Source organism: Podarcis filfolensis, assembly GCF_964270895.1.
Source record: "Podarcis filfolensis genome assembly, chromosome: 1".
Classification (NCBI taxonomy): Eukaryota; Metazoa; Chordata; class Lepidosauria; order Squamata; family Lacertidae; genus Podarcis; species Podarcis filfolensis.
This window is the reverse complement of record NC_139604.1, coordinates 58592176-58880533: the sequence shown is the minus strand read 5'-3', so window position 1 is coordinate 58880533 and position 288358 is coordinate 58592176. Positions and strand designations below refer to the sequence as shown.

The 288358-nt window shown below is 42.0% G+C and overlaps 8 protein-coding genes and 2 long non-coding RNA genes across 34 annotated transcripts in view; 4 read left to right on the top strand and 6 right to left on the bottom strand.

The window, feature by feature from the left end:
* Positions 1-496, top strand: part of GAL (galanin and GMAP prepropeptide) — a 19635-nt gene extending 19139 nt beyond the window's left edge. For all 3 annotated transcript variants that reach the window (XM_083602693.1, XM_083602692.1, XM_083602694.1), the window contains one exon: positions 225-496. In XM_083602693.1, coding sequence (XP_083458819.1) covers positions 225-286 — 62 coding nt within the window. In that variant the 3' untranslated portion in view covers positions 287-496. The remainder of the gene's footprint in view (positions 1-224) is intronic.
* Positions 497-13777: 13281 nt separating this feature from the next.
* On the top strand, positions 13778-19172 carry LOC310749652 (spexin prohormone 2-like). Of its 3 annotated transcripts, none has more exons than XM_083586971.1 (5): positions 13783-13971; positions 14071-14148; positions 14235-14292; positions 16779-16869; positions 18348-19172. In XM_083586971.1, the coding sequence occupies exons 1-5, from the start codon at positions 13906-13908 to the stop codon at positions 18403-18405; spliced, it is 351 nt and encodes a 116-aa protein (XP_083443097.1). In that variant the 5' UTR covers positions 13783-13905; the 3' UTR covers positions 18406-19172. The 3 variants fall into 3 exon arrangements, with proteins under 3 accessions (XP_083443099.1, XP_083443097.1, XP_083443098.1); XM_083586972.1 differs by having other exon boundaries at positions 13790-13971; positions 16779-16859; XM_083586973.1 differs by lacking the exon at positions 14071-14148 and having other exon boundaries at positions 13778-13971.
* A 5694-nt stretch (positions 19173-24866) lies between these two features.
* Positions 24867-47622, bottom strand: TESMIN (testis expressed metallothionein like protein). Of its 4 annotated transcripts, none has more exons than XM_083601256.1 (13): positions 46882-47617; positions 44678-45228; positions 44040-44154; positions 42654-42712; positions 41849-42010; positions 35856-35976; positions 33370-33446; positions 32105-32178; positions 30281-30352; positions 29357-29459; positions 28386-28523; positions 26998-27173; positions 24867-25944 (listed from the first exon to the last, which is right to left on the bottom strand). In XM_083601256.1, the coding sequence occupies exons 1-13, from the start codon at positions 47018-47020 to the stop codon at positions 25752-25754; spliced, it is 1980 nt and encodes a 659-aa protein (XP_083457382.1). In that variant the 5' UTR covers positions 47021-47617; the 3' UTR covers positions 24867-25751. The 4 variants fall into 4 exon arrangements, with proteins under 4 accessions (XP_083457382.1, XP_083457383.1, XP_083457384.1 ...); XM_083601257.1 differs by having other exon boundaries at positions 46981-47616; XM_083601258.1 differs by lacking the exon at positions 46882-47617 and adding an exon at positions 46079-46101.
* Positions 47623-48854: 1232 nt separating this feature from the next.
* Positions 48855-97446, bottom strand: CPT1A (carnitine palmitoyltransferase 1A). 8 transcript variants are annotated; one of them, XM_083600490.1, is made up of 19 exons: positions 97117-97446; positions 85228-85381; positions 84022-84161; positions 82824-82995; positions 80157-80258; positions 77496-77633; positions 76049-76126; positions 71511-71618; positions 69616-69700; positions 65812-66007; positions 64710-64898; positions 63529-63634; positions 62438-62554; positions 60528-60692; positions 57915-58049; positions 55794-55946; positions 54831-54935; positions 53084-53176; positions 48855-51140 (listed from the first exon to the last, which is right to left on the bottom strand). In XM_083600490.1, the coding sequence occupies exons 2-19, from the start codon at positions 85366-85368 to the stop codon at positions 51054-51056; spliced, it is 2310 nt and encodes a 769-aa protein (XP_083456616.1). In that variant the 5' UTR covers positions 85369-85381; positions 97117-97446; the 3' UTR covers positions 48855-51053. The 8 variants fall into 8 exon arrangements, with proteins under 8 accessions (XP_083456616.1, XP_083456612.1, XP_083456617.1 ...); XM_083600486.1 differs by lacking the exon at positions 69616-69700 and adding an exon at positions 70025-70112 and having other exon boundaries at positions 97117-97420; XM_083600491.1 differs by lacking the exon at positions 97117-97446 and adding an exon at positions 93816-93969.
* Positions 97447-115379: 17933 nt separating this feature from the next.
* Positions 115380-149041, bottom strand: LOC310743021 (SITS-binding protein-like). 6 transcript variants are annotated; one of them, XM_083573067.1, is made up of 13 exons: positions 148918-149041; positions 146346-146504; positions 144456-144526; positions 141942-142386; positions 139148-139319; positions 137236-137443; positions 136140-136290; positions 134337-134534; positions 132571-132839; positions 131396-131532; positions 126268-126389; positions 124493-124672; positions 115380-115730 (listed from the first exon to the last, which is right to left on the bottom strand). In XM_083573067.1, exons 4-13 carry the CDS (start codon positions 142335-142337, stop codon positions 115557-115559), a joined length of 2007 nt encoding a protein of 668 aa, XP_083429193.1. In that variant the 5' UTR covers positions 142338-142386; positions 144456-144526; positions 146346-146504; positions 148918-149041; the 3' UTR covers positions 115380-115556. The 6 variants fall into 6 exon arrangements, with proteins under 6 accessions (XP_083429193.1, XP_083429192.1, XP_083429191.1 ...); XM_083573066.1 differs by lacking the exon at positions 148918-149041 and adding an exon at positions 148423-148792; XM_083573065.1 differs by lacking the exon at positions 148918-149041 and adding an exon at positions 148268-148370.
* A 1095-nt stretch (positions 149042-150136) lies between these two features.
* Positions 150137-154449, bottom strand: LOC310750611. Its single transcript, XR_014542129.1, has 3 exons — positions 154339-154449; positions 151699-151811; positions 150137-150259 (listed from the first exon to the last, which is right to left on the bottom strand). It is a non-coding gene; the product is annotated as an uncharacterized lncRNA (long non-coding RNA).
* Positions 154450-167338: 12889 nt separating this feature from the next.
* Positions 167339-196266, bottom strand: LOC310748552 (ras-related and estrogen-regulated growth inhibitor-like). 2 transcript variants are annotated; one of them, XR_014541343.1, is made up of 5 exons: positions 196081-196266; positions 179777-179833; positions 176989-177062; positions 172979-174368; positions 167339-170612 (listed from the first exon to the last, which is right to left on the bottom strand). XR_014541343.1 is itself a non-coding variant. In XM_083584403.1 (4 exons), exons 1-4 carry the CDS (start codon positions 196175-196177, stop codon positions 173883-173885), a joined length of 714 nt encoding a protein of 237 aa, XP_083440529.1. In that variant the 5' UTR covers positions 196178-196266; the 3' UTR covers positions 172975-173882. The 2 variants fall into 2 exon arrangements, 1 of the variants encoding a protein (XP_083440529.1); XM_083584403.1 differs by lacking the exon at positions 167339-170612 and having other exon boundaries at positions 172975-174368.
* Positions 196267-196560: 294 nt separating this feature from the next.
* Positions 196561-205244, top strand: LOC310750292. The gene is made up of 5 exons (XR_014542044.1): positions 196561-196681; positions 197750-197854; positions 201302-201350; positions 201746-203441; positions 205149-205244. It is a non-coding gene; the product is annotated as an uncharacterized lncRNA (long non-coding RNA).
* Positions 205245-206979: 1735 nt separating this feature from the next.
* On the bottom strand, positions 206980-226423 carry MRPL21 (mitochondrial ribosomal protein L21). Of its 5 annotated transcripts, none has more exons than XM_083579980.1 (7): positions 226311-226423; positions 221633-221693; positions 212077-212162; positions 210700-210863; positions 208261-208313; positions 207612-207715; positions 206980-207143 (listed from the first exon to the last, which is right to left on the bottom strand). In XM_083579980.1, the coding sequence occupies exons 1-7, from the start codon at positions 226369-226371 to the stop codon at positions 207079-207081; spliced, it is 594 nt and encodes a 197-aa protein (XP_083436106.1). In that variant the 5' UTR covers positions 226372-226423; the 3' UTR covers positions 206980-207078. The 5 variants fall into 5 exon arrangements, with proteins under 5 accessions (XP_083436106.1, XP_083436105.1, XP_083436107.1 ...); XM_083579979.1 differs by having other exon boundaries at positions 226251-226384; XM_083579981.1 differs by lacking the exon at positions 226311-226423 and adding an exon at positions 223621-223885.
* Positions 226424-226528: 105 nt separating this feature from the next.
* On the top strand, positions 226529-287450 carry IGHMBP2 (immunoglobulin mu DNA binding protein 2). The gene is made up of 15 exons (XM_083571904.1): positions 226529-226663; positions 231159-231328; positions 235453-235645; positions 236160-236257; positions 240474-240637; positions 241401-241601; positions 248169-248316; positions 250195-250369; positions 265313-265495; positions 272158-272276; positions 274972-275066; positions 275204-275327; positions 279312-280202; positions 281718-281902; positions 286653-287450. Exons 1-15 carry the CDS (start codon positions 226578-226580, stop codon positions 286848-286850), a joined length of 3030 nt encoding a protein of 1009 aa, XP_083428030.1. The 5' UTR covers positions 226529-226577; the 3' UTR covers positions 286851-287450.
* The last annotated feature ends 908 nt before the right edge of the window (positions 287451-288358 follow it).

Here is a 288358-nt window from a genome sequence, read left to right as displayed (position 1 = left end):
TCAAAATTACATCCATACATAATTACAAACAGTTGAATAAAACCATAAGAAAGGAATGACGTATTGTTTTTATTTCTTTTCGGAGGCGTTAAGTGAGTTCAAGTGCCTTGCCTTGTATCATAATTGCTTTGGAAGTGAACTGTAGTTTTATAGATTTGTCTCCAAGCACTTATTGTTTCCTGTCTTTCACAAGCATACACTTTTAATTTTTATTTATTTTTCAGAAGCTGGGGTTCTTGATGACATACCTGCAACACTTTCTTCAGAAGAAGCAAATCAGTCTTGAAAGAAAATGTATTTATACTCTGCGTTATAAATTCCCAACATCTAATCAGAACTTTGAACAAAATATGGCATTGTATTCACCTTGTACGTTCCTCCTCATTGTCAACTTCTTTTTGTCTTTTCTTTCTTTGGTGATGTTACATTGTAAAAAAAAAAAATCACTGATAAAAAATTACTTTCGATAAATGACATAATAAAAAAATAGCAGCTGCTGTTTGTTTCACTTGTGCTAGAATACTTTGACGCTTCTGCATAAGGTTATAATCAAGGGGGCTTCAGTCCTGGTTAGAGATCTGTTTCCTTTCAAAGGCTGATGGTGGCGATAGGGGAACTCACTCAGTGTGACCCAAAAAAATCTCTTTTATTGTAAAGGGGGGGTGTACACAGCAAAAGCAGCAAAAACAATGATTTCAAACAATGCAGGTCCTCTCTAGATCTCTTCCCAAGACCCTCATACAGTAGTCCAGTGGATGGAAATTGTTCCCACTCAAAGCCATCATTCATAACAACAGATAGATGCCTACGAGCTGCTCTGTTGTAACTCCTGTGCATCCTTTGCAAAGGTACAAGAAGAAGCTGCACCAAGGGTTAAGTTATATGTTGTGCTCAAGGCTTTTTTTCAGCTGCAACTCACTGGAACTCAGTTTCAGCATGATTCAAGTGGGTGCCATTGCCATTCTAAGAGAACAAGGGTTCATGGTGAGTTCCATCACCTTTTTTTCTATAAAAATAGCACTGATTGTGCTTAATGTGTTGTGTGCAGCAACATCTATTTTTGTGCTTAGTTTAATTACAGCAGGTTTCTTCCTCCTTCCGTTAGCTAAGGCTGATAATTGGCAACGTGGCTTAATATAACACTGCACGGGGGCAGCAGGTGTGTTAGTCTGTTGTAGCAACAAGAGCAGCAGCAAGGGAAAAAAACACCTTCATGAGTTTTCATTTAGTAGCTCACCGCTCATTGGGTGCGTGAACTGTTATTTTCCATTGCTGTATGTATCTACCACGCACCTATACCAGCACACCGCCCCCACACTCACATGTCATTTGTAAATAGTGAGTCCCCCAAACCATGAAATACAAGGAGTAGAAAGTCTGTCACATATCAGTGCAGAGCCCAAAGTCATATGAACAGAGGGACCTCTCCATAATAGAAAGCAATGGGGAAGGGACACATTTAAAACCTTGCAGGAGTGGGAGAATTCCAATGGTGGGGGTGGGGAGTTGTGGAAAACTGAAACAGCTGGTGGGGAAAGGATCAAGTACTTCCACTTCACTCATCTCAATTAGACACACTGAAGTGGCTTTTGCAATCTGAAAAGGGCTGTTGGGGATAATGCAGTGGTGGGGAGGGCCGCAAGTTCCCCCTCCCTGAGCTACAGTTATGTGCATTAACACAGAGCTAGAGCCTAAAGATAGCAATCTGAGTCTTGTTCACTGTATATTGTGTGAGCTTTCCCTGAATCTGAGGCAAAGAAGCACTTTAGAATCCTAGGCTGTTATCCTATGGACAGAATCCCAATAAATAAACAGGACTTATTCCGGTCATAAGTAAACACGTGCTAGTTTGTGCTGTTAGGCAAGCATACAGAAGTTTCGGTGTACAACCATTCACTCTATTCTTGGACCCTGCTGTTGGCTTTGCAAACGTTGAATGAACACTGGTTTTCTCACTTGTCATAAAATTCACACATGAGTTAAGCTCCTTCACATATGCAAGTTGCTAGAATTTTCCCCGAAGATAGAACAAATTCAACAAGTTATTTGGCAATTATTGAGTGGCCGTTGGATCCATGTGGAGCGCAGCCACAGTGGGAAGCTCAAATCCAAACTTAAATGCATTTGTAAATATGACTATGAATGTAGACCGAGAGGTGCCCACATGGTGTGCTTCAGAAGTTTTTAGACTACACCTCCCACCATCCCATCCTGGCTGGGGCTGATGGGAACCAGAGTCTAACAACACCTGGAGGGGACTGCATTGTCTACCCCAGTGGCAGATGATGTGCTTCACTGAACTGGAGGACAATATAGCTCTGCGGTTAGAAGAGTTAGGGGCTGGCATGAGATACGACCAATTTCATCTGTAGGAGTCTGCATCAAAGAGACAGGTGGGATTTCCTTAAGAATGGATAGGTTTGATCTTCTTGCAGTCCACGGGACTCTCAAGAGTCTCCTCCAGTACCATAATTCAAAAGCATCAATTCTGCAGCGATCAGCCTTCTTTATGATCCAGCTCTCACTTCCATACATCACTACTGGGAAAACCATAGCTTTAACTATATGGACATTTGTCAGCAAGGTGATGTCTGTGCTTTTTAAGATGCTGTCTAGGTTTGTCATTGCTTTTCTCCCAAGAAGCAGGAGTCTTTTAATTTTGTGATTGCTGTCAGCATCTGCAGTGATCCTTAGCAATAGTAAGGGCCTAAAATGTGACAAGACACCTTAAGAACCTTTCTGACAAACATCTTAGTGATATTATGGCTTATCATTTCAGGAGGGAACAGGGAACTTCCTTTCCCTTCCTTTCCCTAGTTAACAAGTCAATGGATTCCCTAAGGATCCAAGTCAATGGAACACTTGAGCTAGAAAAAGATAAGCGATTAAGGTATTTTAGGATGCTCCATACGGGATCCTGCGGAAAAGGCAAGTTTGCAACTGAATGATTGAAATCCTCCACTGAAAGACAACCTGTATCTGTGAGTTCCCTTTCCAAGCCCCTTCTTTGTAAGCAGGGGAGGATGGTCCATTTGGGTGAATGGTCCATTTCTGCCTGCCTTCTTACTTGCAACCAGCCCAGGGAGTGGCCTGGGCTGCCAGCTTCCTCCTCCTTTGCAGGACTCAGATGAGAGAAGAAGATGGGGGCAAAGCTAGAATTAGTCAGCCCCGTCTGTCTCTGGCTCCACCCGTTATTGGCTTTGGCTCCATCTACCACTGCCCCCCCACCCCCGCCTTCCTTCTTACCAGTCCCAAAAGGCATCAGCCACCACCGTTGATGAGGTGGATGAAAGTCATTGAACATCTTCCCTTTAGGAAGGATGCCAGAGAGAGAGAGAGACCTGGATATTTAACATGGGACAGGAGGCTGTGCCGGTAAAGGCACAAATCAGTAAATTCAACCAGGGAACCACAGCATAAAAGGAAGAGGCATATCCCATAAAATGGGCTTAGGAAAACTTGTGCAGTGACATAGAAACCACCCCCAGCCAGGTCTATTTCCACTGGACTTAGAGGAAGCAATTGCAGGGGTGAGAAGCAGACAAAATAAATTTTGAACTCCCGTGAGTTTAGTTTAGCTTAACTGCATGACACTTTCCCATGGATGCTTTCTCACTTAGTGACAGCAGAGGGTAGTCTTGTACTAGAAATGTTTTCAAAGTTGCACTCATACAGTAGTTACAATGCTGGGGCAGAAGGGATGGAACTACAGTAAAGGGATAACCAGGCTCCCGGAGGAACAGGCATAACCATGCCAGGATTGTGCGCATCCAGATGACTGCTCTGACCATGCAAATATGGTTGGGAGCAGAATGGTAAACAGCGACTGGATAAAAGCAAGTGGAAAGTGGCCTGCTGGATTCAGAAGGCCTTTAGTCTGATCCATCAGTGTTCTACTGTTCTTACTTTTATTTATTTTTATTTGATTTTATAGGTTTTATACCCCATCCCTCATGACTGGTGATCGGGGTGGGTCAGAGCAATTTAAAATACAATGATCAGTCAGCACAGAAAACAAAATACAATTTAAAAATCACAATCACTAACCCCTCTTAAATATTGCAGTCAGTATGGCCATATGACTACAATCTTGGTCAGCAGTGGCACCGCCAGAAAAGCCTCCCCACAGCCAACCTTAAGGTCTGGCTGAGACTGTACAGCATTTAATAGTTTATCCATTACTATAGAGTTTGTCACATTACTCTGTTGAATGAGTTATTATTTACTACTATTATTTATGGTTTGTGCGCAATACAGTGCAAATGGAGGGTTCCACTTGTGCCAAGGGACATTCCCTTCTTCACCTCTCCTGCAGGCACCCAAAATCTGCTCAACGGGGTCCCTCAACCCTCTGGAGATTTTGAGGTTGCATGGTGGGCTGCAGCAGAGAGGAAGGAAGAGGAAAGTTCTGCTGCGCAAGAAGAATTCTTCTGCATGAGTGTGACGGCAGCACTGGATCCAACTCTGCAAATTTGTATTCTGTCTTACGCAGAATTGACACAGTACAAACTAAGGTAAAAGTTCAAGCTGAAAACCAGACGAAATCCGACCTAAGAACAAAGCAAGCAGCAAAACCAACAGCAGTTATTATGGGTGACATGTTGGTTTTGAATGGAGAATTCAAGGTTTTAAAGATGTAACTACATTTATAATGTTGGGAGCTGCCCAGAGTGGCTGGGGCAACGCAGTCAGTTGGATGGCATACAAATAATAAAATGGTGATGATGATTTTATATTATATTTTAAATGGATAATATATATGCATTTCTACAGTGAACTTCATGGCTGAGTGGGAATTTGAAACCTAGTCTCCCGTGTCCTGGTCCACTACTCTAGCAGTGCCATCACACTGGCTCTGAGGAAGAGTAGTTAGATTCATAACACACAGCTGAGTCTTAACAAACATACTCCTATGTACCTCTGAGAAGGTACCTCTGTGTACCTTCTCCTCTTTGTTTTTTCATTCACTGGCCAAGCCACATGTCACCTTCAAGATGAGGGTAACATCTTCAGAAGGGCACATGATCTGATCACACCAAAGCAGCTTTGAAAGTAATGCTCCAAGAAGCAGTGGTAGTTATCCTGATGCCAATTTGAATGTACATCAATCCAATGAGAAACAATACTCCGCAGTTCCTGTGTATCCACCTCTGATGAAAAGTCATTAAACATATGACTGATAACATTGTCCCACAGGCCTATTAAAGGAAAGGGCACATCGCAACTGTCAGCTTCAGAAGAAGGGAAGGGGATTTGGAGCATCTGGTGAACTTGGCTTTTAATTTTTTAAAAGAAAGTAATAATATGGTACACACGTAATTCAGTTTTCAATTTTAATAGATGGATAGGAAGGGGGGGACTTGCATCTTCCTTTTGTTGTCTGTTTGTTAGAGATAACAAAGCACTTATGCACAAATGTACTCCCAGACATATCAGAAAATGTATTACAAGATACTAGGAGCTAGGATTAATGCATTACAAAATAAATTACAGCATATTGACAGGGAGAGTAATTCTTCTTTATCCCATTTCCTAAGAGCAAGGAGAAATGGAATTAAAATGGAACAAACTGGAAGTAGAAGAATATACTACACGGAGGAGTTGCAATCAGTTACTTCGAAATCCAGTGCTTAAGAAAAATTGAATGGCAAGCCTCAAGTCTCAGGTTGTATTGCCTGCATTTTTTAATGGGAATGGACAAATAAGTTGGGTGGGTATATACATGCCTAAAAATATGAGTGCTTGTTCTCTGGAAGTGCATTCACTTTATGGAGATCAACACACAGCTCCTATTCCTCTCCAAGGCAGAGCTCAAGGAAGCCTGCTTCTGCAGTCAGGAAATAGAACTGGCTGTGCCTGGTGCTGATTGGCTGAGGTAGGAAGCTGCCTTCTACTGAGTCAGACCCCTGGTCTGCCTTGCTCAGTACCACTGATTGGCTGTGGTTCTTCAGGGTCTCAGTCAGCAGCCATTGCTAGCTCTAACTGGAGATGTTGGGGATTTAACCAAGGACCATTTGCATGCAGAGCCCTGCCACTGTGCACTAGCCCTTTTCCTTCTTTTCTATACCCCGTACAAAACATTTTTGTGACTGGAGACAAATTGATTAAAATAAGAATACAGCAACACAAGTGGTACAGCAATAAAACTGCTAGCACATTTGCAAAGCTAAGCAGGATCCAGTACGGTTTTGAACTGAATGGGGGAACTGCATGTTGAGATTCAGGAAGGTTGAATTAGAAGACACTTGCGGTCCCAACTCTATGATTTTATGATTCTAAGGTACTAAATGAACTTGTAATTGCATAAAGGTTTACACAGCCCTTCAAGCAATTTTTTTTAAAAGGCAGGTAGCCCACCTGAAGCACGCAAGAAAGGCCAGCACCAATGACTATGAAGCAGAGGTAAGGATGTCTGTTGAAAGCAGGGGGAAGCTAAGCTCATCCTGTTGGGGGGGAAAGCAAAGAGGCTGCACTGAATCCTGCCTGTAGGTGCAGCTCATTTAAGAAAGGGGGAGATATATGATGCAAAGGCAAACTTGCCCAACTCTCAGTATCTGAAACATTGTGCAAACTGAAACACAGCCCCTCCTTTGAAATTTGCACGTCTCCAAATTTTGCAATGCCGTTCTCTAGCTTGGCAAGGTGCACAAATGCACATACTAAGGAAAAGTGAGTATAAAAATGCATATATTAGGTCTGCCTATTCAGTAGTGATGTTATGCCACATCAAAAAAAGTAAAGTCTGTTGAAGGAAATAACTTGCATTTATCTAGATTTACCACAGTGTTTCCACTTATCATCACAGGATAATTTGACAGTCACTGAGGACTAAAATACCACACTTTAGAAATGAGACTGCGCTGAAAATGCTGGAGACATTTGCAAATAGTCTTTTAAAAGAGTCAGGCTGTCCTGCGGGAAGCAAACTACTCTGGGTCAGCTAGATCTGTGTGAGCTAGCCCTACTTCAGATGTAAATACAAAGGGCATATTTTAGATGTTGTAGTTTATAAAGTACTTTACAAATGGATATACAGGGGGAAATGGCAAGATATATTTTCATCTTAAAAGAGTCACAAAGGTGCAATGTCATATTTGGTGCTCCACTGTGGCTTGGTTGCACTGTGGCTTGGTCCTTTAAACTATTACTGGGAGTTGGAGACTCCCTTAAATAGTGTTCAATGCAACAAGGAGCTATAGCTGGGGAGGGGGCGGGGGACAACCATGGGTGCTTCCAGACCCTGATTTGCTTGTGGGGAGATTCAGCAACATTGGCTATTAAATAAACACTCGTTCTGATTTGTTTGTAGGGAAGTTAAAAGATGCCTCAAGCAAGGATTTCTCCACTTTCCAGCGCATTTGCATTGTTGAAACACACATTCTTGTTGAAATGAGCAGGGCCAAAGCTTGTACAACAAACCGCCTTATCTTCTTCTTGTATACAGTCTTGGAAGTCGAACAGAATCCATTCCAGAAATCCGTTCGACTTCCGAAACATTCGAAAACCAAAGTGTGGATTCTGACTAGCTGCAGGAAGCTTCCCAAAACCGTTTGAAAACTGGAACACTCACTTTCGGGTTTCGATTGTTCGGGAGCCGATTTGTTTGGGAGCCATGGCACCTGAGATCCAAGGTACAACTGTACCTTGAAGCAACCAATAGAACCAAATGAAGCAAACAATAGAAAGGTGGCTTTATAAAGGGATTGGGTAAATTCATGGTGGATCAGGCTACCCAGGGCTATCTCCACTGCAGAGACAGACCACCAATGGCTAGGGAACAGGAGGAATGGGGCAGAGGGCTGTTGCCACCATGTTGTCGCTTCTGATTGGCCACTGTAGAAACAGAATGCAGGCCTGGATAGGCCTTTGGTCTGATGCAGCAAGGCTCCTCTCACATTCCTAAAGACATTGTAAGGCTATGCACACATAACTGCCTTAAAATGGAGGAAGGCATACCCTCCGGTCACACCCTGTATGTTGGAAGGTCTTCGAAGGTCATTGACTGACTGAATGGCCGGGGGTTCACTGTTCAAATCTCATTCTAATCATTGAAAACTATGCGATCTCAAAAGGGTGGAATGTTTCTTTGAAACAGCAACAAATTTCCCCAAAAGATTAATATTTGAAAATGAGCCTTGACAAATTGTTTCATCTTCTTACAGCAGTGACAGCACAATCTCTCAATAAAATTCTGGTCTCCCCACAAACAGTTGAGTGTGAAAAGGAGCTGAAAATGAAATGAATACAATATAAGTGCAATAAATGTGCAGTTTTTGAAGCTAAATTGGAGCTGTCTTCTGTGATCAGAAACAGAATTACTAACTTCTGAGTGTTTGGGGGAAGAAGGAATTCATCACTTTAACCCAAGAGAATGTGATAAGTAGGTGAGTGTGTTGTACAGTCCCTGGAGAAGATATATTTGAGGAGTACACATGAACATAGGCAACTGGTTTTACCTCCTATGTGAGTTGGGTGTATTATTTTTCTGCAGACGAGAAGGTAAAAATGAATGGAACAAACATGGATTGTTTTTATCTTTTGCTGCAAGCCGCCCAGTGTGGTTGGGGAAAACCCAGCCAGATGGGCAGGGTATAAATAACAAATTATTATTATTATTATTATTATTATTATTATTATTATTATTATTAACAAAGAATGCCTTCTTATCAACCAATCGGCAGTGGTGTAGCAGAGAAGGGACAATCAAGGACAAAGTACCACCGTGTATTTCACAACAGGATTGATGATATCATCTTCTATATCATCTGTCCATTTTACATTAGGCTAGTCCAGGAATTCCTCTGCAATTTGTATTTCGTCCTTCACACCTCAAATCATCAAAATCCTATCATTTATTAATTTCTAGGGTTTAAGGGGGGTTCTCCCCAAATCTATAACAATATAGATGGATATATATATACTACAACAACAACAGCAACGGATTGGAATCTACCTCATTAGTCTGCTTATTCATTAATTCACATTTTCTCCACTTTTCCAATAAACTCAGCAGAGCTCCCCTCCCAGCCTTGTCCATTAAGCTCAGTATGTAAGTGAAAATTGTAAGCAAGAAAGAGTTAAAGCGCCTTGCTGGATGAGAGAGGTTTTATCCAGCTAATTCACACTCAATTTATGCAAGTCATCTCACAGCTGTTTCTGTCTTGGCGTAATGGATATACCAGTTTACAACACAGAGACATCTGTTTCCCAGCGCACTTGCATCATTTCCCCTCTTTTAATTTAATAGCTGAACATTTAAAAAGCCATTCAAAAATCTTCTTTTTTATTACCAGTAGTACTAGAGAGAGAGATCTGTTAAATGGTAACCAAGGGCAAGGTGCTGAAATATCCTGTTGGTTTCTAATGGGTTTATGCACTGATGAATTAATCAATGATTACTTGTACATTACCAGATCTCATATAGATTATTGTTGTTGTTACATTTATTAGTCGCTTTTTTTGCCACAGGCAGTTCACAGTGACTTACCAGTAAATAGGAAACACACACATATATATTCAAACCAGGAAATACAGATGCCTATTTAAGATACAGTGGTACCTCTGGTTACATACTTAATTTGTTCTGGAGGTCTGTTCTTAATCTGAAATTGTTTTTAACCTGAGGTACCACTTTAGCTAATGGGGGCCTCCCGCTGCCACCACCCCACTGGATCGCAATTTCTATTCTCATCCTGAGGTAAAGTTCTTAACCTGAGGTACTACTTCCGGGTTAGCAGAGTCTGCAACCTGAAGTGTTTGTAACCTGAAGCGTTTGTAACCCGAGGTACCACTGCATAGAAGAAAGTGTAAAATAACTTATAACTAAACAAAGCTATAGATAGAAAGGCCACCATCATTTCACAAACCAGTGCTATTTTTCTAGATAAAGAGGTGCCAGAACTCACCATGAACGCCTTCCTTATTCTCTTATAATGGCAATGGCTCCCACCTGAGAGGTGCCAGAACTGAGTTCTAGTGAGTCCTGGCTGAAAAAAAGCACTGATTACAACTAAAATAACTTCAAAGAATAAATAGGCATGCTAAGTCTTAACTCTCAGAGAGCCAGTGTGGTGTAGTGGTTAAGAGCGGTAGTCTCGTAATCTGGGGAACTGGGTTCACGTCTCTGCTCCTCCACATGCAGCTACTGGGTGACCTTGGGCCAGTCCCACTTCTCTGAAGTCTCTAAGCCCCACTCACCTCACAGAGTGTTTGTTGTGGGGGAGGAAGGGAAAGGAGATTGTTAGCCGCTTTGAGACTCCTTAGGGTAGTGATAAAGCGGGATATCAAATCCAAACTCTTCTTCTTCTTCTCAGTCCCACTGTTCACGATTTGTTCTCACAAAATTGATTCACTGATTGATCAGCCTAAGGGTAAGATCCTAACTCCCCCTGATGTTGATAGTGGTGTGGTCTTAGATAAGTGGTCTGCGTTTCACAAGCGTACAGTAAGGTTGGTAGTGAAGAATGTCTTAGATGACATGGAGTCATACAGAAGAGTTCCCTACTAGGCTTTGCCACAATGGAAGTCCTGAGCTTCGCCCTGGAGGATAGGACGTTACCACTGGTAGCTCTCCCGCTGGCACTAGCACTAGCTAGCAGAAAGTCGCCAGATGGGATGCTTGGGGTACCAGGGGCTTTGCATCCTAGCTAGAGCCCTGCAGCATCTTCCAGGGACCCAATTCTTGGACCTCTCAGCTGTGCAACAACAACAAACTACAATAAAACTGACCGCTTTCTGCCCTAGTCACTCTGTGCTGCCTAGCTCCTCAATAGAATTGCTCTGCCCAGATTTAAATCTTGCTTCCTAAATAAAAAGTAGACTCAAACAGAAAAGTTTTAGGTGAACAAATCTTAAGTCAAATATTCCAAGTCAGAATACACGTCAACTGTCCAATGCCTAAAAGGTAAGGTGACAACCTGTTGAACAGACATCTCTTTATAAGCATACATGAGGGATGACTGGTTGTAAAATTCTGCCCATTTTTCACTCAATGATTTAATGCATTATAACTGATTTGTGCAGTGATTAGCATCTTAATTACTGAGCTCTGGATAATAACTCTCTCAAAATGAAATTGAACATGCAGAATAAAACAAGCCATTTGGTTAAGAACAAAGCCAACAAGCTAGGACTACAATTTATGTAATTATTGGAAGAAGAAAAAAAGATGAACAGCATCAACACCAAGATGTCAGCATAACATCAGCATTATTTCAACGGAACAGATGGACGCAGATTCACAAATTAATGCCTTGAACAGTGGTTGTTTTGATATGAGCTTATTAGGCAACAACAAATACCACTGACAGATTTTTAAAAGTAGGAAAAGAATGCAGAGGAAACCAATTTTGAATGTATTCATCATATGTATTCTTCCACCTCAGGGAAGTATTTTTTTAATACATTAAAAACATTAAAAACACAATAACATTACAGAATGGGAGTTGGCATAAGCCTATGGGCAACATTGGCTTATGCCAACTCCCATTCTGTAATGTTATTATATAATGTATTTTAAAAAATGTAAAAAATGGGCAACATTGGGATGGGGGTGGCGCTGTGGGTTAAACCACAGAGCCTAGGACCTTCCGATCAGAAGGTCAGCAGTTCGAACCCCCGTGACGGGGTGAGCTCCCGTTGCTCGGTCCCTGCTCCTGCCAACCTAGCAGTTCAAAAGCACATCAAAGTGCAAGTAGATAAATAGGTACCGCTCTGGTGGGAAGGTAAACGCCGTTTCCATGCGCTGCTCTGGTTCGCCAGAAGCAGCTTAGTCATGCTGGCCACATGACCCGGAAGCTGTCTGTGGACAAACGCCGGCTCCCTCGGCCAATAAAGCAAGATGAGTGCCGCAACCCCAGAGTCGGTCATGACTGGACCTAATGGTCAGGGGTCCCTTTACCTTTACCTTTATGGGCAACATTGATAAAGTATGCTTTATTGATACAGCACAATAATGTAATAACAAAAGTCCTAAACGCTGCAACCTTTATTTCCTAGGAAGAGTCACTCCATCTCCTTGATCATTTTAGTTGCCCTTTTCTGAACCTTTTCCAAGTCTACAATATCCTTTTTGAGATGAGGCAACCAGAACTGTACACAGTACTCCAAATGTGGCCGCACTATAGATTTGTATAATACCATTATGATATTAGCAGGTTTATTTTCAATTCAAGAACCCTAAACAAATAACCAATACAATTGGAAAGGTAGACAGAACAAGGTTTTACAATCACAGCATAGGAGATCCTTATCAGAATGTATGTTGGCTTTACCTGTGTGTGTCTGCATTTTTCATGATCCTGATGACAAGGGGGATATTTGATAAAATAAAACTGAACTAGAAGCGGAGAAAAGCCATTATAATAAGACAGTAACTGACTATTTAAATCTAGGCACATATCTGAGAAACCATGTACAGCAACTGCACAGATTGCATTACAAGATTTGCAACATCAATGCTACTTATTGTGGTGCATGGTGAGCATTTTTACAAAGTAAGGCTACTGAGTAATTCAGAGTCATCCATGGTTATCTGTAATACTGTAATTCAGACAATGCTCTAATGGCGGGTGACCTCAAGGGGTTTCTTTGTGAATGCGATGTATTTTCTTCTTCACTGCTGCTTCAGAATTGCCCCTCCTCCTACACACCTGAATGTGGACTCTCATAGACGTCCTCTCCCAAGGAGGGCTTAGACTTTCCAAGCTTACTTTCCAAGTAAGTGTTCACAGTGTTCACAGTGCTGGACCACTCAGAGGACCACTCTGCATGTTCAGATTGGTACCAAGGCTCTGAACAGGCAGAGTGGTTCTGCACAAAGGAAACAAGGTGTTGCCATCACTGCACAGAAGGGGCAATGCAGATGAGAAGGCTCTCTTGCCCGTCATCATCCACCTAACTTCTGCAGATGGAGACAGCTGGAGAAGGGCTTCCATTGACAAAGGAAGTATGCTGCAAGAAGCTAGTCCTTCAGCTACCTTGGTCCAAAAGCATGTAGGGTTTCAAGGGCAAGCAACTTGAATTGTGCTTGGAAACAGGCCAGCAGCCAGTGGAATTGCCCCGCCTCAAGGTCTGGTTGTGAGCCACCATAGCTATAACTCTCTTAGTTGCTGCATTAGGGAGATACACTGATATTTAAGTCGTGAAAGGCACCAAGGCATTTGGAAATCTGGAGTTTCAACCAAAGAAGGCTTAGACTACCAACAGAATATAAACAATAACATTTCACTACCAAACAATATTTATATGCATGCCAGTGTTAGTTTAATAATATTGATGAACGTGTTTAGATTATGTTTCACCAGCTGTTCAGTGTCATGGATCATCCTGGGCTCCTAAGAGCTGAGGGCCTAGGAGTCAAGACTTATAAAAGTGCCTCAGGATAGCTCTTATTTATAAGAGAAACATATAATACAGCAAAATGTTCATAAACTGATGATTTAATGATAATCTTCAACTGCTGAATGGAGAGCCTAAGAAGAGTCCACTAAGAGGAAGCCCATTAACAAAAAAAAGTAGCTTTCCTCCAACCATATATTAATTATTGCAGAAAAATGAATGAAGGCCTGAGAAAATGTGTGAAGTACCAAGTAGAAATGCTTGACATTTAGTCACCTTTTGTCTTGCATTTTGTTCCCTGTGTGTACAGATTGTTTCTGGATCTCACGGGAACAACTATCATTAGCTACCCTTTTGTCAAGGAGCCTCTGACGCTAATTTGCTGCTTTGCTTCTGGGAGAAGGTAAATTACTATATATCTAATTTCCACATATCAAACTTGGCGTAAACCCTTCCCTGGAAAACAAAGGCTTTTTTTTAGGGGCGGGAGAAAAACAACCCCAAGCAAAACATCTATGATCAGCTGAACTTGCGTATTTTATCATCATCAGCTATTTAAAAGTAAGAATGCCAAACCAAACCTTTGATCACATTTCGGTGATAGAAGCGAGTGACAAAAGACCTGCCAGCATGGTAAGCAACTTACTAGGTCTCTTTTATGCTTTTAAATATTTGTTACAGTGGGTTTTATTCTGAATAATCAAAGAAAAATATATACTGTTTTTCTTGCAGAAAGTTAAAACAGCATTAGTTTGTGCTTTTGTCATCATGATGGTCTTTTTCGTAGTTGAATCATCCCACACCCCAAAGGTAAAGGTTTTAGCTAAAATATCCTCCAAACTCTGCAGCAGTACATGACAAGTTTCCAGTGAATTGTGGCTACTTTCTCTTTTCAGGGTAATCCAATAGCAAGAAACTGGGGTCCACAATCAATGCTGTATCTCAAGGGAAGATGTAAGTTTGGTGTCTCATTTTCAAAAAAATGAAAATAAAAATGCTTGGTTCAGTTAAAAAACTATTTAATGGCTGTTTTTAATACTACATTGAATTTCAAAATGTTTGTTACAGGGTGAAATCTCAAATAAAAAAAAGTTTAGTTGGGCATTAATTTGAAATACTTAGGAGGAAAACTGCCTACCACAACCACCACAAAGTTAATGATTTATTCCAGTTAAAAGGCTCTAAGTAGCTTCCTGATTGATTTTTTAAAAAAGCAACAATAAACTGGTTCCCAGTGGGGCTATGTAAAATTAGCACTTGCTTAAATGTAATGAATTAATATGGAGACATACAAGCAACCTGAAAACTAATTTTGTAAAATTGTTTAGCTATAAGTTACGGTATGTAACAAGGACGTTGCAAACAATCTGAAAACTAAACTTGCTAATAGAAGGATGTCATAGAGGAGGTATAAGCTTTTCGAGATGAAGATGTTACACTGAAGTAGGAACTACATTTCCACAATCTCCTTAATATGTATTTACAGGATCTGTGCATAACATGATACTTTATACTTTGAGGACTTTCTGTGGAGTACTATGGAAGCAATGTGGCTCAGGGAGAAAGATGTGGCTAAATGTAATGTGATCATTTTACTCCGGCCATTTTTCTCAGAGCTATCCTTTCTTAAGAATTCTCTGAGTATCATGATTTGCTTGTGTGTTGCTTTTCTTCAGCTGTTTCACAGAGGCACTCCGCTATATATTACCCATAGTAAAACCGTAGTAAAACTTAAAATGGGTCTTCACCCTCCCCTATTTTTGAGGGTCCAGTGTATTCCAGCTCATTCTCCCTTTAACTTGCATGGGAAGGGGGAGAAAGTAATGGTGCCCCACCAAAAGATTAATGGGGAGAATCTCTCCCCGCCACCCACCCACAGCAATACCCCAATTGTCCTTCCCATCAGCTGTTTTTGCCTTTTTGTTTAGTAAGGACCTGATTTGGGTTTGGTTAAAGGGCTTTCAAATTGAGGACAAATGTGGAGGTTAAAAATAAATATGCAGAATCAAAGTAACTACCACTGGAAAAAGTAATAATAGCAGGCGCTGGTTCACTTCGATATCCACAGGGCAAGAACACAATGAGGAAGAATATTTGGCAGATCACTTGTGGGTCCGGGGCGTGGTCCCAACACCACCCCCCAATGCGTGTGAGCGGGCTTGTAAAAATAATCTGAGAAATCTCAGGATAAAGGGGTGGAAGAGGCAGTATTAGAACAGGCTGTGGCATGAGAAGACACCTGAAGGCAGCCCTGTATGTATCGGGAAGTTTTTTATGTTGACATTTTACTGTTTTTATATGTGCTGTAAGCTGCCTAAAGTGGCTGGGGAAACCCTGCCAGATGAGCAGGGTATTAATATTAATAATAGTAATAGTAATAATAATAATAATAATAATAATAATAATAATAATGTGTCATGTCAATCACAAGTTAGCAAAGAGGATCAATACCAGAAAAATTAAACAGGAGAAGGCTGTTACCTTCTTTGTCCTGCTTGCAAGTGACCAGAGGTATCAAGTTTCACTACAGGTAGGAAAAGAATGGTCAGCTGCATAGATTTTGATTGGATCCAGCTCAGCATCCAGTATCTCCTATAATGATACAGAGCAGCACCTCTTTGGCTGAAGTGGAAGAGAGAAACTCAGCACAAACTGGTCCAGGATCATGGGAATAGCCAGAGGGTAGCAGCCCCCCCCCCCATATAAATAAAAATACTTAACTGATTACATCACAGATAACTCAGTTCTGCCGACCTAACATAAAGCCTGCCCCCCCCCCAATTAAATCCTGGCTATGCCCATGTCCAGGATCAAGGAAACCTGGAGCTGTCTGAAATCCTATGGCTTTCTTTTGCCCCTTTTTATTTTGTTCAGAGCAGCTGGATGATCACCATAAAAGCTAAGCCAAAAAAACTACAGTCAGAATTGTGTGTGTACCTGAAGCCTTCAAAATTAGTTCCATCTTAAATGAATTCTGTACAAAAGTTATTGAGGAAATCTCCAGTGAATATACTAATATTGCAGACTGTTGTAAACTCTTCAGATCCCCACAAGCAATGCAGGCTGAGCAGTTATATAGATCAATGCTTGTATGGATATCTGAGGCTCCTTAAGTCTTTTATGGTGGATGAATTGGCAAGAATTCCAGCTGTTTTCATCTCACTTTCCCTCATTCAACTTTAATTGCTCTGTTTGTATTTGTAGAAGGGCTTTTACATTCAAGGTTATTAAAACATTTGAGCAGGCTAGAAAATACTTTCCAATCTCTTTTTGGTCATTTCCATCATCCACTCAAGCCCAAGTATTGAGATTTGTAAGCTATATTATCTGTGTGAAAACCTATTTATCAGATGGCTGGTCAGATGTGCATTCAACCTCAAAGATCATAAGCAGCCATATATAGAACTCAAGGTAATTTGGCTTGCTTTTTTCTTTTACAGATGGTAGAAGATATGCTTCGTCTGATAGTGAAGAACAGTATTACAAGCTTGACTTGGATGATTTGAATGCAGTTATGAAAAGTATTTATTTGTAATTACATTCATCAATGGCCTTTGTGCATCTTTTTACGAATCCTCTTTGCAAAGCCAAACTTGTTGTTGTTCGTTTTTTAAAGAAATGGTACATAATTTATGTAGGAGGTGTAACCGTTCAACTACTTCAGTATAAAATAAACTAGAGAACTCTAAATCTGGAGTTAACTTTAGGAACACGAGGAGCAGAGAAAGCTGCCTTAGACTGAGTTGGTCTATGGCATGCAGCTCAGCACTGCCTATACGGAGTGGCAGTTCCTCTCCAGGGTTTCAGAATGGGCTCCAGACATACCTGGATATGCCAGGGATTTAAACTGGTACCTTCTGCATGTGCTCCATCTTCTCAGCTTTATGTTATATAAAGAGGCAAGAACACTTTTCCAAGCCCTTTCCCATGAAATGAATGGGTAACACGTTTCAGAGGACAGTATCTATATAGCCTGTTACTGACCTTCATAGTAATCTGCATGATTGCATGTTAAAGCTGTCATGTGAAATGTACACCCATACTTCAGAGTTCAACAACCTGCTAAGCATTTCTTACGCAGCTTCAATCGTTTTAGTACATGAAAGCACTTTTTCTTTAAAATCAGCTGCATTACTCACATGCATTGGATTAAGGCTATTTTAAAAATTGTGTCCTTAAAAGAAAAAAAGTGCTCAGTACTTTGCAAAATCAAAACCATTAGTCATTTTCACTTGCTGTGACTTTTGAATGGATTTTGAATGAAGTCTGCCTGTAAGAATTATACGATTATAGATTTGGAAAGGATCTCATGGGTCATCAAGTCTAGCACTCAGGCAGTTGTAGGGATTTGGCTACTTTTGTTCAAAGGCACCCTCTCTACTGATAAGCAGTCCAGGAGAACAGCTGTCTGCAAAGGCATTCATTCCTTCTTTATGTCTCAAGGACTGAACCCATCCTGAGCCAGGCCTTCCAGTGTTCTGGGGAAATAAACGAAGAGTGCAGACTTAGTTCTCTAGCATACAGTCTCTGTAAACACCTTTGTAAGGAGGTTGGGAGAGTGAATCAGGAGGAGCATGGGTTAATCTAAACGGAAAACCTATCTAAAGAAGAGGGTCTTTACCAAACTATGAAAGGCTGTGAGGGTTGGAAGTTTCAAAATCTGGATGCCAAATCGAGACTGTCACATTTATAAAAATTTACCCCTCTTCCCATTCTCTTTCTCTCCCCTCCTCTCTCCCTCTTTTCCCATTTTACCCCATGGAGGCTGGCATTTGACTCTCAATTTGCAAAGGTAGTCTTTATGTAAAATAAATTAATTAAAGTAGCTTGTATCAATAAACTCTTAATGTCACAAGAGCAATCCCCTCTCCTGCCATGTGAATGCTCAGATTGGGATTTTGAGGCATATGCAGGGAAATGCCAGGGAGCCAGGGCAATTTTGAAGTGAGAATGGTGAGAATTCACAATGAGAAATATAACATTTTGAATATGTCTCCCTTTTTTTATAGGTTACCAACATTCAGCACCACAGAAATTCCTGAACATCAGAAGAAAATGAACATCTGAAAAAATGGACATTGACCACTTGGACTAATGTTCTATTTTACTTGCCCTTTGAATTCCAAACACTGTAAACAATTTTTAAAGTGTTCCATTAATATAGTTATGAATAATCTTTACACTGTGTGAAAAACTCTATTAGATGTGATTATTTTGCCATTCTTTTAATGAGTGTTGTTTCAACCTATTCAGCTTACATTTGAAACTTTTGCATGTAATAAGAATTCCTGGTAGTAACAGATCACACAAAAGCAATACAAAATAAAAAGTTCCCACAAGTGTTTGTTGCCAGTTGCCTTATTTCTTCTCTTTACAGCCTACAGCCCAGCATCCCAAGGCCCACAAAACGTGCAGTGTAGAAAAAGTGGATACATATAACACTACAACCCAGTCTTCCAATGATGCTGAAAATGGATGCTTCAGGACCTATAAATGGAACCATTTATTTGTACAGCACATAGTTAACTATGGAATTTGCTACCAAAAGATGTAGTGATTAAGGATGGGGGGGGGGAATTCAATTCACTTTGCATTTGAAGGCCAACATACCTACTGCTCTGCGGAAAAGATACATGTCATTTTGACCATGTGACACCTTCCTCCAAATGTTAATGGGTCTCTCCTACTTCCCCCTTTCAGTAATTTAAACTCCCAGTGCATTCTTTAGTCAGAAGTTAAATGTATACAGGTTTGCAATTTAGAGGTTTAATTGATCACGTTCCATTTCCCTTATTTTTATGCCTTATTTTTATGAATTTATTAGTTTCATTTTCCTCACAAGCATTTCTTAAACTTTACCTAGAAATCAGAGTAGAATATCATATTTTTAGCTCACAGAGGCTATTTTATATTCCTTGCAATCTCTTTTTTTTAAAGACCATGATTTTAAACTACTCATATAACAATTATTTCTGAAAGATCATTGAAAGCTTTCAAATTACTTGAAACTCACACCCCATCTTCATTTTCTCCTTTACTATTCAGTGAATTTGCATTCTTGGATGACAACCACTTGCTACTGCTTTTATTTTCACACTTCTAATATGCTTCCACATAAACTGCAAAGGGAAACGAATGTGTAATTAAGAGCTCATTGATGTGGATGAGACTGAAATCCTAATGTTGTAAAATATGCTTTGGCTAAAGTAGTCTACGCATTTTGCCAGGTCTCTAGATTTTTACATTAAAAAATGGTGTGATTTTCTAATCACTATAGTGCCATTCCTTAGCAAAGGTGTTTAATCCAACATTACTATTATCAGCATTTTTATAAAGCTGCCTTTATAAATAATAATAATACAAATAATCCAAAGTACATCTATTTGGGTTGTTTTGACTTCACCAGGAGTGAGCTGAACATTTGTTTATTATGGAGGACTAGGTGCCATTAATTTTCATTATGAAAATAATGATACATTATAATAATGATACATTGTTTGATAGATTAAGTAAACCCAAGTACACATCCACTAATAGCAACATTAGTTGCTCTAAATGTTAGCTGTAGAAGGTATTTTGACTCGGACAATATACAGTCAACATTCAACTCTTGACATATATATGCAATATTTATGTGACTCACATCACTGTAGTACTGAATGACCCAGAGCCATTAATAAATGTCACATTCTGTGGAGGAGGAAAGGTATTTTTCCATTTTATAGATGTGAATATGACACATACACTGTGACTAATAGATGATGTGTTTATTAAGGCAAAAACTGTATGTGTTCTGAAGCATAGCAATATTTTTCATTGTATGGCTTTTTAGTTTTTAGAATAAGGAAGAAAGTCAAATTCTATTGTTCATTCTCTTCCAACATGTGAACCCGACCAGATAGGATGTCTGAGCTCAATCGTTCCAAGCTCAGATCACGTGCTCAGAAACTTGTTACTATATTTTGTAACCCAAGATTTCTACCTGTGTTTTCTGGCTGCTGTATGGGAAAGCACATGAGTTTGTATGTAAGCCAATTTTAATTTGCCAAATTGTGTGGTGCATTCTATGCCAAGGGAGTAGAAAGGGGAGGCACTGTAAGCTACTTAAAATGAGACATTTAAAAGATCTAACAGCCCATATTCCCACACTTTACTTTGCTGCATGTTTCATGTTTTAAAACCTCTGTTGTGGCTCTCTCTTACCAGAGAGTATTCTGCCCCATGTTTGGATCTAGGGATTCAGTGAATTCTTCTTTACTCAACCAAAACCAACCATAACCAACAACATGTGGTTCAACGTAAGCAAGTAAATGATGTACATTGGGTCAAAAAAGGCCTAAATTGATAGAAAACACTCCTCACCACTGCGATCACTTGAGCTTCCAGTGGCAATAATGGATCACTTTGTTCCTTTAGTCAGAGTGCAACCCCATTAAGAACAGGCAGTCTGCATAATTCCTGGACCTGGGAGCCACCCACCTACAATACCTCCAAATTAGGATTCAGCTTTAGCTAATTGGTTCTCATTCACGAGGGAAGAGATTCAATTCAGTTCATATTTAAAGGTGAACCTACCTAACTCACAGTTTCCAAAACAATATAAGAACCTAAGCAGTCGCACTTCAAAATTCAGGCTTCTCTGAATTTTGCAATGCTATTCTCAAGCCAAGAAATGTTTACAAAAATGCATGTACTAAGGTAAAGTGTGCATAAAAGTTATTTTTGCTTATTAGTGAAAATAACATGCAAAAATTGCTTTGCAAAAATGTATAAAGAAAATTACATTTAAAATGTATATAAATTAGCAGTGAAATGTTGATGAAGTTTCATGAGGACTTAAAAAGAACACCAGAAAAAAATGTGAAAAAATGTGAAAAACTGAACTTCACACTGGAAAAATGAGAGGCTGAGAAAAACCAAAATTGACATATTCACCTATCCCTATCATCTAGCACACCACTACATTCAGGCACTGGACCTGCACAACTACACCTGACTCATTTGTAACAGAGAAATAGTGCTGGGTGACATTAGTGACCACAGTGACACTGTACTCCAAATCCCTTGCTCTCAACAGCTTCTTATAGAATCTATATTACAGGTGTTAAAACTTAGCAGTGAAAGCCATTTCCAGCCCTTTCGTTTCGAATTCTGGAGTTCTGGTCTACTGCAGCCCCTTCCATCTTGGCTTTTCTTTCGATTTCAGCTCCTCCTTTCTCCAAAAGTGCTCAAAGTGTAACTTAAGTTTATTTGCCCATTTGATTTATATATAATATTTCAACCCCAACTTGCAATATCATAGCCAATCAGAAGGGCAGCAGAACTCTACTTCAATTTCTCTTTATTATAATATGTTAAGTTTCTCTCTCCCTCTTTTTTAGATCTTCTGGTTTCATTTCCTCCTTAAGTATCAAATCCCTGGGCTGAATTTTTGACCCTCTATCAGAACAGCCTCCCATCCCACAAAGCAACCATGTTTGAACTAAAAAAACCAAAATGTAAACCTATGGTAGGCAATCAGTTGTTAATAATGAGCAGTTCCAATCTCAATGGCCTGCAGATCAGGAGATTAGCCCCTTAAGCCAAGTGGTGGGTAAACTCCACCCCATGGGTGAGACCTGACATGACATCCCCTTTTGGCACACAAGGACGTTTTGGGGAAGCCTTATCCACCCATCCTACAACTAATGCAATGTGTGACATCAGGGGCAGTGTTGGTTAAGGTGTGTCTTCAAAGGAACAGTCAGGAGCTTAACCTTGGCTCCAAATTGTTCCTTTCCTGGAGCAAGTCACACTCCACACACCTTGCTCAAGAAGGCAGAAATGGTTACTAGTCAATGGAAACTGCTTCTCCCTCCCAGCACCGGTCTTCAAAGCTGCCCCATATGGCTCCTTTCCACCTCTAACATAGTCCAAGGAGCTACAATTCACAGAACTACAATTCACACCACATTTCATAAACTACCGTTATCAGGATCCTTTGGGGAACATGATGTATTTTAAACATATGGTGTATAGAAAGCCTATGAATGCCAGTCTGATTTTGGAATATCCATCTCCCACTAATCATCTTCCCCACTCAGTGTCCTGGCATTTGGGGTCTCAGAAAATCTGGGTAGTGCTGCAGAAGCTCCTGCTGATACTGTCTTCTGACAGCCAGTGGTATCTCCTGACAGTTCTACCCACTTCAACAGTGTAATTGTCATTTCATTCATGTTAACAGGGAACCAGACAACTTCTGGACTTCCTGCAAAAGTCTTTGACCCACACAGGATCCCCTGGACAGTCTACATATTCTAGTAATTTATATACTGCAGAATACCATTATCAAAAATATTAGTAATAAAAGTACATGGGAAGTATTTTGTAATTTTTAAAAAAGTTAATAGACTTTTTTTTTGCCCCATTCAGTGAGAGATAAGAGTTTTTTGTTTAAAATCCATTTGTTCTGTGGAATACATATATCACCCAATGCAAGGGCTTCCTAGCTCTCCGAAACTTTCCCTTAACAATATAATTTTACCACAGTGATCTTTAGCTTTAAATACATTGAAAACATAGCACGCCTTCTGACTAGTTTTCTTATTAGAGTGTAATATAGACAGATGTGTTTGTAGCTGCTGTAATTACGTTAATTTCATAGGAACATAAGACTGCTGTGTAATCAGCTATTACTAATGTAATTACTCTGACAAAAATGGTTCACAAAGAGACAGTGTGTTAGAGTTGCTCCTAAATGAGTACTGATTGTAGTAATTGAATAGTGAGTCACATTTGTCTCTGAAGTGGATAATATAATGTAGATTTTTGCTATCCCGTAATTAAGATTCATGAAAAGCATTATTTTGATATGTGCTCTCAGGGTAGTGTTTGGTTTTTCAGGACTAATCCACATGTCTTTTATCACCCTAAAAGAATAGTGTTTTGTTTGCATTACAGTGGGGTCTCTTAAAATCAAGGTCTCATATACTAGCATTGTACAATCAATCATCTTTATGAAATTTAAGCAACCAAATATGTCCATTTTACAGACAGCAAAACTGCAGTAAAAAAAGAGTAAGGCCAACAGAGTCACAAGGACCAACATCTTTCAAACAGCGTTATAAGTGTCACTCTCAGATGCCTCGTTCCGTGCCCAATAAGCATGGGGTGCCTTTGCCTGGCAGCGCTGTGACCCATAGATTGCAGCAAAATATTGGGCAAGGTTTTGCCCAGTATCTTCTCTGTGTGATGGGCTCATGGGAAAAAGCTGTCAGTATCTGTCTGGTTGGAATCTGCACCCTGCACCCTGGTCCCCCAGCAACCTTGCTTGCTTGGGTTGCACCACAGCAAAGTTCAACACTGGCTGACTCCCATGGAACAGGTTTGGAACATTTCCCCATCATTCACCAGGCACCAGCAGGCCAATACTGGACAAGATAATGACATCAGGAAATCAGGTAAGTTGAACCACATACTTATGAAGCGGAAGTTGGTAACTAAGAGAAACAAAGGGAGGATAATGACTTACGAGAAAAATCGTTTTGTTTCTTATCTTACATAAAATTCAACATCACCTCCATTGACTCATGAGACACTGAGGCAGGATTTAGTAGGTTGAATACATGTTTGTACTTTGTACTGGGCAGGGTTAATCGCTGGACAGGGTTAATTGTGGCTGTTTTTACACTGTATCATGCAAAATGTAAATGATGCTGACAACACAGAGCACATGGATGGTGATGAAATATGTTATAATAGAGTAACAAGTATGAGTGACAGCTATATGCTATTTACTTGAATAGTTTACAAGGCTAGAGTAGTTTAGGTATTCAAGCATGACAAATTGTTCACAAACTACATATATTTTTATTCCATGCTGAACTTCAGTACTGCAATCCTCAGCAGTACCTGAGTAAGTGCTGTTTGCAATCAGTTGGAGAACTGATTACACTGATTAACTTCAAACTCACAGTTAACTTATATACTTACTTGCCTCTGTGATAGTTTCTGGGATGTGAAGGTGTTCATTCATTTAGCACAATCTTAAAAGGTATTATTAATATAAATAGTAAGAAGCACAGAAGCCTAAGGAAATGATTAGAAAGTGAGAAATCTTATCTCATCCACACTTGTAAAATAAGACATTACTGTCCTCATCTATCTTGGTTTCCTTAAACCTTAACAGGCTATAAAATAAATTTTGTGATGCCATGCACTATTCAATCCAAGCAGGTATTGGGAGAAATTTTCAAAAGGCTCATATAAAATGAAAAGCAATGAATAAGCAATTAAAATAGAGTTCAGCTAAGGATTCCAAAACTATTGTGAACAAATTGCTGTGCTCTGTAGCAATATCATATGGTTAAAGCTGCAGTATTACACACCCTTACTTGCCTGAACAGACAGGCATAGGATTGCACTGCACGTAAACTAACTGAAATGAACTACTACCAGTGGTGTATAGTACAGTAGGATTGTCCTTTATGCGGCTGTACCAGTATTAAGTAGTTTCTGAATTGTTCCTTGAAAACAAAAATGTTAAAAACTTTTTAAAGGGTATATATTAACTAAACGCCAACTTTAATGCAAGTTTTGCTACGCAGAGGTGCAAATCATTCAGATTGTGACTCAAATGTCATGAATTCAATGTTTTACTTTCATATCTACTGCATGTTCCTCTTTTAGCACAAGAAAAATACTTAATAAAGGGTTGCATTAGCTAAAATTTCTATCAGTTTTCATCATTACAAAACTAGTAAAGTACAGTAAATTGAAAACAATATTTTAAAACAATTCAACACTAAGATAAATAGAAACCAAATTACATCTGAGGCACTCCCATTTTTACAGCACCATTAATCAGGCTAATTTTCATTTAAATCTGTGAAATGATTAAACTTGGAGGGAAGTTTTGAGTGAGTGTCCTTGACTCAAACAAAAATATTTTAACTAGGAATTATTTTCACGTATTGAGTTTGCATCTAATCAAATTTAATTCAGAGTAATTTAGAAATTATATAATGTGTGTTCCACAAGCCAGTTATCTGGAAAACATCTAAATCTGTGTTTGTTAATCTATTTGAGCCTATAGTAGCAGAAAGATGAGAAATTTTAATTTATAAACCAAAATAATTTAGTTTACATGCTTTTAATTATACTGTTAATCTGGAATATTAACCTGCACCATGTTGACCTCCCTACTGCCACCCTACTCCCCCTCTTGGTTACTTACAATGACCTTTGGCTTGGAAAGCCAGGTAAGCAATGCAGCTCCATCCTGGCCACTACTGTGTAAACTAGCATTATATGGAAATAAAAAATAGCAATGATATGAGAATAAGAATGGTAAGTTATTTTTTATCAATATTATCATCATCAAAGGCTATTTCAAGCATTACTGCAGTTCATTGTGCATTTGTATCCAAAGCAGATTATTCAACTTTCAGCCCTTTGGATTTAAATTCAGAGTGCAGGATCTGTGATAAGCATCTTCCAAATTCTTCTAAGATCATTTGTTCTGCTAGGCAAATAGAGTAAGCTTCTTTTTCTGCCTCTTCAGCTTGAGCAAGAAGACAGGCACATGTTGCCTCAACCACTTCCCATGATATACATGTACTAGACTGCCTATTGGAACAAAAAAACCAATATATACTTTTAAAATAAGTAAATTAATGAAAAAGATAAGTTACCAATTTACTCATGGCTGAACTTTTCAGGGTCTTCAAACAGGATTTTCTGTGCCAGGTACACTTTTTTGCATTTGGCCTTAATATAGAAAAGGGCACAAATTTGCATATGCTTTGTCCCATATGCATTCTTATTTTTTCTTTTGCAAGTGTGTGGAGAGACTGAAATAAATAAAGGGCTACCTACAACTAATAATGTCTCAATGTCAGCAGGTGAAGTTTTCCCCAAAATTTTATTTCCTCATTACAAAAGGCTTAATCTGTTCAATTATTGTCTATTTAACAGTGCTTCATTTTCCCCATACAACTTCGTCATTCCAGCCACTTTTCTCTGGTTGGAATTCTGGAAGGAAAAGCAACCAGAGGGTTGAGGTGCAGGGCAGAAGCAAAAGGCAGGCGAAAGATTAAGCACTCATCCTCACCTCCCAATTCTTCACTGCGAATCATGCCCTACTCAGGCTACTTTTCAACTCTTTGGAAACAACCTAGATTCACAAAGCTACTGGCCTCTCCCATCCCAATAGCAGGATAAAGCAGCCGCCTCCGGCAGAATCCCCTGAGGTGGTGCCACGACGTGTGCCCCACCGACCCCACCACCTGCACCAAAATCTCACAAGAGCTCATGAAGCTTGCGGGGATTCGAACCACCGACCTTCTGATCGGCAAGTCCTAGGCTCTGTGGTTTAACCCACAGCGGCACCCGCTTCAAAAACAAACGCACCAAACATATATTGGTACCAAAGAGTCAGTGCTACAACCTTCACCTCAGCAGTAACCTGTGTAGCTGAAACAAGTTACTAAGCTCTGACAGAATAATCATACGTAAGATAGAGCATCTAGAAAGGAGAAAGCAAAGGTTGAGAGGGACAGACAACTAGGCTGTTACATATATGTTTAAAATCAGTGCTATGGCATATAAAAAAGTTTGCTATTTTAAGATACATATCTTAGATAAAAGGTGGACATCACATAGGTAATCCTTAATATTTACCTGTCTTTTTTGCTTTTTGATAATATTTCAAAATTAGAAAATGATACAGAGTCATTTCCTTCATAACTTTTAATTTCCATATAGTTTGGTATATTCATTAGTGTTTTTCGATCTGGGCTTTCTTCATAATTTTTGCAACCAACACACTTGCAGATAGATGAACACATGATTTTAGCCTAGAAGATGCAAAATGTTCTAATTCATAAATCACTCAATACTATTAAATAATATAAGATCTGGCTCTGCTACAATACAAGGACTCAGCCATACAGCAGCAAATAAAACGTTTTAAGTGCAATATGCAGTGTGACACTAGATGGCAATGGTGAGTCTTATGGAAAATTCAATGTGGTGTTTTTTAAAATGATTTAAAAAAAAATTTCAGAACGGTTTTTATGTGTGTATATTCCACCTATGTATGATTCCTTGGAAGCATGCTTCCAAGATCATTGGTAATTGCTACAAAGAATATTATAGTGTGATAAACTATTTTTCACAACTCCTAGTTGTATGTGGAGTTCTCTTTGAAGAATACTAAGAAATGCCATTTAGTTTAGAATATGGACCCAGATTGACTGACACTGGCTAGCATTTTTTTTAAAAAAAAGCTTAATTATTTCCATAGGCACAATTCAAGTATCAAACTTGTTTCCAGAAACAATTTGAAGCACTGGGTTTGACCTATAAAAGTCTTGTATGGGACTCATCCATGAATCTGCTCTTAATATCTGTCTTGGATTTGCTGCTCCTACCTTTAATACTCATGTGTATCACATTTACCTTCAGGTGCCATAAGAAAGGACCTTTTCCTGGGTTCTCCTAAAGTTGATTCCATTGACAAATTGAATGTGCATCTTGTATTCTTTGTAAACAGCTGAGTTGTATTTACAGTTAAGAGGGATACAGATTTTGTTAAATAACTAAAAAATAAATAAGATATACTGATACTCATCACTTCAACCATCAAAGAAGCATCTTTGGTTTCTTGTACAACCCTCGCATACTGCTTTGTAAAATATATCATACCTGCATGGCGGAATAGGAAATGCTTTCTTCATTTTGCCAGCATATTTCCATTTACCTTTCTTCTAGTGCAGATGCAAAAGACAAGGCTGTTGTACCTTTAATAATTGTGTAGATGTAGAAGAAAAGTTTCACCTGCTGTAGAGATACAAAAGCCCTGTCTTTTTTTGCAGGTGGCCACCCAATATTCTAGCTGCTTTTAAACTTTGAACCTGCTGCTAGAGCCTGCAGTTTTCCATGAGGCGCACACTCTATGGGAGTTTCCCCTCAGATAAAGTTTCTAAGTGCCTACAATATTACTGAATGAATCCCACCACTGTTACACATTTTTATAAAGCAGAATTAGAAAATTTCATTGAACAAACCTCAAAGCATTCACAGTAATTTTTTAGGCACCCTGACCGCTTACAATTACATCCTTTATTATGTCTGGGCTTGATATCTCCTAGTTTCCCTTTTCCAATCTTTGGCAGGAAAGCTTCTGGATTTCTGTCAAGACAAGCCTAAAACAAATATTTTTTTATTTATATTGAAGACATTCAAATTGAAAAAAACAACATTTTTTTACCTTTTTATAGCTTACTTTATTCCTAAACTATGCTTTTCTGAAGGCATATTAATTATTTTTACAGGTGGTAGCAATCAAGGAAGTTCTTGTTTATATGGTCCACCTGTTAACATGAGACAAGATGTACTCACAGCACTGTATGTTGTCATCTGTGGAGGCTATTCTGCTAGAGCTACTAGGGTACAGTCCTTCCAATAAAAATGTCAAGCAAATCTCAAAACCACACACTCTTTCCCATCATGTACACATTAGATACTTAAATGAACTCAGAGACTTGTGGGGACATTTCTATCAATCGTCTAGTCTTTGGCCCATCAGCTCTGTGCATTGCTCAGCCAACCCTAATCTAAAAGTCTGGCTATGGTAAAGAGATCCCTTCCATGTATCTCTAGGACATGGGTAGGCAAACTAAGGCCCAGGGGCCGGATCTGGCCCAATCGCCTTCTAAATCCAGCCTGCAGATGGTCTGGGAATCAGTGTGTTTTTACATGAATAGAATGTATACTTTTATTTAAAATGCATCTCTGGGTTATTGTGGGGCTTTGGAATTCATTCATTATTTTTTTCAAAATATAGTCCGGCCCCCCACAAGGTCTGAGGAACAGTGGACCGGCCCCCTGCTGAAAAAGTTTGCTGACCCCTGCTCTAGGAGGACTGCCAGCTTTTTAGCCCTTGCTGAGGAGACTTCTCCTTCGTCTCTTGTTAGGAAACAGGACAGTAATTAACACAGGAGATATAATAAAAAGTAGATAATATTACTTGCATTACCTTAATTGCCTTAATCCTCTCTAGTTCATGTTGTGGATTGTTATAACAATTATTGCAGTTGCAGTTACTGCAGAAATCACCATTGGCAAAGCAATCACAGTATCTGTGTTTAACAAAGGCAGCAGATGAAATACATTTTATAGTTTATCATTTTCAAGGATGGTTCATGTAGTCATGTGGTTATCTGTGCATTCTATGATTTTGTTTTTCTCTGTCCCCAATTTTTTGGCGTTCTAAAGATTGCAACCAATCCAGCAACCAACATTTCATTCAAGTGCTTTCATTGGGAGATTGCTGATCCCATTCTCTATAGTTTCCCTTCTAGATATTTTCTGTCTCCTTTTTATTCTAAAGCAGCATTATTTATGTCTTATTTAATGCAAGTTATTAAGTAATCTTCCAATTCCGTATGTAAACATTTACATGAACCTTTACTCAAGATACCTGCTAAAGAGTGGCAGAGGAAAACAAATGAATATCAGATAAAAAAGGCTGATACATTTTCAACATGCATTTGGTATATAAAAGGAATTTTAAATTTTTTTTACTATCACAACGTTAGAAGAAAGCAAGGAACATAATGGCTCAGAACCTCTATTTTCTATATTATCTTTATATAGTACTATGAACTACTAGAGATACACTTATTTTGTCATGGTATCTATTTTTTTTGTGCTGCCTTATTTTTCAACATGCTTCCAGAAGTGTATCTTCCAGGCATTACTTTGTATGCATCAGGCTAAGCACTGTGCATAAAAAGAAGAGAAAAATGCAGCTTCAGATGTGGTAAATTAATATCCTGTTCTATATCAAAGTCCTGTTTACTGCCATGGCTTCAGTTTAATACATATGGCAGGAATAAATTAATTACATTTGGAGTTTTTTTACACTAAGAATAGATACTTCAATATTTTGTTTACTTACAATTTGAGACACTGTGATTTAGTGCAGTTGCATGGCTTTTTTGACTTTGTATCCCAGGAGCTGCAAGGTAACCTAGGCATTGCAATTTTTTTTTAAAAAAGAAGCACATTATTAGATATATAATTAAAAATTATATATTGAATGTCTTGGGAAGATTATTAGAGATTACACCCATTTACTGGTGAAAAAGCGTGAAAAAATGGGACTCCTAACTATGACTCCATTCACAGAACCTTGTTTTGCTACCTCAAGTCCTCCACATCATTTGCTGTAAGGGTAATGAACAAATCATCATTCAATCTTCTGTTATACAGAGGGAAACATAATGCATCGGGTCCTAAAATAAACTGAACTTATCCTTCCTCCCCCACTGCAGCTCCCAATGGCTCTGGTGGGCTGGAGCCCCTCCTAACAAAGTAGGATGGGATGGGAGGCTTCTGAAGGAGCAGGAAATCAACCTAGGTAGGACCTGGATATAAGTCAACAGAAGGACCATTTCCCATCACCACCTCCTCAGGATTATGCTGAATATGTTGTGCCAAGGGTTCAATGGCCAAAACAAACAAAAGAGGAGAATGTTGATAGCCTTGCTTCATCCCCAACTGTGGACTAATTTGATTAAAATCAAGATCATTTGATTTATCAAATGATTTATCACCTTATCAAACAAATCACTATATACTTGTTATATTTTATTTATAAATTTAGGGTCAAATCTCATCTTTTCGATAACACCAATTAAGTACACCTACTCCACACAATCAACAGATTTGAATATTTTAAATACTAACACCATTAGTGGAGTGTGAGTAGTTTTACAAAAATAATATTTAACAGTTACCAATTACCGTATTTTTCGCTCTATTGGACGCACCGGACCATAGGATGCACCGGACCATAGGAGGGGGAGAACAGCAAAAAAAAAAAATTTTTTTTTCTTGTTCTCCCCCTCTAAAACAAGGTGCGTTCTGTGCGATCACGGTGTGCTCACCCGAAGTCTCCGGAGCCCAGCGGAAGTTCCCGCTGGGCTCTGGAGGCTTTGGGTTCCTTTCGACCTACTCTTTGGGGCTGGCGGGGGGGGGGGAGCGCTGCTTTCCCCCACCGCCAGCCCCAAAGACCAGGTTGGGGAACAGCGGGAAGGTGGGCTCCGCCTCCCCACTGTCCCCCGAGCTTGTGGGACTGGCGGTGGGGAGAAGCGCTGCTTTCCCACACCGCCAGCCTCCAAACCAAGTCGGGGAACAGCGGGAAGGCGGCGCTCTGCCTCCCCGCTGTCCCCCGAGCGTGTGGGGCTGGCGGTGGGGAAAGCAGCGCTTCTCCCCACCACCAGCCTCCAAACCAGGTCGGGTTTGGAGGCTGCTATCCGCAAGCCTTGGGAGCCCGGCGGGAACTCCCGCCAAGCTCCCAAGGCTTGTGGATATCTGCCCAAAGCCCAGAGCGCGCTGCGCAGCACTCCCCGGGTTTTGGGCTGTAGGCTGCTATCCACAAGCCTTTGGAGCGCGGCAGGCACTCCCGCTGCGCTCCAAAGGCTTTCGGATAGCTTCCTGAAGCCTGGGGAGCGAGAGGGGTCGGTGCGCACCGACTCCTCTCGCTCTCCAGGCTTCAGCGAAAGCCTGCATTCGCTCCATAGGATGCACACGCATTTCCCCTTCATTTTTGGAGGGGAAAAAGTGCGTCCTATAGAGTGAAAAATACGGTAGATCTGAAATCTGGAGGTAACAGACAAAGCTAGCCTGACTAGGGTATAGAACTTTTCAGTATTGTAGGGATTTGTATAAATACCATGTCTTATTATTAAAGATATTAACAAATATATTACTGTCTTACCCAACTAAGGTCAGTTTTGTTGGCTCTTGAAGATTTTTATCTGAATGGCATGTATATATGGATCCATTATCAAGCTGCTCAAAATACAAACCAGATATTCCATTTGCATTTAGTTGTCAACTTTTTATATGCATTTAAAAAACAAAAAGATTATAAAAATAGATTAAATAATCAAGATAAAATATTTATAAATCACCTTCATAAATGTTAGAACAAGTCATGGAAAAGTGAAATATACGTTAGGAAAAATGGTATTTTAGGACTGATATTTGCCTTTAACTTATACTCTTAATATTGACACTATTTTCATGTTGCTGACTGGGACCAGCTCCAAATTTTGGAGCACTAGTACAAGAAAAAAAGGCTACCTTGTTGCTCCTAATAATTATCACAGGAGACACAGATCTCCATGCTTGATTTTGCAATCTGCTTGTTTCCAGATCAGGTATCTTTCTCTCTCCCATATAGTCTTCTCTTTTTGTTGTGGGTCTGTGGCACATTGTTACACACACCCTGCAGGCTTTGGATTATTAACAGACTTTTATTCTTTAGATCTAAGGTTTGTGTATGCCTAATGAATGTATTAAATGCTTGTGTATAACCGTGCTGTCTGAAGCAGCATCTATATTAGGGTTGCCATATTTCAAAAAGTGAAAATCTGGACACAAAAGTTGTTTTTTTCTGCCATTCAGCCACAGTATTCCAGGTGTCTCTGGGAAATTCTGGATGTATGGCAACCCTAACTCCATCTCTTCATTTTTGTAAAATAGACCAATCTTTCTCTACTTCCGGGTATGATTAGTTATTTATTAGGTATAAGGGTTAAAGCTATACACCCATTTTTAATGGACATATGCACTCCTTCCATGCATAAGGTTCCAATCCCTTGAGCTGTACATTGAGGCCATGTGTGTGGTGGTAAGGCATGTGGGTTCAGATGCATGCCTCATAACAACCTCCAACCCTCCAGAGGAGATTTGGGGAGTACAGAGGGAAGAGAGGAGCAGAATTCCTGCTGCGCTATCAGGAATCCTTGCAATAGCTTCCACTAGCACAACAGGTTTGTTGAATATGGCCCATTCTAGAAAGGCCTGCCTGTAGCAACAAAGCAGAAACATGAGACAAGACATCAAAGCAGGCAATGGTTGGGTACTAAAACATATGCACAATCTGCATATCCCTTGGTAGACAGAGAAAGACGCATGATATGCAGTTTGAGAATGTCAAATTAAAAACTCTTATCTGAGGGCAAAAGTAACACTTACCTCTTGTGCACAGACATTCAGTTTACCTCCAACTGGTAAAAACTGTCCCAGTACAGATGTTACAGAATTACTTGCATCTAATAAGAAAATATTTCATTTAGGTTAGTGCAATGTATAGATTTAAACAAATACATATTTGGATAAGTGACCTACATTTCAGAGGAACTAAGAGATGTAAACAGTTACTTCTTTAGCATAAATAAAACTTAGAAATAATTAAGTTTTTTCCATGCTAAAGAAGTTTGACATTTTCCATATATTTATCTTTCCAAACCAAACTGCATTTATTTCACACAAATATAAAAAGAAAGGATCCTACAGAGGGCAAAAAAACACACAAGAAGCTCCAGAAGCCCAGGATGGTGGTATTTTAGTTGTAAGGCCATGTTTTGCATGCAAAATATACACGTTCAACTCCTGATATTTCCAAATACAAATTGGAGAGACTGCCTGAAAGGCAGGATTGCTGCTGCAATATATTGAGATATATGAACCAGTGGCTTGATGGCATAAAGCAGCTTATGTTCACTAAGTAGGAACAGCAGCAGTTTGGAGGCCAAGCTTCTGGGTTTGCTTCTAAAGCATCTCCAGCTAGCTGTCCCAACACATATCTTTGCACATTTCACTTTCACATGCACTTCCATGTTCATGATTATCAGGCTTTGTTTTATATATTTATATAATTTTGTGCAAATCTAATCCCCTTCCCCCAGCTCAAAAAATATGTGACCTATGCTAAGAATTGGGTCCCGCAAAGAGTGAGTTTATTTTGAAATAGTGGTTTGGAGAATAATGAAAAGGCTGGGCTTAACTGCTTCTTCTGAAAAGCTAAAGGTGTCCACATGTATGGGTGCAACAGTAATTGTCAAAATTTAAAAGGTAAAAATAAAAAAAACCCTTCCAATAATGAAAAATGGGTGCAACAATAACTGGAAATGTTTCTGTTTGGCAATGCAAGTCTAGTCTTAGAAAAGCTTTTGCTTCTTTGTACTTTAAACAGATAGAAAAGGGTTGTAAGTCTTATGATGTGGACTGCACTTCCTCCTTGTGTGTTAATAACAAATTGTATGGAAAAAAAATTCTGGTCTGGATGCACAGTGAACAACTGTTCGATGGGTCTTACTTCTGAGTAGACATGCATAAGATTGCACTGTTGGTCTCAGGCCCAATTTTTAAAAATGTACTGCATTACTGCAATTGCAGGTGGTTTGAGGAGAAATTGTCTGAGTGCAATTTAAATATGTACAATTATTAATTTTTTTACAATCAAGATTTTGAGAAGAAACCTAAGAAAGACTCCTTCTTCTCATATTTTACCTTTGTCATCATTCAGAGACAGTGATTGCTATATAACAATATTCTGAAAAGAATGCTTATTGAAATATTATCATGACTATATTGATCTATTAAAATTATCAGATTCCTTTATAGTTGATTGAACAGTGACATCATGTGGATGGTTTGGGTAAATGCAGACAGAACTCCCCCTTTACTAGGAGCCTTTCTACACTTAAGATTCCATGGTAGCCCAAGTCCTTATTTTGTTCCTAAACTGTTGAGCTCAGTCTAGACATCTCCCCTAACTGCATGTTTCTGTTATGGGAATACTGCATTTTCCCAATGTTGAGAGCATTATATTTTATAACTTAGAAAACGTGATGCTTTCCCCAGAAAATTGCCCTATGGATTATGAATTTTACAGAGTTTTACAGATGTCATCTGGATATTGTCTATGATGAAGCTTGCTGAAAGTATACAGACAGGATCTATATTGGCAATGAATAAAACAATGAGACAAGGCACCTGAGCATTCCATGGTCGGGTGGCAAGATTATTCAGCATATTCTGCACATCCCTTGGTGAAGTTAGTGAAGGGAATGTTCACAATGGCTGGATCTTTTCAATGATTCAGGTTCCCCCATATCCATACCTTTAGGTGATTATTTACATTTTATGTCCTTAGTGTTTGTCCTTAGCTGTGCCATCAGAATACTATAATGCAGTCTCATCAGTATTATACTTGTTTCCTCAAAGTGTTCATTTCAAGCACCTTTGGATTTCTTTGTTTTTGTTCTGATCAAAGATGCTCAAGACAGTTTTCAACAGTATATAGGAATTAACAAGTGTTTAACAAAAACATAATATATGTTGAAGTACATATATTTTACAAAAGTAGAGGAATCCAGCAAAACTACCCGGATGTGAAGACAGGATAAATATTATTGTTTCCTGATTAAAGGTGCATGAATCTGTCAATTTCAATTCCCTCAGGAACTGAGTTTGATTCTCAACATTTCCACATCAGTTTGTAATTTATTTTTTGAATTCTCATGAAAATGTCAGCATTTTAGTGTAAATACACATTTTTAGATGAAATATTCCTCAAATCCACATTTTTGCTAATCAGATTTCCCTAACACAAGGCATTTTGTTCTGTTATTTTCACTAATTATATATGTTGTTCATATTTTCCAAAATTTCAATACCTGTCTGAGGATACTTAGGCTGGTCTTGATACTGGGGGACCAAATGAACTGCTTTTAATTCTCTTGTGTCTGCATTGTTTATACAAAGTATATGAGTACCACCCTTCAACTGGCAGATGATCTGAATTGCATAATCAACAAAAAAATCATCAGATTAAAACCCATATTACACTCCTTAAAATGAGCATCAAAACTTAATCAATATACAACATAATAAAAGTATGAAATTAAAAATATTAAGATTTTTCTTAAAAATCAGCAGTGAAGGATCCATATATACTTCTTGCAGCAGGGCATTCCACAAATACATTTATATCATAATCGTCAGGGCTGGGCTAGGCTAGGCTGGAGACCCTCAGGCTGGAGGCCAAATGCGGCCCCTATACTTCACTTTATAGCCCTTGGGAACCTCTGGCCATGGCTCTTCCCCAGACCACACACCTCACAGGTCTTGCTTCATTCCATCCTCCAGGTTTCTGTCCCCACCCCCACCTTGAATATGTCATTGAACTGTAACTGTTATGTACTGAGTTGAATAGGATCCAAACTGCAGCAGTCTGATTGGTCCTAGAACAATAGGATCCAAAATGCAGCAATCTGATTGGTCCTAGAACAATGCAGCAGTATGATTGGTTGGCAGGAACCACCCAATCATGCTCCAGATATAAGTGAATCCACAACCTGATTGGCTTACAGTAGAATTCCAGAATTAGCCAATCATGTGCAGCCCATTGTGTAAATAATGTATATAAAGCAGATACTTTGAGGGGACATTCATTCATTCCTCCTCACCACTGTGAGCTGAATAAAGAGCATGAAATCACTTTGCGACTCTGAGTATATTTCACTGGTGACGAGGATGGGATCCCGCTGAGCTGACTGCCACACACAGCACCGCCACCTGCCGCAACGCTGCCCCGCACCGTGTATCCAGGCTTCAGCTCTGGGACACAAGGAACTCAGAATGGCAACCGACAGCAGCTTCTCGCCGTTCAACCCAGCATCTGGAGACTGGGAAGCGTACGCCTCCCGTTTCACCTTCCTCCTAGAAGCCAAAGGGGTCACCGACGAAAAAGACGCCAAGAAGAGGGTGATATTCTTCAGCGTCTGCGGAGAGGAGACGTTTGAAATCGCCCGGGGTCTCCTTGCGCCTGAAGACGTCTCTACTGTTCCATACAAAACAATAATAACAGCTGAAGGGGCACTTTTCGCCGCAGCCCTCAGTGGTGGCTCGTCGAAATGCCTTCTACGCAAAGCGGCAAGCCCCTGGGGAAACCATAACTGGGTTTGCGACCTCTCTCCGCCAAGCCGCCCGGTTCTGCAACTTCTCAGAGCTGGAGAACATGCTTCGTGACCTCCTTGTCGGTGGCCTGAAGGATGAAAAGCTGCAACGACGCCTCTACGCTAAGAAGGACCTAATGTTCCAGGTCGCTCTGGAGGAGGTCCTGGCAACGGAAGCTGCCGAGAGGTCGATGCAAGAGGCACGGCCGAGCCTGCCATCCCAACCGAGGGTCCACCACGAAGACCTCACCGACGACTCAGGATCTGACAGGGAGGAGGTGCACCGAGTACAGCAGCGCACTCAAGCAGCCCACATACCACAGCTGCCTTGACGAGAAGGAGAGAACTGCGCAAGCTGCGGGGAAAGTCACGAGAGGAGGACCTGCTGTTTCCGCAACGCAGAGTGCAGGCAGTGCAGAAAATCGGGACACATCGCCCGGGTGTGTTGAGCTCGGCCCACCCGATGCCAGGCATCAGATGACCAATCCAAGAGCCCCAGGTCCCGGGGCCCAACGCACCAAGGCAACTCGACAGAGCTCACGGACTTCCAGGTATACCAGTTGCCCCACCCCAACGTAGAGAAAATTTATGTAGAGGTACAGATAGAGGGGGCCCCATGCCGCATGGAGCTTGACACGGGTTCAACTCTATCCATAATCTCGGCAAGGACCTTAAGGAAACTGTGTCCTACTGGGGGTCCCAAACTCAGGCCGGCCCCATTCACCCTCCGGGACTTCCAGAAATGTAAGGTCCCCACAATGGGGGTGGGAACCTTCAGGGTGCAATACCGAGGGCGGACGCGGCAACTGGACTTGCTTGTCGTCAAGGGCCCCTACATTAGCTTACTGGGATTGGCATGGTTTGGACCACTGGGGCTAGCCGTCATCGGGGTGAACCACACTAGCTTACAAGTGGACGTGGACGCCATATGCAAGGAATTTTCAGGGGTTTTCGATGTGAAATTGGGACAGTATACGGGCCCCCCCCCATTGCTCTACAGCAGTACGACCGGTCAGGCTCAAGGCCCGCCGGGTCCCATTCGCCCTGAAACCCCATATAGACGAGGAATTGGACCGGCTCGTGGAGCAAGGAGTGCTGGAGCCGGTGCCTAATGCCCCCTGGGAAACCCCAATCATCACACCCGTCAAACCTAATGGTTCGGTCCGCATCTGCGCAGACTACAAATGTACCATAAACAAGGCCCTCACGGCCCATGCATACCCAGCGCCAGTGGTCAGCCATGTCCTTGCCACCCTGGCTGGGTCGAAAATTTTTGGCAAGCTGGACTTGGCCCAAGCATATCAACAGCTGCCAGTAGATGAGGCCACAGCAGAGGCACAGACGATTGTGACGCACAGAGGAGCATTCAGGGTAAAGCGGCTGCAATTCGGTGTCAGTGTGGCACCAGGCATATTCCAGAATCTAATGGACTCGCTCCTTAAAGGGATTCCTGGCGTCACCCCCTTCTTCGATGATGTGTTGATTGCCGGGCCCACACCAGAGGGGTTTGAGGACCGCCTCCGCACCGTTCTGCACCGTTTCCAGACGGCGGGTCTCAAGGTGAAGCGGGAAAAATGTCTACTAGGAGTGCCTCACGTGGACTTTCTGGGATTTATGGTGGACGCAGAAGGGGTCCACCCGACTGGGGACAAGGTATGGGCCATTTGTGATGCCCCAGTGCCCAAGAGCAAGACTGAACTTCAGGCCTTCTTGGGACTATTGAACTTTTACCATTCCTTCCTTCCCCACAAGGCGGCGGTAGCGGAGCCCCTACACAGACTCCTGGACAAGCGGGCCCCTTGGGTGTGGGGCCAGCGCCAGGAGGCCGCATTCCAGGCAGTCAAGGACTTGCTTGTCTCAAACTCGGTCTTGGCACACTTCGACGAGAGGCTGCCGGTGGTGCTAGCATACGACGCCTCGCCCTATGGCATTGGCGCTGTCCTGGGACACCAACTCCCGGATGGAAGAGAGGTACCGGTGGCATACTTTTCCCAGACACTCAACACAACCCGCAAACATGAACTGTCGGCCCACAAGGGGTGCCTGTTATGGGGAAGCAGGGTCGTTGTTCCCCAGCCCCTCTGCAAAAGGGTCCTCACAGCCCTACACGAGACACACCCAGGGGTAGTAAGAATGAAGGCCCTTGCCAGGAGTTATGAGCGGTGGCCGGGGATCGACGGAGAGATAGAGGCCTGGGTCAAACACTGCCAGGCCTGCCAAGAATCCCGCCCAGATCCCCCAAGGGCCCCAGTCCAGTCCTGGGAGTCCGCCCGAGCACCATGGTCACGCTGGCCCCATTCAGGGGAAAACATTCTTCATAGTGGTGGACTCCTACACCAAATGGCTGGAAGTCGCACTGGTACTGTCCACTTCTACATCCGCAGCCATCCGGGTACTACGCATGCTGTTTGCAACCCACGGGCTCCCTGACACTCTCGTCTCAGGACTGCATTTACGTCAGGAGAATTCCAAACCTTCACAGCGCAGAATGCCATCCGCCACATCCGTTCGGCGCCATTCCACCCTGCCACCAATGGCCAAGCAGAACGCATGGTGCGGACCACCAAGGACACCCTTCGCCGCATGATGCAAGGGGATTGGGAGTACCACCTTGCCACATTCCTCCTAGCACAGCACAGCACCCCCAGCTCAATGACTGGCCGGAGCCCCGCTGAACTACTAATGGGTCGGCGCCTTGCAATCAGATTGGACCGCCTTCACCCCGATAGAGCTTAGGATGAGGTAGTGGTGGGGGAAGGCAGGAACCCCCGGACCTTCGAGGCCGAGGACCCAGTGTATGCAAAGAATTTTGGGGCAGGCCCTGGATGGGTACCCGCCACAGTCACCAGGGTCACTGGCCCTGTGTCGTACAAGGTGCTAACGGATGGGGGGCAATGCTGGCGCCGCCACTGCAACCAGATACGGCGATGATTCCCGGGAGAAAACCAGGAGGAGGACAGGTCAGAGGAGTCCCAAGGAAACAGTGGGGCAGTGAGGCCCATAGAGCAGGAGGGGCCAGCAGGAGAGGCAGAATCAGTAAATACAGAGAGGACCCGTGAGGCCGAAAGGACACCAGAACCAGAACCACGACTGAGCGAGCCGGTTGCGCCAGACCAAACAGCCCCATCACAGCCAGCATCTTTGGAACACGAGCCAGAACCTGAACCTCAGACCAGGGAACACCCCAGGCTACAACGCACACGTAGGCCGCCGGCATACCTCAAGGACTATGAATGCGACCTCCCGGGCAGGACTGGAACTTAGAGGGGAGGGGTGTTATGTACTGAGTTGAATAGGATGCAAACTGCAGCAGTCTGATTGGTCCTAGAACAATAGGATCCAAAATGCAGCAGTCTGATTGGTCCTAGAACAATAGGATTCAGAATGCAGCAACAATGCCTCTTGCTTGTCTGGATGGAGATAGCTCTGTCATTTGTGTGGCAAGCCTCTAGTTTGTACAAAGATAAGATTAACATCCATTGCCCCACCCACCACTGGCATGTGGCCCTTGGATGGTTGCTCACTAGGGAATGTGACACTTGGGCTGAACAAAGTTATCCACTCCTGCTTTGGGGGAGTGCACCCCCCACCCAGAACCAGCTGCACACCACCCAGCTGAGCAGATTTCTCAGCCAACAGGACTTCCACCATATAATAGGAGCCAACCCGAGGGGCTGAGGGGGCTTCGTCCCCCATAAAATATTTGGGTGGGCCTCCCAAAGTTGAGGGGTATTGCCATTCAAATGGTGTGCATGCATCATGTCATGTGATTGATTATGCGGGGTGGGGGCCTACCTGCCCAATATTTTATTCAAGTTGGCACCCCTGCACTTCATCAGGTTCTTTGCCTTCATAATCCCAAAAATAACTTTCACATTTATAACTGCCACTACCTCCCTGGGATTAAGTTAAGGAAAAGAGAGGTAGAGCTGTGTGTCATCAGCATACTAATGTAATTAGCATACTGATTACACTGATGCCTAAACCATCAGATGGCTTATCCCAGTGGTTTTATACAAATGCTAAAAATCACACAGACAAGACAGAAGTTGAAGCCAGCAACCAAGGGGTAGAATAGAAGTCCCCCCCCCCAGCAGTGCATTCTGAATCCATTATCTCAGAATGGAGCAGAGACACAACATACTGTGCCTCTAAGTCCCACCCTAGTGATTTGCTTTAGAAGGATACAAAGGCCAATGGTACTGAAGCATTCCCTGGCATAAGTCATCCACTAGCGTGGCAAGTGTTCTCCATTCCAAACCTTGCCTGGAAGCCAGATTTGAAAGGTCCTAAATAACCAGTGCCTAAGACACTTGAACCATTACTGAACTTAGAGGATCTTGCTTCTGAATAAGCTTGCTTAGGACTGTGCATTAAATAATTAAAAATGTAACATAGCAGAAACAGTTGATGAGAAAAAAAACTTGGAACAAAGCCAAGGAAATATATTGGGTGGGAAGGGTAGATTAGGTAAAGTAGATGACAGTCCATAATGCTGCTCTGAAGAAGCATCTAATCATACACATATAGTCAAGACTATAAACAGAACTATAAAATGCTCATTGTTTTCTTACTGCCTACATGGCACCACTAAGAGGAAGCTACTCTACTAAGAGCCCTGCAGTTTCATTCTAATAAAAACATAGACAACAAAAAACTATTGGCAAAGTTTTCCTGTGCAAGTTATTATATTGTAAAAACACAGCAGTTACCACTTGAGGACTGGCATAATTTCTTTGTGAACAGGTAGGTTCCTCCATTGCATTTTGTGAAGCTGCTAGGTTATGGCTGATTTCTTCACCATTTGAATTTTGAAAAACTGCTTCATCTGAATTATTAGCTGTAATGCTAACAACTGCTTCTCTGACCTCAGCCTGAAATATAATCAATTTCATGTTTTAAAGGATATGCTCACAATATGTTGCACTGTTAAAAAACTGGTGTTGAAAAAAATAATTGAAGTTGCTTAAATTGATAGGAAACATTATGATCAAATTGATACATAGAATAGCCAATTAAAATTGTCATTATTACCACTATCTTTAAAAGCCCAACTTACATCTAAAGAACTAAGAAAGGATGGAAAAAATAACCTGCAATAAATAATTACATTCCACATTGCTTTGAATCATTTAAATAATAGTATGAATAAATTACAGAAGTTGTATCAAGTAATCAATTTTATTGCATGTTAAGAATTCAATACAGATATTAATTCTGTGTCTGTGTCTGTGTCCTAAATACACCCATGGTACTTTTTCTCTGGCATCCTGTTTCCCATAATAACTGGATGTTCAGGAGGCAGCTGTACCCAGGAGTGTCTTTGCCCAACTTTCATTCATACAATGGCTTCATCCATTTCTAGAGAAGTCGGGTCTGGCTAGGCTGACCCATTCAAAGCAGAGGTTGCGGGGGAGGGGGGACAAACAAAAAAATTGGGGGACATCTGCCTATGCAACTCACTGTGGATCCAACTCACATTATCCTAACAAGTAGTAAAACATAGTATATACTTACAATCTCATCACAAACAGCAGCAGTATCCTGAGATAAAACAGTGATACCGTTGCATGATTCTACAATACAAAATGTTGAAGAGAAAATTATGCGGACAATGTCAGATATTCAATCTAATCAGAATATTATTGTTTATATCCCACAACTGTTACAATATAACTCATAAAACCAACAACATTTGAAGTTGAGTGTAAGCAATTGAGTCTAGAAAAAGAAGAGCAAGTGGAAACGGCAACATTCCTAGGTACAATTCAAACCCATTTCCCCTTACAGTGGTACCTCAGAAGTCGAACGGAATGTGTTCCAGAAGTCTGTTCAACTTCCAAAACGTTTGGAAACCAAGGTGCGGCTTCCGATTGGCTGCAAGAAGCTCCCGCAGCCAATCGGAAGCTACAGAAGCCACATCAGACATTCGTATTCCAAAAAACATTTGCAAACTGGAACACTCACTTCCAGGTCTGCGGCAATCGGGAGCCAAAACGTTTGACTAGCAAGGTGTTTGGGATCCAAGGTATGACTGTATTTCAAATCCATTCAAAGGAGTTTCACTGGGGTAATTTCTTTATAGTAAATTTTTATATGACAAAACAATCTAAATTATTTTAAAATACATTTGAAATGTAAGTTTCAAATGAATATAAATTCAAACGAAAATATGAAGTATTTGAAAATGAAACAAAAAAAACACCCTAAGGAAAAAATGAAGGCACCCCATTACACTTTGTAATGTACTGAAAAAATATGGCTTAAAGTGAATGGCTGTTAACTTTTCAGTAAATTATGGTCAGGATGCCAATAGGATTTTCATGAGGGCACACACACATAATATTTGAATATGGTTTGTATCCTGTGGAAATTGCAGGTGGAGTGGTGGGGCCAAAGATAAATCAGGGACTCCATGCAAATAAGGGGACATACAGAATGCCAACAGGTGCAAGTTTCCCCAGAATTGTATTTCCATAGTAGAATAGGTTTAACATGGCTATCTATCCATCACATAGCTGTTAAAAGAACAAAGAACATTTCCATGTCTGAAACAGCACTACATTCACTGCAAGTGCCTTCCATTCCTGGAAGCTTTAGAAAACAAGTTGCAACTGAAACAACTTGGATGCCAAGTGTGAAGTTTTGAACTGTAATCAGTAAACAGCAAACATAGGGCAAAAAGTTACACAGTTTCCTTTAATGTAATAACTGGTAAACAAAAGACCTCCATTTCTGATTCCTTTAAATTAGTAAAAGAACTAAAGGTAAAAATGATTTATCTTTAATAATAATAAGCAATCCAGAAAACATATTAAGTGGAAACCCACCTGCACGAATAATTTGCAATATTATCTGGGACAAAAAAAAGCCCAAAACAAAAGATATTTCAAAAACACTCACCACCAGAACACTCTGGTATGGCTTGTGACATTGCAGAACTATTAATAATTCCTTTGATTTGGTCACAAGAAACACAGTTCTTTGCATCTGCAGTTGAAGTTATTGTTTTTAATACCTAGGAAAGCAAACATACTGTTTGAACTTAATATACAAAACTATTTGTGCTGTAATAATAATAAATATTTTAAAATGTTAAATTATATACACTGTAATAGTACTATAACAAATCTTATCTATATCCCATGATCGATCCTGTCATGCCTCAATCTTCCATCAGGAGGCTGAGAGGGATACATGCCCAATGCCTATGCAAAGTATGTGGCCAATTTTAAATCCCAAAATATTGTCTTGTCCAATTTGTTCTCCTTCTTAGGATGGACCTTGCTCCTTGGAGTGGGATCACTGTTAGTGGGACAGCAGTATTGTTCCCATTCTCAGGACATGAAGAGCTAGAAATGTACCTAATTAGGACTAAAATGCATTCATGAGATATTCCCCATGTATCATAATGCAATATTTCTAAGCTGTCCTACATTTTCATTAAATGATGCTGAATTTTTATCTAAAGCAACTAAAATGTAATGATTAATTCAAAGCACATATATTATGATTCAGGTATTTTAAAAAAGCAGTCTTACTGGTATCATTTCTACATTTGTATTGACTGCTCCATCAGCAGTACTGGTGCCAAGAGATAGCATGGAACCTCTATGTTCTGTCATTATGGAAGATGGAAAATTGATATTCTGTGAGCACAGTTGCAATTGTGGTAAATATGCACATGTTGTCACTTCTGAAAGAGTTGCTTCTGGTAATTTCTGATATTTTCCAAGGACTTCATCACAAAACTCTTGTGTACATGGCTGCATTTTAACTTCAAACATTGCATGTTCATTTTCTCTATTCAGAGTATGTTTCCCACGATTCAGTGCAGCTTCAGCCATAGAACTTAAATAGGTGTCTTGACTGGAATAGAATTCTTCTTCAACTGGTTTATTAATTAAATCATTCTTTGGACTATGAATTTCGGAATTAAAGGTCTTCACAAGTCCATTATCTATTCTTGAAATTTTACTAAAAGTTATATGACTTTCCATAGGTACAGTTAAACTTTCAGATTGGTAGTATTTGATCTCTGTAGAGACATCTATTTGTCCTGGGCCAATTTTCATCTTGGTAGCTGTTTCAGCTTCAAAATAAACAAACAAAAATAAGCAACAAATCATATCCAACATAAGACTCCAATCCTATGCGTATGCTCACTGATCACTTACATATTGGATGGTGTATACACAAGATCGCACTCTTGTACTCTGCAAATCCACACTACAAACTCACCCTTGGTTTTACAGATAGTAACTAACATGGATTAGAATTCCCAATTGAAATGTAAACCTTCAATGGCATAATGGAGAATCATCCACTTGTGTTTTCACTTTTAACCACCTTCTAGGGGGGTACTGGTTAAATTCAAATGCCAATTTGCTTTAACTGATCTTAATTATATTTTCTTCAGTAGTACTGCTGTGCATGTCTGATCTTCAAACATATAAACACTATCAACAGCAATCAATATAGAGTTGCAACTTTTTCTATGCATTTGAAGTGCTTAAATGGTTTTTTTATTAGACCACTTTTACTTGAACATGAATTATCTATTTGCCTTAGCTATACCTGAAACTTTTCCATTGTTTGTGACAGAAACTTCTATGTATTATGAGAAAGTACATATTCTTACACTAGTATGACCTTGTCTTTTAAACATCACCATATGTAGTTTGGGAAATGATTTCCCATTACTATTACTATACTCATAATAAATGTACCTTTTAATATTTCCACATTCAGTATTCAAACATATAAAGTTTTGAGATACAGTTCCAAATCAGAAACAGACCCTATTGCGCAAGCCAAATAGGTATTGTTGGCAGACTAGATGCAAGATGCTAATATACATTATAAAGAGATAACAAAAAGTACAGCTGAGGGGCATAAATGTGTTTTTTTTGTTTTTTGTTATTGTAAACTATTATGCGGACCTTCTAAAAATTTCAGATCAAGCTTTTACAACTGTGCCACTTCGAAATAGTATGTTTGCATCTGGATAACCCTGTCCTATGATCTCCCATTTGCCTACCTGAATCAAAGGAGTTTTTTTAAAGTATGTGTGGTGGTGGTTACCTCACACATTACAGATTAAGGGTGTATTTACTTGTATCTGAAGCAATCACACACCTCTACTTCGCCTCAAGTGACAGTGCAATATAGATCTGTGTTGCTGCTTTGGATGCACCTCTATATTGTGTATGGTGCCTATCGGGGTGGCTAACCTGGAGCCTTCCAGGTCTTGTTGGATTAGAATTCACCTCATCCCGGCTCTTAAACTTTGCTGTCTGGGGCTGATGAGAGTTGTTACCTAACAACAAATGGAGGACCACAGGTTCCCCTTTACTGATGCGCGCGCACACGCACACACACACACACACTTTATTGGCCCAGCATGAAGATATTTGAATCTTCATGGTGTCTCCTTTTCAACAGGAGTGGGTGAAAAGCCTGCCTGCCCAGAGTGGCTGGGGCAACCCAGTCAGATGGGTGGCAAATTATTATTATTATTATTATTATTATTATTATTATTAGCTGTGACACATCTGAGAACACTGGCCAAGGGTGGCTTCCATGTAGAGATGGTGGAATAAGGGGTGCTTCACACTTTGCGGGTCTGACACCCCCGTGTGTGGTACACAACTATTTCACAAAGACGTTGTTCATCCTTGGCATGTCTGCTTATTGTAAACACCAGGGTCCCAGGCTTGGGACGAACTTGATGGCAGCAACATACAAAGTGAAGAAGCAGCCCTCACGCAGCCATCTCGAGCGGGCGGCGGACATTCTTTTAAACCGTGGTGGCTGAAGCGGGCCAGCCACCCCGCCACCTCACCTTCCCCCTCCGCAGATTCCCGCCTTTTCCCCTCCATCATCAGCACTGCATTATGAGCAGCGCTCGCCGAAGGGGTGCCAAGGAGCCGTTGGCCAGGGAGTTTTAAGCGCAGAAGCGCCCGCGAGTGTCAGCGCGCGGGAAAAGCCGCTTCCTGCTAAGCAGCCCCGCCGAGGGGGGCGGATCTCCCTCCGGGCGGTTTTCCCTCAGCGCTTTCCCGCGCGCCTGCAAAAGCCACGCGGCCCGCTCGCATCTCTGAGCGGAGTGGATTCACGCTGGGCGCTGAAGGGAAAAGAACTCAGCCTTCCCGCCTCTTCTTTCCCAATCTCGCCCCTTTCGATATTAGGGCAAGAATCACACAGCCGCCTTTAATCAGCAAAACGAGGCAACTTATGTGCAATTGTTAAAACGCCGCTTCCCTTTCCCAGCCGGCGCCTGCTTATCTTGAGGCAGCGGCTGAGAATCTAGGGGCTTTGGTGGTTTTCTCTCTCTTTTAATAAGGGGACATTCGCTTAAAAACGCCCGAGGATCAGTGAAAATATAAGGCACAGAATGGCATGAGGGAAGTTCCAGAATAAGGAACATTCCCCGCCGAAGATACGCAGATAGTATCAGTGCCAGATTTACGTATATGCTAAACAAGCTAGAGCTTAGGGCCCCACTCTTGGGGGCCCCCAAAAAAATTAAAGGGAAAAAAAGGTGTACATTTCCAAAATATAAGATAAAAAACAAATAAAACAAAACATACAGCAACAGTGTTTCGTTTTGTGTTGTGTAGGCTCCTAAGATGTAATGGGCCCTGCGTGCTATATAAAGGGCCCCATTACCTTCAGTAGTTTAGGGCCTCATCAAACCTAAATCCAGCCCTGAGTATAAGGCGTTTCATTTTTAACATATGTAATGTTAACGAGCAAAGGTGGCACAGGGTAAAAAAGAGCTAAGCAAAGTTTACAACTAGATCCGTCTTTTTTTTTTTTTTTAAGAGTGGATTTTCTGTTAGATAAGAGGGAATTTATACACAACTAGACACCACGTCATATTCTCTGACTTCTTCCCTCACCCCCGCTTCTTGTGGCACAGCAGCAGCATGCACAGGGTAGCATCAAGTACCGTAATTAGGGCAGGAAAAAACCTTGTCAGAACAGTGCAGTTTAATCATCCTCCCATAGGAGCCAGCTCCTTGGGGTGGAGATTGCTTTCCCAGCCCCACAGTAAAATATTTGAGGGGGGCAAAGTTGATGGGCACTTCCATTGTGTGTGTGTGCAGTGTCATGTGATTTTGTGGGACAGGGCCCACATATACACAATTAGAATATGCACAATTAAAAATGAGCATTCTTTTCAAATTGACAAGCATCATGCTGCAAGAAATCACTTCCATAGAAAATGAGTCGTTCCAAATATTCCAACTTTTGTGATTAAATAGCATACACCTAAATCCATGCATTGGGAAAAGAACCAAGGGGGTGAAGTGCTTTTCACTGTGCTTTTTAAAGTCTGGAATGTACCACTTCTGAATGCAATTAGTATGGAATAGAAAGCCTGAGAGAACAAATATTAAATAAAAATGTGCATGCTAACCAATGCCAGTTTTCACATTCCAATTAGAAATGGAAATAGGTTCCGTGTCTTAAAGCTTCTGGTTATACATAAATATAAAGATAATTAATTACTCATTACTATCCATGCATATTGTTGCGTTTTTCATTATCAAAAGCCCTTTTAAAAATCAGTATAAGATCAATACATCTAAGTAGACTCTTCTTTGTAACATATATAATCCTTGACAATTCTTTTGAAATGAATGTTCTTTGGAATTTATAAGACTATGACAGAAATGAATGTGTTCCCACATCTATGAAATAAAATCACATACATCAGAATATTAATTTCTTTATTAAGGATAACCTATGCTTACTGTGCGTTTAAAGATTTACAACCAATGGAACATTATTTACATGCAGTTGACATTCTGAGAGGATACAAACCAAGTCTTTTTAGAAATTGTTTGGTGTCAAATGAAAAATGCACGACAGCTTAACCCTCCAAACACTTGCAATAAAAAAAAGGTTGTCCTCCGCCAATTACATTCCCTTAAAGAATGCAAAAATTGCATTGATAATGCATTAACTATGATTACATTGGAAATATCTAAAACCTGAGTCAAACCTAAGTAAGCTCTTAATAAAAAAGATTATTTACCTTAAAATTAATATATTAGTCAGTGGACAATATAAAGCATATGAACAAAGCTCCAAAACACTGACTCTTAACTTGCTGCTGTACATTGATTAGACACCATGCTGCATTTTAGGATTCATTACCACCCACCCCAAATTTTGTTTATTTACTGTAGTTAATCAAACGTAACGTTCCACCCATTCCTGTGGGGGGCTCTGTACTCTAATATCTATTTACAGAGCATTGCCATCTGACCTTCATTTTATACCCAAGCCGACATGTTGAACAACCAAGAATATTATTAATATTCTTCATCTCAGGACAGAAGAGACCTCCTCACACCCTCAATTTGTTTTAAATGTTAAAAGTTTTGGAACATTAGGATTGAATATTAAAATCTCTGAACATGTTGCATGATCATTTTTATAGCCTAATTCATATAAGCAGATGTAATTGCTGCACTAAACTCTTAGTTTTATTTAAAGATTGCCAAGAGGACTTTGCTGTTATATTTTTGTAATGTTAATATTTTTAGGCTTTTTAGTGTACTTTGTGCCAGCCATGAGCCCCCATACTATTGTCCTTGTAATTCTCATTACAAATTCTCTGGTAATGTTATTCATGATTTGCCATGCCTTCTATTTTTAAGACATTGAGTTTGGGACCACATATTTTAACCATGACCTAAGTATATTGAAGGTTTCTCCATTATAATTTTTCATGATTGCACATAAGGCAGGAGTTGCTTAAGGCAAATGACAATGTGCCACCTAGGCTGAGACTAGCTTGCACTGTGAATTGTCCCACAAATTTTGCATCTGATGGCTAACTTTCCTGAAATATAGGGAAATGTTATGAAATGTGGCAGCTTTCACTGCCACATATTGATCTCCCATTTGAAACAAAAAAGTTCTATTGACACTTTTTTAAAAAAACTAGCATAGAAATTACTCCTGTCTCAAAGGAAAGGGCTTTCATTAGGTTAAAACCAAAGGAAATTTCATGTTGGACCATTCAAATGCAACACCATACAGAAATGTGCTGACTTTTACCCAAATATACCTAGATAAGTTATTGTGAATTAGCAACTCTATTTCCAAGTTCAGCAGCTCTACTTTCCATATCTAGCAGACAATTTACAAGTTAATACAAAAAACCCCACAGTGTAATAATGTCCTGCATTTAGAACCTCTGTTTTTGATGTACTGGAATACATGTAAAGCAGGCCCATTCACAACGTAAGTGAGAACGCAGAAAAATACTAGGGCATGTATATTTTTAAGTGTGTTCAATTGTCGCAGTTGCGGGTAGAGCAAATATTTCATCAGTGACCTATGGCAATATAAGCTTAGTTCCAAGCAACAAAACATTTTTTTCACTTAGCGCATTACATTAGGTTTGCCAGAATATTATTTTATGTTCAGCTTAATGAAATGCCTTTATATAAAATGAATGCCCGAAGTTGTCACTTACTGATTAAAAAACCCCCCAGCAGATACATTAATTGATGGTTTGCTACAGGTACTTTTCAAGCCAGGTTTTTTGTTGACATGAGATTGGAATGCACTATTTTCATCCCTTCATTTGTAGAATACAGGTAGAGAGATTTTAAAGTAAGAAATGATCAAATGTACACCAAATTAGAACAGGTCTAGACATCTTAACTTGTGGCCAGTTTGCAGCTCTTCTAATAACACAGAGAATACCAAAAGTCATATCTTGGGGAGAAGAAAACTCTTCTGATCAACTGTAGTAATGAATGTTGGAACTTCTCCCAATAATACTTATTTATATAACTTTGAATGGATTGCTGCATAGCTGCCTTGTTTTCAGCCACTGATCAGAAGAGTTCTCACTGCCAACTCAGGATGTTTAGTTGACTTGCTGTTAGGGAATCACTTGGTTGAATTTTTGCCAAGACTGAACAAGTTACGGATGTCACACAATGCTTGTTTGATGTTCTTTCCGAAACGATGGGAATTCTAAACAATAAACAGAGTAAGAAATCCATATTTAGTTACATGGAACTCTCATTATTATATAGTTCATAGTGTGTACATACATAGATACAAACCAGAGAGAGTAATATGATAATTCATATTTATATTCCGGTTAGAATCTACCGTGCGCTGCTCTGATTATGGATGGTTTCTATCAGTAGAATGGGGAGGGAGGCAATTTTTAGTGATTCCTGCCCTCTCCCCCCAGCCATAGCTGTCAACTTTTCCCTTTTCTTGCGAGGAATCCTATTCGGAATAAGGGAATTTCCCTTTAAAAAAGGGAAAAGTTGGCAGCTATGCCACCAGCGGCCTTCTGTTTATTCCAAAAATCTGCTCCAGATGCCCCCCCAACCCTCCAGAACAGACTTGGAGGGAGTTGGGGAATTGCCAAAAATTGCCTCCCTCCCTGTTCTGCTGATGGATACTTTCAGCAAAGTGCCATCCACTGAATCCCACCATCTATGAGTTTTAAAAAACAATTTCATAGATAAATATGTAATTTCCTACTGGTGAAAAAAAATGCCAGAAACTGGTTTCACCTTAACAGTAATATTGGACTATGGAGATAAAATGCAATACATAATAGGAATCATTCTTTTCTTATAAATGAGAACCTGCCGATAACAAAACAAAGTCTACAGGTAAATATATCGAGTAATTCACACCTTACAAACACAGGAGGGATTTATATGTGCAGGTTTTCAAGTGAATGATTTACTTCTCTTGATACATATTTGGGGAGGAGAAGGAGGGGGAGATATTAACTGTTTGCTATTACTTCTTTGCTGTATTTGTTTTACAATATCAGTCTGCTCAGAGCTTGATCCACAAGGAGGTGTACCAGTTAACACACACCATTTTCATTCAGTATCTCTAAAACACCACAGTAGCTTAGAAGAATTTTTGTTGCTCCTTAGACAGAAGTCTCATTGTTAAGTGGTCAAGAACAAAGAAGATTAAAATGTTTCTTGTATCTGATTCTTTTCTTTGTTTGCAACATACTGTGGCTAGGTTGCATAGTTTGATTTGTGGAAGGATGGGACTGCATTTGAGCAGAAAGTTAAAGGACCTCTAGTCCCCACAAACTCCATAAAGTCAAGAAGGCCTAATGAAAATTAATGTGCCTTGACCAACAGCAGTGAATCCAAATTTCCTGTGATACTGTATACAAGGCAACATAAAGAACACAGCATATTTTAAAAAACAGCATCAGGTTTAAAGAGATAACATCAATTCAACTGTCAGAGAAAAGGCTTCTCTAAATGTAACTAAACATATGAAGCATTATAATCTATGCAGAAGTTCTAGTAAATGTAACTGATTACAGTTAGTAGCAGCATCCATTCTGCACCAGGATACCTGGGACAAGCCAACAACATGGTTGAGCAAGAAACTGCAAATAAGGAGACAGGTCAAGGACATTTTGGATAATGTGAGGATATATGAACAAAGGAAAAAGATTTGTAATAGCACTGATTGGATGAATCTGGACAATAGTTTGGAGAGATGGAACAACTCTCATGGTATGTGAGCCTGTGACATACTCCAGGATCTTCTAACCTGAGACATTCTGTCTCCTAAGACAGACCAGTTCTGAAGCTTCAGAGGAAATATAACAAAATAATATAACATCACAAAGCACAGCAAATTGTACAATACTGCTTGAACTATGAATGATGACTGCTCGGTACAAGCAAAATATTTGCATATTTATCAGAAACAGAAAACCATGGTATCCATAACAGATATAGTCTAGAAAACATGTAGCTTATATTTTGAAAAATCTGTTGGGTTAATTTTTTTAACTTTTAGACTCAATCTTCTGCTAGACAAATATTGAAAAATATCCCAAACACAACTTTCTCTAACAGAACACTAAGCCTATTAACCAAGTGAACAGAACGCTCTGGACTTCAGACACTTACTGTTTCAGGGCAAGAAAATTTGCTGGATACATGGAAATTGATAAGATTATCACCCACGATTATATATGAGACACCATAACCATCATCAGCAACCTGTGGAAGAAGCATTTGGAGTGTGTTATTATACATTCATGTAAAAGCCTCTAATGATTTATCTTTTAAAATCCTCTTAAGAAATGGGCCATAGTAGAATAGACTTTGTTCAGATGTAATGATCAACTATGATTTATTGTTACAGGAATGAGCCTAGATGAGCCTTAGACTTGCATGCTCTCCCCTCCTCCCTTGTGGCACAGCCACAAACAGATCTGAAGCTTTCCCTTCTGTGTCTAATTAACCACAGTTTAGCATGTTATGTGAACCATAAATAGTGGTTAATATGAACCACGGTTTATTAAAATAAGCCAATTTCATTAAGGTTTGAACTTAGCTTGATTTGGTAATCCATAGGAAAGAATAGTTGCAGTTTGTCTGGTTTCAGAAGAGATGCTAAACACTTCTGATCTTTTCCTTGACTGTGCCAGAAAAGAGGGGAGGGGGGAGTCCCCCAACCCAAGACTCACCTGAGTACTTTCCCATAATGATAAGATGGTTCTAGAACACCCTGGGCACATATTCTGTATTAGCACCAAAGGTATTCTGAAGACGCTATGCCCATTAAAAAAAAAGTGGCAAATGTCAAGCTTCTATGTTTTAATGAATTATATATGCAAGGGTTCATGGCCCAAACTCAGAAGAATTATCAACTAAGTTCCTAAACAAACTCAAATCGGTATAAACCTTGCTTTCTCACCCCAGGTATATTTCCTATGACCACAATACTTAATGTATCTAGGGAGAAAGGCCTTGACCCACAGGGCAGTATGAAGGGAAGAGTTTGTTTGCTAAGTGTTTTCTGGGGCTCTGTTTATATAATCAGACATTTAGCATTTGCTTATGTGTTTTATTTATTTATTTACTTGCCCTATATTGCCCATCATCTGAAGATCATAGGGCAGTTTACAATATAAAAACACAATACCACAGTAACAAACAAACACAATCACATTCCTGCCCAGTTTAAAAGGCCATAGATTGTTTAATTAGCCAAAGGTCTAGGAGAAGAGGAATGTCTTTGTCTGGTGCCTAAAGATATGCAACAAAGGCACCAGGTGAGCCTCCCTGGAGAGAGCATTCCACAAGCACGGAGCCACCACAGAAAAGCCCTGAATGTATGTTTTACATACATTCTCAGAAACTTCAGTTAATACTAATATTGGGCTGTGGGGGCATTCAGTTTAATGGAATGACAATTTACCTAAGACCACACAGTAAGTTCATAATGTTCAATTTTATAATGAATGATTTTAGAGTGTTGTGTTGTGTTGTACTGTTTTATTGTTGTTAGCCACCCTGAGCCCGGCTTCAGCTGGGGAGGGCGGGATATAAATAAAATTTATTATTATTATTATTATTATTATTATTATTATTATTATTATTATTAATTGAAACTGCGGACTCCGCGGCTAACAGTTCATTTGCTTTGCCATTACACTAGCTCTTTTCCTCATAGAGATGAGAGATCAAGGTTTACAATGTCATGGTCCTATGACTTGCTGTGTCAGCTCATGGAATGCTTGCCCTGCCAGTTTGAGGATAATATGTTACACTGAAAGTGTTTTTGCTATACCAGGCAGGTATAACTGGCAGAAGTGTACTTAGGGCATTGGTGCTTGCCTCTCTTAAAGACAGATACCATTCAACTTACAGGCCCAAATCCTCCACCGCTGGATTCCATTTCAGGGTTCTTATTCAGATCAATATGCTGTTGGGGTGTCTGACTGGTTGAAAGTCTCCAGGGTTCTGCCAAAACCTGAGAAAATAAGCAGAACAGCACAGTTAGCAAGGGGTGTAGTTCTACCAAACAACCCATTCCTTCTTCTACAAATATTTTCTTCTTTTGAAGCACTGGGTCTGCAGTTTCCTAGTGGAAGCATGTCAGCAAGCAACTGTACTGTCACAATATTCTAATGTGCACCAGAATGAATGGAGATCATTAATTTTATTACTGTATATGCCACTTTCATGCCAAAATGTCTTCTGATTACACATCAGTGTGACTGGTAGATTACAGAACATGTCAATGTTCTTTGACAAAGAAGTGTGCTTTAGATTTTCACATGACGAGCAACAAAGAATGCTGCTCATTAAAACTACGCTGTGCTCCAGCAAGACTGTAACTCTGCCACTGAGCAGGAGTATTCGTGAAAATGGTGCTTTGTGGAAGATATTGAATACACCAAGGTTGATGCACATGTGTGTATGAATCATTGCACCATCAGATATTCCTGTTCCTAACTAGCAATACTAAGATTTACTTAGGGTACAACAGCTCACAGAGCTCTCTCAATATTGGATATATTTGTAATCCTTGTTTGGAAAAAAAATTGTTTAGGAAGCTGCTTTATATTGAGTTAAACCATTTGTCCATATGGCCGACTGCTGTCTATACTTTTAAATGTTTATGAAAAATATATTTATTGATCACATAATTATGAAACGTAAATCAGTTGTTTTAAATTAGGCTTAAATTACCTTCCTTTAAGACCCACAAAACTAGTTTCCTTCCATGCTTCAAAATGCCCAGAAACATGGCATCTCTTTGTACGTCAACCAATAAATACAGTTCCCACTTCTTATGTGATCAGTAGCACATTATATCACTACTCACCTCCTTAAGGAAAGGAGATTCAACAGCGAGGTATTTGGACACCACATAAAGGCAGAAAAGGTGGCGATCAATGCCGGAACCAGTCATGGCAAGACGATACAAGTGCTGATGATTATCAGCAGCAGCCTTGAACAGAGCACGCTTCTTTTCAATCTGAGGATTAAGGGAGGGAAAATTCAAAATGTTCATTTTAAAATAGCATTAGAGTAACCTGAAAGCCTAGAAAAAGGCAGAACATTATGGGCACATGCAGAGCTCTCTTTTAGCTTTCTCCGCCTTCAGTATCCGACTGCTACCGTATCCTATCACACTGCAAATGCTTTTTTAAATTCCAGGGATGTTTTAGTAACCCTGTTGAAATTCCTAATAAAGGGTAGTAGTAGGGACCAGGAACTAGGGAATCATGGAAGGGTACTGTTGTACATATACAGATATTTATGTACTTCTCTGGATTGCAGAGTCAACTAGCAAAATTCAAATGAATGGTATGTTCATTTAATACATTAATGGATCCCTTCATAAATTAATGGATCCTTTAATATTTCAGAGTAAAAGTCTGAAAAAATGTCCACATCAGTCAGTATGGCTGTGATATTTCAAGACAGTCTCTCAGACTTCGGATTGGTTTGGAGAATATGGACAGTTCTTATGTAAAATTAGGGTACTTGTGTATTTTGGACACAAACCAATGCAAAATAGTTCAGCTATTATAGGGTTGCCATATTTTAAAAGTGAAAATCCGGACACAAAGTTGTTGAGCTTCTTTTCAGTGAATTCCGCCTGGACACTGTTTGTATGGCAACCCTAAGCTATCAGAACTTTATCCTGGTGACTACAGATTCGTCATTATACAGTAAAACATTGATACATCCTTCTATAAATGCAACTACTATTCAAGATTACTAAAAACTTTAGGGCTTCACATAGGGCCTCTATGAAGTCAGTCACATTCCATAACCTGGGAATGATTGGCAGAATTTTAGTGCACATGCCAATTTTTAAAACATTCTATTACAGAAAATGTTTGAAATCAATTCACAGCTTATATTTTGCTCTCCCGTGGCATGATGAACACTACTTTTTTTCTCCACCTACTATTTGGAATAAGACACCAATAAAAAGAAAGCATTGATTTAATGTTGCTTGACACCCATTATTAACACATGACTGTTTAACTGCTTTAGAAATGAAAATGATTTCCATAACCAATTTTACTATTGAAAACAAAAACATCTTGAAGGAGTCAATGCTTGGGATCATGAGTCTGATTTAACAAAATAGCTGTACTAGTGGGAGGCAAGTTCCCCTTCCCTCATGCCCCACATCATCTCTGGGAAGGTTGGGAGAACTCTCCAGAACAGCTTATGGGGAGAGGGGAAGCAGAAATACTTGCACTGACAGAGCAACTGTATTGGCATGACGTTGAATTCCAATTGAGTCCTAATATAGAAACGTGTTTTTTCCAATTTTCTCAGCTAGAGCATTTCATCACTGACCACCAGATGGTGCAAATCAGAAATGTTTGTTTTCCCATCCTTGATTTCGCACTGTTATAGTAGCTTACAAATGTCTATTTCAAGATGCTTTATTTCAGAAAGGAAAAAACACACACAGCATAAGATAGCATGCTTATACAGTGGTACCTCAGGTTAAGTACTTAATTCGCTCCAGAGGTCCATTCTTAACCTGAAACTGTTCTTAACCTGAAGCACCACTTTAGCTAATGGGGCCTCCTGCTGCCGCCGCGCCGCCGGAGCACGATTTCTGTTCTCATCCTGAAGCAAAGTTCTTAACCTGAGGTACTATTTCTGGGATAGCAGAGTCTGTAAGCTGAAGCGTATGTAACCTGAGGTACCACTGTAAGACTTAATATGCTCTATCTCAAAGGGGTGAGAAATATTTCAGATAAAGGCAAAAGTTGGATTTTGCTGCAGCAGAATTTCTTATTATTTTCTTGTATTCCTTACAGTTTCTCCTAACAATGGCTCCATATGGCCTGATGGCGCCACTGTTACTGCTATGCTGGATAAGAAAGCAGCAATGTTTGTTTCCCAAGAAGCTGCATGCAACTGTACATAAAAATAAATGCAATGCTATAATTGATTGCTACATTAAACTCACACTTTCAGTTGGATCATCCATAGCTCGCACAAATTTGCATGACTGGACAGTACATGAACGAACTGTTTCTGTTCTGCCTTCTCTGAATAGGCGGGTCATTGATGCTTCATATGTTAAGCAGAATTTCCCCATGTCCTAAAAATAATTCAGAGAGAGATTTAGATGCAAGCAGCAAGTTCAAGCCCTGAGAAACACTGGGTACATGCGACATATGCTGAATTAACATAACAAATCAACAACCTAAAAATTATGCACCAAATTAATGACAAGGACTCATTTATAGTGTTGCTCTTTGTTCTGAGCATCTGATAGAAATACTATTTCTGAAGGAAATATTATTTCCCTCAATGAGTTCTGTGTTCTCAATGATCTCTGTTAGAAGACTGGCAAGCAACACATTAGCTGAATGAGTACCTGCAGAAAAGTATGTGTGCATTGTGTATGTGTCTCTCTCTCATGCATGCACACCAGCTTCATGGATTGTGCAGAAAAATATATGGGGCATGTATGTGTATGAGCACATATCCCACATATTGGTGAGATGCCATTATGCACCCAATAAGCAATACCTTGCATCACTCATGCCAGTGTGATATTCTACATGGCTGCATGGAACCAGTTTCCATAAACAGAGAAAGAACATGCATGTGTATGTAGGAAGACTTTCAGCACCATATTATGTTTCCTATTGAGACAAAGTATATCCAGTAGGGCTTAGTTTACAAAGGAGTATACTGTCAGCCCTCTAAACTAGAGTTCCCTAGCTTCTTAGATTTTCTTCATTAGGAAAAGCCATTACTACTCTGATGTTTGTCTACTGAGAAGTAAGTCCTATTGAGTTCAACCGGGCTTGCTTCAAGGTAAATCTGCACTGGATTGTCCCTGCAGTTGTGTTTTTCTGCATTCTTTCCAGATCTGCCATGTGCTTTTTGAGAACTGAATTCCATGTTAAGGATCTTCAAGGAGTAACTCTCTCAAAAACATTTTGAAAACCAAGGTATGCAATGCTGATTAGATCACTCATGTAAACATGCTTCTTCAAACCTATGATTCATTGAGAGCTATATGAGTAAGACTTGGCTTTTTTGAGAAAGCATAAGCATGGATTTGACAAAGACATAGGTTATTAATAATTTTGCAAGGAATGTGAGTTACAAAATTATTCTAGGGATCCATAAGTCTCTTTACTGTAGGCAACTGATATTTCCATTCTAGCTTTCCCACACAGAATTAGCCATCCTTTGTTAACTACCTTTTAATGGAGCAGTCTGGTGATGTTAATGTCAAAGCATTGCATCCCAGTATTTTCTGTGATGTCATGTTTCTGAGACTTTATTTGTGACTTTTAAAATATGGTACAATGCAACAGCAGTCCCAGCCTGTCCAGTGTAGGCAGGTGAAGCACCATGAATGTGTTTCAGAAAAAGAAGAAGAAGAAGAGTTTGGATTTGATATCCCGCCTTTCACTCCCCTTCAGGAGTCTCAAAGCGGCTAACAATATCCTTTCCCTTCCTCCCCCACAACAAACACTCTGTGAGGTGAGTGGGGCTGAGAGACTTCAAAGAAGTGTGACTGGTCCAAGGTCACCCAGCAGCTGCATGTGGAGGAGCGGAGATGCGAACCCGGTTCCCCAGATTACGTGACTACCGCTCTTAACCACTACACCACACTGGCTCTGATTGCCGTTTGCAGATTCAGCCCATTTTATTTCTTGCTTTTTGATATTGCTCACAGATAAGCTGAGAACTGCTCCTTAAGTTTCTGTTCCTGGGGAAGGAGACAGTCGCAGCACTTTAATTACCGTATTTTTCGCCCTATAGGATGCACTTTTTCCCCTCCAAAAATGAAGGGGAAATGTGTGTGCGTCCTATGGGGCGAATGCAGGCTTTCGCTGAAGCCTGGAGAGTGAGAGGGGAGAGCCCCAGCGCCAGCCCCACAAGTCAGGGGACAGAGGGAGGTGGAACGCCGCCATCCCGCTGTCTCCCGAAGTGGTTTGGAGGCTGACGGCGGGGAGACCCTGCCGCCAGCCCCGCAAGCTCCGGGGACAGTGGGGAGGCGCAGCGCGTCTCCCCGCTGTCCCCGGACCTGATCTGAAGGCGGGCAGCGGGGAGAAGAGCGCTTCTCCCCGCTGCCTGCCCCGCAAGCTCCAGGGACAGCTGGGAGGCGCAGCGCGTCTCCCCGCTGTCCCCGGACCTGGTCTGAAGGCGGGCGGCAGGGAGAAGAGCGCTTCTCCCCGCTGCCTGCCCCGCAAGCTCCAGGGACAGCTGGGAGGCACAGCGCGTCTCCCCGCTGTCCCCGGACCTGGTCTGAAGGCGGGCTGCGGGGAGAAGAGCGCTTCTCCCCGCTGCCGGCACCACAAGCGCCTGGGGGGGAAATAAAAATTTTTTCCTTTATTTCCCCCCCAAAAAACTTGATGCGTCCTATGGGCCGGTGCGTCCTATGGGGCGAAAAATACGGTACTAATTTCCTTGCATTATTATTTTCTCATTTATAATGCATTCTTTCATTAAAGAGAAATGAAAGGAAACCATTATTTAAAGTGCACACAAACACACAGATAGATATTTCTTTTATAAAGTATCTTATACAGAACACCATGCTGAGGATACTTACCCGGTAATGAGCAAGCTGCAGGGCAAGTTGCACAAATGCATCAGGGCTAGTCTTTGTTTTCTTCATCAATCCTTTCCCAAATGTGTCAAAAGGAAAAGAATGGAAATCCACATCCTCTGCTAGAGGCCTTGCCACGGCCAGGGACCTCTCAATCACTTCTTGGCACTAAACAGTAGCAAGTGTTACATCACAAAAATAGTTCCGCGCATTTTATATTTTCATTTTTATTATTAATTACCCACCCTTCACCCTGAGGTCCCAGGGCAGGTTAAAACACAGGATTAAAAACAGTTTAAGAAGATGAAAATTAAATATTTTTGTTTAGCAATTTAAGTTTGCTAGTTTCAAAAGTAACAGTTTCTTGCAGTTCACACAAATGGAAATTTGCCGTGAATCTAGTAAAAATTCTAGCATGGAAAGATTTATTAATTCTCTATTGTTCTGAATATAAAACCAGCAACACTTAAAAGAAATGTTTCTAGTCACCTGCCCCTCACTCCTAACCCCATTCTATTTACCAGTGCTGGACAGTTCCATTAGTTTGTTGTACAAAAAGATAACCCAAAATAAAAAAGCAAATACATTAAAAATATATTTTTATATGAATTCTGAAAAATGTTATGAGCGTACAAACAAATTGTACTACTTAAAAAGTACAATTTTGAAAAATGTTACTGAGTTATGCCAACAAATGTTGTCAAACACAGTTTAAATGAAGTGATGAAGTTACAGAAATAAGAGTAGAGCCTTTCTAATAAGCCAATGAAGGTCAGCATTTGGAATTGGGAAATATTAGCACTAGCCAAGCTAGTTCAGTATATCCAGAACTGCTTATGCAATTTAGACACATTCACATACATATTAAGGAATGTGTGAAGTGAAACCCTATGAGGCATAGGAATTCAGGCCTATGGCAAGTGCATGTAAAGACCTGCTGGATGAGGCCCGTGGCCCATCTAATCCAGCATCCTGTTCCCAGAGTAGACAACCAGGTCCCTGTGAGAAGCATGAAAGCAGAAGTGTATTTTGGAATGATCTAAATTTAATATTCCAGTAATGAGGACAATGGGCAGGAAGCAGAATGGCATGAGACCTTTGCCCAGGCAACTGTGGGAAGATCTGTGCCTCTTTAATGATGTAGAAGATTTTGCACAAGAAAACTTGGGCATGTAAAAAAAAGCATTCAAAGTGCTGGTTATGACCTATAAATCCCTGATACAGCTTGGGTCCAGGCTTTCTGAAGGACAGCATCTCTATGTGCCTGCCCAGATTCTGGGATTATCAAGGGAGGCCTTTCTCTTGGTCCCACCACCCTCACAGGCACATTTGGCAAGGGCCTTCTTGGTGGCTGCTCCTGAATTGTGCAACTCCATTCCACAGGAGCCTAGGCTGCCCCCCCCCTTTCCTGTTTTTGATTAGACAGGTCATTGGCCACTAACTGGTAAATGTTGCAGCATGGTCTTCTAATGGTGGGTGTTGTATATTTTCTTCTTTTGCTTTTAACTGGTTTTTAAATGGTTTTCTTTTGATTCAGTGCTTTTTGAATATGGTCACTTGTTTCAATAGTTTTTTATATATATATTTAGAACAGATTGGTGTGTTTTTTAGCTGAATCGTGTGTTTTTTTAATTCATGTTGTAAGTTGCCTACACTGGGAGAAAGGCAGGATATTAATTAATTAATTCAATAATTTCTGTGATCTGCATTTGAAAACAGATTAAAAAATAACAACAATTATAATGTGCAACACTATTGGGTTTTCTTCCTAGCAGATCTCATGAAAATACATTTCTTGGTTAATTTAAGTCCTAGCTAGACAATAGCTATCTTTACTGAAAAATGGACAGGTGAGCACTTCAATCAGCAGGATGAAAGTTGCAATATTGATCCAGAAGTGGCTTTGCACTTACTTCTTCAGGGATTTCCCACTGCAGTCTGGTAGGCATAGGAATGCCTAAAATAGCTTCTCCTTTGCAATGGCCATCTTCGGTGTAGCCCAGCTCAAGACAGTCGGAGGACATCACATTCTGGGAATGAGTTCGGGGTTGGAAGAGGGAAGCAAGGAAAGCACATCATTACATACAACATAAATACACTGGTGTTTATTCATAAATACATGAAACGTGCTTAAATCACTATAGTAAACCTCTGAGATTACAAAAACAGATCTAGAGGGGAAAAGAGGATCAGCACCCTTGTTATTGCTACTATTTTACAAAACTTATTGTACCTTGAGTTGTTTAAAATTGCCAACCTTGCCCTTTCAGCATTTGATACTTTTCTGCATTTAAGTGCACTTAAATCTCTTCTGATTGTTACTCGGATAATTTTGGGGGTGAATATGTGTGCACGGTAAAGGTGACCACCCCAGAAACTGTGGAATGGAAGCAAACACTGTTCGAGAGAACTCCTGATTCACCATTCAAGCAGGCCCAATGGTTTGGTTTAAGGGCAGAAATGTATCAGTCTGTGCTGGAACATGGGAACAGGCTTAGAAATGCTTTAGTCAAGTTGAAGCCATGCACCAGGCTGAAGAAGATACAAGGTTTATTAGTAGCTCTGAGTGACCTCCATGAGACTCCCGACACACTGATAAGGCTTAGGATCACGTCAATGCCTAAAACAATGGAAAAGTGTTTCTATGTTTACCCTGTGGCCTATCATTTGCCAATACAGAAAGAAATTTTAGTTGTGAGCTTGGGGGGCGGGCGGAGATAAAGGAATCTGAGCAACAAAATGTTTCACAGACATTAGGGAACAGAGATAAGTGGTCTTTTCTTCTTTTGACTTCATCTAAGCTTCGTCTTAGTTCTACAGAAGAAGGCTTTTCTAATGTATTTTTGCGCTGTAACTTTTCTCTTCTCTGGAACACAGAGAGAAGAAAAGCGCTTTTAGATTCCATGCCCACTGCTTGCAATAACGTTACACTGACCTAAGCTTTTTAAGTACTGTACCAAGTTTAATTTTGGTTTGCCTCCACTTTGAATAGTCACACACTCACCTCCCAAAGATGGCCAACAATAGGAGCATCTGCCCAAGAATGTTCCGTATTCAGGCCCATTTTAGCATTCTTAAACACTACAAGAGTGAATGACTTGTCAAACCACCTATAAGAGACAGAAAGTTCCCGCAACATTGTGTTACTGAAAGCTATACCTTTGCAAATAAAGACTTGCTATTTACCTAAAAAGAAAAGTTAGATTTACCATACATTTTTAGCAGCAACTTCAAAGTGAAATGAGTAACGAACACAAGGTTGATCAGTATGAAATAAGAACTTGTGAAACTTAACATACATGATATGAAAGCCATGTAGGCTCTGGGCAGCTGAAATGAGCAGCTGCATCACATATTACAAAAAATAAAAAGCATGTAAGATTAGTTAACATAGCAAAATAGTTTGTTTAATCCATGTTTTACAACAGGCAAATCTACAACACGGCCATTCCCTCTTCCCAGGAAGTGTATTCTGAGGTGGAAGGGGCTAGGGAATTCTTAGTACCCTCACCAAGAAGGGACAATCCCTGGCAATCTCTGAGATAAACTATGTAGTTATATGTAGGAAACACATATTTGTAAATAAATATCCAGGGGCACTTCACAAAAGGTTAGAAATGCGACATTCATCAAATGCTTAAAATAATAATAATCCAGAGCTAAGAAAAATATCACAAACACATCTCATCTATAAAGAAGAGAGAAAAGAATTATTGATTTAAATATTTTAATGTTCCTTAGGTGAAATATGTAACAAACTATATTAAAGCAAGTTATGCAATTCATACACACGGCACTGAACAAAAAAACTGTTTTGTTTGTGCCACTTTGATTCACAGTGTAAGAGATAATATAGTAAGCCCACAACTTACGTGAGGGTTATGTTCCGGCGATTGCACCTAAAGCCAAAACCATGTACATTCAAAGCACACTGGGTTCAATGGCGAGTGGGATTGCTAATGTCATTTCCTCCGGAACCCCACCCACTTTCCACCCCCATTCATTCATTCATTTAGTCCGGTACGTAAAGCTGAATGTGCACAAGTTAAATGTGTGTAAGCTGTGGGCTTACTGTATCAAAGTTCCAGGATAAAATATAAAGCTACCACTATGTATGAACAAGGCAAGCAGGACACATATATAAAAAAGTGAAAGATCATGTCTGCTTCCCACACCCCAAAATACCTGTCATAGCATTTGCCATGTAGAAGTGCCTTTGCATAGGTATCCATTGATGTCACTGGATCCTCTTCCCTGTAACCCTGAGCAGTGTCATCCAAAGTCACAAAAAAAGCTGCCTTTTCAACAGCATCCAAAGACTGCTTGTTCTTTCCGCGGGCAAAATATGTCTGGCGAGCCTTAGCCCAAGGTACTCTGCCAGAAAAATATAAACAGAGACATTATGCCAAGTCAGTGAATGCAACTAACCTTACAACCACCCTCTTTTAAATCAGATTTAAAATAGTGCAGAGGAAAAAGAAGAACCAATACACTCTGAAGGTAAAAAATGCCATTTCCACAGATAGTGAAGTCTAAAATGGAAGGTGCACACAAGCTCTCTCAAGTTTATATAGATACACTATTCAATGGCTTAAGATATGATAGTGTCTCTGGGCAGGTTCAGATGACCTTTATCCCTAGAACTTCTGTGTGCAGCAAGTTCAAGCACATGTCTCAGGCTTCTGAGTCTCCAGCCCTGCTCCTCTAAAGATGCACAGAATGCTATCTGAACACAAAGATCCCATGCTCAATGTGGAATCTCCCTATCCATGCATTACAAGTCCGAGATCCACAGATGGCAAGTACCGGGTCCTCAAAAGGTTACAAAATTGTCCAGACCACTAAACACACTGTATACTTGCCCTCCCAAGAAATATCACTGGGTGTAACCAGCAAATTCTACAGTGCAACTATTAATAAATTGTTTGTAACCCTCCTCAGCTTGAGAAGCCCAGATACACTGTGCTAAGATGTCAGTCAGTTCATCTTACAATAGTATAAATACAAAAGCACTTGAAGACTATATGGAACAGACTATACAGAATAATAACAGGGATAGTCAGCAAACATTTAGGCAGCTATAGATGAACATGAGTTTGACCAAGCTGCGGGAGGCAGTGGAAGACAGGAGTGCCTGGCGTGCTCTGGTCCATAGGGTTACGAAGAGTCCGACACGACTAAATGACTAAACAACAACAACAAGCAGAAAAACTCTTAAAGCTGAAAGTAGCCCCAAATTGTTTTCCAGTTTTGAGAAATGATTGGCAATTGTTTTGGGGTGTCATACCTGTCTCCTGCCGTAAGAGCAGCTAACTTCTCTTCCCCTGGCTGGGGCTCTGATTTGTCATCTAGAATCCACTGCATCTGCTGTTCAATCTCCCGGGGTTTCAGCAGTCTGCCATCATAGTACAGCCATACTTTGTAATAGCATCCCTTATGGTACACAACAATGTGCTTGCTGTCTTTTATATGCTGGATAGTGTCTAGAATTGCAACCCAAAGTTTGGAAATGAGCAAAGATTTCCGTAATGTTTAAACTTAACATCTATGGAGTGCTCAGCTCCAAACTGCATACATTATTTCATTATTTCACATCCGGAGTTAGGATGTCATCCAACGATGTAGCCTCATTCACAGAAGGACTTCTGTTTTGCAATGGCACTTCGCCTCCCAATGCTCCCCATGTGCTCACCCCAAAATCTGCTCCAGAGGACTGGGGAACAGGACAGATTTGGGGGAAAGGGAGAGGGAGAAGCTCCACTGCAAAAGCATAAGCCCTTGTGCAAATGGGATGACTTCATTGGATGCAACCTGTAGACTTACAGCTGTACACTATTTGTTCATGAATGATGATATTCATGAAGAAGATGTCCAATATTAAAACAAGTACTGTGCTGTGCCAAGTTGTCATTCTAAACTCTGCAATCTCCTATATGCACAGGCAGCTTTCTTTTCCATACCTCATAGCATTCAAATAACTATTCTGGAACCTTGGCAGCTGAATGGAGTTAGGTGCAGCACTGCATTCCAGTCAAGCACCAATCAACACACTTGGAAAGCTAAGCTGAGTAGACTGTACTATGGACATTCTGACAATGAAAATATATATATTTTGAAACACACGTATCTATACTTTTACTCAAAGCTGTATCTGTATTCCTGCTTGCTATTCCCCAATAATAGTAGTAACGATTCCAACAATCACTGGTTAAGGAGAGTCCTCTCGTGTGACTTTGCCACTCTTTTTTCTTTCTTTTTACATGGAAAGTAAACGGAAGTGACCACATGGGGAAATTGTTCCTCATATCAAAGCCAGTAACTAGTTTTCTCTCTGAAGTTTTCAAGTGTTTTCTAACAAACCTTGATACGGAGCTTGATAGTATGTCCAACTATGACTGAAGGTAAAACTACATATCCTAAGATAATTTAACATTCTATGGGCTATATTCAACTAACTCACTGTTCTAGCGTCAGTGGCATTTCCCTCCCACAGGGGGATGAAACCTATCTCCTTAGTGGTACACTGAATACAAGCCTATGTTCTTTTTACAGTCAAGGAAAGTAAATGCAATAAAATTCAAGCTATGGAAAAAAAAGAGATGCAGATATCAAACCTTCAACCAGGATGCAGTATAGTAACCGGAGAATTAACTATCACACAGAAGAAGCTTACTTTGTAGAAGTAATACATTCAAAATAAAGCCAGAAATTTGCACTTCATTGTCAAATTTTGATCACTATTTGTCATTACCAAAAGAACAGCATGCTGAGCAAAGCTTTAAGATAAATGAGTAATGAAATTAGATATATTACCAAGAACATTAGTAGTGATTTTAGGTAACTGAGAGCATATTCGAAAAAAGTTTGCTTATTTTCTGTGATTCTATTATTTAAAAACGGGGCAAAATGTTGGGCTTATTACCAGTTGAATTAATAACTGCATTATGAAGTGTTTCATGGCGCTTTTGCAAGGTCCAGTTCAAGGAAGTATATGAACCATCTGAGTCTGTTTCTATGCACAAGCTGCGTTTTTCTCAACTAAATTATTTCACATTAGAAGACATTACATTTGTCATAAGGCAGATCCAGTTTCTTATTAACATTAGAAAATTAAAATTAATACACCTTTACCTACTGTATTTTTCGCTCCATAAGATGCACTTTTCCCCTCCTAAAAAGTAAGGGGAAACGTGTGTGTGTCTTATGGAGCGAATGCAGGGGGGAGGCAGGCAGGAAAAGCCCCCTTTAAGGAGTGCGCGGCTCTTGCGGGCTTTTCCCCAGGAGGGAGAAGGGACTGACGCGGCCAGTCAGTCCCTTCTCCCTCCTCGTAGAAAAGCCTGCAGGAGCAGCGCACTCCTCAAAGGGTGCGCAGCTCCTGTGGGCTTTTGCGGGAGGTGGGGGTATTGCCATAGCCACCCGCAGCCCCTCTGGCCGGAAGAGGCTGCGCGCGGCTATGGCTTCTTTAGCCGCATGCAGCCTCTCCTGGCTGGAGAGGTTGCCCACGGTCTTGGCTTGTCCTATAGCTGCGCGCAGCCTCTCCCCGCTGGAGAGGTTGTGCGTGGCTAAAGAGGAAGCCAAGACAGCGAGCGGGATCCATCTGGATGGATCCCGCTCGCTGTCTTGGCTTCTTTGCTCTTTGGGGCTGGGGGGGGGGGAACCCGGGCTTCCCCTGGCAGCCCCAGAAGCTCTGGGATTTCCCCCTCTAAAAACTAGGTGTGCCCTATGGTGCGGTGCGCCTTATGGAGCGAAAAATATGGTACTTTTCTTACTCTGGTTTGACAGGCTACCTCCCACCTTTGCCCTATTTGAGATAAACTGTGCAGATGAAGAGATCTGAAATAATATTTCCAGAAAATAAAGGGGAGCCCTGCTATGCATGTCTATAAAAGGGGTGGGAAAGAGGAGATGCTCACATTATTTTCTTCCCATTGTAATGAGGCTCAGCTAAAAGATCTCACCACATGCAAAGCAAAGAAGAAAGAAGGATCAACAGATACAAAAGCAGAGTAATTCTAATGGTGAAATATTCTCAGAACCATTAGAATTACTCTGCTGTTGATTCTCTGCTGTTGATCTGTTGATCCTTCTTTCTTCTTTGCTTTGTGATCCTTATTCCCTTATTGTGACCCAGCATGTGCAGCACTGGGGGGAAATGGAACCAATCTCTCAGCATCAAGAACTATTTTGTTCTTGACGAACACAATTTTATCAGTAGAAAACAAGTTCATTAGAGAAATATTTTAAGAATGCATTCCCCGTTTGGGGTGACTTCACATAATGACCCTTCACCCCATTCCTGCAAGCCAATTTTAACACACCATGTGAAAGGTATTCATCGGCTTCATGAAAATCTGCTCTCTTAAATCTATGGGGAGAGGTGTTAGTCCACCTTTCACAAAAATGGAGCATAGAGTTCCAAGGCTTTCTCTGTGGTAGTACCTACACTCTGGGGTGTATTTTGATCAGAAGCTCACCTAGCCACTTCTCTCATTGTTTGGTGGCTGGTTAAAACCTGACTCTTTAAGAGGGCTTTTTAGTCACAGCTGAAGGTTTCTTGAATTGATATTATGCTAATATATTTAGGACCAGATTTTTAAAAGTGCATTTGTGAAGTATTTTTAAGAAGTATTTTTATATCATCATTTTTATCATGATTTATGAAGTACAGTATACCACTTTGAATTTAGTTTTGGCAACACAGAAGAGACATAGAAATGTGATCTACAAACCAAAAAATACATTTAAATGATTCAACACCTGTTCAGGAACACACACACACACAAACAGTTCTAGGAAGTGACAGCAAATGGGAACAGATTCCTGTACCAACTCTCATCATTCATTATAATACTCCTCAATGTACTTAGTAGTGCGTTTGCACAACACTGAAATGGTTCATAACTTTTAAGAACTGGATCTTATTAGCATATTATAATGCAAATTATGATGATTTCTCTGATGGAAAAATCACACAGCCTCACAAGATATGCAAATGTTGTAGGCTTAAGTTATCTGCTACATACATAGAAGATTAGGATGCAAAAGTGGGGAGGCAAAAACACTGACAGGATTGACAGGACTAACACTGTACCTGTCTCTGTGCCTGGTAAACGGCAAGTGTTGAACAAACGTTCATACTGAGAAGAGCACATTGGGATGGCATTGTAAATCATAAGCTGAAAGGAAAAAAGGAAAGTCAAAGAACCCATACCGGGTAGCAAATCATTTCCCGGGAGCACCTTTATTTTTATTTTTTTAAAGAGAAAGAACAGGGACAGCACATAATCATACAAGGTGAACCGGTGAGCAAGGTATTTGAAATGTGGATCAGGATTTTATCAACAGCTGCCACATATTTCAAGTGTACAAGTCACTCCATTCTCCTTGGGCTGCACACACTGCAAATATGAATGTTTGTTATTAGAATGGTATACTCAAGAAGAAATTCTGGAAGTATTTCAATTCTTTGATGTTCCTTTTCTTCAGCTGATTCAGCTTACCTGTTTCCTCTCCAGGAATACGGGATGTATTAAACATCCTCTCCCATTGTGCTGAGCAGAGTGGAACAGTGGATCCCATCAGAAGAATCTATGCCGCAAACGAGTGTTATGATTGCGTTTCACAAATGGAGTTAAGCACGTGAAGAAAAAAACACGTGTGAATCAGAAAGAATGCCAGAAAATTTGCGGATCCTTGGGGCCACTTCACGTCTCATTTCCACAAGAGCAAATTGTGGCTCACCAACCTTCATCAATTAATATGCATATTCCACGGCATGTAAAGGTAAAGCGACCCCTGACCGTAAGGTCCAGTCACGGACGACTCTGGGGTTGCAGCACTCATCTCGCTGTACTGGCTGAGAGAGCCGGCATACAGCTTCCGGGTCATGTGGCGAGCATGACTAAGCCACTTCTGGCGAACCAGAGCAGCGCACGGAAACGCCGTTTACCTTCCCACCGGAGTGGTACCTATTTATCTACTTGCACTTTGACGTGCTTTCGAACTGCTAGGTTGGCAGTACACGGCATGTACACACATGCAATTTCCCTGCAGGAGGCTTTATGCTTCTGCATTTTCAGTATGCCAGCTTCCAAAATCCCTTTTATTATTATTTTCTCCCTAGACCTCTCTCTCGTCTGCCAATGGTAGAGTCTGCAGAAGTTCTTCCAATTGCTCTTAAGCTGCCATATACATTCCAAAATTTATCCCTTTTCTGCACCCTTCAACATTATGCTGCTTTGTGTTCATACCAATCAAAATGAGAGCTGCCACTAAGATTTTTGTAATCCTTTAAATGTCATCATTTCCAAAATCTGCGATCATTTTCAAATCTCTTTTAATAGACTTTATCTGTATCCGTAATACAGTAAAGATTCACTTTCCTGGCCCCAGGTGCCACTAAAAGGTGCCACTAAAATGCCTCCTACAAAGAAATATAGAAATCACGTACTAAAACTGAACAGGAAGAGTAGCTTTCCTTATATAGACTGTTCATGGAAACTTGAAAGGTAGTCCACTTTTCAAGTGGCCCTGCTCCATGCACAGGACAGAATTCTCCATATCTGCTGTGAGAACAGGGGGAGAGTGCCCTATGGCTTGTAATGAATAGGAGTATTGAATGAACATATTACAACCCCTCCCAAAGTTCTGGAGCCAAGATGGGAATTCTATTGGTATCAGCTAGGCAGCATTAGAAGCCATGTTGAGTCCAAAGAAAAAGAGTGGGACCGTAGCCAAGGGATCCCCACTGGCTTGCCCTTTAAACCAATTTTCATTTGCATCAATTTGTTCCCCAGCAATTCAACCACCTCATGGTTTCACTTGCTTGCTATGGGATGCACATTTAACTGTGGTGGACAAATCATGTCTTACATTTGATAGTAGGAGGCTTCATTCCTCCTCTGAGTTACTTTTAAGCAAGTAATGAGGCTTTTCTTATTTCCATCAGACCCAAAAGTGTGACTATTTTTTTTTAAATGTACATACTGGCTGGATTTGTTGTCTGTCCAGTTTTCTTCTGTATAGCAGTATGGAATGGATAGCATTGCCAGCTCTAGCTGCCTGTATACTGGTAGGAGTAAAATAGAGGAAATCCTAAAGGATAAAGAGAATGGACAGGGATGAATGTTAGCAGAGCCGTATGTGCTCAAGAACACAAATGCTATCACAAATGCACACAACCCTACTGCTCACTGTTGAAAGCTTCGCATGTATTTATTTTCATTTATATATAGTTCACACAACACAACAGCACCAGCTGCACACAAGCTTCTACTTTGTTAGGCCTTTGCTAGTAGTCACTGTCTTATTCACATGTAATAAAGAATATATTACTTGACTTCTGTTGCACCAAAGTGCATGTAGAGTTGCAAGTCAGTATGACATTCACTGAAAGTCATCTTCAGAAAATATCTTCTACCTTATTAATCAAGACACCGACTTGGTCTACACATCACGCTAAGGCAAACCATGGCTTAGTGTGAATGTATGAGCATATGTGCTCCCAGAGATGAGACGGGAGTTGCTTCACTCCACCCTGGTAATTTTGCTGCTGAGATTCATGGAGTTAAGCTATAGCTGTCCAAAAATGGGCTCATGGCTTTGCTCTCTCCAGACTAAACAAAAGCTGTAACCATGGTTTGTCCAGGAAAGCCATACTGCAAGCCTAACACCTTAAGCTAAACCTAGGCTTAGTTCAATGTTGTACAGCAGCAAAATGACTAGGCAGGAAGGAAGAGGTTGAGATCCCCACGCCTGGGGCTCACTCTTGCCACAGTTTGGCTTAGTGTGACATGTGAACAGGGCACTATCTAGTATTCTATTTCCAGTCCTCAGGGAGAGTTCCTGAATTTATGTAGTCAAAACATACATGGACAAGAAGGAGCTATCAGCAGATGACATATAATTAAAAACACAACTTAACAGGATAACCCTCCCTTTCAAAACAAACAAACACCCAAGCCAAATGCGGATGGACATGGAATACTGACTGACCCTTGTGGAATGTCTTGCAAAACGCTTTGGTTAGCAAAACTGAAAATGAAAAAATCCTATATACAACAGTTCCTCGAGAAAAATGGGCTGAAAAAGATTTCGTTAGAAAGTAAGACAATTTTGAACCAGGAGATATCAGCACAAGAAATAGAAGATGCCATTCAAGGTATGACGCTGGGCAAATCCCCCGGACCGGATGGACTGACTTCCAAATACTACAAAGTTTTGAAGGAAGGCTTGATACAACCTCTGAAGGAAGTCTGCAATGAGATTATGGAGGGGAAAAGGGCACCCGATACGTGGAGGGAGGCTTACATTACACTTATACCAAAGACAGAGACTGAAAAGACCCAACTTAAAAACTACCGACCCATCTCGTTATTGAATGTGGATTACAAAATCTTTGCTGACATTTTAGCAAAGAGACTGAAAAGAGTTTTGATGGAGGAGATTCATGGGGACCAAGCGGGTTTTCTCCCAAAAAGGCATTTGTCGAACAATGTAAGGAATATAATTGACATTTTGGAAAAGCTGGAAGTGAATATAAACACTAAGGCTGTTCTGATATTTGTGGATGCCGAGAAAGCCTTTGACAACGTTTCTTGGAGTTTTATGTTGAAGAACCTCCGGGGGATGGGGGTAGGCCAAGGGTTTGAGAATGGTATAGGTGCAATATACTCTGAATAGAAAGCAAAACTAATTGTAAATAATGTGGTTACAGAAGAGTTCAAGATTGAAAAAGGGACACGTCAGGGGTGCCCTATCTCCCCACTACTTTTTATATCGGTCCTGGAGGTTTTGCTTAATATGATCAGGAGGGACCAGCTGGTTAAAGGGATTCAGGTCGGAGCTAAACAATACAAATTGAGAGCATTCGCAGATGACTTAGTACTTACATTGCAAGAGCCAGAAGCTAGTACGAAAAGAGTTTTGGAAATAATCCAAGAGTTTGGTCAATTGGCAGGATTTAAATTGAATAAGTTAAAGACAAAGGTATTGGAGAAAAATTTAACACAGATTGAAAAAGAAAGGTTTCAGAATGAGACAGGGTTGACCGTGGTTAAAAAAGTGAAATATTTGGGTATAAATATGACAGCTAAGAATGTGAACCTATTTAAAGACAATTATGAAAAAACTTGGACAGAAGTGAAAAAAGATTTGGAGATTTGGTCAAACTTAAAGCTTTCCTTGTTAGGTCGAATCGCAGTTATAAAAATGAATGTATTGCCAAGAATGTTGTTTTTGTTCCAAGCATTACAAATAATGGAAAAAATGGACTGTTTCAAGAAGTGGCAAAAAGATATATCTAAATTTGTCTGGCAGGGCAAGAAGCCCAGAATTAAATTTAAGATATTAACGGATTCAAAGGAAAGAGGGGGGTTTGCCCTGCCAGACTTTAAACTTTACTATGAAGCGGCAGCTTTCTGCTGGCTGAAAGAATGGCTGCTTCTTGAAAACACAGACATTTTGGATTTGGAAGGTTTTAATAACATTTTTGGGTGGCATGCATATTTGTGGTATGACAAGGTTAAAGCACATAAAAGTTTCAAAAACCATATTGTCAGAAAAGCACTATTAAATGTTTGGATCAGATATAAAGATTTGCTGGAAAATAAAACTCCAAGGTGGCTGTCGCCAATGGAAGCTAAGGCAGTTAAAAAGTTGAACATGGAGTCGAAGTGGCCAAGATACTGGGAAATCTTGGAAAAGGAAGGGGACAAATTGAGATTGCAGAGTTTTGAGAAATTAAAAGGGAAGGTGAGAGATTGGCTGCACTATCATCAAATAAATGAAGCGTTTAAATTGGACAGTAAAATTGGCTTCCAGGTGGAAAAATCAAAATTGGAGACAGAATTGTTAGAACCCAGTACTAAGAATTTGTCAAAAATGTACAACTTGCTGCTGAAATGGAATACACAAGATGAAACGGTTAAATCAGCTATGATTAAATGGGCTCAGGACATTGGTCATAATATTTTGTTTGCTGATTGGGAAAAGTTGTGGACCACCGGGATGAAATTTACGGCATGTAATGCTCTAAGAGAAAACATTATGAAAATGATATATAGGTGGTACATAACCCCAGTCAAGCTTGCAAAGATTTACCATTTGCCTGATAATAAATGTTGGAAATGTAAAGAAAAGGAAGGTACATTCTTTCACCTTTGGTGGACGTGCCCGAAGATTAAGGCATTCTGGGAAATGATCTATAATGAACTTAAAAAGGTATTTAAATATACTTTCCCTAAGAAACCAGAGGCCTTTCTCTTGGGTATTGTCGGACAGGGGGTGTTAAAGACGGACATAACTTTCTTTTTGTACGCTACAACAGCAGCTAGAATACTTATTGCGAAGTACTGGAAGACACAAGAACTACCCACACTGGAAGAATGGCAGATGAAGGTGATAGACTACATGGGCCTGGCAGAAATGACGAGCAGAATCCGAAACCAGGGAAGAGAAGCAGCGCAAGAAGAATGGAAAAAGTTCAAGGACTATTTAAAGAAATATTACAAAATTAACGAAAGTTAGAATGATGTTGGATTGGAAAGTAAATGGTTACTATTAGTAAGGGTTAAGACAAGGAGAATAAGGAAGACTAGATTAAATTTAAATTAAAATAAGGGAAGATTTGCTGAGCAATTGATAAGAATTTGGAATACAGAAAAGGGAGGCATGAGGAAGTCGGGGAAGAAAGGTATAAGAAATTAAGATTCGAAATGGTACATGTTTTTTTTGTTTTGTTTTTGTTTTTGTCTGTTTATGTATTTGTTATATGTTTTGTTGTTGTTATAAAAACCTTTAATAAAAAATCATTTTAAAAAAAAATGAAAATGAAAAAATCCTAAGAGACAGAATCCCAAAAGAGCTCACTGTCAGCTGATTGTGCTTTGTAGTCACAGAACAAAGCATCTGGTGGGCTGGGGTTGGGGAAATGGAAAATTGGTATCAAGGAGTGGAATGGAATATTCTGAAAAGGGGCATGGCTGGCACCTTAAACTGGAGGACTCTAAATTGCACCATTTCATATCGTTTTCTCTAACAGCAAACTTGCTTACCTTACGTCTCATAGACAAGGAAGCGATTTCTGACCCTTGCAGGGGGACTCCCCAGACATGCAGAAAAAAATGATTTTAAAATACCCTCCCAAAAACAGCCTCTTAGTCATACCAGAATCTAATGCTACAATGCAACAGAAGTTCTATCTTAGTGCACATGCTGGGAAGATTATGCATAATGAAGCAACCCCAAAAGTGAGTTGCTTCAGTTCAGGCAACTGGCATGTGACTTGGTGTACAATTTAAGATGTTATGCCAGCTAAATTACATGCCCACAGAGCAGAGAACCTACGGCCTTCCAGTTGTTGTTGGGAATACAGCTCCCATCAGCCCCACCATGGCAATAATCAGGGATGGTGGGAGTTGTAGTCCAGCAACAACTGGAGGGCATCAGGTTTCCCATCTCAGCCCTAAAGGAAGTGGCTCTGCCGGAGAAATGACGACGCCTTCAAAATTGTACCATTTACTCACCATTGCAAAATAATTACTGTTCACCATAATTGGTCCACGGCCTCGGAGGTAAATGTATTCTTCCCACCAATCACTAACCTATAAGAAAAGTGAAAGAGATCAAAATAATTAATCAGTGACATTCACCAAGTAAAACAAAGTGCCCCAGTTACTGGGACATCAATACACTAAACACCTGGATACACTTTGATTCTGAAAATGAAAACTGAATACAATCTCAGTATTATTTTCTACTTTTGCTAGAGAACGAAACAAAAAATTATCAAGAGCATCTAAAGGGCAATTTCTCTGATATTCAATAACCAAATGGAGTTCTTCTTTAGAAAGATCTCATTAGTAATGTTGGTACAAATTATTGAAGGTCGATTTCAAAACATTCCACTGGAAAAATGGTTATGTCCATGTGGAGATGGCAGTATTGAGTCAGTGGCTCATGTGCTTCTGGCTTGCACTCTTTATAAAGATTTGAGGAGTGAGGTTATTACCCCTCTATTATTGTCCATGCCAGGTCACTCAACCATTGCTACTGTTTCCTTTCTTTTAGCAGATCAAGATGATCAAGTGACAGCAAAAACTGCAATGTTTTTAGCGGGGGCAATTAGAATAAGATATATTATTTTATTATTGATGTAAACCTCCAAAATGTATTTTGTCTAGTTAAGTTTTTAACCTCCATCTTCAGTACATTTTATTTTATTGCTATGGCTAGTGGCTGATGCAAATAAAGATTCTTCTGATTCTGATTCTCACCAGAATTAACTGAGTTGTTCAACTAGCCTACTCCCAATATGAAGTAGCTTCTAGGTACCGGATGCTTGGTGCAACTGGCTAAGGCAGAGTTAAGGATCTGATTAACCAGAGAAGCATCTGTGAATCAGTAGCATTGTGCAATGCCAAACTGGTTTGCCACATCAGCCCTGAGCCGTGGAAACAACATTTGAGACAGGTGCAAGAACAAACAGGCAGTTTTGCCTAGAGTCAAACGGAGAACATAAGAGTTTCATTTGCATGTGGCTTACAAGTTTATTTTCACCATGCAGGAAAAGGCGGCTAACATAAGGGTTCAACAACTTAAGATAATTAAGCTTCATTATGAGATCAAACTAGTAATTTATTATGACCCAATATACCTGTAGGCTGTCAATACAGTTATCAGCCTTCCTAGCAGCAGGAATACAGATGATGCTTGCACAAAAAAGCACCAGCCACAGTGCTATGCCATTCGTTGAAAATGGTGGGATTACTATAAATATATTCCATAAAAACCTTTTAGAAGTCTTGACTATCTCCAGTCTCTGCAGTCAACACAAGAAACAGAATTTCTAGAACTGAAATGCTATCTTTTATTCTAAGTAGAGAACCTTGGAAAATTTTAAAATTCAGGAATGAAGATTTGAGAAGCTTTTAACTGCATGACTTCATGAAAGCATTCAATTCATTTACTTACATAGTTTGTAGCCCACCAGGATTTCAGTTTCAAGTACCATTGTAGCTTTGGTCCTAGATTATGTGCAAAATCTTTGCCAAGGCCTTCCATCCTTTTAAATTCCTCATCGTTCATAAGTGGTCGAACTGATTCCAAATACTGGAATTGGTAAGAAGAACTGGTGTCAATGCAGAAGGGTGTACCAAAACCAAGTCAATAATTTACAATAGAGCAGCAGCAACTGCCAGTGGGATACAGTGGGATGATCAAGAGAAACCCTAGTTACAGGATTTGTTGATGCTGTTGCAAGTCATCACTGGGAACCTGAGAAACAAGCTAACAAGAGCAACATCAAGAAGATGGAAACAAGTCTCTGTAAGAAAATAAGCGAGCAAGAGAGACTTGAAGAATGTCAAATTATCTATTGCTTATATTTCCATTCAAACTATGATTAAAAAAGTGTTTGCATCTACCGTCACCTTGTAGAAAATACCTGGAAATATTTTGTAGGTTGTTTTGTTTTGACTAGAAGATCTTCCAAATGGAGTTGCTAACCCGTGGCATTGTTTGCATGCATTGTTTGGAACTCCAGCTCACATCAGCCCCAGAAAGTGTGGCAGGTGATAAAGGATGATGGGAGTTTGAGTCCCACAACATTTGGAGTGCCACAGGTAAGCCATCCCTGAAGCAGATCATGTTGTTGTTTAGAAGAACTGACTCTTTATTGGAAGGTGTCATTCTCTCTATTCTGATGTTCAGGTGAGAGTGCCAATGTTTGTGCAGCAAAAACAGCACCGCACAAACGCACATAAGAGGAAAGAGTTAGCAGGCGCTGTGGAGACATGAAGCTTGCAAAAGTACAAAAAAAAACCTATGGTGAAAGGAGGAAAACCTTCACCTCCGACGAAGGTTAACACAACTGCACATGGGTCATAAATTGCACCTGACTCATCATACAAAGAAGTGTGGAAACAAGGTTCGTGTGGCAGGCCCCAACAGCCATTGTGCAGGCATGAGGCTGTGTGTGCTGGTAAAAGGAAAAGTGGGGGTGGGGGAGGTGAATGAACGGCCAAGGACACAAGATGGAAGAGTTTAGAGCAGAGAAAGCTTAGTGGGGGAAGGGGAAGGAGGCATGACAAAAGTAGGAAAAAAAGAACAGGGTATGTGGGGAGATAAAGAAACAAATGAGACAATAGGGGAAGGAATGAAGTGAAGACAGAGCAGGAACAGACTGGAGAGGAGGAAATAGCAGCACAGCTGACAGAGGAGAGGAGAGGAAAAAGGAGAAGTGAGAAAAAGCTGGAAGAGTGGAAGAGGAATTACATATAAGGGAAAGGAAGTGAGAGAAACTAACCCATTAACTGAGCTCTAGCTTGTAAGCTATCAAGTCACATTTTAAAGCTTATGAAAAATTAGCAGGTCTCTAGCTATTAAACATGTTTTCAGTTTTTTAGTTCTTCCACACATACAAATTTCATTTTACTATAGAAGCACAGCACCACAACTTGCACAGTTACTCTTTAGTTATCAGCACTTCCATTTGCCTCCAAAATTTAGCGTGAACCATTCTCCCACCAGCAATGAAAGAGATCAGTTCTCTGGCCCAGTTTCAATGTATATTCCTGCATTGCAAAACTCTTTTTTGCAAGTCTGGAGTGTGTGTTGAGCTCATCATCTCTATCCGCATGCTGATCCTGGTGGGCTTAAACTATCATTCGTTGTTACATCTGAAACTGTTCCAGCCGTGTTAAAACAATTGTTTAAGATCTTGGGTTGTAAACTGAAATTAAATCAGTTTCTCATTTCTATTGTAAAGGGGAACTATAGTTAAGCTAGCCAGGAATGGTGTCTTGACGAAAGAAGATAATGGAAGGGCAAGGAGGTAGAGTTTTGACCCAATACACATTCTCCATGTACTAAACTGCACTTTAGGAATCCATGAATATACCTCTGAACAATTCCCACAAATGGTTAAAACAAACAAAAACCTCTCTCTTCATGATATTGCCAGAAATTTGAATATGTTTGTATTACTTATCATTTTCAGAATGACAACATTTAAACAAGATCTTATAGTAATTCCTTACACTGTCCATATATAAAAGATAACTTGTGACCAAATTCCCAGAGATATTATCGGAGATGTTTCAGTATGTTTTCTCCAGCTGGGCCCATTTCACCATGTAATAAATTTTGTGTGCTGAAATTTGCACTCATATTCTAGCAAAATGTTATAGACTTTTGAAAGAATATAATATGCTATATGCTGGGGGGGTTATTTTGTTTGGGGAAAAAATGCACTTTTAAAATTGTTATCGTGGTCTCCTTTCATCATCATGTACTGGTGATTTTCATAATGTAATTCTTAGGACAAAGTCCATTGAAGAAAACAATCACAAGACTCCAAGCCATTTAAAGATTACACAATGCAGACAGAAGATAAAAGACATGGAAATGTAAAGACTGACTATCTTGCCCTTAGGGGTATAAATATAAGATAAAGTAAAGGTGTGCCCTTGAGTATTCTTGAGTTTGTTGTGAATGGATACAGACATACCTTAACCTAGAACCGAACTAATTAGAAATCATGTTACACCTTTACTGATGCATGTTTCTGGACAAGGAAAACAAGGGCAACATTCCATCTGGATTAAAGTTTGGGGGTGGGTTCAAAATACACACCCTATTTACGGTATCTTTAATAGCAGGAACAGGAAGACGTGGCAAAGATGTCTGGAAACTGTACAGCATTGGTTTACGACCCGAGAAAAGCTTCACTAGTGTCTGAAAATGAAACAGAAAAAAGCAACAGTTGAAATAAGCATTTATATTTTGTTTCCTAAACGTACACTCTAAACCTTTGGACTTCCTTTGTACAAGGTAACCATAAAACACATGATCTCTTGCTAGCCTACTGCTTTCAAAGCTTGAAGTTCTTTTTCACATGGCTTTTGGTTTATCTTCTTAATTCAGATCCCCTACTGTACCAAGCTAACCCTAGCAACATTTCACTGCATTCTTTCCTCCCAACTCATCTTTACCCTTGTAATCTCCTTCCGGTCAGGGACCTGACTAACTCATGTAAGGTTTTGTGTACATTGACAGCACAGTACTGAACTATTAATCAACTCTTGCTTTATCACAGCCTTCCCCACCTGGTGGCCTCCAGATGTTCTGGACTTCAACTCCCACCGACCTCATGGGAATTATAGTCCAAGACATCTGGAGGCCACCAAATTGAGGAAGGCTGCTTTACTGGAATATTTTCGGTAGCACGACTGTCAAGGACGGAGGAAAGAGCATAGGTATTCCACATGAACAGCCAGAACACTCAAGTGTTTCATGGTGCAGGACAGGACAACTACATCCCTGGGAGCTAAAGCTTTTGAAGGGGGGTGAGGCATGTACACCAGATGTAGACCATGTAGACAACACTGAAGCATGTTGGCCTTTCCACTGCCTTCAACTGGCCTGCCTAAATTTTCCTGAACTGCAGCCTGAGGCTGTGCCTTTGTGTGTGTCCAAGTGTGTTTATAAGTGTGCACTCAGGATACATTTGAGGATGGCTTGGGGTTCTGGAAACTAGTTGAAGCTGGTATGTGTATAATGCTTGGTATTTGTCGTTCAAGAGTTGTATTTATGTTCGTTTTAGATTATTTCAGTGTTTTATTAGACTAAGACCATTTTGTTCATCTGGGTTTTTGTTTTTTGTTTATTTTGGTATTCTATATTGCCTGTTTCAATTATCTGCTCTGCTGCTTCGCTTCACCTCCACTGTTCATTAGGACAAAAGAGGCACTGCTCCACCAATCTCTCTTTGCTCTCAGCTAGCCTCCACCCAGCTACATTCTTACTTAAAACTAATGGGGGGGGGGGGTAAAGGCTATCAACTTCCTCCTTAGATTCAGCATTGTCTTTGTACTGCTCAGCAGGGAGGAGGACAGGGACAAAACTATTATTAGCTGGCCCCACCTGCCATTGCCTTTGCCTGCTATTGGTCTCCCTGCCTTCCACCTTAGCAGTCCCAGTGGGCACCAACCACTGCTGGATTAAACTTTCATTTTCTAAACTTTTGCAGAACACAGAAGTTCATACAATGAGCACAGATTAATAATGACACAATCAGTCATTGTTCCCAAGGTTCTTTAATTAGGGAAATAAAGAAAAATGTGAAAACAAGTTACAGTAAGGAAAGAAGCTTGGGGAAAAAGCTAGACTGGTCAATGGTGTTGTAGTGAATAGAATGCTGCAACCTAGTGAGTAAGCCAGTTAGGTTAAAATATCTCAAATATCTGAGAATTTTAGTCCTTGGAGAAGAGAAGCAATATTAGTTATATTTCTTAACACACTTGCCATTTTAGTTATAATAAACAGCTTCCTGCCACTGTCCAGGAGTAAAAATCAAGACAGCAAAACAGATTAGTCATAACTATTCACACTGCTCAAGCTTAGCATTATAAGAAAAACTGGTCTTTTAAGTACTGAATTTGTAGAGCATGCCAAAAATTCCAGCCAATGAAAACACCAAGCCAGGCTGACACAATACTCTAAAGCCTTACCCTTCAGATAGAACCTGTATTCAAATGAGAAAGCTCTTGGGATCCTATCTGAAGAAAACTATCAGACATTTAATTTGCAACCAGTTTCTATTTCCCACAGAAGCATTCAACATACAATCTATCATTTCCCCTGAACTCCTTTTTACAGTCAAGTAATATATAAAAGGGAGAGGATGTAATGACCACAAGACCACGTTCTTGGTAAGACCTGTTTACCAACAGGATACATTAGACTATTTATGCTGCAAGGCTACACAAGGGGGGGGGGAGTATTTCCTCCCAGCTACTTCCCCAATACCACCCGACACATTCTCCTCATGCTTTCTTCAAAATAAGGGAAGAATGGTAAGCCACCATCCGCCTCCCTGTAACACTGAGGAAGCTGCAAGTTCCTGACAGAAGTGGAATTTGGCTTGAGGTCCTTTTACCAAGGCTTGTGTTCCATACTGAGAGAAACTAGTCACACTGTGGTCCTTTGGGAAGGCTAATTGTGTTGAACATCTAGCTATTCAAATATTGCAGTCAAGAGCAGCCAAGCTTCACCCAAGTGGAGGGCTATTCTGCCAGTTCACAAAATGTAACCAAAGGGAAATTTTTGAAGAATAAGCAGCAGCACCTCAGCGGCATTCCTTGGTTTCCATTAAATATTAAGGGGCAGAAATAAGAAGGAACTGGGAAGAAAAATATTGAAGCTGCGCCCCTGAAAACTAAGTTACTAATGGCAGATATAATCAAATAAGTGTCACATCAATTACATATTCCAAAATATAGAGAGATAAAAATCTCTTACCATCCATATCTTGGTTCCTGTGGAAAGTTTGCCATGTTCAGCAAACATCCACCCATGGTAGGAAAGCAGCATCTTTAGCGTGTAGCGCATGGAGAAAATGAGGGCCACCCAGAGCCCCGTCCCAAAAAGAATCCCACTGACAATACCTTGTGTTTGGTTGGACATATAGCCTCTGTTAAAAAATAAAGAGAGAGAGAGCATCTGTTACTCCAAGAATTCTGGACAAATGTAAAAGAGTGAAGCATATCAAAGTAAGCCACTGTTAATAAGAAGAGATCATTCTGAACATTAGGACTGTGCTGAAATAGACCCCCAAATTCACCAAGGTGGCTTGTTTGATTATTTCCAGGCTAGGCCCCCAAAATGGCACAAATGATTAGGAGGAGGAATATACTTATTATGGCAGCCCCCCTTTTCTTTTACTGTTTAAAAAACAACATTTATAGCAGTGGTGGCTGTAACAGAGCCCCAGCCATCATGGTCCCCCTCATTCCCTTAGAATGTGACACTAGTGTATTTGCAGGGTGGACATGGAAGTCAATTACCCTTGGCTAGTGCTGGTGGCAGCCTTTTAAAAATTATAAGAGGTGGGGGAAGAGGAAGCTGCCAATACTAACATGGTAAATGCCTTGTTACCATGTTTCAACCCCACCTTCCACCTGCACCCACTCTTTCAGAAGAGGTACACATTTCAGGGCAGGTACACTGTTTCATGGCTGGAGAGCTGCACTGCAAAATTCCGAGAAGCGTTAATTTTAAAGGATGGCTGTGTTTCAGTTCTTGCGTTTTTTTTCTAAGAAAGCGCAAATTAAATGTGAACTGGATCAAATTTCTTCCTCATTCCTCATTCCTCGTGCCAAGAAATGAAATTTCTCAGAGCTCTTTGTGAGTTCTTGCTGCACACGCACACATAGAGAGAGCTATATTGTGGTCCATAGACCCAGAATAGCTTGGTGCACCGTGTACTTGTCTCTGCATATGGATATAGAGACACTTAACTCTTCTCACTCCCCAACACTGTTGATAGAGCAGCAACTGCAAGGTAATCATATGAAGGGGGAGGGAAGGGAACAAGATAGGATTCTACTCTATCATTATTATCTCACTGTACCCTTGAGCCAAACTGAGAAGTGACGTACCACCCATCATTAAGACTAACCAGAAAAATCTATTCAATGCAAAGAGAGAGTTTACTTACGTCGTATCAAGGGTCTGGTTGATTTTAGCTATTAGTCCCAATGAAGGATCTATTTTGGCATACATTGTTGACATAACTCCTACTACTACAATAAGCCAGCTGGATGGACTAGCAGGATAGACTCCTGTGATGATGCCATTCTGGAAAGGCAAGAACATAAAAAGAGCCCTACTGAGTCACAAGAATATTATACTTTAATTTTCTGGATTCTGATGCACCCATTTAACACTTCCCAGACATATTTAGTGAACATAGCCATGCGAATGCAGACTAACTCAAGGAAGACTAACTCAGTGTTCTTTATGGAACACTGTTAGGTATAATTAGCAAGAATGACGTGTAGATGAACTTCTTTTTAAAATGTATTGGAGACTGGTAAATATGGCAATAGTGTAAAGATGGCAATATCTGGGAAGCTAAAAATCAGCACAGGGCCCTCCAAACTGCACCCACCAAACCAGGAAGGGGTAGGGCGATACATGCCCACAACTATGATAGGCCCTTATGATGGATGTTCTCCTCACCTGGACTATCTCCTAGCATAGAAAGGCAGGCCCTAACAAAGGGGAAGAGCTCCTGGATTGCCAGATAACTTTATCTGGCAATCAGATGGCATACAGGAAAGCCCTTTCATTTCCTTCTCTTGCTCATATAGCACTAGTGAGAAATACCAGATGAGTCAAATGAGCTTTATATCTAAGCGGGGATTTGAACCCAGGTCTGCCTGGTCCAAGATCAACACCCAATACAATGCATCACTTTCTTAAGGGTCTACTTTTCCATGGCAGTAGGCAGTTCAGATGAAGTGAAAGTAAAGAAAGTGAGGGGAACATTTCATGGGTTTTCACTAAAACTATTTCAACATTTCAGAGTAAGATTCACACTATCTGGTTCCCACATTTCTGAAACATGTGGTTGCTAGTTAACCCAGGAGGAGGAAGACTTGGCAAGCAGCAAAGTGTTGCTTAACCACACCTCTACTCTGGTTCTGCTCTGACCAGACTTCATTTTGGTCTTTAAATCTAAAGAAAAATAGCCAGGAGGGATTACAGCCAGGAGGGGGGAAATGGACAGGGGTGGTGTATATACACACATCAACCAAAACTAGTGCTAAAATGCAAAATTGGGTATTCAGAAAAACCCTTGTTTGCTGCATAATATATGCCTCAGTCCCAAGTATAGTTTCAGATCTGCAATATGAGTTACCTTGAATCTGATGAATTTCTTCTTCCATGAGTAGAGACCAGATAGATAGATCTGCCTGAGAGCTTCATGGCTCATACGCAGATCAATTCCATCTGGGGTTACAGTAAACTGAAAAGCAACTGCCTGGTGGGCTTCCGCCATTTTTAGAATTTACCTGGCAAACAGAAAAACAAACAAATGTTTATTAGTAGCTACTTAATTTGCATGAGAGAATTAGAAGCCAAGAATATGATATCTACTGCAAATTTGTAAAGGCGACTAATCATCATCTTTGTTTACTGAAGGTATCAAATACTGCTTGAGTGCTACTCCAGTCCACATCATTAGGCAGCATTCAGTCATTTATACCTCCACCAATAAGCCAAACTATGGGTGAGCCTTTTGGTCATGCACACAGCCCTTGTACATGTAAGCAAAAATGTTGGCTAGTCTACCATTAACTAAAGTTTCCAGTTTTGTTGGAACTGGGAAACTTTGATTTAACAGATTTGGAGCAGACCAAGATAGTAAGCCATAGTTAATGGTACATTTTCCACCTTTCACAGCTCGGTTATGTGTGTGGCCAAAAGGCTCAGTCATATCTTAGCCTAGATATGCCTCATCATGCATGAGTGCCCACAATAACTTCAACAAGGCAACTGACAAGAAGTCTGTGCTCTGGAGTAATCACATTCTCTCATTAAGAACAAGTGCTATAGTAAAGCCAGACATTGCTTGCCAGAACCAAGATATTATTGATGGTCATAAACCCACAGGAAAGATTTCAAGTAAAGCTTTTAAGCAACTGTTTTTCATATACAGACTTAACACCCTATTACTCCAGTGTAACAAATACTTAGAACATCCACTTCCATTAACAAGCAGAGTTCTTTTAGAGCAAATTTGGCAATTTGGTTCACTGCCCAACAACAGCCCAGCTCCTCTCTCCCCATTTCCCAATCCATCCAAACCATAACTGGATTAAGTTTTGCCACAATAAAATGAATACTCTTTTTAAAAAAAGAGATAAATGAACATTTAATTGAATACAATGCTTTAAAATATATTTTGATGAGGCCGACAGCCCTTTGGGCAGGATTGATGGCTGAATCAGCATTGGAATTGCTATGTACCGGTAAATCTTGCATAGTGGAAAGAAACTGGGTTCCTCACATAGGAGAATAAAGCATAAACGTTTCGATGATATATTGTAAGCTGCTGAAAAGATAGCTGCTTGTCAAAATCCATAAGCACATTCATAGCTGAGGAAGGGCCACCTGATTTATATCTCATTCTCTTCTTTGGTACACTATGACCTAAAGCAGGGGTAAGGAAACCTGTAGGCCTCTAGATGATTTTGGACTTCCAGCTCCCCATCAGACCCACTCAGTATGGCCAATGGTGAGGCACGTTGGGAGTTATAGTCCAACAACATGTGTTAAAGGCTTCCCACAACTCACCTACAGCTTTATTTAAAACAAATGTGCGTAGATAAAGCTGATCTTCATGTAGCAATACAACATTAGCCACAGACCAAGTCACAGGTTGGGGATGGGACTGGTATATAGCCAGGAAAGAGTGACAGAGGATTAAGGGAAGATTGGCTTTAAAAGGAAGACACAAGAATGAAATGACGGTGCAGAAGACAAATTTATCATATTTGCTGTCAGTGTTAACCCTGGAAGCGCATGTATATGCCACTGGGCAAATGAAACAAATGAAAAATAGTTGGGGACCAAACACTTCCTCTTATAATGAATACAGGACTTCAACATTCTTTGCGGTAGTCAAGCATGATACAAGTTTAAATGGAAGCTTCCATTTCTACATCAGGCTCTTAACAAGATCTGTGACAACATTATTGTTCACTGGCAGAATGAAAGCTGCTTCCTTCCCCGGTGGAGGAGGGCCCAGAGCTTTGTAGCAGAGCTTGTGGCTTTGCATGCAAAACTAGGATCTCCAGTTAAAATTATCCAGTAGCAGTTGATTGCAAAACGTCTGTCCAAAATCTTCAAGAGCTGCTTCGTGAGTAGGCAAAATTGCTCTAGATGGACAAATATTCTGATCTGCTATGAAGCAGCTTCCTGTGGCTGGTTTGATTCTCATTTCTAACTTCTTAAGCAATGAATTCTAGGCAAGATATATGAATAGTTGCATGAAAATTAGAGTTAATTGTATTTCATGTAAAGAGAAAACTAGGGTCTCAGACACTGATGTTGAAAACTAGCTCCCCCCCGCCCGCCCCTCTAAATTTTAAAACTGAATGCTTTTTCCTTTCCACCACATGAATTCCCAAAGAAAATGCTCACTCAATACAGTGGTTCCTTGGGTTAAGAACTTAATTCATTCCGGAGGTCCGTTCTTAACCTGAAACTGTTCTTAACCTGAAGCACCACTTTAGCTAACGGGGCCTCCTGCTGCTGCGCCGCCACTGCACAATTTCTGTTCTCATCCTGAAGCAAAGTTCTTAACCCGAGGTAATATTTCTGGGATAGCGGAGTCTGTAACCTGAAGCGTATGTAACCTGAAGCGTATGTAACCCGAGGTACCACTGTATTATTTCTCTGCACCAGTTATTATCAACTTAAGGTCCACAGACCCCCAGGGATTCTATGTAACCCACCCAGAGGTTCCACTGCACAATTCACATAATGAAAACTACTACAGAGATATCAAAATTCTCACAAGTAGGGAGTCCATAGCTTGGCTTTTGGAAAACAGGGCATCCACAGTATTTCGCAAATTGGGAACCACTGCTCTGCACTCATGGACAAATATGAGAGGTCAAAATGCTACTCTGATGAAGCCTAAAACAAATGAAATTTAAAGGATATGGCAGTGGGCTTATCCGCACTGTGCTCTGTAGCTTTCCTAGAGAAAACCCACACTTTACCGCTGAATTGATTGCAAATGGCAATCTGTGCAAAACCCAAATTGTTGTTTGTTGTGCTTCAGCTTTAAAGAGTGGGTTTTTGCTGGGGAAGCTCCAGGGTGGAAAAAAGAACCCGCTCAGACACATACAGTAGCTTTAAAGTACAGACCTGTGCCTGGAAAGAACAGTACAGGGCAAAGGTAAGTATGGATAAGCCTTCAGCCCTAGCAGTGTCACTAACACTTCACTTACATGAGTTTGTAGTTTCCCTCCCTTAAATAATAAAATATTATTTAGTATTATAAGCAGACAGCTGAGTATTAAAGAAACCTGAACTATCATTTCTCTTTTAAGATTATTCTCCCGCTTTCTAAATGAGATTTTTTAAATAGTCTGCTGTACAGCACTTTTCCCCGCCTCCACATTTCTAAAGCAGTCACATGTTTGCTCAGAAAAGTGGGTGAAAGGGCACGGCACTACAGAGCATGTGCGTTTATGTAGGGGGGAAAATGCAGATCACTACTGCAGGGAAAGCAAAAGCTTTACAAAATTACGCAAACGAAAAAATGAGGAAGCTTTTATTTGGGTTGCCGGCGTGTCATTTGGCAAAGTACCCTTGGCCAGGCTTTGCTAAAGGAAGAGTAACGATTTACACACACAAACACTACACCACACACACACACACACACACACACACACACAAGGCTTGAGACAATCTCTCCACTTAGCATAGTTCTCCCAAGTTCTCAATGCCAACAGCATCTGTGCTACATCTGAATGATTTCCTCTGTAGTCATACCAATATGCTTTAGGGGAAACCAGCACAATGTGTTCTCAGAAAGAATGGATGTAACTATTCCACTGTCTCAACTGATCAAAGGAGCAATTCAATATGTGTGTTGCAGTATCAAGTAAAAATGATTTATTAAAGAGAAGTAGTTTCTGCTAATAGCAGTATTAGTTATTTTTTACTGACCTGCAACAAAACACAACATACAAAAACAGCACACAGTCAGGAATACGAAACAGAACAGATTTCATATCTGTAAGAAGCAAAATGTCCAATCACTGTTAATATATGTAAATACGTATATTGATTACAATTCTGCTACCAACAATGATGGTTAACTTTTAACCCAACATGCCCCTGATCCATACTGAACATCTAGCCCTTCTGAAGACTTTAATACATGAGACATTAGAAAGCTATGTATTTTATAGCAGCTTCATTAACTTATAACCCCGGAATTTTAGTTTCCCTCCAAACTGATGCCAAAGTTTTGTGCTTAATGAAGCTTTTATATAGCGTCAGATCTAGAAAACTAGAACTACAGTCATTCCTCATGTTATGTCCGCTTCATGTTACGTTCTTTCAGGTTACGTCCCATGGTGACCCGGAAGTACCGGCAAGGGTTACTTCCAGGTTTCGCCGCATGCGCAGACGCGCAAAATGATGTCATGCGCAGAAGCGGCGAATCGCAACCCGCGCGTGTGCAGACACACCGCTGCGGGTTGCGCTCTTTTCATGTTGTGAATGGGCCTCCGGAACAGATCCTGTTCGCAAACAGATGTACCACTGTATTCCATTAGACAACAGGGTGAAGTCCATTACTGTGCCATTTCACTCCACTGCCAAGGAACTCCTTTCTCCCTGTGGATTTAGGTATCCGGTCACTGACCTTGGGCTAGGAAAATCAGAAGATTCCCTGCAGTTTTGGATCCGTTATTACATTCTGCTGACCTAAGTGCCTGCAGTGTTTGCAAAATTTAGGGCAACAAGGACTCAAACAATAGGAAAAGACCAATAATGCATTCAAATAATGCAGAAGTGGAGAGCCACATTTCCTCAAGGACAGGCTTCCTCAAACTCGGCCCTCCAGATGTTTTGAGACTACAATTCCCATCATCCCTGACCACTGGTCTTGCTACCTAGGGATCATGGGAGTTGTAGGCCAAAAACATCTGGACGACAGAGTTTGAGGAAGCCTGCTCAAGGGCAACTTTCAAGAGGTTGCACACCTGTGGTGGGTGTGGTCAAAGCAACAGTTGAGTCACACAAAAATTGGGTGTTTCTGCACAAATACACCACCTCTCTTCAGCAAAACAAAAAAGAGGCATTGTCACAGTTCAAAGACACAACCAAACCAGGCAAAAACACTTGAGGAGGTTGCTGAGAAGGGCAAGTGAGGAGTATGGTCTAGGGAGATTGCCAAGAGATGCACAGAGAGGCCTGGAGGGCTGTATTTAACCCCTAGGCCTGACATTCAGTACCCCTAAAATAATACAAGCACCATTTAGAAAAAAGCTGAGTAGATGGTAGAAAATGTTTTAGTATTTTCATGGGGAAATAGCATGTTTCGTTTAGTGGCAACGCAACGGCTATGTTTATATTGGTTTTGTATGTTTTGACACTGTTTTAAAACAATGTTAAATAACTGCCAGTCTAGAAATAGTTTAAACGTATAAGTTGAACATAGTATCAAAATTCTAATATCCTAGGGTGAGAAGTTCTGGTTAATTTTGCCAGAAGTTTTCCCACCTTCATGTCATTTGTTAAGGCTGTGGTCCTCAACCAAGTGTGGCATAAAGTGAGCTAGCTAAAAGGAAAATAAAAATAATCGGATAATATCAAAGATGGATGTAGCCTGATCACAAGTATGAAGAACGTGATCACATTTACTAAGGCACATTCTAAGAATTAGAAGCCTTCAACTAGAAAGAAATAAAATGGGAGAAGGAGCAATGTTGTTGGCATCCACCTGTCTCGAGAGACAATGGAGTGCGCCTCTGAGAATGAAGTCAAACCACTGTGTTAGCAGCACCCAAGTGACCTCTCTGGGGCACAAGCCTGGTCAGTATGGAGGTTCTCAGCTGCCCAGACAACAAGACCCCTGCCCTCAGCCTCATTGATGTGGTCCAAAGAGCAACACATTTGGCACCAGCCTGGCTGCAGGATTTTCCAGAAGGTGTACACAGTACCATCCCACTGTCTTAGGGACTCCACTCTGAATTAGTGTTTTCTTCTCCAAATGGGCTATCTTTCCAGGTGGACAAGCCCCATCTGCCCCTTCCTTTCCTCTACAGAATGTGAAGACCGCCTTCTTCCACTGGCCCCACTATTGGTCTCATCTGCTCAATCCACTGGACCCTGTCTTCAAATGCAAGGGAAGTCTCTAACTCAGCCTTTCTCAACCTGTTGGTCCCCAGATGTTGCTGAACTACAACTCCCATCACCCCTAGCTAGCAAGGCCAGAGCTCAGGGATGATTGGAGTTGTAGTCCAACAACCCCTCGGTACCCACAGGTTGAGAACCGCTGCTCTAACTCATCAAGGGTTTAAGCCCATCAACTACCCTCACCTGACTTAGCCGGCTAGTTGAACCCATTCCTGGTGTGTGGCCACTGTCACATGATAACAGCCTATAGAAGCCACAGTTGAGAGCTGAGTGGGTTGGGATGAAAGATGGACAAAGTACCCAAGAAAAAGCACAATGCTTCCCCCAAAAGAGGTAATACCATGACTACAAAGAAAACACAGTAGAGAAGAATGCGAACCTGAAAAGGCTTGCACAAGCTAGAGAAGGAAAATGAGTAGATAGTTACTGGAAACTAATCTATTGCTTGGAACTCTAGAAATATTGTGTATGCTTTTCTGGAATGAAGCACATTAGATGTCAATGTCAGAGAACTAAACTCAGATTCTCAACGTAGCTACACAGCATCTGCAAGTCACATCATGAGCCAACGGACAAACAGAAACCCTACGTGGCAAGGAAAACAAAGTAGTACAAAACAGCAGGTCAGCCAAGGACAACAACACTGACAGCTGTGCAAGTTCACTTGCGCTTTCCCATCAATAGTCTAAAGGTAAGCAACTCTTTGAAGGCACCCTGTTTTTATCATAACCTGCAATAAACATTAAAAGGTTAATAGATCAATAGGCTTTACTCAAACCTAGAACAACCGGTTGTTTCTTTTGATGAAAGTACAAGTATATTTTAATGCAAAGCCATATGAGTATGCAGAGATGCTGTTCTCCTTTCCGAAATCTGCAACATAACCTGTATGGGGGCAACATAATCAATGTGGCATGCCCCAAGATCCTTTGCACCAAACTGGTACAGAATGCTGTCTGCAACTCGCAAGTGATATGCTGGTATTAGTAATACCCATCTCAGAGAAGGTGGCTTAGACTAAGGGGTTCAGGACATGACTAGAGAAAGCAGAGAGGCTCCCCACTTTATGTCAGCTGGCCTCTCCCATCACAGGCATGCTGGTAACAGCAAGGTTCTTAACGCTCCTTGAGGTTACAAATTTCTTGCCTTGATTAGAACTGGTATTTCTCCATGGGGCAAATCATAAAATCGAGATAAGAAGTGTACTCCTGATACTGAGCATTGTCAAATTACTGTAAGAGTAGTGGTCATAAAGAATTATCTATTATCTATGTGTTCCTTAGAAAGAACAGACACTAGTTAATAATTACCGCTTCAGTGTGGTTGCTGCCCCCCCATATGTTGCATATGTTAACAGTGAAACCACACGGAAGGTGTCTATTGTTGCCTCCAATGTCAGAACCACTTGGAGTACAGTTTCCCCATTACATACATTACCATGACAGCATGGGAAGCAGCCATGTAAATGCAACACCCATTTTATTAAGGTATGAACTGGCCATAGGTCAGAATGCACACACAAGATCCAGTAATGAAAATGCTATCACATTAGATTACTCATAAAAGCAGTTAATAATTTTCAGAATAAGACAATGGGACCACCGCTTCCTTGTTGTAATAGAAACGGGGCTTATCGTCTGCAGGACATGCTGAAAAGTAAGTTGTGTTTGTTTTTAACTTCACTACAGACAGTAGTAATTTCAATTGCATTTCAAAGCAGTTTTTCTCAGGCTTGTCCTTCACTTATAAATATCCCACTTGAGAATAAAGGAAGAGAACTTTGGCTTTACAACTTTGAGTGTATGCACATAATTCTTAAGAGACCACTGCAAATATTTCTCAAGTTTCAGATATGCAAAGAAAGAGATAGCAAAAAGAATGACAGAGTTGAAGAAGCACGCACCAAACCACTTTGATTATTTAACTTTTTATGAGTTCCTTTCAGATTTACAGAATTCTCCAATAAACAGAAAAAAATCAATAGTTATTCTCTGTATTTAAATAGCCTCATTTTGTAAAAGATTGAACTGTGTTTCCCAAGTACTCAACATAATTACTATGTTACACCAAAAGGAACAAAAAGGGCGAGAAACCATGGGTATCAGGCCAAGGATGGCAGGCACACCGATTAATTTACTGGATGAACAAAACTAACAAGCACAAAACACATTCAAGTCTAACAAATGTATTATGACATAATTGGTTAATCTCTAAGGGAGGACAAACACTTGCTTGTATCGGCTACAACAGAGGAATATGGCAACCCATGTGGAAGTCTAACAGGAGACAGAAAGATGTCTAGAACTAAACTTTACTGTCAAATATCAGAATACCCAATTTTATAAAAAGGTTATATAAAAGGAAAATAACTGACTTCCACGAAATATGTCCCCAGATCCTTGCAGCTAGCAGTGCAGACGACTTATCTACAACAACAGGGCACGCTGCTACTTTTGCTTTTGTACAACTGAGTATTTTCCAGAAGCAATACTGCAAGCAGGAAGACAGCGTCTACTACAGTATTTCCGTTTCTAGCAACGCAAGAAAACATACTTGACCTACAACGAGTTCCCAAAATAGTGCCTTCTTGTGCTTTTTCTTCAGTCTGGCCTCTCATCCCCACCCCCCGTTTTATTAGGCCCTGGTGATTTAATTTTATGGAGTCATGCAATATGTCATCTGAAAGGCACTTCTGCAAAGCAGCGTACTTCTTGAAACCCCGCCCTTCCTCCACAGCAAAGAAAGATCACATGACGGACTCAGAAAAGTAGGCAAAAGGTTACGCTGATGCACACAACACACCACCAAACTACAAAAGCTCCGCTTGCCTTTCACACTCTAGCCTTGATTCTGTTTCAACATCCCGATTCTTAGAAATGGGAAGCACCATCAATGTCCCAAGAAAACGATAAAGCACTTTGAATGGCTCACACATACAAAAGGAAATTCACAGTACGACTAAAATTCAGTGCTTTCCTAAACACAAGCTAACCCGGCAGCAAATTCAACCCTCAGATTTATAAAGTATAACATGGATATACAATATGGGGTGCAGGGAATGAGAGAACAGGATACACTTCCCTCTCTTGTGCTGCTCATTTCTTGATTATCCCTCTCCTGCAACCGAATACTATTCTAGGTCCCAGGGCTTTCAAAAGGACATACATCCACATAACTTTGCATAGGATTAAAAATTCGTATAGCACAATCCTATGCATGTTCACTCAAAGACCTACAAAGTTCAATGAGACTCCCATTGTGGATGGAAGAGAAAAGCATGAAAACCTTTTCTGGGAGGTTTCTTGTAACATCTAGGCTTATTTTTACTATTCTTTCTCTCTCAGCATCATGCACTTCGGGCGTCCACCACTCAACTTTGGGAACAGCATAAAGTGCTGCCTAACCTTCTTAAAACACGATGCATTAACAAGATGCCCCCGCTTTTCAAATGCTTCACTGTTATGGCCCCCAGCCTCCCTATGCCAAGTGTGCATTGTCTGGTGAAATACTTTATGTATAGCTGAGCACGTGGAAGGCTAAAACCACACCCACCCACCCACCTCTGATCAGTGCCAGCCTGAGATATTTTGCTACTGTAGGCAAACATCCTTACAGCACCCCAACGCCCGCCCCCCCACCTCCGGATCCCCACTCCATCCCCACCACTGCAACTGTACTCTCACCTGTGACTTTGCCCACACTGCCTCCACAATGCAGTGGCAAGGGCACAACAGGCAATGGTGCTGTGCCAGTGGTGTGCAAAGCTGTAGTGGGACTGGCAGCGGCGCATCAGTGAGGGCAGGGAGGGGGTTGGATCTGCCACCTGAGGCAAATGGTTTCACTTCGCCTCATGCATGGGCTGCCCCTGCTGCCTCCTTCAAATCTCCCCTGCCAGCACTGTTGACATTTCAAGGTATTCCACAGTTTTCAAGTTTGGTTTTTGCACAGAAATGGGAACATCCAATGTGTAAGCTTCCACCTGCCCTATATTAGAATGAAGCGTTCCAGGACTTTCAAAACCTCACACTAAGATGGTCATTGGCTCCTCTGTTGCAGAGGTGATGTGGCTAGGTCACAGAAATCTCAAGCATTAGGAAGCAGTGAGCACTTGGCTTAATACACATTTGATGGCACTGCACATGTGTTAACACCACAATAACTACTTTTTATTTTGTCCATACTAAGACTATTCCTAATCTGCAGCTATTTGAGGAATCAATTACATGCTTGCAGCTAATATTGAAGACACTTTCCATTTAAAGGTGTGAGAAACAGGATCCTGCTTGTACTACCTCACCCAGCTATTCCAGTTATACTAGAATTCTACTACTTTGCTCACAGCAATTTATCCCAAATGTATAGGGTCATGGTCAGGGGGTTGGCGCTGTAAATGATTTAAAAAGAAAATGTTCAGAAATTCCTCACAAGAGCCCACTAAGAAGCCATCATAATCTTCTCTAAGCAGTAGCCAAGATATAAGCTCAGCCATTATTATGAGAAATTCATATTAAAACAAAAGCTTCCTTAAAACCAAAGTTTGCATAATGCCCTGTGTTTCCTCAGTATTAAATGAAGGTCTACAAGTTCCTGCAAGGCTCAGATTCTTGGCAATATGCACAGCTGCAGGCTCCAGAATTACAGCATTAGTGGTTTATAGGGATAGGTTTACCTGTACACAATGTCCAAAGATTATGTATTATTTACCCAATTCCAAAATACACCCCCACTGCTGTCAACTCATCGCTGAAAGCAATGTTCTCAAGAGGTGCACCCAGTTCATTTTTTCCACTATTTGTATTGTATAGAGCTGCCCTTCCTCTGCAAAATGCACACTAGGGAAACAGAGTGTTTAACTGTACTAGGGAAACATTCTTTATTATGAAAACTACAGCTGCAATTCTACACTTAGTTATCTGGGAGTAAGGCTCTTGAACCCAATGGGCTTACTTTTGAGACTGAACTATAAACTACCCAGTGATTTTAAGGTGTGTGTGGTTTTTTAAAAAAAATAAACAATTTGATTGCACAATGCCTGACTTCTAATGAAGTCCCCCCCCCAAAAAAACCCCACAATGTTTGTACATCACTGTATGTCATTGATAATATCAAAGGGAGATTGAGACAACATTTGTTTATTATATGTTGTCAGCCACTCCTTAGAGAAGACCATATTGTGAGCAACCTGGACTTTAAGAGATTACAACGGAGCACTGTTTGCTCAGTAGTTCTTACTTAGTGGGAAAAGGTTTCACTCCAATGCAAAATACCAGCTAACTTCAAGTAAAAGCTGGAAGGAAAAATAGTATTTTAATAGCACAAGCAGAAGTCCTGCTGTGTTCAGCTGGGCTTGCCTCCAAGTTAAGGGTACACCACGCAAAACTTCAGTCTAAATTTTCGTTTCCTAATCTTTGACAGGGCTCGATGAGCTCAAGGGGAGCAAAGAGTTCTGCTCCGTTAGGCAGCAGAAGACCCTCCTCCTGTCCCAGCTTGCTGCATTAACGGAAGGAAGATTATAAACCGCGATTCTCCAGTGGCCCCTCTTGCACACCCAGGAGCCAAGTTGCTCCCCACCCTGGGATGTCCTTCCTCCGCTAAGCGCCAGGGAGCCGCGGAAGAGGAAGGCGCTCACGTGGGAAGGGACTCTCTCGCGCACGCCGTCTCTCTCTCCTAGACAGTCCCTCAGACGGCGAGCGGAGCACCCCCAGGCACGGGAACCCCCAGGCACTCCCCGCCCCAGTATCGCCGCCCCCTCCGGGCCTCGCGTGCTCCTCTAGGTGTGCGCGGGGCCACCCTCCCTAAATGAGAACCGAAAGACACCAACCGCGGGGGTGGGGCGGGGGGGGGGCAGAAAGACACAACTTACGGGCTATCCGGCGAGGAGGGAAAGGGGCGCCTCCTCGCAGGCGGCTGTGAGGAGACGGAGAGAGAGCGCGCAAGAGTGCGCGAGGGAAGCCCGCGCGCAGTGCAGCACCCTGGAGCGCCGCCGCTGCCACCGCCGCTGCTGCTACCGGCTGGGTCCGGATTGGCCGAGCTGTCAGGAGAAGGGCGGGGCCGGGGCCGAGAAACGGGAATTGCCGCTCCGGGGTGTCTGGGCGGGGAAGGAGGAGGCAGCAGCAGCAGCAGCGGGCGCAAAGTGCGAAGCCGAAGGAGGAGGCGCGGCAGGGGCGCGTTCGGGCAGGGCGAAGGCAGCAGCGGGGCGGAGCTCGGAGGAGCTGAGGTGGAGAGAGGGAGGAGGGAGGCGGCCTCTGCCCTCGCGCGCGCCTCCCAAAGAAAGAAAGCGGGGCTCTTCTGGGCTTGGAAGGCGAGAGGAGGGCTCCCTCTTTCTCATACCGGAGCGCGCCTGCAGTACTGGTAGTCCGAGGGAAGAGAGGACGGGCTTTCCAAGACCCTTTTCTCTCCCCGCGGAGGAAGCGGCACAGTCCCGCAGTCCCTACTCAAAGCCCCGGGAATGGAAGCGTGGCGCGTGGCGCTCCTGGGCCTGGCGGGGCGGGAGGCGAGGAGGCTTCGGTATAGAAAGGCAGCGAGCTGCCGGCCTTGACACGGGAGAAAGCCTCTGGGCCTCCGCCCAAGCTGGGCACTCCAGAAAATGATGCCTTTCGCGGTGCTGAGGAGAAGTGCTTTCCCCAAATGCTGCTCAGACATGCCACGCTTAATTGTGTCATGCTAGTAAGGCAGGATAACATACATGCACAAAGCAATCTTAACCCCCCAGTGTAGAAAGTACTATTGCGATTTTTGTAGCTTGCAGCAGAAGAGCAGTGATTAAAGCTTTATAGCCAGATGGATGGAATGGATGGAATGAGAACCCACCTGGATGCTCTCCGTATATGAAAACTTCTTTGTACTTTAAATAATAAGAGCCCTGAAATGCGATCCTTAAATTACATTTAGGGACCTCCGTTTAGGGATCGCCAGTGACCGTCAAATACAATGAGGGCATGACACAGTCTGGATTAGAGGTTGGGTGAACCATTGTCCTCAGAAGGAAGACAAATGCTTCTGATTCCTCTGTTGAAAAGTGTAGTAGAAACTATTGTCATGGAATGCGGATTTGTAACTTCAAAGTACAGTGTTTGCCTGTCATTTGTGGGTTGAGTAAAATAGTGAAATGGGGTAGCAGACTGAAGCAAACCCCACATTAATACCATAGCTATGGGCCCATTCACAGCCCCTGCAAAAGGTAGATCTGTGTTGTGTGATAAGAGATCTGCAATGCTCTTCTAGATCTTTGGGAGTGCATATCCTATCAGCCCCAGTCAGCATTGGACTGACTTGACTAGGATGGATGGGAGTTGTAATCCAAAATATTGGGGCATTTGAACCATCGTCTCCCAGATTCTGGACCAACACTCTAGATTGTAGGGGTGGTTTGGAGGAGATAGTTGGGACGTCTTCCCATGTGAGGGGTTGGGGCTCTTTGGTCCTGCTCTAAGAGCTGTCTTTTGCTCTGAGGTGGCTGAGAATATTTTGAGGAATTTTAGTTTTCTGAAGAACACCACATTCCACAACCAGAATCACACAGGTGGGGGGGGGCATGGCGTGAGAAAGCTGACTGAAGTGGACCCCATATTAACACCATGGCTGAGGGCCAACTCATAGGCTTCTCTGTCCTTGAACTAGTTTAATTGCCTACAATACAAGAATCAATTCAATGTACCATGGATAGACATTTCACCTTGGGTGACTTAACAATTTACATGTTTCTAGAGAATGAAATCAAGTTTATTAGCTCTTACGAGCAAGTAAGTTTTTATTTTGCCTAGCTAGTATAAACATCACAATAATTTCTTATATATTAAACCCATTTTCCTATTTGCAACAGGCAGTTACAGTTCAGAATTAGGATGTCGCCATAGCAACGTACCTTGTAATGAATGACCTGTTTGGAAAGTAGATTGGCATTAACTGAACTGTCACGCTTGCTCAAGAATGTAGGTCAAAGGTACTGGAATTGTTCTAGTACTTGCTCAGCTACTTAGGTTAATAGGTTTTTCTATAAATCTGTCAATATGCAAATACTGCATGCCGCCCTTTCATGAAATTACAGGAAACTGCTAGAGAACAACATTACAGCTTCTCCAATGGATGAAAGAGTTAAAAGTTTGAATTGCAAAATGTGAGTTAGCTGCAGGACAGCAAAATGTGGCCACTGGCAAATATAGTAAGAGTGACTTATCACACTTATATCTAATGCATACCACTCAGAGGCCATTGAGCCTTGTCTGACATTGTCCTTAGGCCGTACTCTGAGCCTGAGAGGTTGAAAGTCTTGTATTTGTATAGGCCACTGGCCATAACATTTTGACAATGCCTCTTTATGCCTTAGTAGAATGTGGCCTGGCTGATGTTTGGGATGCTCTTGGTTTTGCTGCAGAATGGGGCAATGCACCCAGGATGGCAGATGTGGGGAGTCTATGGCTCTCCAGAGCTTGTTGACTATAACTCTTTCCCGACCACAAGCATTGGCTACGCTGGCTGGGGCTAATGGGAGAAGGAGTCCATCAACATCTGGAATAGCATAGGTTCCCCATCCCTGCACACTTTGGGACAAAAAAGCCACATGGAAAATCCAGCTACATTGTGTGATCACATCTGCTAGAAGCTTTTCTTGTGTTATATGTGTACACTGTCAGTAGGTTAATATGATTTATGTTCTAAGCATGCCAAAATAATAATTACAAACTAAACAAAGAAATAAAACACACACAACCTCATCCCCAATGCTCTGTTACGTTTGAGGTCTTAACCTACAAATGCCTGCCTTGTAATGTCAACCCACCATTATACAGGAACAAAGGATGATGCCTTATATAGTACTGGCCCACCCAGCTCAGTATGGTCTATACTGACTGGCAGCAGCACTCCAGGGTTCCAGATGGGGGACACTCCCAGGCCTACTTGGAGATACCATTGGGGACTGAGCCTGGGACCTTCTGCATGCAAAAGATGTGCTATATCGCTCAGCTACAGCCCTTCCACTAAATATTCTAGTTCTCGAGGCTCTGAATAAAGAGCTGATTTAAATAGGAACGCAGGAACATGCCTCCTACTGAGCCTGGCTGCTGATCTATCTAGCTCAGTATTATTGTCTACACTGATTGGCAGCTGCTCTTCAGGGTTTCAGGCAGGGCGTGTTCCTGGCTGTACATGGGAGAGCCGGAGCTCTTTGATCAACCTGCAGTGCAGTGACTACACGCACCCTATATTTCCTATTAATCTGTTGCCAAGTTTGATGCTTATCTAGGATAATCTGGTTGTGAACCAGAGCCCTGTGGGTTACCATGTCTCATTGCTCCCCTGCCTATTTACCCTTCTGTTATTGGTCTTTGCTGAGCTTTGGAAACATGGCGATTATTTGCTCCTACGACCTGGAACATGGTGACTGAGTACCCACACAACCTGAAGACAGCCCCTGGGAAGCACAAGATTGAGGCAGACCACATGAAGATATAATCAGCTGTTGATCTGCTATTACTGCTAAGTGCTGTGTCTTTTTGAGAGCTTTCTTCATGCATCAGCACCCCAGCCAAAGTGATGAGTTGGTTGCACTTGAAGAGTTACACACCAATGCACACACCACAGCAGTATCTGCATCATCATCACGAAAAAGCAACTGCATAGTCATGCATGCTACTTGGGAGCCTGTCAGGCAGCCTAGCCTGCATGCTTGTCAAAAATACTGAGGGGGCGTGGAGACAGAAAAACAACTGATTCCTGACTTTGCCCTCACTGCCCTTCCCAAAGGAAAGTGCCTGCTTTCACTCAAGCAGATTAAAGAACAAGTTGCCTTAAAAAATGTTTTTATGGAAAGATTTTCATGGATAATAAAGGCGCATATAACGTCTCTGTTTTCACTTCATAGAGTCCTGCCTACAGATCAGTTACACTTGGTGTGAGACATTGCTGTCATAGGCTATGTGAGGTTGGGCAGAAGGAGAAAAAGGGGGGTAATGATTTTTCCTTTTTTTGCATAGTTCATGGGCAGGGTTTTGTGCCATTGTCATGTGGATAGGTTCCTCATCAATTTGTTTATTAGTTTTTGTTGGTGGTGAGAGAGATTGGGGAGCCCAAGGCATGGTTGGTTGCAGAACAAGTTGCCTTTTAAAGAGTAGGACTCTTGTGCCCATGATTAAATGGGCACAAGATGTTGGACACAACATTATGATGGCTGACTGGGAACAGTTATGGACCACAGGTATGAAGTTCATGGCATGTAATGCCTTAAGAGAGAATATAATGAAAATGATATACAGGTGGTACATGACACCAGTCAAGCTTGCGAAAATCTATCATTTGCCTGATAATAAATGTTGGAAATGTAAAGAGACTGAAGGTACATTCTTTCACCTTTGGTGGACATGCCCAAGGATCAAGGCTTTCTGGGAGATGATCTATAACGAAATGAAAAAGGTATTTAAATATACCTTCCTGAAGAAACCAGAGGCCTTTCTCCTGGGCATGGTCGGCCAATTGGTGCTAAAGAAGGACAGAACTTTCTTTATGTATGCTACAACAGCAGCAAGAATACTTATTGCAAAGCATTGGAAGACACAAGATTTACCCTCTCTGGAAGAATGGCAGATGAAGGTGATGGACTATATGGAATTGGCGGAAATGACTGGCAGAATCCGAGACCAGGGAGAAGAGTCGGTGGAGGAAGATTGGAAGAAATTCAAAGATTATTTACAGAAGCATTGTAAGATTAATGAATGTTAGAATGATGTTGGAATGAATTCATGTGATTTTAGCAGAAATGTTACAAAGATTTAGAAAAAACAGACTGTTAATTGGTGAAAGGAGGGAAAGTAAATTTATATCAATATTAAGATAAATTTATAGGACAAAAATTTGAAAAGAGGGAAAGGATTTGCTGAAATGGATAACTGACTTAGAATACAAAAAAGGGAGGTGTGAGGAGGTCAGGGAAATAAGCTAATGAAAGAAAACAAATGGGAAGATTTGCTGTATTTTTTCTTGATTTTTCTTTTTGTTTAAGGGATTTTAATTCTTTGTCCTTTCTTTTTGATTTTTCTTTTTTGTATTTCATCTTTTTTTTGTTTAAAATGATGTTTTTCTTGATTTTTCTTTTTGTACCTTTAAAAACTTTAATAAATATTTTATTTACAAAAATAAATAAATAAAGAGTAGGACTCAGCCCTTGCAGACATGCAGGGGGGTGAGAGTGAGGTAAGGAGAGGTCCCCCCCCTTGTTTCATTTTATCCATTGTCAATTATCACAGGGCTCCACTTCTACTAGTCTCCCATATAAGCAGAATGCAAAGGGTTAGTAAGAGCATTAAAATACCTTTGGGCATTTAACAAAGTGACAAAGTCATAGGGATGGAATTAATGTCTGCAATTCACTCTTGACTTCTTTGCAAACAGAAAAGCACAATGCCAGCCAGTAACACTGCTTTTAAACTACTTTCTACAGCTGCTGGTTTGCCATCAATACCTGTACTTGTGGCAAATGTCATCACAGTTCCAAAGAAACCAGAATGAATCCCCCACCCGTTTCGCCAGGAAGCAATAGCTGCCTGGGCTGTTTCTGAACTATAACGCAGCCAAAACCTAGATCAAGGTGATGACAAATAAAACGCCACTCCAACTTAATAATGAAAGCTGCAGCTGATGTTGCAGCTAAATCCCATTAGCCACTGTATTCTTGCCAGCCTTTTAGGTAGTTTAGGAAGCAAATCCTTTAAACAATTATATCTTTGGAAGAGGTAAAAATAAGGCAGCATGGGTGAAAGAATGGAACCTTTCAAGAGTCTTCTTGTACCCTGGTCCTTACACGCACATGCTTGCTATTTAATTTTATGTGGCTTCACTGTCAAGTAGCTGTGCATCCTTCACTATATGCAGGTCCCACAATACATGAACTAGCATTATCAGGACACACAGCCACACACACCCTGCTGCAAAGCTAGATGTGTCCTGATTTCTACTGGGTACATATGTGGGGCTCGCATCCCTATCTGCCCTCACAGCTTCCCTTCTTGCAGCTAGCAATGGGAAAGCACCACTGGGACTCACAGGGTTGTTTAAGTGGATGAAAGCCCTCATGCTTACCTATGTTGGGTTTTGGGGTTGTTGTTTTTTAAAAAACCAACATATATGGGATGGCTATTTCATTTATTCAGCCACATCTATGGAGATTATGAGACAGGAGGAGCTGGAGTTGGAAGAGCGCTTGGAAGTTCTATTGCCAGAAGGGTGGGAGCTGGTGGTGACTCAGGGTGATTCATAGGCCGGAGGACATTTGGCAGGGTGAATTGTAAGCGTGCCAGCAGATGCCACAATATGCACCAAGGAGCTCCTGGCATATAAGTCCTTTACCCAAAAGATCATATTTGCTTTCTATCCTTTTCCATTTCTACCTGTTGTACTTCCACTTCTGGATTGTCAAGTAATTGGTTTCACATGGCACGGGAAACACAGGACTAACTGTTCCCTGTCTGCAGAATGAAATATGTGAAATAGCCCAAGGAAATCCTTTTTGTTGTTGTTGCTTAAGGGCTGAACTACATGTGACTATTAAATACAGTATTTGAATCTAACATGCAGGTGGATTTTTTGTTTCTTTTTCTTTTTTAAAAAATGCAGATTGCTCCAATGGGGGTGGGAGTAACTTAACCCTTTTCTCACCATCTTCATTCCTTGGCAAATTTCCTCTTTTGAAGCAGATATTCCTCTTCTGAAGCAGATAATTCTAATCAAAATTATAGAGAAATGCTGCCAGGCTTCTCCAGCAGCAAAGTCGAGCTGGGATAGGGAAGTAGAAATCTGTCACCTCATCAGTAATGTTATGCTACCCTCACACAAATTATTTGAAACACTTCTGAAAATCCCACATCCATGGTTGCCCTCATGAAAGTGGGGAGATAATATAATGTAATGTCTTGTTTTGCTCTAAAGCCCTCACTGAAACTCTTGCTGAGTGCTGTGGAACTTCAGAATCTTCAAACCTTGTCGCTCTCTTGGTGCACTGGCAAAAGCTGTTTAATGTTAACTTCTTACTTGCTGTGAAATTCTCACTGAATTACTTTGAACTACACGACCAAATCAGAAGACCAGTGTCACTTCCAGGCAGTGCCTTTCTTTTTTGGTAAAATAAGTAAATGAGGTGCTGGTTCCCACTTCTTGATAAAAGGCTGGTGGATGCCAGCACAAAATGGTTGCCCTGGGCAGGAAAACAGAGGTAACAGTACTCTGTATCAGTGAGTATATGGAGACATGGGAGCTCTTTACCACACAAGCCTAATGAGTTGCCATTAGTGCTCCTTTGGTGTAATGCTCAGGACTGGGGAGATCCAGGGTTAAATTTCCACTCAGCCATAAAGCACATACCTCACAGGGTTGTTGTGAAGATAAACTAAGGCAAAGAAGAACTATGTACACTGCCTTAAGCATCTTGGAGAAAAGGTGGAATATAAATGTAACAATCTTCTTCTTTGGCAATCACTCATAGCTGAGTAAGATTGTCTTCCATAAGCACTGTTTTCAAAAGTGGGTCCATAAGTGACTGTGGAGGCCAATTCTGGATCCATATGTCCTTCCATAGTAGGGACATAGGTTTCTGGGCAGGAGTTGATCATGGTGAGACTTTAAAATGTAACAATAATACTTATACAATGGCAGGTGTATATTTGCTGAAACATGTACCTTCCTTGAAAGTTGGTATGTATGTCCATAATATGCCAATCCTGCCTTTCCACCCCAAACCTTTTTCTTACTACTACCTACCTGAAAAAGTTTTTGGACTAAAATATGACCAGGTTGTTAGGTAGTTCCTAGTGCCATCTAGTGGACAGAATCATAATGAAATTGCTTGATGGTAACCCATACTTCACAGTGGGAAGGAATACTGTATACGTACATTGAAATAGACATTTGAAAATCTGTATAGGTTAGTTGTTAGTTGTCCTCACAGAGGTACAATCCACAAAGTACCCTGGGAAGAGAGATGGATGGTTAAATCACTCTCTCTGTGAGGGGAATAGGGGTCTCTTAACAACTTTCAGGATCCCTAACACACCGCAGGATTCCCAGGATTCTTTGTGCTGTCAATGTAAGGTGAACATGTGGCCTTAGTTGTTTTGTGATGCTTCCCCAATGCTATCACATTATCACTGTCCAGAGGGGCTATAGGCTTTTTATCACACATATGGGTGGTCATATAAGATACCGCTTTCAAATACTGTTTGCACCTGCAAATGTTTTGGAGTGGCATCATTTCCAATCAGTGCATATTCTGTAAGTTCCTGCTGAAATCCTATAACTTTTCATACCACAAATGTTCATGGAGAGGTGGGGAGGGGTTCTCCTGCTTTTGTTGTGCTATAGCCACCCACCTCTGGGCAAACGCAGGATTTACAGGATTTAGTGGACATTGGGCTACGGAAGCAGCAGTAGCAGCGTATCTTCTTCCCAGGTGTGATTCTTCTTTAAAACTGCTTGGTTAACATATTTTGAATGAAAAGGCCCTTTTGTGCAACTTTAACAGCCTGAGAACTAAAGTTGTTTTAAAATTGTTTTACATTTATTGTGAAATGCCTTTGAGGAAATTCTGTTTTCGAAAGGCAGGTCAAAAGTCCCTGAAAAATTAATCAGTCAATGTTCAGTGTATTGAACAACAAACTAAAGTTGAAACTATAACATTATTTTTCAGGGTAATATTATACTATTTTTCATGTTTAAACAATATCTTTTCGGTTGTTTAGTTTTTTTATCATGACTAAAATGAAATATTTTTATGTAAAAGAAGGCATTTAAAGGGGGAGGGAGGCATTATTGTAGACTGTTCATAGCAGGAATAAACACTGTTGCTTGCATTTAACCAGTTTGTTGAGGATTTAGGGAGACTAATATATAAACGCTGTCACATTTTTCAGAACCAGCACAGTTCCAAACACAGTTGCAGAGGGTTAAGCTCCTTGCCTACACTTCATGCAATCTGACCTCAGATTCCGTCAAAGGGGCCAGCTTTCAAATATATTTTTGTAGTAGGTGAACTGTTGTGACGTGTTCAATGGACTTTGTCCTTATGCAAACGGAAACTGAACTGGTGGCATCAAGTTTGCCCCTGGTGTAATGTGTCTGACTCCTGCAGTTTTGTGGAAGGAGCAGCTTTGACGCATTAAAGCTGAAAAGCACGACGCTGATAAAGATCCAAAAACCAATACATAGTTTTGTAACCACTGGCTGTAAACATGTTTTGCAAATTATCTATAGGTGCGTACACAAATAATTTACTGCAGTGCACTTTGTACACTTTGTCTTTTTTATTTTTTTAATGAAATCAGATGAACTTTGGATAAATGTCCACATTTCCCAAAATGTTTTTTAAATACTGTAAACATGGCAGTGGAGAAAATGAGCCAATCCCTGACTTGTTGCCTGCGTCATGGTTCTGAATACATTGTAAAGAAAATGTAGTGATTCAAATATCAAGAGAAAAACCAGCTTCCACTTTCAAAAGAGCTATCAGTAGTTACTGACAGCTTTCTGGTTTGGTTTTTTGCTATTGAATGAAAGAGTTGAAGTGGACACAGTGGCGTAGCGTGGGTTGTCAGCACCCGGGGCAAGGCAAGTAATTTGCGCCCCCTAACCCATGGATTTGCGCCCCCTAACCCGTGGATTTGCGCCCCCTAACCCATGGATTTGCCCTAACCCCAGATGTTGCGCCCGGTGCGGCCGGCCCCCCCTGCACCCCCCACGCTACGCCACTGAGTGGACATGTATCCTTTACAATCTATTCTCAGTAATCTGAAAGATACCTTTTCACTTTATTTTGTACTTGTTCCCATTTTCATATTTTCAACATACTTGTTCCCATTTTCATTTTTACTTCACAGGCATGTGCACTGCCCCAAAGAAAATAAATAATAAATTGATGATGAAACAACACTAATATATCAGCCACATGATGATATGGAAGCATTGATCTGAGGTGTTTTTGTTTTATTTTATTTTGTTTTGTTTTGTTTTGTTTTTAAGCTATCAGTATTACTAAAATTATCTCCAAGAAAACAGGTTGTGTGCTGGGACTGGAGTGAAGGCTTCAATGAAACTTGAACTAGCTGGAACACTTGACCCTAAAATTATTTTTGTGATACAGAAAATCCATTTAAAAAGACGAATCATTCTAAATTTTTCATTTGATCTGAAATATCTGTTTAAGGATTAGCATTTGTCACTCTTGGATGCTAATGTTTAACTTTGGATCCTAACATTCAGTAAGAAACTTGAGGATCAGCTTTTTTACCAGGTGACCCATGGATAGTTTCCAAACTATGTTCCGGGATTCCTTGGAAGTTTGCATCAGCATCATTACGGTGAGATCAGTAATGATTGACCTGCTTATCTTAAATAAAGCTTAGAGCTTGCTGTCTACAATACAGTGGTACCTCGGGTTAAGAACTTAATTTGTTCTGGAGGTCCGTTCTTAACCTGAACCTGCTCTTAACCTGAGGTACCACTTTAGCTAATGGGGCCTCCCGCTGCTGCCGTGCTGCATGATTTCTGTTCTCATCCTGAAGCAAAGTTCTTAACCCGAGGTACTATTTCTGAGTTAGCAGAGTCTGTAACCCGAAGCGTCTGTAACCCGAGGTACCACTGTATGTATAAGCAGGATAGTGGTGGTGTGTTTTGACTACACTCTCCATTCATGTGAGGTGACTGTGTCACTCAGCAGGCCTGGCTGTGCCTCATATGAACCAAGTTTGCATTAATAGGGATGGCAGAGTAATTCAATTTAGTTTGCATTTAAAGGCAAAGTTAACCAAATTTGCATTTCCCAAAACAGGGTAGTAGTACTACTAGTAGTAATGATAATGAGAAGCCACTCATCTGACTAGGTTGCCTCAGCCACATTAAAAACACAATAAAACATCAAACATCAAAAACTTCCCTGTACAGGGTTGCCTTCAAATATATTTTTAAAATCATATACCGGTAGTTGTTTATCCGTTTGACATCTGATGGAAGGGCGTTCCACAGGGCAGGCACAGCCCAAGATCTCTGGCACTAAGTAACTCACTGACTAAGACTGCAAAACTAACCTCAGTCACTAGAGAATAAATTCCATTGAGATCAAGGAGACATACTTTGAATAAGCAAGTGTAAGGCTTAGAGTATTTATTTCATTTGCTAGAGGATTAGTTCAAAAACACCTTGAGATGACTTACAATGCAAAAAATATATATCATTATCCTCATTGTTTCATTTCTTGCCTACCCTTCACCAGAAGGTCCCAGGGTGGGATACAGCATAGGAAAACAAAACACAAAATGATTAAAAAAACACAAACCCATAACATCAAAACAATAATTCCATTATAATACATAGTATACAAAAGAATGAAAAAGAACAGCAAGCACTGCATCCGATGCACACTTACCTAGGAGAATGCCCTGTTGAACACATGCAGAGAATGGCACTCTTAAAATCTTCACTGGAGCGAGCAGCCAAAAGTGCAGAGGCTGAGCTTCAGGCCAAAACTATGGCTAGTTGTTAATGGATGGATGAATTGTGGGGCAATGAAAGCCCTGGCAAATCCCAGGGGACTGAGCAAATATGGAATTACAATGCTCTGAGCTGAAGACCCACTGCCTGAAGAATGGACATCATTTTAATATTCAGCCCAGAGTGCTTGAAATCAAATTCAATAAGGGGATAGTCCCTAAATCATAGCAAGCACCCTTAACTTGGTTCTTGCAAGATACTTAATGCTGAGGAATCCTGGAGCAGAGCAGCTGTGGACCAGTTCTGTCTTAATAAGGGTATCCTTCTAGCCAGAGATGCATACGGTACTGCTTTTTTCTAATCTTTGTGCCAGTACGCTATTGCACTGGAATGTAGCTTAGTATCATCTTTGTTTACAGCTGCACAAAATCTTCCCTATTGTGAGACAGCAGCATATCAAAAACAAGCATCTGATACTTAAAAGGGTTTTGCGTTCCACTCAGTCTATTCACATGGCCTAATGAGGCAAATACTCTGAAAACTGGGGAAGCAGAACTAAGATGTTTGCTTATTTTGCACATTAGCGTGATCAGCTGCACATTTAGATAAAGTGCCATTTATGCTGGTGGAAGTCAGAGGGCTGGCATAAACTCAGGCTCTTGTCTGCAAAGAGTAAAAGCTCTGTTTATTTTTAGAATATGGCTGTTTGATTTTTGCTTAAACATCATGTCATATCAACTGAAGTGCTGTGCTGCAATGCACATAATTTCATGCTATAAAACTACCCAGTCCTCTGTGCAGATATTTCGTTAAGAAGCAACGTGAAGTAACTTTTACTGACTTTAAATGGCTGTGTGTTTAATTGCCCAAAAATTATCAAACAAAAAAGGGAGGAGGGCTAAAAATAAGGATAGGAATGATAGTTTTGACAAATCTTGTGTGTGGGTGCAGTCTCTCTGCCAAAACCCATCAGAAACTCTGCAGTGGATTTCAGAGTCCAGTATCAAATCTGTACTCTAGCCTAGACGCCTCAATGGATTTTGGAAGGGATCCTAGGCTTTGCCGTGCATGTATTAGATCTCCAGAACATTGGTGGATTTTGTCTGCAGATGTGGGCTGAGTTTTTGTGTTCTGGAGACATTTCTGGGCTGCCTTAAGCTTTACCGGGCATGCTGTCCTCCAAAAGGATGCAATGATATTCCTATGCCTCATTTAAATTAGCCTGATGCCCAAGGAAATAGGCTCCAGTGCCTAAGATAGTTGTGTGGAATTGTTCTGACAAGCTACACTTCTCAAAGGTACAAGAGCCCTAACTTGTCTTCCAGCTTCTCACTCTGGCACCAGAGTAGCTAAAGCCTTTCTCCAAATGTGCCAAGAGACCCAGTGGAGCTTTGGAAGCCTTTGAAAAGAGACCAGAAGCATTCACAATTCAGGAGGACTGTCAAGACAAAGGTCTAATTCAGCACAGGCTTACTGCAGTGGCAGGAAGGTTTATAGCGGGAAACTAGAAACATCTGAAAGGGGCCTGATGTAGACAGTTGTGTGTTCTCTTAATTATGAGGAAATGTGGTTGAGTAGGAGATAAATTAAGCAAAGATAATTTATCAAGTGTCTGGCAAAGCTTTGTTTTGTACATAAATGATGTTACTATTATCCAAACTGTTCCAGGCAGGGCAGCCAGCATTTGCAATGCTTGCCATCTCTTAAATAAGATTGGAAACTGTAGGTGGGGTCTTGGGCTAGCTACCTCTTGTAAAAACATGTATATTAGTGAGGGTGCAATAGTGACAAAAATAAATAATTCTGTTGATTTATGGTAGCATTACCTGTCATGTATGACATTTGCAAATAACTTGTACTTTCTTTCCTTATCCCTGTTCTCTGTTTTCTACATCTTATTAATATGTATCTATTTTCTGCCTTTCCCCCTCAGCTATGAGTTTGTATTTTTGTTTATACTGAAACTTAATAAAGAATTTTAAAAACAACAATTACAGCACAGCAGTGCTAATTCTCTCTTAGCTACCGTGTCAAAATCAACCCTGGATTTTGATGTGGATTAATGCAGACCCATCTTTTATTTTATTTTTAATGGCTCCTAGGGATGACTGTAGGCATTTTGGAGGATCAGAAAGTCCCCATTTCCCTTAGATCCTTGCTTTCCCATTCCAAACATCACCCCACTGTCACATTCCATCTCCCCCACATTATTTTTCCTCCTCTCTCCCAAGTTCCTGGATTTTCTTGGCTGTTGTCTGTTTTGACTTTGGACCCTGCCCCGTTGTAGCTGACACACTGTGTTTTCCCTGCTGTTTACGATAGCCAGGCCAGTTGGAAATCATCTGCAGGAATGGGGGGGACGGGGGGGGGAGCCACATATAATATCCCTAACCCTTGTTTCCATGTAAGGCTGTGCACAGCCATGTGGCATGGCCTTGATAGCCTATTGCACTTAGCTGTAGTGCCCATTGCAGTTTCACATTGCAATGTAGTATTTTTAATATCGTAACCAGGGCTGGAAAGTAGAGTAGCAACTGCAGCAGCAATGGCAAGTGTGCGGCCCTTGGCAGGAAATTTCAATCTGAAGTGAGGCAGTAGAAAAACTATGATAATAGACTAGGCAAGGGGATTCAACAAAGGTCTGTCAGAGTACTGTAATTTTATCTTGATCAGATCTAAAGCATACCACTTGGAGGCCAGAGTGAAGCTTTGTCTGATATCGTCCTTAGGCTGTATTCTGGGGCTAATTGGCTGGAAGACTTGGATGTGTATAGGCCGTAACTGTGTTTCATAAATGCCTTGCCATGTTTTCACTACACTGTGACCTGGGTGCTAATTTCTGATGTTACTGTAGGGTAAGCTGGCAAACATGTGGCCCTCTAGATGTTGTTGGACTCAAGGCTTCCAATAGCCCAAGCCAGCATGGTCAGTGGTGAGGGATTATGGGCGTTGTAAACCAGCCACATCTGGAGGGCCACAGGTTAGCCACCCCTGTTGAAAGGCAATGGGCCCATTATGGCAGAAATGGGAAGCTTGTGGCCCTCCACATGTCATTGGACCACAACCCATATCATCCTTGACCACTGGCCATGCTGGCAGGGAGTTATAGAAGCTGGAGCCCAACAACTGGAGCTTTCCAAGATGGCTCCTCTCCGCTGGCAATAGATCAACTCCTGCTCTAGGTGGACAGATTTGCGGGTGTTTGTTATGATCTGCTATTATGTGTTTATTTAAAGATCCATTTTGTCAAAAGTCCAAGGCAGCTAACAATCTAGAAACAACAAATAATATAAAAAGGAACAAGGAACACATTTTACAAAGGGCTGCTTTAGGTCTTTTAATCTGTGGTGATAAATAGACATTATTTATTTAGCCTGTCATTCTTTAGTGTGTGACAACTAGTTTTTAGGAAATCTCTACACGTCAGTTGAATAAGACTGCTGCAATTCTAAACAGACTTACTAGGCTAGCGAGTCAGCTCTTCTTGACCCAGTGAGATTTACTGCTGAATAAACATGTATGGGACTGCACTACATAAGCAGTTAGTTGCCTTGATGCTATAATTCTTCAGTTTATTTTACAATGTAAACGAATAGATAAACCTCGGGGGGGGGGGGGAAGAACTCTTACACCATGAGGAATTACAGTGGTACCTCGGGTTACATACGCTTCAGGTTATAGACTCCGCTAACCCAGAAATAGTGCTTCAGGTTAAGAACTTTGCTTCAGGATGAGAACAGAAATCCTGCTCCGGTGGCGCAGTGGCAGCAAGAGACCCCATTAGCTAAAGTGGTGCTTCAGGTTAAGAACAGTTTCAGGTTAAGTACGGACCTCCGGAACGAATTAAGTACTTAACCCGAGGTACCACTGTATAGATGAAGGGGAAAGGGATGAAAAGTGGAGCCCTAAGAAATATTTCTCCACTAGATGTCTCCACTACACAACATTTGTTAACAGGACTGAAAGAAAGCCCCTGGAGAAGAGAAAATGAAATTGTGCAAAGGATAAAGGTTGGGTATGAGAAGAGGAAAAGGCAGCAATTGAGGCTTTCATCCATAACCTGCCTAAGCAAAGGAGCTTTGAGGACACCCAATGCAACTAAAACAGGGCAAGAGCGAGAATGCTGGTTTGTCAATGTCATTGTTTAAGTTTCTAGATTGCACTTCTGAGAGATGTTTTGTTGATAACTTGAAGTCTGTGTCTTTAATGTAAGTTTCTTCTTCTGAGGCTAGAGCTTGAAATGTGGGTTTCTTGTTTTTAAACTGTGTCCACCCCCTGTAATTTATATTGCTTGATTTACACTGCATCACAGAGAAGGTGTTTCCCCCACACCCTGAGGGCCCAGTTTGTACCACTGCTGAAGAGGTAGAATCATAGAATTGTAGAGTTGGAAGGGACCTTGAATGTCATTTAGTCCAATCATCCATGATGCAGGAATCTCAGCTGAAGCATCCCTGACAGATGGCCAGCCAACCTCTGCTTAAAAAGAGGTTGGTGGGCAAAGTGTGATAGTTGCTGTGGGAAGTCTACAATTGTACGGTTTAGAATTTTTGCACAATCCTTTACATGTCTAGTCAGAGGCAGCTCCCATGGAGGGGATAAGATTGCACCTTAAGAATATTTCTGTCAGACCCATGTTTTGTACGAAAACATGCGTTGGAAGGTCATCTGAAGTCTCTCATCAGCAACACCAACCTTCCACTTGTGCTAATGCTGCAAATCAATGCATTACCCATTTCTGATACCTGAATCAGCCGCAAGAGAAAGGTGCTTTGATGGCTCTTGAACATGAAAAGGAATAATTTTGGCTGTGGCTTTCTAGATCTTTTGCTCTTTGGGTCTTGGAAGCAGCAAGGTGCATTGATTCATGTAAGTCAGAATTATTAAGTTTATTCATAACCTTTTTGCCTCATAAAAACACCCAAGGTGACGTGCATCTCAGTTAAAAAAACAAAACTTTTCACCAAAAAAATCATATCACTTTTTCAAACTCATATTGATGGAATGCTCGTCTTAGACAGCTAATCCCTCACAGGATTTACAGATGAAATAAAACATTTTATTTTTACTGCTTTGTTAGACCAAGCTCCAATCCAGCACCAGTGGTTGTTTGTTTTGTTTGTTTTGAGTGGAGAAAGGGAGAAATAGTCAGCTGATAGCTTTCAAAACAAAAGTAAATAATGGGAGATGTATGTTCTGTCACTGGAGAAGGGGAGCACACAATCTTGAAAGAACGTCTAAAAAGAGAAATGCTGAAAGGTTCATGAAATGATGAGAACAACCCTCTGCTTTCCCCCCCTCAAATAACATTTTTATTTTTATTTTTTAAGTCACACCCACAAAGTCAATTGCCCTCCCCTTTCTTTTGCTCCACAGGTAGGCAGCCTTGAATTCCTCTCCTAATTTGCAAAGTCCGTTCTCTTTTCACAACCAAATTTTGGACACATTTATGGAAAATATCCTAAACGATCAAATCCGTCTTGGAAAAGACACTGCATTTTGCCATGGGATTTCATCACAAACAACAATCTGCTAGGGGGGCAGGGGGGAGGACTAAGTTGGAGTGGGGAACTCTTTTCAGCCCCAATGGCTATACAGTATTCCCTCTGAGCAACCTTCTGAGGACCACAGGCCAGCAGGGGCAGAGCCAGAGGCAAATGTGAGTGGAGTCACAAATGTAAACTTTTGGACAGGAAGCTCACATACTCCTCTCTGTCCTCCATCCAGACAAGTGAGAAGCATTATCAGAGCTCAGGGACACATTCCAGCCAGGCAAAAGCACGCAAGCAGGGTAGAAAGCCTGGCCAGTGAGGGGTGTGACCCGTAGAATGTTCTGAGGACCACATTTGAGTCCAAGGCCTGAGGTTCCCCATCATCCTAAGATCCATCATCCTACTCACCACTCCCTGCCTGTGATGGCCTGGGAAACTGATTCAGAGGCTGAACCGGAGGAATCCCAGCCTGCACAGGAGTCCCCGCCTCCAGGGCCGGCTGAGCCGGGGCAGGGCCTTGAATCTGAAGTGCCTGCACCTGTGCCGGATCCTCAGGAGCAGACACCAGATGAATCCACTCTGGCTCCGGAGGTGATTGAGGACCCATTGCCTACAGGTGCGCCTCTCCCAGCCCTGTCAGGGGAAGGTGAGCCCCCCCTGGGTCCAGTAACCCTCCAGCCTCTCCTGAGCTGCAGAGGCTCAGGGCAGAGAGGCGGAGGGAACTGGGTTCTCTCAGGAGGAGTGCTCGCCTTAAGGCCAGGAGAGGCGGGTCACCTGGGGGCCGGGACTGCCCCTGGCCTCAGAGAAGATAAAGGCCAGTCAGCCCAGGTTGCGGGAGCAACGTCGTTGGAAACCTGTTTCTGCCAGCACCCAGACCTGTTCTTCCAGAGTTCCTGACCTTGCCCGGCTCCTCGCTTTGGACCCCGCTTTGCCCTTGGTGGACAGTCTCCAGACCCTCGACCCAGGACCGGACTCTGACCACGCCTCACAGTAACCTCCCCCCGGGACCAGCACACCGCCCTGCAAACTGGGTGTTTCAACAGATTCTGCAAAGAGGAGAACAGGCCTGGGGGTTTAAGGTACAAAATTGTAGCAGTTGCTGTAGTCCCACCAGAAGCCCTTGGAGAACTTTATAATTTTTGGAAAACAGACAGTGGGGAGTCAAGTCTATTTTAAATGCACACATTTAATAGTTCTTTCAATATACAGATCCTGGAAATGTTGCAGTGGACTGGAAACTCTTTTCAGAAAAAGAGAGAACTTCCTTGTCAACATGGATGCTCTTGTTGGCAATCCTTCTCTGAGATACAGGGAAACCTTCTGAGATCTGAGTCAGATTTGGAATCTAGAAAGTCTTAACGAAAACAGGCACATCCATGAGAGAGACTGAATAGTTCCTGATGAAGGTCCCTCCATCAAACACCTGCGCCGTGTTGATGTCCTTCCACTTCTGACCTTCTCTGGGCAGGTAAATATCTCTTTGACGTTGCCCTTGTTCAGTTATTGGGGCAACAAGGACCTGGATTGAAAAAGAAAAGTTAGAGGCATTGGAACATAGAAAACTGCTTTATACTCAGACCATTGGTCCATCAAGCTCAGTTGCGTAGACACTGCCTGCCTGCCCTATCTGGAGGCATGAGACATTGAACCTGGGATCTAATGGATGTGAAGCATGTGCTCTACCAGGGCTGTAGCCTTGCCGTTAGAGTATGTAATCAGAACACTGATGATTTCTGCTCAGCCCCTCCAAGAGGTGGGCAGGGTTTGCAATCCTGCCCGGGGCTTCCTGGGACCAGGGTGCCACCCGCCTTGGCTACAGAGTGGCCGTCGCCCCACTGATAAAGTAAAGCTCACTTTAAACCAGCACACTATTACCTGTTCTGATAATGACTTTGTATCATAACGGTGAAATCAATAAAGTTTGCTTTGACGCCATCTATTAAAATCCCACCCTTCTTCCCAAAAGATCCAAGGGCGGCAAACAACAAGTGATAAAACGATTAAAAAATCTTGAAAAGATGTTACAAATGTCTTTAAAAGAATTCCAAGACTGATGCAAACTGGGCAAAGACTGATCTAAAGAGAGGTTCCAGGAAGATGAGGGCAGCCTTTTTTTGGTTTGTTTTAAAATGCTGAGTTCTAAGGAAGTAAAGTGCACAAATGTTCATCATTAGAGCACAATGGTTCTTTCCAAATTCATGAAAGATTCTTTATGAGTGACAGACTTGAGTCTGAGTCCATACTTATTTTAATTGGTATTGCCAGGAGTTGCAAACACATTACGTTGTTTTTTCAGAACTGAACTTTTATCACAAATTTGGATCCCAGCCGCTCAGCAGAAAGGCCTGATGTTCTTAGTCCAATCTTTGGTTTTGCATTAGCTGTATCGTAAGAAAAGATCTCTTCTTGTTAATGCAGGCCATATTTCTGCATTGGAAACTGTCCGATTCAATTTTAGAGATTCCCCCCGCTGCCCCATTTAAGTGATTTTCTGGGGGGAGATATGTGATGATATCTTATAAGTGCAGATTCCACTTGTCAGCTTACCGTAGGCTGCATTTCACAAATAATGTTTGCCATGAAATTGAATTTATGTTCTTTTTAAAATGCAAGGGCCAAACTAGTGGAATGATGGCCTGCTTTGTTTACAGAAATGGATCTGCTGCTCCATTTCTATAAAGTGCAAAGCAGATTTAAAGTGGGAAAATGTCCTTTTTTGCTGCCTGTGCCTTTTCTCTGAAACCCCTTTGATTTTTCTCCTAGTGGACCTCCATGGCTAAAAGGAACACTGGCTAAGAGGAAAACACATTTCAAATTCACCTGGAAAAGCATAGATGGGGATATTTAATTCCCCCACTGATGCCATGCTTTAAATTGACCCAGGCACCAATTTAGGAGTCAGGAATACTCATAGCTAGGTCCTGCTGCCATCACGTCTAGTTCAAAAGTGGGGAAATGGCCACCTTTATTTGTCGCAAGCTGAATACATCCACTGAAATCAATATAAAAGCATCAAGGTCTCAGGACTTGATATATGTCAAAGCTCTGAGCCTTTCATGTTGGAAAGTGTAATGGCTTTTTACAAATGGCCATGATTTCCATTTCACCTCCAATAAAATGTACCTACTTCCAAGAACAAGGATCTTGGTACAGCGATGCTAGGACATTTGCCCTAGGCCTCTATGCAACAGATAAGAAACCTGTAATTGATGCTGACACTATTACCCTTCTGGAGCTGCAGTTCACCTTATGGAATTAAGGACAGGTCATGAGTATCTGTTTCACTTAACTGAATCAGATGAGGCAGTGGGATTCTGGAGTGCAGACCTGACTTGGAATGGATTCTGACACAGAAGAATATCTTAACTAGCCCCAATATAACCAGAAAAGGCCACCTATTCCTGAGTTTATAACCATAAACAAAGGTAATAAAATATGAAGTCAATATAAATGTTTATACTAATGTCTCCGTTCCACAAGGGTATTATATTTCTTTCACTCACAGAATTTCCATGTACAGATGCAAAGGTGATGACAGCTTTCTGACATACTTGATTTGTTCCCTTTCTGGGGCCTCTGTGTTTTACTACTAATGTTTAAAGATCACAAGGACACAAGCACAAGCCTGGTACAGTGGTACCTTGGTTTTCGAACAGCTTAGTTCCTGAACAACTCAGAACTGCAAACCTGGAAGTAGGTGTTCCGGTTTTCGAACTTTGCCTCGGAAGCCGAATGTGCTCCTGAGTTTCCGTTTTCACTGTTGCGCAGCTCATTTGAGTCCCCCACATAGTAATTAAGGCTTTTTTCCTGCCATTTTTACCCTTGCGCTGCTTATTTAAGTCCTCCCCCCATCGAAATTGAGGCTTTTCCCCTCCCATTTTTACCCTTGCACAGCTAATTTAAGTCCCCTCCCCCCATCGTAATTAAAGCCTTCCGTTTCTGTTTGCAGTGATATTTGATACTTTGTTTTTGCTATTTTTTTGAGTTTTTGTTTGTGTGGCTTTTTCATTTTTGTGACTGTGGCTTGCTTTTTGTTTTATGATTGATTGATTGATTGATTGTGTGACTGTGGAAATGGATAAAAGCCCCCCATCCAAACAGTGACTATCATCACTGCAGGTAAGATTTTTTTTTTTTAATTTTTATCATCTACAATACTGTCTTATTTATTTTATAGTACAGAACATTGATTATTGCTTTCATTTTATGGATCAATGGTCTTGTTAGATAGTAAAATTCATGTTAAATTGCTATTTTAGGGGTTGTTTTTAAAAGTCTGGAACAGATTAATTACTTTCTATGGGAAAGTGTGCCTTGGTTTTGGAACGCTTTGGTTTTGGAACAGACTTCCAGAACCAATTAAGTTTGAGAACCAAGGTAGCACCGTACCATTTAAGAAAGCACTGCCCTTCTGCCTCATTGCAGCTTTGCTTCTTTGTTCACCTGGCTGGATCAGCTAGACTCAAAGCAGAACACCTGATAGTGAAACTGATGTCATCTTCAGATGTTCCCAAGCAGCACCAAAGACTGCCTTGCCTAGGAAGATCAAAGTTTGACTAGGAAGATCAGTCATCTGGACTGAAACTAGCCCTTGGACTTGTAGCAAGGTCATTGTATGTTCCACACAATGGTGGCTGAGCAACCATCTGCCACAAGGTTTAATTGGTAACTAGCTGTTCCTACACCCTCGCTGTCAGCCCAAAGTCCATTTGTCTGTGAGAGCAAGTGTTCTGATTACTTGCACGTCTACATAGTCTGCTCCAAGGTGTATGGAACTTGTCACAATCAGGCAAAAGCCGTTTTCAGTTATGTGAATCAGAATACAGTGAGAAACATGCAGGCCCACGAGAGAGAATTGTGTATCATACCCACTAAAAATGTTCCAAGTTCTATAAATTACATTGTCTAAGAAGAATAACCACACCCAGACACACTCATTGTTCCACTCACTTGTGATTTTTCACTTCACAGAAGATATTAGGTTGCCTACATTTTTCATACCGTTCGGCTGTTCACATGAGTTGCCATTTGCAGAAGTGGCCACTGTATTTGGGGCTTGTCTACAAGGCAACAACATGTAGGAGTATCCACATGATGTCAGTCCTACCCCTGTTTTTGTCTTGGACCTTTCTCCCTTGTAAATGCAGGGATTTTCAATCATCTTACATCTTACATTTTAAAGGGCGGAAGGTCAAGGATCACACTTGGATGAGGTTCACATTTTACTTTGGACAGTACAGGAGAAAAGACTATCCTAACCCTGCACATTCTCTAATACAGTAGTAACCAAGACAATTTAAAGCATCAAAGCAGAAATAACTGATCAAAAAGATTGTGATGAGGCAACTACTGCTCTTCTTAAAACAGTCACTGTAAATTTTAGAAGGCCTCAAATGCACACAAAACTCCATTGCCCTTTGAGCGCTTAATGAGCCCTCAGTGAGAGTCTTCTTAATATGATTAAAGGCAACACTTTAGATCCTACCATGCACCAGCCTCAGAACTAAAGACACTAAAGATCAATGTGTCGTTGCCTTGATCTGGGAGAAATATTTAAGTCTTTACATTAATCATAAGTTCAGCAAATAGGAAAGTGCTTCAAAAGATTTAATTAGATATTGGCTGTATTTGAAATGCTAACAGCAAAGGGAATTAGAATGTTAACTGCTCTTTAATTTATTTCCCGTTGCTTGTTAATGCTAATTGATTATAACATTAACGGAGCACCCAATTGCCTTATTAATCTAGACAAACAAGATTTGAAATACTTGGAGGCATCATTGGCATGAACATCTCAGAGAAATCAATCTCATAAACAGTCTTCCTTGTTTCAAGATGCCTCTAGGTGTGGACAGCTAGTACCACCACCCATGCCTCCTTTTGCCCAAGTCAATGGCATCATAGCGAAAAGGAGCTGGGTATTCCTAGAGCGGTGGAAGATTCTTCTCCAACATGTAAAGACACACATATGGAGGAGATAGTTATTTAAATTTTACAGTGGACAAAAAAGGGGGCAGCATTTTATAGTTCTTTATTTGCATTCTTTTCCTCCAATCTCATATAGGAACTTACACCAAGTCAGACTGCTTGCCCATCTAGCCCAGTGTTGTCTGCTCTTCTGACTGGCAGTGACTTTTCAGGGTCTGAGGCAGAGGACATGATGCCAGGGATGGAACCTCAGACCTTCTGAGTTATGGTCACTGTCCTACATTTCTAGGATACAGGGCAGGTTATAGGGTTTCATTATGACCAGTGCAAAGTCAAGATGATTGCTACAGTCCAATGGCTTTGCTATGCATGTGGTGCTTCCAATGCATACCCAATGCGTATTTGATGCATACCCAATGCATATTGAAAGGATGTCTCAGTCCTCTTCTAACAAATACCCCTCTCAACCACCTCTTGTGGTTCACCTGGATTCACAGGCTTCAGGCTTCAATGGGGAAGCTCAACAACTTTGGTTGCCCCCCCCCAACAAAATTCCTGGCTATACCCATATGCCACCGTCACTAAGAGAGCAACATGAAGAACTAGCTTATTGAGCAAACAACGGTGTGACCCCAGCCAGTTTCAGTGGTTCTTTGGGCCAGGGTCTGTTTGCGACCCATCATTCCTAAACTTCCATCAATGTAATCCAGAGTTCCTTTTCACAAGCGGCCAAGGAGAAACTAATCATGCTTCAACAGAATCAATGGAGACATGTGCTTAGATTGTTACCCAAACAACAGAGTTGATATGGAAAGTGGTCTTCACAGAATGGACCTCTAACTGCTATTGATCTCCAAAGGGTTTCAGTCCATTGAAGAAAAGACTGTCGTATTGAATGCCTATAATATACCACCTCATTTATTTACGGGGGCGGGGCAGACCATGATTCAGTGATTCAGGAATAATGTGTGATTCAGCATGTTTTTATTGAAAAGTGTCATATGAATTAACAGGTGAACCTTTGGGTATAATCTATGGGCAGTCACCAATGTAGAACTTTATCAAGTAGATTCTAAAGCCTGCCACCGTAATCTGTGATTATTGTATCAGCAGAACACATGTTCTTGTAGTATCCTCATTTCCTCAGTTTTGTCTTTTATTTATACAGGTGAAAGTTGTTGTTTTTCCATGCTAGCAAAAACAAAACAAAACCAGAAGCTTCACTGGAGACGCAGCCAGTCATGCTATAATAAATCAAGTTGATCAACTAAGAATGCCCCATAAAACATCACCTCCTGCATAACTAGCCACACACAGAAAAAGCGTATGATACAGCTACGTCCAACAGGCTTTCCCAGACTATTGTAGAAGACTCTAAAGTAAACCAACAGATGGGTGATGGATTTTCCAGGATGACAGTAGTAGGAGCCATAGAAGGGGGAGTGGGGTGAAGATGGAAAGAAGCGTGAGAGGAAATATGAGAAGTGAAAGTGAGATCTACAATGTCACTGAATGGAAAGCCCCATATTTCACTCTGGTACTGTAGGCATTTGCTTGCTTTGCTGAAAGCATTGTAAACCTGCCGGTTGAAATACTGATGTTGCTGGGCTTTTGTGTGGCTGTGGAAAATGTCACATAAATCACAATCACTCCAGTGAACCCTCTGCCAAAGGGAAGGCAATGGTGGGAAACCAGCGAGGAATGATAAATGTGAGGTAGTGGCTGGAAAGAGGCGACATTGAAAGGGAAAGTTTTAAAAGTGCTATTTACTTCTCTGACCTAATGGTTGACCTAGTAAGGAGGTCACAGTGGCCTGGTTCATATGACAGGAAGAGTCAAACTACATGGAAGGATGCATGAATCTGTCTCATTTTGGTTTCTCTCTGTTGCTCATTTTTTTTCAAATCTTAAATTCAATTCTCCACGTTCTGCATCTAATTTTCATATTTCTTTTTTTTAACCCTCATGAAGATTCATCAACTTTTTAGTGTGAATTTTTCCTAATAAACACATTTTTGTTTGCAATTTTATTTAATACACACATTTTTGCACTTTGATTTAATGCATTGTTGTGTTATTTTTATGAATATACACATTTTTATGCACACCTTCCCCAATATATGCATTTATTTTTAATTATTTTACACATTGATTGGAGAACTGCATTGCAAAATTTAGAATAGTGCCAATTTCAATTCACACATCATTTCTGGAAGTGAGAATTAGGTAGCTTTTTGTTAAATTGAGAATCAATTGCTCTTCCCTGGCCCTTTTTCCTGCTGCATTGAGCTAAGCCAAAGTTTGACCCATCAGACATTCTCCAGGAGCCTGCAAATTTTTTGCAGTCCTCCTAAGCCATACTTTGCCTTACTGCACCATGCAAAACAGACTATTGTGTGTGCCGGGGATGGATATCTGACAGGCCAAAGTCAGGGAGAAAGTGTTGTTTTCTATAGCAAGTTATAGCTGGGGAGTACTGGGACAACATTCTGGAATACTTAGTCAGGGACCATTGGTGGAGACCCTGTGCTTTAGGTTATGAGTAGATTCTGAGGGATGCTACCTTAAACAAGTCAGATACCTGCACCTTTATAAAGAAAGCATGCTATAACCTTTGGAGCTGGACAATTGATCATATATTCATATCTCTCCTCCATTTCTGATGTCCATCACAGTCGCATTCCTGTGAGGAATCCAGTTTGCAGCTCTACCCTCATGATGGATAATGGGCTGCTGCCAGGCCAGATCTAGACCCTAAAGCAGTTTTATCTGGCTTGCCAGGCAGACTTGACACAGAAGTAAAATTTTGCAACAAATTTTTTTTTGCAGTCCTTTACAGTATTAGAGTATGTTTTATACCATCAGCATCCCGCTCATTGTCTGGAAAATACATCAGACCCTGAACATGAAGAAGTTAGCCACTCCTTCACCCCCACTTAATGTATTGACGCTAAAATTGCCAGATGTCTGGACATGTAGAAACCGTTTAGATCCGTTCTATTTTTCCAAGCACAAGACGTTAATGGGCCAAATAAACCTTAAATCAAAATTTGGCTCTTGGTTGGCTCTCTCCCCCCCCCACCTCTTTCAATACAATAAGTACATCTCAATCATGTCCTCCTTGACTTTTTGTAAACTTAAAAATCTCCACATGCAAAGTTTTTAGACTCTCCTCATGTGGTGGGTACTCCAGCCTCTTGATTATTTACTTGCCTGCTCTGTATCTTTCTCCTGTCCTGTAGTATTTATTTGGAGTGAAATATAGGCATTCCACCAATTTATGTAACAGCATTGTGATAGGGATTATTTTTTTTAGGGGATCAAACATAAAGCTAACATGTGATTTATGTTTCCCCACACACTGCCACTACATGAGCTTCTGTTCTTCATGAACTTTCCATTCTGACTCCACAATCCCCTTCCCGAATAGTCACAGCCAAGTTAGACTTCATATATTAGGATTTTCATGTCCCAGCAAGCATCACTTTGGACCTCCTTGCACCAAATCACATCGCCCATTCTACTGCCTATTTTCTCAGTTAGAAGAAAGCTTTCACACACAGCTTGGGTTTTCACCATCCTGAGTAGCTTTGTGTCATCTTCTACACTTTTGTTCTCCTCTGACTCTGAGTCCTTCATGATTAAGTTAAACAGCATGGATCCCAACACAGATCATTGGAAGACCTCATGGGTGATTTTCATCCATTGTTAGTAATACACTTTTATTCTTAGTCTCTTTTCTGTTTTTAATGCTTTAATGTTGGAACCTTCTGGTAACATTTTGTAGGAGTCATTTGGGAGGAAGATGATAGAGATAGAGGCAGACAGATATATATATATATATATATATATATATATATATATATACACACACACACACACACACACACACACACCCCAAATATATAATGTCCACTGGATCACATATGTCTCTGTTTTCCTACACAGAGCAAGAAGTTGGGCAGGTGATGTTCAAGGTACCTTCCATCACTATCATTGTATGATTTTACATTTTGACTGGACAGTCTAAATGTGTCTCGTTCCAAAAGTTTAGTGAGGCAAGAATTCCATTTACAGAAGTCATGCTGATTCCTCCTCAGCAAAGTTAATTCTTCCATGTTTTCAGAATTCTAGCTATAATAAATGTTTTCTGCCAATTTTAATTTATGAGGGTTTTCTATCATCAAGTATTCTATATTACCTTCGTAACTTTACAGTACATGAATTTTCAAAACCCGTAGAGACTGAAATGTTCAGTACTATAATATAAATCCAAATGCCTTATAGAAAATATTCAGTCCCTGAGATGCCCTTCCTGATCCAAAACGTGCTGGGGTAAAATTTATTTCTTACCTCATCTCCTATGAGAAATTCATCATCAATTGTAAAGGTAATGGACTCAGTGGGGCTGAGCCACCATACAGGTCGAAAAATAGGGTATCCTACAGAGAGCCACTCCTTGCTGTATTTTTCAACAAGAGGCACCACAAAACTCTGATGTGTCTGAACATAGTTCCTGGTGAGATTCAGCACCTGAAAGAAAGGAAGTTCAGCATATTATTTTAATACGCTGTGGAGAAGACAATAGAGAAGCAGGTATTTTAGTTTGATTTATGTTCTCCCAAAGGGAGTAGATACAGAGGGTGGAATTCAATGTCACACTTTTAATCATTCCATCTGCACAAGCATTGCAGCTTCCACAACTGGGATTCCACCCTCCCCCACACTGTGTGCTGTAATGGGGGTTCTTCCAACTGAGCCAATTTCAGAGTGTGCACAAGGGGGGGGGGGAGCTGTGTTCTATAAGCAAAAGTCCTTGCACAGGTCTTCTCCTAACAGGGATGCCTAGGTGAATCCAACCCAGAGTAGCCAAGAAAATATGAATTTAGTGGTATTGTAATCCCAGCCTATCTAAGTCTCTCATCCTTGAGCTTGGATGAAAATCATCTCTTCAGTCTCTTATCATGCTAGTCTTTACTACTACTATTTCCGTAGCCAGCATTGTGTCGAGAGGAGGAGAATGGCAGTAACCACAAACAAATTGGTATAGAATATTTAGAGCAAATTCTATAAGGTGGCTTTCTTTTTTCAGAAAACTGCCTTCTTTGAAGTTTCAACTGAGCTCTAGAACATAGCTAAAGGACTAAGAGAGCATAGCTAAAGGACTAAGATAAGAAGATTAGTATAAGCAGAATTAATAGTGGGAGAAAGAATGTGAAAGGGGAATTAGAAAGGAGAGATGGGGCACACAGCATGAAGCAACTAGGAGGGGGTAGTTTGAACTGATTAAGAGAAGCAAAAAAGAAGACTGTGAATGGTAGAATGCCATGAGCAAGGTATGCAGCAGAGTTTAGGGCTGAAATAAGAATTTAAGATGAGGTATAAGAAAGCCCTGGTGATAGCTGAGGCAAGAAAGTACAAGAACTTGAACCAGAGTTTCTATGAAATCAGAAAAAGCAAATGTTGGCAGTGTTAAGAAGAAAAATATTGCAAGATTTGGCACCAGAATCTTTTGCTGACAAACAACACAGAGGCAATTTTCTCTCTCCCTCCCTTTCTCCATAACACCCACCCACACCCCATGTGCAAAACTGAAGCTCACAGCCAGCCCTACCTTTGGGCAAAGTGAAGCAGCTTCCCTAGGTAGCAGACGTTGGGTGGAGAGACAGCAATTACAGCCACTTTGCTGCTCCTACTAAGCCCCTATGTTAGAGGACAGAGCTATATATGCTACATGGCATGTCCTGGCTCCCATAAGCTGACTTGCTATTTCAGGTGTGGCAGAGGACCCTGTCCTACCACCAGTGTTAGATTAAGATTCAACTGCTGGTCCAGTTAGCTTCTGTATGTGAAATGGACCATCTTGTCCTTCACCTCAGGCAGCAAAATGCCTTGGGCCAGTCCTGGATGAAAGTACTGATGATGTGTTAAGGAAGATGGAAGTGATGATTTCAGAGAAGACATACAGAGTATACTGTTTAATCCACCTTAAACTTTGGTGGTGGTGAATCATCCAAAATGAGACATTGTGGAGATAAAAAATATTAGTAAGAACTTAGGGAGAGAATTCGGGAACCAAGAGAGCAGAATAGTATCATTAGCATACCAGTGGTAGTTGATATACCTACCCAGTCATCACAACAGACCCACGGTGGAGTACGGAAAGACATCACAGGAAGGAAAGTCACAATCTGCAGCCATCTAATATATAGCTCTTCATCGATCAGAAATTCATTTGCAAGACTTCCTCCTGCACAGCACAAACAAATAAAAATGGTTGGGCAATAGGAAAACTGTTATAAATATTTAGAATTCAACTTTAATCTTTGATCCATTAATTTAGGAACGACCAGGTTATATTAATGATATATTATAGATTATTATTGTTATTTATATCCAACAAAATATTAAAATACAATAGTACAAAATGTTAAAATACAATAGCTTCATCCCAGGGCTCTTCCAGACAGCCAGTTAATTGAGCATTCATCCTGATACAGGTGCACAATATCTGCATGAATGTTTTACAACACTGTTATTTATTGAGACTTCATGCTGCTTTATTTGTGTGCAAGTTACATGTCACAATCATTTTCAATGTGTTAGCCCCCCCCCCCACTTTTCTTATCACGAAAATTCCAGGGGGGTTGGAAGCAGGTTTGCTGCACAAGAACACCACAACCACTTTAACTGCACAATCTAAATTTGCTGGTTTACAGCTAGGGGGTCATTATATGTTGGTCAGTCCAGCTCAATGTTGTCTTCATTGTCCGGCAACAGCAGTCCTGGGTCTTGGAAAGGAACATTCCCATTTCTACCTGGTCTTCCTCCATGCAAAGCAGATGGCCTACCATTGAGCTATGGCCATTCCCCACAAAAGAGTGACAGCTTGGAAGTGGCTTCTGTCTCCTATTTCCTGGTACAGGAGCCAATAAGATCCAAAGGGAGAAAGAAGAGGCTAGAGAAGCCAGCGTTGTTCAAAAAGACACATGCCAGATGCTTAAACAGTCTCGACGGCTCAAAGCAAATGGAACTGAAGAATGGCCTGATCCAACTCACATTTTGGCATTGCTGGCATTCTGGAAACACAAGTTGTAGGAAGAATTTCAAAAGCAGTGGGAAAGTGGGGTGGCGGGGGGACGGGGACGGGGACACCGAGTATATTGAGATTTCACAGAGAAACAACATTTCTGACCATCTGACTCCTAACACAAAACAATGTAATTGGCTTGGAGTACATTATGAAGGATTCAAGCTGAGATGTGAAACAAATGGGGGGCAGTTTCCAGCTGGAAAGGAACAGTACATAGTATAAATAGTGGGCAATCCAGATAATCTGTTAAAAGAAAGAACATCTTTCATCTCTCTTTCTGGCGCGTGCTTTGCATTCGTTGCTTTAGCAGCTTGACTGCTGGCATATTATAACATCAACAGTCAGCAGCCTGGAAGGCAAACCATGGACACAGCAGGTAAAATACATAATATTGTACTAAAGACCCTGAAAAGAAAACGTTCCCTACTCCTGTGTATCTCATTTATTCCTGGTAACTGCTAAATTCACATCAGTGCAAGTGATTGGGTTTGGGCGGCTCTTAGGGACCATTCCAACCTACCACAAAAAACCAGGGAAAAACCCCATGTCTATGACATTATAACTAAGGACCACAGGGGCATCTTGAAACACATTAACTATGCAGGAGTACCCAACCAGGCCTTTGGCTGATTAACATCTTATTTCCCTTTTAAATGGGTTTGTGGGAGGAGGAGGGGTGGGGTTCATTGGTTTGTGTTTCTTGTTCTTGTTTTTATCATGTATTTTGTGTTTTTATCTTGCGTTTTATGTTGTGAACCACCCTGAGATCTACAGATGAAGGGCGGTATACAATTTTAATAAATAATTATAATTATAATGCCCTCCAGATGTTGTTGGACTACAACTTCCTCCTTCCCTGACCATTGGCCATGCTGGCTGAGGCTGATGGAGGCTGGAGCCAAAAGCATATTGGGAACACCACACTGGATACCTTGACCTAAAATTTCATGCAAGGAAGTTATTTGTTGTCCAGCTGCATAGTTTCTTTATCAAAACAGAAAAGTGTCAGGCCCCCACATACATAAATTTAAATCTTTTTATGATCTGCAGAGACATGACTTCTTAATCCAACATGAAAGAAACATCTTCTAGGTAGAAATGTAGTGAAGGGACACTTATAGACTGAGAAGTCTTGGGAAGCCTTGTGCCAAAAAAGTTCTGCCCCATCCCCACCCACAGAAGGTAGATGCTGAAGAGTACACCCGTACAGCTTGTTTGCCAAATGGGAAGAATGAACTATAACCTTGAAACATAAACCCATCTATATTAGCAGGTTGCAGAGACCATCTTAAAATCCATGCATATACAGAAAAATAAAGCAATTCCACAGATGCTGCCAATATCACTTGCAATAGGAAATATTGTGTCCTGTCATCCCACCCTGGATTATATAGCGTTTTAACACATCCAAAATACTTCGCCATGTAATGTGACATGACACCGCTTCATCTAGCTTCATAAATCCTGAAGGGGGTTGGAGATCATAACACAGGTTTCCTCCATCAGAGCAGAAAACTGAAATAAGGAAAGCATGCTGCAAAGGGGAGCAAGCAGATTTCCTGGTGAAATACTAGGTGCTGGCTAGCAGGCGAAAGGGTGAGGGTCAAGAGAGGATTCTTATTAAAAATATTGCCTCAGGCTTAAGGAGCCCAATTCCTTCAGAAAAGGGAATCGCTTTCCAAAACAGAATATTTCGTTCTGAAACAGCCTCACATTTTATCAAAAGTGACAGCTCACTGTGAGAACAAGGAGTGCATGAGCTCCCTCTTTTCAGCACGAAAAGAAGGATTTACTACAGGGTTCCATTGGTTCAAGTCTATTGTTAAAAAAAACTATTAATATTTTTATATCTCTTGCCACAAAATTTTACCTCCTCTTCTAAGAGACATAGATATTGTTATGAGTATGTACGTGTGTGTGTGTGTTTGTGTGTGTGTGTGCACACAAAGCAACAGATAGGATTTTTAAGGCATCACACAGCACTTCAGAAAGTGCTGGCTCCCAGAGGAATGCAGTTAGATGCAATACCAGAAGGGTGATATTCAACTAAAAAATATGGGAGTTCAATTACTTCCACTTGTGCAACAGGACTTCTGTCCCATGCTATCCCAAAACCAGCTCCAGAGGGCTGGGGGAACTCCCAGAACAGATTTAGGTGCCACATGGGGTAGGGGGGAAGTCCAACTATATAACGGAAGTCCTTCTGCTTGCTCAAATACAAGCCTAATATCATACATTTATTACAGTAACTAATAACACAGAGATATTAAAGTTTTAAAGCAAATGTTTTCACTTTTGGCTTCTTCAGTATACTGTACCTCCCCCAAAAGCCACTGTGTCTGGGCTTTACAGGACTGCAGTAGGAAGGGAGAATTGCCCCAAAACGGGAGCCCTGTACAAATGGTGCAAAATTCCTCCACCTGATTTCAGGGAATTTGGCTCTCTCACTGCAGTCCCTTATGGCACAGCCCTCAATGCTTGCTAGGGCTCATCAACTTTCTAAAGGGTACAGGTGGAAGAGGGGAAGAGAAAGATTGGTTGTCCAAGCTGCCTTCCCATTTGTCAGATGATTTTTTACAAATGATTTTTTACAAATGGACTGCTCTGGAAACTTTGTTCTCATTACACAGTTTCCCCCCAGGTATGCATAACTTCGAATGCTGAATCCAGATCTTTACATTGCAGTCTGAAATGAAGAAATTTAAACCTGCTGCATGTAGTTCATTACATCAGCGTCAACATAAACAAGAACTTTAAAAGGTTTTAAGGGTGTTTGGCTGTGTGCAGGACTGAATCAGGGACCTTTTGCATGCCAAGCATGCGCTTAATCGCTGAGCTATGGGGTCGATGTGATCCATGCTACAAATCAGTTGCAGTCCAAAAGCCTCTGGGCTTTTGCTAACCAAATGAATGAAGCTGGGATGCCATTACTTCTATTTCTATATACTTTTAAAACAACAACACCACCACCCTCTAATTTCGGCAGAACTGAATGTATATGCAATTCCTGCTTAATTTTTTTAATGATTAAGAAATGTGCTGGCCAATTCTTGTCAACAGAAAATCAATTAAATCTAATGGTGCACCAAACAGAACTTCAGGCACTGATGTTCCTCAAGTTCTACTTGGTGTAGCTTTCATGAACATAGTTGATTAGGCGAGCAGATTATATGCATTCATCTCCCCTGCAGGAGCATAGAAAGCTGCCTAATGGTCCATCTAGAACAGTATTATTTAGAGAGGCAGTAGCCAACATAGTGTCTTCCAACTCCCTTCTCTTGCGGGGGCCCAATTACTGCCATTGCCTTCTGTTAAGAGTTTGGGTGTAATCCTTGATGCCTCCCTTTCCATGGAGGCACAGGTTACAGCAACAGCCAAGGCGACATTTTTCCACCTTCGCCGCATCAAATAGTTGGTCCCTTACCTTTCCTGTCCCAACCTGGCCACAGTGATACATGCGACGGTCACCTCCAGATTACTGTAATTCGCTCTACGCAGGGCTGCCCTTGAAGCTGTCCCAGAAACTCCAGCAGGTGCAGAATGCTGCAGTGAGGCTCCTCACGGGGTCTCTGCCATGGGAGCATATTCACCCAGTGCTTTTCCAGCTGCACTGGCTCCCGGTGGAGTACAGGGTCAGATTTAAGGTGCTGGTTTTGACCTTTAAAGCCCTTCACCAATATTTTAATGTTGTATTTTAATCTTGTTTTTAAGTTGTATTCATTCAACTTGTTTTTATTATTGCTTGTTAGCCGCCCTGAGCCCAGCCTTGGCTGGGGAGGGCAGGGTATAAATAAAAATTATTATTATTATTATTATTATTATTATTATTATTATTATTATTAATCCAGATGTTGTTAGACTCCAACTCTCATCAACCCCGACCACTGGCCTTGCTGTTTGGGGCTGATGGGAGTTGCAGCCTGACATCTGGATGGCAGCTGATCAAGACTCTGCATTGACCAGCAACTTCTCTCCAGTGTTTCAGACATGGGTCTTTTGCAGCCCTTCCCAAAAATGCCAGGGATTGAATCTGGGGCCTCTTAACACACAGCATATGGGCTCTGCCCATGAGATCTGGCCTTTTCTCTCAGGGGCATTTTCAGCCCTTCTATAAAACAGATTCTAAGAAGAAGTAGGAGAAGTTGACCTTAAAATAACGTTACCTATTGCATCCGGAATAAAAAAGTTATAACCAAGAAGACTGTAATGAAGCACCGATGGAATAATCCCTTTCAAGCCAGCGTAGCTCCAGTCGGACTGGCGGGGGTTCATTTGGAGAAAGAGTGGCAGGTGGCTGGCTCTAGAAGCAGCAGAAACAGACCAGGAGTCAAACTGGAAACATTGAAAGGCACAGTAATCATTCAGCCTCCCCCAAACTTGACGCCCTCTAGATGTTGTTGAATCACAACTCCCATAACCCCTGACTTAGCCATGATGGTTGGAGCCGCTGGGAGCTGTTGTTCAACAACACCTGGAGAGCACCAGGTTGAGGGAGGCCAACTTAAGGCACAGGTGCAGCATTGCATCAAAGTCATAGACAGTTCTAAGGACGCATTGTCACATAGCAGCTGGTGGCTTGGCTTCATGCCAGGGTTGCCATATTTTGAAGAGCAAACAAGAAGACACACCTGTCAACTTCTACTTTTTTAAAAAAAGGTAAAGAACCCCTGGACAGTTAAGTCCAGTCAAAGGCTACTATGGGGTTACAGCGCTCATCTTGCTTTCAGGCCAAGGGAGCCGGTGTTTGTCCACAGACAGCTTTTCGGGTCATGTGGCCAGCATGACTAAACCGCTTCTGGCGCAACAGGAAGGTAAATACCATTTACCTTCACGCCACAGCAGTACCTAATTCTCTACTTGCACTGGTGTGCTTTCAAACTGCTAGGTTGGCAGGAGCTGGGACAGAGCAACGGGAGCTCACCCTGTTGCGCGGATTTGAACCGCTGGCCTTCTGATCAACAAGCCCAAGAGGCTCAGTGGCTTAGACCACAGCGACTCTCATTTTACACACCCATGAAAAAGAGGACAAGCTCTGGAAAAGGAGGACATATGGCAACCCAGTTCATGCAAGCTGAAGCCACTTTTCTGGAAAGGAAGAGCCCATGCTGAACGCACATCCATGCCTCTGTTCATTAGCTCATACTGTCCCCCACGAGTTCTCCTTCAGATTACAGCAGCACCAGCAGCAAATGACAAGGACAGAGAAAGGGGTGAAAGGGGGATGTGAGATTTCCCCTAAAATATTTTTTAACGAAATAAAAAGAAGGGGCAGGAGATGGTGCATACTGATAGGATGCCCTCAGAAACAGACAGTTAGGAGAGTTATCCTGAGACAAACCTCGTGCCAGCGCTAATTATTGACGAGTTTCCCAATGCAGCTGCCATTGAGGCTAAAATGTGAATGTACTTATCCCCTCCAAGTTCTGCGGGAGGTGGGATTGCTTGCTCCATAAACCAATTGCCTTCGCCACTTTCAAAAACCAAATACTCTGCTCCCAGTCGCTGCCTCAAGAGGCTCACTTGGTCCATGTACCAGAGCACCGCAGCCCGGCTGGTTACATTTAGCTGAGCAGAAAACTGCCCTTTCCATCTGGTGAGCAGCGGCACCTGCAATAGGAAACAGCCATCAGAAGAGAACAGCAGAAGCATAAAGGGCTAGGCTGACTTCCTGGTTCACCTCATGTGCAGGTAACCAATGTGGGGGCCCCCAGAAGGTTATGGGCTCCAACTCCCATCAGCCTCAGACAGCATAGCCAATGGTCAGGCATGATAGCAGTTACAATCCAGCAATATCTAGAAGCTACCATATTGGATGTTCCCTGCCTAAACTAATAGTTGACAGCGCCAGATTAAGGGGAGTGCAGGGACCATTTGTGAGCACTTGGTTTCAAGGTTATGCTCTCCGAATGGCAGTACTCCTTGCCTCAAATTCTGAGCAGAATCATATGAACACAGCATAGAATATTTTATAGCTAATGTGCATTTTCAAAACAAAGGCATCACTCTGTATTTATGTGTATCATGGGCACTGAGACAATTTTATTAGGCAATAGATTTATTTTTATTTTTTAAAAAAATGATAGCCTGCTACATTACATTGCTTAATAAAACATGGCCTGAAATATATTTCTTTTGCAGACACCACTGAAGATACAGTATAGCTATAATTTCCCGAAATTGGTTATAGGCCCAAGAACCATTATTTAGGTACAGCTTGATTATTGATTACAAGGGCCTTACTAGACATGATGTGGGAAATCAATGATTAGGTATCCTGCCATGATTTTACTTTCCTAAAAGTCGCTGTAAGCGACCCAACACTCACACACCCAGTTTAGATTGAGCTTATGGCATGAAGATAAAAGTTTCCCCTCCATATAGCTTCCTTTCTATGACTGTATTGCATATTTTCGCCTCTGCAGCTCAGGGAGGGTGATTTGCATCAAGGCTTCGGTACAAGGAAGGAGGGTAAGACCCCCTTCCTACCATGTCAGGGCTCCATCCAAACAGGGGTCGTGGTAGCTGCTATCAGAAGAAAAATGCTAATTGGCAGTGCTTGCAAAGGCACAGGGCTTTGCAAGTGCAACACTCAACTTATTGTCAGCTCCTGCAGACTCCTGTGTCTTGGTCCATTGAGTGTGATTTCAAACTGCCCAGGCAAAATAAAGCACGTCACCTGACATCACTGTGATGCCAGCTGAATGACAAGTGGGCAGTCCCATCTACTTGTCAGAATGACCAGCAGGGGGCAGGGTGAGGGACCTAGACATCCAATCCACAGTCTGGAAACAGCTCCTCAACCCTGCTATAGAGTCATAGAATAGGAAGGTACCATGAGGGTCATCTAGTCCAGAACCCTGCAATGCAGGAATCTTTTGCCCATTGTGGAGCTCGGACCCACAACCTTGCAATTAAGCGTCTCACGTACTACCAACTGGGGGGATCCAATCACGCATCTCCGACATAACATGTGCTTTGGCTCATTAACGTCTGCTAATGTATGCTGAGCAAGCCGAGAAAGCCTTATACCTACTGGTTCCTTCCAGGCTAGGAACCTCTAGAGGTAATTGGTCAAATGCAAGAGGTTGTATTAGGGACTTGTACCGAGTAGTCACCAGATTCAGAGTGGCGGCTCAGCCAAAAGTCTTCTTTGCCTTCTTGTAGAGACATCTGAAAAAGTTGGGAGCTGATGCTTGCAAAAGGGGACACAGTTATGGAAAGCTTTAGATGTTTTGTAAGTGAGGAGTCCATGGCAAGCCTATGCAACCCTTTTCGTCTCAGCACAGGTAAAAACGTGTGTTCCTGAAAGAAGGGAGAAGAGTGTGCACCATTAGACAAGGATTTTGTCATAGGACCAGGGACTATAATGTTTGGAAGGTAAGACTAAACAGCAAAACACACTCTGCTATTTATTTAACAGGGTCTCCAGATGACATCTCCAATAAATCTTACCCTACTTCTGTTTAATACTTCAGCACAAAAAAACAGAAGTGCAGGAAGTAGTGTGTGTGTGTGTGTGTGTGTGTGTGTGTGTGTGTGTTTAAAAAGGCACCGCACTACACAGGGTTTGGCATAATTTGAAAAAGCTCTTCAGTCCTGCTGCTGGTAACAGCTATAAAGGCTCTTAAAGCAGTAATTAAAGTCAAAGTGGCTTAGATGGAGCTTCCACTCACAAGATTCACATAGCCTTGGCTTGAACAATGCTGCAGTATTCCAGTGAATGGTTTGGAATGTAGAAGATAAGGGTTTATGGACCTAGTTAGCTGCTAGATGGAATGCCAATAGGAGCTCCACTAGCTTAAGCCTTAATAAGTCAAGTTCACCAGTTGTTATCTAAACAGTCAGATTAAATAGGAGATAGACTCAAATAGGAGATAGTCCAATAACATTTATATGGTGTTAATGGGAATCTATTAAGGAATCAGTCTCAACTAGGGATGGACAAAAATATTATTTGGTCTGCAAGCGAACTGACCTAATACACACTTACCAAGCTAAAATACCAATCAGAACATAGCTGCCCTTCAGATTTTGCACTTCTCTGAATTTTGCAATATAGTTATCAGTTTAATAAATGAATAAAAATGATGTTTGAGGGGGAAATGTTTAGATAAAACACGTATTCAAATACATATTTTGTGGTAAAACATGTACCTAAGTACATACAGTATTTAAATATTAATTTATGTGAATAAATGTATATGAAATTGACTTGGATCAGAAATAGGCTGATTTGCTCATCTACCCGCAATTCCCAATTTCATTGGGGTTCAATCTAACAGAGGGATATGGATGAGAATTTGGGGTTCAATCTAACAGAGGGATATGGATGAGAAGTTTTGTGAGAATTAAGACAAGTATAATAATTTTTTTGTAATTTAAAAAAAAACACTTTGAGGTTTTATTATAATCAAATCGAGATACACACACACACACACACACACACACACACACACACACACACACACAATGGCCCAGATCCCAGTTGAAATGTGCACCCACAAAACCCACCTGTATTTGTGGGTTTGCATCTATAAAATTGCCTCCCATGCTTAGACGTATTGGACTACTGGTGCACACGTGTGTGTGTGTGTGTGTGTGTGTGTGTGTGTGTGTACAACTGTGTGCCAAGTAGCTGTGCAAAACCCCTGTTGAAAAACTGGACTCTGTATTTCATTTGTCTGGTGATATCAAACACCAAATCCAGCTGTCGTCAAAGTCTGTGAAAACACTCCTGTACATGGAAAATGGGAGTTTGCTGGCTAAGGTTTTGAAAAGTGATACTTTAGCTATAACAATTTAATGCAGAATGCTGGGAAAGATATATATTTGAGGAATTAACAGGGTGGGTGAAAATGCTGCCCTCTAGCTCTGCAGCTTGCCCGTGACCTCCAAAGATGCACATACCGTATTACCAAGTAGCACTGTGGAAAGTTCACTGAGAGCGATTAGCCCCTCCCCGAGGTGATGCCTTTGCAGTCTGTTGAAGAAATATCTTAATCCTCGCTCCACCTTGGCAGCAGAGTCTCCTGCTCTGTAATAGCTCCAGACAGGCAACCTGTATTGGTGTAGTTAAAGAAAGAAGCCTTGCTTTAGCTTAACACCTATTTATTATCTAGCCCACAGGTTTTTCAAGATGAGAAGGAAGTCACAAAACTAAAATAGCTGGGTTAAACCAGCATATCTAGTATATGCCTGCAGATGTTTAAAAAGGGAGGGGACTCATGTCGGCAGAAAACTATGTTCCTGTCTAATAGGATATGCAAATTCCACACTTGATTCCATTTCTCAGGTTCATAAGGTAAAGGTAAAGGACCCCTGACAGTTAAGTCCAGTCACGAATGACTCTGGTAGTTGCGGCGCTCATCTCGCTTTACTGGCCGAGGGAGCTGGCGTTTGTCCGCAGACAGTTTTTCCGGGTCATGTGGCCAGCATGACTAAGCCACTTCTGGCGAACCAGAGCAGCACATGGAAACGCCGTTTACCTTCCCGCCAGAGCGGTACCTATTAATCTACTTGCACTTTGACGTGCTTTCGAACTGCTAGGTTGGCAGGAGCTGGGATTGAGCAACGGGAGCTCACCCTGTCGTAGGGATTTGAACCATCAACCTTCCGATCAGCAAGCCCTAAGCTCAGTGGTTTAGACCACAGCGCTACCCGAATCCCTTCTCAGTTTCATAGTATAATATTAATCAGGACTGGCCCTACTGCAACATACTCTATGTGCAGCTACCTTTGAAGGTGACTCAGAAACTGCAATTAATTCAGAATGCGGCTGCTAGACTGGTGACTGGGAGCAGCTGCCTCAACCATATAACACTGGACCTAAAAGTGGGTTATATATATAAAAGGAATAACAAAACCAACTACTGCTATTTTACAGTCTGCCTTTTTTGGATTTCTGTTATACACCTTTGCATGTACCCATACCCTTAAGATATTGCCACCCTATAGCTGGTGGGGTGCTTAATGTCAGACCACACTTTTCTGATATCTTTCTTACCTTAGTATGTCAGTATCTGGCAGCTTCCGCTGATGTCCTGAAAGCTGGCTTCCCACTTCCTGATGGGCAGACGTGATGTTTTGACTGACACACACTGTGTACTGCAGGGATGCCATGTTGACGCCAAGGGTACTCTCAAGGCAAAAATGTTTGTTCCTCTCTACTGAGAGGAAGATGGGTATGTCTGAGGCAATCATCACTGTCACTCCTTTAGAGATAACAAACACACAAACGTATAAAAAAGAAATCAGACAGTTAGGACTGTGCTTTACTTCTCATGCATTTGATGAAATTCCAGTTTCATTTTTTAATCCAGTGTGAGAAATCAGAACTCACTCACTTCCATTTCTGTGCAGATGATGACAAAAGGGCATAAGCCTACATAGACTTCTCTGCCTGCATCCAAGGGTGCACATTTCTCTGTGCCATCCTAATTGTCCTAGAAAATTGACACTAGCTGTTGACATTCTAGCAAATTTGCTTATTTAAGGAATAAAACAGGGACTCCACGTGGCTCTGCTTTTTGTTGTTGTCAAAGGCACATAAGCCTTGTAGAGATTGTGAGTTATATTGCTCATGGCTAAGATCGTAAACATTCTGTTGTTTACTTATTGCATAGTATGTCTAATAACTATAATTAGGTATCAAAATCTCGTAACTGATTGAATACCATCAATGTAATTAGATTTTTTTCTTCTTTTAATCATGGACTTGCGAAGCATCTCCAAACTGAACACAGCCAGGCCTTCCAAAGTTGTTGATCCTGATAGAGAATCCTCCTCATAGGGTGATACTAAGCCCAGAGATGTGGTCTATCCTCCTTTAGGAAGAGTCATTCCCTGTCCTTCTAAAATGCAACATGGCAAAGAGACACAGAAGCTCCCAGACTCTATACCAAAGGTAAGCACTGTGGTGCCCTCCAGATATTGCTGGAGTATTAACTAGCAACATTTCTGACCTTTGGCCATGCTAGCTAGGGCTGTTGGGAGCTGGAATCCAACAACATCTGGAAGGCACCATGTTAGCAATCCCTGCTCTGTACACTAGTGGCAACAACATGTCTTCTGAAATTCTGCCATGCTATTAATGTCACACGTCAATAAGTTACTGTGAGCTATGGTGCAGAAGGGAAATTGACTAGCAATTTTGCCTGGCCAGTGTAGACATTTTAGACAAATTAGAACACAAACCAGTTCAAATTTTATGTGCCTGGGGCTAATGTACTAGGATTTAATGCACTGGTAGAAAGGGAATGGGAGGGAGGGAGGGCATATCCTTCCTCATACATCTTCGCTTTTCTTTTTTGTTAGGTTAGTTTTTGTTTTTTAAGGAAGGCAAATTTGAGCTGTTCCTCAGAAAGAAAAGAAAGTAAGAGGAATTCCCACATCAAAAGCTAATATTCGAAACCATTGCTGCACAATGCACTAGTAAGTTGGCCGTGTACACATTGCAAAAAAGAGGAACTGTGTCAACAAAAAAGAGGGTATGGGATTGCATAAAACTTGCATATGCTACTTTATATATGTATAATCTCACTGTAATGGGAAAGAATGTGGCCAGGTGACCTGTGTTGGTGGACAGCTTGAAGACTCCTGCTCACTCTTCCTTCTTATGGTTCTTTAAAACTGGATTTGGACCAGACAGCCATTCAAACAGAGGACTGTCCTCTGTAAAGTAGAGTCCATGGCCATCCAACTATTAAGGTATGATACATCACTCGCTGTTCACTGTATCAGTGAGGCAGGTACTTGATGTAGTTAGCCACCTTTCTTGGAGAAGATACAACCCTAGTTACCTTCTTAATTTTTCACTCAGTTGGACTGTATTAAAAAGAAAAGAAAAGACTAAAGCCATAGAAAAGCTATTTACAGTCAACAATGTTGGGAAATCAAGCGAGGAAGGCAACTCTTACCAGTTGATCCCAAAAAATATCTTTCTAAGACAGAGCCATAAGCAGCTGGGGTTTTGGCGAGGTTGCTGATAATGAATGGCTGGGACTCGATGCTCACATTGTTCAGAGGCCAATGCTGGCTGCTGACACTTGCTCCTCCATACCAGGAAATATTTACCATGGAAAAGCAGTCCTGGAAAGCAAAATATTACAGAAAAACTAATGTATAATTTTGAAGGATAGCCTTGGTTAAATCTATAAAATATGCAAGGGTACATGTTTGTGCCCATATGACCTGTCCTTGCTCCAACCTTATTCACCCAGCTGTGGAGTTATTTTTACTCAAATATTCAGTTTGCCCCAGACCCTTTTAAAAGCATTTACTTCCACTGAACAAATGAGATCATCAAGTTTAACTTCCCATGTGATTGCATAATCACTGGCTAACAGCACAAGGCCTCTTAGATGAAAGCCCAGACACATTTCAAAAGGGATTTTGGAGTTTTTGAAGGCATCAGGGTTAACATTTATGTCGTCTCCTTTACACAGTTACGGTTGATCAGCCACTAATGAGGGGAAGATTTCTAGTCATATTTCTCAAACTGTTCTGTACCAATTGTCTATCATTGTGCCAGAAATGCCTCTCCAGTGTCTGGTTTTGTTGCGTCTTGACGCTTGTAATAAGTGGTTCATTAATTCTTTATTATGTAAATCCATATTTTTGTCTTGAAATATATTTAATAAAGCTAATTCTGGCTTGGCTTTCCCATTTTATAACCAAAACTGGATGTCAGTTCCCCCCTGCCTTCCCTGAGTAGAGGAAAAGGAGCGTAACTGATTATACCATGCACACTTGTGCTACGACTGCTTCCGATAAGCAGGTTTGGCAGATGTGGAGAAAGTTCCAAAAAGTCTGTTTGATCATGATGACAGCAGGATAAAAGAAACCTGCCTGTTGTGTAGACCAAAAGCAAGTTGCCTTTATTGTATCACTTAGAACTCTCCTAAAAAACAATTGCATGTTTCCAGTTTGACACTCTGGCTTTTTCTTCCTTAGTCTTTGATATGCATCTGAATGTTGCTTCCTGGGCGTTCTCAGCCCCCTAATGCAATCAGTGCAAGAGTTTCTCTGTATCATTGTACAACTGAGAAGTCTTTGGTTCCATATGCTTAGTCTATATGGGACCATGATAACACAAAGCTATGGCAAGGTCCTTTCAATTCAATCTATGAATCTCTGAAAAAGGCTTGGCTTCATTTTTGAGACTTTGATTAGGGTACTCCTATGATTGCTAAGCCTTTTGAAAGTCTGCAGAAATTCTAGCATGAACCAGAATGCCTAATTGAGGTCAAAGAATTTGACCCAGTGTGAGCCTCATGCTTAAAACTGAGTGGTTTAATTAGAGCTGTTTATGCTAACTGGCCTCTTCCTCCCCAAGATCCTGAACTAAAAATTGTCTTTTACATAGAAAACATGACTGCACAGATTTTGAATTTCTTTCAGGTACTGCTAGCATACCAGTACACTAAAACAAACAAGGCATATGCTGTGCATTGAGAGCAAAAATAGGTCAGATAGTCAAAGCAAGCAGATCACCCACTGATTTAAAAAGCTGTTCATTCAAGATAGTTGGTCTGCATTTCCTATGTCTTTAATTCCAAAATAAAACCTCATTTGGCTGGAATGTACATTCTGTTCTTTGTATTTTAAATGTATCTTTATTTTTTTAAAAAAATATTATTTAAAAGCATTCCTGCATTAGCATTGCCAATGAGTGGTGCATTCCTGATTCAAGAGAGTTATTTACATCACTCAAGAAAATACCCCTACTTCCAACCAAGTATGTCAGCTTAGGATCACATTCTTTTGAATTGTTCTAATTTCTTATATGTCAATAGGGCCACATAAATATTTTTCAACCTGTCTCAGATCCTGAAATGGTTGAGGCTGAAAAGCCAAGTGCAAGAATAAATAAATTTCTAGATATTGCTGCAAAATCCTGTCCATAAATATGTGTTTAATGCTGACTCATAAACATATTTACTTGGAGGAAAATCCTACGCATTTTAGTGGGATGTTTCATATGCCTGGGACTGCTGCCCAAATCCTATATTGTTGTAAGAAGTTCATACATGCAGGAGATGCTGAAACACTCCTATCCAGCTTTCAGTATATCCAGAGATAAACACAGTTCTTAGATTTCAATGCCGACGCAGATAGATTTGTTACTTTCCCAACAATTATAAAGCACCCCCCCTTTTTTTGGAGCACAGAAAAAAAGCTGTTTTGAAGACTCCCGCTGTCATTCCATGATAAATAATAATAATAAGTTATGTCATGACTATGGTGGCAAGGGAACTTTCTTAGCTTGCAATTTTCAGAGACTGATATGATTTTAGGTATTACTTGGTTCATTTTTAGAAAGGTGGTTCTTCCACTCTCTGGTTATACACCACACTACAATGGTGCAGAGCTAGAACTGATTTTGGATTTAGCTGGCTGATTTACCTTTGTATTCTTGCAATTTTATCTTTGTCTGCAGATATCTTGGTATTTGCCAAGGGATCCTGGAGATTCTTTTAGGGGGTTGAACTTTTACCTTAAAAACCCAGGATTTTCATAAATAGGCAACAACAAAAAATGCAAATCTACATTTACTGCAAGGACCAAGTTTAAGATGTCAGTGCTTGTTTTGATTAGCACGGATATTACTGGCATCTTTATCAGTGTTGATGTTCACACTCTGTAAAGTTTGTTGGGAATGCAACATGGGCATAATATTTAGTGAAATAAACTGAGGCTGTAGTTAATTACCTTGATCTTAACCTGGCAGTGCAGAGGCGTCCAACCGATGCTGTAGCACTCCGTGTTGGAAGAAAGGCTGGACTCCAAGGAGATATTCAAATGTGCGGTGGCTTCCCAGGTGTAACAGAATTCCGTCTTGTTTATCCAACACAGATTCTTCATTAAAGGTACCTCCACATCTGAGAGTCTTCCCATGTGAATCTCCAGGAAAGTTTTGTCCTCACTCAGAGTCTGCAGGATGAGGGAATGAGCTTTTCTTTCCCAAATAAGACCACTGGCGTTCCCTTTCAGGATCCAATTTTTGTTGGGCTGATCCACCACTTGCCAGTAGATAATCCCAATAGTCATCACAAAGAACACAGCTACCCCAAGGCAGGCAATTGCTCCTTTCCAGGTCTCATTCATTTCCTTCAGCCCAGAATCCCACGTCACCTCTGGAACTGGAGTCGGGTTCCTGGGACGATTGTGAGGCATTTTACTCACATGAAGAATCTTTCCCCCCCCCCCCATATGATCTAGGAAGGACTCTCAAGGCACAGAGCTCTCCCCTTTTTAGAGCTTTGCAGGAAGCTCAGTTCAGATTTGATTCTCCCCCCCCTGCTGTCCATGAGTAACTTCGCACTATCCCTGCCCAGGGGAGGGAGAGAACAAAAAAGAAGTGGGGAAAGGTACAACTTTTCAAAGCTTTTCCCAGCACTTCTCACTGCATTACATTCAAAAGAGAGACTTAAGTCTGGGGAAGTGATTCTAGCCAGTTCTGCGCTAGAAGCCTACAAAATATAACTGCAAATGTGTGGTGTCAGATCCATTTGCCCCTGCCAGATTTGTCCTAGGTCCTTGAGCCATGACATTTCTTTGGCCTGTCCGACTGTGCCTAATCAGGAACTCTGTTCATAGCTTAATAGAAGCGCACGTACGTAGTGAGATCCTGGATCCTAGATGAAAGACAGCCTGCTCACAGAACAGGTAAGTGGGAAGCATCTGTGTTATAATAAACGACAAACTGTCAATCCAGCTCCACTTCTGGGTTTGGACTCAACCTTTTGAAGCCCCCAAAACCATAATAGGGACCCACAGGCGACCAGCCCACTTTGAAAGCATCGTTAAAGCTTATTAGCCCTGAATTGGGTTGCCAAATCAAAATTAAAAGCCAGGAGCCTGAAATAATAAATGTCTTATTGTATTCTGTTGAGCTGTCACAGTTTTGAAGAGTGTTAATCATAAATCTTTGATGATGTAAATAAGCACGGGGTCGAATTGAATTTTTAGCATTTACATTAGTGAGGGCTTGAGTCTTTGAACAGGATACTTTACAGATGATAGATGTCACGGTGTTACATTATGCACAATAGATACCTTTATGTACTGGTATTTGGTCTTCTTGGCTCTGGTCAGATTTCACACAGAGTGCATTAAACACTCTCTATTATTTTTAGGGGCCGTGCAGTGCAATCTTATGCATGTTTACTCAGAAGCAAGTTTAACAGGGATTACTCCTTGATAAATCTGTTTTAGGATGGCAGCTTAATTTAAATTATTTTCTAATGAAGAACAGACCCCCACATACACATACTCTCACTCTTTTTAACCACTTCTTAATTTTAAAAGACAGAGGCAGAACCTTTAGCTCTTGGAGCTCTTTTGCAAAGGGAAAAATATTTACTTAAAATATTCCATTTAACCCCAACAAAGATCAGCTTTTCATTAATATAAACCAGATAAGCTCAAGTGAAAGACCTATACTGGTTACACAACAAAGAACACAATTAATTCTCTTTCCAAATGTTATTTTTCTACATCAAAGTTCTGGGAAGGGCATAAAGATCTGTTTTCAAAATAAATCAAGGCAAGAATGGCACAATAAAAACCAGCAGCTTTAAATGTGGTGGAGTTTTATAACTTCACATATCTCTTTAACCTGCCAGAACCAGGACTGACAAACATCTGAACTGGGCAGTTCCAAGTCCCATATTCATGGAAGTCATTTAGAGTGTTCTGTCACAACTTGTTTCCACTCTGTGGCCTCATAAACACAATTCGCAGTTCAAACATCACATCAAACAATAATTTGAAGCAAACTATACTCTAATGTGTAGAACCCTGCTCAAAAGTTCCAGTGGCATTCCTGCGCTTGCTACCGTCATGCTATAGATGAAAGAAGCTCAAGTCTGTTTGTTGGGCTGTCTGAACCCAGGCTTGTGACTTGTTTCTCCAAACAAACCACAAGTGGTAAACCAAGAACCAACTTTGGCTACCACTCAGTTTGGAAGAAATAAACCATGAGTCTGGATTTCAACAACATGACAAGACATTTTGTTTTGTCCATGGCACAGCAGCAGGGGACGAGCACCCCAGAAACTGCTAAGCAATGTGCACCAGCATGCTGGCCATTTATATGAATGCACAGTTTGCTTTTGGAAGCATGCAAAAACATGGATCAGATTGCATTGCTAGTATACAAATGAGCTATATGCTTACTTAATCCATAGAAGTTTAAAATCAGTCCCAGAGCAATTGACTCACCTGAAACTGAAGGGAAACAATCAAGGTTCCAGAGCAGCGATTTGGCATTGTTTCCAGAGCTAACTGGATTCCTGCGGCGGGAGGAAATAGCACTTGATTAGCGGGTGATATCATGGTACAACAGCTAAAGGGCCAGTAAGTGCAAATAAGGATTAAGGAAATATGACAAAGCAGCCTTTGAGTCTGAAACATAATGCAAAGCCATCCAGAAAGTCTTATTGACCCCAGATGGTTCTGATCCATGTGTCAGTGTGAACTAGTCATAAACTTAATCTAAAGGGGGCGGGGGGACGGACTATATTTTGAAAAAATATATATGAACGAATTCCTGTGCCCCACAAATAACCCAGAGATGCATTTTAAATAAAAGCACACATTCTACTCATGTAAAAACACCAGGCAGGCCCCACAAATAACCCAGAGATGCATTTTAAATAAAAGGACACATTCTAGTCATGTAAAAACACACTGATTCCTGGACCATCCACGGGCCAGATTTAGAAGGCAATTGGGCCGGATCCGGTCCAATTTGCCTACCCATGGTTAAGAGTAAAAGAAAAAGGACAAGGCCCAGCTGTTTACAAGGAACTTGAAGGCTTTTATTGAGTGTTTTAACAATAAAAATCATTGCTGTCTGATATATAAATGTGTTTTCATTTGTTATGAATGCATTGGATTCTTCTCATCTCTCATAAACAATAAGACTAAATTGTGGCTTTAAGGAAGCCAGCTATCTCCATTCAATTTCCTACTCTTCCTCTAAGTAGCTTAGGGAAGTGAACATGTTTCTCCCATCACCTCCACCACGCCTGCTTATCCTCACAGCAACCCTGTGCAGAACCCAATGTAGTGCTAAGTGAACATTCCATCAACACAAGGATTTCTGCTTGTGCAATGGAACATTTTCCCCCTCTCCTCCCCCTGTGCACCCCCTAAATCTGTTCTAGGGGCTCCCTCCCCCTAATCCTCTGGAACAGGTTTGGCGAGGCCACCAGGCATGCATGGGGAGAGGGGGAAGCTCCATTGTGCAAAAAAATACTTGTGCTGGTGGGACAAGGTAGTTGAATGCTGGCCCATAAGGTAGGTTAGGCTCAAAAAGACTCACCCAAGATCACCCAAAGAGCTTCATGAGTGAGTATGGATCAGAACCCAGGACTCCCGGGTCCTAGTCTGCCACTATAACAACTCCACCATACCGTCTCTCAGATTACTGGACAGGTAGGTTTGTGGGAATTATTTTTGTTTGTTTGTTACTACGGTGCGTATTTTTGTGTTTGTATATTGTAAACCACTCTGTGATCCTCAGGTGAAGGGTGGTAATTTAATAAATAGTAAAATAAATAAATGAAAAGGTAGTTCTGAAGGTACTTGATGTCTTCAAGACAGTCAGGCAGGTTTGCATCTGAGAATGTGAAAGTTCTTAGTAATGGAAATAGTTCTAGAACTGTAACTCCTGAAGAAAGTCTTTAGAAAAGTGCCCAGCAATAATAATAAAAAATGAATTAATCCACTTTAGGGTTAAAATGAGAAAAGACTGGTCATTAGAGTTGACTAGACAATCAGATGGACAAATCATCTGACCTAGTGTAAGGTAGTCTTTTATGTTCCTATTAATTTTTTTCTAATATTGTGAATGTTTTTTTAAAAAATAATTGTTGAAAGTTGGTGTGTGTGTGTGTGTGTTCCTCATCATAATTATTACAGTGATAATTATTGTTAGGGGAAAGTGGTTATTAGCACATCCTGACTATAGACAATTGGATACAGAGATGGAAAAAATGAACACTTCTTTCTCTGCATTCTGTGGTGTAACAACAAATAATTAAGAAGGAAACATTACCAGATTATTCCAGTTTCAATTAAATAGACTTCTAGTAAAATAAATCTTACCTTATTTTTGTAAGCTGTTGGAAGATCAGCAATTTCACCTAGCAGAAGCCAAAAGCTACGGTAAAAAATACAAAGCAGTAGATGTGACTGTTCCTCAGACAGATTGGTTCTGTGTAATCCAAGGCTTCTAAAATACTGCTTGCAAAAATCTTGGAAAAGCTGTTGAAGAAAAACAGGAGGTTAGTGCTGATCTCAGAGCAAAATGCATCAACAACAGCTGTGGGTGGATACCATTGAACAATTGTGCGTTCGAAGTGATGATGCCATGTGGTGACATCCTAAAGGTTGCCATGATGATGTCATCCTGATCCAGACATCAGAGCAGCAGACCCAAGACAAAACCCAGTCATCCAAGCTAGTCAGATATGGTATAACTCGTTTTATGCATCCCAGTAAACTAATCAGAAAGAACACACAGTCAAAGAACAGGCAAGATTGCACCAATTTACTGAGGTACGATAACTACTCTGTAGTTAAGTGATTGTGTATTGTTATTCAATGACATTTCTACTTGTGTAGAGTTGCAAGTCTATATGTGTATTTATATGCACATAATTGCAAGATTTCTAGTGGATGAAACCCATGGTAGTGGTAGCTATGTTTTATGAATCTTTATGAGGTTGGACCCAGCTGAAGTATTGTTGACAAGCCCTTTGAAAGGCAGAACAAATTTATCAAAGGTGAGTGGTAGAGCACACACGTTCCAAGCAGGTTCAATCTCCATCATATTCAGGTTGGGCCCAGAGAGACTATTGCCTGAAACCCTAGAAAGCCTTTGCCAGTCAATGCAGCTAGGTGGACTAATGGTGAACATAAGTCAGTTTCCAATGTTCCTGTGACTGTTTGACTAATACGTCAAAAGCATAGATAGAGTGCTTGATAGAAATATTCTCAGAACCCAGTGATTCTGGGGTGTCCTTAGCAAGTCAAGCTCTTCCAACATCTAGTTTTAGGACCAATTCTTTGGTTTGAGTTGCTGCTCTCAGATGACAACATTGACCTTGCTACAGGGAACATGGCACTTAAGCTGAACGTTTGGATCCTTCATTTACTTTTTGCACTCACCCTACAAATAACAAAAGCTGCTACAGTGACCAGATATGTAACTTAACATACACATGTCAGAAGAATTGCAGTAATTTAAAAAAATTAAAAGAGTTAACTACACCCCAAACATAAACAAGCAAAAGCACCGGGGAAAGGCATCTAGCTGGCCCTTTTACAAACAAAAGGTGAATCATTTTCCAGGAACAATAATAATAATTTAACTTTTTTCATGATAATTTAACAAAAGTAAGCTGAAGCAACGTACAAGACAAACATTAAAACCAAGTATAAAAATGAGTAAAAAAACAAGCTAAAATGCTTATTGGTAATATGTATAAAAGGGCAGATTCAATTCAGCCCACTCCAATAAACAGATGAGCAAAAGAAGTGGCTGCAAATATACTTAAGTGTCCTTTAAATTAATGGCCAAAAGCCTGGGCAATTTTTATTTTTTGCCTGGCACCTAAAAACAGAAAGTGAACCTGCCAGAAATGCCTTCCTGGGGAAAGCATTTCACAAATGGGAAGCCACCACAGAAAATGTAGGTTCTCATCTTGCAACCCTTCACACCTCATTTGGAGGAGGTTACATGGAGAAGAGCCTCAGATGATGAACACAGGAGCCAGATGATGAATTCAGGAGGAAGGCTTGTTCAGAATGGTGCAAGTTATTCCTTTTGTTGTTCCCTGTAGAATAATAAAATTGATTCTGTAGAATAGGGACCTTGAGGTTCATCTAGTCCAATCCCTTTCAGTGTAGGAATCTCAACTAAAGCATCCATGACAATGGCCATCCAACCTCTGCTTAAAAACATCTAATGAAGGGGAGTCCACTATCTTCCAAGAGGGTCTGTCCAACTGTCGAACAGCTCTTACCATCAGAAAATTCTTCCTGCTATTTAGTCAGAATCTCATTTCTTGTAACTTAAATCCATATGTTCAAATCCTACGCTTTGGAGAAGAAGAAAACAAGCTTGCTTCAGCTTTGGATTTCCAAGTCCTATATTCCTAGAAAGCTGTGTTTCGCTTACATTCTGGAGTGGTGCTCATTGAAAGTGAGGTATGTCCTCAGGTTCATCTAAAACTCTGAATTATCTCACTGTTGCCATCTGTTCATTCCAACGCCTGATGGTTGCTATTTCAAAGACTGCAGGTTTTGAGAGAAGTAGTTGGGGGTTCTCCCCTCCATCTCCCCTTTCAGGAGGCTCTAAGCTTTAAAGGTTTCAACAGCAGATTGCCTCAGGCTCAAACCCCATATTCTTCAAAAGCAGTATAATGGAATCCCCTTAGAACTGCCCGTTAATAGTTACAGGGCTTAGCATACAAGGAACCAGAGTCAGACATAAAACATGAAAACAGAAGGGAAAATTATAACTCAAAGGCACGAAAGCTCATTGTATCAGATTTAACTCATGATAAATACATTTAAAGGGCCTGCTCCTTAATCCACACGGATGCTAACTGAGGCCAGGCGTACAGCAACTGGCCAATAAAGCCTGCCTTGTAAACATTCCTGCCTTTACTACCTTCTGTGTTGCTTCCCCCTTTCAACTAATTTCATCATCCCTAAGTAGCCAAGGAGGCCCTCGGTTCCTGATGCTCCCAACTGGATTTGATAGAGAAATGCAGGCCAGGATTTAAATTAGCAGAACTGCAATGAATCAAATTGGAGCTCGTGCTGGTACTCTAGATTCAGAGGCTGCAGTCTTGCCTGCAGTTAGGCTACCTAAATCCCATTATAGTAGTTGGGAGCAACAGGCTGTGTGTGTAGGCCTGGCAGCCATAGTCATCTGCATGTCGTATAAGCTGTTCAGAGCAGGAAGACTTATTGCTGCTAACCCACATGCTGAAAGCTGTATTTAATATTTAGTTCTGGATAAATGTGCACATAAAATCAGCTTGATTCCCAGCAGTTCCTCCTCTACTTACATACCAAGCCCTGGGTTCATTATTATTATTGGCATTTGTCATTTATCATTATGGGAAAGGACACCTGAGAGCAAAAGACAGGAGCAAAAGACAAACTGAAAATGATAACCAATATCTCAAAAGTTAGAGGCACCACCCTCAGTGAAACAAGGCACTAACTAATTAATCCAAACAAGTCCTTTAAAAAGGTAGTAGTATGATTGTCTGTTGCTGGGGGATCATGAACAAGAGAGGGCCTTGTGCTCCCGTTCTGCTTTTAGGCCTCTCATAGGCATCTGGTTGGCCATGTGGGGAAACAGGATGGGACTTTCGTTTGATCTTTCAGATCTCTTCCAAACAGTGAGATGAACAGAAGTCCTGAAAAGAATATGCTTCAGGTGAGGGAGGGAATGGGAAAAGTTGTACATTTGGGAGTGGGGCTTGTAAGGGTTGCCATTTTTTCATAATTTTTTTGCCAAAGCTGTTGAGCTTTCTTTAGTCTTGCCCAGTTGAGTTTTTGAGCTATTTTTAATGATAGCTACACTTCCGGCAAAAACATCCAAGGAGGGTGCAAAGGGGAGTTGATGTGGGGTGTGACCTAGGGAGAGGAGTGTGGCTGAGGAGGGAGGGTAGACTGGTGAAAGTCCTGAGAGCCACACTGAGGAAGAGAAAAATAAGCTGTATGAGCTGCCTTCCTCTTGCTCTGCCATCGGACAGCCCATTGTTTACAGTACAGGAGTCTTTGTTGAGTTGTGCATGGATTTTCCTGGGGTCTGCAATGCCCTACAAATGTACTTACAAAGTATATCTGATTCCTGATAACTTACTGAGCAATGCCTGTGTGGAGCATGAAGGCACCTTTAGAAGTCTTGAGAGAGAGAAAGAGAAGTTCTTTGCCCGGTATGTTCTTTCCCGCATGCAAAACCGCAGCTTCTTATCCCAAGAAAAGCATTGGGCCGACTGCAGAGAGAGCAGACATGCTGAGTTTAGAGGGATGAATAAAAAGACCTAATTGCATAGTTTGGCTAAGTAGTGGATAGAATAGGACTGGACAAATATGCAAAGGGTACATAAATACGAAGAAGGGAAAGGCATTCTTTTGCTGTGATATTTTAGTAATATATAATGAGAAGGTCTTCAAGTAGCAATAAGAAACAGTGAAATTTAAGTAGGATGTCAGAGAACAATAGATGAGCAGGTAAAATAATAAGCCTTTATACTACAGAAAATCTACAGAAATACCTGGATAAATCATACTAGGGAAGATACTCCTGCTATGGCTTGCAGGGGCCCTCTAGATGATGATGATGATGATGATTATTATTATTAATTGAATTTATATACTGCCCTATACCCAGGGGTCTCAGGGCGGTTCACAGAATAAATAGATGTCCCTTTTATTTTGCATTCATTATGATTTGTGCTCATGATGATAGTGGGGTGGTTATATGTAATCTGATTTAGGGCCCCTCCAGGCTGCTGTTTTGGCCAGGTCATTCAACACATCATTCAACTTTTCTGCAATGCTTCCCCAAAGTTTATTGCATTATTGCTGTCTGTATGGGATAACCAGCCTCATATAACTAACATGCTTAAGTCTAAAGGTAAAGGTAAAGGGACCCCTGACCATTAGGTCCAGTCATGACCGACTATGGAGTTGCGGCGCTCATCTCACTTTATTGACTGAGGGAGCCAGCGTACAGCTTCCGGGTCACGTGGCCAGCATGACTAAGCCGCTTCTGGCGAAATCAGAGCAGTGCACAGAAATGCCATTTACCTTCCCGCCGGAGCAGTACCTATTTATCTACTTGCACTTTGACGTGCTTTCGAACTGCTAGGTTGGCAGGAGCAGGGACCGAGCAACGGGAGCTCACCCCGTCACGGGGATTCAAACCACCGACCTTCTGATCAGCAAGCCCTAGGCTCTGTGGTTTAACCCACAGCGCCACCAGTGTCCCAAGTCTAATCAATGCATTAATTCCATAGAGTGAGCTGTCCTGCCAGGCTTAGCTATGCCCACTTCTCTTACTTTGAGAGGAAATAGGTAATCAGGCCTAGTGTTCTCCCCCAGTCCAGCTGATAACCTCAGTGTGTGAAGAGGCTAAGTTGGTTGCACCAGCTGAGCTGCATGGCTCTAACAAACCTCTCCTGGGTTTAGGAACTGTCACCACTTTGCAACTAAGCCAGGGAAGAAGATATATTTCCCTTTCAATGACTGGTTATGATTGGAAAGTCATTCAGCTAGAGCTGTTGGTTCTACGATGATTCCTCATTAGGGAACCATTTTCAGTCTGTATGTTGGGCCTAAATGTCTCTTCTCATCCCTAATCCAGCTCTTATCCCTCTGAAACACATTCACCCTGAGGGCAGGGGTGGGGGAGTAAGAATATTTTCCTTACCCATGATAAATTGCAGCATGCTCAAAATGGCACTTCATCTTATTATATTTTTCTTGAATGGTCTTCTGTGTTTACCTTCTGTGGCCAAGAAAAATGGCTTTCCTTTGACCTGACTAAGGAAAAACATTTTGTGCATTTCTCTTATTTCTTAGAGTGGGGCCTGCCTTCTCTTTCAGTCTCATCTCGTATTTATCTTGGATAAAATCAGACATATCTTCTTTAAGATGTGATTGTTCACGTGTCATCATTATATTCTTAATTCTCACGCAGCTATATAACAAAGTGTTTCCCATACACTCTTATATTGTCACTATTGTTTTTTCTGAGGGTTTCCTTTACTCATGTCTCTCTCAGATATGTTTTATGGTTAATAGCAGTTACAAAATGCTTATGAGCTAACAGATTCTGAACTACATTTACCATAATTCATCACGACTATTTGGCTACAATCTAATCATAGTCTTAAAACAAGAGTAAAAAAAAAGGTCCACAGAGATTTGGGCAAATGGTGCCTGTCATTGGTTCACCAATCAAAATATGTCAAACTGGTGCTTCTGCTGTCTGCTCCATAGATATATAGCATTGACTTTTTAGCTTGATATGCCCCATTAGTAGGCTGACACACTAGGTAAAAAACAAAACAAAACAAAAAAACCTCCATGTGAAATTAAAACATTTATTTCCAATATATTTTTGTAACTTATTCACAAACACATTTTCCCTCAAGCCCCATGACCTTCTAGATTGCCTCACTATGCAAAACAGCAACAGTTCTTCATTACCAGCCCTTAGATCTAATGGCATCTTCCTCTACAGGGCCATGCCAATAATTATTATAAATAAGGCCAATTTAAACAGCTTGGAACTGCTGGCTGCATGTGAGGGCTTATCCACACTTACCATTCCTCTGTGCTTTCTAGGCATGGTCTGTGCTTTAAAGCTGTGTGTGGAAGCAGCTCCCTCTTTTTTTTTTTTTGCTCTGATTCTGCTCTTTAAACTCAATCAGAGCAAACAGCAATCTGCTTAAAACCCAAATTGATGTTTGTTCCAAATGAGTGCTAAAGAGTGGGTTTTTGTGGGGAAAACTCTGGGGCAAAAACACACACACCCCAAACCCACCCTCAGGCATGGGGCTTTTAAGTACAGACCTATGCCTCGAAAGAGCAGGGGAAAAGGTAAGTGTGGATAAGACCGAGGTGATGTAGCTCTCCATTCATGTGTTGTTTCTAATGGTCATTGGAGACCTCTGGATAGTCACTGAGCATTTCTGATTTAGAAGCCTGCCCTTTGGCTGTCTCCCAAGGGTTGTGGTGTTAGCTTTTTCTGTGAGAATGTTAGCTCTCAAGATTTCACACCAGTTTTATTTTTAAAATGGGAGGAGGGTTTGACAGGTGCGCTGAAGAGCAGCAGAATGTACAAAAAAGGGGAGATATAACTTAATTTATTGTAATAGGCTCGGTGTTGTGAGAAAGAAATGGGAACTTGCTGATGTGCATGTTTTCAGATATTTTACATTCCTCCTCCACATTGAAAGCCTTACATATTTTTTTTTTTTAAAGAGAGAACATGATGTCCCTCATTATGCCTCATCAGTTTTCAGCACAAATAAATACATGAGAATGAAATACTAATGCCTTGCAGGGAAGAAGAAAAAAACCAGCCTGGCCAAATCACAGAACCCTAGATAAGTGCTGAAACAGCTTCTTTGTACATGGGCACATTGTTTTAGTGCTCGTCCAATGCCCGATTTTTCAAGGCACGTCAACATTTTAGCATTGTACCCAACCCCACCATTGCTTCATCATGTGGAGAACTTTGCATTTGGCTCCCATCCAGCTTTGTGTAAATCAGCCTTGAATGTTGTTGCCATTCATTGGCTTCTGATGCTTATCCATTCGTTTTAATGCTGTTTTTAATTTAATGCAAATCACTGAAACTCATGGGGTATTGTACTCCTTCTGCCTCTTTAAAATGTTCCAGTTGAACCCTCATGGCCAAGTCTGACACAAGACTGCTCACACGATGGTGGCTGGAGCAGATCTAGTCACTATATCTATGTGGCAAAAGCTGTATATTCATACTGTTCACCCCATTTCTCTGAGCAATGTTCCAGGGGTGCAGCACTTACCTGGGTTTGTTCCCCTTCTGAAAGATGTCAAGGAGGTTTATTGGCATTTTATAGTGTTGTCATTGATTTCCAAATATTCAGGTTGAAACTATACAGTTTCAAAATAATTTTCTAAATACTCTACGATCGTTCCATCAACACTGCTAGTGTGAAAAAGATTATTGAAAAAGATGCTTTATACCAAAATGTATTGCAAGAAATTATGTTTTCTCTCTCTCTCTCTCTCTCTCTCTCTCTCTCTCTCTCTCTCTCTCTCTCTCTTACACACACACACACACACACAGAGAGAGAGAGAGACAGACAGACAGACAGACAGACAAAATTGTCTCACCACCCATAGGGTTTATGTACATTAAAGGGTCATCATTTGTAATGCATCATTTAATTTCTACACAAATTCAGTTTTGATAGTCTACTTTGTGTACAGCCACTTTATTTTCTATACTGAAACAACAAATAGTCTATCCCAGCACTACAGTGCAGAAAAATGATAAACTTGCCTTTCTCCTAACCTCCTGGTTTAGCAACACCACCTGCTGGAGCACAGAAGTCATAGAAATGTCCTCAAATCTCTTTGTGAATCCAGGAATATTGCTTGGGAGCAGCAGTACAGTGATTTGTCCAGGACACAAGATGATAATGGGACCTGTCTGCTGATCCTCAATTCTCTGACCAATATATATAAATAAAAATTTTAAATAGCTACTTTTGTAAAGCATTCATAGTCAAGATTTAAAAGTGCTATTACTAGCATATAATTCAATGTGTTTGTATTAGTATATACATTATTTGTTTATTCTATCCCAGCTTTTTCACAGTGCAGGACCCAGGGCAGCTCACAGCATAAATTAAAAGAAATACTGCTGAACACACACACACACACACAAACACACACACACACAGGTGACATTACTTGTGCATGCCATAAAGTATATGTGGACATGACATCTTGAGCTGTTAAAGTCAGAATCTGTAAGCATAAAAGTTGTATTAGAACACAAAGGTTGCAAGCTCCTTTAATCCAACTTTTTGTTGATTATGGGCATAATGTTCAAGATTCTGCTTGAAAAGGTGAAAGCTCAAAGGTGAAAGTTCCTTTAATCCAACTTTTTGTTGATTATGGGCATAATGTTCAGGATTTAAGATTCTGCTTGAAAAGGTGAAAGCTCAAGGCACCCAGCTACATCAAAGGCGACTGCAGAGGGAATTGTTTTGGATCTACAACTTTAAGACTAAAGCACCAACTGACCTCAATGAGGAGATTGGCTGGATGGTGATAATGCTACAGACAAGGTAGAATGTGTAATTCACCTTAATTCCTGATTGGCCATTATGTTATCTATCTGTACATGTACTGTATATGTGCATTGGATTTATTTAATGTTTGCACAAATACTGGGGATATTCCTCCAAGTGAGGAATTTGCAAATGTGAAGTTTCTTTATAAGTGGCAACTCCTGTGTGAGCTTTAGAAATAGTTAAAAGAACAGTGTTTTCAATTAAGTCCTAAAAATAGAGATAACAGCTCAGGGCCTTGAAGGCTTACAAGCCAGATAACATTTGAATACTTTGTTCTGAGGACCCATTTGGAGGAAAACAAATTATTTCTTGCATGCTTATCAGATTACATTTGTAAGTGGCACTGAGGCTATATGAGCATTATCATTTTTTTAAAAAAAAACCACACACCCTCTAACTGGTGATTGTGGTGCTATTTGGTGATTCGCATCTACAATATTTAATTTACTATCTGCTGAACTATAGTTATTTTATTCTGACCACTGAGGAAGACGTTGGTCAAATCACATTTGGTTATGTTTGTTAACTTTATTGGTTCGTTTTCATTCTTGTGTATTTTGTGACAGTTTATGAGCTATGCTAACTATTTTGTGGATACTTGCTAGTTCCACATTATTTTAATTTGGCACTTTTTTTGTTTTGGACATTATTAGAGACAGATGTTGTTTTTAATTGGTATTGGTTTTTATTAAAATACTTTTCCTATATTGTGGACACTATACCACTTGATTAGTATTGTATCCCATTTCCCCCCATCCTATCTACAGTTGGTTGTGATTGATTTCCCTTTTAGTCTTGTTTATTATTGTTGTGTTTCTATACTGCCCTTCCTCTCACTGGAGCCTAGGGCTGTTTACAACGTCATGAAATACACGTTTTAAGAAAGCAATAATTAAAATAGTTAAAGCTGCATATCTAAACTAAAACAAGCACCTAACACAGCACCTAGGTCTCCAGTTTCCAAGAACGTGCCATGAGCCAGGGTGAACGGACTGGACAGTGACTGTGTACATGCTCCCATTTATCTTGCATCTAGCGTTTTAATAATATTTTTATCATTTATATGCTGCCCATTTGACTGGGTTGCCGCGGACACTCTGGGCAGCTCCCAACAAAATATTAAAAACACAGTAAAAGATCAACCATTAAAAGCTTCTCTAAACAGGGATCCATATCTATCCTGTTATCTATCCTGTCATTGCTTATGAAATACTGTGTTTTGATGCAGTTCCCTGCAAGCCATCTGTGATCCAAATTGAGAAAAAAATGACTTGGATGCATCTTAAGTTGGTAATGTGTGACACAGCCTCTGACGTGTGGGATGACCAAACTTCTGGTGGGTGGGGGAAGATTCCTTTAAAAGGACACTGTCACTGAGAAAGATGTGGCCTTCTAAGCAGCAGCAGCATCCCAACACACAAACACCGCATTTTACTGTGGGCAAAGCTCTTTGAGTGCAAAACCTCTTCCAGTTTTGGATTCTCAAGCACTTGCAGGCAGCTTAGATTTGCTTGTGGATATCAGTGGAAATAAAGAGGCCCAGGAGTCTTCCGTCTTGGGTTCCTACCAAGCCCTGGAATTTGCAGACTTAAGCCGGTTCAGTGAGCTTTCACCACCTTTACTGGAGTTGGTATCATGAAAGCTTATTAGAGCACTGTGAGCAGAGCTTGCTTGTTAGGGATTAGTGTGAATGCAGTTTTCAAAGGCTGTAACTTGATTTTTTTCATTAAAGGATTTGCAACGCATTGCAAAAAAGATGTTTAAAAATACTTGATTTTTCTTATGCTTTAATTGGTGAAGCTTTGAATGAACCCTGAGGGACCTTTAAATCCTTTTCTTCTATGTGTGCGCTAGGGAAAGTTTTGCTTATCTTGGAAGGCACTGTGTGTTCATTTGTAGCAGTATAGAATCATAGAATTGTTGAGTTGGAAGAGACCCTGAGGGGCGTCTAGTCCAACCCCCTGCAATGCAGGAATTGTGTGGTACACCTTTGGAAGCTTTGACTCCCCAAATATACAGTGGTACCTTGGGTTAAGTACTTAATTTGTTCCGGAGGTCTGTTCTTAACCTGAAACTGTTCTTAACCTGAAGCACCACTTTAGCTAATGGGGCCTCCTGCTGCTGCTGCACCGCTGCTGCACGATTTCTGTTCTTATCCTGAAGCAAAGTTCTTAACCTGAAGCACTATTTCTGGGTTAGCGGAGTCTGTAACCTGAAGCGTATGTAACCCGAGGTACCACTGTATTTGTCTGTAACCCTTATGTTAGAACTGTAACCCTTATGTCAGAAGAGGCATGTTGAAAATGTCACAGGGTTCTCTTCTTTCAGCCAGCGACTGTACCCCATTCATAGACTCTGGAACCAGATCTGGCTGTTCCCAATTCACGCATCTAAGCAACAATGTCAAAGCAAAGCTTTTAGTGCAAATACTAATAAATCAAGATGGCATTCTGCAAGCAAGCCTAGTTTCATTCAGCACTATTGTCTGCTGCTAGACATTTTCCCAAGTTTGTTTCAAATGTGTGAAGATTACATGAAATGTCTACAGTCTATGTCAAGAGCACCCAACCTGGTGCCCTCCAGATGTTATTTGACTCCAACTCCCATCAGCCCTAGCCAGCATTGCCAATGGTCAGGGATGATGGGAGTTGTAGTTCAAAGCATCTGAAGAGCACCAGGTTGATAAAGCCTGCCAAAGAATATGATTTTGCTCCCTCTATGCCCTTTGTTCTGACAAAGTTAATGTTTCTGGGTTTGAGGGAATGAGGTACAAATGTCCCACATTTGTATATTTTTTCTTTCCGTTAATCAATCTGGATTATTTGTGCCCAAATATTTGTGGCATGCGGGTGGCGCTGTGGGTAAAACCTCAGTGCCTAGGACTTGTTGATCGTAAGGTCGGCGGTTCGAATCCCCACGGTGGGGTGAGCTCCCGTCGTTTGGTCCCAGCTCCTGCCCACCTAGCAGTTCGAAAGCACCCCTAAGTGCAAGTAGATAAATAGGTACCGTTTTCTAGCGGAAACGTAAACAGCGTTTCCGTGTGCGGCGCTGGTGCTGGCTCGCCAGCTGCAGCTTCGTCACGCTGGCCACGTGACCCGGAAGTGTCTTCAGACGGCGCCGGCTCCTGGCTTCTTAAGCGAGATGAGCGCGCAACCCTAGAGTCGGACATGACTGGCCCGTACGGGCAGGGGTACCTTTACCTTTACCTTATTTGTTACTTTTGCTCAGAGAAGGGGTGTTCCTTGGTTTTCATCCAAAAAACAAAAAAATTAAACCATAGCAGTTAAAACAATACAGAAGAGCATGCATCTTAATTAAAAGCAGTTGGGTGTAATTTAAAAATCTTTAAGGTCCATTAAAAAGCCAGTGCAGTGGGGGCCATGTGCACCCCTTTAGAGAGGAAATGACACAATTATGGAGCCACCACTGAAGAGATCATGTTTCTGGTGCCCATGACTCAAACAACTATTGATGGCAAGTTACAAGCAGGGCCTGTGAGAGACATTGAGAGACAGCTGTACAAAGTGTTGTTTAGAAATGTGAAGCCCCAGTGTTCTGCCCCCACAATATACAATGCCCAGAAAAATTGGAGGGGGGATGTTTTCCTCCCAATTTGTATATAAAAAAGGGGGGTAGATTTATTCACATCTCTAGTACTGGCTTTAGTAATGCCCGGTATGCTTGGGGCCAAAGTTTCAAGGTCTGCCTATTCCATATACAGTAAACAAACCTGCCCATTCACTGTGGACAGACACTTTTCAATTTACCTGTCTAATGAGGTGGGTGGATCACCTGGTAAGGGTCATAGCTCAGTGGTAGAGCATCCACTTTGCACACAGGAGGTCCCAGATTCAACCCCCAGCAACTCCAAGGATAAAGAACCTGAAACCCCAAGAGAGCCACTGCCAGCCAACAAGCTAGATTAATAGTCAGATGTAGTATAAAGCAACTTCCTATGTTCCTATGATTTGTGGTGCCCAGGCTTTGAAATAGCTCTCACCTGCCATGCCCAGTTATGTGTGCCTGCTGTTAATAATTATAAACACCAGGAAGATACAGTTTTATTTGCCTGTGGGTGATATCCAACTCCAGTCAAATGGTCAGGCAGCAGGTGATAAGAAAGGCCTCTGTGGCTGCCTGAGACCCTGGAGAGCAGCTGTCAGTCAGAGTAGGCAAGACTGTGACAGGCTGACTAATGGTCATAACTCTGTATAAAAGAGCTATGTCACCTTTTCCTCTGCTGGTTATTTTTAGAGTTTTATTGGATTGTTATTGCTTATTCTACCGCTTTTAGAAAACTTTGCTCTTTTAAGAAATGCTATCGTTTATTTTGTTTTTGTGATTAGGGGATTTAATTCTTATTGTTTTTAGTTTATGACATGCCTGTGAAAGTATTTTGATTAAAAGGCTGGATAAAAATATTTTAAACAAACAAGTTCCTCCTTTTGGGCAGTTTAATCAGATTTCTGCTTTTTCACTAGGGTGAGAACAGCTTAGCAATTTGGGGGTACATTGATGAGTCTCCCATTCTGAGAAAGAAATACTGTACTCAGTATTTCAGATTATAATTATTTTTAAAAACTAATTAAAACTTCTTTTAAAAAACTTATTAAGCAACTGATTTCTTTCCAAAAATAAAAGACCATTGCAGATTGATTCTTCATTACCCTGCAGTGTGTCCATTTGAAAACCGATGAATACAGATGTAGGCAGTGCCAGAATTGGGGTATATGCATCCACATCTGCCTAAGGATTGCAACCACCATTTTTGTTCTCCTGGTGCATGTGCAGGAAGGAAGAGGTGAGGATAACCTAGTCTAAGGGAAGGTTTTCAACTACAGTATGTATCAAGTCACCACACCCACCCTTGTAGATGGCAGGATCTCTAATCAATCTACTTTAGAAGCAGCATGTTGAGTATGAGCATGAAAGATTCTGGACTGAGAGAAAAATGCATTTTTCTTTTACAAATGGGTATGCAGCTGAAGTCCTTCAAAAGTTAGGCGTGTGTTTGCAATACCTCTTCTCCTTCTTTGGCGATCATTCGTAGCAGAGTAAGATTGTCTTCCATAAACATGGTTTTAACAGTGAGTCCGTAAGTGACTGTGGAGGCCAATTCTGGATCCACATGTCCTTCCACAGTGGGGACAAGGATGCCTTCCTCTTAGCCTCTCTTGCGTCTCTTGAGTTTGAGTGTCTTCAAAGCCCATGACACCTTTGGTAAAGGCTGTTCTCCAACTGGAGCGCTCGCAGGCAAATATTTCCCAATTGTTGGTGTTTATACTACATTTTTAAAGATTTGCCTTGAGACAGTCTTTAAACTTCTTTTATTGACCATCATTACACTTTCCTTTTTAAAGTTTGGAATAGAGTAGTTGCTTTGGAAGACGATAATCAGGCACCTGCACAACATGACCAGTCCAATGAAGTTGATGTTGAAGAATCATTGCTTCAACACTGGTGATCTTTGCTTCTTCCAGTACACTGACATTAGTTTGCCTGTCTTCCCAAGTGATGTGTAAAAATTTTCAGAGACACTTTTGATGGAATCTTTCGAGGAGTTGGAGATGGCGTTTATAAGTGGTCCATGTTTCACAAGCATACAGTAAGGCTCGTTTAATCTCACTGTAAACAAGTGGTACAGTGACAATAAAGTATTTCTATTTCTATTCTATTTCTAGTACAATAGCTTTGTAAACAAGCATTTTGGTTTCCCTGCAAATGTCCTAGTCCTATAACACCCTGCACTTCAGTTGAGAGAAAGCCGCACTCGTAGAGCTCAGGCGATGCAATACCAACTATAGTCACACCAGGGCAATGTTCTCAGTGTCTGCTTACTGAAAAAGAAAAGGCACTGGGTATCTGGTGGCAGCTGATCCCAGGAACTCTATTGTACAAAAAAAACCCAACAGTTTTTTCTGACTGTGCCTAGACATTGGAATAAATTTCCCAGAACTAGTAGGTTAGTATCTAAAAGAAAATAGTGTAATTGTGTTTTGTCACGGTAGGCAGTCTGAGCCATATATTATTCAGTTTCCTACATGGAGAACTGATACACAAATCTGATTTTCTGTTGGCTGTTGTCAGGCAAACAACATGTGACACTTTATCATGCTATTAAGGTCCATGTGCAGCTTGGTACACTGAGCTTTCTTCCATGTAGGGGGCAAAGACTGTAGCAGCTGTCAGCCAAAGCAGAGCCTTAAACAGTAAGAAGACTGAGAAACATATTTTTCTCTCTAACCATCCCACACATTGAAATGTAACAAATTCCTGGTTTTTTTATGTTTACCAAGCCACTGCGCCTGGAACCAGCCAAAGAATTTGGGAGAAATTCGTATTATGTCCCACTCAGCTGATTCACCAGTGAGTGGGTGGAGACTGTCAGCTCACCCTCACCCCACCAATTGCTTCCTGCAGAAACCCAGCTGCTCCTTTTTCTTACATCATTTAGTTTTTCTGTGTTTGGAAGGAGAACAGACCCTGGGACCCATAAAGGGGTTTTTGGGCTGTTTAGATTAAGCCTTAAACATTGGGGGGGGGGGGGTTACTGGAATATGATAGAGGGTTACAGAATTATGCATGCTGTGGAGAAAGAGAAATTTCACCATCACATAATAATAGAACTCAGGGCTACCAACCCAGATTGGGTACATTTAAAGTTATATCATTCTACTTAAACAGTCATGGCTTCCAGCAAAGCATCCTGGGAGCTGTCATTTGTTAAAGGTGCTGGGAGTTGTTGGAAGACCCAGTATTTCCCTCAGAAAAAGCTACAGTTTCTAAAGTTCTCCAGGAAAAGGGATTGATTGTTAAACAACTCTGAAAACTGTGGCTCTGTGAGGGGAATAGGGGTCTCCTAACAACTCGAAACACCATTAACTACAGTTCTCAGGATTCCTTAAGTAGAAGCCATGACTGTTTAAAGTAGTATAATACTGCTTTAAATGGATAGTGCAAATGGGCTCAGAGGTAGGTTCTCAATGCGTAAGCTGAGCAGGCCATGCTTGGCTCACATCTCCTTAAGAGGATTCAAACAGGGCTGCTCCTTTGTTTATTTTTTCCAAGCACCCTTATTAATTTTCTCATGACATTGTTCTACACACAACCTGTAATTACTTTATGGAATTCAGTCACACAAGAGGTGGCGATGGCCCCAGGCTTAGGCAGAATTAAAAAAGAGGCGTAGCTTGTCATGCAAAGTACACCTGTTGAAATCCTTTCTTCTACGCAGCTATTAAAACTCAAAAGTGATTTTTTTAAAAAAAAACACACCTGGCAAACACATATTTGCCATGATAGATAAATGAATGAACATCTGGTTTCACATCTGTTAGTCTTCTGAATACCAGTACCTGGAGGAGAAACAGCATTTATGCGCCATGAGCTTCTTAGAAGCATTTGGTGGGCTACTCTGGCAAATGAGATACTGGAATTGATGAATCTTTGGTTTGACCCAGCAGAGCTCTTCTTATGTGATATTATATGTTATTAATAAACCTGTGGTTTCTTAACCTAGACCCATGCAAACATATTGTGGTGGCTGGCTCACTGAGACAGAGCATTGTGTGAGTAAGAGTAGAGTCCCCACAGTGCTAAATGGACAAGGTATTGAGCTGGGCATGTTGCTGTGAAAAACCCTCTTCCAACTTTTACCTACCTCACCCAAAATCAAATGAGCGTTTTCAAATGTTTAAATGATCACTCATGAATCTTCTCCCACTTCAGCAAATTTCCATTAGCACCAGTCACAAATGGTGTTTTTCCCAGCTTCATTCGGAACCACATGTCCTCCACCTAAATTACAGGGAAACAGTTGCCTGCCAACTGTGGATTTTGGCTCATTATATATTGCCCTTTGACTAGACTTAGATACAACCTTCTTATTACATGGTTGGTAACAGACTGATAGTGTGTGGGCATCCTTTCCCTATCTGTATTTCCTACCATAACACAATTCCTTCAGTATCCTCTTTAGGGTGGTCAGAGGCAACAAAGGACATGATTTCTGCACCTCTTAATAGTGGTGCAGTTGTGGTGATGACAAACTACCTCTGATGAAAGAAACCCTTCTGCACAGACTACCAGAGGTACAAGAGCTTATCCTTTCCTCACTCTCACCTGATCACCCTAACTCCCCCCTTCCACTGAAGTGATTAAGTTGAGGAGAATCTTATCAATTTCACTATTGCCTATTATTATTCTCTGCTGAACTGATGCCTAGAACTGTAGAATTGGAAGGGACCCTGAGGATCATCTCGGAATATGCAGCTGTTCCATACAGAGATTAAACCTGCAACCTTGGTGTTATCAGCACCTGGCTCTAATCAACTGAGCTGTACTTCAGATGAAGAAGCAAGAGAAAACTGACAAAGGGTCTTCCTTGATGTTGCCAACTTCAGTTGGAGACCAGAATAGGGGTTGATGGAGGTGATGAAGAAGATGAGGCACAGCAGATGCTCATCTTTATGAAATGGAGAAAGAATTGCGTAGGGGGCCTAGTATACCTGTTAATAGTTATGAAAAATACACTTTGGTACAGAAAGGATAGATCAGTATGTGGAGAGAGTAGAAACATGGATGTACAACCAGAAAGTGGAAAATTCATGTGCTGCCGATAAAAATCCATTGCTCATAGGTGAGAGAGAAGAGTCATAACTCAGTGGCAGAGCATCTGTTGAATCCTCAGCATCTCCAGGTAGGGCTGGGAGAGACCCCTATCTGAAACCCTGGAGAGCTGCTGCCAGTCAGTCTAAACCACTGAGCCTCTTGGGCTTGCCAAACAGAAGGTCGGTGGTTCGAATCCCCGCGAAGGGGTGAGCTCCCGTTGCTCGGTCCCAGCTCCTGCCAACCTAGCAGTTCAAAAGCATGCCAGTGCAAGGATATAAATGGCGTTTCTGTGTGCTCTGGTTTCCGTCACGTTGTCCCGTTGCACCAGAAGCGGTTTAGTCATGCTGGCCACATGACCCAGAAAGTTGTCTGTGGACAAACACCAGCTTCCTCAGCCTGAAAGTGAGATGAGCGCCGCATCCCATAGTCGCCTTTGACTGGACTTAACTGACCAGGGGTCCTTTACCTTTACAATATTGAGCAAGGTGAACTAATGGTCTGAGTCAGTTAACGGCAGCTTCCTATATCCCTATGTCATGAAAACCACAGAAAGGTTGAGATGTGTTTGTAAATCCCCATTCTAGCATGGTTATATTGGTTTGTTTCAAACCTTGATACAGGAATGCATGTACTGTAAGTCGTGCAGTATAAGGAGAACATATCAACCAATAGGAGCAGCAGAGCTTACAGGGCTGGCATCATTCTATAGTATTATTAGCCGGTCTCTGCCTTCTTCCAGGGTACAGCCCCTGCTCCTTTTGGGGCTGGTTGTATTGTGGGAGCACAGCTTTCCTCCTCACCTCAGACTCTACTCTTTTGTTGACTGTCCCTCCCTGAGGGAGTGCTGTGTCCTCAGGCAGCCTCTGGCTCTCCCTCATTCCCACAGTAACTGCAGAGCAGCAGGAAAGACTCGCCGATGCTGAAGTCTCAGCAAAGCAGATTTATGAATGTTTTGATAGTCAAAAACTTGTATGTACTTGAAGGGCGAACTGACAAGCAAGCCTTCCACTGCTTCCACTGTATAGATTATGAAACATTTTCTGCAAAAACCCAAACTACTCTTTCTTATATGAATAAGCCATTTCACATAACAAAAGGGAACAGAAGTTTTTCAGTCAGCTCTTTCTCTTTTATATACACTGTATATATAAAACTTGGGAAGTTAACATTTGTCTTCTTTAAGAATTTTCTCCATTCTCTGGATTCTTAGTCTAACTGTGAGAAGGCTGATGGTTGTCTGGTGCTGTGATACCTGAATAAGCCCTGATTGATTCAGTTTTGCCTATAGACCATCCAGTTTACAATCACATGGCAACAAAAAATAATTGACACAGGAGGTGGCTGATCCAGTTGGTATATAAAAAAATTGATTCTTTGGCTGCAGAAAATCCTGTGCTCAGCAGTAATGCACTTAAAATATTAACAGGAAATGCCTGTTTAGCAAATGCAGATTGACAATTCGAATACCATGAGTTTGCTCGAGTCATAGCTTCTTTATAGCCAAGAACAGGACAAATAATCTTCTGACATTTGGAAGAAGAAGGGGGTTGAAGTGGGCTTTTGATTAAAAGGCCTTTTACTTGAAAATATATACACATGCAGAATACAGCTGAAAAAGAGAGGCCACAAAAGAAAACGACAGAAAGACAAAAAGTGACAATTCCATATAGGCCTGGTTGGCAAGGCATCATAAGCCAAACCATGGCATGATTTCCCAGGACGCTGTGAATGTGCAGGCGCGTGGAGAGGAGACCACAGCTGTTTAACTCCTCCCCGTCCTCTTTGCTCTTACACCATGAAGAGCTAAGCCAAAGTTTGTCTTAGTGTGTTGCCTGAACCTGGGCTCAGAGTTCTCTCTACCTCACTGATCACAAACTGTAACCAAGCCCAGAGCAGCAAAGCAAGCTGTGAGTGCCTCTCTGAGAAAATATTCACATCATCCCAGTAAGCCCAAGTGTGGATTGTTGTGATGTGCAAACAAGGACAGTTTCCGAGTTACAGGACTGCTACCAGGCAAAAAGGATGGTATTGGTGGTAGTGTTCATGTATGTATGTATGTATGTGCATGCGTGCCTGTGTATAGGTAGGTAGAGGTGTGGAGATCAACTTCCATGGAAGCAGGGGTGCCAACTTTAATAAAATATTGGAGGGGCCGGTAAGCCCCACCACACATAATTGATCACAAGATGCAGCATGCACACAGTATTTGAATGGTAATGCCCATCATCTGTGTCAATCTATCAGGGCTGTGAATGTCCGTAAGAAGTGCTGCCGGGGGAGATCCAGCACAATTATGTGCATGTTTATGGGAATGAAGGGTTTTGGTTGGAGTAAAATCTGTGGCTTGGGTGTCCTGATACCTTTCTTCAGACTAGAAGAGGAACTCTCTCTCTCTCTCTCTCTCTCTCTCTCTCTCTCTCTCTCTCTCTCTCTCTCTTAAACATTCCCAGGAGCATGTTCCTGTCCTTGAAAAGTTTGAAAAGCAAAGTCATTGTTTCCTGAGAGATATATACATAAACGTAAGGCTGCTGCCATGGGCAGCAATGGAAAATCTTTGCGCTATCCAATTTCTATCCCTCTTGAAGCTGAGGCTGATTTCAGAAAGATTAAGTGATAGAAGACTAAAAGACGCCATTCTGCAGCTGGACTAGCAATCTGTCTCCTTTCAACACCCTCACAGGACAGCTCAAGGCAAGTGTGGACCTCACAGTTGACTACTGCTGAAAACCATTCGTGATGTGGCTTCACACCCTCCTCCATTGGAAAGACAAACAGTGGCAGCAACGGGAGCTGCAGGGGTTGTATCATATGGTTCCACAGCAGTGGGGGGTAATAATGGGGTTATCCTACTGTTGGTGACAGAAGCTGGTCTTTAACAGCATGAGCAGTCAAGGCCAAACCAACTTTTGTTCAGTAGCCACATCTGACCCCCCCCCATGGTGACACTGAGCATGTGACCGTGAATTCCCATAGATCATTCCTCTCCCACACAAAGAACAAACACAAACCACCTATTTGAAGATAATAGTCCCCTTTTAACAACATGGCAGCTGCGCAGGATGTACCCCCCAACACTTCTCAGTGCATCAGTTGTGACCTGGGACGGCTCCTCATCCAGCTGCAACATGTTTTTGTACTTGTTCAATGAACGCAGATTTATTGTTGGTCTTCTGTTGTGCACTGCCATATTTTCTTTCTTAATGTCGGTGCTATAGAATGTTTTGCAAATAAGTAAATAAAACAGCTGACTGCCTCTGGAAGAAAACATGCCCAACTTTGTCATCTCTACTAAGTTGCATGAGACAGAAAAATATTGGAATCTCCAGTAAGAGAGATCTATGCCTGGACACAGCCTTCCACTGGAGTAACCAGGCTTCCTCCCCGCCCCCCCAAAAAAATTGGCTCTGTGGGGATCAGGACAAATAAAGGGGGAGGAGAGGGGGGCATCGTTCCATGGGGTAAGCTGAAATGCATTCCTGATGGAACAATCAGCTTAACACAACCTTGAGTTCCTCCCCTTTTCTTTTCATGTGAATTCTCAGTTGCCGCTGAACACTGGTTACATCTGAACGTCTAAAATGAAATGGCTTGAAGAAACAAACCTGAGAATTATTTTTTTTTAATTCACAGAATAATCATCACCATTCCATATACAAACAGTTGCTGAAGATGGCAACTTTTCTTCACCCTCAGCAAACCATTAAGATTTCTGGCACCAGGTCTACAAAATGCAACGGAAGTTACAAGAAAAAAAAAATATATACATGTAAAATACATTATGAAGTATTTAAAAATAATGGCATTTACATTTTGAGAGAGATTTCCATCCATTGCCCAGTATTCGTGGGCAGATGCTGAGGGTCCCAGTGTCTTACAAGGGTCCACTCCCCCAAGTCCCCTGTGGCTGCACCTCGCTGCTATCCGTTTGCTCACTCAGCCATCCAGTTGGGCAAGTGACATTGAGCCAAGGAACAGCAGCAGCTATTACCACTCACTAACTGCCCTCTCCCAAAAGTGGCAATGAATACTGTTCCTCCTCTTTCACCCAGCCAGTTCGTTTGCTTGCCAACCTCCAGCCCTATGGGAAAGTGAGCAGGAAGCAGCAATGGTGTGTGTGTGTGTCCTACCTTAAATATCTTGCCCAAGGAACCCCAAACTGTGGAACAAACAATTGTACAAGGTTTGTACTTTTGGGGAGGAGGCCCTCATTGAGGCAGGATTGTTTCAGTTCTCTTATGTGTATGAGTGTGTATATAAAACAAGCAGCAGTTCCTTGCAGTACCTCCATGGCTGGTGGAAAGTTGCTTAACAGAACAGGAAGCACACACATGGATTCCTCAGTGGAAAAGGAAAAGGGCTTTTTATGTTCTAGTACAACACGTCATTTTAGGGGGTGAAATTTAATTTTGGCAAATTAAAGTTTCCGTTTGATGAAGAAGCACATAAACTGCTTTGGGGGGGGAGTAATTTTACTGTCTGTCACAAAGGGCAGCTAGGCAAGTAACTATGTACTGCCAATCAAGTCGCAGCATGAGAAATACTGTGTATTTTGTGAAAACTACAGTAGCCGCCATTTTCAGTGACTGGTGGGGATGTGAGATTTCTGTGGCTGTGAGAGGTTGGAAACCTGGATGAAGGTGGTGTAGGTGGCTGTAATGTATGTGAATCATCACCCCCTTTCCTAGAAAATCCAATCTATATACCACTGCAAGTACATTTTACAGTTCCCATGACAGGTTCAGCAGAATCCATTAATAACAGAAGGTATCAGAAAGGATGCTATGCACTTTTCCAGTGGCTGGAATACAGTTGTATAAAACAATGCAGATATCTAAAGCTGCTCTCATGAGGATTAGCTTTCCTGACCTCTTCAACAGGAAAATTTACTGAAGACACATGCAAACAATCATCCTTTAAATTAAAATCTTTTTTGAATATTCTCTATCGCTAGCAAATAAAAAAATCTTCCAGCTAACAGCCTTCACCTGTGGAAAGAGACATAGACTCTAATTTAGAATTTGCTTCTTATAAATTTCAATTGAGATAGGTATAACTGCCCCCCCGACCCATGAGACAAACCAGAATAGCATTTGACTGTGAAAGCAAACCACTTTAGCAGTCAATCCAACAATAGTTCTGCTAGGCTACTTAAAAGAGGGAAAGGAAATTTTTAGTCCTGGCTCCTTTAAAAAGTCAAGCATCCTGAGAGAATTTTAAGCCTTTGTTTTGAACATATGCCTGGATTTGTGATTGGGGCTTTGAAGAGATTTTTATTTCACACTTACTCATTCTCTTGAGATCACTGCAGGGTGCCCCATGGAACAGTGTTGATTTAGGATTTAGAAACTGCAGGGAGAGGGAGAGTCAAGCTCCTAACCCAGGTGGCAGCTATTGAGCTGACAATGCCACAAATCTAAGAAAGTGTTTATTTTAGTAACCTTGGATAAAAACGAAAGAGTTCTGTTCCATTTTAAGTAGATTCATGGTGGCAATGCCCACTTTTGAAATAAAACACAGGAATAGATTTGTACCACCGCAAAAGGCCTAGGGCAGGGATAGCCCAATTGGTGCCCTTCTGATGTTCCGGACTACAACTTTCAAGCTCTGGCTATAGAGCTGATGGGAGTTGTAGTCCACAACTTCTAGCGGCTTCCAGATCTTGGAAACCTCCAGTATCATCTAGTTCCGGCTTCATTGTATTTCTCCCTGTAGCTGTACTCCTCTCACCATGCCCACCTCATATACTCTGATTCCATTTCCTGCTTGTACACAGCTATTAGTCAACAGCAGAGTACCATATCATTTTACAATACAGAATGTAATTATAAAGCCACACAAGCTGACTTTAAAAATGCTTAGTTTGGATCTAAGAGTCAAATGGGTTTCAAGAGGGAGCTATGTTCTCAGACGTTGGGTGAAGGCAATTCCTTTTGTTGTCAGAAATAAGCAAAAGATGGCCCTGGGGTTTTGCTGAAGAGCAGGCAGATATGTTTATTATTTTCAGATCTATGGAGAACCCCTCAAGCTGCAACTAAAATATCTGTGTTTGCAACGCACAGAGCTTCTCTGAGTTGCCTACACAGAAGTCAATGAAGGAAGCAGGAGGCAAACAGAATGCTATTTTCCAGTGTTGAACGGTAGAATGGAAGCCTTTGTGGAACAAGTTGGTCATCTTTCCTTCCAGAACAGCAAGTGCCTACAAGTATATTAGCATGACAATGGATGCAGCCTTAAAAGAGGAAGAAATAACTAATTTGGGTCAGGGCCATAGCTCAATGACACAACATATGCTCTGCAAGCAGAAGCTTCCAGGTTCGATCCCTGGTTTCTCCAGTTAAATAAAGAGCAGGAAATGAAAACGATGGACAAAGCTGAGATACTGGAGAGTTGGCTGCTGGTTAAGACAAATAGTACTTGGCTGGTTCGACCATTGCCCTAAAGCAGCTTCTTATGTTCCTACTTCAAGAAAAAAAATCTGCCAGAAAGGAGGAGAGACTTGAAAGTGCTCCCTGCTATGATATCTACACACCAATAAAAAGTCAGTTATCTGAATACTGATGGTACTAACTACACAGGAAGATTGGTGGTGGAAGAAGCTGTCTTATGGCACACTTGATGCACTTCTGGTCACTAACAGTGCAATCCTATGCACGTTTACTCAAAAGTAAGTCCTACAGTCCTCAGTGGGCCTCACTTCTAGGATAGTGTGCATTGTTTTGCAGCCTGAAGCTCCACAATTCCATGAACTTCCCTATTCTCTGACCTCAGTGCTTCCTGCCATGAAGTCACATGGCACTGCTGCTCAATGTAAACAGAACTCCCTTCTAACCAAACCTTTATTCAGCCACTTCCAACATGTTCTTCTACTGATTCCTCACTGGCCTTGCAGACAACTTCATTGTCCAGAAAGTGGGAGAAGCAACAAGAGGAACAGCCATTTTAGATCTGGTCCTAACCAATGTTGATGACCTGGTTAGTGGGGTAGAAGTGGAAGGATCATTAGGCGCGAGTGATCATGCTCTTCTGAAGTTTACTATACAGCGGAAAGGAGCAGCCAAGCATACTAGGACTCAATTTCTTGACTTTAAGAAAGCCGACTTCATAAAACTTAGGGAAGTGCTGGGTGAGATCCCATGGACAGTAATACTAAAAGGAAAGGGAGTTCATGATGGCTGGGAGTTTGTTAAGAGGGAGATAGTAAAAGCACAACTTCAGGCAATACCAATGAGACGGAAACATGGAAGGTGCCTAAAGAAGCCAGGGTGGCTATCTAAAGAACTTTTAACTGAGTTAAGATTAAAAAAGGATGTGTACAAAAAATGGAAAAGGGGGGAAACCACCAAAGAGGAATTCAAACAAATAGCCAGCACGTGTAGACACAAAGTCAGAAAAGCTAAAGCACAGAATGAACTCAGGCTTGCTAGAGAGGTTAAAAGCAACAAAAAAGGCTTTTATGGGTATGTTCGTAGCAAAAGGAAGAACAAAGAAACAGTGGGGTCACTCAGAGGAGAAGATGGTGAAATGCAAACAGGGGACACAGAAAGGGCTGAACTCCTCAATGCCTTCTTTGCCTCAGTCTTCTCCGATAAAGAAAACAATGCCCGACCTGAAGAATTTGGAGCAAATGATTCAGCAGAGGAAACACAGCCCAGAATAACTAAGGAGATAGTACAAGAATACTTGGCTAGTTTAGATGTATTCAAGTCCCCAGGGTCAGATGAACTACATCCAAGAGTATTAAAAGAACTGGCAGATGTGATCTCAGAACCACTGGCAGTCATCTTTGAGAATTCCTGGAGAACAGGCGAAGTCCCGGCAGACTGGAGGAGGGCAAATGTTGTCCCTATTTTCAAAAAGGGGAAAAGAGAGGACCCAAATAATTACCGCCCAGTCAGTCTGACATCAATACCAGGGAAGATTCTGGAGCAGATCATTAAGCAAACAGTCTGTGAGCACCTAGAAAGGAATGCTATGATCACCAATAGTCAGCATGGATTTCTGAAAAATAAGTCATGTCAGACTAACCTGATCTCGTTTTTTGACAGAATTACAAGCCTGGTAGATGAAGGGAATGCAGTGGATGTAGCCTACCTGGATTTCAGCAAGGCATTTGACAAGGTGCCCCATGATATTCTTGTAAAGAAGCTGGTAAAATGCAGTCTTGACTATGCTACCACTCAGTGGATTTGTAACTGGCTGACTGACCAAACCCAAAGGGTGCTCATCAATGGTTCCTCTTCATCCTGGAGAAGAGTGACTAGTGGGGTGCCACAGGGTTCTGTCTTGGGCCCGGTCTTATTCAACATCTTTATCAACGACTTGGATGATGGACTCAAGGGCATCCTGATCAAATTTGCAGATGACACCAAACTGGGAGGGGTGGCTAACACCCCAGAGGACAGGATCACACTTCAAAATGACCTTGACAGATTAGAGAACTGGGCCAAAACAAACAAGATGAATTTTAACAGGGAGAAATGTAAAGTATTGCACTTGGGCAAAAAAAATGAGAGGCACAAATACAAGATGGGTGACACCTGGCTTGAGAGCAGTACATGTGAAAAGGATCTAGGAGTCTTGGTTGACCACAAACTTGACATGAGCCAACAGTGTGACGCGGCAGCTAAAAAAGCCAATGCAATTCTGGGCTGCATCAATAGGAGTATAGCATCTAGATCAAGGGAAGTAATAGTGCCACTGTATTCTGCTCTGGTCAGACCTCACCTGGAGTACTGTGTCCAGTTCTGGGCACCACAGTTCAAGAAGGACACTGACAAACTGGAACGTGTCCAGAGGAGGGCAACCAAAATGGTCAAAGGCCTGGAAACGATGCCTTATGAGGAACGGCTAAGGGAGCTGGGCATGTTTAGCCTGGAGAAGAGGAGGTTAAGGGGTGATATGATAGCCATGTTCAAATATATAAAAGGATGTCACATAGAGGAGGGAGAAAGGTTGTTTTCTGTTGCTCCAGAGAAGCGGACACGGAGCAATGGATCCAAACTACAAGAAAGAAGATTCCACCTAAACATTAGGAAGAACTTCCTGACAGTAAGAGCTGTTCGACAGTGGAATTTGCTGCCAAGGAGTGTGGTGGAGTCTCCTTCTTTGGAGGTCTTTAAGCAGAGGCTTGACAACCATATGTCAGGAGTGCTCTGATGGTGTTTCCTGCTTGGCAGGGGGTTGGACTCGATGGCCCTTGTGGTCTCTTCCAACTCTATGATTCTATGATTCTATGATCCTGACTGTACTGTATAGAAAACTGGTGGGGCCACTGGCCTTGGTCCATTATGGAAAAAGGTCAGATGCATAAACCATTATGCTGATGGACAGGAATGAGCAATAACATACTAGCAGGAGCCAGGAAGATGAGAACACATATTAATCAGCCTTTTAAAAAGCCTTTTGCAAAACTTGTAGATCCCACCACCCCTCCTTCCAACAAGACTGACTCAACAAGACTGCGCTGGTGCGGAGCTCCGCATCAAGAGTCCAGCCTTGGCAAAGGCATCCACTTTCACTTTTCCTTGCTTTCTTGGGTGCCCAAAAAGAATAATCAGACCATGGACCAAAGGAACATTCACAGCTGCCCTTCCACCCAGGATTTAGAAGACTAATCTCTACAAGAAGAAAATGTGGCGCATCAGCCTTAGTTATGGAATTTGCTGCCACAAGATGTGGCGATGGCAACCAGCAAAGAAGGCTTTAAAATTCACAGGGGGTAGGTCTATCAATGGCTATTGGTCATAATGGCTAAATGGAACTTCCAGCTATAGAGATAGTATACTTCTGTATACCAATTGCCAGAGGTGGAAACGGGGGGAGGGGGCCAGATTATTGCCTTCATATCCTGCTGGTGAGCTTCCCAGAAGCATCTGTGTGGCTCCTGTTCACAGCAGGATACTGGACTAGGTGGACCTTTGGTCTGACTAAGTCAGGTTGGTCTTATGTACTGCTGTACCACAAAGCTGGTCTAGGGTCACCCTGTGACCTCCCTGCCTTTAAAGGTAGTTAGGGGAAAACAACACCTTCCTAACAATGCACAGGTCTCTGGACTTGCCAGTTCACCAGCTCTGCACACTCTCCCTTGCCAACTCCAGCTGGTCCCTGTGTAAACTGCCCATCATTTCACAATGGCCTGTGCAGAAGTTCATTCCGGGATGTAGTCCCTGAAGGAATTGAAGCTCAGGCTCCTGCCACCCGAGGCCAGAGTCGAGTTGGCGTGAATCTTCGGGATCTTTTCCATTAGTTTAGACACTGCTCGCCTCTTGAAGGACCCTGGGGAAAAATGACCCTGCTTCATCAGCTCATTGTATAAAGTGTTGAAAACCACCACCGTCTCCTCATAGCTGTCCCTGGTAGAGATCTCGTAGAAAGGATGCTTCAGGGCCTTGGAGAGGTTCTCCCCATCCTCAGAGGACACCATGCGGTCAAACTGCAGGTCCTTCTTGTTCCCGACAATCACGACGGGCGGCTCTCCACTCGTGCTGCTCCGCTTTGGGCTGGAATGGATGTGGTTGATGAGGAAGCAGAGCCTCATGACTTCATCAAAGCTGCACCTGTCAGTGACAGAGTAAACCACAGCAAAGCCATCTCCCCACTTTATCTTCTCTTCAATTTGTAGAGAGTCCTCCTCCTAGGACAGAGAGACCAATCGCAAATCTGTATAAGCATGGCACCTTCTTTGCAAAGACCTCACAACATCTGTACCCAATGACCAATGGTGGTTATGTACCCCCTTTCTGGTCACTGGTTCTCCTCTACAGATTGAATCTTTCCCCACCCAGCCCACTTGACAGTTGTTCGGTGGTCATCCAGGTCCCAGATTTGGTCAGCCACAATTCATCTACTTTGGCCAATAGAGACAGAGAAAATGAAATGATAAACTCACAAGTGGGACCTGCAACAAAAGGTTGTAATGTGAAGAACTTCTGTTCAAGTCCCCAGCTACTCCATTCCACGGCCCCAACAACAATCTACGCCCAATGGGCATCCTCAGCCATCATGGGCTGTTGGGTGTTTTCCCCTAAAGTTTGTTGTGCTTCTGCAAGCCTCAGAGTTCCCCTGCACTTGCCAACACCTCCCCCTACATGCAAAGCAGATGCTCTGTAACTAAGCTCCCATCCTTCCCTAACAGTCCATGCTACATTCTGTCTGTGTCTTTAAAATGGGACAAGTTAGATTTAAATTCAATTGTGCAATGTTGCTCAGGAAGGGAGAGCAGTACAGTTGTGTCTAAAAGTAACTTACTTGGAAACAGACATTATTGATGCTTACACTGAAATAATGTAGGCATTTATTTATTGTATGAGGACATGCTACCATTTTATAATGGCATTGTGATTTGTTGTTATTTTTATTGATTATAGATTAGTAATTCCTAATTGTAATTGGTAAGTGCAAACTGTTTAATTATTATTTGCTGATGTTTAATTTTACTGTTTACTATTAGAGTCTAATGGATTATTGAATATTGCTTTATTTGATATAAGTTGTTTATTTTAAAGTTATTCTGATTTTTTAAAATTGGATCAGATTGTTTCTATTAATGCTTGATGTTTTATTACGTTTTTATTTGTGTTGGAAGATGCCCAGATGGGCAGGGTATGTATGTATGCATAAATAAATAAAGATAGATAGATAGATAGATGATAGATAGATAGATGATAGATAGATAGATAGATAGATAGATAGATGATAGATAGATAGATAGTAGATAGATGATAGATAGATATAGATGATAGATTGATAGATAGATAGATAGATAGATAGATATAGATAGATAGATGATAGATAGATAATGTCCTTTTTCCAGTAACATGTTGAGACTTTGCCAAAGTAGAGATTTGAATCTAGATCTTCCTGGTCATAGTCCAACACTCTAACCATGTAACCAGCACATTGGCTCCTTTTTATCGGAATAAAAGTTACAGCAACTATGTGAGATCAGTCAGTATAATTCCAGTAGAGGGGTCAAGGCTAAGAGACACTGGCTGGACAGTAAGTTCACAACTAACACAAATTTGCTCCTGCAGGGCTCCCCACGCTGCGGATGTCAGCCCGGCGCGAGGGGCGCTCTGCTTCAGGGTGTCCTTCGCGCCGGGCGGCAGGCTGCTATCCGCAGCCTAGACAGCCCTGCGGGAACTCCCGCAGGGCTACCTAGGCTGCGGATGTGTTCCCGAAGCGCCGGGCGCTCTGCTTTCAGTGCGCCTGGCGCTCCGGGAAGCAGGCTGCTATCCGCAGCCTAGACAGCCCTGCGGGAACTCCCGCAGGGCTGCCTAGGCTGCGGGTGTCTTCCTGAAGCCTGGAGAGCGAGAGGGGTCGGTGCGCACCGACCCCTCTCGCTCTCCAAGCTTCAGCGAAAGCCTGCATTCGCCCCATAGGACGCACCCAGATTTCCCCTTCATTTTTGGAGGGGGAGAAGTGCGTCCTATAGGGCGAAAAATACGGTAGGTAAGGGGACATCCAGCTTCCACCTCCACCGCTTTATTATTAGTTTATGTTTCTGCTTGAGACCAATGGTTCATCTTAGCACAGCATCCTGTTCAGCACAGCAACCAACCAGATGCCTCTGAGGTTTTTAATGACTGGAAATGTTTGTTGTTGCTTTGCGTCTGTCTTTTTATATAGTTTGATTCTATTGATATTGGATTTGTCTACCTTGTCTAAGCAATGCTGAAGGCCTTTGGACAGAAAAGAAACCTAGAAATACTGATTAAAAAGACAACAGCAAAGTAAGACTTGAAGGTAAGAGCCCTTTCCTGCTACTGTTTCCCAGTAACTGGTATTCAGAGGCATGGTGCCCCTAGAAGCAGAATATAGCCTTTATGAATAATAGCCATTGTTAAGTCTCATTCTTTGTGAATTTATCTAATCCCCTTTAAAGCCATCTAGGTTGGTGGCTGTTAAAACATATTGTGCCTGTGAATTCCTTAAGTTATCTCTGCACTGGGGAAAGAAGTGCTTCCTTTTGTTTGTCCTGAATCTCTCGCCATTCCGCTTTACTGGATGGCCCCAGGTTCTGATATTATCAGAAAGAGAGACAAAATGCCTCTACTGACTTTGTCCACAACAGCCATAATTATATGCATCTCTATCATGTCCCCCCTTTACTTGTCTTTTCTCTCTCCAAGATAAACAGCCTCAAATTTTATGGCCCCAAATTTTATAGCCCAAGCCCTCTGGGAAATTTTGGTGGCTTTTTTCTGGCCCCTTCCCAGTCCCCTCGTTTTGAGATATAGTGACCAGAACCTTACCTGTCCTGCTGTATCAAGAATTTCAAAATGCACCATCTCTCCATCGATGACAGCTGTGTGCCTATAAATCATCTCTGTGGAACATAAAACATGTATGAGAAATCCCTTGGCATATGCGCAAAGCAGAATTAAAAATAAAAGCTAAAAGTATGCTGAGTGGAGAGTGCTCTCTTCCTTTGTCTGCCCTCCTGGTTCTGCTCACAAGCAAGTACACAGCCCAGCATGAAAATCCCCCTACACGTCTTGCACTGCTGAGAAATCTTATGCACCTGTATTTTTTTATTAACCTCATCATTAATTTTTATATACCACCTTTCTATTCGAGAACTTCCAGTGCAGTTTACAATCAAAATATAAAACTCAAGAAAACACCATAGCCTGCTATTGAACAGGTAAAGTCAGACGGCAAAACTCTTCAAACCCAATAATTTATTTATTTTTAAAGGATTTTGGTGGGCATCAGGTGAGCCTTCCAAAGGAGACAAGTGGGGTGCCAAAACAGAGGAGCCCCTTCCCAAATGCCCCCTGCCTCACCTCAGACACAACAAGGGCTCTCAGAGAAGGGTGGGATGTAGAAGGAGAGAGGAACTAAAAGGAGCTCTCCAGAAGGAGAGATGAAAAGTAGATTGGGTGTGTGTGTGTGTGCAAATGGACAGAGAGGTTTGTAGTATGCAGGCTGTTACCTGCAATGGCAGCTGGCCACACTGTGACTGTGGATAGAAATATAGCCCATCATCACTGAAAGTTCATTATGAGCCCAGCCTCCTAAAGCTTCAAAATGAAGAGATTCTGGGACTAGTCTTGGTGGGGTGGGGGAAGGACCATGACGGTAAAGGGAACTTTGCCAGTGACTTCAAATGAAAGCGCACCAGTTGTTCTGGCAAAACTCAGCCCAAGGAAGGCAGAAAAGGCCACCTAGTGAACAAAAGATGCCCTGAATGGCAGCTGTGCACAGCAACATATTTCTTCCCAGACATCTTGTTCTCACCTTGAAACCTCACATGCCCTCTAACTATGAAATGTCCAGGCTCCCACAAGCCTTATTAAGTCATCTTGGCCTCGAGGGCTATTCTTCTTCTGCTCAAGATCTATGTGTTGATAAAGGAGCCTGTCCATATGCACTGTGGATTAAAGGGTGGGGACGTGCCATATATTGTCTAGTCACATTGTGAGGAGAATAATACACCCAAAGGCAGGCAATTATGCCTCTCTGTCAAAAGGAAAAGAATAAAGGTGATTCTCTCTCTCCCTCTGCTCACCCTCCCCACCCACAGCCCTCTCTGAATTCTACAGATCAGCCAAATTTGTGCACAGTGAATTCTGTGACATGCCATGCAATCCTATGTATGCTTGCTTGCAAGTAATCCTCACTGTGTTCAATAAGGGCTTATTTCCTTAAAAAAAAATGTGTGCATAGGATTTCAACCCAGCCCAAGAATAAAAAATGCTGAACAGACAAGACAGAAATGGCAAGTTGCTTTTCAGCTGTGAGGGGCGGAAAACTCTGAAGAAAAAGAAGAAAACATCAACAAACCTTTTTAGTAACCATTCAGGAAACTGCAACCCACACGATGTTATTCCCACACCATCCTCAAAAGGCCAGATGGACTAACAGCATAACCTCTAAATATGTAACTCCAAATGGAGGTGTTTATGTTGCTATTACAACAACACAGCAGGAAGCCTTACTGAGGGCTCCAGTATCCCAAACTAGTTCCTGTTCGTTCTTCAAGCCCAACACTTCACAAATCACTCCATCTCTTTTCAGAGTTATCAGCTTCCAGCTCTGTCCAAGGCAGGCTTCTTTGCCTTGTTGAAAATGCAGTAATTTCAGGACACGTGCATGTTATCTAGGTACCTGATCTGAAGAGTCTGGAGGTTGGGGGAGGGATAGCTCTTGCTTTTATGCAGAATACCTCCGCCATCAAAGAAAACAAAAATGAGGAAATGTAGGACTGAACAGGTATTAATCTAATTTTCCACGAGTTTCTCCCAAATTGACAATTGGGGTGTGGTGGGGGTGGGATCCCTTGCAGATGGGAGACTGTCAGCCTCTCTAGGCTAAATGACAACATGTACATAATGACCTAAATTTTCAAAATGACTAGTGAATTGGAGGCAAAGTAGGCTTTCTGGGGAACTATGAAAGGATTTTCAGATGGTGCTTTGCTCTATTATTATATTCAAAGAACAGACACTCAGCCCAGTGGAGATTCAGCTTGATTGGTCCAATATCAAGGCATTTTCTAGAATGTAATTGCTTGGTAAATGGAGCAAGATGGCAATGGAGAAATGAACAAAGTGCTAGGTACTCTTTGCACTAAACCTTCAGCTCACCACCATAGCATCTTGTCCAATCGTTGACATTATTTTCACCAAGTAGAGAGTCCATTGATGCTGTATGAAAGTAGTAGCACTAGTTAGCCTCCCCAATTCCATCATAAGAATATAGGCTGCTGCCTTATAATGAGCCAGACCATCTAGCGCAGTATTATCTAACACTGACTGGTACCAAATTTTCAGGTTCTCAGACAAAAGTCTTTCCCAACCATGCCTAGAGATTGGACCTGTAACCTGTTGGATGCAAAGCATGTGCACTATCATTAAACTATCACCCTCACCACTTCCTTCAAACAGTTTGTATTTGAGAGCTAAATGGCAATTGCTCTTGGTGCTGGAGCCAACTCTCCATCATAATCATAATCATAATAATAATAAAATAAATAAATAAATAAATAACAACCACTCTGAACGTGTACAAGAGACATAAGCCAGAAGTGAGACTTACCTAGAGTTGGGTCATAATCACCAATAAATCGCTTAGTGATGAATCTCACTGTCAAAGCTTCATTGGAAAAAGGAAAAGGAAACATGATTAATGGAATAAACCAATACAGAAATAACAATAGTCTACAGCAGCCTCCCACAACCTGATGACCTCCAAATGTTTTGGACTACCATCCCTCTCAACCAGCATGATTCGTTGTTGTCAGGGATGACATCTAGAGGACACCCAGTTGGGAAAGCTTCACCTAGAGAATATCAAAGCACACATGACCAAGGAACCGATCAGTGGGTGAGTCTTAAGGACAAGACATATGACTGTTGGCAGGAGGTTTTGGGGACAACAAATGAAGATAATGAAAGGGGTGCACTTCCAGGTAATGGGCTGGAATAAACAAATGCATCCTCCTCTCTCTCTCTCTCTCTCTCTCTCTCTCTCTCTCTCTCTCACACACACACACACACACACACACACACACACACACAGGTGCACTTTCTTAGAAGCTTCCCACATGAAAACTGAAGTGGAATTTACTTTTGAACAAAGTCCTGTGAGCTTATACAACTCCAAAACACACATAATGTCACAATGAGCATTTCAATGAGCATTTACTTTGGAAGTAAACAGATAGAGGCGGCAGGGTGGTGGATAGAAAAGGCAGCAAAGGACATGTAAGTGCCAGATTTCCTGGGCTCCAAACTTTCTTTTGAGCAGCTTGGAATGAGCACAAGAAGCACAATGGTGGCTCATTCTCCAAAACTCAGGAACAGTCAGGGGTGGAATGTGGTGGGCAGAAAGGAATGTGTGAATGCTACCAGGGGAGCCATGTGGAGGCTCACTGCACAGTTCAATCCAGCGCTCCCACATCCTTTAATCTGGAGCTCTTCCACGAACGGCGTGTACAGGTTAATTCTGACATTGCATCTGCCAACCAGTGTTTCTTAAAGCACATGAAGGGAAGTAGCCATCATTCTCTCTCTCAGATACAATATTGTCTCTCTCACAGAGACAATAATATGCAAGAATGAGCCATGCCTCTTCTCAAAAAGCTAGCAAAAGCCTTCTCTGTAACCCACCCAACACCTAAAATTAAAATATGGAAGCGTGGCCTCAGAAGCAGCAAAACGTCAAGCCAAGACAAATAACATCAGGGTGGGGAAGGGGGTACAAGTCAAAGCCTGCAGTGAAGATACAGCATACCCTCTCAAAATGAGGGTGGGAAGAGTATTTCAAATGAGGGCGAGAATGGACAAGGCAAAGTTGTCAGTGCAGGAAACCGCCTTGACTGCACGTAGCCTGCAGCCCTTCTCTTCCCTGCTCTGCAAGCTAACCAGATGCCTTTGACAGCGAACATGCCACACTCGTGACACACACCCACACCCCACAGCCTTTATGCCTGGGAATCTGTACCCATCACTCTGGGGAGAACAGGAGGAGATATTTTGGTATGACCCTTTGCTCGTCCCCGAGGGAGATTGCCTTGTTTCCTACTACACAATATAAGAGTGAGTCATGAAAACTTAAGGTCTTCTTTCCATCATTATAGCTGGGTAGGCAGAGGGAGCAAAAATAAAACCATTTGGAGATAAAACAAAACAAAAATTTTTGTTTTGTTTTGACTATGGCAGACCAACACGGCTACCTATCTGCATTTGGAGATAATTTTTATTTTCTCATGTGCACCCACTCTCTGGTCTGTCTAAAAAGAGTGTGATGTGGGATCATCTTATAGACCAGGGTAATGGAAAACCTTTCATCTGGGATACCTTGCTTGCCCCTAAATTTCAAATCCCTTTTGTGCTGGATTAATTTGGTGCAAAAGGCATCTGCTGAAGCAGTAATTTGGCCCAATAGGGTCCTTAAAACATTGTGGTTCTCTAGTCTTTCTGCTATTGTCTTATCTCCCAGCATATAAGAGATTCAAAGCTATAAAATCTAAGTAAAAGTATAAACTGTAAGTAACTTACAAAGGAAATAAGCACTGGACCCATCAGAATAACAGTTTCCATACACTCTTTTTTTTAAAGAAGGGGGGAAAAGGACACCATAATTTGAACATAATTTGCCTTGTGTGGGCAGCTTTAGTAATCAGGAGTCCTTTCATATTCCATATAGCTCATTCTTCTAAGTTTAGGGGTAAGGAAAAAAGTAAACACACACCACAGACCAAACTATCACTTACAGCCAGAGAGAACACAAAGGACTGGATTATCCAAGCACTGGTTATCCTTCCAAGTACACATTCAGAGAACTCTGTACAGAACAGCCAGCCAGCCGGAGGGAAGAGTTGCAGACAAAGATAACACACAGGGTTGGGAGGTTAAAGAATGTAGGTGGTTTTGGCAGAGGCTGAGAGAGGCAGAAAAAGAGATGGGTGGGCTCCTGTTTGTGAAAAGGAGATGTGGTTATGGCCCAGACGAAGCACAAACTCTGTGGGTCCCCATCATTTAGGGAGTAACTTTAGAAATAAGGTTCCCATAATGAAAGAGCTACGGTAGCTGCATGGTGTTTGTTTCTGAGCCAAGGACAACAGAGCCTGGAAATTCAATTGAGAAAATGCTAATAGGACCCACAAGCATGTTAAGATCTTGCACACCCTCGTATTTTAAGGACCATCTATACACACACAAGACCAGTTGCCAGCAGAGGTCTACTTAGATGGCATACAATCTGCTTCATTCACACATCAAGTTTGGACAGTAATAGCTTGGGATGGAGCTTCTCCAGTAGCAGTCCCAAACCTTTGCATCCTCCGTCCCACAGAGGTTATGCAACTTCTTGCATTGATATCCTTTTGGAAAGGTTGTAAGACTTCTTGTTTCGTCAAGTTTTTTTGGCCAGTTGAGGTTCAACGTTTCCTGCTCAATAAACCCTTCTTCATTAAGCCGGGAGAAAGCGCTGGGGCTCTATGCTTCCCGCCACTCCTCATAATCATCCTCCAGGATAAAGCTGTGGCTTTGGAGCCTAGTTGGTAAGTCAATATTAAAACATAGTCCCCCCATTTAAGACATGACGAGACTAGGATCACAGCATCCAAGTCAGTGGAGGAGGTCAGGATGCAAAGGAGAAGTGTACAGACCAGACAGCTGTTCCTGGCTTACAAAACCATGGTTTAGGGAGCCAGAAATGTTATACAGTGCATCTGAAAAGGCCATACATGTTTATTATATGTTTTAACTTTGTTATTAATGCTTTTGTCTTTCAGAGGATTTTTTTGTAAACTGCTTTGGTGTTTTTGAAAAAGTGGTATAAAGATGTTTCACTACATATATATATATATATATATATATATATATATATATATATATACACACACATACAGTATATATTTAAAAAGCCCCACAAGATGTAGCAATAGCCACCACCTTGCATAGCTTTAAAATGAGTTTAGACAATTTTTTAAAGGCGGGATGTCAAGCGTCGGAGGCACAAGAAGGGAGAGTGCCATTGTGCTTGTGCCCTGCTTTTGTGCATCCCATTAGCATTAGGTTGGCCACTATGAAAACAGGATGATGAATTAGATGGGCCACTGGGCTAATTCAGCAGGGCTACTCTTAATGTTTTTAGGGCTCGTGTCTTGTTCAATTTCAAAACTTTTCTGCAGGTAGTAAGAGGTAGAAATATCACTGGTTTTATCCCAAATGTCCAAAAGCACATCAAAAGAAAGGTGGTGATGGTTATTATGCTCTCCTCGTGCAGCTGGCCCTGCCCTTAGGTAGAGGGAAGCAGCTGCCCCAGGGAGGTGACTTTTGAGTGTCAGGGAAGGGCAGAAAATTGTTAACAAAGCATTGGCTATTATTCTTGTTATTCCTCAAAACTGTGCTGCCAGGGAAGGGGAGAGGTACTTGTGGGACAGTCACTTGTGGGACTTTCTGCCTCAAGTACCAAAATAACCCAGCTGGCCTTAGATACCACACATCTTACCTAGGGTGGATGAACAGCACACAATTTGTCACAATACCACAGACTACCACAGGTAAAGATGTTAAGGGTATGTACTGGATGGACTCAGCAGATTGACATTTTCTCCACAAAAAGAAAAGAAAAAGGAACACAACAGCCTCAGGAAATGTCAGGACGTGTCAATCTGCTGTCCTTTCTAGGTAGCACAGAGCAACACCAGCAACAATTCCTCACAAAAGTTGCCAACGGTTCTTTTTGTGAACCCAAGAATGCATAATGTACTGTAATGGGTTTTACTTATTGTTTTATTACCGCATTTGTTATGATTAGTGGATTCTACAGCACCCTAAAATCCAAAAGGGAAAACAGGCAGTATAAATTTGTTGTTGTTTTTAAAAGTAAATATAAAAATGGCTGGAGGGAAGTGACTCATCACCAGATTAATCTTTCTTCCATCCAGAACACCGTGTCATACATCTGCATATATAGCTCAATATTTAACATGATCCTCTCCACAGATAAGAAATGTGCAGTCACGAATTCATTACCAGAGAAATTGGTGCTAACACATCATGTGAAAAGATACATTAAAAATCAGGGCAGCAAGGGGCATACATCACCGTTACCAATTCACACATATCACTGGGTTTGTTTGTTTGTAAAAAAAGCCGTAATAGATGTTGGCTAAGCAAGATTTCTTATTAAGAATGAGACATAAATCTGTATCCGTGATTGCACTCATCTATGAAGCAGCTACAGGTATGGGGAGCCAATGGGCAGGAACAAACATCTTGCCTTGCCCAGGAATACATGCAGGAGCTTTCCCTTCAGGACTTTGGGTTTGAGGGGATCTTGGTGACGTACCCTCTAATAAGCCTTCACCTGTAAGGCTGGGCTCTGGCAGAAGCTCTATTAGCCAGTGGTAGCAGTCCAATCAGCATCAGGCAGCTGAGTCTGCAAGCTGCCATTTTAAACAGAGTGATGTGGCACAGTGGGCACTGACCGAAATCAGACAGTGCTGACTTAAAGCACTGGATTTTTCATTTTCTAAACATTTAATTTCTAATATATACAAAAATACATGGTGAAACAAATATATAATATCAGAGCCGGCTTAATAATGAGCCAAGGTGAGTCAGCGACAGGATGGGAGGGGCGGCAGATTTGGATCAATTCAAGATGCTACAGAGCACTTGGTAGACCTTGCACACATAAACAGTGACAGGATGGGCACTAGGGCCCAGGAGCAACCAGGACTCTATCAAGCAGCGGATTGGATGACCACTAAACAAGGTCCAGGACATGCCCAGCAGAGTGGCAGCTAAAGTGACTAATAGTTAAGCATCTGCTCAGGCAGTCTGCTGGCATAAGGAGGCTGCAGGCAGCGCCCTCCCAGCCAGGGGAGCTTCTCTGAGCTTTTATTTCTCATATTGTCTTTTATGGTTTTAAAATTAGAATTCTATGGAAATGCAATGTGTAAGAAGTAAACGAAGCAATCAAATGAAAATGAAAACCAAACAGCAAAGCACATTACGATTGCTACAACAGACAGAAATGTTATTAAGTGGTCCGTAAAGACCCTCAGCAATTTTCAAGTGGTCCTTGGGGAGGTGGAAAGTTTGGGACCCACTGCCCTAAAGAACTGACCCACCACCAAGAATGGCCAGTCATGTATCATCAATTGTGTTGCTGCCCTTCTTACTTTATGTGCTTACTGAAAGTAATATGCTTTTTTTCCAGCTTTAGTGGTGGAAGTGGGATTTCATGGGTAACATTTGAACACAGATTTTGAATTTATGTTTCTCCTCACAAATTCCAAAGTTATAAGTGAGAAATATGATTCATGCAGCAGCAACAAGAACACCCCTTGAAACCAGACAGCCCAAACTTGGTATTTGTTTTTAGCATTTGCAAAAAAAGTAATTTCTTTATGCTTACTGTTTTGCCCTCCAACGAGAAGGCCCATGGAGACTAACAATAAAACATACATTAAAAACGTGCAAATAAACTACACGGTGAATAAAAATATTGAACACAATGTGACACTGCAAGAAATTGAATACATTTGCTGCGCTTTCATGACAGCTGCCTGAGGCAGCTGCTTCACTCTGCCTAATGGTAAGGCTGGGCCCTGGGGGAAGTTCTGGATCAAGAGACAGCCCCAATGGCAAGCTGTATGCTCTAAGAAGTCAATTTGGAAGCAAGGGAGGATGCAGATATTCAGCTGGTGGTGGAGACTAGATAAAGGGGAGCCCCCGAACCCCTCATTCCCCATAATTGCATCACCACAATATTCTGCCCTATAGAAAGGTATATTCAGTCTTGACAGTATGGCAGAGCAAAAAGAGGACTCAAAGGAAAACATCAGGGTGAGGAGGGTCAGGCTTAGTTCGAGAGCAATTTCTAGAAATAGCTATGAAATGACAACCCATGGAGTGCCATATTACAGGTGAGTAAAGCAACAAAATGCAGCAGCCTGTAATTACTTGCATCTTTTAAGGATTTCACTGGCAAAGGGGAAGACAGTGGAACAAATCAATCTAGAGTTCTGGGAAGTGCCTCCTTCGATAGCAGGAACTGGGCAGACTCCCAAAGCTAAAGTGCATGGGTCTATATTAAGAACCCAATTAAACAGATTAAAAATGTCAAGGGGGAAAAACACACAACAACAGAAGGCCCTATTACAAGGAAGGAGTCAAGGCCAGAGAGGCGGAGGTTGACACGGAGACCTGGCCCAACTATTCATCTTGAACACGAGCAGAATTTGCTGCAGGTAACATTTAAAGAAAGTATGGTGTGGGCGCTGATGGATAAACCAAACACTTAATGGTTTTAGAGGCAGATCAAGCTGGGGTGCCTTTATAAACCGAGAAGCCTTTACAGAGTAGATTAGCTTTGGTGACTTACTTCTGTTCCCTTCATCCTACTCTCAAGAGCTCCAGGCAGGTGAAAAAAAACACCTTAAAAGTATAATAAATCCAACTATCTAAGTTATATCCTATTACCAAGAGCCTCATAATAAACGAAAGCCTGTTGAAAGAGATCCTTGTGGTTAGATCAAACTAGTGCCCTTAGGGTTGCCAAGTTGCAACTTGGAGCTTCTTCTGCTCACCCTCCCCACCTGCACCCCATCCTTGTACTTCTCCAAACAAAGGTCTGGTCATGTCAGACTCATATGCACATGGTTAAGCAAATCCAATGATTCTGGGAAAACTGCCCAGTGAGAGAGGGTTTCTGCAGCAGAATAAGTCCTGCTTCTGGAACTAATGGAGAAGATTCAAAGGCCCACACTGGCAGGGCTCCTTGAACCTTGCTTGCCAAGACAGGTAGGGCCAAGGCAGGCCCACCCATGAGGCAGGGTGAAGCAGCTGCCTCAGGTGGCAGAAATGGAAGAGGCCCAGTGAGCACCCTGAAGCTACCCACACACTAGTCCTTGCAAAGTTTGCCCCACCCTGCCCCCACCCACACATGGCAGTGTGTCTTTAGAAGACAGCTTTGAAGACTGAAAGCACATTTTTACTAGGAGTCAAATGCGGTTACAGAGTCCGTTAACCCAGAAATAGTGCTTCAGGTTAAGAACTTTGCTTCAGGATGAGAACAGAAATCGTGCTCTGGCGGCGCGGTGGCAGCAGGAGACCCCTTTAGCTAAAGTGGTGGTTCAGGTTAAGAACAGTTTCAGGTTAAGTACGGACCTCCGGAACGAATTAAGTACTTAACCCAAGGTACCACTGTAATAGTTATTAAAAACTGTTAGATAGAAATTTGTTACAAGATAACATGCCATTTAAAAGCTACTTACAAGTCCAGTCTTTATGTATGACTAAACCTTTTCAGCTAGAGCAAACCTTCCTCAGCCTCGGCCCTCCAGATGTTTTGAGACTACAATTCAAATCATCCCTGACCACTGGTCCTGCTAGCTAGGGATCATGGGAGTTGTAGGCCAAAAACATCTGGATGGCTGAGGTTGAGGAAGCCTGGACTAGACAATGCAGTGATGCCATTTGACCGACAACTGGGTAGCCCTGCGCACCTATCAAGTTTCACTTGTGGAGCCAAAAAGGTTACCCACCCCTACACTAGCATTTTTATAGGGAACAGCTGATCCGACTGATGTCTCCGCTCCACAGATCAAAGCATCCTGCATGGTGGTGAAATTCATATAGAGAGAACCTCGGTTCTGCCTGTAGTTTAAGCAATGAGATTGAGAAAAAAGTTTTTAAGTGGGAAAGTTGTAATTGGGTCAATATTTTGAAGTAAGAGCAAATCCTTTTCCACTTGAGTTACTCTGACAGCTTTAGATTTACAGTTCATAATCTAGTCTTTATTTTTGCTTGAAATTTATATCCCTTGATCTTGTCTGTAAACAAGGTCTCCAGGTGGCTTGCAATTACAAAACAGACAATAAAACATCTATAAAATCAAGTGGTGTTAAGCAGCAGGTTGCTTTTATCCTGGAGTTTCCGTAAATGTTCATCATGCATCGCACCTCTTTCCTACATCATAAATGACCAGGTGAATCAGGCCTCCATCTCAGTAAAATAAGGTATCAGCAGAGACTCGCACTCTCCCTACGGCTCCTAGACAATCCAATTCTATGCTCCAGGCATGAGAAAGGCTTATTCCACATTTCTAGACAGCCTGTCTAAGTGTAAATTGCCATAACCAGTACTGGTTTTAGAAAGTCTTAGTATTTTTCTCTCTCTCCCACTACAAGCTACAACTCAAACAAATGTCAGGACAGGGGCATAGCTGAGTGAAAGAGTACGTGCTTGGCATGCAGAAGGTCCTACTCTCAATCCTTGGCATCTCAGTTAAATTTATCTGTGATGGGAAGGCAAAGAAAGATCTCTAGCTGAGACCCTGGAAAGATACTGCCAAACACAGTAGATCATATTGGGCAAGATCATCAGTCAAACACCTTTTCAGACCTTCACCTTTAGTCCAAACATGCATTTTGGAAACCACTTCTTGATTATTATTGGGGGAGGGGCATGTATTTGTATGGTAGTGCTGCAGATGTTGTGATCCACCTTATGGATCCACCTATGGTCCAGTAATGACCCCCAAGGGGCATGGGCATAGCCATGGGCGGAGGGGCAGCTGCCCCCCTAGATCAAGTAAAACAGTAGAAATACTTAACTTGACCAATCCCATCGGTTCTGCCCTCCCCAACAAAAATCCTGGCTACGCCCATGCCAAGGGGCAAGTGGGAGTTGGAATCCATAAGTTCCCCATTCCTGGGTTGAAATCATAAAGAGTAACTGATTTACACTGCTAAAATTGACTGGTGAGAATGTCCAGGTCGACCACACTTCTCCGCTTCCTAAATTCTTTGGGATTTTCTACTTTTTAATTTTTCAAACATTCTAGATTTCCCCCTTGACTAAAGTATCTGCAGATCCACCCCATACATTTAAAGTGAATCCAATGCACATATAAAGCACAAGGCTTGCCCCCAGAGAATCTTGGAACTGTAGTTTCCCCTTCATACAATTCCAAGCACCCTTAACAAACTACCATTCTTGGGATTCTTTGGGGGAAGTAATTGAATGAGCCACATGTTCAGGTGACAATAGTAGCAACTGCACTTGCCATCTGCTATTTATTTTTTTGAAAGATCTCACTTGCAATTACTCAATAGTAAGAACTTTTATGCAGAAGAGTCTGTTCAATGCTGCAAGCAAGCAGCTGGGCAGGGGGTGAGAATATACACAGTGGCTCTACCCATGAGGAACCTCTTGCTGATTCAGGACTTTATGATGTTCAATATGGTTTATGGGAGCAATGCGATGTCTAGCTTCTTTCTGTGAAATTCCTTTTGACTCTCCTAGTCTAAAAGTTCAACGACTGCAACTCCTAGGGAGACATGCTTCAACACTTGTGTACAGTATATGCAATATGGGGATTTGCAAAGGTGAATAAATACATCAGTGCTGTGGATTGCCTCCCTTAGTGGTGAGCAGCGCACGCTGCTGTTGCCAAATTATCTGTTTGGATTGCCTTTTAAAACAAAATTACTGATCACTCCCATTACTGAAACCCATATTGGCTGTGAGTCCAGGAAGACCTGCTCCCTGCCTTGCTGGCATTTTCCATGTGGACTGGGAGGGCCAGCTACAAAAGCGGAGGCCACTGAAGGGGGGTTTGCAGGTAGGGGGGGTTGTTGCTGTTATTAATTTTTTGTATCTTTACTTTATATCTGCTTATGATTTACATAGAAATTGTTCAGTTTGGTTGTTTACTTTTTGATGTTTATTTTTGTTTCGTTGTTTGTAATTATGTAATCCTTCAAATATTGCAAGCTGCTTTGACCATAGTTTTAACAGGCATACAAATCAAATGACTGGCTGACTGATTAAAATGAGCCTTCTTCCCATATTTATATACTGATATCAAAATACAGAGCTCAGCTAAAATGTTAACTTTAATTGATAAGGATAAAATGCAGTTGAAAAGGTGTAAGTATAAACCCTGCAGAAGGGTTTATGAAACCATGTAACTATTTGATGAAGATTATTCACCACGGGACGTGGGTGGCGCTGTGGTCTAAACCACAGAGCCTAGGACTTGCCAATCAGAAGGTCGGCGGTTCGAATCCCTGCGACGGGGTGAGCTCCCGTTGCTCGGTCCCTGCTCCTGCCAACCTAGCAGTTCGAAAGCACGTCAAAGTGCAAGTAGATAAATAGGTACCGCTCCGGCGGGAAGGTAAACGGTGTTTCCGTGCGCTGCTCTAGTTCGCCAGAAGCGGCTTAGTCATGCCGGCCACATGACCCGGAAGCTGTACACCGGCTCCCTCGGCCAATAAAGCAAGATGAGCGCCGCAACCCCAGAGTTGGCCACGACTGGACCTAATGGTCAGGGGTCCCTTTACCTTTACTATTGTGAAAATGTTTGAAAAATGTAATAAAAAATTACACCACCAAAAAGGTTAACTTTAATTGTTCAACTTTTTTTCAAGCTTTCCTAATTAAAGCCAACAATTACTGTTGCTGTGTGGGCTCACTGTACTTGTTTTACATGCATGTATGCTCCAAGTAACTGTGACAGACAACAGATTTTGCGTTGCATTGTTATTTGGTTCCAACACCTGCTCTCCCCCCCCCCCCCGCACCCTTAACACCAATGTATAAGCACCTATCCACTGAGGATTGCATCTGATGAAATTGACTCTAATCCGCAAAATCTTAAGCCATAATAAATATGTTGATCTCCAGGTTGCCAGAAGTTATTTCTGTTGCAACAGACTAACATGACCACCCCTCTGAAAGTTCCAAATTAAAGTGGCACATTTTCATTTACATCAAAGAAAGTAACCTGCTATTCAACTTCTGGCACTCTATGGGGAAGCGGACAATTTTATTAGGGCATCTTCAGCTGAAGCACTGAAACCTGCATTGGCTATGATTAGGGAACCACATTGCATCTGCAGTGGATTGTGACGTTTCCTTCCTTCCTGAAGCAAGGGAAATCAATCGGAAAGGAGCACTCTTTGAAACCTAACACTGGAAACCTGGTTGTATTTTCAGCCTCAGCATGTTTTCCCAGTTTCATCAGGAAATCTTATATATACTAGTTTAAAACTTCATGATGCCTGTATCTTCCGTGCCACACTCAGGGGTTATCTGCTGCTCAAGGATGGGGAGAGCTGTCAACAATAAAATGTTGGCAAACTGGGCCATCCTTAGGACAGATGTGAAAGGTCCCTTCAGCTGATCAAATCTTCACACAGGACGAGGAACACAAGGGGCTACTTGCTGTTGGGAAGGGAAAGAATGAACTTTTCAGGGGGCTTGGAGACCTAGACACTGTAGGCCAGGAAACCAAGGGGGTAGCAAAACAAATAAAGCTGAGGAGGCAGGCAGTGGCAGACCCACATTTTGGGGGTCCTGAAACTCGAACTGTCATGGGGGCCCCTTTACAACCAGCAACAAGGTCTGGCTAACCACTGCTATCTTCTTCAACATCTGGGGTTGTTCCATGACAGATCACCACACCTTTACAACATCTGTGCAACTGACTCTCAAACTTTATATATTGATTATATATATATATATATATATATATACACATACATATATATATATATATATATAATCAATTTGAGTCATGCCACTCAAATTGGGTCTGCTAGACCCAAATGTTTTAAGCAGTGCGGACTAAAGTTGCTTTAGTTGCCTTGCTGGGGCCCCTCTAGGATTAGCCAAATCTAATTTGGCTACCAACACCCAGAGCTAATTTCACAGGGCATTGCAGCGAGTAGCCACTGAAGGAGAAGCCCCATCACACATGTCTTGCGCTGATGGGACTCGCTAGCTGAATTCCACCCTTTGGTGTGGGCACATTCCTATAGGGCTGCTTAATTTAACATCATTGCTTTGACAACTAGTGGAAATCTAAGCCTGCCATTATAAGTGACTCCTTTGAGGTAGCAGTTGGAAAGAGAAAAGGCCCTGTTAAAGATTAAAGAGACAACCTGTACTTGAACCTCACTTTTTAGCCCGCAACAAATGTCCACAATGGGAATCTCAGAATAACAATATATGTATCATTTTAATAATACTTTGAGTGCTCAAATAACTTCACCATGCTCCCGAGCTGACTCAGCCCCCACAATTCCCCCCGTGGCAGCTATTTGTGAAACAGAAATCAGCTATGTTGCAGTCAAACTGTGCAACACACACATCCATTGTGTCTGGATCCTTTGCCAAGCAGCATGAAAAGCAGCAGAAGCGGAGTCCTCTTGTGCAGCCTCCGGATGAAGAGAAATACTATACTCACCAGGGAAAACTGTGGGGTGGCATTTTCAGAAATAGTGTTTTGATTACATACATAGTATAAGGTGGAGGGGGTTAGTGGGTGCCTGGGAAAAATACAAACCTGCTACAAAATAGCAAATGTTAATGACAAAGCCTTGGGTGATACTTCTTTTTGGAATGAAGTTCTAGGAAAACAGTACAGAGAGATTCTCTGCATCGTCATGTTATGTTAGCTCTGTTCATCTTAGAAACTCACCCAAGTGATGGAGGACTAGGAGAGGGGCTGGCTGTGGCGGAGGACATCCTAATGAACATGAAATTAAATAGGATATAAACTGGTATGCCCAGGGCAAGAGCCTTCTTCAAGGGTTAGACATTGCCCTTTTGCCAATACTGGTGATCTGAATGGTGAGAGTTAATTTGTTTTAGTCCAGAGGAAACAAACCAAACATGTATTGATGATGTCATGTATCGTCTTGCATTTTCTTTGTTCTTGTTAACATGCTATGTTGTCTTTTACTGAGCAACGCTGGCAGCCACAAGCATTTAACTCATCTCTTGATAGGGGAGGGGTATTGTGAGTTTGGCTGGATTGAGCCCTGTGCATGAGTACTCAGGAAGAAGACTTTTTTTCAATTGCTTGTGGGTTATTTTCCTGAACAGGAACCAGCCAGTTTATGGATTCCGACTGGATGCCAACAATGGACAGGCACAGAAAGATGAAGAGGAAAAGAGCCACTGAGAGTTTCTAGCTAGAGTTAGGGCCAAACTACATAGGATATTAGTAGTTTAACATAAGCTTGCTTACCCTAGCTGCTGTTATTTTGGAGTTACAGCAGCTGGGAATCCTTATCTAAAGAGGTGCTCCTGATCCAGATCCCATCACCTACTTGGCTGCTATTTGCCCACTGGTTTTGTTTGCAGTAAACATCACATTCAATGACAAAAAGCAGCCAGGAGGGAGCAATTTCCAGGAGAACACAAGTGCAGCGTCTTCATCTAAACTAAGAGCATGCTCAGGATGGAGGCATTGCGGTTTCTTTTTCCTCCAAAATGAAAGCACTGAAGTCTTATGTAGCTTTTCCTAGTTATCTGAAAAACTGGAAGTGCACAAATCTCTGAGAATCTGCTATGCCTCTGGGAATCTGCTATTTGTTTTCAGGAGTCTGCTTGCTTTCAACTATACTCTAGTTGTACATTTGTAAATAAAGCATATATTGCAAAGGCATCATATGTCTCCAGTGCTCTTTTATCCAAAGAAATTACACCCCAGAACATCCCACTGCACAGGGAAATGTGCAACATGCCTATATGGGTCTGTTGAAACAACCATCTAGCGGCGAATTGTCTGTGTGTGGCGGGGGTGGGGGATGGGATTTCAATGTCCTTTCAACCTGCAAAGGATCTTGATTTTTTATTTATTTTATTTATTAAATTTATATACCACCCTTTCATCACAAGATCTCAAGGCAGTTCACAGAATAAAATACAAGGTAAAAACACAAGTGAATAGTTAAAACAGAAACAACAAAACAATAACCCTTGCTTCCCACAGACACATTTAAAAGGCTGTAGAATATTAATCAGCCAAAGGCCTGGTTGAAGAAGAATATTTTCACTTGGCACCTAAAATATATATAATGAAGGCGCCAGGCAAACCCCCCCCCCCAGGGGAGAGCATTCCACAAATGGGGAGCCACTACAGAAAAGGCCTGTTTTCGTGTTGCCACCCTCACATGGAGGAGGCACACGAAGAAGAGCCTCAGATGATGAACACAGAGGGACAGTATTGCGATATTGCGGTCCTGAGCCGTTTGATCCTCTGGATGAAAAAGCTGCTTTGTAAATGCCCTTCCTTTTGATCTCCTCCCATGTTTGAACACACGAAAGAAGCTGAAGGAGGCATTTTCCTCTACTTCTTTCACACATCATTTTACAACTTTCTCGATGTCAACAAGGGGTGGGGGCACATTTTGTAGGAAGTACTCTGAGAACAATTAAGTTAAGTCAGAATGTCCCATTTCAATTCCCTCCTTGGTTATAAAACTCAACGGGTGGGCTTAAGCATGCCATAGGTCTCTCAGCCTAACTTCACGGAGAACCAGGGCAGCGCAGCAGATAAGAGTGGGTGACTTTGCCCAATCCCTGTCTCATCATGAAGCACACATGGCTTTGGGCCATCCTACCCAACAGGGTTGTTGTTTAGGAAGACACGGCATATCTGCTTCCCTGAACCAAGGGTGCTATCAAGGCATGGCTTTGAGACAGACGTCCAGGACCCCACTCAGCACAATGAGCAGAAGCCTCCCACCCCGAATGCAGCAGGACTGGCTTGTCACATTTTGTAGTAATGCACATCATTGTCTAAAGAGGTTGTGGTACATGAAACCATTAAGTCCGGAGTCTAAAACAACACAGCTGCACCACCGCCCTGCACTCCCCTGAGGATGAGTGGGATTAAATGACAAAAGTAATTAAAGCAAGAAATGCAAGGCAATATGTACACTAAGCCAAACCGTATCCCACTACTAGCCAATTTCTGGTGGGCTATCTGAGGTTTCCCTGTCACTGGGAGCCTGGTAAAGATGGCTGGATGAGGTGAGCAGCGCAGTGGCAGTCCTTGGGATCACTGGACACAAACCAATCACTCCTTGACTGTTAAAACCAGTGGCGTAGCGTGGGGGGTGCAGGGGGGGCCAGCTGCACTGGGCGCAACATCTGGGGTTAGGGCAAATCCATGGGTTAGGGGGCGCAAATCCACGGGTTAGGGGGCGCAAATTACTTGCCTTGCCCCGGGTGCTGACAACCCACGCTACGCCACTGGTTAAAACAGATGTTGAGTAGGGAATTTTGCTTTGCAAGTTTAACAGATACATCAACGGACGCCCGGGGAGTCTATATGAGGCATGGAGAGCCTGCAACCCTCCAAATCAGCCTTTGCCAACCTGGTGCCCTCCAGGTGGTCCTTCACCAGGTAGCGAGATGAGACTCGGAGCAGGGGAAAGTGGAAAGAAGGGCGAGCGGCCATGTCTTCTACTCTCTCTACCCGACTGGCTCCGGCAGGTCCACAGGGGTTCAAGGGGCCACACTTTGCGGGGAAACGTCCGCGGAACCCCCACGTCTGTGTAACGGGTGGGGCTGCCCCGTCGAGGCGTTAGAAGTGAGGAAGGGTAGCGGACCGGGCCGGGGGGACGACACTGACAAGGAACCCTCTTTTCCAGCAGCAAATTCGGTTTGCAAGCGGGGAGTTTAACTTCTAGAGGAGAAAGATGAGAGAGCGGCAGCGGGACCCTCCCTGCTTTTTGCGGCTCAGTTTGGGGATTGTTAAAGAGATTATTTTTAAGGTGTTTTGGGGGGAAAGGAGGGCTTGTCTCAGAGCCAGCGCCTTTTGTAGATCCGAGACCCAGGAAGAAGATCTTAGCCGAGCCGGAAAGTTTCTTCTTGGCGCTAATGGCGGGAGCGCAGCCTGCAGGGGACAATTTCTACGGATTGGAAAGAGAGCGCTGCCGGCCGGCCCTCCACGTGGAGAAGGAAGGGACGCGGGTTACCCACCCCGAGAGGGAAGGATCGGCGCTCGAGTGGCGAAACGTCCCCCCTGCCCCCTGTGCTAAAGGACACCCGCACCCACGGGAGCGCACGCTACGGTACCTGTTTTGCCCACGGCGCCCTGTCCCAGCACCACGAGCCTCAGGGTCCGCGCAGAGCTCAGGCTGACGGATCGGCGCAAGGGCCGAGGGAAGCTCATGGCGAAGCCGGCGCGATCTCCGCGATCTGCGCGCGCCTCGTCGGCTCCAGCTCCGGCGCGCCACTGCCCGGGAGAGCGCGCAGCAAGAGCGCAGCGGCGAGCTCCGCCCAGGAGGGGGTTGGGGTGCGCCGCCGCTCGCTCCTCCCGGGGTCGCACAAGCGCCAAGTGCGAGAGAGGGAGACGGGGCGGGAGGAAGTCCCCGCGGTCCCAGCAAGACCACGAGGTTGAACCCGCAGACAAGCCGCAAGCCTCAGAGAGACCCAGAGACCCTGGCCGCACTCCCGCCCCGGGCAGGAGGAAACGGAGGGGCTGCCGGCCGCATCTCTCCTGCTCCCTCCAGGGTCACAGGCAGGGCAGCTGAGGAAGGACTCCGGCCGTGACATCATCAACATCATCGGCGAAGGGAGCTGCTCTGCTCTGACAGCCCATCTCTGGGCAGCAGCAGCAGCTGCCAGCGCGCCTCGCTCTTGCTTATTTGACTGAATGGTTTCCAGAGGAGTGGTGGTAGGTCAATTGCAGCCAAAGCAATAAGAGAGTATTGTGGCCCCTTAGAGACTGGTCCGTGTGCGGGGCCCATGGGCGCACAAGTGCCCACAGAGGCTTTCCGTGATGCCCGCATCGTTCCCTCCTCCTCACTTTGATTAGGCTTGAATAATTTTATTGTAGCTAATATAATAGGTCGTGCTGTGTGTGTAGCGCCCAGTACAGTTTTTTTCCATTTCCAAATGTGTCCAGGGGTCTGAAAAAGTTGATGATCTCTGTGATGTATAAGCATACCATCAGATGTATGAAGTGTTATCCTAAATTGGCAGATAGGCACAGACAGAAGAATGATAGGAGGTTTGAGAGAATCTGAATGCAAAAAGTGCAGACTGGGCTCTGGAATCCATATTGTTGGCTTTCTTCTGAGGGTCTTGGAGACACCCATTGTAAAGGTTTGCACATTTCTCTTTCCCAGATACATGTTCCTCAGGTATGTGTCAGTGTCCAACAAACAGCCTTTTTTGCATGGTCACTCGCACACAGTCCATTAGCCCTGGAAGCACATTTTGAAAGCCTAGGATAGTTAAAGAGAGAGCTGGAGAGAGAGTTCACCTTGTGCATAAAAAAGAGAGTAAAAATTGGCCGCCGGGCAAACCTCTCTTAGGAGGGCATCCCACAGCAAACATTCTACCACTGATGGATGCTACCTCTCCCTAGGAGACACCCAAAACTATGCTAACTTCTAGGCAATGGTGCATTTGCACAGCCAGATCCAGGATTTAGCATCTGGAATGCCATAACTAACATCAGTTTTGAGAGTTTGCAGTGGAATGCCCAAACCTGAGCCCCATATGTGACAGTACATGGTCTGACCAGAAGACCATAGGTTAGAAGTTGTATGTTGCCAGTTTGGCCATGGCCAGCAAATGGCAAAATGTTCATTCAAACAGAACCTGTGAAGCTTTTTCCCTTGTTGGACTCTTGTTCCTTTAATGGCTATATGACAAACAGAAATTAAATCAGGTGAAGCTGTTCCAGCATGCAGATGCAGGAAAACTTCAGGTGTCAAATTTCTGCTTTTCTTTGCAGGAGGTTTGCTGGAGAAAAAATTGACATCTTTACCTGGAAGAGATAGAAAGTGCTGCATATATCAGCAGTAGCATCCAAAGTGTCCTTACTTGACTAAGATTTAAGGTAACTCAAAACTTTCCCTGCATCCTATAGGCTGAGCCCTGGTAGGCTGAAACAGAACAAGCTTGCTGACTGATGAATTTAAAATTAGTTCAGAGAGCTTACCCCCTCAGTCCAATACTGCTGATCCTCCCAACTTGTGAAGAAGAAAACATCAAATGCTGCTTTGCCTTCGTTGGACCTAGAGGGAAACCAGCATCTCTGAAGATGGGAGTTCAGTGAGTGTTATGCAAATTTGCCTTGAAATGCAGGAGATAAATCACAAAGCCTAGGGAGGAAATGCAAGGCTTTTTTCCCAAGTAGAACCTGAATAAATGTTTCCAGCAGTCTGTTTCCAACAGAACTTCCTAAGAAAGAGAAAGGGGACTACAATACATTTGCATCCAACGTCTGAACATATTTTCTCCACTGAGGATTTGTAAAAGAACTGGCAAGACTTATTTGGGTGTTTTTTCCCCTGGTGATGTGAGATGCAAGCCTGTTTCGTGCTTCTGCATACTCATAAGGAGCATAACACAGAGATCTCACCAGTGATCAGATCTGTGAGTTCCTAAATACATTTCAGGGCAAACTTGCACGATTTGTGAACCACCAAGTTAAACAAAGCCCATCAGCCACATTTCGATCTTGCATTTTTTTGTCTTAAGCTTGTCTTGGTTCAGTCCAGTAGTGCCATTTTTTAAAGCAGGATGGGAAATCTGATGCTCCAGATATTTGCTGGACTCCAACTCCCACCTGCTCTGGTCAGCATGGCCAGTGCTCAGGGATTATGGGAGTTTTGTGGCCCAGCAACATATGGAAGGCAACAGATCCCCCCCCCCAGCCTTGCATAAGGCATCACACTTCAGGAGAAGAACCTGAGAGCAGGAAGTGCCAACTTCTACTTCCTCAATAAATCATCCCCCAGCCAGGCACCACCTGCTTGGTTAACCATATATGTAGCCTCTCAGCAAATTCTTTGTTGGAGAGAGTGTGCCTATGAAAGAAATCACAGGTGCATTTTTAGTTGTAGCCAGCTGGCCAATATTAGATTAATGCTGTACCCAAAAGGCTCCCCAGCCCTGCTCTCTAGAACTCCGGATTCCAAAACATTACAAATGAATGTTCATCACACTTTCTTCCCCACTCCTGCCATTTCCCCCACTGCCCACAATCTTTCCCCTTTCCCGGTCTGGTTCCTTAAGCTGCAGTACCTCTACAGGCCTTTATAAATAAAATCAGGGACTTTGTTATTTTCTGAGGAGTGATGTGTCAAGCTGGGGGCAGGCATTCAGATCTTGGGCAAGTGAGGCACAAGACATGTGATACCAACCCTGGGCACATTTATTCAGAAGTGAGTCTTTAACAAGAGTTTTGCTTCACTTGGGACTGCAGCCTTCAAGACTCCATCTTAAACACATTGTAAATTGAGCTGCTAGACTCTCTTTTTTAAAACAAAAAGATTGTTGCCCGCCTAGCCTGGTCTATTGTAACTGAAAAGGACTCCCTCCTACAAAGATCCCTTTTGTGCCACTGGTATCCAAGAGACTGCCTCCCAGGGCTCCTGAATTTATTTATTTATTTATTTTACTTTTGATCCCAGTTATCTGCATTGAGCTTGCATTCCTCCCGTCTCTGTAACCCTATTCAAGCAGCACTCTTGTTTAGGCAACCTTCGGATTTATCTAAACATTTCAGGTGCCCTCCAATCATTCCAATACATAGGAGGGGTATTACATTTCTTGTGGGCAGCGGATCCTTTTGCCATACAAAGGACAATGTGAATAGTGCAGACACTGAACAGACTGGGCTGAGAACCACAACAGCATGACATTTAGAAATGAAACTGACTCCCAGAGTTTCATAATTCTACCTCCAAGGGTTTTTTTCTTTTCTTTTCTGTAATGCAGCCTTTCTTTTGCCATGTAAGGTTATGAAGCACAGCATGGCTGTAACGGTGCAACATGGATTCTGTTTACAAAGCAGCACTGCTTATTTCTTTTAGCAACCTTGCTCCAGAAACTGACTGTAACATTTTCCTCCTCTTGCTCCACACACACAAACACACACGCACACACACACACACACACACACACACACCCTCTCCAACTTTGCACATATTCCATCGGGTGTTTAATAATGTGCACACGTTTGTTTTTACTATCCCCCTAAAAGGCAGCAGGAAGCCAAAGCAGAGTTCAATTCATCTTCAGATTCTGTCAGCCAAGGATGTGCCATGCGCACACACAAATGAACTAAAAACCCTGGGTTTAGAATTCAGACAATTGCTTCCTTTGCTGACATCATAGCCTGTATAGTTCTATGGAGGCAGTAGAGTTAGAGGAGGGTTAGAGCAGAGAATGTCAGAATTGGTGGGGCAAGTATAGTCATTTTCAGGTTGTATACCAAGAGGGAACTAGTCATACAGGGGTGGGGATGCTGTGGCCCTCCAGATGTTGTTGGACTCTGGCTCCCATCAGCACCAGCTAGCATGGTCAATGGCCAGAGATGAATGGATTTGTAGTCCACCAACAACTGAAGCGCCACAGGTTCCTCATCCCTGTGCATTGTGAAAACGCGTTTCTTTCTTTATGACTTTTCCAATGACCCCAGAGTGGTGTACATAGTCCCCACCTCCTCCATTTTTTCCTCATAAAAATCCTGTTAGCTAGGTTGTGGTAAGAGATGCTGACTGGCCCAAGTGATCTTCATGGGGGAGTGGGAATTTGAAGCTGGATCTCCCTGCCCTTAGTGCAGCACTCTGACCATGACAACACACTAGCTTAAACTGCATCATTAACATCTCCTGGGAGCCCAACGTGTCTACCCACAAGGGAGGTTGCCTGTGGCATCTCTGCATGCTTTACCATTCTGGTCTTGCCACCATCCAGTCAGTATCTGCTGCGGGAGGTAAATCTGCTTCATCAGGACTGATTGGAGTGCTTGCTCACTTTTGCTGAGAAAATCGATGATCTGCTTTTGACCACCCCTGTGAGGGCTGTCTGTTGTGTCAATGAGATAGTCATTGCTCTGGACTTCCCTCTTTCCAATCAGGGAATGTATCCAGATTGGTGAGTTCTCCAGTAACACAGGGGACTGGCCTCTTCAGTCTCCAGGTCATCACATGCGACAGCAGAGCACGCATAAGCCCATTGTTCCCCATTTTCCAGTCACTTCTGGGTCGCCACGATGTGCACGTCCATGGCCACACACATATTGAACCCATGTAAATTGGTCGTTGCCTGTATTCTAGCACATAATGCTTTATAATGCCTTATATCAGGTATTCTTCCATCTATAACACACACTGGCCCCGTCCTATCTCCATATGCAGCTTATTCTGATGTTGCCAATAAAAGGGGGAAGAATCCTACCAGCATTTGTAGGAGTGGGAAATATCCTTGCTAGTCCCAAGAGGTTACAACAAAGGCAGCCTATTAGAACTCATAAATTTATACTGCTTATTTTCAGAATCAGAAAAACAGAAGACAAGGGAGTCCTGAATTCCACTCCCAGTGAGGTAGCTGAGGCATTTTTATTAAAATTTTGTCTAACACATTCATATAACTGTTATTTCCTTGTATTCCATCAGCTGACCGTTTTCCCAAACACAATATGAAGATTGGTTATATTTTGAGTATTATAAATAACGATGACCCCAAACAACTTGCAAGTCATTTTCGAACCACTTGTAGTTTACATACTTCCCAGCTGTTTTCCTTGTACTGTCATTGGGAACAACTCAAAGCAGCTGTATATCACTGCAGATCTTAATTTACAGGTTTGAGCAAATATGTAACCTCATCTCTTCGGTATGTGAAACTTGCATGCAATCTATCAGGTTACCAACTCCAGTTTCTTATCTACAGAGAGAAAAATCCCCGGCAGTGCTGACATATTTTCTTTCATGTTCAGATATAGCGACCATCACTCATGGATTCATAACTTCAAGGCTAGACTACTGTAGTGCCAACTGGCGATGGTTTGGAGTAGAGGTTTTGTCCTTAGAGCGGGTGGATTGCTGGAGACAGAGCCAGTACTCAAGTGCTTGAACTGACTTTATGCTCAATTCAAGGTGGTTCTTAATTATTATTTTTTCTTATTAATGTAACATCCCATGGCATCCTTGGTTTGGTTTTTATATCATGAAGTTCTATTTTGTTATTTGGGTTATGGGGATATAATTTAATAAAAATACTTTAATAAGGTCAAATGAAAGGGCATTTTTGTGGGGCGAAGAAGGGAAGACTCTGAGGGTGTGCTGTTACCAAGGAGTTTGCATTTAGCCTTACAAGGTGCTTTGAAGTACCAGCTTAGGGACTTCAAAGCACCTTGCACATGATGTCAGGCCTTCCCACCCACCTGTTGCATTTGGCCCACGAGACTGATCCTGATAAGGATCTGGCCCACGGAGCCAAAAAGTTGCCCACCCCAACTTACAGAAAACAAGGCTTGAAAATGCAACATTATGCTGATGACTCAGCTCTTGCGATAAACACCAGAAATTACTAGGAAGTGCTATGAAAGATAATTGGGCAAATCTTCCATTATCATGGTTGGGGGGAAAATTGTTTTGACCAATATGGATGTATACCAAAAAATATTGTTTCTCTGTATGAATAGACATGATTGTAGAGGCCTGACTGAATAATTTTAGAGTGGTGGCAGAAAACCATTTGGAAAATTTGGAATGGAGAACCAAGACTGACTGAAAAAGCTTTGTTCATTTCTAAATGCCATTGGGATTGGATTACTGGTTTTTAAACTACTATATTATTATGCTTAAAAATTAGTGGTAATAGAAGATTGGTTCACATGGGACAAAACAACTTGCTGAAAACAAGATGGAGTTAATGTATCATGGACCGTATGCAACTGGAGAGGTAGTTTAATGCAAGGGTTTCTGTTTGTGCAGCAAAACTTCTCTTCTGTGCTCCTTCTCCCAAATCTGCTCTGAAGGGTTGGGGATTTGGAGAGCATGCTGTGGGGGTGGCAGGATGGAGAAGCAAATTCCTTGGGGGAAGCCATGACTAGTTAGAATGTTATAATACGAGTTTAAATGTATAGTGTTGATGGGGTGTTTGATATTCTTTGAATGCCAAACAAATGCCTTTTTCTCCCCCAGCATTCCAGCATGTTGTGTAGTTGCTTTTAGTTGTGTCTGATGGGTTTTGATGGATTTTACATTATTGGCTGGTGGTGGCTGCAGCTTTATTGATTTGCTTTGTGCCTGGTCTTTACGTGTGTTTTTATAATTTCAAATGTTTGTCAGTCTAGAAGCATTATGCCAAAGGTCAGCTTATAAATTTACAGCAATCAATCAATAAGCAAATAAATGCATCTTAGAAAAATTAATAGTAGCTCTCAAAATAATGGGACATGCATAGATATCTTCAGATTTGGGGGAAAAAGCAGCTTGAAAACTGTATCCAGACATATCACCATCATGGTTTAATTGTTTTTTTCATTTTATATTTCCTGTTGCTTAGAAAGAAATAGGATTTTACCAAGAGGCTGGTGCTGTACAAATAAGTCATGTGTCTGTGAACTGCATATTTCCAAACCCCATCTTAGAGGCTGACTCATACCATAAAGAAAATGGCAAATCCAGGTTATTTGGGGAAAGGGGTTGGTAAACTGAGAAATATGATTTGGAGGGAGCTGGGAGGTGAGGTCTAAGAAGTGGAAAATGGTAAATGATTTGCAGCAATGTCTTGGCTCCAGGCGTGGAGCTGGCTTTATGTCTCCGAATAAGGTCACATCCATTTTGTACGATTAAATTTAACCTGATTGAATAATTATCTGAGGTGGTTTGTGTGTTTGTTTGTTTGCAGAAACTAACATGGAAAGTTTCTGAGGTCTACAGAAAAGTAACAAGAAAATTATGTCTGTTCCAAACAGTAAAAATTCCTGAAACAGGGACTCGCCTCAGAAACCATGATCCTCAACAAAGTGGTTCTATACATTCCCCCCCCTAAAAAGGCCTGTAGATAGATATCTATCCTGTAGATAGAGAACCACTTGTCACAAAGCAGATGAGTCAAATAAATTGTATTCAGGCTAGAACCGTGATGCACCAGTAGTCATAATACTATTCCAAATCCTAGTCAATAATGCTTTTTTCAGGACAGAGATTGATTTTATTATTACTAGCTTTTAAGATGCAGTGGCCGGGGGGAGTTCCTCGAGACAAACTGTCACCATGTAATTAAATGATGTACAGGAGGTATAATGAAATATCTTATTAATGCCATTATCTGTTATTGCAGCACAGCATGTATCTCATAAATCTTTGTAATTATTCTAATGCAGCAGTTTCTCCCAACCTGAACTATGATTATCTGCAGTTCCTGATTAGCCAGATTTTCTTGTGAGATTCCCTGTGTCAGAATAACTCTTAATTAAGCTATACCCTCATTCATTTTGACTTCTAATTATCTGAATGTTCTGGCCTTCTTCTAAGTCGCTAAGGTCAATGATATTAGACTGTGTGTGATTCTTAAGAGAGCATTCTCTGGCGGTTTATGCTGTTCTGCTCTGTTAGTAGCCACTGGCCATGCTTTTTAAAGGCCATTAACAAAACCAGAAACAGGACAATATTAAGCAAGTGATATGTGTGTGTGTGTGTGTGTGTGTGATACAGTTCATTAAAGGCTTTAGGATCACTCAGAGTTATCCCAGTTTGATTATCCAGTCAAACTGGAGCTCAACTCTGCCTCCCCAACCCCTTTTAATTCTCATTTAATGTAGACAGTAGCTGAGATGCAGTGTTGGGCAAAACATCTTCATCTTAATTAAACTGTTTCTGAGTCTTTTGTGAGCCTTTTTGGAGAATTCCCAGAAAAAGCTCAGGGGGTTTACTCCCCAATAAGTGTGCATTGGATTACAGTCTTAAGTCTCTCTTAGTCTCAGAAGCCCATCTATACCATGGGAGGATACTGGTCTACCTAACAAAAATATTATCAGGATGACTGAGATAATGTTACCTAAAACACCCTGAACACTATATACATGGAAATAATTAGTAATGCCCACTACCACTGACTTATATGAAATTAACAATGGGCAGTATGTTCTTAGCTTTCGGGCTTGGGTCTGTATAGCCCAAAGCCCATTCTTTTCTTAGCATTCAGTAACTAAGCATTAGCTTCTTGAACCCCAACTAGATGTGTGCTAGGGCAATAGATTACTGCCAGTCTTTCCTCCCAGTAAAGATTTCAGCTCCATATGCCCCCCGCTTACCCCAACAGAAACAGGCTTCTTTTCATTTATATAGCATCGCTGAACTGAGCCGTTAAAATATGTTTTCTGTTTGCAGCCAGAATGAATTCATGTCATGCTGAGAAAATAAATGAGACAGAAGAAAGAGTTCTAAGACACCCAGCAAAGCTGTTGTACAAAAAAATAAAATAAAAATAAAATCATGCCAAGAGTGTACCCCTAGCACTGCTTAGTCTCGGACTCTGAATTTTAAAAACCTGTCAAGCTATAGTTTCTTGTAGCTGGAAAACATTGTATTCTTTCTCCCATGGGCTTTAAGGGTGGAGCACAATCCTCAGCATTTTAACCAGAAGTCATACTTCTCTCTAACTACCATTGGATTGAATGAGAGTCACAGAGATCTTCTGCAGCCTCCATGACAGCAGGTGATTCCATCTGCATGTGCATTGTTTTATTATTTGCCTCTGAGATCTTTAAACATTTGAACAGCAGGAGTAAGGGCTGATTCACACATGCAAGAACATCACCTATTTCTATGCACTTGATTGACAACATATGATCTGACTACTGTAAATTGATAAGCACTGCATAACCGGCATTGTTAAAAGTTCAGTCTGTTGTGTTAAATTGGTGATGCTGGTCTATGTGAACCAGCCCTTAGATTCAAACATCTAGGTTCTAGATTATACCAGATGCATAAATTGACTTCAGCATGACCAAATCAGCTCCATTAAAGTGTGCTAGTTTAACTTAATTGATAGATTCTGACTAACCAATCTAACAGATGAATGGCTTTGTGAAAGGTGAAAGCCAGTACACAAACCAATAAAAATTGCTCCAGTTAAAAGTGCAATGTTACCTAATTTGGCGGTCTTTGTTCTGTGCTATGCAAGCATTCTGAGGAATAAATAGATCAGTAGGTTGACGCTATGTGGTGCTCTTGCAAAATCGATGGCAACAGATATCTCATCGGACAAACAATGAATTAATCTCCCATGGAACAATGCTGGCTGCTCCTTACAGTTCATTAGTATTTGGCTAAGTGGTTTTTCTGCAGTTCTCTAAAGAGGACTGAAGGAGGGAAATGGTTCTCTTCATCAGCAGGAATCAGGAAATGGAAGAAACTAACACTATTGCTAATCCAGCTCATTAAACTTGAGTACTGAAGGATTGAAGTAGAAGTCTCAATTATGGCATTAGCAAAGTGAGTAAAAAGCAATTTTCATCTCAAGACAAAATATGCTGTGGCACATTTTAAAACTACTTACTTTTAACAACAGCATTCGCTTCAGAGCTGGGATGGAGAATCTGGGACCCTCCAGATGTTAAACCCCAGTTGCAGTAATCTCTGACCATTGCCCAGGATGGCTGAAGCTGCAACAACACTGGGAGAGTCGCAGATTGCTTTGCAGCACAAGAGGCAATGAGCTGAATCAGAGGTGATTAGGCTGCACTGTTGCAGCACAGAAAACAATATCAACCATGTTAACAAGTTAAGAATATGTTTGCTTGTTTTAAATGAGACATCTGCTTCAGTTCACTGATATGTGATGATTATGGGAACACATTCTGATATTTAAATTACAGGTAGAGGTTTTAGCATGAAATGGGTCATGTGGAAAAATCAAACCATCACCAGTCTCAGGCAGCCAACATGAGGCAAATCAGTCAACCCCACCACACATGGCTGTTGGGCTGCTGCAGGGTCTCTCTCTCTCTCTCTCTCTCTCTCTCTCTCTGTGTGTGTGTGTGTGTGTGTGTGTGTGAAGCTGGTGGGGTTATAAACTGCGTAGTCTTTTCTACATTATTCTACACCAAGCTCAGACGGGGCAGGGGGAATCTTGTCAATCATTCCTTAACTGCCAATTTCACAAGACAGTAGTTTCACAACAATCAATATCAAGTTAGAAATCATATTTGAACAAAAGTTATTTCATAATAGTTTTCTTTATTGACAACAACAAAAAATGCAACTGAAATATTTTTCAGTTTTCATATCGCCCTGAAACTGCAAGCCCAACAATTCGTCATGACAGAACAGGAGCAATTTCAATGCTGTTTATCCGGAGAACGGTTTGTGGCTGAATTAAAACTGAAAGAGAATGGAAAAACACAGATCAGAGAACAGCCTTGGAGTTCAGTTACCTAAGTATGTTAACAAAAAGAGTCAAATAATCCCAAACAAAGAGAAGCACTTTCAAATCTATTCAGGTTTCAGTTTCTACTCATCGCATACACCTTAAAGGTTTCTGCCAGAGGCACTGAGGAATAAGCTGTCATTTGTTCCTTACTAAGCATGCTGATTAAGATTAGCCTAAAGATGTTGTTTCAGCTTGTTAACATCTTTGGCTTCATAGGCAAGATTTGGAGAGTGAAAGCTAAACCAGGAATAACTGACCAGCAAAAAGAAAGGGATTCTAACTGATGGAACACCATCCCAGCTATTCTATGGACACATAGGACACTGCATTCTTTTATTGTAGACATAACACCAGCTTAGGTGCCATCACAGCATTCTGCAGCTTGATAGAGAAGGGCTTGTGTATATTTTTCATCTTACTCGTTTTTTTCTTGTAATTAGACTTTCGACGGATTATCATACGTATTTTTGGCCAAGACTCCGTTTTCTCAATGACGGTTGCCTCCACACGGACTAGATCCTTCCTTTATAGTAAAGAGGAAAACATTGTACATTTTATTCTAATCAAACGGAGGCTAGTAAAGTAGAAAGAGAAAAGGAAAGGAAAAAAGCAGACATGAAGGCTATGGGTCCAGTTTGGGCTACATCTCTAGTTTTTTTCACATTACAGAATGGGTCCCAGGCATAATTATGTTTGGAGCTGTTTACGGTTGCTTTTGTCACATGCAAAAGAACCCAAAATCAGGGTGGGGAGAATACCATGTGTCACAGTGGCCCCAAACATTTAACAATTGCCTCCCTCACCATTACAAGACCATCTTGGCTGTGAGTCCTGGAAGACCTGCTCCTTGCCTTGCAGGCCTTTTCCACGCAGCCTGGGAGAGCGGAGCCCTGACTGACTGCAACTACAAAAGCTGAAGCAGCTGAACTCTTGGTTGGGGTATTGTTTAGGGGTTTTTATTGTGGGGTTCTGTTTTTGTTATTATTGCCCTAATTGCACCTGTCTGAAAACATTTTAATAAAGGTGGCAGCTGACCTCAAGAGAGAATTATTCTAAAGTACGCCTTACCCCAGCAGTGGCTTTCCCAGCAGGGTGAAGTCATCTGCACCAACCAGCAATACCTGAACAAGATTAAATAATTCACATCTGTCACCACACGACTGTCATAACACCATCAGAATGTTGTCAACGTACTTGGGGGAAAAGGAGCTTTACATTTGCAATGAAGTTTTCTAGCCACAGCTTATAGCCGACTAAGGAAGGGTAACACAGAGGAGAAGCAGGCCCTAGCCTAACCAATGAATACTGTCTTTGGTGAGAACTGTGTTTTTGGCCCCAACCTAGGGTATACACTAAGATCCCTCTTCACTTCGAACAAAAGACAACATCATTAGCTTTTGTGAAATGTTGAGACAGGAGGGGAAAATAACAGAATAGCTGTTTTCGCACATGAAGTGATTTCTTTAGCTGCTGTAGGAAGAGCCACACATTGCAAAAGGAGAGGGTAAAGTTTTCCAGTGGTTGCTCCACCACTGAAAACTCACAGATCTGCAGCAGCTATTGGGGTTCAGAGCTGGTAACCTCAAGAAAGCACCCCGATGCAGGGAACTTCAATATCGTGTGTTAACTGCCTTTTAAAAACATTTGCCTACATCTCTAACAAGCCAGTGAAGCACTGTGATGCTGCACACAGCTGATAATTGGGAACTTCTCAAGTTCTAGTTCGGTGCTATATCCTGACAGGATTGTGGTCAGGAGTTACTGGAGGCTTAAACATGAAAGCCTGACTTTTTCACCCCGATCTAAATTTTAGCACTCCCAGCTGTCAGCTTTCTGCAAACACCTGATCCGTTTCACATATGGATGTGGCATGTGGTTGAAAGGAGCACAATCCCCAGGGAGGCCTCTCTGAAATGAAACCAGAGAACTGGGTTTGTGGGAAGTATTTTTCTCTTGCTAAATTATTCCATAACAGGGCACCTGACTAGAATATACATGCTGATGAACTAAACACAAGTTCATTTCATGACCACTTGGGGTATTTTGATTAAACAGGCTGTGTTAGTGTTAAAAGTGTATTAGGTTAGATACTGAAGGATACTCCACCCTGACCCCCCACAATCTCCATGTGAATGCCAGTCCGGCTTACAAATCAGAGCAGGTGCATTTGTCAACATGTAAGTGTGCCATATCTGGACAGCAACAAATCAGGCCAGTGTTAGCAGTCTCAAAACATGATCATGGGTAGCATGCTTATGAGCAGTATCTAAGAGAATGACATTGAAGAAGAAGAAGAAGAGTTTGGATTTGATATCCCGCCTTTCACTCCCTTTTAAGGAGTCTCAAAGCGGCTAACATTCTCCTTTCCCTTCCTCCCCCACAACAAACACTCTGCGAGGTGAGTGGGGCTGAGAGACTTCAAAGAAGTGTGACTGGCCCAAGGTCACCCAGCAGCTGCATGTGGAGGAGCGGAAACACGAACCCGGTTCCCCAGATTACGAGACTACCGCTCTTAACCACTACACCACATTGGACTGGTTTGGTTTGAATTAGGCAAATGAACCCCTCTGGTCTGCATGAAAGTTCACAGTATATTTGGTTTACCCCTCCTCCAAAAAATAATGAAAGTAAAATCAAAGATCAGCTGATACCTGTGGCTAGAATTCTATTCTATACTAGGTCATTTCCTAGTAATAAGAATTCTAGCATCTCTTTTCAGTGAGCATAGGAGAGACTCATAAAGTTTACTACGTAGCATTAATGCTTGTAAAGTCCTAATATGGAAAGAGAAGAGCAAGATGATACTAATTCCCAAAATACAAATGGTATGTGTGTGATTTTCTAGTACCATCGTAAATTTAATTCTGGGGATCAGAAACCCTGAATCTGAAATTTGGCTTTCCATATAATTTCCAAGATGCCAATGCCTGCAAAGCACTAATTAGTTAAAAACAAAATCCCTCCCTCCATAGCAACAGGTTAAAGGAGCCTATGAAGGTCAACCAGCTTGTACAAGAACATATGAAAGTAAGAATCAAAGCACTAACAAGACAAGAGTGTTCACCCAAAACATTAACCACTTTAATATTTCTAGACATTTCATCATTGTGAAGACAGAGCATGGGCTGAGCACACAAACTAGTGTTGTGTGTGCATGGAGAAATTTTATTGTTAATCATTTGCTTACATGGGGACAGGTGCAGCCATTTCTGGGATCACAGCTGTCATTTTTTTCAAGCTACTACAGTCAGGGGCATTACTGACCTTGTCCCCATATAAGCAGCTGGCTTCCACTAAATTTTCTTCATCCCAAGTTTACAGGCAAAAGATGGAGAAAATTAGCATTGCTTGTCTGAATCAGCCCAAACATTCTTAGCGATGTGATATTTAACATCCTATTTGACACCCATCTAATAACATAGGGGATCCAATCACTTTAAAAAATGAGGACACCAATGAAATATGTCTGATATAGGAGGATAAAGCAATTGCTAATATAAAGCTTACCTTTTCCATTCGGATTCTGTCTCCACATTCAGCTGGTATATCATTATTAAGTAAAATCAAGTCTTCGCTGGTTACTTTCCACTGTCTGCTGGCAAAGTGAACAACTGCAAACAGTCTTCCATATTGTCCCATGGCAATTAGTTCATTTACTTTTTGAACAATCTCTGGATAAAAATGGTAAGTTAGTGAATAAATGTGTGTGTGTGTGTGATACTAGCTGTCGATAAAGCAAATAGTTCTTTCACAATAACGTCATAATCCACGTCACAGTCCTCATTGTCCAACAACTACAAAAACTGGTTCTAAGGCCTAAGTTGCAGTGAGCGGTTCTGAAGATTCACTGAAGTTAAACCTTTTGTATACTCAGTGGCTACTCTGGTCTGCAATGAGCAGTTCCGGGGCTGAACATTTATTTTGTTGTCCATTTCATCAATAATCATGCTTTATAATAGCAATTGCCACCCACATATTATGAACTTCATCGTCATATTCTCTACACTTCCATTCCTTCTGCCCCAATTGCTTACTACAACTCCCATCATCCCTAGCTAGCAGGACCAGTGGTCAGGGATGATGGACATTGTAGTGCAAACAGCCAGCGACCCAAGTTTGGGAAACCCTGCTGTAGACAAAACTGAGCTAGATGGACCAATGGTCTTACTTTGTGTAAGGCAGTCCCCATGCTCTTTTATCTCTTACTGCATGTCCTGAGCACAACCCAGCCCCAAGAGGACAGGTGGCTGGTAGTTTAATTCTTTCTTGACAAAACACACACTTGCAGTAGCTCCTAAGGTGCACAAAGCATGCACACATGCTTCTGGCGACTAAGTAGCTGGCATCCCTCCCCAGACTTGTGCTCAGAGCAGGACTGTTGGAGCAACAGTGTGACCATGCCTTCACCCAAACCTAAGTACCCTCGCCTGATGGGATGCATGCAAGCAACCTGTGGCTTCTCCTACATGGAAGTTGTTGCTTTGTCTACCTCTTCAAGCCCCTCCTGGTGCTGGAGGACAACGGAGAAGAAGAGAGAGGGGATTCTGCTCTTCTTCCAGCCCTGGGTCTTTCCCCACATCCTGCACCTCCTCCCTATCTCTGACTGCTCAGACTCTCCCCATTCTTCCAGCTCCTGCCTTGCAGGAGGCACCAACTCTCATAAATCACTGCCCTCTTCCACTGGATCTGACTCTGGCCCCACGGCCTCTGCCACACACTCCTCGGACCCTTGCCAGTCCCTGACACTGCATTGCTTGGCTTCAATTTTTCTTAAAGCCAATGCTCTTTAGGCATGCAAACTGTAAAGATGCAAAACAGAAAAAAATGAAGACAACAAATAGGTACAGCCATACCCTTTGCCTTTGAACAGCTACGTGTATTTACCTCTGTGGTCTTCTGCCTCTTCTAGAGGATCAGGGAGTTTGATTTCAGGATATGGGGGAGAAGTTAAGGATGTTTTTGGAAGGAGTCTGCGAAATAAGAATATACTTTTATGAATGTAATAGCCAAGCACTTGAGCCTATAAGGGTATTTCAAATATCGTCCCTAAATAAGATAGAAAATGGCTTTCTCTTGGAAACAATACCGTACAGAGAAAACAAAAACAAACTTAGCCCAAGAGTCCTTGTCATCTTGTTTTCCAAAACTATTTCCCTCATATCTTTTAACAGTGAGAACCACAACTAGAGATAGGTTCTGTCTTGTTACGGAATCTTTATATGAAATAGACGTCAGTTTTATGTCCATCCAGCCAATTTCACGGCTGCTCCCAAAAGTCAGGAATCTGTAAGAGGAGTTCAGCCAAAAAGATTCAGAACGTGATGGGGAAGTTGGGTATAAGAAGCAATGACGAAGTGAGACCTGAGGTATGGAGATCCAAAGCTTGTGTTGGTGTGAAACCAGAGGCATTTTCCTTTTCAAAAAAACTGGTGGTGCAAATGGCCCTGATGGCAAAATGTTGGCTGTGCAGAACAAGTGAATGAGGATCATGAAACAGGAGAGTGCTAATGAACTCATGTCTTGCTTGTGGACTTCCCATAGGCTTTGCTTCAATTGACCCCTGTGAGAAAAGCATACTGGGCTAGGTAGGCCTTTGGTCTTACCCAGCAGGGAGATCTTCTTACCTGAGGCATGTGTCCATGGAATTGGAATTTGGAAACATGCAGGTGTAAGCCAGTTATTTTGCAGATTATCAGAAATCAATGCATAAGTGCTACAATTCCACTGGAAACTTGGAACCAGCAGAGGTTGATCTATTAGGACAACTGGGGAGCTGCCTCACTTACTTGGTTCTACTCACAGCCAGCCCTCACCCTACCTGCTTTCTTACTTACAAAAAGTCCAGAGGGTAGCACTGCCTGTCAGCTTCCTTCTCCTTAGTCTCAGTTGTGCCCTTGAAAAACTCAGCAGAGGGGAGGATGGGGACAACACTAGAATTAGTTGGCTCTGCCTGTCATTGGCTCTGGCTCCACCTACGGTTGGTCTCTGTGTCCAGCCCCAATGGGGACCAGCTATCACTACTTGGAACAAGAACATGTGCTATAGAGCAGGTCTGGGGAAGCTTTGCCCCTTCCACTCAGGTGTTACTGAACTACAACCCCCATCATTCCTTGCTACTGGCCATGTTTGCAGGGGCTGATGGGACTTGTTGTTCAGCAACATCTGGAGGGCCAACAGTTCCCCATACCTGCTATAACCCCACCTCAATTTGGAAAGGCCTCACCTAGCCAATGGTAAATCTATTTATGATGAAAGAGAGGGATAAATAAAATTTCTGATTATGAAGGAAACAAGACTGTTGGGAGAAGTAGAACCAGAAGAATTAACGGGGTAGGACCATAGTACATGCCATTCAGATAGGATTATCTCAGGCTACACCCTGGTACCTCCCCTTTAAAAAGTATTTCTACAAGCAAGGAATTTGCCATTAATTAGGGAGCATTAAAACATGCATTCCCTACAAAATGGTGATTTGTTATTATGCTGATTAGTCTAAGTTAAGACTGTGATTAATTGCATACAAAGCAGCTTCCTAGACACTGTAACCATACAGTGGTCATTATGGGTAATTTCATAATGTATTATGTAGTACATGCTGCCCAATTGCTCCTCATTCTGTTCTCTATTGGAGCAAGCAGGAGAAACAAAGCAGACGACCTTGGCACCACACCATGTCTGAACCAGGGACTGTGGCCTTATACTTTCTAATAAGCAACAATTGCCTGCCAATCTTAAGTCACTGCTTATGGTTGGCCTGCTGACTGTGGCTTTTTAGGGGGCAACAAAGCATGAGCCCTAGTTCAGATGTAATGGGGAAAACAAAGCTTCCAGGTTTGGTTTAACCTACTTCTGCCAGGAGTGGAGCCAAGTGGGAGAAATGAAGCAATGGCCACATGCATCTTATAACCATAAGTCAGAAAGTCAATGGTGATTTGTGAATGCATGGATTACAACATAATTTATGCACACCCTTGCACTCACCATGATTAAAGGAGTTCAGTAATGCTTTCTAGCACCAGCAAAAATAGATTCACTGGGTTTGGGTCACCCCTTTCAAAACTGGTTACTATTGGGATCCTGATGGGATTTTTGTTTAAGATGCAAAGTGTTTTTTGTTTATGCAGAAAAGTGAACTAGATTAACTAAGCAAGGGAATTTAGAGTAGAGTAATGAAACAGGGAACATTGAATACAAAGAGCTGTTGTGTTGTTTTTTAATCTGTTAAGGCAAGAAGTGTTCAGCGCCAGATACACCTGCCCTGTGATGCTAAAGATTTTTGTGTGAATAATAGAATATTAACTGGTTACCTGGCTAGGAGCTAGGAGCAAGTAAAAAGGGAGGCCAGCATTATCTTGAACAGCCACTGACTGTAAACCCATCTATGGAGCTGGCTGAGGAAGGCTCTGCAGGCAGTCATGTACTGGTTTTTGGAAGACAGGATTAAGCCATCTCTTGACTTACCTAAGACATTATACAGTTCATGCAGTGAAATCTAGAGGTTAGACACCTGTCACATATTTGCATATACCTCCTCCTTTCTCTATATGGATTCCCCCTTAACACTGTAAGCTGTACTCCTGTGAAGAGTCGTCACACACATTCAGAAAGAATGCTGCGTCCCTATGTCAGTACAATAAATTTCCACAAGGGTGCTCACTCTTAATAAGGAAATTTCATAGCATCTTCCATATTCTTTTGATCATGATGTGTTTTAATGGTGTTTAATATTGTATTTTAAATTATTGTAACCCACACCCTGGAACCTCATGTTGAAGGGCAGGTGTCAAATAAATAACAACTGCTCAAACTACCTAGGCAACTGGCTGTCAGTTTCCAAGCTGAATTGGCTTTCCCAGAAGCTAGCTGCACTTTAGCTTACCTAAAAATTCTAGTATAGTGACAGCTTTTGACAGCACACATTTTCTGGAGATGCAATGCCTGGCAAGAGACCCTAGGCTGCTGGCATAAAACTGACGAATGACAACTCAAATATGCATTCCCTTTTCTATCCATCAGTATTCTGTCAGATGGCGTGAATTCCTGCAGGTTCACACAAACTCTGGAAATCAGCAACTCCATATAAATAAGTACTACCTTCAAAACTTTGGAACTGTATTGTTTGGTTCTGTAGATCAAAAGTTTCAGAACTCATGAGGAGCAAGAACCCAAGAACACATATTGCTAAAGATGGCAGATGTCAGAGCTGCCCAAGGTCCCAGCTCACAAAGGACCAACACTGCTTCGTTATTAAGTACAAAAGTCTTTATTGAAGTTCAGTTTCACTTCCAGAGCCGCAGCGCGCAGCTCTACGTCTCAACTGTCAGACCGCTGATGCTCCGTCTGAGTCTCCTCCCCCCAGACACCAATTTAAGACTCTCGCCTTACTCCACCTCTTCCTCTGTTCCTTCCGCCTCTGGTTCCGCCTGTCCGTTGGGGTCTTGCCCTTTCTAGACTCTTCTGACGCTGAATCCCCTGAGCCTTCCCCCTCCCTCCGGCGGGCTTTAGGAGCTGGTTCCCCATCCGGGTCTCCTGCTGTCCCCCGCGCCTGTACATTTGAACTTGGCGCGCGCGCCCAGCCAGTAACTTTTATCCTGACCGTTTCACTGCTGCTGTCACTGCTTCCCCCTCTGGGGGGGCTAGCTGCAACTGACCTCCCCTCCTTTGGAGGCGTGGTCAGCCCTGACTCACTTTCTCTCCCCGCTGGAGGAGACGCTGGCCCTGACACATGTGACTCTTCCCCCCCACTACGCTCTGGTGGGGAAACTGGTCCTGATCCCCCACTGCTGCTTTGGGGTTCCCCTCTGGCTCCTTGTTTCTGGTGCGTCCCCCCTGGGACCCCCCTTGCCCTGACCATCGGCGCCCCCTTCTGGGAATCTTCTGATTCGCTGGAGAAGCTCATGGAATCTCTCGGGCCACTGTCATACTCCCCTACGCTGCCCTCGGATTCTTCCCCTTCGCTCTCCATTTCCTCTCTCCCCAGTGCTCCTGCTCCTGAGCCCCTGACAGCAGAGAACAATGCCAGTTAAGAAATCTGGTCTAAAGATTTCACCTGCTAATAATAAGCCTAAGCAGGAAACAGAATATTTTTCCCTACGCATGAACCGCTTATGGGTCTTGAGCTGCTTCTGCTAAGGTACCTCCAGTGGGCAAAAATGAAAAATGAGCAATACAATAAAAAGAGGGGGTTAATTAATATTAGGAATGCTAAAGAATTAGTATTTGAAAGAAATTAGAGTAGCATAATTTAATTGCCATGCCCTTAAAAGACTACTGGAGTACTCAGATTACTTTTTTGCTGCAAAAATAAAATTCTTTTATGAATACCGAAGGGGGGAGCACCTCACAAACATTAATTATATATATATATATATATCACCAAATGAAAACCACACATAAAAACTGACAGTCCTTTAAGAACTCATTTATTTTTAAATGCGGGTAAATTGTATTCAGATGTCTGTGACCTTGTCCTTGAGAAATGGCAGAGGTCACAAAACCTAGCAGAAAATTCTGTCAATTATTCCATCCGTTATTAGCATAGCCTATGGCTTTATTTATATGCCACAAAAGTAATAGTGTAGTGTCCTGTGGGGGAGTTGTCCAGCATGTAATAACCCATCTGAATATGATAGTTTTAAGTTCTGACTCACTTGCTAAATATTCTTCTATCCTTGTCATGGTGTCACATGGCAATTGCTGCCTACCATCAAGAACAGTCCATTATGGAGATGTAGTTTTTGCTACTGCATTTTGCTAACTTGGGTGCAGTTTTTCAATTGCCACTAGATAACACTCCCCCCCAAAAAACCCCACACCCTTTCACTGCAAGGATTCAGGAAACTGTGTAAGGGGTTGAGGCACCCTAACACATAATTTTGCTAAAACTTTTATGCAAAGACTAGATTGGTGAAGTGTTAGGTTCCATACAGCATCGGCCAACAGTAGTGATTGCTGTACCCCTCCAGTTTGGTGCACATTAAGGATTCTGCACAGGAATTCAGTTTTTCCCATCACGACTCAAATAAGTGACCTCAAAAATACATTCTGCAACTTTCTCCAATGGGTAAAATGCCTTATTGATGAGGCAGAGTTGGATTTAGGGCAGTGAACCAGTTCCCCTGCACAGGATGTGGGGGCCAAAAGGGAGTCTCCCTGCCTCCTTCCCAAAGCCTAGTTAGCACTTTCCCAGCTTTGGAAATGAGATGGGAGAGCTCTAGGAGCCTGCCAGAGCTTTGTGCATCCTTCCCAAAGCCTGATGCCTCCCTTACCTGGCTTTCAGAAGGCACCACAAGGGAAGGGTGTGTGTCAAATTTTGGACCCCCCCCCCAAGGCACCAGATTACCAAGGTCTGTCCCTGGGCAAAGTGTAATTTGTTCTTTAATAAGAGTGCCTGTGCAAACAGAACAGAAGCTGTGATGGTAGGGATGAATGCAAGTGACAGTCCACTTAGCACTCTACTTAACCTCCATTCGAAAGCTGGGGGCTGCATCTAGGTTTTGGCAACACCAGATGCATTTGCAGAGAGAGTATTTGATCCCCATAGCCCACGTTCAGGGAGACAATTCCATCTGTGGAAGTCCTAACAATTCCACATGATTGACAGGCTATGATGTGCAAGTCTAATATGGGGTGTGTGCAGCTAGGCCCCTACAGTAGGCTGCAGGGAGACTAAGGAAACATCCCCTTTTAAAAAGGTGTTGAATCTAATGCTGAACTGGAAGCATAACACTGGCTCTCCAAGATGTAATGGGTGAAGTTTCATTATGTTATGAGACTCCTTTAAAATCTAATAAAGAAGAAATATGGGAAAAAATATTATGAGACTCACAGCAGCCCATATACCTTGCAGATTAAGGCCTGATGAGATGCTGGACATCCCATGTTTTCTACCAACTGAAGATTGGCTGGCATACATTGAAGAGAAAGCCTTTAATTTAAGAGTTAGCAACATAAAACATTTTAAAGCAATTTGACCTATTAGTACAGCAGCAGCTAAAAGTTCAACATGTCAAGCCATTCATAGTTCTACTATGAATACATAACAGGGCTAAGAAAGTGAGTTACCGCAACTCAAGTTAATTTTATCATGTGCGATTCAAGTCTTACATGCTTGCTGCTTGAAACATGTCCCTATGGATGTAGATTTCCCACGGCAAACCATTTATGAGAAGCAGATCATTACTTTATCATCTTCCAACCATTTGAAGAGTGTTTCACATAAATGGTTTAGCTCATATCGATTTGATTCTGCCCCAAGTGGCAACATTGGTACGGACTCCATTATGAATTCCTCCATAAGCATATGCCTGGACAGGAAAAGCTGTTCAGATTTAACATTACGGCTGTATTCTATTAAAGAGAAGACTCGGACCACCAAAAGTTATTTGTAATAAATCATTTATGCATGCAGTGTTAGAAATGAGCCACAGTGTTTTATAAATCTTGATCTGTTTATGAGATCATGGAACTTTATTGGGGCGACATCAACAGAAAGAGATGTTTGCCACTAGAAACCAAGTAGATATGGAACAGACTGGCTTTAGTTTTTTACAAGGCAAATTGCAAAAAGAAGCTGCAGGTTGTATTATCATAGATGACCTAGTCTTGAATAAATGAGTTCACTAGATAACAATCTTTTCTCAAAGCAGCAACAGAACTAGAAGAACTGAAATGAGATATCTGCACAAAGCAACGTGGCAACAGCAGACATATCCTTCAAGCTGTTCTTCAAACTTCTACAGACCTCAAAAAATGTGAGCTGCAAAAACCTTAAAGCAAAATGAAGCTTAAACAGTACAACTGGACCATAAGGAGGTCAACTGCAAAAAAGTGAAATTGCTAACTGTCATATATAAGTCATATATACTTTGTGTGTTCTTTGGAGTTCACTCATGTTTATGAAGGCCGCATTAGACTGTGTTCAGAAACACCCAGGTCTTCATATATAAATTGGATGATACTCCTTTTGAGTGAGTTCCCTTCTACAAGTTGGGCAAAAGTTTGAATGCCCAAGAGCATTGCTGAGGCACAGACTACAGAAGATGTGGCCACATTTTGTTGACACTATAAGCCGTCCGCTTTGCACAATCTCTGCATAGCTCTCTATGCAAATTGGACAACACACAGTGCCTGAGGATCTTGAACTTGCAAATTCATTCCTTCCCACTTCTCTGGGCAGCTCTCTAGTGGCAAGAGCATCACTCTCTGTGTGCCCGCTATCATCATCATCATCATCACTACTTAATATAAGACTGTCAGACAATGGTTGACGTCTGAACTCTCTATTGGGCTGCTGTCCACTCTCTCCAACAACCACAACAGAATCGTTATGTGTAAGATCAACAACTATAGGTTCTGAAGTTTCGCAAGTGAGGTCAACTACCGGTACTTCCTCATCAACACTTCTATCATCAAGTCTGAGTGGCTCTACTTGTGCAGCTGCAGCAGCTATTTTCCTTTGATTACGAGTTTGCATAGAGTGAGTCTTGCCTCCACAGTACTTTCTCTGAATGTCCTGCTGCTCAGTTCCTTTGCTATCACTTAAAGGAGTAGTTTGTTCCATAAAACTCGGGCCTGCATTAGGAGGGGAGCCAGCAAGGGCAGTTTGTAAAGGTAAGGCCAGGGAGGAAGTAGAAGGCAAAGAGGAGGAGGAGGAGGAAGAGGAGGGGGTACAGGGTTCAGAAGCAGTTCCCCCCATCATCTTGTCCAGAGCATTACGAGGTCTTGCTGAGGTGTTGCGACTGCCCCTCTTGCTTTTCCTGTCCTTGGTTGCATTACATTCTGTACTAGTTGAACTCATGATGCACAGGGATGGGAGAGGCACAGGCTGCAGAGTACTTGCTTTCCCCCTTATCTCCGTGTGCTGTTCACCGCTTAGCTGCCAACCAATTTTGTAATGTGATAATGATGATCATGAATGCTCTCTCTAAAGCAGCTTTATGCAACTGGTGATGCTTTGGAGCACTGTAACTTTTTTTGGAGTTGTCTCTTTTATACCAGGTACTCCGAAGCTGCGAGCAAGTTCAAAATCTCGAGGAGTTAGGGTGTATTTCCTGTTACTCTTTAGAACTGCATTAAAGTAGGAAGAAACATGATTAGGCTAAGAAGCAAGGACACCAATATTAATTTTCTATCTTTCAGCCAAGAGGTTAGCTAAAACAATTAGGATTATTACGAGGTGGAGTATCTTTCCCTACCTTGACAGTTCTCTTTATACAAGAGTCTGATAAGGAGAAGGGAAGAATTCATGGAAACCTGATGAAGGCCTCTTGCTCAAGAAGAACCAGGGCACAGAGCCAAGCTGAGGATGATGGGAAATATTAAATGAAATTCATTTGTGTTGCCTCTACTAGAGCGCACTTCCTAGGGCTGCTCTCGCAAGAGGTGTTTTTCAGGTATGACACATTCAGTGTGTACACCCAAGCCTTGAAAATGCACATACAAATCTTGCAAACTATGCAGTGCTGGTGGTGAATCCACAGTTTTGTTTTTTTGATTGTCCTCATGACAGGCCAAGGAACAGCATGGCCTATGCCACCCAAGATGAGGCATACCAGCATGGAGTTTCCGCATGCGTCACAGTTCTCCTTTAACAGTTCTCCTTTGTGTAGCTCTCTCCCCCAAAAGGAGGTTTGGGGGAACTTATTCCTAAAGTTCCAGTGTGGCACTAACATGCATGCACATGAGATTCCTGAAACTGCACCCTTATGGTGCAGTGCTTTTCTAGTAGGTCCTAGGTCTAACATGGTAACTCTGTTTTTAAAGCAGAAGGATAGATTGGGGGGGGGGTGAGTCTCTGCTGAAATCTCCAACTATCAATTCTTCAGAGAAGCCAGCTCCATCAGGCCTTCCCTTTCCCCTCAACATTCCCCCATCTTGCAGCAACATTCCATCATGCCACAGCAGAGGGAGAGAAGAGAAAGAGAGCCACTCTATGCATTCAGCTGAGAGAACAATGCTTGCCTTGCCTTCTCCTTGAACTATTTCCATTCCAGCTGATCATTACAATAACTCTGTAACTAAGATCTAATGCCAGTGTTTGCTTTCCCTCCCTCTTCCCCTCATTATCCCCTTTCCTTTCGTGTTATAAGAGCTGTCTCACAGAGGAACTGTCTCCCTAGGGAGGTTGTGGACTCTTCTTCCTTCGAGGTTTTTAAGCAGAGGTTGGATGGCCATCGGATACATATGATCTAGTTGAGATTCCTGCATTGCAGGAGGTTGGACTAGAGGACCTTTGGGGTTCCTTCCAACTCTACAATGCTATGATCTTTTACACTGTAAGCCTGAGAGCAGGGATTGCCTTATTAATATCTGTAAGCAGCTTGAGGAGCCTTTTCAGATGAAGAGCAGAGTAAAAATGCTATAAAAATAATTATAACAGAGGAAGATCAGGATCCTAGAGGTGAAAGATGACGCATGTTCTGCCACAAACAGATCTTACCTTTGCTGTGATGAGGTGTTTTGTGAACTTTGATTCCGAGCTGCAGACCATAGCAGAGAGGCTGAAAGAGAAAGATGGAATTAGAAACAAAGGAATCGCACTAGATTCACACCTGGACCTGCTTTTAATAAGCAATGAAGCTGTGCCATTTCCATAATTAGTGGGAATGGCTGTTGTGTCAAAAGAAAGATGGGATGCGAATATTCCCTTTCTTTAAGATCTTTAATGGGGTTTTTTTTCTTAACAGCAAAAATTAATAGGCACCAAGATTCAGCCTCAAAAGGTCCCTGTAGTCCTTCAATACTAAAGACCTGGTGAAACAGAAGTGGGCTCAAGGAAATCTTGCAGATTTATATTTGTCTGATTACACTTATATTTCACCTTTCTTCCATCATGGAAGCCAAAGTGGTGTACAGGTTGTTCCCAGCTGGTCTCCCATTCAAGCCCTGACCAGACACAGGCCTGATCAGCTTTAGCAAAGTAGCAGCCTCATGTGCCTTCATGAGGCAATATCCTGAGACCTGGCCTGAAGGCATATGAGGCCACCACCTCGTGAGTTTGGCTCCAGCACTCCAATGCTAGCTTTTCTAGATTAAGTGAGCTGGAAAATATCAAATTAAAAATAGTTTAAACATAACTCCTTCTACTGCAGACAGCAAGCCTCAGAAATAATGAGAGCAGAGTAAAAATGATGACCATTAACCTGACCAAATTAATGGCAAGATTAGTCAAAATCCATTCTTGGAAGCAGCTATTCCTAACAGCTTATTAGTTTAATCACATTTTGAAGTCATAGCACTTGACTTACTTTCCTTGCAAGGAAAAAACAACCTGCGCTAAGTAATTATTTACAGGGGTTGAACATGAAAATGTGGACTATTTAATGAGGGAAGTTACTTTCAGCAGTTCCTTTAAGCAGCTGCTTGAGTGAAACCTTGGAGACCCCTTTTCCTTCTGGTTCTAGTCTTGGGGGCTCAATTCAATGAAGACTTGGCATGCCTAATATCACTGAAGTCAAAAGGAGTTGGGCACTTTTAACTCTGCACAGGATTAGGCTTTAAGAGTCCATGAAGTATCCATAGCCTAATCAGCACATTTTACATTTGATTACAAGTAGAAAAACCCAAATTTGCAGTTATTACCAGAGTCCCTTCCTTCTTAATGATCTAAAATCCTGTCACCTGGGGATAAGGCTCCAGAAATTTTCAATCTGCTTGGCAGCCAACCAGTGGTTTGGATTGTGAAACACACAAATGGTTGCACTCATACTATAATGGCTCCTTGTTCCTACTGCAGTCCCTTTTACTCTCTGACAAGCTGCTCCTGAGGGTTGATTGCACTGCACGCTGCCCTAGAGGGTCCAATGTGGAGGTGGGGATGCAACTGGAAGAAATCAGCTTTTACAGGTTTCCAGATCCCACCACTGCTCCTAATTAATCAATGAGGTTCAGTGCTTTCACTGGATTTGAGTGGATCCCTTTTGAACCTGCTACTCGGTGAAGGATATTTTTTTCCAAAGGGGACAAGCAGCTGTGTGTATCTGAATGCATACGTGCACAAAGCAGCCCCTCTGTTTAAACCCTTGACATTAATGGTTCATTGCAGCATTTTGAAGAAGTTACTCTCCACTTTCCTGTGTTAGCAGCAGCTTTCAAAAGATACACCATTCCTGCAGTGCAATATACAGAAGGATTTCCCTATTTGCCAGAATTAAATCTCTGGTTACCAGTGGTGACCTTATTTATAGAATTCTGGCTGCTTATTTGATGGCATACTTACCAAACTTTTATACACGCAATAAATTTCATAGCCAGTGGGTTCTTGGCTTTTTGTAGTAGCACAAAAATATAATTTTGTCACTACACTTTGAGCACACAGGAGAATCCAAGAAGCTCTTGCTGATCTTACGCTTGGAACCACGTTAAGAATTAGGTGAACAGATACAGACTTAAAAGCACAATCCTAATCTTTCTTACTCTATAACTTACTCTGATTCCAGTAGACCTTCCAGGCTATAGGTTTCCTTGGTTATTCAGACTCTGGTGCATGAGAATTGTAGTTAGTTTAGAGGCATAGAGAGGGTTCACAAATTATTATGTGGAAAATGCTGGGCTGGTTCAAATTTTAATTTTACCATCCTCCTCTAACTGTCTGAGTTCATAAGCATGCATGTTTTAAGTGCAATATGTGTGTGTTGCCCCCTGCTACATCTGCTTAGATTTAAGCCTTGTTCAACAGCATGCTGTAATATTTTGCTCCTTTATAGAGCCTGGGCCAACACCAGGATTTGAGGGGTCATCTGGGTCCACATACACCACTTGGCTGTCTGCTTTGCAAACTAAACAGGGGGCTCGGGGCTCGGGGGGTTGTGTGCAGTGTCACAATGAGCAGCAGTAGGGATAGGTAGTGGTACCCAGCCTATTGCGCCAGGTTACAAAAAGGGGAGGGGGGTGGAACTAAGAAGAGAGGTTGGAATCAGCAATGGTGGGCTCTCAAGTAGACATGGGCCTCCTCATTCTTTCTCCCACATGCCTGCCATGCTAGGTCTCCTCCTGTATGAGGTATTAAGTAACATTATGGAGATGCATGTGATAGTGCAAACCGGCAGGCGTGAATTGGATTTGGAGTGGGATTCCACCATCAGATGTAGGAGAACAGGGAAGCTGAACAGATGATGTCATTGAAATTCTATGCAATATTGATCCAGAGTAGATTCCAATGTATAGTTGCAGGATTCCCAAAAAATAGACCAGAGGCACTTCATCCAGCAGAGCTTTACTGCTACTGAAGGCAAATGAGCAGAATGGTCACAAATCCAATACATTCAGGATTGGCACTGTCTGTAAGAAATCCAGTTGCAGCAGACTTAACTTAAACCGACAATATTTTATCAAAAGACTAAACCTTAACACTATATACAGAACACCACATCAGTTGTAAAAAGAGACAGAATGAGAGAGAATGAAACCTAGGCTACTTCTGGCCTCACTATTATGACCTTGGCAGAGATAACAGAACCAGTTTAAACCAGTGGTATTTTCTAGAACAGTGACTTTCACCTAATCATTATGACCTGAGAAATAAGCTGGGCACAATGGTTTAACTTGAGGACTGTTTTATGCTGCTTTTATGATCTTGTGACCTTTTAGTTTATTAGGTTTCATTTGGATTGACATTTTTATTATTTCATTCTTGCAATCTATCCTGGCAATATGATTGAATGGCAGTATAAAAATGCTTGTAATTAATTATTGCATTACTTATGGGGTGACTGAGCAAAGGACAACAATATGGGAAATCTATAACTGGCATACCAGATCAAGCTGGTAAAAGGCACTCCTAGCCACAAAAGTCACTTGGGCATATTGTTGACATCACGCTCCCAAATGCCCAATGATGGTTCTCAAAATAACACCTTACAGAACTCCGTAGCACAAGTAATAGTGAGCTAGAAAGCCTCCCACCATGCTACTCTCTGGACTCCACCATGCTGGTAGGAATGAAACCACTGTAATACAGTGTCTCTAATGACCACCCTGAGTAATTGGTCCATAGTCAACAGCAACAAAAGCCATTTGAAGGGCAAGCTTGAGTAACAGGGTTGTATTCCACCTGCTCTCTTAATAAAGGTGAGCAAGTGCACAAACCAGGCCTGAACCCTGACTGAACTGGATCCAGATAATCAATGTACTCTAGAAACACCTGCAGCTGTCTGCTAGAACCTTCTTTATATTGTTTATATTGTATAAATATATTGTATAAATTATACAATATTTATATTGTATAAATCCTAGAATCATTTGTTTCGATCAGTCAGCATGCTTAACACTTCAATTCACTAGGTGTTCCCTCAAACACTAATGAATTTTTTTTTGAAGTAACACGAAAGATCTTCAATTATAACATCACTATTAATATTTTTATTCTTCTCCTGTAGTTTGTGTTAGTAGGGTACTTTTGTTTGCAAAGGTTGATTCCTCAGGTTTTTAAGAAAATTATTATCTTAAAAATAAAAACACACTTTTCCCTATGATTTTTAGCTTAACCACTCAAGGCCTCTTATTCTTCAATACGCAATAACAATTATACACAATACATTTTCAATTAAGCTGAGAGTGGAAAGTTTTAAAACATCCAGGTTAGAGTGAAACAGAAAAACAAAACCAATAACTGTTTTAATTACTACTATAACAAAATGGATAAATGACCTTACCTAGCTCCTTAATAGCCAGATACTGTACCCTATCTGCCTTACAGAACAGGAATTACACCGTCGTTGTGAGCAATGATGAAGTCATAATAATAATACAACCCTCAAGCCCAACTAAGAGAGACAATGGAACGCACACGTTGGAAAACGCCTACAGAAACCCAGTAAGGTCAGAAAGATGCGAGGACTGAGAACGGAACTGTTTTAGTAAGGAACGGTGAAGGTAAGGGCTGGTTCTCTCTTAAAAATTAACAACGGAAGCAACTGGATGAGCTCACGGGGAAAACTTAACTACAGAAAGGGCCTCAGGCAATTTAGGGAACGCGGTAAATGGCACTTTAGAAGCAAGGCAGGGAAAGAACTAGGAAGAGGTTGCAAGCAGGAAGAAGAGCCTCCTCCCCTTCTTACAACGGAGACTGCAGTCCCGGAGTAGCAGCTGGAAAGAACCCGCATGGAAGGCGACCTCACCTGCCCGCGTTCCCGCCCGGCTCACAAGGCGCCGGTACGCAAGTGCACACACTGCGGCCATTCCCTCCGCTCCTTCCCTTTTTCTTTGCCGCCCCAGCGGAACCGGAAATAAAGCGCCGTGTGGGGGACGGGGGACCGGAGCAGCGACGAAGCGGGGCCGTCGGGAAACAGAAGCCCAGGAGTCCAGGGAGCGTCCGTTGCCTATTCCCGCGCGGAATCCTTCGCCGTGAAGCCTTCCCACCCCTCACTCCCACGGAGGTTTCCGCGATGGCGACGGCGGTGGTTCAGGATTTTGTCTCTCGGCAGCTGGAGATGCTAAAGGAGGAAAGGGAGGCCGAGATTTCGGAAGCCAGGTATCGCCGGCGGCTAGTGGACAGTTGCTTTCGTAGGGTTCCTAAGGTCCCCTCACAAACGAAGCAGTGTGACTTGTATTCCCGAAGGGGAAATAAAACTATTTAAAGCGAAGTACGGAATTTGAAATTTATATTAAAAAGGTTTCCCAGTTACCTCTGGTTTGGCATACTATATATTGGTTTACAAAAAATCCTGAGGAGACTTGCTGAGGAGCAAGCCCCGCTGAATGCTGTGGAACTTTATTCTGAGGAAATATGTTTATAGGGAATTGCGCTGCCCGTGGGGCCTTTATGCACACAGTCCGTCCAAAGTTTTTTCCGCCATGCAGTCAGCTTCCCTTTGGCACTTCTGAATTAATCTCTCCCGACACACAAGATGCAGTTTTGTTTGCCTATCTCTGCACACATTCAATGACCCTAACTAAGCACGACTGCAAAAGTTGCAGTCCTGCACTTATGCATTTCGAAGAAGCTCTCGCACACTGACCAATTTAGGATTTGCTTCTGAATAAACATGGGTAGGATTGCTTGGTGATGGGTGTCCAGGACTTTAGAGAAGGGGTGGGGGGAGTAAAGCATAGAGCCAAATACAAGTAGCATTTCTTCATGAGGTAGAAAGTAATGGCTATGCTGTTTGGCTAGCAGTGACCTGTAGTTTGAAAAGTTAAATGCACTGAAGATCTCAGGAGCTCGAAGAGCATAATACAGTGGTAGCTCGGGTTACATACGCTTCAGGTTACAGACTCTGCTAACCCAGATATATTACTTTGGGTTAAGAACTTTGCTTCAGGATGAGAATAGAAATCGTGCAGCAGCGGCGCAGTGGCAGCAGGAGGCCCCATTAGCTAAAGTGGTGCTTCAGGTTAAGAACAGTTTCAGGTTAAGAATAGACCTCCAGAACGAATTAAGTTCTTAACCCGAGGTACCACTGTATAGGAGTACAAAAGAACCCACATGGGCTACTTAATTGATCCTGGAGCTTGCATCCCCCAAAATATAGTGCCTGTCAAGAGAACCGGGGTAGCGTACATGGCTAAGAGATTGAGCTATTAATCAGCAAGTCCACTGTTCTAGTCATGTCTCTGCCATGAATTAACTATAGAATCATAGAATTGCAGAGTTGCAAGGGACCCCAAGGGTCATCTAGTCCAACCCCCTACAGTGCAGGAATCTCAAAGTATCCATGACAGGTGGCCATCCAACCTCTGGTTAAAAACCTCCAAGGAAAGAGAGTCCCCCACCACCTTCCAAAGGAGTCTGTTCATCTGTCAAACAGGTTTTACCATCAAACAGCTCTTCCTGATTTTTCTCCTGGTGGCCTTAAGGAAGCCATGCTCTCAGCTCCTGCCCCAAATACAAGCCCAGGGGAGACAGGAGATGGTCATAGTCTTATGTTGCAGGGTAAAGATTACAACTAGATTTTATAATTTATGTTTATAATTTATTTTCATGAGCTGCTGTTGGGCCTACTGACTGGCAATTGGTAGAAAGATCTGATCTGAATTTAGTGGTGCTAGTATTGTACTGTTGTACTGTATTGTTTGTTTTAGTTATTGCTCTAAATGAAGTAAAAGTTGTCCTAAGAATAACATTTTACTGGGTTGTGTGCTGCTCTGGATTTCTCTGAAGGGCAGTGTGTGAACAATAATACTAGTAAAGATGCCAATGCACAGAAGCAGCCTTTCGCTTACTCAAATTGTGGTGCATATGACCTTAGAGCACCTTTCTAGAACCAAAACTATCAAAGGTACAGAATCCCTGTCTTGCGTCAAGCCTGGCAAACCTTGGGCTTTGTACATACTTACCTGGGGGTAAGTCCCATTGAATTTACTTCTGAGTAGGCTAGTATGCACTGCTAGTAACCAGCTGCTATTGTAAATGGTTTCTGTTTCTCACAGTGAAAGTATATAGTTTAAGTGGAGGATACCATCCTGTTTCCTCAAGGACCCCTGACCATTAGGTCCAGTCGTGGCCAACTCTGGGGTTGTGGCGCTCATCTCGCTTTATTGGCCGAGGGAGCCGCCGTACAGCTTCCGGGTCATGTGGCCAGCATGACTAAACTGCTTCTGGCGAACCAGAGCAGCGCACGGAAACACCGTTTACCTTCCCGCCGGAGCGGTACCTATTTATCTACTTGCACTTTGACGTGCTTTCGAACTGCTAGGTGGGCAAGAGCAGGGACCGAGCAACGGGAGCTCACCCCGTCGTGGGGATTCGAACTGCCAACCTTCTGTTCGGCAAGTCCTAGGCTCTGTGGTTTAACCCACAGCGCCACCCGCGTCCCATCATAGTAAAAGAAACTGAAGTTTTCAAACTTGTGCAACCATGGGCTTAGATGCTGAGTATTATTTTATTGTTATAAAGTAAAATGGGCTCTCCTCCATAAAGATGAGTTAAATGTCTTAGCACTTATTTAGGTGAGTAATCCTTGTAGCACTTGTTGGAAGATTTTCCAAAATTACCTGAAAAAGTATCGAAATAATCAGACTTTCAGGCTAAGGCCTGTATCCAAAGAACCAATTCACTCAGTTCCTCACACCCAAGGGAACTCTAGATTTGTTTCACAAACAGCAGCCAGAAGCAAATTATTAGTTGAAAGTCTCATTCCCTACATTCCCTCCAGGGCCAAGGGGAAAGGAGGCTTGCACACGTCTGTTTATTGCTCTGAAGTGAACTTTCAAAGAAAGTTCATATAGAGCAGAATAGCCCTGAGATATATTAAAGACTCTGCTACCTGTCAATAGCCCCTGATATCTCAATGCTTCCTGTTGATAATTGAATATTTTCCCCCTTTGAGGCTATGCGCAGTTGCCAATGGCCTGTCAGGTAGCCAGTGTATGATGGTAGATCAGTTAGTGCACGGTTGTTCAGTAAATTACTTCTGGATAAATGTAAATGTGGTATCTCTTATTTCTGGAGTCATTCTTTTATTCTACATGTGCATAGACTCTGTTAATCTTTGTACAGCTTGTAACTTCTGTGTTCCTTAAATTTGGCACCTCTTTTTCCCCTGCAGAGTCTTTTGATCCTTTGCAAATGTTAATTTATATTATGCAAATTACCAAGTGTCTGTTTCCTAGTATTGAGGCTAAACTAAAAGAAAAAAAGGTGGGTGGAGAGACGCCAAACGGTTCGGATTGCTGTAAAACTACCCAAGCAAGAATCTTAATTTACCCAGGCCTAGCATACAAGGACACTTTGTGACAAGGGGAGGGGGTCTGGGTAGTCTTGACACTTTCCACATCCCTGAATACACAGTAAGGCCCTTGTGTAGACACAGATCAACCTGAGGTAGCTTAGAAAGTGGTGGTACTAGGTTCCTCCAGGTACAGGTCAAAGCATTACGGTAATCTGTAATCTCAATGCCCCAGCAGACATGAATGCACACCTACATTGTCTCATAGTTTTATATTATTATCCTTCTTTGGAAGGGTGCCAAAAGAGAAGAATTGTGCTGCAAAAAAAGAGGAAAGAGACTTGAATAAGCTTTGCATACAGTATTACCGTATTTTTCGTCCCATAGGACGCTCCGTCCCATAGGACACACCAATTTTTTTGGGGGGGAAATAAAGGGGAAAAAATTTCCATTATTTTCCCCCCAAAACCTGGTCGGGGAACAGCGGTATGGCAGCGCTGCGCCTCCCCACTGTCCCCCGAGCTTGTGGGGCTGGCCGATGTCTGCCCGGTGCGCGGGGTGCTCTGCTTAAGGGCGCGCCGGGCGGCAGGCTGCTATCCGCAGCGTGGGGAGCCCTGCGGGAGTTCCCGCAGGGTTCCCCAGGCTGCGGATGTCTGCCCAGCGGGAGGGGCGCTCTGCTTCAGAGCGTCCCTCACGGCAGGCTGCTATCCGCAGCGTGGGGAGCCCTGCGGGAACTCCCACGGGTTCCCCAGGCTTGCAGGTAGCTTCCTGAAGCCTGGAGAGCGAGAGGGGTCAGTGCATACTGACCCCTCTCGCTCTCCAGGCTTCAGCGAAAGCCTGTATTCACCCCATAGGACATACACAGATTTCCCCTTCATTTTTGGAGGGGAAAAAGTGCGTCCTATAGGGCGAAAAATACGGTATATATTTGCAAATTTAGAAATCAATTATGTAATCTAAATAGAAATATACTACAGTTCATGAAACAATAGTAGGGAAGGTAGTGAACTGTGGACTTGCTCAGTCTGTTGCCCTGGTGCTAATGGTTGATGGGCTCCTGCAAGACCCTGCTTTTCTTTCTTACAGTTCTATATCTTTAAAGTAGACTTGGACAGCCCTTCAAGTAGAGGGGACTCTTTCCAATAAAGGACTGTCCTGTGACAGCCCTTTACATAGAGGACGGACCTCTGAAAATAGGACACATGGCCACTCAATCTAGGGGATGTTTCTTTGTTGTCTACCAGCATTTCTCTTCACATTCTTCATGGGCAGAGGGAGAGTGGAAGAGGACCAGACCAGATCTTAATTCATACCATTCTCAAACTTCTGAATCTATAACAATTTTATGTGTTTTTCCAGGGCATGGAAGGAAAGTTTCTCCCTCAAAGAGCTGCAGCGCAAAGGTGTCTGCTTGCTGAAACTTGAAGTAGCCAGTCAAAGAACGGGGTTGTATGGCCGTCTGCTTGTAACTTTACAACCTAGAAAGCATAGCTCAGAGACGGAGCTGCCCTGCAATAATTTTGGTCCTGGTGAGTAATCCGTTGTTGACTTCAACAGAAAGCAGACAGAAAAGCTAAGCCTCGGTGCATGACATCACAAGCTCTGCCTGTTCCAGCAGCAGAAGAACCATCCTTACTTATGAAAATTAAACTGTGAAGTAGATTGTTTTCTGGTCTTGTTTTAACGTTAGCCTATATTGAGAAACCTACTAATATTAGGTCAAATTTACTTGATCATTTCAGGTAGCAGCATTTAGCTCAAGACTGATGAAACCTAGTGCTTGAGGGTATTTAGTTCTCCCATTCACTCTCTGCCTATGATGATAGGTGTCCAACAGTTTTGACAGGAGGAGGTGCCACAGAAGACTGGATGGTGCTAGATTGTGTGACATTTGCAGTGGGGAGAAGCAAAGCAGATCTTCGATTATATGGCAGCTGGCCAGAAATTCATTAACTAAAACTCGGATGAATTCTGCTCTCTCTGCCGAGACCACATTCTGGCTCAAGTTTATGAATCTGAGGAAGTGGTGATGGTCCTTTAAGGTTTACAGACCTAATTCCTCAAGAATAATGTGATTGATTCTGTTATAGAATATAATTTTAAATAGGTACATAATTCTTTAAAAGGAGCAGACATGTGGAATGATCAGAAACTGTGGCTTCAAAGTACTTCCCTCTCATTAATTAATTTGTTTTTCAATCTTGTATGTGTTTACCTTGCATTTGTTTTTTAAAAAGGAAAACCAGGCCCGAAAATCTTTCTACAAATTATCTTCAAAAACAAAAAGCTTCCGAAAAATAAACCCCATAGGTGCCTTTTAAATCTGTCTTTTTGGTATGGGAACTAAAAAAAGTTTACATTGGCTTTCCAAGGCAAACTGCAAAGTTGTGGTAGTAAATTAATAGTATGTAGACTGTTAATGGGACCATTAACATCTTTGTTGTTCACCAGAGTGCCTCATAGATCACAGTTTCAAAAATCAATTCTTGATACCCCTGACCTGGTAACCCAGCTACTTTTGTTTTATTGAGAGTAGTCTAAGTCATTACACCGCTAGTGTACAATCAAGCAAAATGGTTCAGCACAGGCTCATACCTGAAGTTATCTGATGTTTGCAATTAATTTAGGCAGCAATCCTGTTCCCACTTACCTAGGAATAGCTGCATTGAATTATGTGGAACTTGCTCCGAGTAGACAAACGTACCCACTACCCCTGCTCCATTCACCTTATTTTCTCCTTCCTATGTGCTTTATTAGCTTTTTCCTCCTCCCACTGTGTTGCTCTTCTCCCCTTGAAGCCAAGATGACAGGGAAGCAGTGGCCAGTCACCTCTGAGGTTGTTGTTTCTGCACTTTGCTTCAGTAATGGGGGCTCTTCCTTGCATGCACCTTCTGTTTTCCGTATTAAAACAGGACTGGGTATGGCTTGCTGCTTTGCAGTCTTAGATAACCTAAATCTAAGGCTGGAAAGGAAGATAGCTCTTCTTTCATCTTCCCAAATGCAGCCTTGTTTAGGCTGTTTGGCACAAACTTGTGTTCTGGTGGCTCCAAGCTTCCGTTCCAATATGTACAGGTGAGGGAAGAGTCAAATAGAACGCCGCAGCACATTGGGAGCATTCTTTTTCTCTCTTTCACCCCAGCCCTCAAAGGAGAGAAACAAGTAGGTAGCCATGTTGGTCTGACACAGTAGAAATATATAAAAAAGATTTAAAAAAATTGTCCAGTAGCACCTTAGAGCATAGCTGTCAACTGTCTCTTATTTGGTGGGAAACTCCCTTCCTTATCCTAGCGCTGTTTCCCACTGCTGTCCCGGATTGATGATGTCCCATAACTTTCCCGGGTTTCAAAGGAAGCTGCTCCTCTCCCTCCCTCCCTGCTGGCCAGGGAGGAGGGAGGCTCCAACTGTGTTGCTTGGCTGCGTTGCTCACCCAATAAGGAGTCTAAGAACGACTGGGGGGTGGAGCTTGCATGCCTTGTGCCGATCAAATCGGCCGCGTTGCCTGGGGACTCACCTTTGCTCAGCTCTTCCCAGCGGAGAGGTGATGGTGGTTTTCCTTGCTGTATCCCCTTTGCCGGGTTGTTGCGCTATGGGAACCACCGCTTGAGGCTTCGTTTGGCTGCTGGTTGACTAAAATCCCTTATTTTGGCTGCTGATCCCTTCTTTTCGAGGCTGCTGGTCCCTTATTTTCAAATCTGTAAGTTGACAGCTATGCCTTAGAGACCAACTAAGTTTGTTCTTGGTATGAGCTTTTGTGTGCATGCACACTTCTTCAGATACGTGAAGGAGAGAGAGACAGATAGCCCAGACATACTGGGCACATGTTTCAAATCTGAACCTGTGTTGAACAGCATCCCAAGGGAATCCTTTGGGGCTGTTTCTTTTGAGGAGGAGGAAAGGGGGGGGGGGAATAGGCAGGTTAGCTCTTTAAGGCTAGGAGGGAGATTGGAGACTCACCTGGGGCCAATTCTTTCTTGCCACAGGCAATCAAGCAAATGGTTAATTGTGTACCAGAATTAACTCCTCAGCTGTGCATGATAATAGTAATCGGGGAGCAGCATGGCATTGCATCCTTGGCTATTTTAAAACAAAAGACTATTTGGAAGTGGATTGCATGGAGCTAGAGAAACATGAACTTTCGAAAGCGCCCCCCCCCCCCCCGCCCCAGACTTTGAGAAGCACATAATCTCCCTCTGCATTGTTTCTGAAAGAGCACTTCATTTCTGAAATGCCAGCATGGGCTACAGAAATTGTCCGTTGGGTTCACAATTGCTAGTGAGTGATCATTTTCAATTATGCAAAGCTGCGTTTCTCTCTTAATGAATAAATATTTCAGAAAGATGAGGGAGGCAGACAGGAGAGTGGAAAAAGACAGATGGAAATGAAAATGTGGTTTCCTGTAGTTGTAATTGAGGGATGTGAATCTAAGAGAAGGTGACTTTCCACCCTACTTCTCAGGTACAAGCACAGTGGATTGATTTTATTCTGGCAATTTAAGCTGGCAATTCCTATAACAATTTAAGATGCATAGCAATCTTTATTTAATTCACTGGTATAAAATGAGTTTTATTGGTACTTGAATTACTTACTGAAGCAGAATGTATTCTCATTGCTGGATACAATCAATAGGGGTTTGCTGATTGGTTTTTGGAACTATGTGGTGCTTGCATGGCTAACACTTGCTATATTTTAGAAATATAAATCTGTGAGTGTGTTTTAAAACTGATAATGTCTGTCCTGGGGGCTCTATATATACTGTATGATTCTGGATTCTTACTATTAACTATGGGCATCCTGGTAAGCTGATCTAAATTCTGTGTGGGCCAAGACGAGAACTGGATCAAGGCACTCAAAGATCTTGGCTTCCTTGAGATGTACATAAGTCTGATGGCATGCCTAGTTTCAGTGTTCAACTAAAGACCCAATCTTCTCAGTGATGTTGCTGCCCGGTCAACTATAATGCCTGTCTTTATACTGAGCATATCGGATTGCACAACTTCTGCTTATTAATGCAATATGGCTACTTATCTTTTAAGAATGTATTGAAACAGTCATTTCCTCTGTTATTAAAACAGAAGTGAACAAAGTTGGTACCTTAAAAAAGCGGGTACCATTGGTGGATCTGTAATAGGATTCCTCCTAGACTGTGTTTCCCATCCAGTCCATATTACAGGCAACAACCAGCCAGTGTGGGATGAACCTGCTGAAATGAAATAGCTGGGTGTTGAATTTTCAACTCAGTCCCAAGTTCTGTGCTTTTTCTACTCTGGCTTCAAGGTGAAGCTTCACAGCTGATTAGTCAGGATCTTGGTGGATATGTGGGAGGTGGAAATTGATCCTGGGGGTGCAGGCAGCCAGTTGTGTGGAGCTGAATGGGTGGATTGCAGAGGGCTCCTGCAGTCATTCCTGAGGACTGGAATGTTTATTAGTAGGGAGCTCCATATAGCCATCGCTCAGTGGAATACTGCTTATGTCCCAGGTTTAACCCCCCAGGTTAAATAAAGCTGTGTGAGACAATGGGAGAGACTGCTAGGAAAGAGCTACTGCAAGTCACTATAGACAATGGTGGGTTTGATGGGCAAATAACCAAACCTGGTATAGGGCCATGTTGCCTGCTATTCTGTATCCTGAATGTTCTTCTCTGTTTCATCTGCAGGTGACATTGTTGGACTTTATGAAACAGCAGGCCAAGGTGATCAGCTCTCCACAGGACTTGTCACCCGTATAGCCCCCAAATCAATCACGATTGCAATTGATGAGCCTCAGAGTAACCTTGTGAACTTGGACCAGGGGAACTCCTATCGTCTGCTGAAACTTACCAACGATGTCACATACAAGAGGCTTAAAAGGTAAAGCTACTAATATAGGACAGATCTTGTTTTATTGTGTACCTGAAACGGATAGTAAGCATGCCTTTCTTTTCAAAAGTTGTAAAAAATAATGGGGAGAAGGTCTGTTGTTCTCCCACCCCCTCCCTTTTCCATATTATCACAGGGCAACAAACTTTGTACAAGGGCTCCAAATGCCAGATTTGGTGATGTAGGTACTCACTACTTATAAGCAAAGTAGTGGGCTTCCTTACCCAGTTTAGTACTATGGGTTCATAGAATTATAGAGTTGGAATGGAAGAGATCCGGAGTGTCATCTAGTCCAACCCACTACAATGCAAGGGAGAGAGGATGTTCAGCTTTTTCTCCCCTCCCCCACCCAAAAAACCCCTCTTCAATCCAAAGACTGCAGAGATGAACAACACCCAGCTCTTGAAGTTTACAGCAGAAGTTTATTCATGTTTGAAAATATTGTCTTGAGTTTTAAAGGAATTGTTTTTAAGATTCACTCCCTTTGTATTATTTTCTGTGGCAGGGCCTTAAACACACTTAGTCAATATCGCTCCGGGCCTGCATCTGGTCTTATCGACGTCCTCTTCGGTTCTTCTGAACCTAGTGATGCCAACAATATAAGTAAGAACTTTTCCTTCTCTATATAGAATGTGGATACCATGCTGAAAAATTCTGAAGACTGGAGAAGTCACTGTAGCACATACTGTTCCAACTACGATGTACAAATATATTTTGTAAGCAACTCCGAGAGTACTGCCTCGCCAATCTATTGTGTCAGTTGAGGAACAGTATCACTGGAACATCTGATGCAGTGCTAAGTTCATCTGGCACCACTGCTCTCTGGCATTGGCACTCCCTTACACGTGCATCACAGTAGCATAAACATTTGTTGTGCAAGGAGCTTGCATCAGTACAAAATATTGTTGTGGAGTGTCTTCATAGATTTAGAATCCTGATGTCCTCAGCAGTCAGTGGAGCCAGACACCAAGTGGAGAGGCCACTCTTGTTCCACATGTCTTTCCCAGTATGAGGCAGCACCACTGAGGTTACTCGTGAGGTGGGGGGCAGGACGGGTTGTTGTCACCATTTTAGATTAAGGTGCAGTGGCAGGAGCTCAGTTCTTGCTGGCTAGGCTGGTAAGTATTACACTTGAAAGTAGAGGAACTTGCTTTTGTGGTTGTTCAGCAGCAACAGAATAATAGCGCAGTGATTCCTGTTAACCAATATTCAATAGGGAATGTTTGTGTGGCTGTCTAACCATCATATGCGTGGTTTCCCCTTATTCTTTGTTTCCAGTTTAACCCTTACTGAGTACAGCTGGGAGGTTACACAGCTATGATTCCTTAATCATAGTGTTGGTGAAAGCAGGAACAGTGCTAGGAGCACCCACAGCTATCACCCTCCTGTAGACTGAAGGCTGTGGGGGTACCAAATGCATTTGGTTGATGCACAATTTCTGTTGGTGAGCAAGGCTACCAATCATTATTCCCTGGAGTTCTGAAGTATAGTTTACCCTTGGACTTTGAGGAGTCCATAATGGACTCACAAACTCAACAGGGGTATTAGATGTTTTTCAAAAGGGCATCTTTAGAATGTGGTGGGGCCAGAAATTAATAGAAGACAGACAGACCATGGCAATTTGTCAGAATGGTTGCAAGATCCTGTCATGAGGTGCAGCCCACCAGCATTCATGCTCTGCATCCTTCATTCATTTTAATGGGCACCGTACCAGTATTCACAGTAGTGTCCCCCACCAGCTAGTCTTAAACCTTCCAGTTTCAGTTACTTATCCCTGTTCTCTGTCACCCAGGAGTCACCTGGGCCAACAGACACAAGTTCTGGTGCCAAGAAAAACACCATGGCTTACACAATATAACAGGTCTTAAGTTTCAGCTGCATGTTACAGGTACTTTTACTTATTGTGTGAGCTGAACAGTCTACTTCTCAAGAATAATATGTGGGACAAAAAGGTCACAGTCCTATAATATCCTGTTTCTAGTGAACAATGCAGTATATGACTGCTTATCTAATTCAACTACTGGAGAAAGGTGGCACATACTTTCTGATGCAGATGTTTGCCAGAAGATTAGTCAGTGTGTCAGGGCCAATCTGCATGCTTGGAAGAATCATATCATAGAGCTCAATTATCCCATTTCCAAAGCAGGTGGTAGCACACATTTGCATTCTCCTTTCCATAAAAAGCTATCTTCACACTGAAGACTAGCTCAGCAGGGGGACAGCTAGGCCTAGGCTAGCACCTGTGAATCCTGTATTAATTAATTAAATGTATATCCTCTTCCAAAGGAGCCCAGGGTGGCAGACAACAAAACAATAAAAAGCATCTTGAACCATTTCAATGCAGATGCAGGCTGGGAAAGAACTCCACGTAAAAGGCTTTTTGGAAAAGGAATAATGACAGCTGGTAACCACCAGAGGTCAGCATTCTCCTATAGCAGCATATGCTTAAGCCATCCTGTAACTGCTCTTACTTTTTTTCTCATCTTCTCTTGAAATGTACTTATTCCATTCTTTTAAGGAATCTGTATGAAGGATGTCTTTGTGCAGCTGTGTGAACATTCTGGTGCTGCTAAGGAGGATGTGAGAAACTTGTTAGGTCTGCATTGCTGTGCTGCTTCAAAGTGGCTTTCCCCTTTGGTCAGGCCTGGCTGGTCTTGAGTCATGGCACCTGCCCATTTTTCTGAGCTGCTGCTTAGTGGGTTTCCCAGAATGCTTATGTACATATAGTGTGCACACACTGTACTTCCTTTTATTTCGGGAACATTATTCAGCATACTGCCTTCTGCCTAATTGTCCACCGTGTGCTGCAGTGAGGAATCCCCATTGCTCCCTCCTGCTGTGACCAGCCAGTCAGTCTCACATCACCTAGAAGTAGCAGCGTACAGGAGCATGGCCAGCCACTACTACCCACTAAGTGAGGCCAACCTGCACCATGGGTCCAGCAGTGGCATTGCTGCAGATCCAGAAGGAGACATCTTGCTGTACCACCACCTGAGATGCCAGTGATCTAACTAGTTCATTCTAAGGTAGCAGCAGCTGTGGTTAGTCAAAGTACCTGGCAGCTGCTGTAGACAAGCTTAGCAGGTTGTATAACACTGTGAATGGCAGATATAACAACATGCAATGGGTTGTGAGCTTTCAGAGGCAGCTGGCTGGTTGTTATGCGGTTCAGAATGCTGGATGGGGACTGGGCAATTCTTACAGGGTCAGGGCAACATTATAATAAAAGATTCAAGCTTACTGTTGTGGGATGTTTTCCAGAGTTCAGTAACCTGTGAATTCACATGGAATGTAATTTTTTTTCAAAATCCCGTTTTTTAAAAACAAAACCACAGAATCAGCTACAAGCATTAGCCTAGCCTTGCCGATTTCCCCTCTGAAGAGGGGAAAACCATTTCCTTCAAAAGTGCTTCCAATGGTAAAACAAATAAAGCAGTTATAGTTACTAATAAAACTGTAAAACAAATCAAAAGAAGGCTGGAAGAAATGGGACCTTAAGACAGTCTTTGAATGGTCAGGGTAAAGTGTGCCTTCTGTAAAACTGAAAGGTGCATCCTGATGGGTCATCCAGGTGGAAATGCTAAAAACTGAATGAATTGGGGTACTTCCCTTTCCTGCTGTTTAGAATGAGAAACCTCTTGATAACCTGGTTTAGCAAAGGTGACGCTCACTGCCCCTTCTGATGTGCCAGCTCCTCGCAGATACAGAGGAATTAAATTGTTAGTTCTGTGTCTTTTGCCAGCCTGAAATTACAAATGCCTGTTCCATGTAGCATTTGCCAAACTAACAATGAGAACTCCTACTTGCCAACTGTTCGTCTTTCGTAAAAAAGAAATCCAAAACACCCTCCTTTATATTTTACTTGATTTCCTCTGGACCTCGGAGACCAAATGTTCTTCTGCTGATTACTGTAGCACTCTGACATCAAACAAGCAGCAGGATAGAGGCCAAAGCCATCCTCTTTTATCTTTTGCAGTTGCAAGGGTAAAGTTTAGAAATTAATTATATGAACTCCTGTAACATTTGCTGTGCAGAACATTTTTAGCGTCTCAAGTCTGCTCTGAAAGTGTTCTCACTGTGTTCAAGACAAATGTACCTCTACTTTTGAAATCTTGATCTCATTCATCTTTGCATGGCTGGGTAGGATATTATTTAGTAACCCTGTTTTGCAGATGAGAAAATGAGGCTGATAGATTGTATGACTTGCTTACGGCCATGGAAAAAGGGTTTCTGTCTAAGCAGGAGTTTGAACATGGCTCTTGCACTTACAAGCTCCTTTGCAATCATTGCCACGGTGCATATTGCTCTTTCTTGCTTCCCACTTTTGTAGGATGCTATTAATGCTATTAATCATTCTAAGAAGCCCTGTCATACCTACTTAAGCAGTGCTGGTGTTTGGCCTTCTAGCAAGGAAGGTGGGTTTTTTTAACAAAAGCAAAAAAACCAAGAACTTCTTAGTGAGATTATGATGGTGGGATTTTTGTAAATGTACTGCCTCTTTAAAATACATCCTGGCACAACACACTGACTTTCTATTCCAACACAGATTTAGATAATGATGCAGAATGTCTCTGAAATAGATTTGCAGCTAAACATAGTCTGTCTTAAAGGCAGCCAGGACTCAGTATGGGCTCACACTAGGGATCCTGACTCCTCTGAGCATTAACTTGGATGTTTCCTTTGTTGCAAAGGTTATTCTTGCTATCAAATCTGCTTCCAGGAGCAGCCTCTTATTTGCATTGTTGCGCTTGCTTTCTTTTGCAAATGTTCTTTGCGGGACTGAGAACTGAACAAATGCTCCTCCTGCTGCTTCTTGCAGAGCTGTTGAAGTACTACAATGAATCACTGGATGCCTCTCAGAAGGAGGCTGTTTGCTTCTCGCTGGCACAGAAAGAGCTTGCCATCATCCATGGACCACCTGGAACAGGCAAAACGACTACAGTGGTGGAGATAATACTCCAAGCTGTTCAGCAAGGCTTGAAAGTGAGTGAGTGGGTATGGATTCTAAGGGAGCTGCTTGATGGCAAAACATAGTGATGACCGCCTAATCCTGGACAGTTTTGTATGATCGGGCAGCAGCTCTTCAGGGGTTTGATGTCCCCAAAGGTTGGGAAACATAGCTGAGTCTCACCATTTCCATTACTTCAGCCCAGCCATTCTGGGTTTTACGACATGTTTCTGTGTCCCTTTGAACGCTATTGGAACTGGGTTAATAGCAGGAAGAGGGAGCATCACTTTATTAGCAGAGTATAGAAGAATTTTTACATCTTGTATTTGTCCCCCAACAGTGTGGCCCTCTTGTGCCCTAGTTATAGGTTGGGGGAGTGACTGGTTGTAAGACTCCTCCAAGATTACAATAGATGGTGTTGGCTGGGGTGGAGCTGCTGTTTGAACCCATTTGTCCATACTACTAAAGCACCTTTAACCATTAATTTGAGGTTCTCCATACTCCCTACTGACCTTGCATTTTTTCCTGAAGCAAAACTGGGAGAGATCCTAAGAAGGTAGTAAAATTACATGTCAGATCCTGAGGCCTGGGTTTGACTCTGGAATAATGAGAAACATCATCATCATCATCATTATTATTTTTAAATGTAGCTCTTCCCCTGGCACTTATAAAAGGATCTCCTTTCCCTTCTGTTTTGAAGCTGTTTCTTCAAACTCTCCTAATCTCATTTTTTGCATATCTTTTTTGGCCATTTTGGTGAAACCAAGAAATGTTTTTTAAAATGTGCTCCTCTCCTAGGTCTTGTGCTGTGCTCCATCTAACATTGCAGTTGACAACTTGGTAGAAAGACTCGCTGGCTGTAAAGAGCGGATCCTGCGCCTTGGTCACCCGGCTCGTCTTTTGGAGTCCATACAGTGCCATTCACTTGATGCTGTCTTGGCACGTGGGGATAATGCCCAGATTGTAGCAGATATCAGGAAAGATATTGATCAAGCATTTGTGAGTTTTCCGTTCAATTTTCCACAATGTTTTTTTTAATGGATAAGTATTCTTCAGAATATGTTTCTGAAAAGTGCAGAATGTATACTTCTGAGAAGGTATAAGTGCAATACAGTCTGATGCAGGCATGGCCAAACTTGGCCCTCCAGATGTTTTGGGACTGCAACTCCCATCATCCCTAGCTAGCAGGACCAGTGGTCAGGGATGATGGGAATTGTAGTCCCAAAACAGCTGGAGGGCCAAGTTTGGCCATGCCTGGTCTGATGTATGAAATATTCAGAATCATGGGATTACTTTTTGTTTTTCAAAGAAGCAAGCACCTAGCCCTCATTGTTGTGGAGGGCAATTCTGGCATGTGTGTAGGCATTGTAAAGTTGGAGGGTCAAAATCAGGCTTATTTATTTGCTAATTTTATTTGTAAAATCTACAAACAGGAATAATAGCATAATACACATAGCCCTGAAACACCGAAGCAGATTTAACCAAGGCCCACTCTCCAAACTTAGGAAAATGCACATTTATTGGCCCTCATTTAGCCTATTATCTCATCCAGGCACTAATTCAGAAGATATGAGTCTATGTCTTAGGTCTATGTCTAGAAAAAATGTGATCTGTGAAGTAGCTGTAGACCTGTAGCTGATCAGACCTATCTCAGTTTTTCATGACAAGTGTATATATGACTGCTGGACTCAGTAGAACAGCGAAATACTTAAGGAGAGATTAAAAAGCATAACCTCTTCCTTACTAGAGCTTAGTAAGTGTTAGCACTGGCCCCTTTTAGCTCTGGCCTTTGCTTTTAGGTCAAGGCTGAGTCATTGGATGAACAGAATAAATGACAACTGCTTTCATGGAAACCTGCCTCCACATTGAAGCTCCATGGGGCTGAATGGGATAGTGATTTCTGAATTCTCCATATTTCTTTTTCCTGATCACCACCCAAGTAGAGAATGCAATGCACCCATAGCATTACCACTTAAAAGTATTGGAAGAAAATTCATTAAAAGTCTTGGTAGCTCAATTTGTTACATGTTCCACCCTGCCCGTCGCAGCATAGTTTTAGAGTTCTCTGTCAAGCTCTTTATTTAATTTCCTGCTTTAAACTTAATTTAAAATGTGGCACTAATTTAATTGGGATATTATTTATTATTACAAATTATTGCATTTCTTTCCCAGTGACATTGTACAAAATGGCTTCATAATTAAATTAAATGCACTATGCTGGGAATTTGTCCACTATCACATAGAGGCATACCTGAAATGGGTTTCAGGACTTGGCACACACTTTTGCCTGCCCTGTCTCCTTTTAATCCCCTTCAGTCTCTGGGAAATGATGCAGTAATGATCTTTATTTGTCTTGTTTGCTCCTTAATACCTTTGCTGCTTTAGCACCCTCAAAATAAATAATAATAATAATAATAATAATAATAATAATAATAATAGTAATAATAATTAATTAATTATTATTTATACCTCACCCATCTGGCTAGGCTTCCCAGCCACTCTGGGCGGCTTCCAACAAAGCATTAAAATACAGTAGTCTGTTAAACATTAAAAGCTTCCCTAAAAGCATTTTTCCTAGTTATAATTAGTATTATTCTCATTTATTTACACAGTGCTTTATAACCTTTATTGTGCAAATTGTCACAACACGCACACATAGGTAGGTGGCTGTTCCTCATATTATGGATAACAAGCTGCGGCTGAGAGAGTGACAAGGCAAGCGTTGGAACTGGAAATTTAACCCAGGTCACCCAGATTTATGTACACTTTGCTGTAAATAAATTTTCTTAGTGATACCTTCTAGATCTCTTTCCATCCAATCCCTGGTTAGCAGCTGACTTTGCTGGAGAGCCACTCAGCATATTGGGATGGAGGGTCCCAGGCCTGAGATGCTGTTTGCTCTACACGTTCCTCTGTCACTATTATCCTTTAAAGATATATTTACAGACCTGACAGTGGCAATCTAGAACAGAGTTTGGTTGGGTGGGGGGATTTCCTGTGTGGTGTTGGCATTGCAGAGGGATGAAGTTGGAGCAGAGGATGAAATAAATGCAGTGCTTGTTTTTATTTGGAATTGATAGAAGTACGGTGGGTGCCAGAACAAAATGTTTGCCATGGGTAGCAAAAAAAACAAAAAACCACCAACTGGATGCATAGATTAATTGAATCATATGCAGGTGTGGATGCTAACTAGACAGAATCCATCCTGTGAAGTCAAATCTCCCCCCTCTCTTTTTCTTTTGTATATCAAGAAGTAAGGCAAGGAACATATGCTCAGTTTTGACTTACCAAACCAAATGTAGGCTGCTGGTCACACTACATTCTACAATAGTCCATGGCCGCAAGAAGTTTAGAGGTCTACATAAAGGTAAAGGTAAAGGTACCCCTGCCCTTACGGGCCAGTCGTGTCCGACTCTGGGGTTGCGCACCCATCTCGCTTAAGAGGCCAGGGGCCAGCGCTGTCCAGAGACACTTCCGGGTCACGTGGCCAGCGTGACGAAGCTGCTCTGGCGAGCCTGCACCAGCGCAGCACACGGAAATGCTGTTTACCTTCCCGCTATAAAGCGGTACCTATTTATCTACTTGCACTTAAGGGTGCTTTCGAACTGCTAGGTGGGCAGGAGCTGGGACCGAACGACGGGAGCTCACCCCGCCACGGGGATTCGAACCGCCGACCATACGATCGGCAGGTCCTAGGCGCTGAGGTTTTACCCACAGTGCCACCAGCGTCCCAGAGGTCTACATACCGCAAGGTTATTTACTGGGTGGTGGTGGTGGGGAGGTTGGTGTTACAAAAAGTAGCCTCTTGGCCATCAGTGTCTAGGTACATAAATGCTGCCTTCACTTTCTCCACTGCTCTGTAGGAGAGCTGCCTGTTTGTGAATTATGTTTGCCTCGTCGAAACTAAAAAAAAAACCTAACAGGCAAACTGAGGTGAGAATGTTTTCTGGAGTGTTCAGAGATGAGAGCTATCCATTGTGTTCTCTGGAGCAGTGGTGTTCTGATGTACAATCTTCCCTTAAACTACAGTGGCCGACTATTTAAACTAGAGGATAACAGGCAACTCCGCTGTTAACTGCAATTTATTTGTGTAATACTCCACACTGCACTGAGAGCCAGAGTGGTATACTAGGAGGAGGAAGACACCAGCATCCATGAAGGCCACTGGTGACCTTGAGTCATTCACTCTCAATCGTGCCTATTTCACACAGGCGTTGTGAGGATATAATTGTGGTGCTGGTGGCTGTACATCACCTTAAGCCCCTCTTATGGGAAGGTTAGGGTATACTAGTCATCAACCTCTCCCAATAATGAAGTCTCAGTGCCCTCATGCTGATTAGAACGGAACCAAAATGGACCCACTGAGAGACAAGAGGGAGGTATCGGCATGCTTGTGGGAGGGGGAATCCCAAGTTTTGGAGAAGTCCAATTTAAAAAAATTACAACCAAAATCCTAATGAGGACTCAGTATGTTCGGTGGACACCAGGCATTGCAGAATGTTGTGTCAGTTGGAAGAGAAAACTAAAGCAGTAGAATGAATTGGCTTTTTTAGTCCCTAACATCTTATGATATCCTGGAGGAAGGCACACTGGACAAGAACACCCCTGTTAGGAGATGAATATATACTGCAACATCTCGTTGCAGTTTCCACTTGTACTGTAATAATATGCTGGGAGCTAAATGCTCTCCTTTAGTGAAAGCTACAGAGTTTGCCTCTTTCAGCATTTTCAGATTTCTCTTTATAATAAGCTTTAATTGCTGGAGCAATGAAACAGCTCAGAAGTTGTTCCCTATTTGGGAGGAATCCAGGAGAGTGTAATTGTTTTGAGAGATTAGTCCCCTCCCAAAGCAAATTGCATGGAAAGTAGCTTGCCTATCTCTCTAGTGTCTCCACAGCCAGCAATCATGGAAAGAGTTCAGCAGTTTTATAGGTTTGTATATTGCAACTGCTTCACTTTTTACTTTCTTACTTTATTTCATTATTTCTTATTTTATTTTATTGTGTCCCAAGAAAATAAAATATCCAGAATAGCTAAGATTATTATTATTTTTTGGGTCATCTCCTAGCACAGGAGTATGAAAGACTTTCTATTATATGGGACATTTCTTGATTTCTAAACATCCCCCCCCCCCCAGGTTTGGTGCCTTAAGACTTTTTAGGCATGCTTGATATAGCATTTTGAAGGAAGCAACAAATGAGACACACAGGTAATAGCATAGACTGAAAGACTCATTTAACACCACCCAGTGACCTCCTTGGCTGGGCAGGAGAGTGAACCTGGGCCTTCTATATCCAGCCCCAACGTTCTAGCCACTTTATTGCGCTGGCCCAGAAGGGTAGCAGTATCACAGTAATAAAGGCTAGCAATTTTATTATTATGTCACAATATTATTTGTGAGGACTTGAGACAAAGCCAATGGGGAAGGGGCAACTTGTATTAATTCATAAGATTTCATATTCTTACATACTTAGTCTGGTATATCTTGTAGTTTTAAAAATCCTGCACCCATAGTTGTCTCTTTTGAACAAGAACTGATATTAATGCTGCAATCCTATATAAATTTAGCTGGGAGCAAGTTTCATTCAGCTGAATGAAACTTCTGAGTTGGTATGTATATGATTTTAATTGTAAGGCCATAATTATTTTTTTTGCAGTTTAATACTACAAAAAATGAAGTTGTTTCTAGATATTTGTTTATGTTTTATTTGTCCCCTTCATCCTTTCCAGGGCTATAAACTTTGTGTTTAATAAAATATGTGATTCGGGCCATTTTGACTGAAATCTCTTGGCCAAGAGTAACTCGGCTGCAGAGCGCATGTTGTGCATTCCTGCACTAAGCATGAAGTTGATTATTAGTTCACACTATGCCCCAGGAGAACTCTGGGGGCTGGCTGGTGGTGAGCACAAGGTTTCTTGGTTTGGAGCCTAATTTCTCCGTGAGCAGAAGGAGAGTTGCACTAGTACCGCCACCCCCAACTTTCACGGGGCCATCCAGTCCCCAGAAAAGGGGGTATAGGATGTTCAGCAAATAGCGCAGGAAGGGAGGGCAAAATAAATTAATTTCCAGAGGAGGACAAGGGTGACTTGCTATTTATAAGAGTAGTCGGCAGAGGGTTTTCACCTTCTTTTCTTTCAACCAAAATGGCTTTGCTTCAGTGGCAGAACTTCATTTGGCAACCTGGCGACATTCCCATATCCCACAGAGTGGCCCAATGGCAGCACTGCCACATCATGGCAGCATTGTCCCCAGTGGCATTGCTGGCGCGGGGGGGGGGGGGAGAAGATGGGTCCCCAACTGGCTACTGCAGGGAGCAGCTACCTGTGCCCCAGCCATGCCTTGGGGAGTGGTGACATTACATCGTGACATCATTGGGCCATTTCTGCAAGACATTGGAACGCCACCAGGATGCGGGTGGTAGTTGAGACTATGTGGTGGTGTTGCTGAAGAAAAGAAAGCAGAAAACCTACTGCTGCCTTCTCTTATAAATGGTAAGTCTCTCATGCGCCTCTGAAAATGAATTGATTGTGCCCATCTATGCTGAAAATTATATACCTCATCTCCCAGACAAATGCTGTAGGGGTTACCTCATGGTAATCTATATCAACAGGAGTTTAGGTAGGTTGCCTAGCTTCACCTCATACATTTAGTGCCCGCTCAGAGTTAGAAAGGTGTCCCTCTTCAAACTGAGGTTTTCATCCAATGCAAGATAGACGGCATATGGGGTTTCCTTGAGATGAAGGCTTGCCAAAAAAAGCTAAGATGAGGAGAAATATAGAAACTTTGCCTCCATCTTACTTTGCTGCCAATTTACACCTGTGACTTTGAATATGCCGCTGAGCTAAATCACAAGATTATTTATATTGTGAGACATTTATTGGGGTTGGGAAGTCTTGTATTGTACAATATGCTGCTTATATGTGACAAAGCACATTAGGATGACCACATGAATAACAACAAAATAATGCTACCTACAGGTCACATTGTGTGTAATGTTTTTATTTTAAAAGACATGCACAATTAGAAAGTGTTGCAGGTGCTGAAAGTTGCAGTGTATTTTAATTAGTATGTCCTCAGCTTGCAAAATCTGGAGCAAAGGGGTGTTTGAGACTTCTGTTAGAATAGTAGTTATCACTAACCAATTAAATAAACCCTAGGGCTTGTCTGCATATTTTCAGGGATTAATGAATCCCAGCTGGATCCTCACATAGATGAAAAGCTTTGTTATGTTGGGGAAGGGGAATTATTGATGCTACTACCAGAAAAAAGCACCATTCATCAACAGTACGTCCATTAAATAATCCATATTGAATTCACCACACCAATATACTATCAACAAACTATATTTCCCTTTCTCATGATGATTTACATTTTGTCAGTATAGGCATAAGGGCTGAAAAGAGAGCAGCTTGATGTTGAATTGCAGTATGCTGCATTTTAATGGGGAAGATTTTGTTTCATTAACTATTATCTTAGCTTCTAAACGTTGTGTACACTGGGCCATAAGCTACATTGTAGTATGGGAAATTGTTTTCCTCCTCTTCTTTTTCTTCCCCTTTCTACAGGTGAAAACCAGAAAAGCCCAAGACAAAGGAGAAAGGAGCCATTTTCTAAATGAGATTAAAACACTGAGAAAAGAACTGAAAGAGCGAGAGGAAGCTGCTATTACTGAAATACTGACAAAAGCTAATGTTATTCTGGCGACAAACACAGGTTAGAGGAACTTTTCTGGTTTGTTTGGGTGGGTTTTTTTGCCTTGAAGAATAGCTAAATCAGATTATTGGCAGCTACAGATTTAGGCTGCTCTACACTCCACTGCATTATTGTGCTTTATCACGAACTCCAAAGATTGCCCAGTGCATCCTTGAATTGATTCTCAGCCCAATATGTGTAAAGGTATGTGCAGTATACAGAATTGCGTCTTGCTAGATGATTTGCCTTTTTCTTCTGTGCAGTTCTGCTTTGCAGTTGGATGGTTTGTATAACTAATCAATGCTGTGCGCACATGTATCACACACACAACTCTGCCATTCATGTTTTACAGAACATCTTTTACTTAATGCCGGCTAATGAGGGAAGGGAACATGCATTATTTATATAACTAATCAAGCCTTTGGAGCTGAGAAAGCCGTGAATTGTGTTTTAAAGTATGTACTTAATGTGGCTTCTTGGATCAGGGACCAGACAAATTGCTCCTGTTGGCGATCCCCATGGTATATTTACCAGGGAAGCTTGCAAATAACCCGAGTGAAAAAGATTGCATATTAAATGTTACAAACATGTGCAAAGATTATTTATGAGTACAACATAAGTGCCATATTAAAATCAATTTGTTGTTTAAAATAATGTTTCCCTTTTGATTGGAAGGCTGAAATAGTACTTTAAATCTCTCACCACTGAGTGTTCTAGACAAGCAGAATACCAGAGTGTATTCAAACCTAGCACACCTGGAAGAAGGCTAGGCTAGTATCTTCCTCCCTGACGTCTAGTTGTGCCAGGAAGGTGTGTGGGTTTGTTCATTTCTAAATGCAGGAGTGTTTAGTCATTTGATTATCCCTTCTGAAATCCAAGTGGCATAATCTAGGAATAGATCTGTATTGCCATCTACTCTTTGGGTGAGTTAGGTCTCCTAATATTGGCCATCTTAGGGTGTACAGTGGTACCTCGGGTTACATATGCTTCAGGTTACATACGCTTCAGGTTACAGACTCCGCTAACCCAGAAATAGTGCTTCAGGTTAAGAACTTTGCTTCAGGATAAGAACAGAAATTGTGCTCCAGCGGCAGCAGGAAGCCCCATTAGCTAAAGTGGTGCTTCAGGTTAAGAACAGTTTCAGGTTAAGAACGGACCTCCAGAACGAATTAAGTACTTAACCTGAGGTACCACTGTATTGGACTTTGGCAATTTCCCCCCCAATTTACTATTTGAAAGAAGATACTACAAATGTGATCCCTTGGAGGCTGTTGCTTCAAGAGCAAGAGTTGTCAGCTAAAGTTGAGACATTTATCAGAGCAAGGATGAATGGGGTCACACTCAGGGCTTGGCAAGTGTACTGCTCAGGTTTTTTGTGCCCAAGGAGAGGGCACATTGCTTACACTGCAGAAGCAGTAGCCAAGGGTGTTGGGATCATGCCAAGCTTATCAAAGGGGCATATTTGGGCTCAGGGCTCCCTGCAGTCAGAGGTCCTAACATTTACACATATTTGAGCACAACATCCCTCCTTTCAGAGATGAATCAACCTGCTCCTTTTAAAAGCCACCTAGTGTTTCCAAAACTTCTCCCACTACACCCACCCACACAGACATACACACACCTGGCAAGCATTCCCTCTGTCTCACCTGCAGGGATGGATGAACTTTTCCACAGAAATAGCCAAGTGTGCTTGTTCATTAGGAGAAGTGTTTTGGTAAACAGGAAATTGGACTGTCAGATGGATCCTCTGTTGCCTGTCACAGCACTTCTGAGGACTACATAATGTGAAGGCTTGTGATACTTTGAAAAGACGCAGGTGTCCAGCATGTCAAGGCCAACACGTCTTTCCTCCACTTTTTGCTATGGTGCATAACTTTAATATTTTCTCTTGTTAATTAGGAGCCTCTTCTGATGGTCCTCTGAAGCTACTTCCTGAGAACCACTTTGATCTGGTGGTAATTGATGAATGTGCCCAGGCGTTTGAAGCAAGCTGCTGGATACCTCTGCTGAAGGCCAGGAAGTGTGTCCTGGCTGGAGATCACAAGCAGCTGCCTCCCACAATCATCTCTCACAAGTAAGGAACATTTCCCAAAGTGGGCCATTAATTACTTGGAGCGTTGGGGAAAACGTTCACCTGGGGGTTGATGGGAAGTGTTTCAGTTTGGACATCATTACCTGTGTTTATCTGTGCAGCAGGTAGGGCTGTTAATAGCTGGGCCAACCTACCCGGTCGTTATTTAAAGACATTGGTACCAATAGATCAGCAGAAAAACATTTTTAAGCAGGAGTGGTTAGAACCATGGACTCTGATCACAAAGGTAGATTTTTTCCTATCAGTCATAATAGACATACTTTACTGTTACACCTAAAAAGATAATAATATTTTGTCCTCATTGAGAGCTGCACCTTCTAATTAGGAGGTGGCAAGTATCTGGTAGCCTTCTCTGTGGGTGTGTAATTCTGCAGCGTGATAATACCCAATACAGAGATTTAGCAGAATTCCCACATCTCAGAGAAGGTTGCCTGCTGAGGATGATTGCTTTGGGCTCATGGGAGCTGTTAACTGTTGAATTAATTAATTTCTCCCTCCTCAAAATTTGAAAATTACAGGTGTAGAGGAATGACCAAGAGCACTAGAAGCTTAGGCAGGGAGGGCCTAGGGAAGTAGCTTGCATAAAACCTGTTTTGAGAAAGAGTGAACTGGCCAGGATTCCGAATAAGCTGGCACCATCACTCAAATGGTGAGCTGCTAGTTTCCATGCACTGTAGCAGGAAGATACTGACAGATCACTACATTTTTTGAGATCCTCTTCATATATTCATTATCAAAAGTTTGGGTTTTGAGTTTTCGTATAGGGCTCTGTGTGTGCGTGCCTGGTTTGCTCGAGTTTTTCTGTTAGGAATTACTGCTGTGCTAGAAAAAAATTACATCTTATTTATGGACCTGCTCCCTGAGAGGCATTAAGCCACTAACAGGAATGTATTTCTCCTCTGCTTTTTACTTTCTACTCCCAGTAGGAAATTAGCACGCAAGAAGCCTATAAATTGTGCATTGTTGTGTGTGCTGCTCTTACTATGTAAATCTTTAGTCAGTTTTTTTTATGCACATGAATTTTATGGATCTCATATCTGTAATATAATTCAACCTTTCAGGTACAGGCATTAATTATGATATCCTGGTATGTATAGAAAACCTTTGCAGTGATGGTAGTTTAAAAGCATTTTTTGTATCTGTTGATAGTAGTGAGCAGCTGTCCCAAATGAAACCAGGGTTCTCTTGTGTAGTTAGAAGGGCCTGGACTAGACAAAAAAAATACTATGTCTTTTGACAAGTTGAAAAATGCTGTGTTATAGACTAGATGATCTTTTTCTATAGAAACTAATACTGGAGACATATGTCTGTGAAGATCGTTCCTTGCAGAGCATCATTTTGAGGAGCCCCTTAACCTTTCCCTACCCCATCACTTATATAGTGATTTCACTGCAAAATCAACATAACACCTGAGCAGAACCTGAGCAGTCCATTGAATTATAGGAAAGATGTTCAGTGGTAGAATGGAGAGATCAGGACTTTGACACCCAGGAATTGTTGTGGCCTTTTGACTTTCTGAATGTACACACACATTATGTCAAAGAAATAATGGTGTAGACTGAAACAAAACAAAAACGTATCAGGATGAGGGAGAAACCAGCGCTGATAGTGGGGGAAATGTAAGCAATCCTTTTGAAGAAATGAGCTCCATCTCCGATGGGAACCTTGTCATCTTTGTTGAACCTTGAATCCTTCGAAGATAGTCGCAAGGTTGCCTTCATCCTAATAGGCCTTTCTTCCCCTGAAACCTTCCTCCAGCCACTTCTCCAGATTGCTTGGATTCGATCCACTTGGTTCCCTCCTGGGGCTGTTTGCTCATGCTGACTTTTTGACAAGTCCCCTACCAATTTGCGTTATTTGGGTGTGGCAAAGTAATTCTTCAGTGGCAAAAAGAAGGGAGATCAAGGTAGCAGAAAGGAAGTGTGTTCTGCAGTACCTGGGAGAGTAAAACAGAAGTTGGTGACAGTGGCCTGGTATGTACAGTTGAGCACCTAAATGACCAGGCAGGCATGTTGAGGACCCAAGCCATGCCCTGTAGCTGAATGCTCATAGGAATTTTAGAGCACCGGCTAGGAGCCACACACTGTGTGCTCCAGATGCACACACTGCCTTCTCTGCTAAGAACTTGGAGGGGGAATGAAGATCCTTGGACATCTGGTATGATATGGAATGTCAGATTCTGGTTCCTTGAGCCAGGAGTCAAGTCCCTGGCCTCAGAGTCAGGCCTCTGTTCTTCTCTGTGGCCTGCAGGGTGCTTTTCCTTGAACTGGGCCAACTATTTATTTGGAAGAGGCAGAGGCAGTTTTGCTGTCTTCTGAATGTAGAGGGCACCTCCGCCTCTGAGTCCTGGTTGACAGTGTTTCCAGGAAATGGGACATGGTATCAGTGATTTTTGCTGTGTGCATGCTGTCAACGTGTGACAGTTGCACAATGGTCTCTGACCAGAAGGAAGGCCTGTCTCAGTTCTGAGGACAACAGCTCTCCAGAATGGGGGGCTCTGCAGTGAGGAGCTTTTTTCTTCCATCTTTTCATTCTTTTCCTTTTTTATTATTCCTGTGGAGGTATTGTCACAGATCTTGTTTATTTAAAATATTTGGACAGAAATGAAAAAGCCAGGAGTCCCTGTGGTAGCAATTATGAAACCGCAGTACATGTCATTTGTGCAAATTGTTGTGGATTGCAAACTCAAGAGTTAATTCCAGAGTGTGCAGCTGCCACAACTGATGTCTAAAAAGTCTAGTTTGCAATTGGCACCCCAGGAATCTGTGTGTACTAATATGTGCACTGCATGTGCAAGGTATAGTCGCTCAGAAATTCCCATTGGGTTTGCTTAGAATTTATTTCTCTCAGGCCTAGAGTTGATACGGAGTTTATATATGAGAAATGGACAGGGACCTTACAACATGTGTATGCTTGCTAAAAACGAACTTGCTGATTAACATCCTAGACAAAAGTACTTCTTCATGTAAAGCATAATTACCTTAATGGAATTCACTGTGACAAATGTGGCGTGGCCAGTCTCACAAATGGTTTTAAAGGAGAATGGGGCAAATTAATTGAGGAACAGGGTCTTCCAATAGCTGTTAGTTTAGTGAACCTCCCAAGTTGCTTTGGGTGTTGGGAGAGGGCAAAAACAGGGAAGAGGTATCAGTTAACTATCCTGGTTGTGAGTTTTCTGGAAGAATACAGGTGGCGACTATGGGGAACAGAACATAGGAGTAGACGGACCATTTTTTAAAATTGTGACTCTGGAGAAGAGGGTAGCCAGCATAGTGTTCTGAACTATAATTCCTATCATCCCTGGCCAAGTTGACTGGGATTGATGGGGGTTGTAGTCTGAAACATCTGGAGGGCACCATGTTGACTACCCCTACGCTGGAGCAACAGTCACATGCTTTGAAAAGGAAATGTTTTTAAATGCAATGTGGAAACTGCCACAAAAAGCAGTGTGGAGTGCTGCTGTCAGGATTCTACTCCATTGCATCTCAGTTTTTCTATCCCCCCCCCAAAAAAATAATAATTCAGCATTTAGTGTCTGTTGAGCATTCTTGGTCTTCACTGGGCTGTTTTTCCCATTATGATTTGTTATACTTCTATGAATCTTGGGATTTCCCCAACCATGCTAATACCTCCCTTCTCCTAGCCTGGAATAGATGAACCCAATGGTCTGACTCTGTATAAGGCAGCTTCCAGTGTTGGCAATTCCGAATAAATGCTTTCCAGACGCTTAGCTGGTGAAAACTAACAAAAAGTGTCAGGTGCAGTGGATTAATGAAACAAACTGAGTTCAGATATTTTAGCCTAGCTATAACTAATATGTAAGACAGTGTCTCAGTTTAAGAATGAGATTAACAGGTAAGAAAGATTCTAGCCCTCATGTTTTGGGAAGAAGGGCTTGACAATTGTGTGCCATGTTGTTGAAATCTCAGAAAGTAAAGGGTGTATGATACAGTGGGGAGTAGTGCTTCTTTGGTTTCTACTAAACACCAGGAAGAATACCATTGTCAAGAGAATCAAAAGCCGCTGAGAGGTTGAGGAGAATTAACAGGGACACATTTCCCTTGTCTCTCTCCCAACAGAGAGAAACTAAAATAGTTTCTGTGCCAAAACCAGGCCTAAACCCCAGTTGAAATGTCTGTACTCCTGATTTCTATTACAATAAAGTATACAGGTTACTCAGATGTAAGCAAGTTTTGCATATCTTATTATGAGCACATAATAAGATTTCCACCCTGTATGCTATGTATTTTTTAGGTAAATCATTTTAGCTTTGAGCTTTCGTGTTCCTGTCCTTATCCTGAGGCCCGGATCTGTTTTCAGATGCATGTCATGAGGTTTTTACAAGCTGTTCTGCTGTTGAGTTCTTGCAGAAATATCTCTGTTCTGAAATATTGACAAGAGCATAGAAAAAGAAAATAGCAGTGAAGTTGATGGACATCTTTATACATTTCCCCTTCAATCTATATTTTTTTAATTTATGCTGTTCAAAGCGTGGTTAGAAGTGAAAACAGGTTTCTTGATACTTGAGTTTTTTAAAATTTCCTTTTAAACAACATGGCAGTAAAATAATTTGTCTGGTTCAGATTCTGCTGTCTTACAAACTAATATCTGAGTTGGGACCAAAGCGTGCTGTTACATTTCACAGCAATATTTAGAGATAGTGGGCTTCCTGCGCTTCCTTTTGGTTTAATAGATTTAAACCAAAACAGAGCTTGAGAGGACATGGCTCTAATCAATAGTGTTTACAGATTTACATCTCCAAAGCAGAGTTAACAATAAATGATGCCCAAGGAGCTCACTGTATTAAACACAATGAATGTTCAAGGCATCAGCGGTACCCTAGATCTGTAACCCAATTGCTCTTCAGACAGGATGCATTGCAGATGGTTATGCCTGGAATAAAAGTCTGCACTGAGCATCTTGATTCTTGCTCTTCTGTCCATAAGTAGCATGTCAAATTAAAGCCCTGCCATTCTTAAATTGTAAGCAGATTCTCTCATTTGCACAGCGTTCAGTGAAGAGGTGGTGGATCATTGACATGTTGTCAGGGACTGGCTAGACGAGGAGGAGTGTTGGCTGCCGCGAGAAGCACCAGGGAGTGACACTGGGGAGGAGGGAGATTTTGAGTCTGACTCAGACTGGTGGGACAGGGAAGAGCAATCCACAGAGGGAACCATCAGTGAGTCCTGGAGCCAGAGAGTGGGGGCAAAGGGGAGAGGCACAGTGTGGACACAGACCCTGATAGGGATCTGCGTTGCAGAACAGTCCTATTCCAGCCCCTTCTCCCCCCACCCCTTTCTCAGTGCAAGAAAACAGAGCTGAAAAACAGAAAGAGCAGATAAGAAAAGTTGAATCATGCCAGAAGAATGTACAGAGAGAAATGCTTAAATAAGGGAAGGTGGGGAGAGGTTTCTAGCTTCTGCAACTTTCATAGCCTGAGAGCGTTTGGTATCTCTGATTGTGAAGCAATAAAGTTATTTGCCTTCAAGTCACATGCCTGTTCCCGATTTACAGATTTTACAGCAAGGCTGTTCTGGCAGCCTGACACATGTTTTCCTTGCAGGAGCATGGGGAACCTCAGGTCCCAGAAGGAGAATGCAGCCCTCCAAGTCACTCTCTCCATTCTTTGTCTTCTTGTGTGGGGATATGGACAGAGAATTCCCATAGACTGCAGCATCTGCCCCTCCCTTGTCCTTGAGCCTGCTTTGATGCTGCACCAAGTACCTAAAGTGGGCACAGCCAACTGGGACAAAGTTCACCCTGCTCGTCCGTCCGGGTCTTAGTAATACAAACCAGGTGGGCCTCCTCAACCTCCATCTAATTATAGGTGAGGGAGATCTTAATTAAAGCCAACCTGCTCTTCAAATAGCAGCATCCGCAGGCCTGAGTTCTGGCTGATAGCATGACTCCAATTCCTCTTGGTAGAGAGGGGGCCGGCATGCAGCACAGCCACCAATTGCCTATGTCATATACCCCCTCACTGGAATTGCCCCACCTCTCTCTCGCCACATCTGCAATTGGGGACCCCCCCTCCCAGTCTTCCCAGCTGATCTTGTGCCAGGCACACATCAGCTGCCACCTCTGAGAGCAAATGTCAAACCTTCAGCTGTAGCATATCCAGAAAAGATACAGTCCCAGCCACCCTGGTAGTTAAGCCCAGGCAGAGCTCCCAGTTGGTAAGCCTGGGTGTGGCAGGCTTCTCTGCTGGCCCGAGGTGAGAAAAGCCCCACATTCATAGGAGTAGGGAGGGTGTACAGACAGCTGCAGAGTTCCTCAGGGCCCAAGATATGTTCATGCAAGCCATTTTGGACAGCAAGTACCCTTTTCACATTTAGAAACGAAGCATTTGAACCTGTGAGCTTGTAAAGTTGTCAGTTCATTTTGTTACCAGAATGAATAAAATTATAATTGTATAATGGGGTGGAAAACGATTTTTTTAAAAAAAATGTTTTGTCTCGAAAATTTAATGGCTGCTGTTTTAAATTATTAGAATTATTTGTTCTCCTTGCTATTAACAGAAAAGTACTCTTAAAAGCTGCTTTAATCAAGTTTTGTTTGCAAAGGACAACAATGTCTGTTGACTGGTGTTTCTATTGGATTAGCTGACACACAGCTTGGATAGATGACTCTTCTAATTAAATGCAAAAGCCAATAAATTGGGAGCAACTTTTTTAACTTAAAGAAGAAACACTGTTCTAAAATGTCAGGGATTTAAAAAAATCAAAATAAACTACTGGAAAAAGTAAGTAGCTTCTTTAAACATGTGGCCCATCAGCATGCCCTTGAAATGCTTTATCTGAAGTTTGTGGCTTGCTAGAAGGTGTGTGGAGTTTAGAGAACTGGGGATGGGATCAAAGGTGGGGAGCTGGGGACTGATTCCATAATTTTGGAAAAACACAATCTCCAGTATAAGGTTAGTTAAAAAGTGAACAGAAATTTTAATGTTAGCAAAGCATGATCTATCTAGATATAAAACACACTTCGAGTATAAAAATAATATTCAGTGTGTCCTCACAGATAAAACATTTGTGAAGTATAAGAAGTATCTGAAGGGGTTGCATGAGTTTGCGTAGATGAGAGGATTTGTTTTGCTTGGATTATGTAGTGAGCTTCATCATTGAGTGGGAATTTTAACCTCAATTTCTCACACTCAAAACTAGCGCTCAAGAGCCTGAGCAGATTCAAGGTGGATCCCTGTCAACTTCTGATGTCAGCAATCAGCTACTACCCACACCATCCTGGACAAATAAATATTAGGCGTGTCCCTTTGTTCACTCCATTTGCCAACTCCCATATCCCTGCCTCAGTCTCCCTTCCATCGAGTTTTCCTTTCCAGGACAACTCTCCTGCCTCCGTTTCCTCACAGACCACAACCTCTCCCATCTCCCTACATACGTAAGTTGTAGAAAAGCACCACTTCATACATTCTTCATCTGGATATTTTTGGTTCTCTGAACAAAAGAATAACTTTCAATCTATGTAAAGACAAGTTATAATTAAAGTAAATGTTCTTAAATAGCTAAAAATTAGTCTCTGTCAGGGAAGCTCACTGTTTCCTATACCGTCCAACATGTTTGAGATTGCAAAGAACAAACGAGATAAATTTGGATATTTAAAATATATAGACAGAAAGTAACTTGGCTTGCTTTGCATCTTGCATACCTGTGGTGTCAGATGTAGAACAGAAGCATGAGAACATAGAATTTTTATGTTGTTGTTTTTAAGGTTTATCAAAAGCAAAGAAGGAGAGAATGAAGTAGTCATGAAAAAATTACCCAATATCAAACAATATACGCAGTATCAAACTGGTACGTAAGCAAAAATCTGATGAGACAGCAAGAATAATAAAATTAATCGTAAAACCCTGATGCAATAAAAAGTTTTCAAAATCTGTCTGAAAATGGGAATTAAAATATTAAATACATTTGTTTTTCAGTTTTATGATCTTAAAAACAAATTAGAATAAAATGAAGCTTTAATAAAAAAAGAAATAAATAATAAAAAGTGTCCTCAAAAGATGAGAATGGATTGATTGTGTGTGTGTGTGTGTGTGTGTGTGTGTGTGTGTGTGTATGTGTATGTGAGAGAGCGAGAGAGTTGAACTGAGCAAGACAACAGAGTTAAATGACTGGAACAGAAATTAGAAATGGAATAGACATAGTGAAACAGACATGTTTATATGCTGACTGGATGAATTTTAACACTGGCATTTTAAAAAAACTTGCATGTAGAAATTGACAAGATCTTCCAATCTTCTGGAGCAAAATTTGGCATGCGTGCAGGGGATTGCAAGGAACAGGAGAGGAAGGGGAATTCCTGTTTTGTGTGTGTGGAACTCTGTTTCTCTAGCAGATTGTCACTGTTGGTTGTCACCTTTAAATCTTCATGCTATTTATGTGGATAATAACATAATAAAGTGGGAATGCAAATTTTTGAAATGGTGCTGGAGAAGAAAGTGTATATAGGTTTGATATAAAGAAAACCCAACACTGGGCAGAACTGGAGAGAAACAAATGCCATATTCAGATGTTATCCCTGTCACCCAGTCCCACCGCTCATGGTATAGCTTAGAATCCTGCATGTTCTAAATGTGTTCTAAATCATGCTGGGAGCTTGCAAAAATACAGAACGCTTCCTGCTACAGACCTTTTCCCTCACATGCATGGAGGGTGGTGCAGCTGGGTGATGGCAGGGGGGAATGTCAACAGCAGCAGCAAATGTGTCTCCCCGTCCCCTCATCATCCGAGCCCCAAATCCCTTGCAAAACATGGAGAAGAGGTGATTTATGATGATTAGGCACATTCCAAGGAAATCTGTGTACATTCTCCATTCCATTGTCGAGGCCACTCCGCAGTGTTTGCTACCATCTCAGTTGGGGCAGGTGGTCATTAGAGAGAATCACACTGCAGCTTGATCCTGATTTGTTTTAACTTGGACAAGAACAAATTGCAAAGTGGAAATTGTGGTTTGTTTGAAAGTGGAAGCTGTTACTTTCTACCTTTCAAGCAAAGGAGGGGGAGTTTGGGAGCCCTAGGATTGCCCTTTCCCCCCAATCACCTGAACTCTGATTTAGGACAATGATTATCTGCACTGAGCCATTGACTTGGGCTTTGTGTCACCCTTGCACAAACTTGGCTTCAAGCATGTGTAACCAGTTGAGTAGCCGTTGGACATAAGAAAGCAAACAGAGATCTTTTTACCTTAATTTGCCAGTGAGGAAAGCTGAACCATCATTGGGAGCAGTTATTGCCTGCTGATGAACTACAGTAAGGTGCAAAACATGATAGGTGGCAGAGCTAACCAGCTTTTCCAAGTAGTAAACTAGTAGTATGCTAGTGACAAAAGGTTGTGCAAATGGGTGCAATTCAATTTGCAATGTCCAAAACATTGGGCTCTCCTGTAGGAGACTGATAATGAAGTTTGGATTGCATATTGTTATTACAACATGATTTAGTCCTAGCTATGCTTATAATCTTCTCATTTTCATTCATCTTTCCCCCTCAGACTTTATACTCCTAGATCATCTGCATTAATTCAGTATCATCCTGATTACACTCTGCTATTTAAATATTGCTGATAATGATCATGCACCATCTTCACACTGGAGAACCATATCACATTTTCACTGTATTAATTTATTTTCCTTTGTCATTGTGGGTTGGTTGATTTCCTGATTTAGCAGTTTCAGCTTAAGGCAGCTATACCTCATGACTATTCATTTAGTTTGCAAACTATTTTATCCTGAAGGAAGGGCTTTTCTACCCGAAATACAGTGAGAATATCACATACTCAGTTCAGGAAATCTGTCCACCTTCTAGAATGCTCTATATTAATAGTGTTAACTTCTGACCAAATAAAATCTGCCTTGGTTGGGAATATGTGGTTTGTGGGCTTCTTACCAGGTAACTTATACGATAACTCATCATAACATGCAGGATCAAGAAATAATTTCTCTTCAGGTCAGAAACTAGTGATCTTTTCTCCCCTCCTCACCAAAAAGGTACGCAACTCTTCCTTTGTGGCATGCAATTTCCTGCCCGCTCTTGATTTTTATTGATTCCTGTCTCTCTTCCTTTAGCATAAGGCCACCAGATTCCTTCTCCAATTTGAAGAAGAAAAGTCAGGCTTGTATTTAATGATTTTATGAAAGCTCTAGGGTCTCTTATGCATTTCTTTTCCTGCTGTACTCAGCATAGACAGATACCCCCTCCCTTTCCACAATCGCTCATTGCCTAGGCAAGGATTCCAGCACAGAATATATAAGTGAGGTCATGGCCAACTGCCCTCCTGGGCCTCAGCATGGCTGGCTGGCAGATTGTATCTGCCTCTGCAACCTCATTGTTACCATCAGTGGGATGGCACAAGATCTAATACTTTTTTATATAAACCCCTTACATTGGTGCTTCAACTGTACTGACCCAATTTCTATGAGCGTGCAAAGCTGAGTATATGTGGCCTTGTTGAGCAAGTATCAGATGTTCGAATGCGGCACGAAATAAGACACCCTTGAAATCTCCAAGCTAACCAGGCAGTTAGTCCAAATGTATCTTACAAACAGGGGCTTCACTGGATGAAGATGAATGCATGTAAGATGTGCACCATGATGTCCACTTCCATGCTGCCAGCTTTTCATACGCTCTTCTCTCCCCTATTTGTATGCTGGGAAGTTACTCACTGCTGTACTTTTATATGGGGGAGTCATTTGACTTGCAGAGCTGGAAGGCATCCTGAGATTCATCTAGTCCAACTCCCCTGCAATGGCCAGCTGCTGGAACACGCAGCTGGCCCATACAAGGATCGAACCTGCAACCTTGGCATCATCAGCACCACACTCTAACCAACTGAACTATCCAGGCTGGTGATCAAAACTCTGACATTCTAATCTTAATTTCTCTTATTTCATAGAGGCAACCAAGAAACTCTGGATAGTGGGCAGAAAACTTTTGGTTGAGGAAACGTTGTGGTTTTGTTGTGTTTAATGGCTCTGAGTTTTATGGTCACTTAATGCTGTGGTTTACAGCATGCTGTCATCTGCTTTAGGCCTGCTTCATATATTGTAGTTTTCCTGCACAGAGGAAACATACATCTCCCATAGTATCTGAAGTAGGTTTAAAGTTTATTTCTTTGCACTTCAGATATAATGGCAAATGTGTATTTTTTGCATGAAACTTGCAAATGCCGTGTGGGAAGTGGTCTTTGGATGACTGGGAGCAGAGTGGGAGGAAGATTTAATGCAGAATGCCCTGTATACAGCTAATTTTGCATATTGGCTATTTAGTTGTCTTAATGTGTTATTCATAAAGTTTATTTTAAACTTAAAAATTAATTTATAAAATGTTTTAAAAGTGGTGTGGGTTGTTTGTCATTCCCCCCTGTGCCTTTGCACTCACTATTTCTGCCTTCTTCATGCTTCCTGTAGATCCAAGAGTCTTCAGTATTTCTTGGGTAGTGGTTTTGGGATGTATAGAGGGTTTTTATAACCTCCTACATGTTGGATAATGCTGGTAGTTTTATTAATTCAACCTATTAAACAGTACAAAGTTGATCGTAATGTTTTAAAACACAGCTATACATTTGCTTCTCTTATATTGATTGACATTGCCGGCATCATTAAAGATGTATAGTTTGTAATTGATCAGTCCAGTCACCGGGTTGCATGAGCTGTGCTCTTCTTGCACATGGGTGTTTGCGAAAAGTGAATTCTCTCTTTTCTTCCCCACTGCAACCCCCAGGGGATCCACAGAGATCTCCTGAGATGTGGGCTGGGGGGAAAGAGAAGCTTTCATAAGCTGCCTCTGCTCAGCTTCCCACTCCCACTGCAACCCCTCACTTTACATCCCAGGCCTTTCTTGATGCTCTCTCAACTTCCAAGGGGGCTGGCGCTAGAGCAGCAGAGGCACTGGTATTTTTGTGGTTTTCTGTTTCCTCTGCTGGGACACTGGCAATATTTTAGGCCTCCTTTCACAAAACAAGTTACTCATTGCTGTTTATAGCCTGTTCTTTTCATGGGAGTTCATTTTGAGTGCCTCTAATCAAAATTTGGAAGCTCCCAAAGCTAGAGGAAACTGCTTTGGAGGGGTTTCTCTGGGGCTCAGAAGTTGGCCTGGAAGTTCAGCATTACAAACATGGCTTGAGCATACCAGCAAAAAATGTGCTATGACCTCAGAGTCTGACTCCCCGTCTTCAAGGGATGGCGCCATGGACTTGGAGGAAGAACCAGAGGGTCAGAAGGAATTGTGTGCTCTCTACTGCTCCAGTAAATCTAGCAAAGGAAAAGGCCATTCTGCCAACACCTCTCTGGCCTGAGGAAGTAGCACTGACACCCTCCAGCTATGAAGACTCCAGTCCAGAAGCTCCAACAAAACCACTGTGTTGTATCCAATGCTAGTCCTCCTCAAAGTACACCCACTGAAAATAATGGGCATGACTCACTTAGGTCTATTAATTTCAGTGGGCTTACTCAGAGTATAACTTAGTTGGCTACAACCCATTTTCCTGCCCCACGTCACTGGAGTCTTATTGCTGCTGCAACAGACAACGCTACTATAACCAGAAGAGCTTCACCCATTGGGTGAGTAGGTGTGGTGAGGGACACACAAGCACCCAGATGGAGCTGTGGCTTTATTTAATGCTTAGCCCGGGTTTATCTATTGCCTAAACAACATTCTAACCTAGCTTCACTTTGAACTCTGCATGGAGCTGTCCATCCTAGACTTAACTTGGCCATGTCTAGAGCCACCATGCAGAACACAATGGAAGTATTGTGGTATGCAATTCATGCCGTCAAAATAGTGCTTTGATTGCTGGTTGCAATACTGCTTGCAACCCAAGAGACACGTTTGTTTCCAAAGCATATATTCATTGCTTCAGTGGTGCTGAAAATTGAGAATTGATCTCATCAGTTGGCCTTGCTACATCCGTTTGTGATAATGTTGTATTGAAGGTTGTTTGTCTGTTTTCCACCACCCACACACTTTTGCACCATTTCAGGATAATCCTTCAGGACCACTCTTGGAGAAAACACAAGAAACCTTGTTATTTTCCCAGGAGATTCTCTCCTGCCCCTGTCTCTCAGTCTGTGATTATCTTTCATAATTAGATAAAACCTTGATATGTTGTTGTTACCAGCTCATTGAGGAAATTGCTTTTTTAAAAATCTACATTAGAAATAATTGTTGAGAACAATCTTGGCTTTGAATTTCAAGGGCATTGTGGACCACTTTAAAATGCCTCATTTGCTAGACACACTTCCTTAGACAGACATTCCTTAGGCAGACAAACTTCCTTAGACAGACAATGTGGGTGCATTGGTCCATAGCCATTGTTTATTCTGCTCTTGCAGACATCGGACATTTGAGGAGATCAAAGAATTGTTTCTTGCTTAATCTTTGCAAAATCAGCAGTTATTGACAATAACTAGTGGTGAAATAATGCCACCTTTTATTAAAAGGTGAAATATCTCTCTATTTATTCACCATATAGCCTGTTATTGGCCTCTGTAGTGGGTTGCACAATATACTGGAAATGGCCGTGTTAGTGTACACAGGAGTTTAATTGGAGGCCCATGGTGAGCTTTATTGCCTCTCCAACATTTTATGAGAGTCCATTAAAAAAAGATACTTTAGACTGAGCATTTACTGCCTGACTTAAAACAAAGGGTTTTTAGCTGTGCGAGATGACTATAGGCTTGCTTCTTATTTCTTGGACCTGATTAGGAAGGCATTTTCTAATATAGGTGTGGAGAAACCCCAGGGGCTGCAGTTGCCAAGGTGCTGCATGTACCAGATCCATGCAGACACCAATGGTTTTTCCCATCCATTTTTGTCACACAGGATCAACACCATTTTCATACCATTTCAGTTGCTGAATGACAAGCTGTTCTTTTTTAAAATTCTAGAGCGTTTAAAAGCAGTTTGGGGACCTAGGCAGGAGAAAGTGGAAGAGGAGCTGCTGTGTTTAAAAATGAATTGAAAACTCTGGTGTTCACAGGCTTTTCCAGTAGACCTACTGGATTGGGGCTCTTGAAATCTGGCTAATCCATCAACTCTTATTGTCGAATAGATCATACAGCAATAAATAGGTGTCTTGTCTTATCTGACCAACTTAATCTATTTATTTACATTTGTGTCCTGTCTTTTCTCCATGGAACAGTTTCCATTTAAATGCTGGCCAAGTCCAGATCTGCTGAGCTTCAGGATGTATTTGCCCAGGATAAAAGTGGCAAAGGTTCTGTCTAGAGTGCTTGCAGTATAAGGCTACACTCCAGAATAGTATTTGGCAGTATTGGTGGGGCAGCACCTCTCATTTGACCTCTAGTCAGTTACATCACTCCTGCTTACCAGCAGGGGGAGGCAGCCACAAGACCCGTGTGGTGCAAACTCACCAGCAGGAGGTCTGAATTGACTCAGCCCATGATTTGCACCTCACCCATCCCCTCTAAGCAGCAGCAATGTGACAGACCACAGGTCAGGTGCATGGCAGTGCCCTGCCTTACTGCTGTCTACTGATATTTGGGGTCTTATGTACCATTGACTATAATAAGGCATTATGAGCTAGGGGAAGAAGTCCCTCCCATTATTCCTAGGTTAACACATCTCTAAATAGGACTTTAGCATGTCTTAAGTGTGGGAATCTGGAGCATTTTGGAGCAAATTGGCTGAGATTCAGACGGCTGTACATGCAGCTTTTTGTGAGTAGTGGAGGCAAAAAAACTGCAGGTGCAAGCAAACACTGCGCTTTTGAGTATTCACTTATTGGAATACAGCCGTTATTTATAATAGCCGTCATAACATTTTTCTATACATATCTGAGACACACACACATGTGATAAAGGTGGCAGTGGCTCTCTTTGCAATTTTCTTAATAAATTTGCTCTTTCTCTTTGTTTGGAGGACCTTGCTAATTGCTTTCTTTCTGTCGGTGCAGGGCTGCCACAGAGGGTCTTTCTCTCAGTTTAATGGAACGGCTGATTCAGAAATATGATGACCATGTTGTGAAGATGCTCACGGTGCAGTACCGAATGCACCAGACCATCATGCAGTGGGCTTCCACTGAGATGTACGGCGGCCGCCTCTCGGCTCACTGCTCCGTTGCGCAACATTTACTGAGGTAAGTGACACTGTGCCTGCTTGCTTGCTGTTTCTCCTGACTCTAAACATTTTCAGTGCAGATTGACATTGTCAATTAATATTGATGGAGAATATGCAGGGTTTTCTGCTATCTGCAATTATCCTTTTATCTTTTTCTTTTTGCCACTATTTTAGCAAACCAGGGTGGGTGTTTTTTTATCGTCTTTCATTTAGCAAATATTGATCTTGGTTTTCCCTGCACTGGTTGCAGAATAGATTTATGTGCAGTTCTGTTTTTTTTTAATTTAAGTAAAGCAAAGTTATATAGCAACCAGTTATATCTTGTGGGCCTGATTTTGCAGTCACTGTGGGCCCAATGGCTTGCACATACCCAGCCGAAGTCTTTGGGGTTGAAATAGCTGGCCCTCGTACCACAACGGTTTTTGAAACTAAGATTCAAGGGCAGTCTGCTATCTGGGTATTTTTATTTTGTTTTTGGTGGGTGGGGTTAAGAAGTAGTGGAAAACAAGTTTAGAGCCCTCTTGGGTACTTGGAACCTATTCCGTGTCTCTTTGAGTCTTAGCCTTTGATTCCAAAGCCCAGTGCAGGCATAATAATATTACCAATTGCTTTAAAAAATTGGGAGCATGTCGTGCACACTCATCTATGGAATGAGGAATATCCCTCTATGGAATGTCACTCTAATCTTTCACTGTTGGGTGTGATGTTGTTTGTTCAACAAATGAATAAGTCTTTTTAGATGATCTTTATATGCAGCATCATCAGTGTGCATAGCACTTCACGGAGTACATGTCAAGGGGAGGAGAAAAGGGACAGGGCTAAACAGGGAACAATATCTGATTGTTTTAGTTATGAGGTTAGGGTTAGGTGCAAGCTGGGTGATGGCAGGGCATGGGAACCAGGCAGTTGTTCCAAACATAATACGTAATTTTTTAAACTTATAAAACTATATGAAACAAACAAACAAACAAACCCAAAGCGTATGCAGTATATTGAAAGATCCAGTTTTTAAAAGACTGCTAATATGAAACTTCACTGTGAGTTGGGCTCATATTGGCCATAATCTGTTATATCCACTGGTAGCAACTGGAAATTGCTGTCAGCAGTGCTCAGAATGGAGTACTTGAATTTTTATCTTTGCAACCACTAAAATGCAAAACATAGCAGGACTACAAACAGAGCCTTATCTTTGTGTAAAAGAAAGAAAGAAAATAGAGTAGTTAGTATTCAGGGAACACTTACATCAGGATAATATGGATTTTTTTATATATAAAGAAACTCACATTATGGATTTAAATCACCAAGAAGATAATTTCAGTATGCAATATTGATCGCAATTGCAGTGAAATACTTTCTAAGGACTGAAAGAAATGGTCAACAATAAAAAATGAATTATTGTTTTGAATGAAGGAAGATGTTACACTCTTTAGTTAGGGTTTAATGCTGCAGCAAATTGAAGGCTGCATAAATTCTCACTGACTTCATTGAGTTCCAGAGCAACCTCTTAACCTGAAATATTCTCCCTTTCCCCATGCTGTAGGCTAAGAAAAGGGGAGACCAGTCTTCTAGAGTTCTAAGATTCCCACACAAACCAAGTTGTAAAGCTCGGGTACCAAATGGTGATAATCCTAGGTTAGCTAAAGTGGTGACCTCCAGATGTTGCCGAACTCCATCTCTCATCATCCCCAGCCAGCATAGTCAATGGTCAGGGATGTGTATGTGCCTATGTGAGGTATGGCTGGAATTTAAAGGAATAATTATTCATAGCATTAAGGAAACTCTTGCTAAGCTAATAAGGAAAGTACCTCTTCTGTTGTACTCCTTTTATTGGTGAAAGAAAGATTAATGGACATCAAATCACAGCAAGGCAGGACTGCATGATTAACCAAGGGCAAATCATGCAAAATTCATTTGGCACATGGGCAGCTTTGGGCTGCTGTCACAAATTCACATTTGTGCATGAAATCTGTACTTGATATGTTGGTGGCTAAAAGAAAAGAATCTGCCTCTGCTCTTGGCCAGAGGGCGGTAATGAGGGTTTCTTCCTGACAACAAGGGTGAGAGCTTTCTGAAAGCTTCTCCCCTACTAATTTCTGAGGGAGCAACACGCCATTCACCAGTGCAGTCAACACCGCAGCATTTCGAATTATCATGTGGCCTTGTTTTGCTGATTCTTCCCTGGCTTCCTCTGAGTGCTGAGATATGAAGGCTCATAGTAATTTGAGAGGCTCGTATCTTGGTGGATTTCAGGCATATTGAGAATTCAGCCTTCATTGTATATACATATTATTAATGAATTTGAGAAGAATATTTGGCGCTACACCTTGTAAGGCACTGCTAGTTCCAGCACATAAGACTGAAAGAACTTCCTTGTCAAACAGCTTTTATGCTTATCATATATCTTATTTTAAGATTTAAGGAATATGTTGTTTGGGATATGCTGAACACCAAGACCAAGGGAGTGCAAAACCAAGAAAATGCTTCTGTCAATGGTAATACATAAGTCTTAAATTTTCTCACAGCAGCACCTGGATTAGTAACCCAAACTCCCGTCTTTAGAATGTGCTTGGACCCAAAATTAGCAAGTATTCCCTCAGTTCTCCCTTCCATCCCTCAGTTCTTGCTGCTGATGTCATGAAAACCACTTTGCCATCATAACAGTTCTGTTAACGCCTTGCAAGCTTTGTTTAAATTTACTTGCAGAAGAAGAAAACTGGTGCATGTATCAGTATGATTTGCTGTGGCCGAAACCATTTTCAGTATAGAAGATGGATCTGAAAGCAGCCTATAATTGGCAACCATTAAAAGCCTCAGCATTGTGATGGCTCTGTCTTTCGGCCAATGTGTGTGGGCTGTTCTGCAGCTGAGGCATTGCAGCACAAGAAAAGTAGGGGAATGCTGAAATATTTATGCTGAAATAATCAGCAATTGCTTAGTACTTTAAACACGGAACAAAGGATAGGTTACCTGGGGCCTGCAGGAAAAATGCAACGGAGAGGCTTCCAGAGGATTTTAGTTTGAAACTAGAAACATAGGAAGCTGACTTATATAGAGTCAGACCATTGGTCCATCTGGCTCGGTATTGTTGACCCAGAGTTTTGGTCAGGATTCTTTCCCAGCTCTATCTAAATATGTAAGGAATTGAATTTGGGACCTTCCAGATGCAAAGCAGATGCTCTTCCACTGACTTTCCAGGCCTTTCCAAAGTAATCTTCTGAACAAGAGCATCTTGTAGCACATGCAGAGTGTCCTTCCTCCCAGGCAGCCAAAGCCATCTTCCAGATGTCTGGAACTGGGGGTTGGATGATTAGGACTGACAACATAACCTCCAGGCAAGTACAAGAGTCCTGATGCACTTCTAGTTTAAACTAAAATAAGTAGCAGTTGGAGGGATTACTCTATTTTCAGGCTTTTGCATTTATCTATAGATTTCCAAGCCTGTTCTTCCAGCCCCCAGCTTTTCTCAGAAGGAAATGTGATTTTTCTCTCCATTGGAATACTGTACTTATGCAGCAGATTATCTTTAGAAGTGGCATTCACAAAATCACTCAAATCAAGACTATTATTGAGAAATGCAAGTAACCTGCTGTCATCCTGAACCACAAAAGAAGTATCCTTAATGGTGCCCTTGAAGTAGACAGTTTGCTTAGCAGGTGTGCACTAAGAGGAGACCAAGGAAAGTAAAAATAGAAAATCTGAGCAACTGAAGACTCTTGACTTTCTCCGAAACAAACTTTAGGAAGAATGATCATTTTCATATGATAAGGACATGATTTAATTATGCACTGCCTGACGTGGTAATCATGTAATGTTGCAGCACATTTTGATGATTTAAATAAAATGGACCACCTTGAAAAGTAGATGGGAGCTCTGAAACGAGGGAGAAATGAGAATCAGTTACTAGATGTTCCTTATTGAGCACTAGATAAAATGAAATTTAAATAAAACATTGTGAAAATAGATTCCCTTTATTCTACCTGTGTAAATTAGAAACTATTCCAAACCACACTGGCATCTCAATAATAATGATAATGAGCACATGTTGAAGACTTTCATCTCAAAGGGAGCTTGGGTTGCATTCCTAAACATGTTGAATTGGAGGAATGTGGACTCTATTTTCAAGAAAAATGATTAGAATTGGGCTGTTGGAGCACATTTTCTCCAAGCAGAATTGCAAATAATTTGGGGAAACCCAAAGTTATTGTCCTTGAACTATAATTCTGGGTTCTGTTCTTATGCTGATACAACCCAAGTAAAAAATTGAATTGTTAATTTTCCACAACGGCAAATCTTGGCTCCATGAATTTACACTGGAACCCTTAAAAGTTTTCATTTATGTTCCGCAGTTATGAATGCAAGTAAACAACTTTGATTCTTAAATGTAGATTATTAATACGGCTTTGTGAAGTACAAAACTTATGTTAAGCCAACGTTGTATTTGAGGTTATCAAGATTGTGCTTTGTGCCTTTTTCTAATATTGCAGCTGGCAGAACATTGTCTCTTGTAATACATCAAAGGGCACTTCCTTTTGGCTCCAAGTGCTAAAATGTACAAGCATCTGCACTGTAGAATCTTGCATCTGTAATTTGGCTCTTTGACACTATTGACATGTGCTTTTGTCTTCTACTTTCTGTATTTTCATTGATGCTACTGAAAGTTGTGTTGCCATTACAGACAGGAGTTTTGAAGAATTCTTTGTTTAGAATTTTGAAGGGAGAGCAGGAGATAGGTTTAAAGGCACAGTTGTTTTCACCTTGTATCCATGACTTTTTAAAAACAAAATACTGTATGTTTCTAGATTTTGCAGAGATATGATTTTTGAATGTGATGGCAAATGTACTGAAGGAATTGAAACCTTGAGACAAGAAAATAAAGACCAAATTTATTAGCTGACTTTCAATGGGCTGGATCCAGGCTAAGGCTGTAGACCTGTACACACAGGAAAGCAAGTCCTGTTTGAATTCAGTAGAACTTCTGAGTAGACATGTGTAGGATTGCACTGTTAGTTGCATTCTCTTCCTATTGAAATCTATGGAACTGAAATTACAACCACCTATGGAACTGAACTCATGACCAGCTTGTCCCATTGATTTCAGTGGGATTGAAGTTCAAATTCCTTACCTGGATCCAAACCATTGTTTCTAAACCCATCTATTAAAATTTGCCCTAGCCTGATTGAAATATTTTATACTTGAGGGTTACAGGTTGCAGTTTCTGAATGTCTGAAAAACAAGTGGGCAAAAAACCCAGAAAAAAGCACAGCACATGTGTGTGTTGCTTATTTTGCATTAACATCTCCTAATAACTCATTTAAATATTTTGAGGGTGAATTAGAAGTAAAACGTGGTTGAAAGAATGATCAAAGTTCTTGGCTTGCCTCTTTTTTGGCTTCATGGAATAAATGATCCTGTACACCAGACGTAGGAAAGCTGTGGCCCTCCAGATGTTGTTGAACTACGGCTCCCATCAGCCCTTGTTATAGGCCAACAACACCTGGAGGACCACAGATCCCCCACACGTGCTGTACACAATAGCCAGTAAGGCTATTTATAGTTATTTTATTTACTTAGTACATTTATATCCCACCTTTTCCCATTATGGAACTCAAGGCAGCATACATGGTGTTCCCTGGCAGTCTCCCACCCAAGCACTGACCAGACCCAAATCTGGCTCGCTTCAGCAAGGCGGCAGCATTGTATGCCTCTAGACCATGCTCTGGGAGAATGTGAACTGTGAATGATCAGAGGTAGTCCTCAAATATGGCTGAAACACTTTGGAATTGCTTGTTTGTGCACACAGTAGTTGTAAAGAAGGGTTGTGATCTCAGTGTAACAATCTGTCTAAATTTTATGCAAGCCTGCCAAGAGTACACTATATATCCCCCTCTCCACAAACATGGCATCAAATACTAATTATGTGTGGCTCCCTGAGGAGAGCATTCTACAGGCAGGGTTCCACAACCAAAAAAGGTTAAATGTATGGTGACCTGGCTGAGCAGAGGCCTTGTTCCCTCCATCATTTGGCCCAATGGAATTATATGAAGTGACCCCAAGTGGGTCCACTGCAAATGTATATTTGCAGGTCCCGTTATCTGAACACAATGCGTTCTCAGGAAATCGTTCATTAGGCAAGCGTTCACATAACAAGCAGATGATTGCCATTATTTCCTATGGGGAATCTAAGATTCGTCTAATCTTGATTTCTCTCTGGTTTCCATCTCAAATCGCTGCAGCCAACCAGCAAAAGACAAACAAAGGAAAAACTGCCCCCGTCTGGTCTCTTCCATCCCCTAATTTGTCTGAACTCTTTCCCTTCCTCCGTTCCTTTCTTCATGGTTTCCACCCAAAATGGCTGCCACTGACCAGCAAAACACAAACAAGTATGGAAGTGGGTAAACTCTGGCTGCTCGGATATCTGAACCAGCTGTTTGTGTTACCAGGTTTGGGTATAATTCTTTGTGTTTCGATAACTGACATTTCAGATGACAAACGTTCCGATAGTGGGACCTGCAGTCCCACAGAATGGAGGATTCTTCTGCTCTGTGGCCTGACCTATGGAGGTTCTGTGGAATAGTCTAGGTCAATTTCTGTTAGGATTCTAAAACAGAATAAATGTGCTGCTGTTTATACTCATGCTAGTTAAGGGTCATTAACTTATTGTTCTTTCTAATAACTTGTCAGGGACCTGCCAGGGGTGGCTTCCACAGAAGAAACTTGCATTCCGTTGTTGCTTATTGATACAGCTGGCTGTGGCTTATTTGAGCTTGAGCTGGAAGATGAACAGTCTAAAGGAAATGAAGGTATTGTTGTTTTACCTGCTATGGTTCTCCACACTCCCACCCTGGTATCAGTCGTCCCCCCCCCCCGCCTCCACATTATCCATGCATGTGCTATAATGTCAGCTGCCACTGCATTAAAAATGTTGCCTTGTGCCAGCGGTGTTGAAAGTGGTAGCCCTTGGGAGTTACTGAAGAATTTAGTTATGCTATCAGGATCTTGGCAACCACACATGGAAATGAATATGAATACATCCATGGAAAAATCCTGGGATGTCAATGTTTAGACATGCTTGTTGTGGTCCTAAGAAGGATGGATAGCCTGTATAAGCCACCAGTACCTTTCAAAACTCCTTCAATAGTAGAACAGTGCAATTTACATGGGCTGTTCATTTGCTACAAAGTACCAATAAGTGCAGAGGTTTTCAACCTTTTTGAGTCCACAGCTCCCTTGACCGACTACATTCTTTCTACAGCACCCCTCAGGAGCCCAGTTGTGTCACCCCTTGCCTGCAGAGCTTAACAGGGCTGGACCAAGACATCTTACTCCCTGGGGCAAAAAGCAAGATGGTGCCCTTGCCCTATACAAAGGCTGACTGGGCCAATAGCTGAATTCTATTTCAACACTGGTGACAGGATAGCATCCTTCACTTCTATCTGGGAACTGGTTAGGAGGAGTAGATGGGGGACTGCCACTGCGCTCGCGCTCTCTCTCTCTCTCTCTCTCTCTCATACACACACACACACACACACACACACACACACCCCTCAGCATGTACTGCCTGAGACAGTCATCTCACTTTGCCTAAAAGTAGGGCTAGTCCTGGAGCTGAGGAGGAAGGGCGCCTGTGATGATTGTTGGATCAGACATCTGTGGTTTAAATAGCACTCTTGAATTGCAAAACAAGCTCTGAAGCGATGGGCAAAGTCGTATGTTGTCAGCTTGAAATGCTGGACTCTCCTGGTTCCCATATGGTTTGTTGGTACAGCTTAGCTGAGAGAGCTTTCAGTTCTAATTGCCTTGCCGCATAGCACTTTGTCAGATCTCTCAGTGAACAAGGCACAGACCTTCACAGTTAATGGGTCAGAGAGTGCCTGACCATGTTGGTGGCATATACAGCAATTCTGCTAACAGAGAGAAAGGCCAGTTCTCTGAGCACAGAGAGTTCTGGAGTTATAAATCAGCCTAGCAACTGTTGTGAAGCTCTGTCTCTGTTGCTGAATAAATAGGAAGGTTTCCAGTCTCACTGAGCTCCAGTAGCAGTATTCATTTGGGAATTCTAGACTGCATTTAGGAGTGGGAAAGGGGTGTGCTCCTGGGACAGGGCTTGAGCCCAGAGAGCAGGGAGGTCACATCTAGAAAGTGGGAATCTTCTAGAGATGCTTGAGGGAGAGGGTTGCTTGCATGGTTGTCTCTCAATTGGGGGGAAAGGCTTGGGAGCAGGGAAGCTCAAGCATGCATTAACTCTGGGATATTTTGCATGTTGTATGCCCATAGCATGGCTAATTCTTAGACAGGCTATTTCATGCAGGAATTAAATATTACACCCATGTGTAGGTTAGCACCCTGCCACAGTCCTATTCCATGCAGGGTTTCACTGTTAGCACATGCAGTATCCGTCTTTGCATATGTTGCATGCACATTATGATCTCCACCAGGGGTAACTGATGTGGTGTCATCCAAATGTTGCCATGTTGTAATTGCCATCAGCCTCAACTAGCCTGGCCCTTGGTTGGGTATGATGGGAGTTGTAGTCCTACAGCTTCTCAAGGGCAATCAGCATTGACAACCCTTTATCCATACTAAGAAATGGAAGTGCTGTCTATGTAGGAATTGCGTAATGTTTGAAGCAGCCCTTGTTGCCAGTACCAGCAAGTCTAATTTAGAAACATAGTGAAATGGGCACACAAATAAATAGGCACCAGCTTCCAAAGGCAAATAGCTGCAAGAGCCATGGTCTAATATATGAATTTCCTAACCTATGCTGGATTAGTTCAAAGGCAGATTTCACTTCTGGGAATTGGGGTGGGGTTATCTTGGCATTTTCAACATGGATCTTGCTACCCTTGAGAATGTGAACTGTGATGTGTTGCTTGTATCTGACCGTGTTGTATGGAACTCATAACCATTTGCCCAGCTATTAAAGAAATCCATAAGGCTTACAGCCGTATTTGTAAATCATTTAAAAATATTATTACCAACATAGCAGTACTACTACTACTACTCCATGCATGTTTCCCTTGTAAATTTCATTAAGGGATAATTTGAGATCTATTTTTTCATATGAGGAGATGTAGGGCATCAAGTAGCTTGGTGAATGTTTGAACTATGGTCAGTTTCAGAACTTTATGATCCGTGGCTTGAAGCTGCCTTGTTTAACCAGTTTGTTCTAAATCACAGTCTCTGGCTTGTACATAATGCTAAATCAGGAATCTTTGAAAGTGAAACTAAATGCTGCAAAAGTGTTTCTGGTATCCACGTGGGAAAAAGGAAGCACACAATCTCAAGTGTTTGCTTAGGTGTTTTCTAATTTGCGCACATAGCACTAAACCATGGCAAAGCACTTTACTGACTATAAAGACTTGTTTTTAAAATGGCAAGTGAAAAGCAGCCTTTCACTATCATTGTCTGAATTGGATGCTTTTTAAGTGGAATCTGTCAACTTGTTCTAGGGTTAAATCGCTCATTCACAGCTAAGTTTTATTTCTCCCCTTCCAGGCGAAGCGCGTCTTGCCAGCTTGCACGTTCAGGCTTTAGTGGAAGCCGGTGTTAAAGCAAGAGACATTGCCGTCATTGCTCCTTACAACCTCCAGGTGAGTGTGTCTGCCATGCTCTCAGAAGCACAACATTTCAAAGTAAAAAATTTAAAGCCCTGGGACTTTAGGATGAAGAGTGGGCAATAAATTGTAGTAATAATGTTTGTTGTCCTAGCAACGTCTTTGTTTTTCAGGTGGACATGCTAAGGGAGCTTTTGTGTCACAAGTACCCAGACCTGGAGATTAAATCTGTGGATGGCTTCCAAGGAAGAGAGAAGGAGGCTGTTGTCCTCTCTTTTGTAAGGTCCAACAGAAAAGGTACATAGGTTATAACCTGGAACCATATAGAACAAAAAGAAACTTAATTTGCCAGAATCGGGGAAACTGTTAAAATTGTGTGGTTTCAACTGGCTCCTTCTTTGGAACAAGGTGCTGACCTCTTCTACACATGCTGTCGGCATCAAAGGATGTGCTTTCACGTGGTGTAATCACATCCTACAGGGGAGTACTTGGGAGTAGCATGACTATGGGGACAGTACCAGTTGCATGAATCATTGGCACCTTACCTCCTGGTTCATTTCCTAATGCATTGGCATCACCCAATTGTTTTAGCCAACATGATTGTGTTACTCCTGCAGCATGTATTACATCACATGGAAGTGGCTTCCACACTGCTGGGAGCCCATATGCAGGGAACCACTGCCACTTTTCCCAGAACAGAAGATTCTCAATAATTAACTGCGCAATGGAAAAGTTATTTATATGGCAAAACACACTCCTTTTTGTCTAGAGGGCCTGGGAATGGGTGTTTCCAAGCATAGGCTGAAAACTCTGGTGGCTAGGCACATATTCTAGTACAGGGCCAGTCCAATACATTTTGCTGCCTGAGGCAGAGGACAAGATGGCAGCCTCTCCATTCCACATCGCCACACACCAGCCTTTGCCTCCTGCGGCGGCTACCTCTCTCTGCCCAATAGTAGGGCCAGGTCTGTTCTAACAGGCAGAGTGGTCTATGGGGGTTGATTTTTAAAACCAAACCAAATCTGTGGCTATTATTGTCATGGCTATTCATGCTACTACTATTACTACTTAATATACAGGGTGATTCATAATGAAGTATTTACTATAAATGGAAACTGTATACTTCATTATGAATCACCCCGTATTATGTCTTAGAAATTAATTAAGAAAGAGTGGACTGTTAATTCAGGCACCTTTGGAGAAGGCAGGTAGTCCTTCAGGTAAGCCAGTGGTAATTGCTGGATACTTGTCATCTGTCAGCTCTATTATAGTGAGTACAACACAGTTGTCCACAGCTCTAAAAATTCCACACTGTAGCAAACCTGAACTGACCAAAAACTTGTTGGGTGCGGGTCCAAAGCTAGCTTATTTCCCAGGTGTATTCCTTTTGGAAATACAACAGATATTTCGCTATAGCTGGCAGCATCCTGCCCAACAAAATTGGGGAGTGGAGCATGGTAGGCTCTGCTCAGAGCACATACGCTTTTCTGATTTCATGGCACTAGGTTGTTGAAGTCAAAGCAGTAAAACTTTTCCTTGCTGTTTTTCTGCTATGTTCTTAAGTGAAGTTAGCAAATAGCAGCATGTTCTTCTATTATGATTTGTTATTATTTTCCAGGTAATGCTTGTTAAGCACACATTGGCAACCTAATACACTTTAATGTACCTACAGGCTCTGTTCTGAAATGTTCTATGTCTTCAGATGGTAGCAACGAAAGCCTGCCCCCCTCATTTGGTTTTAATGTTTGTTTTTCTGCTTGTCTTCTGCTTAGCTGCAGGAGCAGGGGACTCAGCTATACCACCCAAGCTAGGCAGCTGAGCTGACTCAACTTGGCATTTGCTTTCTGTTGTTACAGATCCTTGAGAAAATAATTGGAGATCAGAAATAGCTTCTGGAAAAGTCTCATATGTGTCTGTCATTTTTATCCATTGGCTCACACATGTGTGCTAGTTAATTGCCTTTGAAAAATAGCATTCACTATCTTTCCTTCTGACCTTTATGAAAGTTAGACTTGTGTCAATAACTAGGAAAAGGGAAAGTGTAACTGCAAGGCTCTGTGGGAGCTTTCTCTTCCTAATTTCTGCTGAAACAATGTGATCCTGACCTATAGCTTAAGGCCAATTCCATTGCAGACATGAACTTTAGATAGGTTTAGTTAATCAGCTTGGACCATCTGTATGAATATTACTGCTGTTCTGCTTCTGACACTTCAAATCACAGTGATGTGAATCAGTAATGGGTATCTGTGGCTTGTGTGCCACATTAAGCCGCAGAAACTTAAATTTTCTGGTTCTTGGCCATTTAGTGGACTCTACTTCCCCTACTTAAAAATTAAATGGGATGAAGCTGTATTTTCAGCTTGATTTCTCAAATGAAACCGAAGCAGTATTGTGACAAAAAAGTCACAAAATAAGTAGAGCTTTAAATAAATGGTTTTGTTAAAAGAGATAGTTGACTAATTACTTGTATTTTCACAAACCAGTTAAGTCATCAGCTGAAGTCTAACATGTTTATCTGTTAACTAAATCATAGTAAATGTACCTTTTAGATATTTAAGAAAGTGTAATGTAACTTAAATGTAACAATCTAAAACTCCTCCAATCACTGTTTAAATGAAATGATTTTTGTCCCTTTTACAGTAACACACCAGAACTAATATAGCCTCAAAAAATAAACCAGTGTGCCATCAGATCTCAGTCCCAGTGACTACAGTTTCCCATCACTAATTAGTTTACATGAGAGCAAACCACACTAGATACAGTGCAACTTGCAACTGAATCATGCATAAAATGATGTTATGAAGCTGCAAGTGGTAAATCAGTTAATGAAACTCATTAATTGGTGAATTGAGGTCCCAATATTGATCCTTGGGAGACTCTACTATCTACACTCCTCCATTGGGAGAACATTTATTCACACTCACTGTTTTCTGTTACTTCACCAGTTCCTGATCCACAAAAGGACCTCACCTCTTATTCCATGACTGCTAAACATGCTTATGAGTCCTTGGTGTGGTAGTTTGCCAAAAGCCTTTTTGAAAGTCTAAGTTGGATCACTTCTATCTATAGCCTTATTGACCCGCTGAAAGAACTCTTCAGCAGGGCTTGTTCTCCTGTATGCTTGGTTATTTCATCTTTAACAACACTTTCCACCTATTTCCCCATAGCCTTTAACTCACTGAAAGAAAGTTGGGCTATAAATGTATGAAATACATACATTTTCACTTTCATATTCATTTGACCAGCTTAAGCAGCGATATGACCTTGGGAGATGGTTTTGTCAACATAAGCATTTCTGCTTGCCTGATGGAACAATCTCCCCCCTCTTCCCTCCACACTGTTCTAGCGGTTCTGCCACCCAAATGCTGAGCCATTGTGGGGGCAGGAGAAGGGGGGGAAGGCCCGCTTCACTAGCAGAAGACCTTGCTAGGCTCTTGATAGCAGGACCCATTAACTGGACCAGGTCCTGAGTTCAGAAAACTAAAGCAATATTTCACTGTGCAAAAATGGTGTCCGTCTTCGTAATGATCAACCTGAAGTGCATCTGATCTTGTAGTTTGTTGTGGTAATAAAGTTTAGCTATGTTTATTTTGCAGTTCCTATATCTCTGTAGGTATAGGATTATATATTGGGCATAGGCTACAACACCCTAAGAAACCTCAGAGTTCATCTAGCCTTTGTGTGATAAGAATAAGATTGTGGTAATATACTTGTTAATTATGTATTGATCAATGTAGTTGCTTATAACCTTTTGGTAATTGCAGAAGGGGCCCTTGTGACCCAAAACACGTTGAGGTTCATGTATGTATGAATGAATTATTTCTTTCTATACTCAACGATGGATTATTCATGCATTGGTATTGGTTGCTCATTGAGTACTGTAATGTGGAATGGTAACTTCAATTGGAGGAGAGCTTCAGTTGCATAGACTCCAGGTGTCTATTCCAGTGAACAGATAAATCTGGGATTTAGGTCCACCCCTCTGCCACTGACAGCCATCTGGCACCAAGATAGCAGGGAAGCTTGAACAAACCATAGCATAGGATCCCATGACATATCCATTTGGCCTTAAAGGTGTGTCTCATAACAGATGTCATGTCCTGGCATTTTGGAGCTGAGTGAACATGAGAAATCCTTAGGTCAACATATTAAACTGGAAAATTTAGGAGGAAACTATACATTTTGTTGTGGTGGTGGTTACTGTTGTTATTGCTACTGCTGCTTAATTTTTCCATATGCTGTTTTTTTTGAGGCCTGTATTATTGTCTTTATGAAATACAGGTGAAGTAGGATTCCTTGCTGAAGACCGGAGACTAAATGTTGCAATTACTCGTGCCCGCCGCCATGTGGCTGTGATCTGTGACTCTCGGACCATTGGCAACCACATTTTCCTTAAACGCCTGGTGGACTATATGAACCAGCATGGGGAGGTGCGCACCGCTTTTGAATACCTGGATGACATCGTGCCAGATAACTATGCTGCTCCCAAGAGCTCTCAGGGTCCGGGTGACCAAGAAAAGAGACTTAAGTGCAACACCCCACTTGCCCCAAAGGCTGATGGAGGGAAGCCAAGAGGAAAACCAGCCAAACGGACTGGGCAGAGGCCCATAGAGGGTTCTGTGCAAAGCCCAGCCTGGGGGGCAACAGTGGATACTGTAGTGAAGGGCAGTTCATGTAAGCATGAAGCCAGGATACTGGAGTTTCTGGAGAGTAGCGAGACCCAACTGGATTTCCCTTCGTCATTAAATGCTCATGACAGGTTGATTGTCCACCGTCTGGCAGAGGAACATGGGCTGCAGCATGTGAGCACAGGAGAAGGTAGAGAGAGATACATCAGTGTCCGTAAGAGAGGCACCGCGACAGACTTTTCTCTGGGAGATGCTAAGGCCTGTGAACAAGAGTTGTCCTGCAGACCTGCAGGCACCCCCAAAGAATCCCAGGCCTCTGAACAAGAGTTAACCTGCAGACCCCCAAGCCCCTCGAAAGACACCCGTGCCTCCTGTGAGGAGAGTGGAAGCCATATTAGCAAGAAGAAAGTGGATCTGAAAACCCTGCACATGGAGCGGATGCAAAGGGAGAATGCCAAGAGAGAGGAGAGGGCCAAACAAAGTCGTGAGCCAAATGTAAACCTTCAGGAAATCACTGGGAATAAACATGGAAGTGAAGCCAAAGGTACATTATTATACCATCTTGGGATTTGCCATTCTGTAGCAAATTCCCTTCCTTTGCAGAGCTTTTCTATTTGCATTTTTAAAAGGAAAAAGTGATGATACTTCACTGCTGTCCTTTCATTTGTCCCATATTTAATTGAAATTCCTTTGCAGAGGCATTCCAGGGTATGTATCCCTCGGGCATCCTTTGGGAAATTCCAGGCCAGAGCAGCAGGCAATGGGAGTCCTCTGCTCCCAGAATGGCTTTAAAAATTGATTGCAGCTTCTACTTTGTGCCTACAATCCATTTCTCCCCTTCTGCTCTGCCTGTGACAGGCTTTTCTTCTGAAAGCAACTCCTTTTGACAACAACCAGGAATGCAGTTGAAGTTAATTGTTCTGAGACACAGAGATTATTCATCCAATAGGTTTCCTTTGAAGGGATCAGGAGAATGCCAGGCTTTGGTTTTGGAAATATGACATGTGCCTCTGCCCACCCCAACCCTTGAAAAGCAATAACTGAGATTTGCAGACAAAAATGACCCAGGGCTCAGATTAGCTTGCTCCGTGGAACAGTTGCTTTGAGCGTTGTGCAGGTAGGAAGAAAAGATGTGAAGCTGGCAGCCATTCCACCCCCAAGGGAGGACCATGCTGTATAATCAACTGTGAAATGATAATATTGCCTGGATCTGCATGTTTGTAGAGGCAGTATGTCAGTGAGGAGGAAGAACTTCTCAGCTCAAAAATAGATCCGTAGAAGGGAGAATCTCCATCTGCCAGTTTAGGAGAATGGGGTGTGTGCGTTCGTGCGTTCGTTTGTGTATGCTTCATATGCATACATGTGCACACACTCCTTTTCTTTTATGGCTAACTTTGGAGAGAAGTGGAAACCTCCACACACAGAGAGAATTCACTTGCTCTTGGATCTGTTTAGAAGCAGCAAATCAGCACCTAGTGTATCGATCTCAGTTCTGTGTAACACAGCGGAGTACACTCTCCGTGTGCATATTTTCTTCTTTGCCCAGTTTATCTTGCTTGAACATTCTGGGTAGGGATTTCATCAAGCCAAGTGATACTACTTGCTTCTGCATGGTTTACAAAGCCATCTCTTCTCATATGAAGACAGCCTTCTGCCATTCCATACATCTGAGGTTGCGATTGCTCCCTGGGTTTCTGTTTTTGCTGATCACCTTGTTTTGCAGGCTTTACTAGGGGACTGGATGAACACACCTGTGCCCCTTTTATTCCCATGAAAAAACACTGTGTTGAAATCATAGAATCTTAAAAGTTGGAAGGTACCCCAAGGGTCATCTAGTCCAACCCCCTGCAATGCAGGAATCTAAGCTAAAGCATCCATGACAGTTGGACATCCAACTTCTGGTTAAAAACCCCCAAGGAAGGAGAATCCACCACCCCTCGTAGGAGTCTGTTCCACTGCTAAGCAGCCCTTAACTCTCAGCTCATCTTAACTCTTAACTCATCTGTAAGCTCCTTTTATTGCATGCTGATGATTCTCCTCCCCACCCTTGTGCTTTTAGGGAAGGCTTCTGTTAAAACCAAAGTGGAAGGTTCAGCAGAGGAAGATTTTGATGCTCTGATATCTGCTGCAATCAAAGCTGACAACACGTGTGGTTTCCCCAAATGCAAAGCAAGTGTGACAACCCTGGGGCAGCTCTGCCTGCATTGCAATAAACGCTACTGTCTCAGCCACCACATCCCAGAGGTATGTTTTTGTCCTTGCCTGGTTCAGGTAAGCTAAACATTGCCACCATCTGCTCAGTTTCTTGACCCCCAGTCCTTCAGGACTTGAATTTCATTCAGTGTGAAATGGCTGTGTGTGTTTTTTTAAAGTATTTCACAGACTCCCATTTTTCCAGGAGGCTTCCAGGCACAGGAAGGTGAGCTTTTGAACCATTCGCAAGGCCAGTTGAACATGTGCAAATCCGCTGGTGGGTGGATTGCTCCCATTCCTCTTTACTTTATTTTTTAATTTAAAAAGATTACATGAAAATCTGCTTTTAGAGTGTGAGGGGGAGCAAGGTTTATGAAAGCCATATAGCATAATATGCACATGCAGTTCAATTCACAAGGGAACCATGAGTGGGGGGAGGGGGGAGTTGCCTCCAGCTTAATATATCCTAATAATGGGGAAGTTCTCTCCTGCTGGGCTGTAAGTGAAAAAAGAAACTCATTCAGAGGTGCTTTTTTTTGGCCTACAGTTGTAGGAGGAATATGAAGCATTTTCTTCTTCCTTTGGTACTTTGTATGGATTTAGTTGTTATGAGCCTCTGTGTGTCTGTGAAATCTCGCTCCAATCTTTCACCAAGCTCTAATATGAGAATGGCTTTCTTTCCTGTGAGGTTCACAGTGTACTTGTATTTCCCCTCACTCACCCACCCACTCAAGACCGTTAACAAACAAACAAACAAACAAAAATACGCGCCCCCCCCCCATTTCTTCGCTGTCTCTGTTCTTCGTGGTGTGGAGGATAGAAAGGATGGATCTCCTTGATTGGAATAACAAGGCGAGGCCTTTTAACGCAGGCACTTAGCACTGCAGGGCAGAGGACCTGTGTTTAACAATGTGTCACTGCTGAAATAATGTGATTCTTCAGAGTCTTTTTTCTTCCCCCGGAGTGTCTGAGTCATTTCCTCTTGGCACAATGTACCTCAACTCACCTCTCTTCTTTTAAAATTCACCCCCCGCCCAAACCTGTTCAGATGCTTGTAGGAGGATGATGCTCTAGAAAATGTGTGTATCTGAGGTGCTGATGGTGCTAGGCTAGAGAGGGCCACTGTTCTGTGGCATACAGCACATACCCTTGCATGCATAAGGTCCCAGGTTCAATCTCTGGCATCTCCAGCTAAAAGGTCTTGGATAGCCTTGCTAGGCAGTGCCCAAGCCTTAAGCCTGCTCCATGGAGAGTCAGTCCATACTGAACTAGGTAGACTTGTGCTCTGCTTTTCCCCTCCAAAAAAGGAGGTGCTCAGAGTGACTTGCAAATGATTTTAAAAGGCATCTTCATATGACACCAGCCATGCCATGTGTTCTGCTCAACTATAAGCCTTTTATCTATCTTCTCTCCCTTTCTCCTTCATCACACTGTAGATTCATGGGATACCATGCACCAAGAGCAGCTTTAAGTAAGAGAAGTTGTGCAAAGCCCTTTCTCACTCTCTTGCCCAAGCTGCTGTTGTCACACTGGTACAAGAGATACCGAAAGCACAGCAGCCCACCTGGGTGCAGCAGGCTTTATCCTCAGAAGCCTCCTTCCTTCTAGGTGTCGGTCAAAGCAAAAGGTAATCCTTTGCCCATCACTGCAGCTGTAGCAAAGATTGGAGTGAGTTGTGAGTTGCACTCGAATTGCAATCCAGGACTCACAGAAGGTGGGAATGTCTCACTCTGCAATTCTGTTAGAGCTGCCCAATGGATGTCTCTATGTAGCACATTAAAGACCTGTGTGCCAAGAAAATAATACTGACTTCCAACGACCAGAGCTTTCAGATGTCCTCTTTATGCCCCTCTGATTTATTTGAAGCAGTAGATCATACGTGGTTTTAATCCCATGGAGAAAGTGTTGTAGCTAGCTGAAGACATGTTGATCTATAGTGCCTGAAATAGATTTACTGGATTATGGATTTACTGGCATTCTGCCAACAGTTTGAGTTGGGTTTCTTTCTAACCATAAAATAAAAGTATATACTGCAATATTTTCTGTGGCACATGCTGCAGCAAGGAAAAAAATCAGCAAAACAGTGGTGTTAAATTAAATAGATATACTTATCATGTGACACTTGCTGGTGTTTCAAGGCAAGCTTGAATCAAGAAAAATCTTATTCAAAGGATTTGTGAATGAAGGAAATAAAGAGTACAAAAAACATGTAGTAAATACTCCAGATGTTCTGGTATTCTGTAGTTTTGATTTCAGGGTTTGCTGATTTCAGAGTTGTATTGGTAGAGAGCTACACAAAGGAGATGTGATCCTGAAAAACTAAAGGCAGATTTCAGTGCCCTCTGTGCAGGAGGACCCCCCTCCCCACTGCCATGCTGGTGGTCCCATTAAGAGAACAGGGTTCTGAACAAGAGTGTGAAGCAGAGGTGGCTAAGCTGTGGCTGTCTGGATGCTGTGAGACACCAGCTCCCATTGGCCCCAGCCGATGATGGGAGTTGTGGCCCAGCAGCATCTGGAGGGCAACAGATTCCCCACCCTTGCTATACAGGAACACAGTCACATCTGTTCCTTTGGTTCCAATGCATAGAAAGGGCACAACTAGCAAATGCAGAAATAATTGCCAGTTTCTTTTCCCTCTTAGCCACTGTGGAGCAGCTGCATGCATAAAAGGAAATCTGATTGTGTGAACAGGCCCCTGCGGGGGCTGGATTAATAAATTCATAGAATCGTAGAGTTGGAAGGGACCACAAGGGTCACCCAGTCCAACCCCCTGCAATGCAGGAATCTTTTTGCCCAATGTGGGGCTCAAACCCACAACCCTGAGATTAAGAATCTCATGTTCTGCTGACTGAGCTACCAGTAAGGTATTGCAGAAGAATGTATTCCCCTTTAGTATGCAATCACAAAAGTATTTTGTTAGGTCAACTTAAAAGTGAGATTTTTAATTTTTAAAAAATGGTTAAATCAGTTCAACTGTTATCCAGCTGTCATAGTATAATTCATGTAGAGTTGAAGGTTTAATCTATCCTAGCCTGAATTTTGGACCAGTTAATGAGATAGAACTCATTTTAGAGGGACTGCAGGGTTTGATCCCATATAGTCGCATCAAGTCCCTACCTTTTTACTGACTACAAATTGCTTGCCATTTTATACTGCTTGAGAGTGTTTTGTCATTTTCTTTCAGCTTTGGACTAAATCCAGCTGTTTTAGCTCCTTGTTAAAATGAATTCTTCTAAGCAATAGCTTCAGTGCTTTCCCACCTTAATAAATCTTGCTTTCCAGCAACCCAGCAGGCTTGCACTTTGTCACTCATCTGCAATAAAACAAGTTTCCTTCAAAGCTGTTTTTCAGCCATTAGTTTATCCTTCCTGTTTATATCATTAATGTGCATACTTGTCTCTCTAGTTATCTTTCCTCCTGATGTGCTTACAAGTCGTTCAACTTGTGGTAGCTTCGTCTCTAGAAATCCTAAAATGCAGAGATATTGCATGTCTCTATTCCCTTCTCTTTCATACATGTAGTATGTGTTCTTTTAAATCTGGTATTTTGGCAGCCCTTTGTGGGTCCATAATACTTTCTTCATCCTCCTTGCACTTAATTTTCTTCCACAATGCCCCTTTATATCTTTGTGCCTTGTAGAATTTATCTCATGGATGACTTGCATGTTGCCTACTGCCACTTGTCATCCTCGATTTGCTTTCTGGCTCCTTCTTTTATACAATGTGTATTTAGCTCCAGCAGTTAGGCCAAGAAGCAGGCCTTGCTGATGACTCAAGGTTGGGAGATTATTTACCAGTCAGTATAACCTGCTTCCTAAGAGTGAGGGAGGGGGATATTGGTGTCCTGGAGATGAGTGAAAATCACTACCTACAAGAATCCAACAGGTTTATTAATAAATAGTTTTGTCATGAATCTAAGGTATTGTGATTTAGAATGCAAAGACTACAAAGTTCTGTAGAAACTGTTGAAAAACAAACAAACCAGCCTTGGGGGGGCTTTCCCGTAGCTTGGCTTGAGTGAAATTTTGAGGGGCAGCTGACATAACTGATCATATTCCTTAGAATAATTTTATTTTCCATTCAAAGCCAGAGAATAAATTATTGGAGAAGTTTCACTCAGTTTCATAACACAGCTATACCGGGCAAATTCCTATTCTGGGCTAGGTAATTACGAACTTTACAGACATTACTTGTGACAGCCAGTCTGCAGGGGGCCCAACAACACAAAAGAAACAAGGAAATGTGATGCGTTGTTTTACTTATTTCTAATACTCTGTTCTTCAGCTTATATGGCTATTTCCATGCAGTTTCTTTCCCAGTCAGGCACTGTTTGCACCCAGCACTGTGGACATTCAAGCTGCTTAGGTGAGGTGGTGGTATTGCCAGTTTATTAGCAATAGATATGATGTATTTTGTTATGATTCAAGGGCTTGATTGTTCGTGGTTTCCCTCCTTTCATCTGATTCTTTCCAGACTGGAGATAAGAGAGAAATGTTAGTATTTATCAACAAGGGTGACAAAGGTGACTGGATGATGGAGTAAAGATTTTCCTTACATTTTTAGAGTTTGGGAAGAAATACTTAATCTGTCCAAAATGATTATTTAATTGCTCCTTAGGGAAAAACGACCTTCACATTTTTTAAATTGTTTTGTTTTGTTGTTAAAAGACCCACCGGTAAGTGAAGTAGTTTATTTTTATGGACTGTGAAGAATGATCAAGTTTATGATAAGCAGTTTTCACTAAGGTCGTAATTTTGTGCTGGAACATCTTGAGACTGATATTATGGCTTTATCTCCCACAGATTCATGGCTGTGGGGAGAAAGCCAAAGCATATGCCCGGCAGAGAATCAGCAAAGAAGCTTCTCTATGTGCCGGGAGTGGGTTAAAGGACAAGCCCTTGGATCCTGCCAAGAGAGCTCATCTCCAGAGGCGCCTGGACAAAAAACTCAGTGAGCTCACAAGCCAAAGAAAGAGCAAAAAGAAAGACAAAGAGAAATGAGAGGATTAGCTATGTCAAGGCAAGATGCTCATCTGCCTGTCCTTGAGGCACCTTCGTAAAGCAGCATGCTCAGGCTCCAGAGGAAAAAGCTCATCACTCTCTTAAACCTTTTGGCTTCTTTCCCCCACCCCACTCCCCCAAAATCAAGAATATGTCCTTCAGCTTCATGGTCCTCAGAGAGCCAGAGACTGACTGAAGAAAAGTTCCCACCGTCTGCAGGTTTCAAACAATTCTCAAGTTGCGTCTTGCACTGTAAAATGTGTTTTTCCTCAGTCACGTCAGAACTATAAAGCCCTGTTGGTTAAGGAGAAAGGTGGGCAGCTTTTGTTTGTAGTAATTATCTTTATTGGCGAGGTAATAAATGTACTCTGAGTGGGCGCAGAGCAGGTTTTACAATAAAACAGTGATAGCGTATGCCTTGAGCAATGAACTGTCCGTTTGACATTGCATGGTAATGTAATAATCGTTGTCCGTGGGACTCCTGTCCCCCCCCCCATGTGTGGGAGCAATAAAAACCTCTCCAGGTGGTCCACAAAATTAAGGGAATACAAATAGCTTTTTCCATTTCTCAAGCTCAGAAACTTGTATGTTGAAAGAAAAGATTCTAAAACAGATGTGTTAAAATTGTGAGGGGACAAAGTGAAGAAAAATCTAGAAAAATAACCTGCGTTCAGTGGCTCAGCACACACACTTTTACTGGAATATGCTGGGATTGAGCGCAGGTCTTCTGCATACAAAGATGTGTTCTACCCCTATGCCACTGCTGTGTGCTATGGACCTTAACTTACAGTAGGGAAACCTCAGGGCCAGGGTCCAAATGAAGTCCTTGCAAGTCTCTCTGTTTCATCCCTGAGACTCTTCCCAGTGCCACATCCCTCACTGGGACTGCGCTAGGCCCATGTCAAGTGCTTTAGCCTGTCTTGAATGTGTATCTGAACTGTGGTGCTGAGGGGTTCCTGTCAGGGGATCCTCTGACTTGCACATGGCTGCAGTGTGGTCTACTGTGCTAAGGTTGGGTCTGATCTGTTGCTGCACTTGTTTGTTTGTTTTCCTCTGACCCTTCCAGCCACCGACATATTGCTCTTTGAAGGTTGTCCATGAGGAAATGTGTCCCTGCAGCTGAAAAGCATTTGCCATCCCTTGGCTTAGAATCATAGAATGTGTGAGGTAGAATTTTTTTTCTCAAATTCATTCAAGTTCCAATAAAAATAGACACATTTCTTTTTTGGGGGGGGGGTGGAGCTGTTTGTTTACAAAACAATGTAGTCCCACAAATAATTACCCAGTAGAGTTTTCATTGTGCAAAACTATATGCAACCAAGAAGCAAGGAAATAATGGTCCCATTTTCAGGAGAGGGCTCTCAGTGTCATGTTGCTATGGATGTGGCCTCATGATTTTGTTCAGAGGTTCAAGTATTTTAAGAAAGAAAAAGAGTACATTCCTCTCCTGTTCTTTTCAGGCAGTGTCCTTTTCACCTCATCCTATGAACTACGTAAAATGGGTTAAG

Coding starts and splice junctions, on each gene's coding strand:
- IGHMBP2 (XM_083571904.1), top strand. CDS start 226,578: ATGGCGACGGCGGTGGTTCAGGATTTTGTCTCTCGGCAGCTGGAGATG. Junction 250,370..265,312: donor CCCACAATCATCTCTCACAA/GTAAGGAACATT, acceptor CTGTCGGTGCAG/GGCTGCCACAGAGGGTCTTT. Junction 265,496..272,157: donor GTTGCGCAACATTTACTGAG/GTAAGTGACACT, acceptor ATAACTTGTCAG/GGACCTGCCAGGGGTGGCTT.
- CPT1A (XM_083600486.1), bottom strand. CDS start 85,368: ATGGCGGAAGCCCACCAGGCAGTTGCTTTTCAGTTTACTGTAACCCCA. Junction 76,127..77,495: donor CCTGGTGGGCTACAAACTAT/GTAAGTAAATGA, acceptor CTTTTCTTATAG/GTTAGTGATTGGTGGGAAGA. Junction 66,008..70,024: donor TATTCCTGGAGAGGAAACAG/GTAAGCTGAATC, acceptor TTGCAATTCTAG/ACACTATCCAGCATATAAAA.
- LOC310743021 (XM_083573063.1), bottom strand. CDS start 142,406: ATGCCTCACAATCGTCCCAGGAACCCGACTCCAGTTCCAGAGGTGACG. Junction 136,291..137,235: donor CCAGATACTGACATACTAAG/GTAAGAAAGATA, acceptor ACACCAATACAG/GTTGCCTGTCTGGAGCTATT. Junction 131,533..132,570: donor ATAATTAGCGCTGGCACGAG/GTTTGTCTCAGG, acceptor TGCTGCTTCTAG/AGCCAGCCACCTGCCACTCT.
- MRPL21 (XM_083579978.1), bottom strand. CDS start 219,991: ATGAGTTCAACTAGTACAGAATGTAATGCAACCAAGGACAGGAAAAGC.
- LOC310748552 (XM_083584403.1), bottom strand. CDS start 196,177: ATGAGCTTCCCTCGGCCCTTGCGCCGATCCGTCAGCCTGAGCTCTGCG. Junction 177,063..179,776: donor TGATTATGACCCAACTCTAG/GTAAGTCTCACT, acceptor TATGTTCCACAG/AGATGATTTATAGGCACACA. Junction 174,369..176,988: donor TTCTTGATACAGCAGGACAG/GTAAGGTTCTGG, acceptor TCTCTGTCCTAG/GAGGAGGACTCTCTACAAAT.
- TESMIN (XM_083601256.1), bottom strand. CDS start 47,020: ATGATGGAGGGGAAAAGGCGGGAATCTGCGGAGGGGGAAGGTGAGGTG. Junction 33,447..35,855: donor GCCTAAGTATCCTCAGACAG/GTATTGAAATTT, acceptor TTTTCTTATTAG/ATGCAAGTAATTCTGTAACA. Junction 30,353..32,104: donor ACAAAACTGACCTTAGTTGG/GTAAGACAGTAA, acceptor TGCAATGCCTAG/GTTACCTTGCAGCTCCTGGG.
- LOC310749652 (XM_083586971.1), top strand. CDS start 13,906: ATGCCAAACCAAACCTTTGATCACATTTCGGTGATAGAAGCGAGTGAC. Junction 14,149..14,234: donor AATCATCCCACACCCCAAAG/GTAAAGGTTTTA, acceptor TTCTCTTTTCAG/GGTAATCCAATAGCAAGAAA. Junction 14,293..16,778: donor GCTGTATCTCAAGGGAAGAT/GTAAGTTTGGTG, acceptor TTTCTTTTACAG/ATGGTAGAAGATATGCTTCG.